Source organism: Procambarus clarkii, chromosome 65 (genome assembly GCF_040958095.1).
Source record: "Procambarus clarkii isolate CNS0578487 chromosome 65, FALCON_Pclarkii_2.0, whole genome shotgun sequence".
Classification (NCBI taxonomy): domain Eukaryota; kingdom Metazoa; phylum Arthropoda; class Malacostraca; order Decapoda; family Cambaridae; genus Procambarus; species Procambarus clarkii.
The window spans coordinates 19,870,070-20,158,427 of NC_091214.1; the positions used below are offsets into that span (position 1 = coordinate 19,870,070).

At 45.6% G+C, this 288,358-nt stretch overlaps 5 protein-coding genes and 1 non-coding gene across 7 annotated transcripts in view; 4 read left to right on the plus strand and 2 right to left on the minus strand.

Annotated features, from left to right (window-relative positions):
• The window catches only part of LOC138355009 (enolase-phosphatase E1-like), a 26,713-nt gene extending 5,328 nt beyond the window's left edge, over positions 1–21,385 (plus strand). The window contains exons 2-6 of the mRNA XM_069309718.1: positions 15,124–16,521; positions 16,552–17,643; positions 18,992–19,071; positions 19,435–20,289; positions 20,383–21,385. Of these exons, the coding sequence (XP_069165819.1) occupies positions 15,124–16,521; positions 16,552–17,643; positions 18,992–19,071; positions 19,435–20,289; positions 20,383–21,385 (4,428 nt within the window). The remainder of the gene's footprint in view (positions 1–15,123; positions 16,522–16,551; positions 17,644–18,991; positions 19,072–19,434; positions 20,290–20,382) is intronic.
• A 29,318-nt stretch (positions 21,386–50,703) lies between these two features.
• LOC123771089 (uncharacterized) lies at positions 50,704–71,551 on the plus strand. The gene is made up of 4 exons (XR_011223749.1): positions 50,704–50,860; positions 53,384–53,606; positions 62,472–62,700; positions 67,630–71,551. It is a non-coding gene; the product is annotated as an uncharacterized protein (transcript).
• Positions 71,552–77,183: 5,632 nt separating this feature from the next.
• On the plus strand, positions 77,184–185,745 carry LOC123771088 (uncharacterized). The gene is given in 22 exon segments (XM_069309566.1): positions 77,184–77,389; positions 80,839–80,891; positions 82,820–83,000; positions 84,965–85,039; positions 89,281–89,385; positions 90,081–90,321; positions 101,344–101,481; positions 104,011–104,222; positions 108,704–108,841; positions 112,519–112,782; positions 116,475–116,658; positions 128,202–128,293; positions 128,295–128,384; positions 129,374–129,500; positions 129,655–130,879; positions 133,952–134,087; positions 135,392–135,502; positions 140,428–140,540; positions 149,820–149,955; positions 161,528–161,712; positions 161,858–175,002; positions 175,087–185,745. Coding segments are annotated over 20 exon segments (3,891 nt in total). The 5' UTR covers positions 77,184–77,299; the 3' UTR covers positions 161,708–161,712; positions 161,858–175,002; positions 175,087–185,745.
• A 637-nt stretch (positions 185,746–186,382) lies between these two features.
• On the minus strand, positions 186,383–187,492 carry LOC138355010 (transcription factor SPT20 homolog). Its single transcript, XM_069309719.1, has one exon. It carries the CDS (start codon positions 187,490–187,492, stop codon positions 186,383–186,385), a length of 1,110 nt encoding a protein of 369 aa, XP_069165820.1.
• Positions 187,493–195,933: 8,441 nt separating this feature from the next.
• Ublcp1 (Ubiquitin-like domain-containing C-terminal domain phosphatase 1) lies at positions 195,934–229,859 on the minus strand. 2 transcript variants are annotated; one of them, XM_045763408.2, is made up of 7 exons: positions 229,509–229,850; positions 224,191–224,249; positions 223,178–223,315; positions 222,275–222,448; positions 221,739–221,897; positions 204,660–204,746; positions 195,934–199,652 (listed from the first exon to the last, which is right to left on the minus strand). In XM_045763408.2, exons 1-7 carry the CDS (start codon positions 229,657–229,659, stop codon positions 199,386–199,388), a joined length of 1,035 nt encoding a protein of 344 aa, XP_045619364.1. In that variant the 5' UTR covers positions 229,660–229,850; the 3' UTR covers positions 195,934–199,385. The 2 variants fall into 2 exon arrangements, with proteins under 2 accessions (XP_045619364.1, XP_045619365.1); XM_045763409.2 differs by lacking the exon at positions 204,660–204,746 and having other exon boundaries at positions 229,509–229,859.
• A 3,528-nt stretch (positions 229,860–233,387) lies between these two features.
• On the plus strand, positions 233,388–259,566 carry LOC123771085 (transitional endoplasmic reticulum ATPase-like). Its single transcript, XM_045763407.2, is given in 17 exon segments — positions 233,388–233,422; positions 240,386–240,620; positions 241,716–241,823; positions 241,825–241,851; positions 242,789–242,968; positions 246,458–246,599; positions 247,629–247,748; positions 251,251–251,357; positions 251,603–251,783; positions 252,669–252,862; positions 254,896–255,045; positions 255,210–255,306; positions 255,860–255,987; positions 257,188–257,301; positions 257,924–258,118; positions 258,213–258,368; positions 258,524–259,566. Coding segments are annotated over 17 exon segments (2,394 nt in total). The 5' UTR covers positions 233,388–233,402; the 3' UTR covers positions 258,764–259,566.
• Positions 259,567–288,358: the final 28,792 nt, after the last annotated feature.

The window sequence follows — 288,358 nt, forward strand, 5'->3', positions numbered from 1 at the left end:
GAGGTTGGTATATGGGGGGGGTTATGTTGAGGTTGGTGAGTGTGGTGTGAGGGGTTATGATGAGGTTTGTGAGTGTGGTGTGGGGGTTATGTTGAGGTTGGTGAGTGTTGTGTGTGGGGTTTATGTTGAGGTTGGTGAGTGTGGTGTGGGGGTTATGTAGAGGTTGGTGAGTGTTGTGTGGGGGTTATGTTGAGGTTGGTGAGTGTTGTGTGAGTTATGTTGAGGTTGGTGAGTGTTGTGTGGGGGTTATGTTGACGTTGGTGAGTGTTGTGTGGGGGTTATGTTGAGGTTGGTGAGTGTGGTGTGTTGGTTATGTTGAGGTTGGTGAGTTGTGTGTGGGTTATGTTGAGGGTGGTGAGTGTGGTGTGAGGGTTATGTTGAGGTTGGTAAGTGTTGTGTGTGGGTTATGCTGAGGTTGGTGAGTGGTGTGGGGGTTATGTTGAGGTTGGTGAGTGGTGTGTGTGGGTTATGTTGAGGTTGGTGAGTGTGGTGTGGGGGTTATGTTGAGGTTGGTGAGTGTGATGTGGGGGATATGTTGAGGTTGGTGAGTGTGGTGTGGGGATTATGTTGAGGTTGGTGAGTGTTGTGTGTGGGTTATGTTGAGGTTGATGAGTGTTGTGTGTGGGTTATGTTGAGGTTGATGAGTGTTGTGTGGGGGTTATGTTGAGGTTGGTAAGTGTTGGGTTGGGGGTTATGTTGAGGTTAGTGAGTGTTGTGTGTGGGTTATGTTGAGGCTGATGAGTGTTGTGTGTGTGGGTTATGTTGAGGTTGGTGAGTGTTGTGTGTGGGTTATGTTGAGGTTGGTAAGTGTTGTGTGTGGGTTATGTTGAGGTTGGTGAGTGTGGTGTGTGGGTTATGTTGAGGTTGGTTTCTGTGAGGGTTATGTTGAGGTTGGTGAGTGTGGGGGTTATGTTGAAGTTGGTGAGTGTTGTGTGTGGGTTATGATGAGGTTGGTTTGTGTGAGGGTTATGTTGAGGTTGGTGAGTGTGGGGGTTATAATAAGGTTGATGAGTATTGTGTGGGTGGGTATGATGAGGTGGGTGAGTGTGGGGGTTATAATAAGGTTGATGAGTATTGTGTGGGGGTTATGTTGAGGTTGGTGAGTGTTGTGTATGTGGGTTATGTTGAGGTTGGTGAGTGTGGTGTTGGGGTTATTTTGAGGTTGGTGAGTGTGTGGGTTATGTTGAGGTTGGTGAGTGTAATGTTGGGATTATGTTGAGGTTTGTGTGTGTGTGGGTGTTATGTTGAGGTTGGTATATGGGGGGGGTTATGTTGAGGTTGGTGAGTGTGGTGTGAGGGGTTATGATGAGGTTTGTGAGTGTGGTGTGGGGGTTATGTTGAGGTTGGTGAGTGTTGTGTGTGGGGTTTATGTTGAGGTTGGTGAGTGTGGTGTGGGGGTTATGTAGAGGTTGGTGAGTGTTGTGTGGGGGTTATGTTGAGGTTAGTGAGTGTTGTGTGGGTTATGTTGAGGTTGGTGAGTGTTGTGTGGGGGTTATGTTGAGGTTGGTGAGTGTTGTGTGGGGGTTATGTTGAGGTTGGTGAGTGTTGTGTGGGGGTTATGTTGAGGTTGGAGAGTGTTGTGTGGGGGTTATGTTGAAGTTGGTGAGTGTGGTGTGTTGGTTATGTTGAGGTTGGTGAGTTGTGTGTGGGTTATGTTGAGGGTGGTGAGTGTGGTGTGAGGGTTATGTTGAGGTTGGTAAGTGTTGTGTGTGGGTTATGCTGAGGTTGGTGAGTGGTGTGGGGGTTATGTTGAGGTTGGTGAGTGGTGTGTGTGGGTTATGTTGAGGTTGGTGAGTGTGGTGTGGGGGTTATGTTGAGGTTGGTGAGTGTGATGTGGGGGATATGTTGAGGTTGGTGAGTGTGGTGTGGGGGTTATGTTGAGGTTGGTGAGTGTTGTGTGCGGGGGTTATGTTGAGGTTGGTGATTGTTGTGTGTGGGGGTTATGTTGAGGTTGGTGATTGTTGTGTGTGGGGGTTATGTTGAAGTTGGTGAGTGTTGTGTGTGGGGGTTATGTTGAGGTTGGTGAGTGTGGTGTGGGGGTTATGTTGAGGTTGGTGAGTGTGATGTGGGGGATATGTTGAGGTTGGTGAGTGTGGTGTGGGGGTTATGTTGAGGTTGGTGAGTGTGGTGTGGGGGTTATGTTGAGGTTGGTGAGTGTGGTGTGGGGGTTATGTTGAGGTTGGTGAGTGTTGTGTGTGGGTTATGTTGAGGTTGGTGAGTGTGGTGTGGAGGTTATGTTGAGGTTGGTGAGTGTGGTGTGGAGGTTATGTTGAGGTTTGTGAGGGTTATGTTGAGGTTGGTGAGTATTGTGTGAGGGTTATGTTGAGGTTGGTGAGTGTTGTGTAAGGGTTATGTTGAGGTTGGTGAGTGTTGTGTGAGGGTTATGTTGAGGTTGGTGAGTGTTGTGTGAGGGTTATGTTGAGGTTGGTGAGTGTTGTGTGAGGGTTATGTTGAGGTTGGTGAGTGTTGTGTGAGGGTTATGTTGAGGTTGGTGATTGTGGTGTGGGGATTATGTTGAGGTTGGTGAGTGTTGTGTGTGGGTTATGTTGAGGTTGATGAGTGTTGTGTGTGGGTTATGTTGAGGTTGATGAGTGTTGTGTGGGGGTTATGTTGAGGTTGGTGAGTATGGTTGGGGAGGTTATGTTCAGGTTGGTGAGTGTTGTGTGGGGGTTATGTTGAGGTTGGTGAGTGTTGTGTGGGGGTTATGTTGAGGTTGGTGAGTGTTGTGTGAGTTATATTGAGGTTGGTGAGTGTTGTGTGTGGGTTATGTTGAGGTTGGTGAGTGTTGTGTGGGGGTTATGTTGAGGTTAGTGAGTGTTGTGTGGGGGTTATGTTGAGGTTGGTGAGTGTTGTGTGGGGGTTATGTTGAGGTTAGTGAGTGTTGTGTGGGTTATGTTGAGGTTGGTGAGTGTTGTGTGGGGGTTATGTTGAGGTTGGTGAGTGTTGTGTGGGGGTTATGTTGAGGTTGGTGAGTGTTGTGTGGGGGTTATGTTGAGGTTGGAGAGTGTTGTGTGGGGGTTATGTTGAAGTTGGTGAGTGTGGTGTGTTGGTTATGTTGAGGTTGGTGAGTTGTGTGTGGGTTATGTTGAGGGTGGTGAGTGTGGTGTGAGGGTTATGTTGAGGTTGGTAAGTGTTGTGTGTGGGTTATGCTGAGGTTGGTGAGTGGTGTGGGGGTTATGTTGAGGTTGGTGAGTGGTGTGTGTGGGTTATGTTGAGGTTGGTGAGTGTGGTGTGGGGGTTATGTTGAGGTTGGTGAGTGTGATGTGGGGGATATGTTGAGGTTGGTGAGTGTGGTGTGGGGGTTATGTTGAGGTTGGTGAGTGTTGTGTGCGGGGGTTATGTTGAGGTTGGTGATTGTTGTGTGTGGGGGTTATGTTGAGGTTGGTGATTGTTGTGTGTGGGGGTTATGTTGAAGTTGGTGAGTGTTGTGTGTGGGGGTTATGTTGAGGTTGGTGAGTGTGGTGTGGGGGTTATGTTGAGGTTGGTGAGTGTGATGTGGGGGATATGTTGAGGTTGGTGAGTGTGGTGTGGGGGTTATGTTGAGGTTGGTGAGTGTGGTGTGGGGGTTATGTTGAGGTTGGTGAGTGTGGTGTGGGGGTTATGTTGAGGTTGGTGAGTGTTGTGTGTGGGTTATGTTGAGGTTGGTGAGTGTGGTGTGGAGGTTATGTTGAGGTTGGTGAGTGTGGTGTGGAGGTTATGTTGAGGTTTGTGAGGGTTATGTTGAGGTTGGTGAGTATTGTGTGAGGGTTATGTTGAGGTTGGTGAGTGTTGTGTAAGGGTTATGTTGAGGTTGGTGAGTGTTGTGTGAGGGTTATGTTGAGGTTGGTGAGTGTTGTGTGAGGGTTATGTTGAGGTTGGTGAGTGTTGTGTGAGGGTTATGTTGAGGTTGGTGAGTGTTGTGTGAGGGTTATGTTGAGGTTGGTGATTGTGGTGTGGGGATTATGTTGAGGTTGGTGAGTGTTGTGTGTGGGTTATGTTGAGGTTGATGAGTGTTGTGTGTGGGTTATGTTGAGGTTGATGAGTGTTGTGTGTGGGTTATGTTGAGGTTGATGAGTGTTGTGTGGGGGTTATGTTGAGGTTGGTGAGTATGGTTGGGGAGGTTATGTTCAGGTTGGTGAGTGTTGTGTGGGGGTTATGTTGAGGTTGGTGAGTGTTGTGTAGGGGTTATGTTGAGGTTGGTGAGTGTTGTGTGAGTTATATTGAGGTTGGTGAGTGTTGTGTGTGGGTTATGTTGAGGTTGGTGAGTGTTGTGTGGGGGTTATGTTGAGGTTAGTGAGTGTTGTGTGGGGGTTATGTTGAGGTTGGTGAGTGTTGTGTGGGGGTTATGTTGAGGTTAGTGAGTGTTGTGTGGGTTATGTTGAGGTTGGTGAGTGTTGTGTGGGGGTTATGTTGAGGTTGGTGAGTGTTGTGTGGGGGTTATGTTGAGGTTGGTGAGTGTTGTGTGGGGGTTATGTTGAGGTTGGTGAGTGTTGTGTGGGGGTTATGTTGAGGTTGGAGAGTGTTGTGTGGGGGTTATGTTGAAGTTGGTGAGTGTGGTGTGTTGGTTATGTTGAGGTTGGTGAGTTGTGTGTGGGTTATGTTGAGGGTGGTGAGTGTGGTGTGAGGGTAATGTTGAGGTTGGTAAGTGTTGTGTGTGGGTTATGCTGAGGTTGGTGAGTGGTGTGGGGGTTATGTTGAGGTTGGTGAGTGGTGTGTGTGGGTTATGTTGAGGTTGGTGAGTGTGGTGTGGGGGTTATGTTGAGGTTGGTGAGTGTGATGTGGGGGTTATGTTGAGGTTGGTGAGTGTGGTGTGGGGGTTATGTTGAGGTTGGTGAGTGTTGTGTGCGGGGGTTATGTTGAGGTTGGTGATTGTTGTGTGTGGGGGTTATGTTGAGGTTGGTGATTGTTGTGTGTGGGGGTTATGTTGAAGTTGGTGAGTGTTGTGTGTGGGGGTTATGTTGAGGTTGGTGAGTGTGGTGTGGGGGTTATGTTGAGGTTGGTGAGTGTGATGTGGGGGATATGTTGAGGTTGGTGAGTGTGGTGTGGGGGTTATGTTGAGGTTGGTGAGTGTGGTGTGGGGGTTATGTTGAGGTTGGTGAGTGTGGTGTGGGGGTTATGTTGAGGTTGGTGAGTGTTGTGTGTGGGTTATGTTGAGGTTGGTGAGTGTGGTGTGGAGGTTATGTTGAGGTTGGTGAGTGTGGTGTGGAGGTTATGTTGAGGTTTGTGAGGGTTATGTTGAGGTTGGTGAGTATTGTGTGAGGGTTATGTTGAGGTTGGTGAGTGTTGTGTAAGGGTTATGTTGAGGTTGGTGAGTGTTGTGTGAGGGTTATGTTGAGGTTGGTGAGTGTTGTGTGAGGGTTATGTTGAGGTTGGTGAGTGTTGTGTGAGGGTTATGTTGAGGTTGGTGAGTGTTGTGTGGGGGTTATGTTGAGGTTGGTGATTGTGGTGTGGGGATTATGTTGAGGTTGGTGAGTGTTGTGTGTGGGTTATGTTGAGGTTGATGAGTGTTGTGTGTGGGTTATGTTGAGGTTGATGAGTGTTGTGTGGGGGTTATGTTGAGGTTGGTGAGTATGGTTGGGGAGGTTATGTTCAGGTTGGTGAGTGTTGTGTGGGGGTTATGTTGAGGTTGGTGAGTGTTGTGTGGGGGTTATGTTGAGGGTTGCGAGTGTGGGGGTTATGTTGAGGTTGGTTTGTGTGAGGGTTATGTTGAGGTTGGTGAGTGTTGTGTGGGGGTTATAATAAGGTTGATGAGTATTTTGTGTGGGGGGGGGTATGATGAGGTGGGTGAGTGTGGGGGTTATGTTGAGGTTAGTGAGTGTTGTGTGTTGGTTATGTTGAGGTTGGTGAGTGTGGTGTTGGGGTTATTTTGAGGTTGGTGAGTGTGTGGGTTATGTTGAGGTTGGCGAGTGTAATGTTGGGGTCATGTTGAGGTTGGTATGTGAGGTTGGTTATGTTGAGGTTGGTTAGTGTAATGTGAGGGGTTATGATGAGGTTTGTGAGTGTGGTGTGGGGGTTATGATGAGGTTGGTGAGTGTTGTGTGGGGGTTATGTTGAGGTTGGTGAGTGTTGTGTGAGTTATATTGAGGTTGGTGAGTGTTGTGTGTGGGTTATGTTGAGGTTGGTGAGTGTTGTGTGGGGGTTATGTTGAGGTTAGTGAGTGTTGTGTGGGGGTTATGTTGAGGTTGGTGAGTGTTGTGTGAGGGTTATGTTGAGGTTTGTGAGTGTTGTGTGGGGGTTATGTTGAGGTTGGTGAGTGTTGTGTGGGGGTTATGTTGAGGTTGGTGAGTGTTGTGTGGGGGTTATGTTGAGGTTGGAGAGTGTTGTGTGGGGGTTATGTTGAGGTTGGTGAGTGTTGTGTGGGGGTTATGTTGAGGTTGGTAAGTGTGGTGTGGGGGTTATGTTGAGGTTGATGAGTGTTGTGTGGGGGTTATGTTGAGGTTAGTGAGTGTTGTGTGGGTTATGTTGAGGTTGGTGAGTGTTGTGTGTGGGTTATGTTGAGGTTGGTGAGTGTTGTGTGTGGGTTATGTTGAGGTTGGTAAGTGTTGGGTTGGGGGTTATGTTGAGGTTAGTGAGTGTTGTGTGTGGGTTATGTTGAGGCTGATGAGTGTTGTGTGTGTGGGTTATATTGAGGTTGGTGAGTGTTGTGTGTGGGTTATGTTGAGGTTGGTAAGTGTTGTGTGTGGGTTATGTTGAGGTTGGTGAGTGTTGTGTGTGGGTTATGTTGAGGTTGGTGAGTGTGGGGGATATGTTGAGGTTGGTGAGTGAGGGGGTTATGTTGAGGTTGGTGAGTGTGGGGGTTATGTTGAGGTTGGCAAGTGTTGTGTGTGGGTTATGTTGAGGTTGGTGAGTGTTGTGTGTGGGTTATGTTGAGGTTGGTGAGTGTGGTGTGGGGGTTATGTTGAGGTTGGTCAGTGGTGTGTGTGGGTTATGTTGAGGTTGGTGAATGTTGTGTGTGGGTTATGTTGAGGTTGGTGAATGTTGTGTGTGGGTTATGTTGAGGTTGATGAGTGTTGTGTGTGGGTTATGTTGAGGTTGATGAGTGTTGTGTGGGGGTTATGTTGAGGTTGGTCAGTGGTGTGAGGGTTATGTTGAGGTTTGTGAGTGTGGCGTGTGGGTTATGTTGAGGTTAGTGAGTGTGGTGTGTGGGTTATGCTGATGTTGGTGAGTGTGGCGTGTTGGTTATGTTGAGGTTGGTGAGTGTGGGGATTATGTTGAGGTTGGTGAGTGTGAGGGTTATGTTGAGGTTGGTGAGTGTGAGGGTTATGTTGAGGTTGGTGAGTGTTAGGGTTATGTTGAGGTTGGTGAGTGTTAAGGTTATGTTGAGGTTGGTGAGTGTTAAGGTTATGTTGAGGTTGGTGAGTGTGAGGGTTATGTTGAGGTCGGTGAGTGTGGTGTGTGGGGGTTATGTTGAGGTTGGTGTGTGGGCGTTATGTTGAGGTTGGTGAATGTTGTGTGGGGGTTATGTTGAGGTTGGTGAGTGTGGTGTGTGGGTTATTTTGAGGTTGGTGAGTGGTGTGTGGGTTATGTTGAGGTTGGTGAGTGTGGTATGTGGGTTATGTTGGGGTTGGTGAGTGTGGTGTGGGTTATGTTGAGGTTGGTGAGTGTGGTGTGGGTTATGTTGAGGTTGGTGAGTGTGGTGTGGGTTATGTTTAGGTTGGTGAGTGTGGTATGTGGGTTATGTTGAGGTTGGTGAGTGTGGGTTATGTTGAGGTTGATGAGTGTGGGAGTTATGTTGAGGTTGGTGAGTGTTGTGTGGGGGCTATGTTGAGGTTGGTGAGTGTGGGTTATGTTGAGGTTGATGAGTGTGGGAGTTATGTTGAGGTTGGTGAGTGTTGTGTGGGGGCTATGTTGAGGTTGGTGAGTGTGGGTTATGTTGAGGTTGGTGAGTGTTGTGTGTGGGTTATGTTGAGGTTGGTGAGTGTTGTGTGTGGGTTATGTTGAGTTTGGTGAGTGCGGGTTATGTTGAGGTTGGTGAGTGTAGTGTGGGGGTTATGTTGAGGTTGGTGAGTGTGGTGTGGGGGTTATGTTGAGGTTGGTGAGTGTGGGGGTTATGTTGAGGTTGGTGAGTGTGGGGGTTATGTTGAGGTTGGTGAGTGTGGGGGTTATGTTGAGGTTGGTGAGTGTGGGGGTTATGTTGAGGTTGGTGAGTGTGGGGGTTATGTTGAGGTTGGTGAGTGTGGGGGTTATGTTGAGGTTGGTGAGTGTGGGGGTTATGTTGAGGTTGGTGAGTGTGGGGGTTATGTTGAGGTTGGTGAGTGTGGGGGTTATGTTGAGGTTGGTGAGTGTGGGGGTTATGTTGAGGTTGGTGAGTGTGGGGGTTATGTTGAGGTTGGTGAGTGTGGGGGTTATGTTGAGGTTGGTGAGTGTGGGGGTTATGTTGAGGTTGGTGAGTGTGGGGGTTATGTTGAGGTTGGTGAGTGTGGGGGTTATGCTGAGGTTGGTGAGTGTGGGGGTTATGTTGAGGTTGGTGAGTGTGGGGGTTATGTTGAGGTTGGTGAGTGTGGGGGTTATGTTGAGGTTGGTGAGTGTGGGGGTTATGTTGAGGTTGGTGAGTGTGGGGGTTATGTTGAGGTTGGTGAGTGTGGGGGTTATGTTGAGGTTGGTGAGTGTGGGGGTTATGTTGAGGTTGGTGAGGGAAGTGTGACACGCACTCTGCCTGTCTCATGATTGATTAAATATGGTAGACAGTGGCTGGCAAAGCTCCTTTTTGCATTTTTTAAGTTCCCTGGCAAACACTTCGTCTGCCCCTGTGACCAGATTCACGAAGCAGTTACGCAAGTACTTACGAACGTGTAAAACTTTCCTCAATCTTTGATGGCTTTGGTTACATTTATTAAGCAGTTTACAAGCATGAAAACTTCCCAGTCAACTGTTGTTGTTATAAACAGCCTCCTGGTGCTTTGGAGCGCATTAACTTTTTAATAATTGTAAACAAAGCCGCCAAAAACTGAGAAAAGATGTACAGGTTCGTAAGTGCTTGCGTAACTGCTTCGTGAGTCTGGCCGCTGGGGATTTGTTTGGTTTGAGTTTCACTATTTGTTTAATAAAATCCTCCCTGGTAACTGCAAAACTAGTTAACCTGTCCTCGTCCTAAATTTTTTTATTTAAAATTACCACACATCTCTTCGTCATTATCAAATTATCTGACCTGTCTCAGTTTTTAATGGACCTATCCCTTCCCTCATCTTCGTTCGACGTAACTGAAAAAACCCTTTAAGATTTGTCTTTGCTTGCCCTGCTATACGACCTTCATAGTTTCTTTTTGCTCTCCTTATCTCTTTTTTTAACATTTCTAACCAGTTGGACAAATTCTTGTTCAAAAGTGACTTCCCCCATTCTTAATCCTTTTGTATCAAGCTCTCTTTCAATTTATTAGGTTCTTCAGATCCTTTGTTATCCATTTCGGTCCGTTATCCATAGTGGATAACGGTCGTAGTCGTAATGGCTTGGCACTTTCCCCTGATACTGTAATTCCTTCCCTCTGCCACTGATTTCATTCCATACATTACTCATTACTAAATCTTCAATCAAAACGTTATAAGGAACTATAAAATTAACTGCGTTTTTGGTTAATTTTGCAAGACAAAAAACACACACTGACAATGTACCAAACCTTTCTAGAACTGTGAAGCAGCACCAACATTTACGAGCAACACACTGTGTGACATCACTCCTCAACCAACCAGCAACACCCAAGACATATTCAAATACGCATCAAAACATTCAACAACCCCCACCCCAGCCCCCCCCCCCCCCTCAGCGGCTCCTAGAGCGTCTGTAGCGACGCTTTTCCCGCCACAGCGCCCCGCGTGTCGTTTGTCTTTTGTTGGCGCGCGTCAGAACAAAAGCGCGGGAACTCGACGTCATTTCCGCCCCAAGATGAGTTCCCGCCAAAATCCCCGCGTCGAGCCCTGTAGCAAAGAGTGACGCGCATATTTATCAGTCTTACCGAAGGGAGGAGGGAGAGGGGGAAGCCCTGTTCTCGCCTGATGCTTTTTACTCAGTCTTAAACTTTACAAGTGGTGTGAACTGCCCCTTTTTTATTTTCCAGGGGCATGCCAGAGGGGAAGTGTTTAGAAGTAAATGCGCTTACAGAAAAATGAAAATATTGTTGACATGGAGGAGAGGGTATGGGAGAAGAAGGGAGGTCTGACGGGCTGTGACCGGATGTTCCCAACTTGTAAAAATGGCGAGGAAGTTGGCCGTGGTTGTGACTAGCATATTTATGGTACAGGAGGAAATAGAGCCGCTTCGGCACCAATGCTCTCTCTTAAACGCTTCCACACACCTCCGGCCTCGGGAAAATTAATCCCTATTGGCACGTCACCCAAGGGTTGCAATGGCCCGCCTCGTCAGACATATTGCATTTTCAACAACGTCTTGGATTTGGTGTTATGCGAGTGTGTCTGTCTGTCTCTGAGAAGGCGAGGAGGAAACACGTATCGGTTTAACAGTATTGGAGGCGGCGAGGGAAGGGGCCCCGGCCACCACCTGCTGTAGGGGACCCACCACCTGCTGTAGGGAAAGACCCCACCACCTGCTGTAAGGAAGGGGTCCACCACCTGCTGTAGGGAAGGGGCTCCGGCCACCACCTGCTGTAGGGGACCCACCACCTGCTGTAGGGAAAGACCCCACCACCTGCTGTAAGGAAGGGGCCCACCACCTGCTGTAAGGAAGGGGTCCACCACCTGCTGTAGGGAAAGACCCCACCACCTGCTGTAGGGAAGGGACCCACCACCTGCTGTAGGGAAGGGACCCACCACCTGCTGTAGGGAAAGACCCCACCACCTGCTGTAGGGAAGGGGCCCACCACCTGCTGTAGGGAAGGGGCCCACCACCTGCTGTAGGGAAGGGACCCCCGGCCACCACCTGCTGTAGGGAAGGGACCCACCACCTGCTGTAGGGAAGGGGCCCACCACCTGCTGTAGGGAAGGGACCCACCACCTGCTGTAGGGAAGGGACCCACCACCTGCTGTTAGGGAAGGGGTCCACCACCTGCTGTAGGGAAGGGGCTCCGGCCACCACCTGCTGTAGGGGACCCACCACCTGCTGTAGGGAAAGACCCCACCACCTGCTGTAAGGAAGGGGTCCACCACCTGCTGTAGGGAAGGGGTCCACCACCTGCTGTAGGGAAGGGGTCCACCACCTGCTGTAAGGAAGGGGTCCACCACCTGCTGTAAGGAAGGGGTCCACCACCTGCTGTAGGGAAAGACCCCACCACCTGCTGTAGGGAAGGGACCCACCACCTGCTGTAGGGAAGGGACCCACCACCTGCTGTAGGGAAGGGACCCACCACCTGCTGTAGGGAAGGGACCCACCACCTGCTGTAGGGAAGGGACCCACCACCTGCTGTAGGGAAAGACCCCACCACCTGCTGTAGGGAAGGGGCCCACCACCTGCTGTAGGGAAGGGGCCCACCACCTGCTGTAGGGAAGGGGTCCACCACCTGCTGTACGGAAGGGGCCCACCACCTGCTGTAGGGAAGGGACCCACCACCTGCTGTAGGGAAGGGGCCCACCACCTGCTGTAGGGAAAGACCCCACCACCTGCTGTAGGGAAGGGACCCACCACCTGCTGTAGGGAAAGACCCCACCACCTGCTGTAAGGAAGGGGTCCACCACCTGCTGTAAGGAAGGGGTCCACCACCTGCTGTAAGGAAGGGACCCACCACCTGCTGTAGGGAAGGGACCCACCACCTGCTGTAGGGAAGGGGTCCACCACCTGCTGTAGGGAAGGGACCCACCACCTGCTGTAGGGAAAGACCCCACCACCTGCTGTAGGGAAGGGGCCCACCACCTGCTGTAGGGAAGGGACCCACCACCTGCTGTAGGGAAGGGACCCACCACCTGCTGTAGGGAAGGGGTCCACCACCTGCTGTAGGGAAAGGACCCCCGGCCACCACCTGCTGTAGGGAAGGGACCCACCACCTGCTGTAGGGAAGGGACCCACCACCTGCTGTAGGGAAGGGGTCCACCACCTGCTGTAGGGAAGGGACCCCCGGCTACCACCTGCTGTAGGGAAGGGACCCACCACCTGCTGTAGGGAAGGGACCCACCACCTGCTGTAGGGAAGGGGCCCACCACCTGCTGTAGGGAAGGGACCCACCACCTGCTGTAGGGAAGGGGCCCACCACCAGATGTAGGGAAGGGACCCACCACCTGCTGTAGGGAAGGGACCCACCACCTGCTGTAGGGAAGGGACCCACCACCTGCTGTAGGGAAGGGGCCCACCACCTGCTGTAGGGAAGGGGCCCACCACCTGCTGTAGGGAAGGGGCCCACCACCTGCTGTAGGGAAGGGACCCACCACCTGCTGTAGGGAAGGGACCCACCACCTGCTGTAGGGAAGGGGCCCACCACCTGCCACAGCCCCACCACCTGCCACAGTCCCACCACCTGCCACAGCCCCACCACCTGCCACAGTCCCACCACCTGCCACAGTCCCACCACCTGCCACAGTCCCACCACCTGCCACAGCCCCACCACCTGCCACAGTCCCACCACCTGCCACAGCCCCACCACCTGCCACAGTCCCACCACCTGCCACAGCCCCACCACCTGCCACAGTCCCACCACCTGCCACAGCCCCACCACCTGCCACAGTCCCACCACCTGCCACAGTCCCACCACCTGCCACAGTCCCACCACCTGCCACAGTCCCACCATCTGCCACAGTCCCACCACCTGCCACAGTCCCACCATCTGCCACAGTCCCACCATCTACCACAGCCACACCACCTGCCACAGTCCCACCACCTGCCACAGTCCCACCACCTGCCACAGTCCCACCACCTGCCACAGTCCCACCACCTGCCACAGTCCCACCACCTGCCACAACCCCACCACCTGCCACAGTCCCACCACCTGCCACAGTACCACCACCTGCCACAGCCCCACCACCTGGCCCACCACCTGCCACAGTCCCGCCACCTGCCACAGTCCCGCCACCTGCCACAGTCCCGCCACCTGCCACAGCCCCACCACCTGGCCCACCACCTGCCACAGTCCCGCCACCTGCCACAGTTCCGCCACCTGCCACAGCCCCACCACCTGGCGCACCACCTGCAACAGTCCCACCACCTGCCACAGTCCCACCACCTGGCCCACCACCTGCCACAGTCCCACCACCTGGCCCACCACCTGCCACAGTCCCACCACCTGGCCCACCACCTGCCACAGTCCCACCACCTGGCCCACCACCTGCCACAGCCCCACCACCTGGCCCACCACCTGCCACAGCCCCACCACCTGCCACAGTCCCGCCACTTGCCACAGCCCCGCCACTTGCCACAGCCCCACCACCTGCCACAGCCCCAATACCTGGCCCACCACCTGCCACAGTCCCACCACCTGCCACAGTCCCACCACATGGCCCACCACCTGCCACAGTCCCACCACCTGCCACAGCCCCACCACCTGGCCCACCACCTGCCACAGCCCCACCACCTGGCCCACCACCTGCCACAGCCCCACCACCTGGCCCACCATCTGCCACAGCCCCACCACCTGGCCCACCACCTGCCACAGTCCCACCACCTGGCCCACCACCTGCCACAGCCCCACCACCTGGCCCACCACCTGCCACAGCCCCACCACCTGGCCCACCACCCCACCACCTGGCCCACCACCTGCCACAGCCCCACCACCTGGCCCACCACCTGCCACAGCCCCACCACCTGGCCCACCACCTGCCACAGCCCCACCACCTGGCCCACCACCTGCCACAGTCCCACCACATGGCCCACCACCTGCCACAGTCCCACCACATGGCCCACCACCTGCCACAGTCCCACCACATTGCCCCCCACCTGCCACAGTCCCACCACCTTGCCCACCACCTGCCACAGTCCCACCACATGGCCCACCACCTGCCACAGTCCCACCACCTGGCCCACCACCTGCCACAGTCCCACCACCTGGCCCACCACCTGCCACAGTCCCACCACATGGCCCACCACCTGTCACAGTCCCACCACCTGGCCCACCACCTGCCACAGTCCCACCACCTGGCCCACCACCTGCCACAGTCCCACCACCTGGCCCACCACCTGCCACAGTCCCACCACCTGGCCCACCACCTGCCACAGTCCCACCACATGGCCCACCACCTGCCACAGTCCCACCACATGGCCCACCACCTGCCACAGTCCCACCACATGGCCCACCACCTGCCACAGTCCCACCACCTGGCCAACCACCTGCCACAGTCCCACCACATGGCCCACCACCTGCCACAGTCCCACCACATGGCCCACCACCTGCCACAGTCCCACCACCTGGCCAACCACCTGCCACAGTCCCACCACATGGCCCACCACCTGCCACAGTCCCACCACATGGCCCACCACCTGCCACAGTCCCACCACCTGGCCAACCACCTGCCACAGTCCCACCACCTGGCCAACCACCTGCCACAGTCCCACCACCTGGCCCACCACCTGCCACAGTCCCACCACATGGCCCACCACCTGCCACAGTCCCACCACCTGGCCCACCACCTGCCACAGTCCCACCACCTGCCACAGCCCCACCACCTGCCACTGTCCCAACACATGGCCCACATCATTACTGACGCGCGTCGCTCCTCCATCATTAGTATTTCACTTCAGTCAACCGGTTTTAAGATCTATGCGAGGAGGTTGTTCATGAAGAACACGTGTTGGCGGTGTTCTGGGGCGCAGCTCACACTACCCTTGTTCATTGTTCTTGTTGGTGAACATCTCCACATCTATTTTGATGAACACAAATGTAAGCTATTAGTCTGCATTAACGAATGTTATCCTTCTCACTATAGAACACCGTCACTGTTCCTGAAGAACACCTTCACTGTCCCTGAAGAACACCTTCACTGTCCCTAAAGAACACCGTCACTGTCCCTGAAGAACACCGTCACTGTCCCTGAAGAACACCTTCACTCTCCCTGAAGAACACCGTCACTGTCCCTGAAGAACACCGTCACTGTCCCTGAAGAACACCGTCACTGTCCCTGAAGAACACCGTCACTGTCCCTGAAGAACACCGTCACTGTCCCTGAAGAACACCGTCACTGTCCCTGAAGAACACCGTCACTGTCCCTGAAGAACACCGTCACTGTCCCTGAAGAACACCTTCACTGTCCCTGAAGAACACCGTCACTGTCCCTGAAGAACACCGTCACTGTCCCTGAAGAACACCGTCACTGTCGTCGTCCTGCCACCACCGTGCAGGACCAGGCCACCGTGCAGTACCAGGCCACCGTGCAGGACGAGGCCACCGTGCAGGACGAGGCCACCGTGCAGGACCAGGCCACCGTGCAGGACGAGGCCACCGTGCAGGACGAGGCCACCGTGCAGTACCAGGCCACCGTGCAGGACCAGGCCACCGTGCAGGACCAGGCCACCGTGCAGGACCAGGCCACCGTGCAGTACCAGGCCACCGTGCAGGACGAGGCCACCGTGCAGTACCAGGCCACCGTGCAGGACCAGGCCACCGTGCAGGACGAGGCCACCGTGCAGGACGAGGCCACCGTGCAGGACCAGGCCACCGTGCAGGACCAGGCCACCGTGCAGGACCAGGCCACCGTGCAGGACCAGGCCACCGTGCAGGACCAGGCCACCGTGCAGGACGAGGCCACCGTGCAGGACCAGGCCACCGTGCAGGACCAGGCCACCGTGCAGGACGAGGCCACCGTGCAGGACGAGGCCACCGTGCAGGACGAGGCCACCGTGCAGGACCAGGCCACCGTGCAGGACCAGGCCACCGTGCAGGACCAGGCCACCGTGCAGGACCAGGCCACCGTGCAGGACCAGGCCACCGTGCAGGACGAGGCCACCGTGCAGGACCAGGCCACCGTGCAGGACGAGGCCACCGTGCAGGACGAGGCCACCGTGCAGTACCAGGCCACCGTGCTGGACCAGGCCACCGTGCAGGACGAGGCCACCGTGCAGGACGAGGCCACCGTGCAGGACGAGGCCACCGTGCAGGACGAGGCCACCGTGCAGGACCAGGCCACCGTGCAGGACCAGGCCCCCGTGCAGGACCAGGCCCCCGTGCAGGACCAGGCCACCGTGCAGGACCAGGCCACCGTGCAGGACCAGGCCACCGTGCAGGACCAGGCCACCGTGCAGGACCAGGCCACCGTGCAGGACCAGGCCATCGTGCAGGACGAGGCCATCGTGCAGGACGAGGCCACCGTGCAGGACGAGGCCACCGTGCAGGGGAAGGGCACCGTGCAGGACGAGGCCACCGTGCAGGACGAGGCCACCGTGCAGGGGAAGGGCACCGTGCAGGACCAGGCCACCGTGCAGGACGAGGCCATCGTGCAGAACGAAGCCACCGTGCAGGACGAGGCCACCGTGCAGGACGAGGCCACCGTGCAGAACGAGGCCACCGTGCAGGACCAGGCCATCGTGCAGGACCAGGCCACCGTGCTGTGGAAGGCCACCGTGCAGGACGAGGCCATCGTGAAGAACGAGGCCACCGTGCAGGACCAGGCCACCGTGCAGGACGAGGCCACCGTGCAGGACGAGGCCATCGTGCAGAACGAGGCCACCGTGCAGGACCAGGTCACCGTGCAGAACTAGGCCACCGTGCAGGACGAGGCCACCGTGCAGGACGAAGCCACCGTGCAGGACGAGGCCACCGTGCAGGACGAGGCCACCGTGCAGGACGAGGCCACCGTGCAGGGCGAGGCCACCGTGCAGGACGAGGCCACCGTGCAGGACGAGGCCACCGTGCAGGGGAAGGCCACGGTGCAGGGCGAGGCCACCGTGCAGGACCAGGCCACCGTGCAGGACGAGGCCACCGTGCAGGGCGAGGCCACCGTGCAGGACCAGGCCACCGTGCAGGGCGAGGCCACCGTGCAGGGGAAGGCCACCGTGCAGGACGAGGCCACCGTGCAGGACGAGGCCACCGTGCAGGACGAGGCCACCGTGCAGGACGAGGCCACCGTGCAGGGGAAGGCCACCGTGCAGGGCGAGGCCACCGTGCAGGACGAGGCCACCGTGCAGGACGAGGCCACCGTGCAGGACGAGGCCACCGTGCAGGACGAGGCCACCGTGCAGGACGAGGCCACCGTGCAGGGCGAGGCTACCGTGCAGGGCGAAGCCACCGTGCAGGGCGAGGCCACCGTGCAGGACCAGGCCACCGTGCAGGGCGAGGCCACCGTGCAGGACGAGGCCACCGTGCAGGACGAGGCCACCGTGCAGGACGAGGCCACCGTGCAGGACGAGGCCACCGTGCAGGGCGAGGCCACCGTGCAGGACGAGGCCACCGTGCAGGACGAGGCCACCGTGCAGGACGAGGCCACCGTGCAGGACGAGGCCACCGTGCAGGGCGAAGCCACCGTGCAGAGCGAGGCCACCGTGCAGGACGAGGCCACCGTGCAGGACGAGGCCACCGTACAGGACGAGGCCACCGTGCAGGGCGAAGCCACCGTGCAGAGCGAGGCCACCGTGCAGGACGAGGCCACCGTGCAGGACGAGGCCACCGTGCAGGACGAGGCCACCGTGCAGGGCGAGGCCACCGTGCAGGACGAGGCCACCGTGCAGGACGAGGCCACCGTGCAGGGCGAAGCCACCGTGCAGACGAGGCCACCGTGCAGGACGAGGCCACCGTGCAGGGGTGACAACTTGAGGGTGCAGAAGCGCCTAAGTGCTGCATTCTTCACAAATCACAATAACGGGGCAGTAATTGCAGCTGCTTATTTACCTCACAATTATCATAATTTTCTGTGGGTGTTCCATTTCAGCTGACGCAGCTCCTCAAGTGCTTCAAGTTACAGCGGCCGCCACACGTACACACTGTGTGTACACAATACTGTTTCTTCCAGTGTGTCTGACTACATGGTCCTCATATATTGCATTTTACTAGTTTTAAAGTTTCCCGATATATATTTAAAGTATATATTTCTAAGTTAACAACTACGTCATAAAATGCACCGTAAAGTGTCCCAATTGGACGTTGACACTGTGCCGTGGGATGTAACCATCTGCTTAAACCACTGCAGGCGCTGCACGGTGCTGCTCTAGGGTGGGAGCAACACTGTGCTAGGCTGCAGGAGGTGACTGCAGCAGTCAACCTGTGCTCGCTCGCTACAGGCTGTCCTACAGCGGCCGTCGTATGGAGTGGAGGTGTGGCTGTAGCCGTAGAACAACAGTCTGGACCCCAACCTCTCCGTTCTATGTCCATGCTCTCAAGTCCTATAAATCCTACCTTTTAAAAGCTTTTATTTCCACTAACTAGTAATCAGTTGGGCGGTTGTGACTCGAGGCACAGATACAGATGGCTGCAGTGTGAAGACACTGAAATATTCTCATTTTTAATGTCAGGTTTAATCAATTATTACATAGTACAGCGAAGCTGGAGCTTAGATGCAACTTACATTCAAGGCAAGACATTTGTGTTTTATATTATATTACCGACAACCAATAGGCTTCATTAGGTTATACTATCCGTGTATTCATTGAATTATTCTTGGCTAATAACGCTGTGTTAAATTACAAGATAAATTAAATTATATAGCAAAGTTTGAATAAATTAGGTTATTTTATTCCCCCCAAAAAATCACAGGACTCATAACAACTATTAATCGAACGTACGAAAATGGACTTTTGTACCCAACAAAGAAAGTAATTACCAAAAGAAAGTAGCAAGCCAGGTAGACAATGTAGCTGTACCCAACACAGTTCACATTTCTGTACTATTAGAATTCAGCAATTGTCAGGCTTAGAAGTGGAAGAGTAATTATATAAGCTAACCTGTCATAGGGCATACACACACAGACCTGAGACAGCCTAGGCTTGGTGGTGATGCCTTCCTCCTCACACCCTCTACACAATACAGCGAGGAAGGCACGAGCAAACTGCTGAAGTTCATACCACTCACAAGACCCGAAGACAAACAAAAAAGTATAAAACCAATCAATGGTTCGACAGTCAATGACTGGACGCAAATCACAAAAAAGTTGAAGTACTTCTGTTAATTTAAGACTAGCCTAGTCAAGTTTAATTTGAAATAACCTGATTAATTTCCAAGTGGGATTGTAAAGTAATTACAGATGTTGCTAAGGTAATATGTTATATGATATTGAGAAACTTGAGTATGCTAATGGAAAGGTGAGTAAATTTGGAATTCATTCTTTGTGCAATTATTTTAGTGCTTATTGCAATATGGTAGATAAGACTGAATGATAAATATGTAAAATCTTAATATAAAAAGATTAATAGGTCTTATGTCTATATAAATTGATTGATAGCGAACATACGATGGAATGACTACAGTCTTTAACTACCTGTGTTTTAATTAGCACAAAGGTCAATGGATATTAAAGCTGTTAGGACTCGCCAACAGTGATAGGCTGAGTGATCACCACGTTAGAGGAAAGATGAATCAGGGGGATGATATAACATGTAATATATTATGGGACATTCGCAGGCTGGACATTGATGCAATGTTCAAGTGAGAGACGTCACCACCAGAGGACGCGGGAGACACAGACCAGCCGGAGAGACGTCACCACCAGAGGACGCGGGAGACACAGACCAGCCGGAGAGACGTCAGCACCAGAGGACGCGGGTGACACACCAGCCGGAGAGACGTCACCACCAGAGGACGCGGGTGACACACCAGCCGGAGAGACGTCACCACCAGAGGACGCGGGTGACACACCAGCCGGAGAGACGTCACCACCAGAGGACGCGGGTGACACACCAGCCGGAGAGACGTCACCACCAGAGGACGCGGGTGACACACCAGCCGGAGAGACGTCAGCACCAGAGGACGCGGGTGACACACCAGCCGGAGAGACGTCACCACCAGAGGACGCGGGTGACACACCAGCCGGAGAGACGTCACCACCAGAGGACGCGGGTGACACACCAGCCGGAGAGACGTCACCACCAGAGGACGCGGGTGACACACCAGCCGGAGAGACGTCACCACCAGAGGACGCGGGTGACACACCAGCCGGAGAGACGTCACCACCAGAGGACGCGGGTGACACACCAGCCGGAGAGACGTCAGCACCAGAGGACGCGGGTGACACACCAGCCGGAGAGACGTCACCACCAGAGGACGCGGGTGACACACCAGCCGGAGAGACGTCACCACCAGAGGACGCGGGTGACACACCAGCCGGAGAGACGTCACCACCAGAGGACGCGGGTGACACACCAGCCGGAGAGACGTCACCACCAGAGGACGCGGGTGACACACCAGCCGGAGAGACGTCAGCACCAGAGGACGCGGGTGACACACCAGCCGGAGAGACGTCACCACCAGAGGACGCTGGTGACACAGACCAGCCGGAGAGACGTCAGCACCAGAGGACGCGGGTGACACACCAGCCGGAAAGACGTCAGCACCAGAGGACGCGGGTGACACACCAGCCGGAGAGACGTCAGCACCAGAGGACGCTGGTGACACAGACCAGCCGGAGAGACGTCAGCACCAGAGGACGCGGGTGACACAGACCAGCCGGAGAGACGTCAGCACCAGAGGACGCTGGAGAGACACACCAGCCGGAGAGACGTCAGCACCAGAGGACGCGGGTGGACGCTGGAGACAGACCAGCCGGAGAGACGTCAGCACCAGAGGACGCGGGAGAGACACAGACCAGCCGGAGAGACGTCAGCACCAGAGGACGCGGGTGACACAGACCAGCCGGAGACGTCAGCACCAGAGGACGCGGGTGACACAGACCAGCCGGAGACGTCAGCACCAGAGGACGCGGGTGACACAGACCAGCCGGAGACGTCAGCACCAGAGGACGCGGGTGACACAGACCAGCCGGAGACGTCAGCACCAGAGGACGCGGGTGACACAGACCAGCCGGAGACGTCAGCACCAGAGGACGCGGGTGACACAGACCTGCCGGAGACGTCAGCACCAGAGGACGCGGGTGACACAGACCAGCCGGAGACGTCAGCACCAGAGGACGCGGGTGACACAGACCAGCCGGAGACGTCAGCACCAGAGGATGCGGGTGACACAGACCAGCCGGAGACGTCAGCACCAGAGGACGCGGGTGACACAGACCAGCCGGAGACGTCAGCACCAGAGGATGCGGGTGACACAGACCAGCCGGAGACGTCAGCACCAGAGGACGCGGGTGACACAGACCAGCCGGAGAGACGTCAGCACCAGAGGACGCGGGTGGACACTGGAGACAGACCAGCCGAAGAGACGTCAGCACCAGAGGACGCGGGTGGACGCTGGAGACAGAGACCAGCCGGAGAGACGTCAGCACCAGAGGACGCGGGTGGACGCTGGAGACAGAGACCAGCCGGAGAGACGTCAGCACCAGAGGACGCGGGTGGACGCTGGAGACAGAGACCAGCCACACACACATCAGGGACACCCCACCGTGAGAGAGACAATAGTGTTCGCTACAAGAGAATATCGTCGAGGCAAATTGAATATGAAAATTAAACAAAATACGACGAGAAACACAATGATTGAAAGTTATTGCATTAACTGACCAAGATATAGAAAAAGTGGGGCTAAGGAGCTGTTGCTCGACCTTGTAATCACATCAAGGTGAACACACTCCCACAAGAGTTAGATTAATCACATCAAGGTGAACACACTCCCACAAGAGTTAGATTAATCACATCAAGGTGAACATACTCCCACAAGAGTTAGATTAATCACATCAAGGTGAACATACTCCCACAAGAGTTAGATTAATCACATCAAGGTGAACATACTCCCACAAGAGTTAGATTAATCACATCAAGGTGAACATACTCCCACAAGAGTTAGATTAATCACATCAAGGTGAACATACTCCCACAAGAGTTAGATTAATCACATCAAGGTGAACATACTCCCACAAGAGTTAGATTAATCACATCAAGGTGAACATACTCCCACAAGAGTTACATTAATCACATCAAGGTGAACATACTCCCACAAGAGTTAGATTAGAGACCCTCCGTGTCAATGACTGCGGATGACACAGTATTAATAAGATGAGTCTACACTATCAGAAGACTGTACAACACTGCCAGAACGAGATCACCTGCACCGCTGGTCTGAGAAATAAATGGCTACTAGACTTCAATACCACTAGGTGTAAAGTGAGGCATTTAGGACCATATAGGACCAAGACGACGGAACATAACGAAGGGAAGCAACCTCCATGGAACAACTAAAAGTAATTATCAAAAAGTAGATATTACACCAAGTCTTACCCAACAGAGGTATATATAAATATAATAACGTCAGTAGCATACTCTTAACTGGTGAATTCCAGAACAGCTTTCAAAAGCCTCAGAAAGTAGGTATTCAGAACATAGAGTACACCTACGTGAGACAAGTCCTAGAGGATGCAGCCTCAACTAGTGCCCTCAGCACAAATACAACACACACTTGCAAAGTGCATTGTTTTGTAACCAATCTCGTTCCAGTATTACAGATGACGGGCTACGAAGACCTGGGTCCAGATTGACGAAGGAGTTACGCAAGCCCTTACGAACCTGTCCACCTTTTCTCAATCTTTGGCGGCTTTGTTTACAATTATTAAACAGTTAATGAGCTCCGAAGCACCAGGAGGCTGTTTATAACAACAACAACAGTTGATTGGGAAGTTTTTATGCTTGTAAACTGTTTAATATATATAACCAAAGCCGCCAAAGATTGAGGAAAGATGTACACGTTCGTAAGTACTTGCGTAAGTGCTTCGTGGATCTGGCCCCCCGGGTCTTACGACAGTAGACGGGAGGAGAGAGAGCAGACGGGATAACACCTATACAATACTTTGGGGGACTTGACAAGGAGGAAAAGAGGAATAAAGAGTAAATATTCACAATGAATACTCAGACTCACGAGTGTGTGAGTACACACTTGTGAGACTCACAAGTGTGTTCACCTCACGAGTGTGAGGTGAACACGTACTCGTTTAACGCAACAACAACAACAACAACATCAGCGGAGACGTAATGCTGCAGAAAAGTATGCTGTATGAGCCAACTCCTTACACAACTTTTACACTGAATATGAGAAGATAAATTGTGACTGGTAGCCACTGGCCGCCACCGGCTGGATAGCCAGGCTTTCAGAGCCTGAGTACGGTCTTTAACACACACACACACAGACACACACACACACACACACACACACACACACACACACACACACACACACACACACACACACACACACACACACAGAGACACACACACACAGACACACACACACAGACACACACACACAGACACACACACACAGACACACACACACAGACACACACACACAGACACACACACACACACACACACACACACACACAGACACAGACACACACACAGACACACACACACACACACACACACACAGACACACAGACACACAGACACACACACACACAGACACACAGACACACAGACACACACACACACACACACACACAATTAAGACTGCACACTTCCGCGCGGGTGGCCGGCCTGGAGACCACAATCCCAGCAATAACACCAGCATATGAAAACTGACGCTATCTCCCGCACCCACTCTCCCTCACACTCCCCCTTCTGCCCCTCCCTATCCTTCTCCTCTCTCCTTATTTACGCTTACCGCTCCTCTCCCCCTCCCTCCCACACCCCGTCCCTCGCCCCCATCACCCACACTACCTACTGCCCCACCCACTACAGCGCCAAGGGTGGGCACTGATACCCATCCTCCTGCCCACCCTCTACACCAACACAACATCTTACATAATAGCAAAGAAAAGTATTATTTAACACTATCAAATCTCCACAATGCTAGAGATAACTAGATAAAAGTGGTTCAGGTGACGTGATCAAGCAATTAATGATATTAAACAGGAGTAATGTTAATAAGGGTTATATTGGCCATGGTGTGAGGAGCCAAGACTGGTCCAATATGCCGTCCATGTTTAACCATAAAATGCCCCAAGTGCGGCAGACCATTTATGTGAACACAACAATTATTATCAACTGCTTTGAAAACTTTTGTCGAAAATCATTTTCCTGTGCACCCAACTTTGTGTGTAGAAGGTGAAGTTTTAATGTTGGGTGCTACTGCTGCTCTCTCTCTCTCTCTCTCTCTCTCTCCCTCACTCCCTCCCTTCCCTCTCAAACCCTCTCTCTGTCTCCCTCCCTCCCTCCCCCTCTGTCTCTCCCTCTCTCTCCCTCCCTCCCTCTCCCTCTCTGTGTTAGTCTCACCCCTGTCATCTTCCATTCCACCTCCTGTCTTTCCTCTCTTCCTTCCACACATAATTCCCCCCCCCATCCGCCCCCCCCTCCCCCCCCCCTATAGAACGTGTGACAAAAAACTGGGATTAAGAGTCATTTGCAACACTGATGATGAATAGCAGCGACTCATATCTTATGGGCTGCCCCTGCCTGTTATTGATGGTGTGGGGGGGGCGGTGTGGGGGATGGAGGTGGGGAGGTGTGGGGGGTGGAGGTGGGGAGGTGTGGGGGATGGTGGTGAGGTGTGGGGGATGGAGGGGGAGAGGTGTGGGGGATGGAGGGGGAGGTGTGGGGGATGGAGGGAGAGGTGTGGAGGATGGGGGGAGAGGTGTGGGGGATGGGGGGGGCGGTGTGGGGGATGGAGGGGGAGAGGTGTGGGGGATGGAGGGGGAGAGGTGTGGGGGATGGAGGGGGAGGTGTGGGGGATGGAGGGAGAGGTGTGGAGGATGGGGGGAGAGGTGTGGGGGATGGGGGGGCGGTGTGGGGGATGGTGGGGGAGGTGTGGGGGGTGGTGGGGGAGGTGTGGGGGATGGCGGGGGAGAGGTGTGGGGGATGGAGGGGGAGAGGTGTGGGGGATGGAGGGGGAGAGGTGTGGGGGATGGAGGGGGAGAGGTGTGGGGGATGGAGGGGGAGAGGTGTGGGGGATGGGAGGTGTGGGGGATGGGGGCAGGTGTGGGGGATGGAGGATGACTGACCCCCAGACTGCGCAGATCTGATACTGACCCCCCAGACTGCGCAGATCTCCTAATACTGACCCCCAGACTGCGCAGATCTCCTGATACTGACCCCCAGACTGCGCAGATCTGATACTGACCCCCAGACTGCGCAGATCTCCTGATACTGACCCCCAGACTGCGCAGATCTCCTGATACTGACCCCCAGACTGCGCAGATCTCCTGATACTGACCCCCAGACTGCGCAGATCTCCTGATACTGACCCCCAGACTGCGCAGATCTGATACTGACCCCCAGACTGCGCAGATCTCCTGATACTGACCCCCAGACTGCGCAGATCTCCTGATACTGACCCCCAGACTGCGCAGATCTCCTGATACTGACCCCCAGACTGCGCAGATCTCCTGATACTGACCCCCCAGACTGCGCAGATCTCCTGATACTGACCCCCAGACTGCGCAGATCTCCTGATACTGACCCCCAGACTGCGCAGATCTCCTGATACTGACCCCCAGACTGCGCAGATCTCCTGATACTGACCCCCCAGACTGCGCAGATCTCCTGATACTGACCCCCAGACTGCGCAGATCTCCTGATACTGACCCCCAGACTGCGCAGATCTCCTGATACTGACCCCCAGACTGCGCAGATCTCCTGATACTGACCCCCAGACTGCGCAGATCTCCTGATATTGACCCCCAGACTGCGCAGATCTCCTGATACTGACCCCCAGACTGCGCAGATCTGATACTGACCCCCAGACTGCGCAGATCTCCTGATATTGACCCCCAGACTGCGCAGATCTCCTGATACTGACCCCCAGACTGCGCAGATCTGATACTGACCCCCAGACTGCGCAGATCTCCTGATACAGACCCCCAGACTGCGCAGTCCTGACACACCGGCCATCTTACCGTCTCTGCTGTTATACTTCAATACAACAATGTGTATATCTGTAACAAGGGTTAATACCATCAAGCTGTTGGTCATTATATGCCAATAATAATACAACCCATCATCCAAAAATTTTGGTGCCTATAACGAGAGTGAATATGTACACAATATACACTGTTGCACCCAGTGTGTATATATATACACATCTGGTACTACCGTGTCGTGGTAAACGACTCAAGTCTATTCTTTTACCATGTCGTGGCACAGATCGATTTAGGCGCGTCTGGGATACTCTCGGATGTAAGTTCGAACCCTCATCACGGCCCTTTTGGATTTCTTGATGTGATGCATCACGCTATTGTGATATCCGTGTGTAATTTTCAAGATACTTGTATAACAATTGCCACAGCCACACCAACCTAACCCATGCTTAAATAAGCAATGTTTGGTCTAATGTATTAAGTCTTAAGCCTAGTTTAGTGCATGTATGTACTAGACTACATCAAGGAAATATTAAGGTCAATTGCTTTGTTCAGTCTGTAAACCCTCTACACAATTACTACTTGAAAACATTACCATATATATTCACTGAGTGCTATCATTTGCAAGTTAGGTTTAATCAATACTTATATATTGTACAAGTATAATGTGACTTGTTAATGTTCTTGCATTCTTAACAATCATTTCCTAATATATTATTCTACACGATATCTACGTGTATTTGAACATAAGAAACGGTTTAAAGATTGTCAGTTTGTATTATTGGTACGGCTAGCGTGTGGTCTCCCGCTATACGAGGCTACGAGCACACGCTACAGCCATCATTGCCCTACACAAACTGGTCATATATCACTCTTACATCTCAAGTCTGATTTTGACGTTGCAAACCAACATGTCATTCTCAGTGAGCACGACGGAATGAATGTTGCAGGGTGGATTCCCCCCTTCCTGGGGGGGGGGGGACCTAACCGGAAGTCACTTGTCCAACAAGCACAACACACCAGTATAACGAGAGCCTTGGAACTAGGTAATCTCCACGGAGGTGTCCTTATCACTACCTTATTCAACGCATGAAAGCTTTGTATTTAGACAATCAAACCATCCTATATAATAATAATTCATTGTGTCGGGGACAGGAAGCCAGAGTGTATTCATATACGTTAGGCTTATATGGAGGTCCCCTGTTCCGCCCCCCCCCCCCCCCCCTCAAGGTCGCATTACTGACCCCGCCCAGACTGCAACCCCACAACAAGCTAACTCCTGAGTACCTACTTACTGCTAGGTGAACAGAACCATTAGGTGAAAGAAAATGTGCCCAAACATTTTTGTCCCGGCCGGGATTCGAATCCGGAATGCTCGATTGTGCGTCGAAAACGAACCCGACTGTACTACCGGGACTCTAATAATTGTTTACCTGTATACCTTACACCATGAAGACTTGCCCGTGTGTCTAGGCGCCTCGGACACGTCGGTGTAATGTTGACCAGACCACACACTACAAGGTCAAGGGACGACCTCGTCTCGGTCCATCCTGGACCAGTCTCAAGTCGAGTGTGACTTGAGAATGGTCCAGGACGGACCGAAACGTGGTCGTCCCTTCACCTTGTAGTGTGTGGTCTGGTCAACTATACTATGACCCAGGTTATTGTGACTCCTCGCCTGCACGTCACTATAATATTAGTGCAGACACTAAGATAATCAATGGGCAGTCACCCCTTCCCCCCCGCCCATCACACTAATATCAACTTTACTTTGTAGCCAAATTAAATATACTTTTGCCTTTAAGTGTTACCATATATAGGCATCTTGTAGCCAGACTCCGCCGTCAATAGTCTGATTTTCGCAGCAGGCCAAATGGCAATGTATAAAATGTGCATCGCATATTAGCTTCTTAATTAAGGTTGGCACGGGGTCCAAATATGCCCAAGCTATGCAATTAATGAAAACTAGTTCGATTTCAATCAAATTTTTTTAACTAGTTGTATATGAAAATGGTTTCATCTGGTCAAAGTCTCAGCATCGTAGCATAAATAGGAAGGGAGAAAAAATATTGAATTATCTGTCAAAAAATTTCCAAAATGGTCAAAAAAAGAAAAACATCAAACACAACTAAAATGGTGTCTATGACTCGGCTATCACAATAGCACATAATAAACAAATGTAATAATTAGTTTTATTCAAAAAAAAAAAGTTAAAAAAGAAAGTTTTTAATTTTTTTTATTTGATTATCGGACGATTTGCATGGAACATATACACCTGACTGCACGTAAGCCTATCTGTATGGGTGACAATTTTGGAGGACATGGTTGATGTCAACCTCAGCTACAGATGACAGAACCTTATACTTTATTTTTTACTTATTTATTTTCAAGTAACATAAAAGTTATAGCTACTCATTTTTTTATTCAACTTACATGAAACTTGCACATTATATGTACAGTTTATGCCTCTAAAAACTGGTGCCACACTGTTTCATTAAGTCCATTTATTGATTTTATAAACATGTATAAACATTTTGTTGCATAATTTTTTAGGGAAACTTCGAAAATTTGTATTATTGCAATAAATATATTTGGGATAGAAATCTGACAGCAAAACCTTTATTATATGCTAATGTGATAGCTGAGTGTCAGTGATTTCGGTTAACACTTGTGTTGGTTAAAAAAAAAATTAGTTACACATTGGAAAATGTTGTAAAATTGTTTAAAATAGTTTTTTTTCTCCCTTTCTATTTAGGCTGCGATGATGAAACTTGGACCAGTTGCAGCCCTTTTTACATATAAAACGTCAATAAATATTGATTGCACTAGAACAACTTAATATCCTACCCATGCCCCATTAATGTATTATGCTGACCCCCCCCCCCCTCCTTCCCCCTAGATGTTATGAGAACATTTGGAGGGTATAGCAGCCTATTAAGTGTCACATACTCTAAATATTGTATGCCAAAAACCCCACTCCACTCTACCGTCTGTTATAACTAAATATTGTGTGTCATGGTCACTGCAACTCGCCTTAAACACTGAAGTGTTGAGTTGTTGAGCAGTTGTGAGTGTGGAGCTCCACCATGACTTACTGCATGTGTACAGCTTAAAGACCACCAACACACATTACAACAACTTCATCACTACGGTATCTTACCTAGAATAACATAGCAGTTCCAGCTCTTAAACCTGTTATTCAACTCTAACCATTCTATATCCACCCACAGGATGAATATGGGCTGAATCCATAATAAACTCACTGCATTACCCGTGACGTGAGGCTACTCACCACAGAAGACAACTCTTGACATCAATGCCTATCGTCAACACTCCACAGTTCCTACACTTTCCCTGCGTGTAGTGTTGACAAATATTACCTCGGAGAAACCTCACGACTTCCACAGCAAGACTGAAGAAGACAAAAATGCTTCCAGAGCTCTTAGGGTTTCATAGAGCAATCATCATTAGTGCAGGCCATGTTCCCTGTGAGTAGTGTCCTCCCTTGGAGCACTGTAGCTTGTCTAGTGTGTTGTTGATGTCTAAGGAACAGTTCCAGGATTGGAAGAAACACCTAACATAATAGGAGCAAATGTTGACAATTAACATGTAATCCTAATTAGCTAGTAACCTATGAATCACATAACCAGGTTCTAATACACAGTGTATATGTCAAAGCCTAAACCTCGACCAACGTGTAAACATAGATCACTTCAATTAAAATCTCATTACTAATAGTACAAATTACATCACATCTTAGTATGATTATCCTAATAATGTTACTCTGGAGTCTCTTAGATGCAAAAAACAACAAATAAATAACATAGCTGGTCAATGTTACCGGACAACCCGTGGAGCAGCCGCCTCCCTCCGTGGTCAGGTGTACACTGACACCCCCCCCCCACACCACACACCACCTCCCGCACCACCACCCTCAACACCCCTCCACAACACCCCTCCACAACACCCCTCACAACACCCCCACAACACCCCCCCCCCACAACACCCCCCCCCACAACACCCCCTCACAACACCCCCCACAACACCCCTCACAACACCCCCCGACAACACCCCCCACAACACCCCCACAACACCCCCCAACAACACCCCCACAACACCCCCCACAACACCCTCTCTCCTGCAGTGGGAGAGGAGCCTCCAGGTGGTTACCGGCACAGTCATCCTTAACCCACCAGCACTCGCTGCACTTGTGCATGCGCCTCCTCACAAGTATATTAGTTTGTGTTCACATCATTTTGGCAAATATAACGAGATTATAACAAATAATAAAACTGCAAATATAATATATAAAATCATCTTAGCTGAAATAACAATCTTGGCCGCTATAAAAGTGAACTGGAAAGAGAGCGAACAACATTGTTCACAATTCCCAGACCGCAGTGTTTAGACAGGTGACAGGTCGGTATTTAAACAACCTGAAATCATGAGGTACCTTGAAGAGGGTGTGAGGGAGAAACCACTGAATAACATGAGGATGGGTGTACCATAGCACCACCTTGCTCATTAGTGTGGTGTGAGGCGAGACTGGCCGACCACCTCAAGCCCTTCACACTTATGCCCGCGCTCTACATACCTTCATGTGTGCTCTTGTTCTCGATTTCGGGTTATTCATGCCCGTGCCACCTCTTGGGTGGTTTAATCTTCATCAGTCAATCCTGTACTAGCCTAGCTGTGCTTGCGGGGGTTGAGCTTCGGTTCGTTGGTCCCGCCTCTCAACAATTAATCGACTGGGCTTATTGGGCTCTATCATATTTACATTTGAAACTATGTATGGAGTCTGCCTCCACCAATTACTCTGACAATGAACAAATCATTCTTACGTCTCTAACTCATTTAGGTACTCAGTTTCCACCTGTGTTCCCTTGTGGGAGTTCCACCCGTGCTAAATAGTCTGTCTTTTATGTAGCCTATCAATTCCTCTTGAGAATTTTGTGTTAGGCTTCATAACTCTGTGGCGGAGTATATAGCTTAGACAAGCGTATTGCTGCTCTAGGTTTGGTAAACCACCTTCTTGAAGCAAACATTCTTTACGACAAGTGTCAGCAGTCTGTCGTTTCCTTCTATTCAAGTAAAATTAAGTTGATAAAACCATAACTCTTGGCTTCCTTTTATTAAAACTATTTGCTTCTGTTCGGTTAATAATTTCCTTGATATATTTTGCTACATATTTTTAGCAAAGTATTTGTTACTATCATTTTCTACTTAATTAAATCATTTATTGTGTTGCTTTTTCTTCTCCGCGATACTTGCAGTTTGCATAACGGTTTTATTACAATTATAACTGGCTTAATGACCGCCAATGTGGAAGGGATATTCAAGGGGTCGTTTGTGTAACGGTTTTCCAGTATCTGGATCATTACAACAAGCGGGGGAAACCCCTGTCCATCTCCCCCAGTATATATATATATATACACATTACAACCCTCTGCCCCCTCCCCCATCAACCATCTCCCTGGACCCCATGAGACCATCGAGTTTCACTTAGGTGGTCGTCTGTGGAGCATCCATTACTCGCTTCTCCCAACGCCAAAAATATCATATATTTAATAATGTCACAACTTGTTGGACTCTTTCACTAACACTCTGGGTTAACTGTAGCACTACCTGCCATACACCTTTGTCTAACCAATATGTATTGTATTTTAAAGTATAACAATCTGTATATATATTTTTCCTTAAAGTTTATTTAACCAATGGTTACTAGTAATGCATCCCACTGAAACAAAATACACTCAGTGTTAATTGGCGTTTTGTTAGTTTTAAATTGCCAAATGCGTCTTTTTATTCATATTTCTTTTTTTCTGTCAGAAGTGAGCATTGTTTGAAGCCGTTAATCATTCGCTCGCTGGCCGTCACTACAGTTGTCAAGTTAGTTTTTAGAATGATATATAATTGATCGCTTGTCTTGCCTCTCTCGGTTCATAATTATTTTCAGTATTTTAATATTAGCAGAAACTGGAATTTTAGCAGTTAGACTCCACAGTGAAATGGGAAAATATGTAGTGTTCCCATTTCACTGGTTTTTCCGCATTCAAGTGTAAGCAGATATATATAAATATATATATGAGGTAAAGGAGAGGCATTGCCAGACATGTGGCTTTATTGAACAAATAATTACAGTACAGTTACATCCTGCAATAACACAAGCCATATAATATACAATACTTATAGACTAACAGTGCTTAAGATATATATAATAATAAGCAAACTGCACATGACTAACGCTAGAACAAATAGAAATTAAACTAGGAGTTAACATAAACTAACCTGTACACAGGCACGACACAGCTGATCTAACAACAAAAGAGTCAAGCGAGCATCCATCCGGGTACAATAACGTAATAACACTTTTACTACAATATATATATATATATATATATATATATATATATATATATATATATATATATATATATATATATATATATTCTCCAAAATTCATTTTTATTTCTAGTCTGACGCGACACTTGAGCGCGTTTCGTAAAACTTATTACATTTTCAAAGACTTTGGTTTACAAACACACAACTGAAACTGAATAGAGCTTACACATCTTCGAGGTTTATATCTTACATTTGGGTGTGGTGGATGAGGTGAAAAACGAACTTTCAACAATGGGTATTAAATTCCAACACAAGACAGAACACGAAACAATGGGTATTAAATTCAAACACAAGACAGAACACGAAACAATGGGTATTGAATGGAAGTAATTGTAGAAAGCCTATTGGTCCATATTTCTTGATGCTTCTATATTGGAGCGGAGTCTTGAAGTCGGTAGAATATAGTTGTGCATTAATTGGCTGTTGATTGCTGGTGTTGACTTCTTGATGTGTAGTGCCTCGCAGACGTCAAGCCGCCTGCTATCGCTGTATCTATCGATGATTTCTGTGTTGTTTACTAAGATTTCTCTGGCGATGGTTTGTTTGTGGGAAGAGATTATATGTTCCTTAATGGAGCCCTGTTGCTTATGCATCGTTAAACGCCTGGAAAGAGATGTTGTTGTCTTGCCTATATACTGTTTTTTTTTAGGCTTACAGTCCCCAAGAGGGCATTTGAAGACATAAACGACGTTGGTCTCTTTTAAAGCGTTCTGCTTTGTGTCGAGAGTTTCTCATGAGTAGGCTGGCCGTTTTTCTGGTTTTATAGTAAATCGTCAGTTGTATCTTCTGATTTTTGTCTGTAGGGATAACGTTCCTACTGACAATATCTTTCAGGACCCTTTCCTCCATTTTATGGGCTGTGGAAAAGAAGTTCCTGTAAAATAGTCTAATTGGGGGTATAGGTGTTGTGTTAGTTGTCTCTTCAGAGGTTGCATGGCGTTTCACTTTCCTTCTTATGATGTCTTCCACGAAACCATTGGAGAAGCCGTTGTTGACTAGCACCTGCCTTACCCTACAGAGTTCTTCGTCGACTTGCTTCCATTCTGAGCTGTGGCTGAGGGCATATTGGGGAATATAAACCTGGATATGCGTATGGAAATGTCAAGACACACAAGCCTGGAAGCCCACTTCGGCCAATCATCAGCCAGATACCCACACCCATGTACAGACTGGCGAAATGACTCAACGGCTTGCTGACTCCTTATGTCCCTTGCGCCTTCAGCATGAAGTCTCCAAAGGAATTTGTTGACTTGCTGCGGGGAACACGGGCCACAGGGATAAGAGCCTCGTTGGACGTAGAATCTCTGTTTACCAACGTACCTGTGGATGATACAATCGGGATGATAGCCGGCAGAGTGTACCGTGATCCGGCCTGTACTCCTCTTGACATACCAGAAAACAGTCTAAGGAAACTACTCCAAGCTTGCACTAAAGAGGCACCCTTCTTGAGCCCGGATGGACACATGTATAAGCAAGTAGGTGGGGTCGCCATGGGTTCTCCCCTAGGTGTCCTGTTTGCAAACTTCTACATGGGTACCATCGAGCAAAAAGTCTTAGTCGACATGAACTTGAAACCGGCCATATACTGCAGGTATGTTGACGACATTTTTACACAGGTACCTGATGTCAGACATCTGCAGGAGCTGAAGGAGGCATTTGAGCAGAATTCTGTGTTGCGTTTCACTTACGAGATGGAGAAGGATGGGAAGCTGCCTTTCTAGATGTAACAGTCATGGAAAGGAGCGTCATATATCGATCTCATGGTCATGATCGAGTCTGCTCTGATTAAACATTTAATTTTGAATTTTTTATATATAAAAGAAAAACCAATTTACAAACAGGCAACAGTGGAAGAAACAATAGAGTAATACATTCAGCTGTGCATACAGGAGAAACATTACAAAGCAAAAAAAACATGAAAACAGACGTTACATACACACAAAAACCCAAAAGTAAAGTACACATGACACAAGCAAAAAACATGTAGCCCCGAAACAGGGACGGGACATATAACACAGACATAACAGAACAGAGAGAACACATAAGCAACATAAACTATATATAACATAAAACATTACCTCCCCCCACAACAGGAAGAGCAATAACACACAAAGCCAACACACACACATAACCATCTCACCACCCCATACAGAGGTGCACAACTGGACACAAAATAATAGGTCATAGGCAAAAGTACAGAACGACACAAAATAAGTACAGTATTACAAATACAATGACAAACATAAAAAGACAACCACACTCCTCAACCACATATCCACACACAAATACGCCTGCCACCCCAACATACGGGGCGTGGGCCAAGACAAACCAGAAACCAAACATGCACAACAAAACACAGGAGCCAGGTAAAACGTCCACACCACACGCACCCATTCACACCCACACCCACCGGAAGTGGGTGTGGGTGCATAAATCCTTCTCTACTCTGTTAATTCCCCTGAGAATTTTGTATGTTGTGATCATGTCTCCCCGAGCTCTTCTGTCTTCTAGCGACGTGAGGTGCAGTACACGCAGAATTTCCTCATAACTTATGCCTCTTAGTTCTGGGACTAGTCTAGTGGCATACCTCTAAACTTTTCACATCTTCGTCTTGTGGTTGACAAGGTACGGGCTCCATGCTGGGAGTGTGCGTGTTTTGCATCACAGAACTACACACAGACCATCTTTAAAGACTATTATGTAATTTAACAGTGAACCAAAATACAAGATTTTATAGGAACATTTAGTTTGACCTGATGACATAGAGGTGGGAGGTACATATGTATTAAACATGAACCTGGCTGAGGCAGACTAAAGCATACACACTTCCCAAAACCTGTCCATCGCCTTATGAAATTTGGAATAAATGGGGAGACAGCCTATCAGGGACAGGTTGTGGAGGGAGGGATCAATATAGGGGGGTAATCTAAGCGGCTGTCCTCCCCTCCAAGACGGGAATATATGGCCACTCTCCCACCACCCTCCTGATAATACACCTCCCACCACCCCCATGGTAATACACTCTCCCACCACCACCCCCATGGTAATACACTCTCCCACCACCCCCATGGTAATACACTCTCCCACCACCCTCCTGATAATACACCTCCCACCACCCCCATGGTAATACTCTCTCCCACCACCCTCCTGATAATACACCTCCCACCACCCCCATGGTAATACACTCTCCCACCACCCCCATGGTAATACACTCTCCCACCACCACCACCACCATGGTAATACACTCTCCCACCACCACCACCACCACCATGGTAATACACTCTCCCACCACCACCATGGTAATACACTCTCCCACCACCACCACCACCATGGTAATACACTCTCCCACCACCCCCATGGTAATACACTCTCCCACCACCACCATGGTAATACACTCTCCCACCACCACCATGGTAATACACTCTCCCACCACCCCCATGGTAATACACTCTCCCACCACCACCATGGTAATACACTCTCCCACCACCACCATGGTAATACACTCTCCCACCACCCCCATGGTAATACACTCTCCCACCACCCCCATGGTAATACTCTCCCACCACCCCCATGGTAATACACTCCCACCACCACCATGGTAATACACTCTCCCACCACTCCCATGGTCATACACTCTCCCACCACCCCCATGGTAATACACTCTCCCACCACCACCACCAGGGTAATACACCTCCCACCACCACCACCATGGTAATACACTCTCCCACCACCACCACCACCACCATGGTAATACACTCTCCCACCACCACCACCACCACCACCATGGTAATACACTCTCCCACCACCACCACCACCATGGTAATACACTCTCCCACCACCACCACCACCACCATGGTAATACACTCTCCCACCACCACCACCCCCATGGTAATACACTCTCCCACCACCCCCATGGTAATACACTCTCCTACCACCACCATGGTAATACACTCTCCCACCACCCCCATGGTAATACACTCTCCCACCACCACCATGGTAATACACTCTCCCACCACCCCCATGGTAATACACTCTCCCACCACCCCCATGGTAATACACTCTCCCACCACCACCATGGTAATACACTCTCCCACCACCACCATGGTAATACACTCTCCCACCACCACCACCCCCATGGTAATACACTCTCCCACCACCACCATGGTAATACACTCTCCCACCACCCCCATGGTAATACACTCTCCCACCACCCCCATGGTAATACACTCCCACCACCACCATGGTAATACACTCTCCCACCACTCCCATGGTCATACACTCTCCCACCACCCCCATGGTAATACACTCTCCCACCACCACCACCAGGGTAATACACCTCCCACCTCCACCACCACCACCACCACCATGGTAATACACTCTCCCACCACCACCACCACCATGGTAATACACTCTCCCACCACCACCACCATAATAATACACTCTTCCACCACCACCATGGTAATACACTCTCCCACCACCACCACCACCACCATGGTAATACACTCTTCCACCACCACCACCACCACCATGATAATACACTCTCCCACCACCACCACCACCATGGTAATACACTCTCCCACCACCACCACCACCACCACCACCATGGTAATACACTCTCCCACCACCACCACCACCATGGTAATACACTCTCCCACCACCACCACCACCACCATGGTAATACACTCTCCCACCACCACCACCACCACCATGGTAATACACTCTCCCACCACCACCACCACCACCATGGTAATACACTCTCCCACCACCACCACCACCATGGTAATACACTCTCCCACTACCACCACCACCACCACCATGGTAATACACTCTTCCACCACCACCACCACCACCATGGTAATACACTCTTCCACCACCACCACCACCACCACCATGGTAATACACTCTTCCACCACCACCACCACCACCATGGTAATACATTCTTCCACCACCACCACCATGGTAATACACTCTTCCACCACCACCACCACCACCACCACCATGGTAATACACTCTTCCACCACCACCACCACCACCACCAAGGTAATACACTCTTCCACCACCACCACCACCACCATGGTAATACACTCTCCCACCACCACCACCACCACCACCATGGTAATACACTCTCCCACCACCACCACCACCACCACCACCATGGTAATACACTCTCCCACCACCACCACCACCACCACCAGGGTAATACACCTCCCACCACCACCACCACCACCACCACCATGGTAATACACTCTTCCACCACCACCACCACCACCACCATGGTAATACACTCTCCCACCACCACCACCACCACCACCAGGGTAATACACTCTCCCACCACCACCACCACCACCACCATGGTAATACACTCTCCCACCACCACCACCACCATGGTAATACACTCTCCCACCACCACCACCACCACCACCATGGTAATACACTCTCCCACCACCACCACCACCATGGTAATACACTCTCCCACCACCACCACCACCACCATGGTAATACACTCTCCCACCACCACCACCACCACCATGGTAATACAGTCTCCCACCACCACCACCCCACCACCATGGTAATACACTCTCCCACCACCACCACCACCATGGTAATACACTCTCCCACCACCACCACCACCACCACCATGGTAATACACTCTCCCACCACCACCACCACCACCACCATGGTAATACACCTCCCACCACCACCACCACCACCACCATGGTAATACACTCTCCCACCACCACCACCATGGTAATACACTCTCCCACCACCACCACCACCACCATGGTAATACACTCTCCCACCACCACCACCACCATGGTAATACACCTCCCACCATCACCACCACCACCACCACCACCATGGTAATACACTCTCCCACCACCACCACCACCACCACCATGGTAATACATTCTCCCACCACCACCACCACCATGGTAATACACTCTCCCACCACCACCACCACCACCATGGTAATACACTCACAGCGGGCAGGATAGCGGGGCGGCCACAGGGGTGTGGTGGTGGCCGCGGGCAGGATAGCGGGGCGGCCACAGGGGTGTGGTGGTGGCCGCGGGCAGGATAGCGGGGCGGCCACAGGGGTGTGGTGGTGGCCGCGGGCAGGATAGCGGGGCGGCCACAGGGGTGTGGTGGTGGCCGCGGGCAGGATAGCGGGGCGGCCAAAGGGGTGTGGTGGTGGCCGCGGGCAGGATAGCGGGGCGGCCACAGGGGTGTGGTGGTGGCCGCGGGCAGGATAGCGGGGCCAGGGTCAGCAACATCAGCCTCTCCCGTCATGCTCGGCTTCAACTTCACAGACAGATGCTGGAAGTCAGTTCTGTAACAACTCCAGTCATTTTTGTTAATGTTTTTAGACTTTAATCTGAATAAATAATATATTGTATTACAACCATTATCATTAATGTGTCGTTTATGTCAACATTTGAAATTGTATGTGCATTATAAGAGAGAATGTCTGTTCGTCTGTCTGTCCAAAGTTGAATGCTAGGTGCTTTGGGCTAGGCCTTACTCCGATTTGTAGAAAAAATGGTCTGAGGTATGGGACCGACATAGGGTAAGTTGGGATAGGCCTAAGTTATGTGATATAAGAAATATTATTACCTATTCACACACCCCCATCCGATCTCAGGAATTCAATTCTGATCAAGTGTGAAATATTGGTTGAGATCCCCAAAGAGTTTTTCGTCATTATAAACAATTATTTCCTTCAACAATGCAGTGGTTTCATTGTTCCCGAATATTAAATTTTATGAAATGGAAGAAAGGGCTAAGTGGGGGAGGAGCGGGTGAGGGATGGGGGGGGGGGGAGAGTGAGAGGGGCGACATAGGATGGAGGATGGAGGATGTTGGTCGGGAGGGGGAGGGAACAGGGGGAGGGGGGGTGATGATATTGAAAATAATTTTGTAACGAGATTTTGGAGTTTTCAGGTCGTTTACAGCTGTCAGTTAAGAAATGTGTCCCAAGAGCTCACAGATGAAATTGTTTAAACCATTACTAATGTTTATGTTATATGGCATTGTAATTTGTATTCAAGCAGTTTTGTAAGAAAGTTCTCGATAAATTGATTGGGAGACATCTTTTTCACAAATCGTGAAAGGATGTCCACAAGAATGAATAAGGTAAATGTAGAGCTCCAGTAATGTGTTAATAAAATAAAATACCTAATACAACAGGGTAGTTAACCTGTAGTTAACCAGAGTAGTTAACCTGACAAAGTTATCGTCAATTTTGGGATTTGTTCATTAATTAGTGTTTATAGAAAATTTGGAAGTAAATAATAAATATACTGGTGTCATCTATCTGCAGAAAAATGCACTATCAACAAGTTAGGTTAACAGCAGCCCATAAGATACAGCTGATGCCACCTATTGGCATACCGGGACCCCCCAAGGTGGAGTCTTAAGCCCTACACTATTCAGAGTACTTATGAACGCCATTGCAAATATTGATTTTCCGGAAGGAACACAACAAGTGGGATATGCAGATGATGTTCTAATACAAGCTCCCACCTTGGGAAAAATTGAACAGTCCATTGAACTCCTCGGAAGGAAATGTATTGAGCTCGGTTTCACTCTCCACAAACAAGACGAAGGCATACTCCCATCACAAGCGGAGAGCAAATGAAGAACTGCAAATTAATGGTGTAACACTTGAATGGGTTGACCACTATCGGTACCTTGGCGTCACTGTCGGCTCTAACAAGGGGAAGAAAGAGGAGCTCAATCAACTCATAGGAACATGCAAAAGTCGACTCAGGGCACTGAAAGCTATGACCTGGAATGGACATGGAGCCTCTATTGCCATGCTTAAAATGATGTACACAGCCTATGTGCGCTCCGTCATAGACTATGCCGCACCGGTTCTATGCACCTACTCCCAAAGCGATATGAAAAGGCTTGAAAGCATTCAAAATGAAGCCATGACAATCATTCTTAGAGTTCCAAGAACTGCCAAAACGTCTAATCTACGAGAGGAGTTGTCCCTCCCCAGTGTTAAAAGCAGAATTAAGGAGCTGAATGCTAAGCTTGCAATTAAGATAGCCAGAGATCCCCATTACAATGATATTGCTAAGAAAAAACTGAGCTATGCTACTTTCAGGGGGAAACAGGAGAAGCAAAAAATGTCATCACAGAGCAGTCTGCTACCTTGAAGAGCTTCACCTGCTTGAGCAAGCCCGTGAGCTCCTGCCTGTAGAGAGGTTACTTCCCTGGGAGGATGACTCATGCAAGATCATCATCAATGAAATGGCAATGAAAAAATCCAACATGATACCACAAGAAATGAGGCACAAGTATCTCGAGGAAATTTATAAAGAAGCCGGAGATGAACTAGATCAAATCTACACTGACGGGTCATCTAATCCTGTCAATGGCAGGGCTGGTGCAGCATACACGGTAATCAAGGATAATACTTTCCAACGCAGAAATGAAGAAAAAGCATGTATTGAGAAATATGCCTCTTCAACGCAAGCGAACTAAGTGCCATTGTTATGGCGTTAAGGTTTCTTGAACGGAACACTAATGGTGCAGTGATTTGCACCGATTCAAAAGCAGCACTGCAAAGCCTAAGTAAAAATCGGGCAGAAAATCTTGCAATAGTCACTGAAATTAAGAGAGCTGTGAGAGCACTTACCAATCAGGGAAGAGTCGTCAAGTTTCTGTGGATCCCCTCCCATGTTGGAATATGTGGGAATGAACGAGCAGATGTGCTGGCTGCTGAAGGCGCTGAAGGAGACCATATTGAATACTTCATACCCAAGACTCAACTACAAATTAGAGGTATTGTCAGGCAACATCACCGTGACAAGGTAACTGAGGAAAGGAGGATAGAAGCACAAACCAGTGAATCTATACGATGGTACAACATGGTTGCAGGTGGCAATCCCAATCATTATGGCCGAAAAGGAGGACGAGGGAGAGAATCAGTAATAGTGAGAATCCGTCTTGGATACAAATATCCATGGAGATATGGAATGGAAACAACAGTTGATCAGCGAAGTTGCAGAATCTGTGGTGAGAGTGATGGACACCGCCTTGACCACTATCTACGTGAATGTGAACACCTGAGAGACATCAGAAGTATGTGTAGAATAATAAACCCCACATTGTTTGAGTTAGGAAAACACTATTTGTCAAATATTGATACTGTTCTTAAAAGATTTCCCCATTTTGCACCCGCAAGATAACGTAAGCTTTTAAGGGTTGATAGATGTTAATCTTGTTTGAGGAGCTGTTCACTTGAGACAGTTAAGCAAGTCTCAGCTGTGTCTGGGTACAAGTGACAGGATGAACAACCCAGCGGGTTTTCTTCCTATTGGGGAGTGTTGTACATGCTGCTATGGTGGTGTGTCCACTCACAGGATGAGTGGCGCTGCACAATACTGTCACTATGGCGGTGTGTCCACTCACAGGATGAGTGGCGCTGCCCAATACTGTCACTATGGTGGTGTGTCCACTCACAGGATGAGTGGCGCTGCCCAATACTGTCACTATGGTGGTGTGTCCACTCACAGGATGAGTGGCGCTGCCCAATACTGTCACTATGGTGGTGTGTCCACTCACAGGATGAGTGGCGCTGCCCAATACTGTCACTATGGTGGTGTGTCCACTCACAGGATGAGTGGCGCTGCCCAATACTGTCACTATGGTGGTGTGTCCACTCACAGAATGAGTGGTGCTGCCCAATACTGTCACTATGGTGGTGTGTCCACTCACAGAATGAGTGGTGCTGCCCAATACTGTCACTATGGCGGTGTGTCCACTCACAGAATGAGTGGTGCTGCCCAATACTGTCACTATGGCGGTGTGTCCACTCACAGAATGAGTGGTGCTGCCCAATACTGTCACTATGGCGGTGTGTCCACTCACAGAATGAGTGGCGCTGCCCAATACTGTCACTATGGCGGTGTGTCCACTCACAGAATGAGTGGTGCTGCCCAATACTGTCACTATGGCGGTGTGTCCACTCACAGAATGAGTGGTGCTGCCCAATACTGTCACTATGGCGGTGTGTCCACTCACAGAATGAGTGGTGCTGCCCAATACTGTCACTATGGCGGTGTGTCCACTCACAGAATGAGTGGCGCTGCCCAATAAACTCGCCCCTCGGGGCAAAATTTAAAATTTAAATTTTAAGGACCGGAAATTTACGGAAAATTTCTTCATAAGGTCAGCTGTAACACAAACAAGGAAGGAGCAACAGTCTCAAGCTCAACAAGCCACTGTGTAGGACTGAGAACAGGACCTGTTTTTTCACCCATAACGTTATTAAACCCATGAAACCGCCGAAGCCGTAAATGCCAAAAAAACTCTTTTAACTTTTAAAGTACAACTGGAAAAAATTATTAAGGCAAATGGAGGGGGCCTTCGACAACCCGCCGGCTTCCTGTCCTCGTCGAGGCCACAAGTGTCAGTGGCTCTCAGGTAAATTCAGATAAAGTACAATATACATGCTTTCTTCATCCAAGACACTTAATCGTTTTCTTTCATATCCAGTCTGGCTCGTTTAAGGGGAAGCTATCATATCGCAGCGCTCTACCCTGAGCTGACTTGGTGTCCATCATATGGCCTGTCAACCTCTGGAGGGTTATTAAGGTCAACACAGTTGCTCACTGACCACCAGCAAGTATACTTTAGTCTTCAACACACTCACTGTGTGTGTGGGTGTACTACTAACCTAATTGTGCTTGCGGGGGTTGAGCTCTGGCTCTTTGGTCCCGCCTCTCAACTGTCAATCAACAGGTGTACAGGTTCCTGAGCCTACTGGGCTCTATCATATCTACATTTGAAACTGTGTATGAAGTCAGCCTCCACCACATCACTGCCTAATGCATTCCACCTGATAACTTCTGACACTGAAAAAGTTCTTTCTAACATCCCTGTGGCTCATTTGGGTACTCAGTTTCCATCTGTGTCCCCTTGTTCGCGTACCACCACAGTTTATCTTTATCTACCCTGTCAATTCCTCTTGAGAATTTTGTAGGTAGTGATCATGTCTTCCCTTACTCTTCTGTCTTCTAGTGTCGTGAGGTGCATTTCTCGCAACCTTTCTTCGTAACTCATGCCTCTTAGTTCTGGGACTAGCCTAGTGGCATATCTCTGAACTTTTTCCAGCTTCATCTTGTGCTTGACAAGGTACGGGCTCCATGCTGGGGCCGCATACTCCAGGATTGGTCTTACATATGTGGTGTACAAGATTCTGAATGATTCCTTACACAGGTTCCTGAACGCTGTTCTGATGTTAGCCAGCCTCGCATATGCCGCAGACGTTATTCTTTTTATGTGAGCTTCAGGAGACAGGTTTGGTGTGATATCAACTCCTAGATCTTTCTCTCTGTCCGTTTCATTAAGTACTCCTATTCTGTATTCTGTGTCTGGCCTCCTGTTTCCACCGCCTAGTTTCATTACTTTGCAGGCGATGAGTCACAATAACGTGGCTGAAGTATGTTGACCAGACCACACACTAGAAATTGAAGGGACGACGACGTTTCGGTCCGTCCTGGACCATTCTCATGATACTGTCTCAATCGACTTGAGAATGGTCCAGGACGGACCGAAACGTCGTCGTCCCTTCATTACTTTGCATTTTCTCGGGTTGAACTTCAACAGCCATTTGTTGGACCATTCACTCAGTCTGTCTAGGTCATCTTGGAGCCTCCTACTATCATCCTCTGTTTTAATCCTCCTCATAATTTTTGCATCATCGGCAAACATTGAGAGAAACGATTCTATACCCTCTGGGAGATCATTTACATATATCAGAAACAGTATAGGTCCAAGGACTGACCCCTGCGGTACTCCACTCGTAACGTCTCGCCAATCTGAGACCTCACCCCTCACACTGACTCGTTGTCTCCTGTTGCTTAGGTACTCCTGTATCCAATGGAGTACTGTGTGTGTGTGTGTGTGTGTGTGTGTGTGTGTGTGTGTGTGTGTGTGTGTGTGTGTGTGTGTGTGTGTGTGTGTGTGTGTGTGTGTGTGTGTGTGTTGTTGAATATGACCGAAAAGGAAAGATTAATCTATGAAAAACTTGGAGGTATTTGAACCTGTACAACAGGTAGAGCAGTGGCAGTTTTTGCTAGTGAGTCTGCCTTTTCATTACCATCTATGCCAATGTGACTTGGTATCCAGTTTAGGGTGATTGACAGCCCTAGATTATGTGCTTCGTTTCCTATATGTAGGATTTCTGTGATTAGTTCTATATTATCTCTGTGTTGGCTGGATAACAATGCCTGGAGCGAAGATTTAGAGTCGGTATGAATGATGACATGTAAATTATTCTCAATTGCATAATTTATGGCCTCTTTTAGGGTTTGCAATGTTGAGCAGCCACTATTCATGCTCCAGTAAGCTTCATGGTTGTTAGTGTAAACTGCTGACCCAGCAGAACCTCTTTCTTGATCAACTGATCCATCTGTGAAGATGGGAGTGGTTGTAGGTCTTGAGATGGTTTTCATTTGTTGTTTAATGACTGCTTTGGGCCTCTGCAAGTCACATGCTGATTTTCTAACCAGTAATCCTTCAATGATTATCTTTAGATTTGATTCTTTCCATGGAGGAGACTGCCGGCAGTGTTGATATGGGCTATCTGCTCCTTTGTTTTTAATGGTCAGTTTCACGTCCACTTTCTCTAGAATCTTGACCAGATTATCCGTCCATGTTCTTGTTCTGTATTGAAGGTTTCTGTGAAGCGATCTGTGTATTCTATCTTTGATTGACATTCTGGTGGTGGTTCCAACAAGTTTTGCTGTTATGGTGGCTATCCTTTGTTTGATCCTGTTTTCTAAGCCTGGCAAGTTGGTTTCCAATCATAGATTTTCTCGACGCGTCCACAGAGGTGCTCCCAGCATTGTTCTGAGGGAAACATTTTGAGACACTTCCAGTTTCTCCTATTGGTTATCACTGAGGGATGTAAGAGCAGGAGCAGCATAGTCAATGAGTGACCTAACTGATTGACCTCATTGACCATTAGGTCAATGAGTGACCTAAAAATTACAGATTGTAATTTTTTTTATCAGTTTTGTTTTTCTCCAAAAAAGACAAATCATGGCATATATTATATTTTCATAAACTCTTGAAATAATAAGCCATAACATTTAAATAATGTACACCGTCACCAGACATTTAACTACTGATATCAGACTGTCTCAGTGTTGTAGCAGATATCATATATCTTCCATTCACAAAATATAAATATAGAGACAAAATTCCCTCCGGTGGCGGCGTGTTGAGGGTGGTGACGTCAGCGGCTGGAGCCTGGCCGACGCTCCCAGCATCCTGTTGTCTTGAAGAGGCCGAGGACGGCCCCGTGCGGCCAATATGTTCCTGTATGTTGGCACTACAACACCGTTTAAGGTGTTCAGTACAGAAAGTATCTGTTTTTATTGCATTCAGCGATAGGACAATATATCATGGTGGTTAGATATATGGTGCATGATAATGAGAGACTTAGAGCGATGTCCCCATTACATAGGGTAAGACACTCGCCTGGCGTTTGGCGAGCACTTTGGCTTGGGTTCGTATCCTGCCCGGGGAGAATTTACCGGGCGCCAATCCTTAACTGTAGCCTCTGTTTATCTAACAGTAAAACGGGTACCTGGTTCTTAAACCATTTGGCGGGTCGTATTCCGGGGAACTTAAGGATGGACCTGCCCGAAACACTATGTGTGCTGGTGGCTGTATAACAACTCTTGTATAAATAAATAAATAAATTTATATATATATATATATATATATATATATATATATATATATATATATATATATATATATATATATATATATATATATATATACACACACACACATGTTTATTGTCTACATAAATGATCTACCAGTTGGTATACAGAATTATATGAACATGTTTGCTGATGATGCTAAGATAATAGGAAGGATAAGAAATTTAGATGATTGTCATGCCCTTCAAGATGACCTGGACAAAATAAGTATATGGAGCACCACTTGGCAAATGAAATTTAATGTTAATAAATGTCATGTTATGGAATGTGGAATAGGAGAACATAGACCCCACACAACCTATATATTATGTGAGAAATCTTTAAAGAATTCTGATAAAGGAAGATATCTAGGGGTGGTTCTAGATAGAAAACTATGACCTGAGGACCACATAAAGAATATTGTGCGAGGAGCCTATGCTATGCTTTCTAACTTCAGAAATGCTTTTAAATACATGGATGGCGATATAATAAACAAATTGTTCATGACTTTTCTTAGGCCAAAGCTAGAATATGCAGCGGTTGTGTGGTGCCCATATCTTAAGAAGCACATCAACAAACTGGAAAAGGTGCAAAGACATGCTACTAAATGGCTCCCAGAACTGAAGGGCAAGAGCTACGAGGAGAGGTTAGAGGCATTAAATATGCCAAAACTAGAAGACAGAAGAAAAAGAGGTGATATGATCACTACATACAAAATAGTAACAGGAATTGATAAAATCGACAGGGAAGATTTCCTGAGACCTGGAACTTTAAGAACAAGAGGTCATAGATTTAAACTAGCTAAACACAGATGCCGAAGAAATATAAGAAAATTCACTTTCGCAAACAGAGTGGTAGACGGTTGGAACAAGTTAGGTGAGAAGGTGGTGGAGGCCAAGACTGTCAGTAGTTTCAAAGCGTTATACGACAAAGAGTGCTGGGAAGACGGGACACCACGAGCGTAGCTCTCATCCTGTAACTACACTTAGGTAATTATACACACACACACACACACACACACACACACACATATATATATATATATATATATATATATATATATATATATATATATATATATATATATATATATATATATATATATATATATATATATATATATATATACAGTATATATAAGACAAAGACAAACAAATATACAACCATAGACAGATATAAAGGCATCAGCAGAAGAAAAGTAGAAGTGGAGATATGATCTTTAAAATATATAAAAGTAAACACCACTGAGAGATATTAAGAGAGTGACAGACAGACGAACATCTCCAGTTTTCGCTAGAGTGCGACGTGCTGAGATAACAGTATTAAATGTCACTACACTTCCCATACTCTTAACATTCTTGGTGAATCCGGTTGATAAAGGTCATCCTTTACGGTGCCTGAGGCTGCTCGACCACACTCTGCCAACTATCAAACACACACACACACACACACACACACACACACACACACACACACACACACACACCACCCCCCCCCCCCCTTGCAGCATGTCGTGGCTCAGGGGGTGTGGCGTGTGTCTGGTATTCACCAGGATGCTGGTTCAGTCCCCGCTCTGACCCAATCATTTTCTTGTTGATATGTCACACTATTGCTTAATGGGGGGGTATGATATGTCACGCTATTGTTTAATGGGGGGGTATGATATGTCACGCTATTGTTTAGTGTGGGGGGGGTATGATATGTCACGCTATTGTTTAGTGGGGGTATGATATGTCACGCTATTGTTTAGTGGGGGTATGATATGTCACGCTATTGTCTAGTGGGGGTATAATGTCACGCTATTGTTTAGTGGGAGTATGGAGTCATCAGATGCTTGTCTTTCCTGTGGCATTAGGCCTGTGGGGGAATATACCAGGATTGGATGCATGAGGAGAATAACACATGAACCAATATGTGGTTATTAGAACCATGAATTTAAAATTAAATAATATTCTGTAACTGTTGGTAAAGTACAAAACTAAAAGTTATTAGCTGCATGCAAGGTTCCTCTAAATCCACTCCTCTGTGACCTTGATAGTGGTAATGGGCTGTAGCAGGTAGTGTCCTGAAGGCTGATCTGGCTCATAAACTGCAGAACACACTTTTCTTGTGAGTACACCACCACATTTGACTTGTAAATGTAAACAAGGATATGATATAACAGCTCTACCCGCCAAACACACACCGAAACTACGACGTTGGTACAACGTTCGAACAAGTTTTAACAGCTCCTAACCAGTTATAACAACCAATATAGCAAGTTGTAACAAAGTTCTAATACGTCATAAACACGTTAAGTCAAGATGTAACAGCTTTATTACAAGTTGTAACAAGCAGAAAATAGAGACAGTTACGGTTTGTGTTTCCAGGGTATGATTGTAAACACTGGTAAGGTTCATGTTCTGGGACCTGAACTAAATGCATGCTCTAGCCTAGCCCTAGCAATATCTGTGCTGTTGCATAACAGGTATAATTTCCACAAAGGTAAAAGTCAATTTACATACACATATTATACACTAACTAGATAAATTAAGATAATGGATCAGGCAATGAAATGTTTGATAGGTTATAGTAAAATATTATATACACAAGATATATGATTATTCAGCTACATAAGCTCAGTTACTGCACGAGTAGGTCAGAACTTACTGATGGTGAGGCGTTGCTTCGCTGCCTAACGACTCTCAATTTATATATGGATGTATTAATGTTGTAAAGCATTGGAATTGGCCAATCTACACTCTAAAAACAATAACTTATCCTGAAATGAGAACCGGAGCCTATCTAGCAATTGCCAGATTATGTCTCTCTCTTGCTGAGACAAGGCTCGATACTTTAATGATGAAATAACAGCTTGATGTTGTTGATTTGCTGTCACAGTGTTGCTAAAATGATACTAGTTGCTTACTGAAATATGGAGTGTACGTTGTTGTGTCTCACTTGGTGGATGAGGTGGTGGTGGGGTCCCCCAAGCCGTTGGTCCTCCACACTCTTGATTTTGGATATATGTACCAGGAATTCCTCTTTTTTTTACAGTTCAGAGACACTCCCAGTATTTAGGGAGCTATCACTGAAGATTCTGATAAGTTTGTGGGTAATATCTTGCTGAAAAGGTGTCTCCAGCCAGAGACACGAGAGCACTCGTGGATGTAAACACGAGGCCGCCAGGTGCTGCGGCTCCTGCAGGGCGCTTCTGCTCCACCGGCGTCTGCCCGCCCCGTCAGTCAAAGTCTCGGCAATGATTATAAAATGATTATTTTCTTTATTTTGACTAATTGTTGTGATAAAGTTATATCACAAGATAGTTGCTTAATGGATTTAAAGATTATTGGCAGTACTTGATAGTACCTTTTGTTCTTTATTAAGGATTTTGAAATTACATCACTGGAAGCTATAATTTTGGTTCCAGCAATATTTTTGATTACCTGGAAGTTTCTAGATTCTGGACATCACATCTACTATGATTCTGGACATCACATCTACAATATTATATAGGCATTAAGATCAATAGTGTACTTGACCAATGGTCATATAGGATGCTCATGTAGATACAATAGATATGATCAATAGATAATATATGGAATAATACAGTCCTTAGATAATAATAATATTAACATGAGTGGAATTTTCCACAAGGCGCTACTTATTATTATTATTATTATTATTATTATTATTATTATTACTAAAATTATTATTATTATTATTATTATTATTATTATTATTATTACTAAAATTATTATTATTATTATTATTATTATTATTATTATTATTATTATTATTATTACTAAAATTATTATTATTATTATTATTATTATTATTATTATACAAATCCACAAGGGCCGTGATGAGGCTTCGAACCTATGCGCTGGATGTTCCCAGAGAAGGGAATGGAGATATCAGGAGAAAGCGCCAAGCCATTACGACTATATAATGGGGGGGTCAGGATAAGGATTTACGATGAGACGGGAATGGGTGGGTGTCTAACCATATGGACGGTTGGAGATTGTACGCCGACCTGCATGAAGGAAGACCGTCGCTCTACCGTCTAGTCCAAACGGTTGCAGACGCGCTCAAGTCAACTATACCACGACATGGTCAAATAATTGCAACCTGGAGTGCTACTGCACCTACGAGGATTCCTATCCGGGGTTTCACACAATTCATGTGGTACAGTTGACTACCGCGCGTCTGGGAACATACAGGGTATAGGTTCGAACCCTCATCACGGCCTTTGTGGATGTGGTCATGTGATATATCACGCTAATGTGATTCCTGTGTGTTTATATGTAGAGGCTCAGTATATAGTATGTATTATATATATAACACAAGACACAGTATAACATAATAGGTGAACACACGGCCCTAAGTGACATCCGCGCGTACTGAACTTCTGAAAAATGACCTTTGTTATTTTTTCCTTATCTCAAACCACATCCTTAAATTGGCGGGAGATGAGAAGACTTGTGAATGTTATCTACGGACGCCCCCGGGCAGAGGCGGCCTGACAGTCCCCAGGCAGAGAAGGTGGCCTGACAGTCCTCAAGCAGATGCAAATAATTGAAAGAAGATGTTAAATAGCTTCACCATAATATTAACAGTAGTCTGTTTTTAAGTAAAGTCATTCTTTACACACGTTCAAAAAAATACACCAATGAAAGCTACTATTATTACTATGGTTGGTTGATGCTTGTATCCCATAACAATTTTCAGAAACATATGTGACGACGAGAACCTATTGGTGACCCTAATGTATGAAGCATGTAATTGTGTCAAACAGTAACTAACTCACCGTCAAATCTAACCACTGACTACAACTTCTAAGAACATATATTTACTAGCAAGACGGAGTTCTGAGTGTCCCGGTGGAGGCCGTGACGCCACAGCTTGGCACATCCTGTGACTCAAGTTCCAACAGTCCATACGTGAAGAGCGGAGACGGCCGGACACTTGGAGCCTAGTGGCAGCGGGCGAGGCTACCAAGGGACCTCTCTTCCCGTACTGCTCTTGAAGGTAATACACCTACTGCTCATTCATTGTTCTCTAGCTCACAGTCAAGTGTTTCCTTCTTGATTACGTCAACTGCGTCCTGGTTAGACACATTGCTTTTGGAAACGCAAATTTTGCCTGGTGAATAATATTTCGCAACCACTCGTCGGGTTTCTGTTAATAAGGTGGTTTACGGCAATTACAGTGGCAACGAGAGGGACGAGATGTGAGGATTATGGGGAGAGTGATAACATTTGAGGATAATACACTGTGCAGATGAACCAAACATTATAATCCTCCCCATAAATCATGTCAAAGGTACCCTATACTACTTTATTAAGGTTGCCACTAACAATATATTTTGACTAACATTGCATTAAATTATAACTAATATACAGTTAATGTGCTAAGATATATTGAACATCAACATGTACTCGTACTGTAGTGGCTTGCAGAGCCACTAACACACCGTTTAGGGAAGTCGTAAATAATAATTTATATAGGTATAATAATGTTAATATTTCTTGAAATATTGAATTTGGGTCATTAAGTGATTGCTAGATAAACGACCGTAGGGTGCCAGCTGTGATTCACACAGTGCTGAAACACCCTCTCTTGAAATAATTGTTTCCGAGAAGGGAATAATTATGAGGCCCGGAATAAGGTCATTATGGATACGAGAGATAATTTGTTACAAGTTTCTCTCCATTAACAGCATATATGGCTTATAAACCAACCAATAAGGTCTGGGGCTCGTAGCCATATAGCAGGGTAGTGAAGTGTGTGGCACACTGAACCATGCTGCACTCTGAACCATGCTGCACTCTGAACCATGCTGCACTCTGAACCATGCTGCACTCTGAACCATGCTGCACTCTGAACCATGCTGCACTCTGAACCATGTTGCACTCTGAACCATGCTGCACTCTGAACCATGCTGCACTCTGAACCATGCTGCACTCTGAACCATGCTGCACTCTGAACCATGCTGCACTCTGAACCATGGTGCACTCTGAACCATGCTGCACTCTGAACCATGCTGCACTCTGAACCATGCTGCACTCTGAACCATGCTGCACTCTGAACCATGCTGCACTCTGAACCATGCTGCACTCTGAACCATGCTGCACTCTGAACCATGCTGCACTCTGAACCATGCTGCACTCTGAACCATGCTGCACTCTAATTACGTTCCTTCATTACATTAGTTTAACTTTCATTTGTCTGATTGTATAATAAAATTTTAGTTTCTCTTTAACGAAAGACTATGTATGACTTAAATGTCTTCTATGAGTACTGAACTGGTAGGGCCATGTAAGGACATTTCAGATCACTTAGTCTCTTGACTACTAGTCACGACAATGACAAGTTCAGCAGGCCTGCAGCAGTTAAAGTTCGATAGTTTGGCCCACATTCCTCTCACATATTATGTAAATTGATGATTGATGAAGATTAAGTCACCCAAGAGGTGGCACCCAAGAGCCATGAACTTATTACATATCATGTAATTATTGCATGGCTTATAGTGGGTGGAGGAGCAGAGGATCACCAGCATACCCTAGTACAGGGACAGGCCCTTTTCAACTAGGTGAATACACACCTTGTCCCCGTGGAGCCGCCACCGTAGGCAACCAGCGGGGCCAAGTGTACATACAACACTAAGGGACTCAAAACTCCTTTGTTTCATTCCATTTCCCAGCGAGAATCATTCTGCATTTTCATTATTTCATTTAACAGCTGCTTCACTAAACTGATATGAGATGAAGAAATCATTGGCAACTATTGCGTAAAAATTCAACATTCACATTCAAATTGTTATTCAAGAATATGTGTACAAAGAATATAAGAGGGGATTGTGGGGACAGGAGTTACACATATTAATGAAACCTCTATTACGCAGGAAAACTTAAAATATTTTAGAAAAAATATATAATTAAAGGTGTGAGGAGGTAAACACAAATGAGAAAGCTCAAGAAAAAGTAACAAATGAGTACAATAAGAGTGTAATACTTAATGATGCTAGGCATAGACTATTACATTATAGAGTCGGTGGTTCAAGCAACACTACAGGCAGTTGTTTATTTACATTCATGGCAATGGAAATACAAAGGTAAACTTAAAAGTTTGTTATTTAATTAAAACGGGTTTGAGCGCTGAACCTTATCTTAGGCTTTGAATGTTTTGCTACATACGGATACAACGTCACTGCCCTGTTATATATATAGAGCGTAGTTCTCATGGCCTTAAAACTATATAGAGAGTAGTGGAGAATTTGTCATTGTAATCAAACTAAAAAGTAAAGCATATAAGTTCCTTTTCAAGACTATTTTCAAAGGCTACATAATTATTATTAATAATGGGTTGGGAGACATTAGCCTAATATTATAGGGTCCGGGTGATTATACTACTGTTAGCCTAATATTATAGGGTCCGGGTGATTATACTACTGTTAGCCTAATATTATAGGGTCCGGGTGATTATACTACTGTACGGATGCTTTGATACTCATTAATAACATTTTAACTTGACTTTCTGATCTCATAACAGAGGCAGACGAATAAAACTTCAGCACAGAAGTACCACTTCTTCCATCATGATGGGTGGTTGCAAGATGTGGGGGCGTGTGGGCGGTGTGGTGGTGATGTGGGCGGTGATGGGTGCCGTGGTGGGGGCAGTAGAGGTGGTGTGTGGGCGAGAGTGTACCTGCTGGGAGGAGATCACCAACATTGTCACAGAGTACCGGGTCATCTGCAACAACACCTCCCACCAGGTGAGTTCCTAAACTAAACTAACTAACCTCTCACTCATCTACTTCTCCCGCCAGTACTCTTAACCATATTTATTTATTTATTTATTTATTTATTTATTTATATTTATTTATTTATTTGTGTACAAGAAGGTACATTGTTTGTAAGAATACATAGCATAGTATTTACAGTCTTGTAAAGGCACTAGTACACGCAGCGTTTTGGGCAGGTCCTTAATCTAACATATTCATAATTTATCATAATAATAATTGCCCCTAGTGGTAATACTACTACCACTAATAATAATAATAAACCTTAGTACTAATAATAATGGCCCCCGAGTACTAATACTACTAATAATAATGCCCCCCGAGTACTAATACTACAGTAGTAGTAGGCATCCATCAGTCTCAGGAGACTATGGAGATGCGCTCTGGTTATCGGTCCAATACTACTACTACTAACAATAGCCTCCTACGTAAACTCCACCATTATGGACTCCGAGGCCTTGTCCTGAACTATATTCGATATATATATATATATATATATATATATATATATATATATATATATATATATATATATATATATATATATATATATATATATATATATATATATATATATATTTATATATATATATAGCCCCTAGTACTAATATTACTATTACTATTAATAACAACACATATTAGAAACCGAATCCAACTGTCAGGTATGCATTTGTACTCTTTTTATATGTGGGAATTCAAGCAAATTGCATAGCATCCCATTTGACTAGAGGAAAGCCATTGAAAATATGGGGTTCCAGCTCCTGGGCTCTGCCTTCACCGTTTTGTTTTGTTTTACAACATTAGGGCTCCACCTCTAAGGTCCGAGAGGGTTGGCGACAGGGTGGGGGGGGGGATAATTATCAAGAGAAAGTGCCAAGCCGGGACGACTAATTTTTGTGAATATATAGTAAATTATATCTCTTTTGAAATTAAAATTGTGATCACCCATTTTCTTAGGATATCCACACCCCTGTCGTTATGAAGAATATGTTACACTCGTTATACGTTGGTGTAAAATTCAGATTTATTCTAGCTGGGAATTAGAATGAAGCAATAAGTAATACATAGCTGCCAAATATTAGTAATCAAATTTTTTACTATAATTAGGTACTATATCTGCAATTCTGCATTTATACAGGTAACCTAGACTATATGAAGAGTTACCTAAAGTGTGTCAAGATAAATGAAATGCTAAAAAATTGCACTGTATGTATTGCTACCTAATCTCCCAATCTTTATGTACCCAATCCGAACATCTTTATCATTGTGATCATTGCTGTCTTCTTATATGTGCTGTCAATCTGCTGTATGGTGTCTATTAATCTTGTTTAAATTACCAATCAAGCTGTCAATGTAATCAATCAGAGCTTTAATATACCAATGTGCTTTAATATACTTACTAATCTCTCTCATCTCATTTTTTTCTTGCAATGTATTTGTTATCATTTTATTAATTCTGCTAGAATTTACCTACTTAAAATTATCTGTTAGATTAAGGACCTGCCCGAAACGCTGCGCGTACTAGTGGCTTTACGAGATTGTAAATACTATGCTATGTATTCTCACAAACCCAATGTACCTTCATGTTTATAAATAAATAAATAAATAAATAAAATCCCCATGTGGCAAGATGTTCAGTCATACAGACGCGTGCGATCAGTAGCCTGCCCTGACCAGCTTTTGGAGGCATCAACAACACCAGAGTAAATAAAGTTATTACAAAGCTCCAGGTACCTCACTCCGGCAGATATGAAGGATGTAATGACTGGACACAATAATGTAGTGAGTCAAATCAACCAAGCCTAACTTAACTGACAATTTGAAAGCAAGTATATCTATGCTGTCGTATCTCGCCCCACCGTTCCCGATCTTAGAAGTTCGTTTATGTAATTACACTGACCTTAATGTTGTGGCATTGCTGTTAGGTAAAGATAGCTTTCATGATTGGTTGTACCAATGATATTCTCCTCGAATGGAGGAAATATGTTTTAGTGTACCAAGAATGATAATGTCCGTTTTCTCAGTTTAAAAGAGCTGTGAACAAGGATAACTTATATAAATTCCTTCCCTTCTGTTTATGAACTATTTGAGTTTTTCCTTTACATATACCGTATATAATGTTTCTTTCTTCCTTCTTCTCTTTTTTACCTTATCTCTTAATGTGTGTTCCTGCAAGTGTCTTTGTGGGCTTATCTAGCGTGACTACACTACCCTACTACACTACACTATCTACACTATCATGATCACCCTACACGGGTGATCATGCCCGAAACGCTTTGCGTAATAGTGGCTTTAGGCATTGTATGTATCTATAGATTTCCTAATACTAATAGCTTCATTCTCAGATAACCTAAGGAACCTTATCATAAACAACAATTCGGGCTCACCATGGCCCGTGTTGCCTGGAGCTTTTTGTTTCAGGCAGCGAATCTTTAACAACAACAACAACAACAATCATAAGCAACAATCTCAACAAAACCCACATCATTCTGGGAGGAGACTTCAGTATTGACCCGCGTCAACAAAATTGCTCTCAAGTTGATTATTTCCGTAACAGCATGAACTCCTGTATGCTAATCCCCACAATCACCAAGCCCACCCGAGTCACTCAAACATCTGCCACTACCCTGGATCACTTATGGACTAATATAACAGCTCCCCTTGTATCTGATATAATCTATGACAGAACAACTGACCACTATCCTGCCTTTCTCATCGCAAACATGGACTTAACACCACCAGAAAGCAAAAAATTTACATTCAGGCTACACAGTGAATCAGCTATAGGTAACCTTACAGATGCACTTCACAATATTAACTGGGAATCTGAATTCAATAATACTCAGGATACAAATTCATTAGTTAACCTCTTCCTCTCCAAAACTCTAAGCCTCTACAACCTTCACTGTCTCCTCCTTACCAAGCAAGTAACTGACAAAAGAATAAACAATCCGTGGCTCACAAGTGGCATACTCAAATCAATCAACAAGAAACATGAATATGAAAAGAAACTTTGGATTGGCCTAGTTACAAAGAAAATAGTTAAAAGGTACTCATCAATGCTTACTAGTATCATAAGAAAAGCAAAACTTTCATATTATGAGAATAGATTCAATGAAGCAAAAGCCAACAGGAAAAGCACATGGAAAGCCGTCTCTAATATCCTAGGAACTAAACAACACTCCCACAACCAGATAACACTCTCTAAGGATGGCTATACATCGTCAACTGATTTAGAAAAGGCAAATGAATTTAATAGCTTCTTTTCATCGGTTGGTGCTAACCTTGCCAGTAAAATCCCACAGACTCAGACATATATTAACACATATCTCTCAGGCAGCTATCCAAACTCTCTTCTCCTTTCACCAGTCAGCCCGGCAGATGTTGTGTCCATCATACACTCACTAAAAACTAAGGCAGGGAACACCAGTGAAATTCCGTCCATTGTATACAAGAGTGCCTCCCATGCCCTTGCGCCACCTATAGCTCTACTGTTCAACAAATCCATAGTGTGTCATACCTTCCCTGGTATCCTTAAAAAAGCAAGATTAACGCCAGTTCATAAAGGAGGCAATCCGGCGGACATAAACAATTATAGACCAATATCAAACCTACCCATACTATAAAAAATATTTGAATTTTTTTTATCTACAAACACCTCTATTCTTACCTCGTAAAATTCGACATACTCAGCCCCTGTCAGTTTGGGTTCCGGTCCCAAAAGAGCACCAATGATGCATATATTAGTCTCCTTGATGTAATCTACTCAGCCCTTGACAAAAATGAGTCTCCAATTGGACTCTTCATTGACCTGAGAAAGGCCTTTGATACTGCTAACCATAACTACCTCTTACTTAAACTCCAGTATTATGGAATCCGTGGCCTTACCCTGGACTATATCCAATCCTATCTTAGTGACAGACACTAATATGTAACCATCAATGATATAACCTCTCCTACTCTACCACTAACTGTAAGGGTGCCACAGGGCAGCATCTTGGGACCTCTCCTATTTCTTATATATATCAATGATCTGCCTAATGTCTCTAATATTCTTAAACCTATATTGTTTGCTGATGATACTACTCTCATCTATTCAGACCCCAACCCACATACACTAAATAATGTTGTAAACAATGAACAAAAATGAATTAAAAAAAGTCCACTTATGGATGTCAACTTACAAACTCACACTAAACATAGAAAAGACCTACTACATCCTATCTGGAAGCAAATCATCAAATGCACTTCAGCTACAGATAGACAATATTAACATCAGTAATCAAAATTATGGAAAGTTTCTTGGCCTATTCCTAGACAAGAGACTCAACTTCAGCACCCACATTCAACACATAACTAAGAAAGTCTCTAAAACAGTTGGTATACTCTCCAAAATCAGATATTATGTTACTAACTCTGCTCTCCTTTCACTATATTATGCACTAATCTATCCATATCTTAATTTTATTTATTTATTTATATATATACAAGAAGGTACATTGGGATTGTGAGGATACAAAGCATAGTAATTACATTCTTGTAAAGCCACTAGTACGCGCAGCGTTTCGGACAGGTGCTGGTTCTGCCCGAAACGCTGCGCGTACTAGTGGCTTTACAAGAATGTAATCACTATGCTCTATATCTCTATGATTGTATCCTCACAATCTCAATGTACCTTCTTGTATATATATATATATATATATATATATATATATATATATATATATATATATATATATATATATATATATATATATATATATATATAAATAAAATAAATACTATTGAGTTTCCCTTTGATTGGGCAATGTGAAATTGAAACTAATTTTCATTTTATACAAGAGTTCTTACAGTCTTGTAAAGTCACTAGCACGCATAGCGTTTTGGTCAGGCCCTTACTCTTAATTTTCCTTTGAATACGGCCCTCCAAGTCGTTTAACAATCAAGTACCCATTCACTGCTGCGTGAACAGAGGCTACAGTTAAGTACGGGCGCCCAGTCAATCCTCCCCAGCCAGGATACGAATCCAGGCCAAGTAGCTCGCGAAGCGCGGGGTGATTGTCTTACCACTGCGCCACGGTAGTTTCATCTATCATACGATCATGCAAGAGGAGTTGCACATCTATTGTTGACCAAACCACACACTAGAAGGTGAAGGGACGACGACGTTTCGGTCCGGCCTGGACCATTCTCAAGTCGAGTCTCACAATCGACTTGAGAATGGTCCAGGACGGACCGAAACGTCGTCGTCCCTTCACTTTCTAGTGTGTGTGGTTTGGTCAACATACTTCAGCCACGTCATTGTGACTCCTCGTCTGCACACATCTATTGACTATCCAATAAACTCCGCAGACTCCTAGATGTTACTGCTGCTCGGCTTAGACTCTGCTATAAGTATAAGTTCAGTCCCGACTCTTTCTAGATGGCTTTTAAGATCATTTAGTTCACCTGAGTCTTTTAAAGCCATCTAGAGAGAGAGCGAGTCGGGACTCCGTTTCCACCCATGAATATAGTGAAAATAACAGTCTGCCTTTCCTGGATGTACTAATAACAAAGACAGGAGCATCTCTAAGCACCAGCGTATATACTAATGATACAAACATAGGCTTAAATGGAAGGAGTGAGTGCCCCCAAAGATACAAAGCCAGTGTTCTCAATGCTTATATTCGTCGAGCTCCTACCCACTGCTCTGAATGGAGCAACGTTAGTAGGGAGTTTATAAGAATAACGAAGGTACTGGTGAACAATGGGTACAGTACCAAAGAGATAAATACTACTATAAGACCACACTGAGAACGGTGGTACCAAGAACAGAAACCACAACACCTACAGTAAAATTTTATTATAAATCAACCATGCACAGTGAACATAATAAAGGAGAAAGAATAATGAAAGAAATAATCCAAAAAGGAGAAAGCAGCATAACTCGTAACCAAAACACAGACCTAATTATATAATATATAACAAAGACGACTACCAACCTCCTTTTTAAAAACAGCCCGAAGCCGACGGAGAGCCCTTTATCGTAGTCAAATGTGGTATATATGTACACCTGCCCCTCCCCCCCCCACGAAGGATGTAGCCTTTAATCCAAGTAACACAAGTATGACGTCGACCAAGCTGACGAGGCGTGTGACCTGTCGTCATCAATCAGGTGCCCGCTAAAAATGACATGAGACAAGTCCATGACATCACCCACCACAAGAACCTGCACCACCACACTCCACCACCATCACGGATAATGTATAAGACACAAAATATGTAATGGAGAAGGATGTGGTGAGAATGTTGATGTTGTAGACACTCTGTAAGTGACTGTGAATGGTAAGAGAGGCAGACCAAGGCAGGAGTAGTTTAGTTCATTTATTATGCACCCCATGGGTGCATGGAGATGGAGACCACATGAAATGGACTCTGTTACCATCCTTAATAAGTTTGTTGTATTTGTGTCTAGCTTTGATACATTAATTGTAAGTGACTCCGTATCATCCTTAATTGTTCTCAAGTCTTTAAGACATAAGACCAAGGCAGGAGAGAGATATAACAATGACACATCCGGTGACACACGCGGGCATCAACAGGATGCTCACGCGAAACCTTCTTTCCACGTACTCCTATTTCGTGTCCTTCCCTCACAAGATTGTCTCTCACAGTGCGTCTCCGTGTACTAGTAGTCCTCATTCCGGTGGAGAGGTACTAGTACTTCTCCAAGATGTCGTGAAGTGTCCTCTCCGCTACCTCTGACTGTGGCTTGGTGTTGGCCTTAAGGTCTGTCAACCATCTGAAGGGTTATTAAGGCCACCTCAATTGGCTATTGGCCAAGCAGCAGGTACACTCTAGTCCTGGACATAGTCCAGGATGTAAACTGTCAGTGAATGTACACAGATGAGAGGAGTTCACCTCGCGGCATACAGGGAGACGAGGAATATACCTCCAGGCATACATATGTACCACTGGTCTTAACACCCGGGTACTATGTACCACTGGTCTTAACACTCGGGTACTATGTACCACTGGTCTTAACACCCGGGTACTATGTACCACTGGTCTTAACACTCGGGTACTATGTACCACTGGTCTTAACACCCGGGTACTATGTACCACTGGTCTTAACACCCGGGTGCTATGTGGTAATGCAGCTGTGAGTGTTGCCGCCGAAGGGGCCAGTTTATTCTACACGCTGCACTCGTCCTGTGAGCGGTAGCGCAAAAAGGATTACAGTGTGGGCAAACGGCGCCCCCCCCCCCTCCCCTGTCGTTGTCTGGTGGGATTACACTAATATTAATTAGGACACTGGTTCAAATCTCCGCACTGCTCCAACTGATTTTCTCGTTTATGTATATTATTATATTATATCAATACGACTTACAACTGTAATTTTGTTACGTGTTTTTATATACCTTCTATATAGATGTCACACCTGTGACAGGTAAAAACATACCTTTTTTTTAACTGTTTTTCCATGTGAGGGAATGGTAGGGAGGACGAGGGGACAAGGGACGGGGGAATGGAGGGGAGGACGAGTGGACAGGGGAGTGAGGGATGGTGGGGGAGGACGAGGGGACAAGGGAGTGAGGGATGGTGGGGAGGACGAGTGGACAGGGGAGTGAGGGATGGTGGGGGAGGACGAGGGGACAAGGGAGTGAGGGATGGTGGGGAGGACGAGTGGACAGGGGAGTGAGGGATGGTGGGGGAGGACGAGGGGATGGGGAGTGGGGGATGGTGAGGAGGATGAGAGGACAAGGGAGTGGTGGATGGTGGGGAGGACGAAGGGATGGGGGAATGCTGGGGAGGACGAGGGGGGACAGGGGAGTGGGGAATGGTGGGGGAGGACGAGGGGGGACAGGGGAGTGGGGGAATGGTTGGGAGTTCTAGAGTTGGCAAACCAGACAATCTATATGCCTCCACAGACAATGGAACAACAACAACAAATAAAGTATACCCACAAGCATTGTGAAATTAAACATATTAAAAACGTGTGCATCCTCTTTTCTTTCTTTTCCATTTAACCAGCCTAAGCCACAGCAACGCGTGACCGGATACAGCTAGTTTGTAGGAAGATTCCTGCCCGAAACGCTTTACGTAATAGTGGCTTTAGGCATTGTATGTATTAGCTCAAACTATAAATCCATCTATGTTTGTATCTCACCTTGTATGTATGTACTTTACCTGAATAAACATTTGATTTGAAGATGATTTTGTATTTTGTGCAAAGTTAATTTACATTTCCCTCTAAATAGCTCATTTTTTACAGTATAAAATGTAATGTGTGTTGGTGTCGAGGCACTTTAATCCCAGACCCCCCCTCCCCCCCCCCCCCTGCAAGCCCCACTGCCAGAGACACATGTAGCCAGGCCATACTCGCGCTCAGTGTCAGTCTCCTCGCTGTATTACAATAAAAAGTGTTGTATTTGACACATTTCATTGTGATAAACAATGGAGCTACTAGTTCCTGTTTGCACACTTCTACTTTCTTCCAATTCATTTAAAGCTCTCGTCTAATGACACTTCTTAGGGTTTTATATGATAGGTTAGGATTACGTTCTACATTTGCCTTTATTTACTACATCATTACCCATTATCATATTTTTGCAGCCTAATGTGAAAGGCGCTCCTCAACAAATTGACTTTGACCCCTTATTAAGTATGCAGGTATAACTATATCTGGCTTTTTAATACTATTTAAATAATAGTATTGCTATTTATACTAGTAATATTTAATACTAGTAATGAGGAAAGGGAGTCTCAAATAATAAAGCTATCTGATGCTCTGCTTTCAATAATTGTGAGTACTACAAGGATAGCCAACACTCTCACCAGTGTGTGTGTGGCCCCCAGCAGGTGACGCTGACGGAGGAGGTCTTCGCCCACAGAACAATGTTGGAGACAAGAAATTACGTGCGGGTGGAGGCGCCGTCCGAGTCGACGGCCATCATTGTGACGGAGGAGTTCGTGAGGACCTGGAGAGACCAAGTGTTCAGCTCTCTGGACGTGTGGGGAGGGCGACTTCTCCTGCCACAAGTGGAGTCTCTCAGCCAGGCTGACACCCTTTTTTCCTCTGTCTCAGGTTTGTTGTTGTCAACGTCTCCCTGCGGTAGTCAGATGTGCACCTCAACCCCTCGCATTATTAATAATAATCTATTCACAAGAAGATACAATGGGTCGGTTAGATTACACAAGATTCACAAGATTTAAACGATTCTTCGCGGCAGGGGATCGTATTCCAGGGACCATAGGATTAAGGACTTGCCCGAAACGCTACGCGTACTAGTGGCTGTACAAGAATGTAACAACTCTTGTATATATCTTAAAAAAAAAAAAAAAAAAAAAAAAAAAAAAGTGGTATTTTTACATTCATTCAAAGTCACTAACACGCTTAGCGTTTCGGGCAGGTCAGTGTATTCATTGACCATTGTCTTCACACTTGCTCGCATACATTAGAGCAGGAATAATAGTACCTATGGTGACTCTCGCGTATATTTATGTATTAAATATAGACTGTGGCCCCCAAAAAGGAACCATTAATTTTGTGAAGGATCCGAGAAAAAAGGCAATAATAGCCTAACCTAATCTCTCATGCCCTGTATAGCGCATATTTAAAACAAAATTTCAGTGAAAGTGTACACCGTAACTGTTTTAAAATATAGCTCGTGTAAAACTGCGTATTTCACTGCATGTGAGATATGTGGGGTCGGGAAGCTGGCGAGGGATAGATGCAATCCATCTTCCCCCAAAAAATAGAACTTACAGCGACTCGAAAAAAAATATACAGAAAATCTAGACTGTTGCACCCAAACTAGGTCCATTGTAACTACCTAACCTAATCTCTCCTAGGCCTAATATTTATAAATTTATTTATATACAAGAAGGTACATTGGGGGTTAACAGAGAACATAGAATTTAAGTTGAAATTATATTCTTGTAAAGTCACAAGCACTGCACAGCGTTTCGGACAAGTCCTTAAACTAACAGATAATTTTTAGATAATTAACAGTAAAATTGACAAAAAATGTTTACATGTACTTTACAGCTTTACTTTACAGATACAGATAATTTTAAGTAGAATAATAACAGTAAAATTGAAAAAAAAAATGTTTACAGGTACATTGCAAGAAATTTTGACACAAAAGCAGACTAGAATAATAGACAATAATAACAATACACAATAATGAACAAGGATTACTAGGTACAATTAGGAAAACATCTCAGGGTTATAAATTGGTTCACTAAAGCACAATATATGTGATCATATTGTTTATAAATTTTATAAATTTTGCAAGTATTTACCTACTTATAAGTGTCTTAGATTAAGGACTTGCCCGAAACGCTGCGCGTACTAGTGGCTTTACAAGAATGTAATTACTATGCTATGCATCCTCACAATCCCAATGTACCTTCTTGTATATATATAAATAAATAAATAAATAAATCATTACAAGGAATAATGCAGTAGAATATGCACTCAATACTACAACCATGATATCAGATGATATCTTAGATTACAATGGTAAAGAATATGGCTTAGGTACAAATAATGAGGGATTGGGTAGCACTAGAAACAGTGCGAAGATAAAGCTCTAGATAGAAGACTATGAAGATGAAATTAGGTACTTTTTGGCTTTATTTTTGAATAAGGCAAAAGTTGGACAGGTTTTCAATTCATTAGGGAGTGAGTTCCATAGACTAGGTCTCTTTATTTGCCTAGAGTGTTTACACAGATTAAGTTTGACTCTGGGGATATCAAAGAGATATTTATGTCTTGTGTGGTGAGTATGTGTTCTATTACATCTGTCCAGGAAGAGTTTCAAAACAGGGTTTGCACTTAAGAAAAGGGTTTAATAAATGAAATTGACACAAGAGAATGTATGGAGTGAATTTATGTTTAGCATGGTTAGGGATTTAAACAGGGGAGCTGTGTGTTGTCTGAAAGCAGAGTTTGTTATTGTCCTGATAGCAGATTTCTGCTGCTTGATGATGGGCTTGAGGTAGTTTGCAGAGGTTGAACCCCAAGCACAGATACCATAAGTAAGATAGGGACAGATAAGTGCATAATAGAGTGAGAGCAGAGCAGAGTAGGGTACATAATATCTGATCTTAGAGAGTATACCAACTGTTTTAGAAACCTTTTAAGTTATGTGCTGAATCTGGGTGCTGAAGATGAGTCTCTTGTCTAGGTATAGGCCAAGGAACTTTCCACCATTTTTATTGCTAATGTTTACATTATCTATCTAAAGCTGAATTGCATTTGTTGAGTTGCTTCAAAATAAGATGTAGTAGGTTTTTTTCTATGTTTAGTGTAAGTTTGTTAGTTGACATCCACAAGTGGACTTTTTTTTAATTCATTGTTTACAACATTATTTAATATGAGTGGGTTGGGGTCAGAGTAGATGAGGGTAGTATCATCAGCAAACAATATAGGTTTAAGCATGTTAGAGACATTAGGCAGATCATTGATGTATATAAGAAACAGGAGGGGTCCTAGGATGCTGCCCTGTGGCACCCCTATGTTAGTGGTAGAGTAAGAGAGGTTATATCATTGATGGCTACACATTGGTGTCTGTCACCAAGATAGGATCGGATATAGTTCAGGGTAAGGTCACGAATTCCATAATGATGGAGTTTAAGTAAAAGGTAGTTATCTTGAGGTTATCTTGAGATGATTTCGGGGCTTTTTAGTGTCCCCGCGGCCCGGTCCTCGACCAGGCCTCCACCCCCAGGAAGCAGCCCGTGACAGCTGACTAACACCCAGGTACCTATTTTACTGCTAGGTAACAGGGGCATAGGGTGAAAGAAACTCTGCCCATTGTTTCTCGCCGGCGCCTGGGATCGAACCCAGGACCACAGGATCACAAATACAGCGTGCTGTCCGCTCGGCCGACCGGCTCCCATGGTCCCAGTTATGGTTAACAGTATCAAAAGCCTTTCTCAGGTCAATGAAGAGTCCAATCGGAAACTCACTTTTGTCAAGGGCTGAGTTGATTAAGTCAAGCAGACTAACAATTGCATCATTTGTACTCTTTTGGGAGCGGAAGCCCAACTGACAGGGACTTAGTATATTGAATTTTACGAGATAGGAGTAGAGCTGTTTGTAAAAACAATTTCAAATATTTTTGATAATATAGGTAGATTTGATATAGTTCTGTAATTATTTATGTCTGCCGTGTTACCTCCTTTATGAACTGGCGTTACTCTTGCTTTTTTAAGGATGCCAGGGAAGGTATGACACACTAAAGATTTATTGAACAGCAAAGCTGTGGGTGGTGCAAGGGCATGGGAGGCGCTCTTGTATACCAACGATGGTATTTCACTAATGTTCCCAGCTTTGGTTTTTAGTGAGTGAATTCTAGTTACACAGCACATGTAGGGCTGATCGGTGAGAGGAGAAGAGAGTTTGGATAGCTGCCTGAAAGATATGTGGTAACATGTGTCCGGGTCTGTGGGATTTTTTGGGCAAGATTAGCACCAGTCGATGAAAAGAAGCTATTAAATTCAGTTGCTGCTTCAAGGTCTGTTGCAGATGTATAACCATCCTTGGAGATTTTTATCTTGTTATGTGAATGTTGTTTAGCTCCTAGGATGTTAAAGATGGCTCTTCATGTGCTTTTCATGTTGTCTTTTGCTTTTATGAATCTATTCTCATAATAGGAACGCTTTGCTCTTCTTATTATACTGGTAAGCACTGACGAGTACCTCTTAACTACTTCCTTTGCAATTAGGACCAATCCTAAGTTTTTTTCATATTCATGTTTCTTTATTGCTTTGAGTATGCCATTAGTGAGCCAGGGAATATTTAACCTTTTGCCAATATAAGCAGTCCTAGGCATAATATACTCAGCCTTTAGGCTGTTGTTGTTTCAGATTTAGCTACTCAGGACGAAGTGTCCGTGTAGCACGGCCTATGGTGAGCCCGTAATCCGCCAGCCAGTCTTTAGGCCTAATGTACTACATATATATATTCATTAGGTGTGACGTGTACAGGTGTGTTACAGGTGGCGTGGGGCTGATTAACGTGAGGTGTGTGATGTGTACAGGTGTGTTGCAGGTGGCGTGGGACTGATTAACGTGAGGTGTGTGACGTGTACAGGTGTGTTACAGGTGGCGTGGGACTGATTAACGTGAGGTGTGTGACGTGTACAGGTGTGTTACAGGTGGCGTGGGGCTGATTAACGTGAGGTGTGTGACGTGTACAGGTGTGTTACAGGTGGCGTGGGACTGATTAACGTGAGGTGTGTGACGTGTACAGGTGTGTTACAGGTGGCGTGGGACTGATTAACGTGAGGTGTGTGACGTGTACAGGTGTGTTACAGGTGGCGTGGGACTGATTAACGTGAGGTGTGTGACGTGTACAGGTGTGTTACAGGTGGCGTGGGACTGATTAACGTGAGGTGTGTGACGTGTACAGGTGTGTTACAGGTGGCGTGGGACTGATTAACGTGAGGTGTGTGACGTGTACAGGTGTGTTACAGGTGGCGTGGGGCTGATTAACGTGAGGTGTGTGACGTGTACAGGTGTGTTACAGGTGGCGTGGGGCTGATTAACGTGAGGTGTGTGACGTGTACAGGTGTGTTACAGGTGGCGTGGGACTGATTAACGTGAGGTGTGTGACGTGTACAGGTGTGTTACAGGTGGCGTGGGACTGATTAACGTGAGGTGTGTGACGTGTACAGGTGTGTTACAGGTGGCGTGGGACTGATTAACGTGAGGTGTGTGACGTGTACAGGTGTGTTACAGGTGGCGTGGGACTGATTAACGTGAGGTGTGTGACGTGTACAGGTGTGTTACAGGTGGCGTGGGGCTGATTAACGTGAGGTGTGTGACGTGTACAGGTGTGTTACAGGTGGCGTGGGGCTGATTAACGTGAGGTGTGTGACGTGTACAGGTGTGTTACAGGTGGCGTGGGACTGATTAACGTGAGGTGTGTGACGTGTACAGGTGTGTTACAGGTGGCGTGGGGCTGATTAACGTGAGGTGTGTGACGTGTACAGGTGTGTTGCAGGTGGCGTGGGACTCATTAACGTGACCATGGACGTGTTGCCGGGTGGACTCTTCGGTGGTAAGAAAGAGGCGAAGCTGCGGCTGTCGAGGTGTTGGGTGGGCCGCATCGCCGCGGGTCTCCTGCGGGAGGTGAAGAAGCTTCAGTACCTGCAGATCGAGGACTCTACTGTGGGGGTGTTTGAAGGACCCTTGGGCGACGACCAGCTCTCCATTAGCTCTAAAAAAGATCCCAATTACAGCACGAGCCCAATTTTCGTGCACAACTCTAAGTTTGGGGTCTTGGAGACGGGGGCGCTCAAGATTCGTATCAACAACGAAAACACGATGTTGACGGAGGTAAAAGTCGGGGAGATGAAGGAGGGCGCCGTGGAGGTGTCGGGACCCTGGTAAGGTTGTGCTGAGTCGGTGTAGTGTGGCGGACCTCCAGCTGGACGCCATCAAGCTTCATGGCGCCGCTTCCGTCTCTATCACCAACAGCTCGCTCATCGTGCAGCGCGGGGCGCTCTCACAGTTTCCCTGCAATTTCTACCAACACATCAACTACAACAACATCGTGGTGCTGCCGGCGCTGGCCGCAGGTGGCGCAGACAACCTTACCAACGTCTCCGTCACCCCTACTGACCCTGTCCTCCTCTCGCAGTCGCGACATTCTGTGGAAGAGTTGATGAAGGAGGAGCTGGGACAAGGCACTCCACCCCACATGTGTCGAGGGCAACCTGCCGGCGTGGCTGTCATCCCTCGCTGAGCTCCCCTTGCCACAGCCGCGGCGCGAGAAGCACGCGCTGCTTCACACGGGTCTCTACATCTTCGTGGGGGTGAGCCTGGCAGCCATGATCATCGTGGTGATTCTAACCTGCCTGCTGGTGAAGGTCCGCCGCCGGCGTGCACCCACCTGCAGCACCAACCAGGTGGTGGTGATGAGCCACCTGTCTGCTGAAGACCCCATCTACGATGAGCCGGGTCACCTGACTCTGCTGCCCCCGCCCGTCCCGCCGCCCTCCGCCCTGCTGGACGACGTCTGTAGTGGCAAGCAAGACGACTCCTGCGCCGCCGCCGCCACCATGAACGACAACTGCGCTTCTCGCCCTGGCCAACCACCTCATGTTAAGGCCGTCGAGAACCAGTATATGTCTATGTGTTAGATGGTCGCGAGCTGAGGGCCATGTGTTAAGTGCCTCTGTGTTGGGTGGCCATGTGTTAAGTGCCTCTGTGTTGGGTGGCCATGTGTTAAGTGCCTCTGTGTTGGGTGGCCATGTGTTAAGTGCCTCTGTGTTGGGTGGCCATGTGTTAAGTGCCTCTGTGTTGGGTGACCATGTGTTAAGTGCCTCTGTGTTGGGTGGAGTTACGGCTTCCTTGAGCCAGTAAACGGGTTCTTTCTGCGTAATGGGCCTTAGAGCCTCTTCTTCTATCATCCAACCCCAAGTCAATGGCAAGTTATCAAAAATTAGCAGTAGCAAGTAATTGTGAAATAAAAGGTGGGGGGTTAACAAGACTTAACACCTTCCCCGATGTAATCTGTCATATAACTACATATATGTACAGTGTCTCTTTCGCAGAGGACAGTTAATATATATGCAGTATTCTTCCAATCCCGGCGAAGTCCACTATCTTCAAGTATACGGCATTCATTTCCAGTGGTTAAAACACTGGAGAGTTCACCTTACGCATCATGGACCAGTCCACACCGTATCGTCACGATGTCCATATACCCCACGTCTGCTCCAGAAACACACTGGCAGAGGTCTTCAGCAACACACTGACAGGGACTACCAATAATACATCCAAGGGTCTCCACTAACACCCTGGTAGAAGTCTTACTACACACTACCAGCACTTCTCAGCAGATGGCCAGTACTGTCGTCTTATAACTCCTCTTGGCCAAATCCCTGGTACGTCGGTCCACACGATCACTGCACAAATGCAACAGCCAACAAATGTTTAAATGTTTATTCAGGTAACACATTGTCTACAGCCGACGGCGGCCACTTGTCCTAACAGGGACAAGTCAGGAGTTCAGGACTTCCAAGGTGAACTAACTTCCACAGCGCAATAGACTTTCCACGTCACCAGGACTTTCCAGTACACATGGAGAACATAAGATGGCAGCCTTTCACCGGGAAACTGAAAATATAATCGGATGCACAATCTAGATGGCGTTGATACCGTTACTTCACTCACCAGAGGTCTTCATCATCGACGTCACCTCCTGACTGAGGTACGAACTTTCTTTAAAAGAGGTACTGCGCCTTTCACAGATGGCGCTGAACTTGCCACACCTCCAGCAACAGATGGTGGTATCCTCGTTACACCTAATGACTTGGAGTTGAAGTGCAGGTCCATAGATGGCGTCCATGTCATCACACATCACTCCATAGAAAGCGTTGATATCGTCACACCCAACCACCAAAAGAATTTGATTTGGTTTCTAACAAGAAATAAAACAAATTAGTATTTTAGACGCGAGACAAGGCATCTGCTACCACGTTGGGTACCCCATACCCCTGCGATAAAACGCAGGACCTCCTTACGTGTGAAAAGGGTCGGGTACAGAACGACGGTTTCTACTTTGCTGTTCTTCGGGGCAGTCCATCCTCCTCCAACCACATGTCCTAAAATGATAACAGAGGTCATGCAGATTCAGACTCATGCAGGTTAAATACGAATGTCATGAAAAAATCCTGCTCTAGGAGCTGTATCAATAGGGATGCCTTAAAAAGAGCGAACACCAAGCCCTCGGGCAATGATGTGACTGACGTGCCTGACAGGAGCGGGGCCACCTTGCACGCCTTGGTTAATGTAAGCACCGAGGCTCTGAGGAAGATCGAAAAACTGCTGCGAATTGCCAACACCTCCCTGAGCAGCGGTACCGCTGGTGGCTCGTTGCAGAAGGCTTTTTCCGTACCATCTGGCTGCCCCCCCCCCCAGGGAGACAGGAATATGGAGTACAAAAAGTGGACGACTTGGGCTACTAGGTACAGCCTTGAGATAAGTACTAGTGTCTTGAATCCATGACTAGGTTCGCGCGAATTAAGTGCCTCTGTGTTGGATGGTCATGTGTTAAGTGTCTCTGTGTTGGGTGGCCATGTGTTAAGTGCCTCTGTGACCCAAGAGATGCCAACTTTCTTTTCCAGCGCCTCAGCGTGGCGATACAAAGGGGAAATGCACACTGCATTCAGGGTTCCTGCCCGCTATCTGAGGAGCTGGAGGAGGAACTCGACAACTTATGATAATCATCTTTGTACCTTATATGTAACTCCTTTTTAGTAACAAAGTTTAAATAAAACAAATATATCTATGTATATACAAAAAGAATAGGGGGTGGTAGAAGAAAATATTTAAGTGTTCAGTGAGAATCCACAAAGTCTTCTCTGAATACTCTTGATTTTTTTCTCCGACGCTATGGGTCCCTACAATTGCATCAGAGGTGGTAACCTCATAACTTTATATATATATATATATATATATATATATATATATATATATATATATATATATATATATATATATATATATATATATATATATATGAGAGAGAGTGTACTCACCTAATTACGCCTTGTGGGGGTGGGTGAGCTTCGGCTCTTTGGTCCCGGTATGTGAGTGAGTGAGTGTGAGTGTTTAAATATCACATTTAAAAATGAAACATATTGATGTGTTTCCAAAATATGATCAGTTCGTTTTGATGTTAAACAACGACTCATTGTAATATACCTTGATATACAATATATGCAAAATATCTCCAAAGGAATAGTATAATATTTGTGTTGGTAGAAATAGAGTTGTTGTGGTCATACAGGATTTACTACCAGATTTGTTTCATGAGGCTATGGCTATATACCTTTGTAAATATTCAAATATTATGTACATAAAGAATAAATAAGATATTTACATATAGTATATAAAATACTTAGTGTTGACTTAAATTATTTGTTAATTGCCTTCACACTAACCAATATTTCTTTATTCACATAGCTGTATAAATATATATAAATAGAAACACAAAAACATTTATGTGATACAGGTTGTTATATTGAAAGCATATTTTACTACATTATACCTAGAAATAATCCTCAAATTATGCTACAATGTACATGTTGATAATCCTCAAATTTTACGATAATGTACCAAGTAATCTTCGTCAAATTTTGTTACAATGTACTTGTTAACATTTCTCAATTTTGCTAGAAATTACCTACTTAAAATTATCTATTAGACTAAGGATCTGCCCTGAACCGCTATGCGTGTTAGTGGCTTTGCAAGAATGTAAAAACATTAGTGCTATGTGCTCTCATAAACCCAATGTACCCTCTTGTATATATAAACAAGTAAATAAATAAAACAAATAAACATAAAAATGTTCAAAAATAGAACACACGTAAAGTGATTTATTTGCAAAATGGAAATAAAAAAGATAGTGGCGTGTGTGTGTGTGTGTGTACTGGTGTGTGAGAGACAATGGGGTCCTGCTGGACGGACAGATCCCAATCACAGACACGTATTAGATGGAGAGGTAATTCCTAGCGCGGTCGTTCCTGGGGCCCCATGCATGATAAGAAACATATACCTATCTACTTCTAAGACAATCAGTAGGAGCTATGAGGATGGATTCGAACCCGCTCTCTTGGTACTCCTACTGATTTTGTCATTGATACATCACGTTAATGGGGTTTCATTGTGTATCCACATCTGCATATGAGCCCATATATATGTATGCCTCTGTAAGCTTTCCACTCCCGCTGGTAGATAATAATAAACTAAACTAACTGAAACAGCAAATATATTGGAGATCATTAAGTGATGTTGTAAAGCTGTAGGCATCAGTCCGATAAATGGCCACAGAAATTATATCGCAATTGTTAGATTTTCAGCAGACTCAAGAAACCAGCTCAGGCGTCAGAAAGATAAAAGTATCTGTGGTGGTTATATCAAACTGAACCTCTCGCCTGAGGGGCTCATTAACATGGAAGCTTCAGCACCATTTGCTTATTTGGTATTCATAACAACAGCTAGGCTCCGGCCGGGATTTGTATTACATAGTGGCTTTTTATTTGTTGAAAATATGCGAATGTCGCCCCCTATTTTCAAAACGGCTGAAAGAGCTTAGCAGAAAATCCACCCTGGGTTCAGGGAGTTCTTTCACTCTGATGCCCCTGTTACCTATGTAGTCTCCGTGGTGTAGTGGTAAGACACTCGCCTGGTGTTCCGCGAGCGCTTTGTCCTGGGTTCGTATCCTGGCCGGGGAGGATTTACTGGGCGCCAATCCTTAACTGTAGCCTCTGTTTAACTCAACAGTAAAATGTGTACTTGATTGTAACAAGGATTCTTCGCGGCGGGGATTGTATTCCAGGGACCTGCCCGAAACGCTACGCGTACTAGTGGCCCTACAAGAATGTAACAACTCTTGTATATATCTCAAAAAAAAAAAAATATATAGGTACCTGGGAGTTACACAGCTGTTACGGGCTGTTTCCTGGCGTGGGGGGGGGGGTAAAAAAAAATAGTAGTTAGTAACAGTTGATTGATAGACAGGTGAGAGGCGGGCCGAAAGAGCAGAGCTCAACTCCTTTAAGCACACCTAGGTGAATACAACTAGGTGAAAACACACATCCGATCGTCTTGACCTCACGCGATATTGTAACCGCGTAGAGAGTCCTATAAGGCAGGGACTCATTCACATCTCACTGTGAACAGTCTAGTGAAGTCAACGTACCTTGGTTTTGTTACAAATAAATCCTGTCTTACACACCTGCTCACATTTTTGGGAAATGGTAAACAGAGTTATTCAAGGGACTTCCAGTAGATGTAGCATGCGTGGACTTCGCTTAAGTGTTTCATAAGGTACCACATGATACTGGCAAGGAACATACAAGCACATGGAATAAATAGTAGAATACTAGAATTGATAAAACAACAATGGTTAGAACAAAGTGAGCAAAGGGTCCTCCTAAACGGAAATGAATCTGTATAGAGAAATATGGTGAGTGGGGTACTGCAAGGTTCCACTTTTGGTCCAACCCATTTAATCATATACATCAAAAACATAGATGACAATATTATAAACCACATCGTCAAATTTGCAGATGATATTTAATTATTAGATTTATGGTAAAGTATGAAGTGACACTGATACTGAGGCCTTGCAAAGAAATCTATGTGAACTTCACAATAAGGGGTCGGCAAATGCTTTTAATATCGAAAAACGCAAGTCCTTGCATGTGATACATAACAATTAATGCGCATCACAACTACCAAATCAACATTACCTTGCAGCAGAGTGATGAAGAAGAGGATCTTAGAGTCATAATACACCAAACACTAAAAGTTACACAAGTGGGAACTGCAGTAAAACACAGACAACCAAATCCTATGAATAGTTGATAATCCTTAAATGAAGCCTAGTAGCTCATTATAACGAATAAATAAATGATTAAAGTGGAATTAATTATGGTGACTAATAATGATTAGTGAATAACCATAAATTATTATACAGAAATGAAATTATTGGATAGCCGTTATAATGATTAAATCAAATACAATGAAGAGAGATCTCGTATTCTTGGCTTAATCACTTTGGGGGTTCCGTCGGAGCACCCCCAATCCCGTGAGGGCCATTAAACGAAACTTTGACTTCAATGAAAAGAAGGTAGTTATAGAACTATATAAATCTGTGGTGCGCCCTCAAGCATGGAGACGTCATCTTCAGGACGATACAGCTGCTTGGGAGAACGTTCAACACCGGACAACAATCATTCCAGAACTAAGTCGACTCTCATACCAGGAACGGGTGAGGGCCACAGGGGTAACAACACTATAACTCAGACATGATAGGGCGGATCTCTTCCGATCTTAAAATACTAAACAATTTAGGAGGATATTGATCCAGACAACGTCTCCATACGGGCAGATATAACACAAACAAGGAGCAACGGTTTCGAGCTCAACAAGCCACAATAATATAACAGTAATAATTTGTATTCAAAAGAATGTGTACAAAGAACATAAGAGTAATGGAGAATTGTGGGAGACAGGAGTTACACATACCAGTGAAGCCACCCAGTACACAAAGCGTTTCTTGCAAAATTTTGAATAATTTAGATAAAAAAATTATTTAAAGGTGTGAAGGAGTAAACACTTAATAATAAAAGAGAAGTAAGCTAACAAAATTGACTAAGTTCAAGAAAGATAACAAATAAATACAATACAAAAGGTGATACGTGATGATGACAGGCATAGACTATTACATTGTGGCAACCAATATAATTCATAATTATTAATTTATTGTGCCAGGGGACAGGGAGCCCGAGTGTGCTCATACACGTTAGGCTTATATCGAGGTCCCGCCAGTTTCCTCTTTCCTATTTATTTATATATATATTATATATATATATATATATATATATATATATATATATATATATATATATATATATATATATATATATATATATATGCGAGTAAAGCGAGCAAATAAAGAGCAACATTAAAAAAAACTTGGAGCACAATTTCACAAATATTGGGATCAAAGAAGATTTTAAATAACAAACCAACACTCCTTTCCAATAACGTTGGTCAGCTTTCAGCCTCTGATTCTGCTATTGAGTTCAATAGGTTCTTCTCTTCCATTGGGTCATCCCTTGCAAATGATATTCCATCTTCCTGTACTGATGTTAAGGACTATCTTACAGGTAACTATCCACAGTCTCTGTACCTAAAGCCTACTAGTTCCACTGATGTCAATGAAATAATCCTTTCCCTTAAAACCAAGTCTAGTGCCCTCGAGGAGATACCAACTTTAATTTACAAAAAAAACTCCAGATCTTTAGCCCCTGCTATTGCATTGCTCTTCAACAAGTCACTTGAACTCCAAACCTCTCCTGACATTCTAAAAAAAGCGAGAGTAACCCCTGTCCACAAATGTGGTGATCTCACAGATGTTAACAACTACAGACCTATATCAATCCTGCCTAACTTGTCAAAAATATTCGAAAAACTAATCTACAAGCAGCTTTACTCTTTTCTAGCCAAACACAATATACTTAGCTCTTGTCAATATGGCTTCAGACCCAAAAAAAAGCACTAACGATGCACTTATTAGTATGATTAACTTAATTCACGCAGCTCTTGATAAAAAGGAGTTTCCTGTTGGGTTATTTGTGGACCTGCGTAAGGCTTTTGACACTGTCAACCATCAAAACCTTCTTCTTAAATTACATCATTATGGAGTCAGAGGACACTCCCTGCAATACCTCAAATCTTATCTTACTGACAGGCTCCAGTATGTTTCTGTGAATAATACAATTTCTCGCACCCTACCCATCAACATTGGTGTTCCTCAGGGCAGCATACTTGGCCCTCTCCTCTTTCTCATCTACATTAATGACCTTCCAAATGCCTCCCAACACCTCAAACCAATTATATTTGCTGACGACACAACCTTCATTTACTCCAGTCCTGACCCCCTTGCTCTAAATGCCACAGTAAATACTGAGCTAGAGAAAGTCCATCTTTGGCTAACTGCCAACAAACTCACCCTTAACATTGACAAAACGTTTTATATCCTGTTTGGCAATAAATCCTCTAATCAGATAAATCTCAAAATAAACAATACCCAAATTTGTAACAAATTAGATGGCAAATTCCTTGGCGTTCTCATCGACCACAAGCTGAATTTCCAGGGACACATTCTAAATATATCAAAAAAAGTTTCAAAAACTGTTGGCATTCTTTCTAAGATCAGATATTATGTACCCCGCCCTGCCCTGGTTACCCTCTATTACTCCCTTATCTATCCATATCTCAACTATGGTATTTGTGCTTGGGGTTCTACTACCCAAAATCATTTACGTCCTCTAATTACTCAACACAAAGCTGCTATTAGGGCAATATCCAACTCTGGCCCCAGACATCACTCGGTACCCTTACTCAAATCTCTGAATATGTTAGATATTAAGTCACTGCACATTCTCTCTTGTGTATTATACATATATAAAACGCTGAACTGTAATGCCAATCCTGACCTCAAAAGCTTCATTGAAGGTTGTAACAGAACCCATGAGCACCACACCAGAAATAAATACAGTTTTGATATTCCTAGAGTACGCCTTAATCAAACTAGAAATGCTCTACAAATCAAGGGACCCAGAATGTGGAATGACCTTCCCAACCATGTTAAAGACTGTACCTCTCTCAACCAGTTTAAGTTAAAAACGAAAGGACAAATGTGGGGGGGGGGGCCTTTGACAATTTTTTCCATTTACTAATAAAAAATGTATCATACTTTCATACATCATTCATACATACGATACTTTCTGAAAATAAAAGATAAGAAATTCAATAGATGTCAGCGTTTAAGTGTTCCTCTGTGACTTGTTTGTATAACTATCAAGAGAAAGTTCAAATATTTAACAACAGATCATTAATTAAGGCAAGAAAAATTTACAAACTGTAAACTCACGTTGAAAACTGGCCGAGGGTCATCGTTCAGAAAGCTATTTGGGAATAAATATACAACTGCTGCACGTGTTTCAGCAGTTGATTAAAGGTCAATTCTATGGAGAGAGAGAGTGAGATAGAGTGAGAGAGAGAGAGATAGAGTGAGTGAGTGAGAGAGAGTGTAAGTGAGGTAGAGAGTGGCGGCGGGGGCGGCTGAAGGAGAGAGCGGCCAGGCCGTCATGGCGGGGAGTGGCGGCGGCGGCCGTGCAGACGACACTACTATGGCAGGATTCCGGGACAGGAACTCTCGCGTCGTCGGCACCTGGAAGGTAACTGTGGCCGCCCATACATGGCCACCTGGTGATGCTGGCCACCCACCACCCTCCCGCCGCCCTCCTGGCACGCCCACGCCACTAATATCCAGTATTCCCCACTCTGGAGGCTGTTGCCCTGTGCTGGCCAGGGGCGCCCTCGGCCCTCACATTGATCATGTTAACCCTACCTCATATTTCCCCACCTCGGGCTGACCCCTGTGTGGGGTCAGTGGTGAGGCGGGGGTCACTAGGGGTCACGGCCGTAATGGACAGCCGTGACCTACTTGACACTTAACAAAGACGACACTGACCTGTATTACTCCAGCACTTGACCTCTCCAGGACTGTCTACTCACCTAGTTGTGCTTGCGGGGGTTGAGCTCTGGCTTTGGTCCCGCCTCTCAACTGTCAATCAACAGATGTACAGGTTCCTGAGCCTACCGGGCTCTTAAGATATCTACATCTGAAACTGTTTATTTACTTATTTATATACAGGAAGGTACATTGGGGGTTAACAGAGAATATAGAAATTAAGTTAATTCTTGTAAAGCCACTAGGACACAGCATTTCTGGCAAGTCCTGAAACTAACAATTTTTATATAATTCACAGTAAAATTGACAAAAAATGTTTACAGGTACTTTACAGCTTTACTTTACAGGTACAGATTATTTTGAGCAGAATAATTACAGTAAAATTGACAGAAAATGTTTACAGGTCCATTGCAAGAAATTTTGACACAAAAGCAGATTAGAATAATACACAATAATAAACAAGGATTAAGAGGTACATTAGGATAACATTCATGGTTATACATTGGTTCACTGAAGCACAGTATGAGGATCATTTCAAGGAATTATGCAGTAGAATATGCTCTCAAAACAATGAAGATGAAATTAGGTACTTTTTGGTTTTATTTTTGAATAAGGCAAAAGTTGGACAGCTTTTCAATTCATTAGGGAGTGAGCTCCATAGACTAGGTCCCTTTATTCCCTGTGTATGGAGTCAGCCTCCACCACATCACTTCCTAATGCATTCCACCTGTTTAACTACTCTGACACTGAAAAAGTTCTTTGTAACGTCTCTGTGGCTCATTTGGGTACTCAGTCTCCACCTTGTGTTCCCTTGCTCGCGTACCACCTGTGTTAAACAGTTTGTCCTTATCTACCTTGTCAATTCCTCTAATAGTTGTGACGGTAGTGATCATGTCTCTCCTAACTCTTCTGTCTCCCAGTGTCGTGAGGTTCAGTTCCAGTAATCTTTCCTCATATCTCATTCCTCTCAGCTCAGGGACTAGCCTGATGGCATAACATCGTTTTGTGTTTGACTAGATGTGGACTCTAGGCTGGAGCTGCATATTCCAGTATTGGTCTGATATATGAGGTATACAGGTTCTGAATGATTCCTTACACAAGTTTCTGAAGGCTGTTCTTATTGTTTGCCAGCCTTGCATATGCCGCTGATGTTATCCTTTTGATGGATAAACATATAAAACAGGTCTTCGGGGAACAGGTCTGGTGTGATATCAACCACCACATATTTCTCTTGTCCTGACTGCTGAAGTTCTTCTTCTTCCAGCTGGTACCTTGTGTTTGACTGCCTCCTACTTCCTATGCCTATCTTCGTCACTGCACTTGCTCGAGTTAAAATCTCGTAGCCATTTGCTGGACAATTTTTTCAGCCAGTTCATGTTTTGTGTGTGTGTGTGTGTTTTTGTGTGTTAGTGCAGGATTGAGTACTGGGGTCACACCCACCACAAAGGGGGGGGGGGGAGGGTCACCTCACCACCTTTGCCTTTTTCACCTACTGGGATTTAACTAACCCAGTTAGTGTTGAAGGATTTAATTTACTGAGCACCCATCACCAGATTTATGCTTTGTTCAATATTGACTTTCATATTGCAATTCAAAAAATCACTAAAAATTCTGTGTTAGCTTTGAGACTTTCCCAAAATGCTGTCTGAGAGTTACTTTGTAACAATGTACCGCTTGGTTACCAACAAGTGTAATTTCACAACTGGGAGATTTAACTTTTTTTTTTACATTTAACTAGAATTTGTTAAGGTGAATATAATGACATGATTAACTACTGGCATGTTAATCCCTAAAATGTCAACCTACTGACTTGTTAGGTAATATTCATATACTGTACTTGATAGTCATGATTGTATATTATTTGCTTGCTTTCTGTGAGTGTTCTAGGAGTGGTTGTAAACATGAAATTAGTAGGATGAAGTCAAATTAAGCTTCTCCTAATCACCCAGTCACAGCATAAATGTTGAATCCTCATCTTGCTGTAGCAGAGAGAGCTGGTTTCCACTAAATGGTGTTAACTACCTTTATTGTAATGCATCTTGAATATTTCAAGCTTTCCACTGAGTATCCAAGAGAATAAAGCTACTCTGTCATGTTACAGGTCAATTAAATGTGTCTACATTCATTCAATACATATCCAACACTTATTTATTTATTTATATACAATGTACATTGGGGGTTAAGAGAGTACGGGGCCTCGTAGCCTGGTGGATAGCGCGCAGGACTCGTAATTCTGTGGCGCGGGTTCGATTCCCGCACGAGGCAGAAACAAATGGACAAAGTTTCTTTCACCCTGAATGCCCCTGTTACCTAGCAGTAAATAGGTACCTGGGAGTTAGTCAGCTGTCACGGGCTGCTTCCTGGGGGTGGAGGCCTGGTCGAGGACCGGGCCACGGGGACACTAAAGCCCTGAAATCATCTCAAGATAACCTCAAGAAGTAGTATGATGATGATTTTACATTCTTGTAAAGCCACTAGCACGCATAGCGTTTTGGGCAAACTTACGGGATTATTATTCCGAGCAAAAGAACAATGGCATTTGTAACTTTTAATTTGTTGCCAGTTCTACATTTACAATTATATATACGTATAGAGTTAATATTAAGTTAGACTAGATTTAGCAAAGTTTGGAAAGGGTTTTGGTGTGATTGTCAGTGTGTGTGAAGGGCCACTGAGGCAGGGGAAACTTGGAAGGGTTATATTAGCATTTTCATCAGGCCTTCATAATATCAACTATGCTTATACTGTGTATTCTTGACTCTCCAGGTTAATTGGGATTGTTAAATTAAGATTTCCAATAAATCATTGCCAATTAAAATTTCTTGCTGATAACTATCCATGATTATCAGATGATATCTAAGTTGGTCCTATTTCCTTCATGAAAACATTGTAGAAGAGTCTCAAGAATATTGTATACTTGTTAACAAGTAGGATATCTTTATTAATCCTTTTGCTTTGGTTTGGTTTATAATAGTAATCAATAGAATTAATATGAAAGCAAAATAATAAATACATGCCGTTCTGTACTTGAAATATCGTGACTGATTGACCTGACTTATCTTCTTGTAATTCAAATTATTCTCTATGAACTTCCAATACCATTCCAAAAGCACCATTCTTTTTTCACTGTTTACTGTGTGTTGTTCATTTCAGATCATCGAGTGTGTTTCACTGTCAGGATCATCAGAGGCAACAGGAATTGAGGGGTAAGTTATTATAATCTGCCTTGATACTCTTGCTGGAAATCCTCCCCAATGTGACACAAATTCATACTCATTCCTCCACCTAAAGCACTTTGCTAAGTATAATGTACAGGTGTTGTTAATTTACATAATGACTTTATAGTCTCAAATGGTATAATAATTTTTTGCATTCTCAAGTGAAAGTGAAGCCAGATGTTTATTTATGCAAAATTTGTTGTAAAACCAGACTGTTTCATAGGTACAGTATCAGTTGTGTTTGTTGGCGTCTATGTGTACATTTATAATTATATTTCATTGTGCTGGGGTACAGGCAGCCAGTGTGTATCTTAGGCTTGTATTCCCCCCCCCCCCCCCCCCAGGTCAAATTACTGACCCTCCACAGGATGTAACCCCACAACAAGCTGACTAATTTCTGGCTACCTATTTACTGCTAGGTAAATAGGCCCATTAGGTGATAGAAAATGCTGCCAACCATTTCTGTCCCGCCCAGGATTCAAACCCGGAATTCTCGATTGTGAGTTGAGAACCATCCCGACTGTACTGCATAGACTTTCCTCTCATTACCTTCATTATTACCCATTACCAAATGGGTCCCGATACTACAGTCGGGTTCGTTCTCAACACACAATTGAGAATTCCGGATTTGAATCCTAGGCGGGACCGTAATGGTTGGCCACATTTCCTATCACCTAATGTCCCTGTTCACCAAGCAATAAATAGGTACCCATAAAGTTAGTCAGCTTGTTGTGGGGTTACATCCTGAGGAGGGTCAATATCGGTAATTTGACTGGGAAGGGGGGGACCCCCAAAAATGTCAAAACATGAATGAATACACTCTGGCTTCCTGTCTCCTTACACAATGGATTAATTTAAATTCAAATTATTTTACTGCAAGGGCATTCACTCTCATACAAAAAATGATAAATTACCATATCTTTACTATGCTAAAACTTTACTGTGGATTGAGCAGCTGATTATACAGTACTGAAAATTATAATCAACTACTACATAATAACCATATTATGTGGTTATGTGGCAAGAATGTTAGAAACCTGAGATATTCTCAGTAACCACACGTGTAAAAATATAACTGAAGCCGCTGCACAGAAGCTTACTCGCCGGGGTCGATCTTGTGGCTGGAGCGCCCCCCTCCCTCCTCACAGGGACCAGTCTCCCAAGGCTGGCCACAGGGCAGGTGTGGGAGGTGGAACCCGTCCGCACAGCATTTGGCATGTGCTGTGGCTGATTGCGTAGAGGTCGCGCCCTGTGGCTGACCTCTTTACCCATGGAGTGTGCGCATGCAGCCAGGTGCAATCAGATTCACTCATTTTCCTTCATACAGAAACTTTCCCGCTTTTCCAAGCAGGATTATTTTTTTCTGTGACACGAAAATGTTTATAAGATCATTGATGAAATAACTATGATTCATCAAAATTATTATTGACAATTATCACTGTACAATGTGAAGGTAAAGGAAAGACCCAATACTGTATATTTATAAATGCATTAAAAGCTAATTTTTTAGATGTAACCAACATCCTTTCTCAAGGTGCTCTGTACAAAGAACATTGTTTACAGTTCCTTGAGAAAGGATGTAGGTTACATCCAAAATTTAGGTTTTTATACCTTTATACATATATTGTTTTTTCTTCACCTTCATTCAAGCACTATGGCATTGTAATAAGTTTCTCCACTGTACAATGTGTTATTAATAGGACTTAGGGTAATGTTTAAATAATAATCGAATGTGACATTGTTACAAAATCCTGAGTATATTACTGCTAATTTATAGTGGAACTTTTATTTATGCCAATGCTGCATATTACTGTATGTGGTTAATTAATGATGGAACACAATAATAATGCAAAATTCATGTTTCGTAGTGCTGTTTTCATTTGAATGAATGACTAAAGTTTCATATTTAATTTCAGGACCGAGTTTGTGCTGTCCGAAGCCGGAGATGTCACGTGGACCGTTACCGATGGCTGCGATGCACTCCCGCTCTTTTCCTGCCAAATGTATGAGGTGTATACTTACCAAAATCTTCAGTGTTATGGCAATAGAACATTGCTTCGCTTTGCTGCTTATAATGGACACATTATTGAATTTAGAGTAAGTTGATGTATTTATTTACTTTTCTTCCATGTAAGATATTAATTTTTCCATGTGAGCACACAGGGTAGAGGGGAGCTTGATCCCAGAAAAAAAAAACACACACACGTTAGAAGATAGAAGGAAAAGAAGTGATATGATCACTAAGTACAAAATAGTAACAGTCATCGACAAAATACAGGAATTTTGGGAACCTGCAACTTCAAGAACAAGAGGTCACAGATTCAAGCTAAGGAAGTAGAGATGCCCCAAAATAATTAGAAAGTCATCTTTTGCAAACAGTGTTCGCAATAATTTAAGTAAGAAGGCATTAGATGTCAAAACCATCAGTAGTTTCAGAGTGTCATATAATTCAAGTGTCATACAATTCATATGACCGAATACCGGAAAGACGGGACTCCTCTAGCATAGCTCTCATTCTGTAACTACACTTAACACTATCGCACGCGCCACGAGAGCGCCGCAGACTTTGATGTCATGGAGCCAATGGTGCGAGCGAGCGTGCGGCGACGTTTAAATGTGAATACTTGTTTCAGTTTTCTCACCTTAATTCTCGTGCTACATCGTTCGTTTTGGTATCATTGTGTTCGCAATTAAATTCCCTGCAGTTGTATATGCATATAATGTCCAAAAGCCTTGCGAGACTCCCCACAGCAAAGCCTGAAGTCGGAAAAGTTACCCGTGAGCGCACAAAATCAATAAAATGTGTATACTGTACTCGTTTCAGTTTTCTCACCTTAATTCTTGTGCTACATCGCTCGATTTGGTATCATTGTGTTCACAATTAAATTCCCTACAGGTGTATTGGAATATAATGTACAAAAGCCTGGAGTGCCTCCCTGCAGGAAAGCCTAAAGTTACCCGTAAACGAGCGCCAGTTTGTATACTGCAACACTGCAACCTAATGTGTATACTCGTTCAGTTTGATAACATCAATTTTCGTGTTACGTCTTTCATTTTGGTATCAAATTGTTTGCAATGAAAAGGTGCGTATTTTAAAACTAGTCCCATAATAATAGAGCAATAACTGGAATTTTAACAAATATTTTAATTCTGGAAGCTCATCATCACAAATTATTTATATCTTTCCAGTGTTCTGACATAAATTTTTGTGTTACATCTTTCATTTTGGTATCAAATTGTTCGTGACGTAAAGGCGCGCATTTTAAAACTAGTCCCATAATAATAGCACAATAAGTAGAATTTTAACAAATATTTTAAAATTTTGACCAAAAACCTGTTTATAATCATATAAGTGTTCGGACATCAAGTTTCATGTTACGTCTTTCATTTTGGTATCAAATTGTGTGCATTCTAAAGGCGTTTAATTTGAAACTATCCCGAGGTCGATCGGATAAAAAATGAATTTTATATAAATATTTTTGTAGTGGATGCGAGTCCTTTCCAAAGCTAGCACTCTGGAGAAAAAATGGACATGATACGTATCCAAAGAGAGCGATAGTGTTAAGTAACTACCAGTTGACTGAGAGTTCAATCAACTGAACTGACAGAACCAAAGAAGCTAAGCTCATTCCCCACATAAGCACAATCAGACTAGCACAGCAGTTAGGTAGATAAAGTTAGGTACTGTAATTGTTTTTGAGGTCCTGGGTTTGAGGCTGTGATGTTCCAAGTGAATGAAAACCCATTACAAGCTGAATAATAAGAATTTCAGAGTAATTGTGCATGGTCCTGTACATGGACACACGAGGAGCAGCTAGCCGAGTTTACCCGAGAGCCACTAACACTAGTGGCCTCGACGAAGACAGGAAGCCGGCGGCTTGTCCAATGTCCCCCCCCCCCCCATTTGCCTTGACGATCTTTTCCAGTTGTACTTTAAACGTGAGCAGAGTTTTGGTATTTACTGCTTCGGCGGGTAGGTGGTACTTTAGAGATTATTCAAATTATTCTACTTGGAAAGGAACTTTTCACTTTAACTCAAAACACTTTTTTTTTTCTTTTAGCTTGACCAACCAGTGATGTCTCGAGACCTGATGTTGTTGACGTATGATGGATGGTTCATGCTGCAGTGTGAGAAGGTGAGTCTGGTTTGTTTCAGGCTGTAAAGATTGGGTGTGTGGATGAGGGAGGTCGAGGGTGTGTGGATGAGGGAGGTCGAGGGTGTGTGGATGAGGGAGGTTGAGGGTGTGAGGATGAGGAAGGTCGAGGGTGTGAGGATGAGGGAGGTGGAGGGTGTATGGATGAGGGAGGTCGAGGGTGTGAGGATGAGGAAGGTCGAGGGTGTGTGGATGAGGGAGGTCGAGGGTGTGAGGATGAGGGAGGTCGAGGGTGTGTGGATGAGGGAGGTCAAGGGTGTGTGGATGAGGGAGGTCGAGGGTGTGAGGATGAGGGAGGTCGAGGGTGTGAGGATGAGGGAGGTCGAGGGTGTGAGGATTAGGGAGGTCAAGGGTGTGAGGATGAGGAAGGTCGAGGGTGTGTGGATGAGGAAGGTCGAGGGTGTGTGGATGAGGAAGGTCGAGTGTGTGAGGATGAGGGAGGTCGAGGGTGTGAGGATTAGGGAGGTCGAGGGTGTGAGGATGAGGAAGGTCGAGGGTGTGTGGATGAGGAAGGTCGAGGGTGTGAGGATGAGGGAGGTCGAGGGTGTGAGGATTAGGGAGGTCGAGGGTGTGTGGATGAGGAAGGTCGAGGGTGTGTGGATGAGGAAGGTCGAGGGTGTGTGGATGAGGAAGGTCGAGGGTGTGAGGATGAGGGAGGTCAAGGGTGTGAGGATGAGGAAGGTCGAGGGTGTGAGGAGGAGGAAGGTCGAGGGTGTGTGGATGAGGAAGGTCGAGGGTGTGAGGATGAGGGAGGTCAAGGGTGTGAGGATGAGGAAGGTCGAGGGTGTGAGGATGAGGAAGGTCGAGGGTGTGTGGATGAGGGAGGTCGAGGGTGTGTGGATGAGGGAGGTCGAGGGTGTGAGGATGAGGGAGGTCGAGGGTGTGAGGATGAGGAAGGTCGAGGGTGTGAGGATGAGGAAGGTCGAGGGTGTGAGGATGAGGAAGGTCGAGGGTGTGAGGATGAGGAAGGTCGAGGGTGTGAGGATGAGGAAGGTCGAGGGTGTGAGGATGAGGAAGGTCGAGGGTGTGAGGATGAGGAAGGTCGAGGGTGTGAGGATGAGGAAGGTCGAGGGTGTGAGGATGAGGAAGGTCGAGGGTGTGAGGATGAGGAAGGTCGAGGGTGTGAGGATGAGGAAGGTCGAGGGTGTGAGGATGAGGAAGGTCGAGGGTGTGAGGATGAGGGAGGTCGAGGGTGTGAGGATGAGGGAGGTCGAGGGTGTGAGGATGAGGGAGGTCGAGGGTGTGAGGATGAGGGAGGTCGAGGGTGTGAGGATGAGGGAGGTCGAGGGAGGTCGAGGGTGTGAGGATGAGGAAGGTCGAGGGTGTGAGGATGAGGAAGGTCGAGGGTGTGAGGATGAAGGAGGTCGAGGGTGTGAGGATGAGGGAGGTCGAGGGTGTGAGGATGAGGAAGGTCGAGGGTGTGAGGATGAGGAAGGTCGAGGGTGTGAGGATGAGGGAGGTCGAGGGTGTGAGGATGAGGGAGGTCGAGGGTGTGAGGATGAGGGAGGTCGAGGGTGTGAGGATGAGGAAGGTCGAGGGTGTGAGGATGAGGGAGGTCGAGGGTGTGAGGATGAGGGAGGTCAAGGGTGTGAGGATGAGGGACGTCGAGGGTGTGAGGATGAGGGACGTCGAGGGTGTGAGGATGAGGGACGTCGAGGGTGTGTGGATGAGGGAGTTCGAGGGTGTGAGGATGAGGGACGTCGAGGGTGTGAGGATGAGGGACGTCGAGGGTGTGTGGATGAGGGACGTCGAGGGTGTGTGGATGAGGGACGTCGAGGGTGTGTGGATGAGGAAGGTCGAGGGTGTGAGGATGAGGGAGGTCGAGGGTGTGAGGATGAGGGAGGTCGAGGGTGTGAGGATGAGGGAGGTCAAGGGTGTGAGGATGAGGGACGTCGAGGGTGTGAGGATGAGGGACGTCGAGGGTGTGAGGATGAGGGACGTCGAGGGTGTGTGGATGAGGGAGTTCGAGGGTGTGAGGATGAGGGACGTCGAGGGTGTGAGGATGAGGGACGTCGAGGGTGTGTGGATGAGGGACGTCGAGGGTGTGTGGATGAGGGACGTCGAGGGTGTGTGGATGAGGGAGTTCGAGGGTGTGAGGATGAGGGAGGTGGAGGATGTGAGGATGGCTTGCAGAATGACAGTCAATTAGTCATGTTATAAAATCAAATTGGTGAGGTGTTGTATAAATAATGTTTTTTTTACTACTATGCTTCATAGACCTATCCTGTTGGGTAAGAAAAATTTAGGATTTAGAAAAAACAATTATACACTATGTAATTGTGTGAGTGGTTTTTCTGTGAGTGTATAGATGTTCATTTGAAGTGTACGTGCATAAAATGCAGTGCATGAGTCAATATATGAAATGTGAGTTTTTCGTACCTCATGTTGAAGGTTGAGAGGAGATATGTGAGTTTGTTAGGTTATGAAACATCTAGTTTAGTGGGATTGGGTAGCAAAATTGTACTGTACTTGTGTTAGATGACAAGAGACGGCTAAAGCGGTGTAAAATTATGGCAAGTTTGGACAATAAAAACATAATAAGGTAACAAGATGTATATTTAATATGAATGGTTACAGCAGTGATTGTTGTGTGGTATGAGAGCAGCGTAATCAGGCAAGTCGTAAATTGAGACTGTCGAGTGCAGGTGGCGGCAGAGATGGCGAGTGGTGATTGTAACCAAATCCATCTGGTGGAATGGCTAGGTGTGTGGTAAATTAGAGGTGTTGCTTCTGGCTGAGCCATATTGAGACCCCCAGATGCTGTTATCAGATGGCTTTATCTTCCTGTCCACCTGACCCGGCTTAGATCAAGGCTGTTCGTTAACTGGTTAATGGAAAACTGCTTAATGTCCTTTGCAGTATGTTGAATTCCTGAAATGTTTAAATACCTTCCACATTGTCATTGTTGACTTTGGTAAAAAAAAAAATTCTGCCATTGTGAAATGCGAAAAGTGAATGTGTTACTGTAGCAGGAAAAAAACAAATTAGGTATAGGGTGCAGTTTGTGCTAAAAATAAGAAACAACTTGGAAAAGCGTTTAAAATGTTTGTTATTAAAAATTTAAGTGTTTTGAGCATAATAAAATGTTATTTTTAGAGTGAGTCTCTCGGTTGCTTCCCCAAGCTCAGAGCCTAATGCTTGATACAACCCAAGTTACAATAAACATGCTGGGCTCTAGTCAACCTATCGCACCACCTTGGCAAGAAAGAACTATTGTAGGTGCCCATTGAAATGCCAATGGGGGCTTGGAATTACTGTTACTAAAGAAAGGTAATGGATAAACCCAGCCAGAAAATCCTGCAGTGCATGAATAATACAATGATTCTATCAGTATTTTAATTATAAACAAACATGCACGGAAGCCTTCCACCAATTACAAACCAAAAACAGCCAAGGAAAGGAGACATTCCTTTCAAAGGAATGTCATTCAAGGCAGTGGGAATGCCCTGCCCAAAGACTACCAGGGCAAGCCAGAGATATTCACAACCCTGCCAAAAGCAGGCCCGGGTATGGACAAAAAAGTCTGGGGCCGACTGGCAGACCTTGGAATCACACCATTGAGCAGTGATCATTAATTAAAAGATTAAGATGTATTTTCCACTGTTCCCTTGTGTCAAATACCCGAGAAGATCATTTGCAGACTACTTTGCTATGTTGGGGGTGATAAATCGACTAAAGCTTAACTGAATTGTGTCTTGGACCATTTGCTCTGGCTGTGGGAACAACTGCATGGAACCTTTGCCAACAAAACAAAAAATTTATGATGTATCATAAATGTAATGTAAAGTTGATATTACCAAAGCTATATGAAGGTCATAATGTTATGTAGTGCCAAAATTAAGTATCGGTAAATACTGAAACGGTAGCATTATTTATCAGTGGTGCAAGCACAGTTAATTTTGTTAACTATCTTACTTGCTGTTGAATGTATAAACTATACTGCATTTTACTTATAATATTAAATTAATTGTATTGCCAAAGCTCTTAACTAGTAAATGTGAGCAATTTGACAAAACTGATCCTGCCACGTTTATTTCAAAGCCCCAAAAAAAATAAGTTATCGAGTTGTTGAGAAAATTTAGGAAATTGTGTTGATAGATGTAAGAACATAGGTAAGTCCAGTACATTTTATGCTTACGTTTTGCTGTGTCGCAGTACTGTACTGTACACACTTACATAGTATGTTATTAATTTTAATTTTGTTTATACTTGATTTTTTTCAGCTGAGCACTCCAGAGATTGCTCCAGACCTTCCATATTCCCTCCTTCCAGCACTTTCTGATGGCTACTTCTCAGATATCATCATCACTGCAAAGTCAGGAAGAAAGGTGAGGGTAGTCTTTTTCTCTGATTTGTCCATTTATTTCTTAAACTGGTTCTACTCAGTTTACTTTACAAATAGTTCTCACTGTTTCTCGATGCATACTCACTTTCTCGATTCTTTATGCACACTTCATCCCTATATCCTTATGTGCACTCACCACATCTGTCCCTCTTCTTGGCCTTTCCTCTTTCTACCCTCAAACTCACTGCCAGTTCATTTTTACAATTATCATCCATTCATTCAGCATAACTAATGTCTCAATAAAATCGGCTCAGTCTTACTATTTACAGACTTTTTGCAATTCACATTTTTCCATGACATTTTCACATCTTGATTGCTCTATTCTGACATAACAGATGTATCTTAGTGCATTTAGTTCTACTACTCTAACTGTTGATTTTTTGTGCTTTAGCAATGGCAGCATCTCACATTGGTACCACTTCTTTGTCTAACCTTCTAGCTGCCACAACTTCTAACAGCAAAAATAACTTTTCCTTCAATAATTTATTCTTCTCTCATTTGTTTTAATTCACAAATTCCTCCTCCTCTCAATTACAGATCCCTTGCATTTAAAAATCAACCACTTCTTGGATGTTTTGTTTTTCCTGCTATTTTTAGCCAATTGAGACAAATTCGTGAGATACTGTATGTATTTCTTTGCCAGGTAATAAATATTTTAATTTATTTTCCATTCCTCAGTTTGAGGTGCACAGCATAGTTTTGGAGTCAAGCATGCCGAGTATAGAGTGGTCATCCCTGTGTGGTGTAGATGATGCCGCCCTGGAGACCATCCTGCACTACCTGTACTCCTGCTGCCTCCCCTCCACACTCACTGTTGCAACTGCTCACAAGACCATTGCAGCCACCCAACATTTAGATGGCTTTGACGACTTTAGAAAGAAATGTGATATCTTCATTAAGAACACAAATCTCAGGAACAGTGAGTGAACATTTTTTGTTTTTTTTGTGCTGTTTTTTTCACATACAATGGAACTGGTTTTCTGGACTACAGTAATTTGGACTCGATTATCAAGGTTTTAATTTGTGTATTTATCTCAAAATTTTGTGAATGTTTTCATACTATAAATATTAGAACATTCACATAATATACTGTATACACTTTGAATGGGTGGCCTGGGCTGCCATCTGATGGCAGTCAGGGACATCATGGATTAAGTGTGTACCCCCCAAGGCAACGATTGTTTGCCTCCTTTTCTCATCAGAATGAGATGGCCCGGTTGACACTTGAGTGCTCACTTGTACTCCACCAGTTGTTGCTCTCTCTGGTGGGGCTCAAATAGATGTCTTCTGTGTCTCTCGTTACCATAGTCTTGGCCGTTTTGTCCACTGTGAGGAGCTGACTCTGGGAGCATCTGAGGACATTAGCTCAGAAAGAGGGTGTTGAGCAGAGTGAAATATTACTTTCTGAGCCAGTCTCTTGAATTATATTGTGCATTCCATTTTTGTCTCCCTCTTTTCCGAGCTTACTAGGGTGGTCTTTGTTTCAAGTGGGGATTGCCAGTTCTGCCGATACTGTACAATTTTAGTAACTGGTGTTACCACCAAGAAGCAATTTTGACTCATAAATAATAGTTAGCATAGCAGTAATTGATGTGTGTTTCCTGTTTTTAATTACTGCCTTCCAGGGGTATACAAATATCCCTGTATTGTATCCCTGAGATGGCTCCCTCTTGTCTCATAGCGAGCTGGTACTAAAGTGCTAGATTGAGTTACTTGTCACTGTCTCTTTCACGTAATTTTCTTGACAACCATTTGTCAAGGTATTTGTCACAGGTGAAGGGGATGAGGTTGACAAGAACCAAGCAAGTGATATAAATCTTAGGTGGACATTATGGGCTCTGGCTCAGGAGGGATCCAATTAACACTTTGCTTGGCCGATAACTCATAATGCGTCCTTATATAAATATACTGTACTCAGTCTGGATGAGGATGCACACAGAGTCCAAAAATAAAATATTCATTAAAGATCATTATGGGATTAGTGTTAAAATGTGCGCCTTTTGATTGCGAACAATTTATTACCAGAATGAACAACGTAACACAAAAATTGAGATAACAAAACTGGAAAGAGTAAAACTGGGAACGCTCCCACGTGCACCCACACTAAAATGTGTATACTTTATTCTTTCCAGTGTTCTGACCTTACTTTGTGCTACATTGTTCATTTTAGTATCAAATTGTTTGCAATCTAAAGGCGCGCATTTTAAACTAGTCCCATAATAATTGAACAATAAATGGAATTTTAACAAATATTTGAATTTTGGACGCAAAATGCGTCTCCACGGGACATCCATAGAGTTAATTATAAACTCAATATCCATCTCCGCAAGCTGAAAGTGTTAAGTCTAGCCAGCCTGCGGTCTACCCTAGTGCCCATAACGTTCATAAGTTTGCTGCTTTGGCTGCAGTGGTCGGCAACATGTCTTGGGCTGACATTTGCACACGTGGGTTTTGGAAGTCGAACAGGGGTCCTGGTCGCCCATTATCTGGTCAGTATTCCTGGTCCCAGTCATTCGTGTGTGGCTTTGAGTCACAGGTTGCAGCCAGTTGTCTCAACTTAACGTTGATGTGCACATGGTGACTGCCTTCCGGGTAAGTCCCTCTTTTTACTGTCTTTGGTTAGGTAATTCCAGGGAGCCGGAGAGACTCCCCCACAGAAAACCACCGTTGAATGTAATGAAACGCAATTTTCTGGGTGAGCCCCCGGAGGTTCTTTGGTACCCTCCCTCCCTCCCTCCAGTTGGCGGTTTTGTTTTTTGATGCTTAGCCTCTGAACTGAGGTGTGAGTAGCCGGCACGGGAGGTCTGGGGCTTACCCTCCCGGGAAGTGGAGGGTTGTGTGGATAAGCAGCGCAGCGGTGGTGTATGACGTTTGCTTGTTTGCGTGAGGGGGCCAGGTTCTGGCTCGTGGTCTTTAGTAGGCTGAACTCCATTGGCCGATGCCCAAGACTAATATAGCGTACTGTATATCAGTCCAGTAGCTCCGGGGAGCCTCCAGGTCTCACTCAGAAAATGGCGTTTCGTTACACTTAATGCTGGTTTTTTACATTAGTTTAGTCTATAATTTCTATCTATATGCAATATACGTTAACCCTTAAGCTGCTAAGGGGTCCTGAGGACATTTACACCCCTGTGCACAAGAAAAAAATTTCTAAAAAATGATTTCATCTTTTAAAAATGCTAATTTGTGTTCCCTGAGCACGGGGAAAAAAAATTATAGGTGACATATTTTGGACGCAACAGGCCGAGGAAGTCTGGCAAAATGTGGGCATTGACAGAGTGGTTGTCAGTGGCGGTCAGCGTCACCTGGGCTGACAGGTGGGAGTTGCCACAAAGATATTGTTACCTAATTATTTCAATGTCTCTGATTGATTTTTTCTTAGTTTTTTTTTTTTTTTTTAGCAATAATATTATTCAATAGTGTGATAGATTTATATAATAAAAGGGGGTGAATCATCGCTATACTCAAAAGTATGGTGTGCATATTAGTGATTCAATTATTATGTTCTTAAAACAATAAACAAATAGTTTTGCTGTTATTACACTCTATACACAGGTTATATATATATCTGCATGTTTTGTTCATCATAACGAACCACTAAGTTGGTATTATGAGTCGAAAAGTAACGAGGAGTGACCGCCACACACCAGCCAGCCACTCATTGCCACTCCCTCAACGCCTCACTCGCCCACTGTCTCCTCCCACCATCTTTTTTTTATATTTTATTCACTATATACAGACGTTATATATAAGTATCTACGTGTTTTGCTTGACACAACTGTACAACTAAGCTGATATAGTTAGTTCAGGCACTAAGAGACGTCGCTACACAGTCACCTGGTAGCTGCCTCCCTCACTCATTCAAGTTCACACGCACTAAAATTTCTCCTCCAACAATACCGTTTGTGGTGGTGTTGCACTATATACACACACATTATATATAAGTATCTATATGTTTTGTTCACCACAACTGTACAACTAAGCTTATATAGTTAGTTCAGGCACTAAGAGGCATCGCTATGCGCACAGTCGGCTGGCAGCTGCCTCCCTCACTCATTCAAGGTCAGGCGCACTAAAATTTCACCCCCAACAATACTGTTTGGGGTGTTATTGCACTATATACACACACATTATTTATAAGTATCTACATGTTGTATGCACCGTAACTGTACACCTAAGCTTGTAGGGTGCCTAAAGAGCATAGTGGTCACCCTCTACACATCCAGACAAGTCATGCAGACGACGCCACCTCCGTCACCCAAATGGCTCCTCCCAACATGATCCTTTCGCTGTTATTACACTAATACACACACTATATATAAGTATCTACATTTGTGTTCACCATAGAGAACCACTAAGCTGATATGGTAAATGCAGACAATAACAGGTGACCACACAGTCAGTAAACGATGCTATCTCCCTCCGTCCCTTAGCATCACTCCTCCCACAGCGCTAATTATCATAATCCTGATCATTTTTATCACAGTCAAAGGTCATCTGTAATATTGTCATCGCTAAATAATAGCAGTTACATATTTATTTTGACATTTTTAGGCAATGCTGTGGTCACAAGCTGAACAGCAATGCTGTTAGCTCATGCTGTGTGCACCAGCCTTGGTTGCTCCCACAGTACTGTGACTCTTATACCGGAGAATATTGCCCACAATTTTTTTTAAACATGGCGTCTGTTTACAAGAGCCCTGAGGAAGCTAATGTGAACCCCGTGTAGCCGCAGGCCATTTGAATTGTGCCTGGCACCCTATGGCGTATATATATGCCATGCGCACCATGGAACATGTTACTCATGGCGTATATATACGCCATGCGCAGCTTAAGGTTTAAGGAAGGAATTAACTTGGATCATTATCACCTTAAACATTAAGCACATTCCTGAGTAAATTAACTTTTACCAGATGAAGTTCCTCAGCATAATCTTTCTAATTATAATACAAATGAACAAATAATACAAATTCAATGCTAGATTTCTTGTCAATATGTCTACTTGAATTAAAATTTCTGGCATTATCAACAGATAATCAGCAAAAGTGCTGGGGGATTCTGCAGAGTTGAAAGACTTAAATATATAAACAAAAAATTCTGGAGGGACCCCCGTCGCCTCTCCTAAGCTATCCAGGCTGATGTATACTTATTTAGCTTTCTGGCATCAGAGTGCATGGAGGAGCTGCCTACCAGGGACCATGGCCAGAATTTGGCCCCCCTCAGAGAGACGCGAGAAGCAATGGCCTATGGAAACCCCTGTGTGGTTGGAAGCATTCTATGTCTGCCATCGACCGGGTCTGTCATCCAGAAAGGTAGGTGTCCCAAAACAAACCCCCACACTGGTGAAAATTGCTTCCGGAAGCTGAACGAGTGGACAGAACTCCCCAAACAAAAACTAGCAACTAGCATGACATCATGTTGCCGCTCCACCGTCTGCTGTATATATACCTACCAAACACCGTTATTTTTTGTTTGGGGGTTGTTTTTTGTGTTTTCTGTCTGTTTGGGTCTTGGCCCTGTGATTTGGGCTCAGTGTCCCTGTCTGTTTATGCTTGCTCCCACATCTTGTGTCCCTCGGTTTTCAGTCATTTTGGCTATTTCACTGGGGTTCTGTCTGGGTGCTGTGCTTTGCTCTTTCTGGGGTGTATTTCCGCCGGCAAATGTGGTGGTTTGGGCTCCCCCGGGTTCGATTCCGGGTTCCTTTGGGTTCTTTGGTTTTGTTCCAGAGGTTTCTTCCTCTTGGGCCCCCTTTGGGGGTTCAGGAGGCTTTTAGTTACCTCGTATGTGACTCGGTTCTGCCTTCTGGGGTTCCGGGGTCTTCCTGGCTTGCAGGCTGATCTTTGTGGGTGTTGGCACATGTTGTGGCCGTATCATGTCCTGCAGTTCGTGGGCATTTTTGGTTGTCGTCCGGCCTCTGGTGGCATTGGGCGGCTCCTCCCCCTTTTGGGGAGTTCGGGGCTGGCAGGGTGGGCTTCTTCCCCTGCGCTTTGTCATGTCATCTTGGTGTGGGTGAGTTTGGACATGGTCGATCTGCCCCATTCTTCCGGGGTTCCCGCCTATTCAGATGCTGACATGGGACTTTGTGGATCTGCGGTTCTTCTGGACTTGTTCAGTCTGCGCCCTGGATTCTATGCTCCTCTTCGGATGACTGTTGTTTCCGGTCCGGCTTCTGTTGGGGCTGGGTGCCTGGATGGTGTTGTGGACCTCTGGGTCACTTCTTGGCACGTTCCTGTCCAGGGTTCCGGGACTGGCATAGATGGTGGTGGGGCTTCAGACTTGCCGCTTTTGTTGCCTTCCCTAGTTTGTTATTGGCACTTTGTGTATTTACGCATCTTTACCGGATCTTGGTGACCTGTCTGTGTCTGCTTGGGATTTGGTTTCTGGCCTACCTCAACAACTGGCTGGTGTGGGCTCCCAGTAGGTCTGCTTGTCTGCTTGCCAGGGGTGTGCTTCTTTCCAGCTCAACGGGTTCGGGTTCCTGGTGAACTGGAGGACATTCCATCTGGTTCCGTCCCGGGTTCGGACCTGGCTGGGTCTTGTTTGGGACTCTTGGACCACTTCTTTGTCTCTCCATCCAGAGGCATTGCTGCGACTGCGGTCCTGCCTTCGGCTGTTTCTGAGGGAGTCCCGGGTCACTCGGCGGTTGCTCGAGCAGTTGTGCGGGAGTCTGAACTTCGCTGTACCGGTCTACTCGCCAAGTCAGGTTTGTCTTTGGCGTCTGTTTTGGTTCCTTCGGGGACGCCCCTTCCGCCTCTCTCGCGATCGTTGGTTTCATTCTCTGGGAGCCTTTTGTCGGTGCTGTGTCGCCGGCTTCCTCTTCAAGGGTTTTAGGGTTTAGTGCCTTGGCGCCTCCCTGAGCCTTTGCTCGATGTGTTCACGAACGGGTTGTCTCTCAGTTGGGGCTTTGTGACCAGCGCTCACCAGGTCAGCTGGGGATGGTGGGGTCCGTCCTTCCATCAGGCTCACAGCACGGTTTGGGAGTACGTGGTGGTCTGGTTTGCGCTTCGGAGGGTTCGGGTCACTTGGGCTCTATCATCCAGCTCCATTTGGACTGTTCCCCGGTGTTTCATTGCCGAAACCATGGTGGTTCTCTTCAGTCCTTGCCTCTTGGGGGTTGGTCCTTCAAGTGGCTTGTCTGCTGGTTTCTTGGGGTTTGGCTCTCTATGTGGTTCATGTCCGGGGAGTATCCAATGTCCTGGCAGACGGCCTGTTTCGGTTCATTCCTCTGTTCACAGAATGGCCGGTCATCACCGACTCGTTTCGTTGTCCCTGCCGGACGTATAGACTCCCGGACATGGACATCTTCACGTTGGCGAGGTCTCGGTGTCTCCCATTCTATGTGGCGCCTTTCCCCGCCTGCGAGGCGTTTGCGGTGGATGCCTTTTGGCAGGACTGGTCGAGGTGGAGTTACCTGTACTCTTCATTCTGGTCCAGCTGTTGCTCCGGGTTCGAGCTCAGTTGGAGTCCTTTCCCAGGGAGAGTAGTCCTTGTGGCCCCTTGGTGGCCGGCGCAGCCTTTTTTTTCAGGCACTTCTTGCTCGGTGTCTGAACCCGGGGCGTTCTCGTGTGTCTGTCTCTTTCAGCAGGTCGGACTGGTCCGGTACGTGGCTGGTTTGGCCTTCTCTGCTCTTTGCGTTTGGTCTTTTTGACACGGGTGTATCACCATATCTCTGGTGATCAGGTGGCTTTGTTGATGATGTCCCACCTGTGAGCTTCGTCTCGGCGACTGTATGAAGTTTCCTGGCGTTTCTTTTTGCCAATTTCTTGCTCTTCGTAGGTTGTCTTCTCTTTCGGATCGGGTTGTCTTGTCCTTTCTTGGTTTTCCAGGATCGTCAATTGATGCTTGTTACTCTTGCCTCATGTCGTACTGCGCTGGCGGAGCCGCTCTAGCTTGTGTTCGGAGTGGACGTCACATCCGCCCTGTTCAGTACGCTTTCTCGTGCCTTGTTTCACCTCCGGCCTGCTCATGCGCCGCCTGAGCCGTCCTGGTCCTTGGTGCCAGATTCAGGGCAGGCGCAGCCTTTAGTTCCATCTTTTTCTGGTCGGAGTGGGGATCTTACTGTGCGCTGTTTAGGTTCTCGTAAGGTGCGTCGGCTCTTTCACGGTTTGTCCCACTGATTCGCGAGGGGCGGGGGGGGGGGGGGGGGTGCCTTGCTCTGTTTGCTTTCCCCTGGTCCCATGATTCGTGGGCTTTTCGGGTTGTTTCATGCGGCCTGTGGTGGTGTTGGATGGCTCCTCCTCTTTCCGGAGGTTCAGGGTTGGCAGGTCAGGCCTCTTCTCCTGCGCTCTGTCAAGTCGTCTCGGAGTGGGTTCACTTGGGCGTGGTCGAAACGACCTCTTCTCTCAGGTGGGTCTCCCGTCTGTTTCCAGTCCCGAAACGGGACTGCGCGAACGTTGGGTTTATTCCGGACTTGTCCCGTCTGAACCCGTGGGTTTATTGCCCCTCTTTTCGGATGACTACTCTCTCCCAGATCCGTCGTCTGTTGGCGCTTGGTGTCCCCGGACCTCAAGGACACATATTGGCACATCCCAATTCATCCGAGGTTCAGGGGTTGGCTCGGTTTTGTGATGAGGCATCAAGGTTACCACTTCTGTTGCTTTCCTTTTGGTTTGAATTTGGTGCCTCGTGTTTTTACACGCCTTACCTGGGTCATGGTGGCCATCTGCATGTTAGGTGTTCGAGTTTTGGCCTACCGCGATGACTGGCTGGGTTGGGCCCCAGCCGGTCTGCTCGCCAGGGATTTGGTTTTTTCCCAGCTAGCCGGGTTCGGGTTCCTGGTGAACTGGCGGAAGTCCCATCTGGTTCCCTCTCAGGTTCGGCCTTGGCTGGGTCTTGTGTGGGACGCTCGGACCACTTCCTTGTCTCTGCCTTCGGCGACTCTGCTTTGCTTGCGTTCCTACTTTCAGGGGCTCCCGGGTCACACAGGTTGCTCGAGGGTTTGTGCGGGAGCCTGAACTTTGCCATGATGGTCTACCCGCCGGGTTGGTTGTGGCTATGTCGGCTGTTCTGGTTCCTTCGGGGACGTCCCTTCCCCATCTCTCGCAACTCCTGGGGTTCGGCCTCCGTGGGCTTTGCGTCAGCTGCTGCATCGCTGGCTTCCTCTTTGTTTTTTGGGGGGTTTAGTGCCTTGGCGCGTACCTGAGCCCTCGCTCAATGTGTTCACGGACGTGTCGTCTCTCGGCTGGGGCTTTGTGACCAGTGCTCACCAGGCTGGCCAGGGGCGGTGGAGTCCGTCCTTCTGTCGGGCTCACAGCACGGTACGGGAGTTCACGGCAGTATGGATGTCGCTCCAGAGGGTTCACGTCGCTCGTGGATCGACGACCCGGCTCCATTCGGACTGCTTCCCTGTGGTTCATTGCCTGAACCGAGGGGGTTCGATGCGGTTCTTGGCTCTTTGGGGCTGGTCGCTTCGGGTTACTTGTCTGCCGAGTTCTCGGGGTTTGGCTCTCCTGGTGTTTCATGTTCGGGGGGTATCCAATGTCTTGGCAGACGGCTTGTGCTGGTTCATTCCCCTGTCCGCAGAATGGACGGTCAATGCTGGCTCCTTCCGTTGGCTCTGCCAGACATTTGGATCTCTGGAAGTGAATCTCTTCGCATCGGCGTCGGCGTTTCCCGGTATACGTGGCGCCCTTCCCTGATTGCGAGGTCGTCAGGGTCGATGCCTTTTGGCAGGGCTGAGGGAAGTAGGGTTACCTGTACCTCTTTCCCCCGGTTCAGCTGTTGCTCCAGATCCTGGCTCACTTGGAGACTTACCAGGGGAGAGTAGACCTTCTGCCTCCTTGGTGGCTGGCCCAGCCTTGGTTTCAGGTGCTGCTTGCTCAGTGTTCGAACCCGAGGGTCTTCCCGCGGCTCCGCCTCCTTCAGGAGATCGGTCCAGCTCGGTACAAGGCTGATTCGTTCTTCTCCTCGAGTCTTCGTGTCTGGAATTTTTTACTCGAATCATCACTTGTATGGGACGCAGGTGGCTTCATTGTTGGTCTCCCACGTGTGTGCTTCGTCTCGGTGGTAGCATGAAGTTTCCTAGCAGTCCTTCCGGTTTTCCTATCACTGCGTAGGTGTTCTTCAGTCTGGGTTGTTTTGTCCTATCTCTCGTGGTTGTTCCAGGACTGTCATCTTATGCTGAATACTGTCGGCTCTTATCGTGCGGAGCTGGTGGAGCAGCTCCAGCTTGCATTCGGTATTGATGTTACTTCTGCCCTGTTCCGCAAGCTGTCTCATGTGTTGTTTCACCTCCGGCCTGCTCATGCTCCTCCTGAGCCGTCCTGGTCTCTGGACCAGGTGCTCTCTCTTCTCTCTCCTCATTTTGTTGTGGCCCCTTCAGTTCAGGATTGTTTTTCTAAGGCTCTTTTTCCTGTTGGCATTAGCCTCTGGGGGTCGGGTCAGGAAGCTTCATGCTCTCCTCCAGCGCAAGGGCTTCTGCTCTTTCGGTCGTGGTGGTATGTTTGTTCGGTTGCAGCCGTCTCCTTCTTTTCTGGTAAAGAATGAGACTGCTTGCTTTCTGGAGGGGTCCTTGGGTTGTTGATGCTTGGTCAGGCCGGGGGTTCATCATGTGCTGTGTTCGGTTGTGGGTCTACTCCGTTATTTGCACTCCACAGCTTTGGTGGCCGGGGATGTGCTTTGGGTTGACCCAGTTTCCCTCCTTCCCTGTTCCCGGGCTCAGGTCTCTCAGGTTGTCTGCAGGGTTATTAAGTCTAGCTCGCCTGACTTAATACTTAAACTCCTTGACATTCTGGCATGGGGTTTTTGTAGGTCAAACAGGGTCCTGGCCGATCGCTGCCTCGTCAATGTCCCTGGACCTGGTAGAGCCTGCGTTGCATTGGGTCGGCGGTTGCAGCCAGTTGTCTCTGCTGGGGAGCCTCTGAGACCCGGAGGCTCCCTGGCATCCTCCCCCCCTCCCTCCGGTTGGAGGTGTTTTTTGCATATTTTGACATCTAGCCTAAGAACTGTGGGCTACGTTGCTGGCATGAGGGGTCTGGGGCTCCCCCTTCCCCCCTCCAGGGGAAGTGGGGGGGGGGGTTGCGCAGACAGCAGCACAGTGACGTGATGTCATGCTAGTTGCTAGTTTTCATTTAAGGAGTTCTATCCACTTGTTCAAATTTCGGTAGCAATTTTCACCAGCATAGGGGTTTGTTTTGAGATGCCTACCTTCCTGGATGACAGGCCCTATCAATGGCAGACAGACTGCTTCCAACCACACGGGGGTTTCTATAAACCATTGCTTCTCGTGCCTCTCTGAGGGGGCCAGGCTATGGCCGTGCTCCTCGATAGGCAGAACTCCATGCACTTTGACTGATGTCAGAAAGCTAAATAAGTACATATCAGCCTGGATAGCTCTGGAGAGCCTCCAGGTCGCCGTTGAATGTAATGAAAATGGCCTCTGGGCCTCCGTTGAATGTAATGAAAATGGCATTTCATTACATTCCACGCTGGTTTTTAACATTATATAAAGACTGCTGCAGCCATACTTTGAGTTTACAAAGAGCACACAATAACAATGACAGTGATGGATACATTTGTATATGGAAGCACTACTTAAAGCAGGGAGTATTTACTCCTTATCCTCCTGTTAAGTCTTAATACTGCAGTGCCATTGGTTACTTGTTCTAATTTTCTCACTCTTCGTATTTTCCTTCCTGTGACAATTGTCTTCAGTTTCTGACTTTATATAATTATTATGCTTCTATGTTTCTATGTTTGATGGAATCTGAACCTTCTACACCAGAAGGTTCAGATTCCATTTTTTGCTCTCAGAACTTGAGAGTTTCACTAGTTAACAACTACATAATCTATTGGTACAAAATCATGAGCTGTAGAACATAATGTATATTAAAGTTACTAAAGCACTCAATATTTTAATATATATTACAGTACAAATTATGTATGTGGTGAAAAGTATAATAGAATATATACAAAATAAGAATGATGTATGGTCCTTGTGCAGGGTTGGTGTGTCTAATGCAAGAGGTGCAGGAATGTGTTGAAGTAATGGTTCAACTCTTCAACCCAAGTGATCCGGCTGTGACAAGCCCCACCCACCTCATCACAGTTCTTAAAGCTGCTCTCAGACAAATGGCTATTGGTAAGATATTCAAAATGTTTCTTGTTAACTATCATCATCAGATTGTGTAATAATTTTGTTATTCTCCATTACTGTGTACAAATAATTTTCTGGGCAGGTGTTATCAGTAGCTTCCCAGTGCATTGGCTCTGGACCCACAGAGACCCACCATGCTGCCAGGCCTCTGGACCTGCTCATACCTACCAAACACCAGGACCATTGACTCTGGTCCCACAGAGACACCCACCATGCTGCCAGACCTCTGGACCTGCTCATACCTACCAAACACCAGGACCATTGACTGGTCCCACAGAGACACCCACCATGCTGCCAGACCTCTGGACCTGCTCATACCTACCAAGCACCAGGACCATTGACTCTGGTCCCACAGAGACACCCACCATGCTGCCAGACCTCTGGACCTGCTCATACCTACCAAACACCAGGACCATTGACTCTGGTCCCACAGAGACACCCACCATGCTGCCAGACCTCTGGACCTGCTCATACCTACCAAACACCAGGACCATTGACTCTGGTCCCACAGAGACACCCACCATGCTGCCAGACCTCTGGACCTGCTCATACCTACCAAACACCAGGACCATTGACTCTGGTCCCACAGAGACACCCACCATGCTGCCAGACCTCTGGACCTGCTCATACCTACCAAACACCAGGATCATTGACTGGTCCCACAGAGACACCCACCATGCTGCCAGACCTCTGGACCTGCTCATACCTACCAAACACCAGGGAAAGAATCTGGTGTGTTCATAGAGGTGTGAGAAGCATGGGGGGATCAGGGCTTAAACTGAAATGGAGTAAAATTGACCAGAAGTATTGTGCAGGTGAAGTGAAACTTATTGAAATATCTCAGTTAGAGAGAATAGAGTAAAAATATAGCAAATGGTATTTTTCCAACCATGAACAATCAATGTCAATGTCTATGAATGTCAATGTCCAAGTGCACCACCAGGTGCCAGCTCAGCTTACCTAGGGGTCCTGCTGTGTGCATCCCTGCATGCCTGGTACCACCCTGACAAATCTTCACCCCTGCAAGAAAATTGGTCTACTATTCTAGATGAAATAAGCTGGGTTAAGATTCCTTGGGATATTGTTCCACGAAGTATACCTTGAGTTGGTTTCGGGGCTTAGCATTCCCACGGCTCAGTCATTCCCCAGGCCTCCTATGGAGGCCATGTTTGATTCCTACTTATGCTTCATGATTGTTAATGCTATCGAACTTGCATGTTCTTAGCTGCTTAATTGGCCTTGACATAGTTTCACCAGCTTCAGTTCACATTTTCCATTTCCTCTACAGAGTTGTCCTCTCAGAGGGGGTGTTTGGGTGTCCTCAGTTCCTGTGTTTTGCCTCTCAAGTTGTTTTGGTGTCCAAGTAGTGTTTGGACTTTATCCTCATGCCAGATCTGTGGATGCAAGTTGATTAAGTTAAGTGTGTTCTAATTTAAAAAATTTAAATAATCTTCAAGAAGTGCCAGACTAACCGGGTTGTGGTGGATATGTGGGCCTGTGGGCCGCTCTAAGCAACAGACTGTTGGACCAAGCTCTCACGCTTGAGGAGTAGAAGAACTCTCAGAACCCCATCCAGGTACAATCTAGGTACATTATTGCTTAGCCATGCCTTGTGTATGGGTGATGCCTTGAACATTTTTTGGATTATTCATTTACGATACGCCATCTTTGTCTGTAATTTACAAAATTCAATGAGCTGAATTAAAAAGATGCAGATGCATCTGCCTGTGCGAGATGCATCTGCCTGTGCGAGATGCAAGGGAAGTCAGCTTTATTTCCCTTGCATCTGGCTCTTTTGTATTCCTGTATTGGACAGTTCCTGTTCTTGCCGGAAGAATTGTTAACCCCCTTGTTCATACCTTCTTTTCCCATGGGTAAACCCTTCCATCTTTTATTTGTTAGTTTTACTATTATGTTTCAGCAAAGCCAGTTTCCTCTGACACAGTGTTGGGAGTATGCACCGAGGGCATGCCCTTTTCTGGATGGCTTCGGTAGCTCCACATACCCACCCTTGTTTGCCCTTCTTTATTCTGGAAATGGGGTGCCTCTTGCAGGCAGTGGCTTGCTGGGACTTTAGATGACCAGAGCTACCATCTGGTGGTGCACTTGGTTACTGGCACAATGATTCTTACACCATCAGCAACCTATCGCTTACTTTGTTTCATTCTTTTCTCTCTTTAATCAAGATAGTTTTGCTTTGCCAGTAAATTTTGTGTAATTTTAGTCAATATTAGGTAAATCCACGATCCCCATGTGTCCCTTACCTCTATGAACAATCAGATTGTTCCTGGTGTTTGGTAGGTTTGCAACATGTCCAGAGGTATGGCAGCATTGTGGGTATCTGGTACTAGTGCCAATACCATGGGGAGCTACTGAGGCCGTCTATGAAAGGGTGTTTCATTATATTTAGTGCTTAATTTTGAATTAATTTAAGTTTCTGCTTAATTAGTAATGATGGCTAGGGCATATCAATATTTGTGTTGTATTTACAAAGACTAAATAGTAGTGTTTCAGGTGTGGTGAAAGTGGTTGAATTAAGTCAGGAGTTTGAGCAGTGTGGATGGAGACTGACCCAAGCAGAGCAGCACGAAGTTATGCGGTACACTAGGTCACAGTTGCCACCCCTGCTGGCCACGGTGGTGCGACTCTTGGCCAATGTACGAGCATCCCTCGCTGTTCTCAATCACCACACTCGCCAGCAACTAGCACAGCAACTTGTTCCAGAGGTACTCTCATATTGGGTAGCCCCTCACATCATTAACACTCAAATATTTCATTGGTATCATTTGCAAGGAACTTCACAGGTGGTTCTGCAGCTTGTTCATTCATGTTAGAAATACTGCCACTTCAAAAATTAGTAACTTAATAGTCTTCATTTGTAAATGAAGCTTAATAAGTTAATTTTATTTATTTTAGCTGTGTAGAGCACATGAGTAATCCTTAAAATATTTTGAATTTACCTGACAAATCAAAATGATAGACAACAAAACTGGAGCATTTAAAGTATAATACAATGGCAGTGTGTGTGTGTGTGTGTGCAGCCCTTCAGTAGCTCCTGGGAACTTCAAGGTGGTGGCTCCACTGGGTCACCCCTTAAATGTCACACACTCAAGAATTTCTTGGCCATGCTAGATTTTGAACCAGAATCTGGCCACCTCAAAGAATCAAGGGAAACAAATAACTTGAGAATTAAAGATGGACCCAGATCCAAAGTGACCTACTTGTGCAAAATTGTCACAAAACCTAGACTATTCTATGAGAAGGGAATAAGATAGGTAAACAATCCAACTAATAGTTGGAACAAGCAAACACCTGCTCCCATTTTCCCGGCTTCCATCGGGTCACTGCCGAGATCACCTAGGAGTCTAACCTCAAGCATGCGTCCCAAACCCACAGAGCAAAAGGGGGTAATAAGGAATGGGGAGCTACTGAGGTGCTACACAGGAAGTGGAATTTGATCACACTTGGTGCTCTATTTTTGTGCTGGGCTTGTCAATGGCTTCCCCAGAGTATACTCTCTGTGGTGCCTCAGGTAAGGAGAATGGCTCTTCTGTGGGGAGCCCTGTCAGCTCCTTCAAGCTATGCCACTTGATATAGTGCTATATTAGTTTGGGGTCATCAGTCTCAGAGCAACTTGCCCTCTTATGAAGAACATCTCATTTCGATCGTGTGCTGTTACACAAGGCCAAAAATTGTCGTACTTGAAAAAGGAAGCGGCTCGCAAAAGTGACGTACTGTTCCGTTTTTCTGTTTTGAGTCATCTGATAGATTAGAAGAGGACACTTTAATTTGACCTTTTCTTGACATTGGGAAACCTTAGGAGGATGGGCTGCACAGAGTTCTTAGCCAACCTGGGACCAAGAGCCAAAACCTGGCCCTCTCAGAGAAACACAGAGCAATGGCCTATGAACACTTTACATTTAAAGTATGTCATACTTGCCATTGACTTGGGTAAGGACCCAGAAACGTAGGTAAATCAAAACAGAACACTGTCTGGTTAAAATATGCAAGCTACGTCCTCAAAAGAGCAAAAGAACACCCCAGTAAAGAAAACAAACAAGCAACACATCATCTAACTATCCCCCCACTCATTAGTGCTACCCTCCCCCCTTCTGCAGGGGAGGGGGAGCTTGCCCAGGTGAGCCAGCAACCAGCCACTTCAGTTCTTGAACTGATGTGCTGCCAGTTGGACGTCATCTCTGGCCTTGGTTTCCTGTTCTGGATTTTTGCCATGTGGGGCTGTTCCTACACATGTGTTGTGCGTTGGCCAGGTGTATTCAGTGTACTAGGAGCGAATAGGGCTTCCTTCTCTAGATGCTCCATAAGTACAGTACTGTCTTTGCATTTCAGGGTTCTCTTCCCTGGGGCATTCGGGACTCACTCCACGTTAGAGGGCTTCCTTGCTTGGGGTTGTCCTTGCCCTTGGGGGTAGGCCAGGGGGCTTAGGCTGTCTGTCTTGCCCCAGGTCGGGTAGTGTTTGTTTTGGTGGTGGGACACACTACGGCTGGCGCAAGCCTGCCTTACTATGAATGTGGCGGCCAATGTTTCTCTCTGGCTGCTAGTTTGCTAGTTGTGTGATTTCGTTTTTTATTTTTCTTATTTTGCCGATTTCACCTGTTGTGGCAGAGGAGGTCTGTTTAATGAACAAATCCACAAGGGCCGTGATGAGGGTTCGAACCTATGCATAGGATGTTCCCAGATGTGCCTTAGTCAACTGTACCACAAAATGGTCAAAAGAATTACAACCTGGAGTGCTGCTGCTCTCATGAGGATCCTGAAGCTTCTTTGAAGCTTCGATATATCATGTTACTGTGATTTCTGTGTGTAGAGGTCTGTTTAACTCCCTATTAGGCTTCGCCTAGGTTTTGGTGGTGGTCCTCCTCTGTTGTCCCCGAGGTTTCATGACTGCTACTGGCAGTCAGCTTGCCTGCTACAGATAAGGTTTATTGGCTTAGGAGGCCCAGTGCCTGGACTTCCCATAGGGCTTATTCCCTCTACAAGCCCTGGAAAAATTCTGTGGGCTCGGTCGTACCATGGATACTTCATCTGAGCCTACTCTCTCCTTGTGCGATTTTGAAGGTTGCTCATTGTCTGCCTCGGGTAGATGATCATCAGTACTGCCTCCGACATAGTGCCTGTTGGGTTGGAGGCACCTATGACACAGTCTTGCAGGACTTGTTCCCTGCTTGTGCTCCAATTTACTAATCTCTTATCTGAAGATCTCAGGGATCAGGCAGTGGCTGTGTTGCATGATCGTTTCTCTTTACTGCAATGGGCCAGGTTGGTTGCCTGGTAGGAAGCTCTGGAGCTGCTCTGTTTGGGTTTTAGAGACTAGATTTGGGGGCGTTGATCGTCTCAGCCTTGGTTCCATCTGCGCTTCCTCTTTCTTCCTAGGTAGGAGGTAGGAGTGGTTTGCCTTCTTTCCCCCCCTCCCCCCTGCTTCCAGCTCTCAAACGTTTCCAAGTCCAAGCAGGGTTTAGCCCAGGATGAGGTTTGGGTGGCTTTGGGGGCTTCCCCCTTCCAATGCAAGTGCAGAGGTGGTTGAGCCCTCTCTTTCATGCTGAGGCTTCTAAGTTGACTCAGTAGACTCCCTTCTTTGAAGCTCTCTCTCTGGACTCCGCCTTTTCTTCAGATGTGGTGGGCATGGATGAGGGCTCTGCCCCCGGGACCTTTGTCGACGGTTCCCAGGGCTCAGGGGAAGTCCACACGGAGCTCTTGAGATTCGTTTTGATCCTCCTTGGGCCATTGTGCCTTCTGGGCAGGGGCTGCTTTTGCAAGGGAGGGAGTTTTCTTACCCCCCTTCCATTTATGAATTTGAATTGGATGGCAAGGGGTCCATTTCTGGGGGCCCTTGGGTTTCGGATTCATCCTTCCAGGGGATTTCTTCCTCTCAGATTTTCCCTGCAGAGGTTCGGAAGGCCCTTGGTGCTTGCCTCCTGTGGGACCTGGTTTACGCCTCTGTAATGGATCCGACTTTCTTTCGATTTTGGCTTCCTCTTCCCCTTATTGGGTGCATTATGAGGTTCTGGAGTCTTCCTGTATGGCAGACTGCCCATTCTTCTCTCTTGAGGCATGGCCTGGTTTTTGTCGTACCCGCACCCTTGAGTGGCAGGAGGTTACCTCGATTGCAGGTAGTCTTGGGGGGCTCGCTCGAGTTTCTCAATGAGGGCCTCTTCACTCCCTGCAATTTCTTATGTTGGTCTGGTGCAGTTACATGCTCAGGTTCCCATTCTTTTGGCTGTTTTGGCAGCTAACGACCTTCAGACTTGTGGTCATTTGGCTTCGGTCTTGCATTTCATTAGCCTTCTGGAGCTGTCTTCCGATTGGCTTTTGGAAGATGTGAGCGCAGGGTGAGGGGGACCCTCGGCTGGGGTCTTAGTCTGCTGCTTCAGTGTCATCTGTCCTACCAGAGCTGTTTGTGCCGATCCTCCAGGAGGTGGTTTCCAGGGAACCAAAATTCTTGGATAGGACTCATGCAGACTCATGCCTCTTCTCATGCCAGAGAAGAGGAAAGCAAAGCCAGAGGGAACACTCTGGTGACTGTCATGTGTGATACCAAGAAAGGCTTGCAAGACCTTTGAATTTTGTATAAATTGCAGGAACTGTTTTGAAAAGTTCCCTGCGATGCCTGTGTTAGACTGTTGCCCTGCCTGCTTATTGCCAATTATGTCCAGTGCACACAGTGGAGTAATAGTAATGTCTTATCACAGACATAAACACACAGGATAAAACACCCAAACTTGTATATTATGCAATTTTATGTAAAGATTTGAACTACACTTAAGTCTTTTGCACTCTTGTGAGCCATTATCAAGATCTGAAGTACTATGGTTTGGACAGGACTTGCATCTCTACAATCTAATATGACTAATAGTCATTGAGATACAAGTCCTTTCCAAACCATATTATCAGACTTTGATAATGCACTCAGAGTGAAAAAGATTTGGTGTAGTTAAACTCTATTCATAAATACACAAGTGTGTGTGTGTGTTTCGTCGTATTTTAGTCAGTGTTGACATTTGTTAGGCACTGTGTGATCAAATGTTCATTGCATGTTCCTTCCATTTTCATATACCCATTTATTGCAAAATTTGTTCATACAGTATTGTAATTTTTATAGTGTTATAAGACAGGCCATTTTTAATATTAAAGCAAAAGATTACAAATCTTCCATTAACCTCTAGAAATATGCATTGTTATTTCCCAGATTAGCTCCGTTCTTCAGACTGTCTGTGTGGATGTTGGATCTCTAAGAACAAGTTTAGAACATATAATCCAGGCATCGTCCACATCTTTAGAGTCTTCTCATTCACCTACACATCTACTAGCAAAGTCCCTCAGAAATGTAAGTAAAGTATACAGTTGCTCTCTCATATCTTTGAAACATTCTTCAGCATTTCCTTTTAACCTTGTTTATCCATCTTATCAGTTCAGAAAAATATCCAGGGAAGTGGGAGGGTAGAAGGAAAGAAACTGTTGAATTGGGAGGGAAAAAAAGGAAGAGAAAAGTAAAAGAGGAAAACAAAAAGTGTTGAATGTAATGAAACTCCATTTTCTGGGTGAGACCCGGAGGCTCCCTGGAGCTATACCAAGCTGATGTGTATATATTAGACCGTGGCGTCAGTCAATCGATGGAGTTCTAGCCTACCGGAGACCATGAGCCAGAACCTGAACCATTGCAGGCACGAGGAACAATGGCCCACAGACCCCCATGTAGTTGGAAGCAGTTTTATGTCTGCCATCTACCAGGTCAGGCACCCAGAAAGGTAGGAATCCCAAAACAAACTACTGCTGTTTAAAAATTGCAAGCAGAATGCCAAACAAGGGAAGCAGAACTACCCAATCAGAAAACAAGCAAACAAGCATGACTTTATCACAGCCGCCGCACTGCTGTCTGCACAGAAGGGAGGGGGAAGGGGACACCCCAGACACACACACACCCCCCCCCCTCCGTGCCGGCTACCCAACCCCCCAACGCGAAAAAACACCAACCGGAGGGAAGAAGGAATGCCGGGGAGCCTCCGGGTCTCGTCTAGAAAATGGGGTCTCAGTTAAATTAAATGCTGATTTACTGTGGAGAGCCCCTTCGACTCTCCGGAGCTACCTAACCAAAGATAAAGGAAAAGCGGGACTTACCTGGGAAGGTGGCTGCCACTCGCTCCTCAACTCGAAGTCGAGACAACTGGCTGCAACCTACGACCCATGGCTACACACCCCCGAGAAGGACCAGGAACATTAACGAGGTACTGTGCAGCCAGGACCCTGTTCGACCTCCAAAAACCCCATGCCCGAATGTCGGCCCAGGACATATTACCAAAAACAGCAGCCAAATCCACAAAGTTACGAACATCATGGGCACTGGGGAATAGTTCGCAGGCTACCTAGGACCGAAAAATCCTGTGGTTGACCTGGAAGACCTGTGCCCTGGAATACAGAAGAAGGGGAAACCAGGTCAACCCAAAGTGCGTCCCCTGCAATGGAGGCTGGTGCGCAAGTAATGGTGAAGAGCTGCTACCAGACACAAAACATGATTTACTCCCGGCCGAACCAACCAAGCATCAACAACCCAAGGACCCCTCCGGAAAGCAGCAGTCTCATTCTTCGCCAGAAAAGGAGGAGACGGCTGCATACAAACAAACTGACCACCAGGACCGAAAAAGCAGAAACCCCTGCACTGGAGGAGAGCATGAAGCTCCCCTACCCAACTTCCAATGCCAACAAGAAAAGGACCTTAGAAAACAGTCCTGAACCAAACAGGCCACAACAAACCGAGGAAAAGAAAGAAAACACACTCTTTGGTCGTCATTCAAACCCGAGCAACAGGTTGGATGACGACCAGGATGACTCAGGTGGTGCATGAGAAGGCTGGAGGCGAAACAACGCCCGAGAAAGCTTGCGGAATGGAGCAGAAGTCACATCCACCCCAAACGCAAGCTGAAGCGGCTCCTCCAACACCACACAATACGAGGTGACGTTATTCGGCATAATATGACAGTCCTGAAACAACCAAAAGAGAAAAAGGACAAAACAACACGATCACAAATTGAAGACAGCGTATGAAGAGATAAAAAGTGCCAAAAGGACCACCAGGAAACTTCATACTGCCACCGAGACGAACCCCGCGGGTGGTGATAAACCCCCCGTCAAAATGACCAGTCGCGAAGATCGGAGGAGAAGATTGAACCAGCTACATATCGGACCGGACCGATCTAATGAAAGAGGCAGAGACCCTCGGGTTTGGACACCGAGCAAGCAGCATCTGAAACCAAGGCTGGGCCGGCCACCATGGGGCCAAGAGGACTACACTTCCCTAGTAGGTCTTCAAGTGAGCCAGGACCCGGAGCAACAATTGATCCGAGGGAAAGAAGTACAGGTAACCCCACCTCGACCAGTACAGCTGAAAGGCATCGACCCCAACTACCGATGGGGGGGGGGGGGGCTGCGAGGACAATCGACGCGATGGCATTAGTGACGTTTGCTTGTTTTAGTTTGGAAGTTCTGCCTCCCAGTTTGGCTTTTAGGTAGCAATTTTTACCATGTGGGGTTTGTTTTGTTACGCCTACCTTTCTGGGTGTCAACCACAGTCGATAGCAGACATGGAATGCTTTTAAACACATGGGGGTTTCCATAGGCCATTGCTTCCCTAGCCTCTCTGAGGAGGGCCAGGTTCTATCTTATGGTCCCCGGTAGTCAAAAGAACTCCAATCGATTGATGCCACGGTCTAATGCATACATATCAGCCCGGTAAGCTCGGGGGAAACCTCAGGGCCCACCTAGAAAATGCTGTTTCATTACATTTAACACTGATTTTATGGGAAGCAAGTGACTGCCCCTCACCCAACACCTTAGAGCTTCCATTTTTGATAGCATGAGGTGGACCTGGTGAGCTACCCAGTGGCCCTTGTTCTCATGCCAACTTCCTGTGTGTTTGTTCTTTTCTTATGGTTCTCCTCACTTGGTTGTCTTGGAGCTGCTTCGTCTGTTTTGGGTTGGCTTTCTTCCAGATAACCATTTTTTCTGTGAGTCAGGGTCTAGCTGCTTGAATCTAGGGCTGCTCTCAGCTTGTATCCCCATTTGCCACCATTCTGTAGCTTTTTTATTATTATTATTATTATTATTATTATGTAGCCTTAAATTAAGATGCTCATTTGCTCCTGCCCTTCTCTGCCTACTTTCCTTGTGCTTTATAGGATATTTTTGTCTGGAAGAATGTCAGTAGAATAGAATGGTCAGAGTCGAGGAACCCTGTTTATGTGTATGTGCTTCCACCTAGGTGGCATTCTGGTGTAGCAAATGATCAGGCCAACTAGGAGTTAGATAAAGTGCTTAATGGGCCTGGTGATCCATCCAGTTGCCCTTGTGCTCCTACTCTGAAGGTCCCTTACTACGTCAGGTAGGGTTTTGAAAGTCTAGATTTTATGTAAGATGACCCATGATGAGTATTCATACTGCAGGGACACTCGGTAAGAGCCTTTCTATACCCATGCAGAATGTTGACCTTCCCTGAATGTGCATCTTGACTCCTGGCCCCTGGACAGCATGAAGCATTTATGCAGCCTCTTGTGAAATCTGTGTATCTCAATCGTGGCTGCTTTCTTTTCATTTATTAAACAGTTGATGAGCTCTGAAGCACTATGTAGTTTATAACAATAACCTTGGGTTGTGTAATTTTGAAGCTCATAAACTGTTTACATGTAATTAAACCTGCTGGCATGATTAAGGAAAGATGTGCAGGTTTTATCAGTAGAGTAGTTGCACAAATGTTTCATAAATCCTGGATCCAGAGGACCAGCAAGCTCTTGCTTAAGGGGAGAGACCGGGGTTCCTAAGCTGTTCAGGAAGGAGCATTTTGTATACTGTACTGTACAGTATACTGTACAGTACAGTATACTGTACTGTACAGTATACTCGGAGCCAGATTGTTTCTTCAAGTAGGGGAGAGGAGAATGCATTTTTCTCCATTCTTCATGTTTCTCTGAATAATTTATGTAAGTTTTTAACTTGATCTGTTTTCTTTTACAGGACTTACACCTTCGTGAGCTACAAAAACTACGCATCTTGCAGGAAAATTTAACTTCGTTCTTAAATTCTCTTGTTCATAAAAGAGAACAGTTTGAAGAGATAGGTGGAGGAGCAAGGGCACGGGGGGTGGCAAGAATTATTGAACACTTTACTGAGGAACTACCTGTCCTAACACTGCGACTTGAAGAGGCTGCAGCAGACTTGGAGGATATTGTAGAATGGTCCGAGTTTAAGTTTGTGTTCAAAGGAGCCACCTCAAAAGTGGTAAGTTCATATACTTTCCTGTACACTTTCTTTAATGGCTGGTACAGGGGGTACCTCGGTTTAAGAATTTAATCCATTACTGGAGACGGTTTTGTAACCTGAAAATTCATAAACCGAAGTGAATTTCCCCATAAGAAATATTGGGAAATGAATTACAGTAATCCGTTCCTGACTCCCCAAAAACTTCACTTCAAAGTAAATTTTATACCTAATTCACCCAAATCTTCACTATGAAAGTATGTTCAAGTTATTACTTACCCTTGCTGATGACTCCTGTTGGTGTATGGAAGATGGTGAGGAGGGGGAGGAGAAGTGGTGTTACTGTTTGGAAGGGGAGTCCCCTTCCATTATAACAGCAGGCTGTGAAGATTTCTCTGGAGTGCACTCTGGCACATTTTGCCTGCATATCCTTGTTGTGATTCACTGCTTGATTTTCTCACTTTTCTCACAAGGAAACGTTCCATTGAAGACTGTTTTTTCCTTTCTGTAGTGAGGCATCACATTGTCATTAAAAAGATCAATGCTACGGCTTACTACAGCTTTATCTGGGTGATTCTTTTCAGCAAAACTTTGCAGTCTTTCCCATACTGCACATATTTTCTTAATTAATGAGGAAGGTACATTCTCTACTTGCCTCTTCTTCCTCCCCTGAAGATTTGTTGTACTGCCTAGCTAGTTCAACAACACGAGTACCATTTTCATGCTTACGAATGATCTCTTGTTTTTCCTCTATGGTCATTCTCACATGGGATTTGTTGCCTTGAACCTTACCACTGGCTTTCTTGGGACCCATGGCAAGATATATAATAACCACTTTTATGCTCAAATGGCCAAAGCTCCGATGAAAACTGTAAATTCTTGTGAAGAATTCAGGCGGGATAGTCACTGGTAAACTGAGGCGCAATCGCCGTGCCACCACACGCTAGGTCAGCCGTACGCGTATCAACACACTCGTATCCCGATTCAAATTTTCCAAACAAATCGGGCTCGTAACCCGAAAAGTTCGTAAACAGGGACATTCGTAACCCGAGGTACCACTGTACTATTTGGATAAGAACTAATTATATTATTCTACTTGCTATTCATTAGTTTGTTTCTTATGTGAACAGAGCTTAGAAGTGTTGCCACAGTCTGACCTGCAAGTACTAATTCAGTAATTCAGCATCGACGGGTGCAGCATCGCTTGTCGATGAAGATTTTTCACGAACCGTTGAAATCATGAATTTATCTATTTTTGTCTGAATCTGATTTTCTCTGGCTAACGTTCTGAGACATTGCTTTAAGGCTGTAAGGTGTACATAAAAATTTCCAATAACCTCATGTTTACTTTTTATTGAATATTCAATGAGTTCCTCAACTTGTTCCAATCTTTTCTGATATCCGACACCTCTAGGCAGAGCCTCACCAACATCATCAGTCATCATCAGAGTCATCAGAGTCATCAGAGTCATTTCCGAGAACACTTTGCGCAATCTGTTCTTCAGTTAACAATTCATAACCAGGATCGTAATCATTTTCTAACCATTCATTGATATCATTCACTTGTACACCCTGACCAGCTTGGAGCAACATTGTTCGGATCGTTTCTTCAAACCCTTCAAAATCATTGGCTTCATTTTCAAAACCTTCGAATTCACTATCAGATACTGCTGCTTCACATCTAGGCCTCTCTGTTAACAGTTTCTTCCATGAATTTGTTAGTGTGGTTTCTTTCACTTTATTCCAAAGCCTAGCCCAGTGGAATATTGCTTCCCTGATTGTGTACTTTTTTAGATTTTCTAGTGTTCTTTGAGCCCTTGTATCCTTTCCTGTCGATTCATCTTCCTCGCTAGGTAAAACAACTAAAACATCTTCAAGCATTGCTGTTTGGTACATACGTTTAGCAGCAAGGATAACACCTTGGTCCATGGGCTGGATCAAGGATGTTGTGTTTGGTGGAAGTGCCATGCATTTTATTCTGCCATCCCTTGAAATTAACTTGCTAATGGGATGAGCAGGGGCATTATCTAGCAGCAACAATGCCTTAACCTCACTGGCCTTTATTCCACATTTGTTGATCTGGAATTCTCCGACTTCTTTGCAAAAGTGGTTTTCAAACCAGTCCGTAAATATTATTTGATTAAACCATGATTTCTTAGAATTGTAATATATTACAGGTAATGCCTGCATTATATTTTTTAAGGCTCGAGGATTTTTAGACTTGCCTACCATGGCACATTTTGTCCTGTGAGAGGCATCAGCATTAGCACAGAGCAAGACTGAGAGCCGTTCCTTGCTTATCTTTCGTCCAGGAATATTTTCCTGCATCCTACTGGTTAAGGATGTACTTGGTACAGCTCGCCACATAAACCCAGTCTCGTCAGCATTATATACTTGATATTTGCTTAAATTATTACTGACAATGTACTCGTTTAATTTAGCCTTGAATGAATCAACATTAGTGGGATCAGCACTTGACGCCTCACCAGAAATTTTTTTGGTGTTTGAAATGTTATGCCGAGCCTTAAATCTTCCAACCCACCCATCACTTGCATTGAAATCTTTTATACCTAATTGAATGGCAAGTTTACTTGCTGCAACTTTAAGCTCTTCAAATCTTATTGCCATGCCAATTGTGCGGTGCTGAATAAACCACTTATACACTGCAGCATCCAATTGTGGATACTGACCAGACTTTACTGTTTTTCTCGAACATGCAGCACCAGAAGTAGCACACTGTTGTGCTCACATATTTTAATAGAGTATCCTTCTGTTTCTTGATGTCACTTACTGTACTTTTCCCGATGTTAAACTCTGCTGCTGCTCGTGCATGAGAATATCCTTTATCAAGTTTCTTAATTAACTCCAGCTTCTGTGCAACTGTCAGGCGCTTCCTTTGGGTAACTTTTGGCATTTTGTAAATTAAAAAGATCACAATTACAGTACAGTAATATCCTTCACAATTGAAGCTAGCCGCGCGAGTTCACGGTAAACAATGGGAACACATGGCCCGGCGGAGTACATACTAGGTCCGTGGGAAAAAAAATACCTAGTGCCTATACATACTATAAAAGGTATTTAATAAGAAAACAAAGACTTTTGCTTAATAAAATCTGTTTCAAAATATTTTATTAATAATAATTTACAATTTTCTTCATTAAAGTGAATCATTTTAAAAGAAAATTAAGATGTAATATATGACTGGACGATCCAGGTCGGTGGCGGCCTGGTCGCCATGTGAGGGGACGCTGATGCCACAACAAACCCAATATCGACCGTCGGTAATATCGACCGCAGACCGGTATAGCAGGCTCCAGATACCGGGCTCCCAAACCGGTCGTTAATACCGGCAGATCGTTATAAAAGAGGCCATTAAATTGAGTGGATACTGTACAATGGCACCTCTCAAACATTCTGTATTGCCCGCTGTACCCCAAGGTGTCCTATTAAAGACGAAATGTAATGTTTGCATAAGGTTGTTCTGAAGTGCAACCTTTTAGCAGATTGAGGAACTACTATCTGAAATTATTAACATTTTATTTGACTTTGTATTATGGTCTTGCCTGTCATGTCTGTTATTTAACCCTTCCTTTGCAGCATTTGTTTGGGTGCCACCTTCCATGTGCGGCCATTATTGACAGTTCAATTAATAATTAAAGCTTATTAAATTAAAAAATTTCCTACGGAATATTAAAGGTGGTTATATATTTCAGGGAAGTATTGTGGAACGTCTGGTGGAGCACCGGGGAGTGGTGGAGTCATTGGTGGCAGAGCTAGTGGAACGTGTGGGACACCCAGCTTTCACCACTTCCCTGCAACACCTTGGACTCCTCGCACCACTACAGGACTCCTCGTCGGGCGAGTCATCATCTTCTCCAGAGGACCCGAAAACCCAAGGTAAGGACTAGGATTTTGTATCTACAGGTACATTCCTTGTTTCCTACAGTATTTTGTGGGGAAAGCCCCATCAGTGCCCTGGTGCTGTCGAATTGATGTTAGCTATATTAGTCTGGGGCTTCAGTCACATGAAGTTCTATGCTTATCGGGAAACCACTAGCCAGAACCTGGTTCTCTCAGAGGTACGAAAGGAGCAATGGCCTATGAAAACGCCACTCTTTTTGAGTATATTCATGTCTGCCATCGACCGGGGTTAGGCACCCCAAAACAGACTCCAACTGGTAGAAAATTGCAACCCAAGACCGAACAGAGCCCAAGAACTCCCCCCAAGAAAAACAAGGTAAAGAGCAAATCGTCATCAACCCGACACGCAACTCCTTATCCCCCTCCCCCTTTCCCCACCGAGCTAACTGCTAGAGCATCAGTTTGGGACCGCCAGCCCCGTTTTGGTTTTAGGGACCCAGACTTGGGGGCAATGGTCACTTTGACCTTGGTTCAGTTCTTACCCCCTGAGTCCTTCCCTTCTTGGTGTAGTTCTCCCTGCTGCCGGCTCCCAAACGTCTGAGGGTTTCAGAGTCGAGGCAGGAGTTTAGTTGGGGATGAGTCTTGGTCAGCTCCAAGGGCTGCCCCATTCGATACGGGAATGAATGCCTCTGAGCCTGATCCACCTACCGGGGCTTCTGGGGATTACCAGCAAACTCTTTTGATGCCTTTTCCCATGGACTTTTTTTTTTTTTTCCTCTCTTTTGAGGATGGATCTCATTGATGTCAGCTCTGCCCCGAGCCTGGTTTGGTGGATTCCGGGGCTGGGGGGGGGGGATTCTTGGGCTCTTGGACACCTGGGCCTTGAGGCCTTCAGGGCAGGGTTTGCTGTTGCAGGGTTTTGGGTTTTCATATTCCCTTTCCCTGTACGAGTTTGATATGGGTTTGTTTCTGGGTTACTTTCGGTTCTGCGGCTTCATCTTTCCGGAGGTTTTCCACCTCTGATTCTCCTTGCAGAGGTTCAAGAGGTGGTCCTTGGTGCATACCTCCTGTGAGACCCGAACTTTCCCTTTGTGATGGACTCGGTCTCTTTTGAGTTCGGTTCTTCTTCCCCATATTGAGTGCATTAGGAGATTCCGGCATCTTCCTGGCTTGCCGCCTGCCCTTTCTTTCTGCTTAGGACATGGCACGGATTCTATGGTACCTGCATGCTAGATTGGCAAGAGCTTACTACGGTATTGCAAATTTATCTGGGAGGGGAGGGCACTTTTGAGCACCCCAATGCGTGCCTTTATGCCCCTGTACTTCCTCGTGAAGCTGGCCTGCTCCAATTGCATGCCCAGGCCCCTTCCCTTTCGGCGGCCTTGATTGCTGAGGATGACAACTTTGTCTTAGGTCCGGCTTCTCTTGGAGCCGTGATTCGTGGATGGTGTCTCTGGACCTCCTTTGTGGATGGTGTCTCTGGACTTCTGGGACGTGTATTGGCACTTCCCTATTAATCCGGGGTACAGGGACTGGTTAGGTTTAGTGGTGGAGTGGCAAGCTCACCGCTTTCGTTGCCTTCCCTTCGGGCTGAATCTGGCGCCTCACGTTTTCACGTATCTTACCCGGGTCGTGGTGTCCCGTCTGCTTCTCCTAGGTGATCAGGTCTTGGCCTACCTCGATGACTGCTTGGTAAGGGCTCCCAACCAGTCTGTTTGCCAGGGTTTGGTTCTTTTCCAGCTCACTGGGTTGGGGTTCCTGGTGAACTGGAGGAAGTCCCATTTGGTTCTGTCCCAGGTTCGGACATGGCTGGGCCTTGTCTGGGCTTCTTGGATGGCGTCCATTTCTCCCTCCTGCAGCATTGCTCTGGCTGCAGTCCCGCCTTCAGCTGTTCCTGAGGGGGTCCCGGGTCACTCAGCAGTTGCTCGAGCAGCTGTGTGGGAGTTTGAACTTCACCGTGCTGGTTCACCCGCCGGGTAGGGTTTGGCTTCGGCGTTTATTCTGGTTTCTTTGATTCCGTCCCTTCCGCTGTTCTTATAATCGCTGGGTTCATTCACCGGGGCCTTGTGTCCTGTTGCTGCGTCTCCGGCTTCCTCTTCAGATTTTTTGGGGTACTTGGCGCTTTCTGGAATCCTCGCTCAATTTGCTCATGGAAGTTTCGTATCTCGGCTGGGGCTTTGTGGCCAGCGCACACTAGGCTGGCCAGGAGCTGTAGGCCGTCGGGCTCACAGCACAGTGCGGGTGTTTGCAGCGGATTCTGCTTGCTCGAGGCTTTACAATTCGACTCCATTTGAACTGCGCCCCGGTCGTTCATTGCCTGAACTGTGGGTGGTCTCTTCGGTCTTTGGTTCTTTGGAGCTGGTTGCTTCGAGAGACTCTTCTGCTGAATTCTCGGGGTTTAGCTCTGCGTGTGGTTTCCATCAGGGGCGTATCTAACGTCCTGGCGGACGGCCTGTCTCAACTCGTTCCCCCTGTCCATGGATGGTCGACGCCGACTCCTTCAGTTCTTCAGTTGGCTTTGCCAGACGTTCGGGCCCCTGGAAGTGGACCTCTTTGCGTCGGCATTGTCGAGGCGTTTCCTGATATGTGGCGCCCTTCCTCGACTGCGAAGCCATCGCAGTATATGTTTTTCAGCAGGACTGGTCGAGGTGGGGATTACCTGTACCACTTTTTTCCTGGTTCAGCTGTTGCTTAGGGTTCTGGCTCGACTGGAGTCCTATCAGGGAAGGTTCTCCTTCTGGCCCCATGGTAGCCACCCCCATCCTTGGTTTCAGACGCTGCTTGCTTGGTGTCTGAACCCGGGGTGGTTTCCAGGGCTCCACCTCTTTCAACAGATCAGCCCAGTGAAGCACCTTGCTGGTTTGATCTGCTCTTCCGCTCTGCTCTGTTTGGTCTTGGGTTGCACTTTTCTACCAGTTGGGGTCTATTTTGGGGTGCCTACCTTTCTGGGTTCCTAACCCTGGTCAATGACAGACATGAGTATACTCTCAGAGTGGGGTTTTCATAGGCCATTGCTCCCTTTGCCTCTCTGAGGGCACCAGTTTCTGGCTCGTGGTTCCTGGTAGGCCTAAAGTTCCGTATGACTTGAAGCCCCAGACTAATATAGCTAATATCAATCCGATAGCTCCAAGGAGCCTCCGGGGCTCAACCAGAAAATGGCGTCTCATTATATTCAACATTTTTTTTTTTTTTTTGTATCTTGAAGAGTTTCTCCCCACACTTTGAATGGGGGGACTGGGACAATAATGATTACCCAGAACTTCTTTCCTCCTGAATTGTTTAGTTATGGCATCTTTTCTGGGAGGGCTTCTTAAATGACTTAAGTGTAATTATACGTGTAGTTACAGATGAGAGCTATGCTCATGTTGTCCTGCCTACTGAGTATGTTTTTTTCATATGATGCTTTGAAACTAGAGTACTGATGATTTGGCATCCACCACCTTCTCACTTGTTCCAATGTCTACCACTGTTTGCAAAAGTGAAATTTCTAATGTTTTTTCTGTGGGGAGCCCCTTCAGCTCCCTGGAGCTTACCGGGCTGATATGTATGCATTAGACCGTGGCATCAGTCGGTTAGAGTTCTTCTGCTTACCGGGGACCACGAGCCAGAACCTGGTCCCCTCAGAGAGGCTAGGGAAGCAATGGCCTATGGAAACCCCCATGTATTTGGAAGCATTCCATATCTGTCATTGACCCGGGTTGGCAACCGGAAAGGTAGGTATCACAAAACAAACCCCGGTCGGCCAAGAGGACAGCACGCTGGACACGTGATCCTGTGGTCCCGGGCTCGATCCCGGGCGCTGGCGAGAAACGATGGGCAGAGTTTCTTTCACCCCTATGCCCCTGTTACCTAGCAGTAAATAGGTACCTGGGAGTTAGTCAGCTGTCACAGGCTGCTTCCTAGGGTTGAGGCCTGGTCGAGGACCGGGCCGCTGGGACACTAAAAGCCCCGAAATCAACTCAAGATAACCTCAAGATAACAGGAAAAAAGAAAATATTGCTACCTTAAGACCGACCGAACAGAAAAAAAAAACTTCAGTTCTAAAACAAGCAAACATCACACCCCATCATTGTGTCACTCATCCGTGCAGCCCCCCAACCCCAACCCCCGAGAAGGGGGAAAGGGGGGGGGCCCTCGGACCTCCAGCGCTGGCTGCTCCACCATTTAATTCTCCGCTGATGTCCGACTGTGACAGTCGTTGACTCTGGCCTCTCAGTCTGTGCAGTCTTGTGCCTTGTGGTGGTTTTTTGTGGTGTGGTGCGCAGGCCAGGAGTAATTCATCAGTTCAGTACTGGGGTTGCATGCACCTAAGACCACCTTCCCTAGGTGCCCTGTTCATACTGCCCTTGCATTCTCAGTGAACGAAAATCATGGAAACAGTTGTTCACTTCTGCTGGACCACTCTGGCTGGTGTTTGGTTCATATGGTTCACTTGTTAATTTAGTTTAGTTTATTTATTATGCACCCCATACCCATCTTGTGGGCAGTATGGGAAAGGGTTACAGAAGAACATAATGGGCTCAGGGACTCAACCCCACAATTCATTTAATTAAGCAAGTTACAATCTTGATGAGCTAGTTAGAAAATTCAGTATAAGTCGTCACATCATAATTGGGTTCGAGATCGACCACAAGTACAGTTTCTAAATTAAACAACTAACGTGTGGAGAGCTAGTGTCACAATTGATATGTTTGTCCTGCACACCGCCCCCCATCCAGTGGGCAGCAGTGGATAGGTTACAGTCACTTAGTTACTACCTACAGTTTGCAAACTGGGGATATTTGGCTAAAACTTCTGGTAGCAGATCATTTTGAGTGAAATACTTACACATCGCTGGAACATTGGTTATAGAATTGTCTCAGAATTCATGTATCTTTTTGCACTCCATCACATAGTGACGGAGGGTGTGCGAATAATTTTGTTGACAGTTAACATTTGGTCAGGTCTACATCACCAAATAATGAGAATTCCCAGAGATACTTGTAACCGAGTCTAAGCTGAGCAGTAGTAACATCTAGAGGTCTGCTGATTTTATTGGATGAACCATAGATGTGTGGCTCCTCTTGCATGATAGTATGATGATAGTTGGAATTACTGGTGTCGATTTCTCACTTGTTGTGTGGTCTAACTTGTGTGATATGAAGGAATTATTAATTGTAACCTGTAATTACCTAAGTGTAGTTACAGGATAAGAGCTACACTCGTGGTGTCCCGTCTTCCCAGCGCTCTGTCATAAAACGCTTTGAAACTACTGACGGTATTGGCCTCCACCACCTTCTCACCTAACTTGTTCCAACCTTCTACCACTCTGAAAGTGAATTTTCTTATATTTCTTTGGCATCTTTATTTAGTTTAAATCTATGACCTCTTGTTCTTGAAGTTCCAGGTCTCAGGAAATCTTCCCTATCGATTTTATCAATTCCTGTTACTATTTTGTACGTAGTGATCATATCAGCCTCTTTTTCTTCTGTCTTCTAGTTCTGGCATATTTAATGCTTCTAACCTCTCCTCGTAGCTCTTACCCTTCAGTTCTGGGAGCCACTTAGTACCTTTGGTCTTTGCACCTTTTCCAGTTTGTTGATGTGCTTCTTAAGATATGAGTACCACACAACTGCTGCATATTCTAGCTTTGGCCTAACAAAAGTCGTGAACAATTTCTTTTGTATATCGCCATCCATGTATTTAAAAGCAATTCTGAAGTTAGAAAGCGTGGCATAGGCTCCTCGCACAATAGTTCTTTATGTGGTCCTCGGGTAATAGTTTTCTATCTACAACCACCCCTAGATCTCTTTCTTTATCAGAATTCTTTAAAGATTTCTCACATAATATATAGGTTGTGTGGGGTCTGTGTTCTCTTATTCCACATTCCATAACATGGCATTTATTAACATTAAATTCCATTTGCCAAGTGGTGCTCCATATACTTATTTTGTCCAGGTCATCTTGAAGGGCATGACAATCATCTAAGTTTCTTATCCTTCCTATTATCTTAGCATCATCAGCAAACATGTTCATATAATTCTGTATACCAACTGGTAGATCATTTATGTAGACAATAAACATCACTGATGCAAGAACTAAACCCTGTGGTACTCCACTTGTGACATTTCTCCAGTTCGATACATTGCCTCTGATTACTGCCCTCACTTTTCTATCAGTCAGAAAATTTTTCATCCATGTTAGAAGCTTACCTGTCACCCCTCCAATATTTTCTAGTTTCCAGAACAACCTCTTATGTGGAACTCTGTCAAAAGCCTTTTTTAGATCCAGATAGATACAGTCAACCCAACCATCTCTTTCCTGAAAAATCTCTGTGGCTCGATCATAGAAACTGAGTAGATTTGATACACAGGATCTTCCAGATTGAAAACCATACTGTCTGTCTGATATTATATCATTTCTTTCCAGGTGTTCTACCCATTTAGTTTTGATTAGTTTTTCCAATACTTTCACTATTACACTTGTCAATGATACAGGTCTATAATTGAGGGGGTCTTCCCTGCTGCCACTTTTGTAGATTGGAACTATGTTAGCCTGTTTCCACACGTCTGCTACGATTCCTGTACACAGGGATGCCTGAAAGATCAGGTGAAGTGGAATGCTGAGCTCAGATGCACATTCTCTCAGAACCCATGGTGAAAGTTTATCTGGACCAACTGCTTTGTTCTTACTTAGCTCCTTGAGCATTTTTTCCACTTCATCTCTAGACACCTCTATATGCTCTATGTTGTTCTCTGGAATTCTTATTGTGTCTGGTTCTCTGAAGATCTCATTTTGTACAAACACACTTTGGAACTTTTTGTTTATTTTTTTGTTTTAATTTCCTTTTCATTTTCCATGTATCTGTCCCCCATTTTCAACCTCTGAATATTATTCTTTACCTGCATCTTACTTTTAATGAATTTATAGAAAAGGCCTGGATCTGATTTACATTTGTGTGCTATACCGTTCTCAAAGTTCCTCCCTGCCTCTCTCCTTACTGACGTGTAGTTGTTTCTTGCATCTTTGTATTGCTGGTATGTTTGGAGGTTTGGCCTCTTTCTATAATGATTCAATGCTTGTGTCTTTTGATCTCTGGCCCTCTTGCAATTTCTGTTGAACCAACCCTGTTTCCTAGGTCTGCATGTCTGTTTGGGTATGAATGTTTGTGTGCCTTCATCATATATTGTGCAAAATTTGGCATACATCTCATTTACTTCCTTGCCTAGCAACAAGTCAGTCCAATTATACCCAAGAAAAAAATTTCTAAGTTCCCCATAGCGTCCTCTCTTGAAATCGAAGTTTAACAACTGTTTCACTGTACCCATTTTCTACTAGATTATATTGCAATGCGTATTTAATGTCCAAGAGGACATGATTACTCTTTCCCAAGGTAGGAAAGATACTGGATGTCAAATACCTACTCTACTTTCCTGGTGAATACTAGATCCAGTACTGACGGAACATCCCCTTCCCTCATTCTTGTGTCCTGCTTGACGTGTTGATACATGAATGTCTCCAAGATGAGGTTTACAAATCTGTCTGTCCAAATGTCCTCTGTTCTTGTCTTGTAGGACCTCCCAGTCTATTGCCCTAAAGTTGAAGTCCCCCAGTACCAGCAATCAGGATTTATCGTTGTCAGCTCTTACCATAGTCTCTCTCATGACCATTATGAGGCCCTCTCATTTGTCATTCAGTTCTTCCTTTGTCCATGTGTTGCTTGCTGGTGGGCTGTAGGCATTTAAAATTATCAACTTATCTTGATTCCAGAGCTGCATTGCCATTATGTCAATATCTCGAGGGTTTTCAAACATTAATTCTCTTACCTTCAGGTGTTCCTTCACCAGCACAACCACTCCTCCCCCCCCCCCCTTCCTAGTTTTCCTGTCACGTCTCCAAACTGAGTAGCCCCTTGGGAATACGACCTCATTTAAAATATTTTCTTAAAGTTTCGTCTCTGTTAATCGGACAATATCTGGGACTTTGATCTTGATTATATCCTTCAACTCCAATATTTTCGATCTCACTCCATCTATGTCGGTGTATACTATTTTCAGGAACATGTTCCCCTTCCCTTTGTTCTTTACACCCCTTTCCATTAATGATTTTGTTGCTTTGTCTTTATGTACCATTTCACAAGCTTTCCACTCCCTGACACTGTAGAAAAAAAGAATTTCTTCTTCATTTCTATCCCCATTTAGACGTTTTGCTATAATGAGGTTCATTTTCAGCTTTTCTCTGTCCTCCTTTGAGAGATCTTGTCTTATTGACCACAGTTTGCCATCTTCGTCACATTGCAATTTTCTGGCATTCCAAAGCACTTCTGTCATATACTTCACTGTGATAGAATGGGAAAGTTTTCCACCAATCTGTAAACTCTGTCCCAACATCATAAGCAAATCGGCACATTCCTTGCTTTGGCGAACCAGAGTATGCCGAACCAGGTGAGTAAATCCAACCTGAAAAGTATGCGACCTAGCCGGAGATGCGGCGAATTGGGATACGTTGAACCAAGGTTGTACTGTATTGTCAAGAATGTTACTAGGGAAATGCTGTCATCATCATATGATGATATACACAATTATTGTCTAGGTTTTACATGTGTGATGAAAATATTAATATAAAAACTCTGTGGATGTAAACTAAAGAAAAACAAGTGATAAAACAATTGTTGAAACATCATATAATAAAACGGGAAGTGTCGGCAAAATCGAGCACCATTAAGATATCCTCTCAAGATAATTTCCAAATACAGTACTATCATATCAGAATCAGTGTTCTTAGCCTATAAATAAGCTCTTGAACTTATAAATGGATACAGCATATATGTTTTATGTACAGTGGTACCTCGGATTACGAGCGCCCCTGGTTACGAATTTTTCGGGTTACGAGAAGGATTTGCACGGAAAATTTGTATCGGTTTACAAGGGTTGCCTCAGGATACGAGTTTGTTGATACGCGTACGGGCCGACCTAGTGCATGGTGGCACGGCGATCGCTGTTCAGTTTGCCAGTGCCTTGCGCCCAGTGACTATCTCGCCTGAATTCTTCACAAGGATTTACCGTTTATTTTCGGAGCTTTTGCTATTTGAGCATAAATTTTTTTATAATATACATCGTAGTGGGTCCCAAGAAAGCCAGTGGTAAGGTTCAAGGCAAGGAATGGCATGTAAGGATGACAATAGAGGAAAAGCAAGAGATCATTTGGAAGCATGAAAATGGTGCACGTGTTGTTGAACTTTGTAGGCAGTACAACAAATCCATGTCAACGATATGCACTATTACTTTCCAAGAAAAAGGACATTATGAGTTCCAAAGTGGCAAAAGGAGTACCAACAATCACGAAACGAAGACCACAAATACTTGAGGAAGTGGAAAAGTTGTTATTAATTTGGATATACAACAAGGAGTTAGCGGGTGATAGTGTTTCGGAGGCCATCATTTGTGAGAAAGCCAGGGTATTGCACGAAGGCTTTGTAAAGAAAACCCCCTGGGAACGAGTGCAGAGAAAGACTTTAAGGCAAGCAGGGAATGGTTTGAGAAATTTAGAAAAAGAAGTGGTATTCATAGTGTTGTGAGGCATGGGAAGGATGCCAGCTCAGACAAACCAGCCGCTGAGAAATTTATTGAAGAATTTAGAGAGTTTGAAAGGTAGGTTTACGTTTGTGCTGTGTTCAAATGCGAGTGACAATTTGAAAATTAAACCCTTGCTAGTGTATCATTCTGAAAATCCAAGGGTTTTCAAACAGTATAAAGTGCAGAAAAATCAAATGTGTGTGATGTGGAAAACTAATAATAAGGCATGGGTGATTAGGATTTTTTTTCGGAGTGGGTGAATGAAGTGGTGTGCCCTGCCATAGAAAAATATCTGCAGGAGAGACATTTGCCACTCAAGGCCCTGCTTCTCCTCGACAATGCTCCTGCTCATCCTCCAGGCTTGGAAGATGAATTGTTGCACAGATACAATAAATTTCTCACTGTAAAGTTCCTTCCTCCTAACACCACTCCTTTAATTCAGCCTATGGATCAGAAAATCACAGCGAATTTTAAGAAACTTTATGAAAGAGCACTTTTCCGGAAATGTTTTGAAGTGACGGAAGCCACAAACCTCACCCTCAAAGAGTTCTGGAAACACCATTTTAACATTTTTAGTTCTTTGAAAACTCGTTGACAAAGCCTGGCAAGAAGTGACTCAAAGAACCCTGATCTCTGGCTGGAGAAAATTGTGGCCTGAATGTGTGAGAGAACTAGACTTTGAGGGGTTTGAGCCTGTAAATGATGCGCCTATTGTTGAGGAAATTGTTACTCTGGGCTGGCAAATGGGCTTGGAATTGGATGGTGATGATGTGGAGGAGTTGGTGGAAGAAGACAACGAAGAACTGACCACCAAAGAACTCCAAGCCCTTCAAAAGGAACAGCAAGAAGACCCAGCTGAGGATGTTTCTCCAGTGGAGGAGGAGGAGGCAGTAGCGAATGTCCCTTCTGCAGACATTAAGAAGTGGTGTCAGATGTGGGAAGAAATGCAAACTTTTATTGAAAAGACTCACCCAGAGAAAGCTGTAGTAGGCCGTTGCATTAATCTTTTCAATGACAATGTGATGCCTTACTACAGAGACATCTTGCACAGAAGGGAAAAACAAGCTTCCATGAACAGATATGTTGTGAGAACGTCGAGCAGTGAGCCACAACCAGGACCTAGTGATATGCAGGCAAAACGTGCCAGAGAATGCACCCCTGAGAGGTCCTCACTGCCTGATGTTATAATGGAAGGGGACTTCCCTTCCAAACAGTAACTCCTCTCCTCCTTCCCCCTCCTCACCATCTTCCATATGCCTACAGCATTCATCAGCAAGGGTAAGTAATAACTTGAACATAGTTTTGTAGTGTAGATTTAGTTGAATTAGGTATCAAATTTAGTTTGAAGTGAGGTTTTTGGGTAGTCTGGAACGGATTAATTCATTTCCCATTACTGTATTTCTTATGGGGAAATTAGCTTTGGGTTACGAGCTGTCTCCAGGAACGGATTAAACTCTTAAACCGAGGTACCCCCTGTGTAAACATTTGATAAAACTCATGAGTATATAGGTAAGAATGTACGTGCAGAAGAAACACCAAGTAGGCAGAAGACTGTCTGGATACACAGTGCAAGTGTTTCTAAATAAAATCTTACACATGAATTTTTTTCTTCATTGTCAACACTTTGTGGTCTGCTTAACCATGCTCTCATATACCATTGATTACTCTTTAAATACATATTTTGACAGTATCTTTATGGGCCTCCTCTAGAAAAGGCCTTGCACACTTCTTGTTGCATACATTTCTTTGTGCAATCTCAATTTACAGTAGCTATCATCTCTTAAAACTGCTTACCAAATACTTTTATCAATTTTAGTGTGAACTGAATTTGCTGTATGAACAATGTCATGTTTGAAGTTTTATTGATTTATCAGAAGGATTGGTTCTTATAGCTGGTACTCTAAACATACAGTACAGTACTTGGATTTTACTGATGATTAAATTAAAGTACTGTATATTATAAGGAAAAATAATGGGAATTATGAAGATATTTTTAGGGTTTGCTTATAGTAGAATTATTTTCAGAGTTAAGGCCATCATCAGCAGCTGATACGAATTCACCCGGGGACATTGAGGGGCCAGTGGACTGCAGTTCACGGAGCTTCTCTAATTCTTCAGGACACCTCGAGTGGCAGTGGCCAACGCCGATGCCCTTCCATTCCAAATGTGGATGCCCTCCACGATGAGCATTCCCATTCACCCTGCAAGGTATGTTCTCAATGTCTATACCACCCATAAAGTGGACTGCCATGGTGATTAACCAGTAGGTTCTAGTGCAGTGCTTTGAGCCTAAATCTTACAATCAATATCAAACAAACGATACGTTCCAACACTTGCCTAAACAAGAAGATACATGTGCTGCTAGTGGTGAATAGGAAGGTCAGGATAGGTGTAAGCCTGCTTGTACAGTTCAGCTTACTGGAAGGCATCAGTTAGTCTGCCTTCAGGGGTTGAAGTGAAATATCAATCTTGAGAGAGTATAATGTGGGAAAATGTGCTTCTAATTAAGGAAAGTAAGAGGAAGGAAAGGGAACTGTCAGGAGAAAGTGCCAAGCCACCATGACTGTATAGCTCTTGGAAGGGATGAGGATTTGGGATGGGACAGGGGGTGGGGGGGGGGGTGGCCAACCACTTGGACGGTTGGGGATTGAATGCTGACCTACATGAAGCGAGACCATCGCTCTATAGTCCAGCCCAACCACTTGGTCTGGACAATAAAGTAAGAGGAGAAAAACTATAAATGTTGGGTATAGAATAGAGTTGCTGATAAGAGTGAAAGGTACAGCTTTTAGAGGCTGGTACTGTATGTATGTTAAAATAAATGAAGTGAACAAATCACAAGGGCCGTGATGAGGGTTCGAATCTACGTCCAGGATTATCCCAGATGCACCTTAGTCGACTGCACCACAACATGGTAAAAAGAATTGCAACCTGGAGTGCTACTTGCCCTCACGAGGCTCCCGCAGCTTCTCGGCACAAACCGGGGTTTTACACACTTCCCCTCATGCACCCGGGCTCTTTCAACCACATGTTCTACCTCTTTGCCCTTACTTCAATACACACAGAAATCAGACTAGCGTGATATGTCTAATGAACATTTATCGCACGAATGTCAGGTAGTCACTTTTTGTATTACTAGCTAAAAACTCATTAATGAAGAGTAAGCTCTAGTAATGCAACAATATTTTGCATTGCAGTTAAGCTTGGTAAGTAGGGTGTGTGAGCCACCTCCATCACGAAGCAACCCCCTGGCGGTCAACATTGCCCGCTTGTTAAGTGACCCAGTATTAAGTGACATGAAGTTTGTGGTGGTTCCTCCAGCAGGTGAGCTCAAGCCTCATTCTCTCATTTTTTGACATAAAACTATATTACACCTTTTCATACGGGTGGTACTGTACATCTTTCTAATTATTTATCTATTAAATATTTTGGGGGGCATTATTTCCTTAAATTGTCTTTTTTTTTTTTTTTTACCTAGATGATGAGGCTTCTCCAACATCAAGTCAAGAAGAACTAGATGTGATTGAAGGCCATGGAGGCAATCAGAGTGCCAGTAAGGAGTCCATGAAGGAGTCCAGCTTAGATTGGTGTGAGTTTCCACAACAGCCACAGTCTGGTATTATGAATGCAGCAGTGCCCAAGGTGTCCTCAACAGTGGTTCGTAAAGTGAAGAAATCTCTGAGTCTAGACCGTCCGTCCGTGCGAGCAGCAGTGCCCACTCAAGCTTATAGTCTTGACTGTGATGCTCTGACTTGTTCTGATAATGTTTTAGTGCCCAATAATTCATTTATGCTTAAAGACTTTAGTCAGCATCATTCTGCAGACTTAAAATTTGTACCTAGAAGCACCAAAGAGAGTTCTGATATAGAGGTTAATGATGTTAATGCTAAGTGTGATGGTAATGTTAAGTTTTGTGTTGATGACGCTAAAAGCTTTGACACAAGTGCAAAGTGTAAAACTAAAAACTTCAGTTTAGACGAGACAAAGAATAAAGCATTAAGTGTGGAAAGTGATAACATTTACGATAATACTGATCTTTCTTATAAATTAAGACATTCTTTGAGCCTGAGTAGAGAGCATACTCAGGATGGCTATGGTGGTGAGGACCTGTATGCATTTAAATGTGCTGACAATCACTTGGTAAGACCCATCAGTTTAGGCAGTGTTGATATCTTAGTAGGCAAAGGTGTTGCGCTGAAGAATGAAGTAGAAGATTTTAAAAATAAAAGAGAGCACCAAGTTTTGAAAAAAGACATTAACACAAGGACTGCCAGAGAGAGGAAACAGGAGTCTAGCTCAGATACAGAAATTGGCAATGAAAGTAATATGTCAAAATTATTTGAAGATACCCATTTCAAAATTCACTTAAGTGAAGAAAGTAAACAAAACAACTCTGTAAGAGAGACCGAAAGAAGAAAAGCGTGCGAATCTCAAAGTGTCGAGAGCGGGAAGCAAAATATACCTGAAAGCTCGGAGATGGACAGGAAAGCAGTGCTAACCAAGGCTCCCAATGTTGACGATGAGAAAATGATCAAGTCAAGCAGCTCAGAGAGCAAAGAGGAACTCGTAGGAACGACGCCCGAGCACAAAAATCGGTACAGCTGGGAAGGGGTGGAGCTGCGTGCTCACAGGGTGGTGGCAGCAGCCAGGTGCGAGTGGTTCAGGAGGGCGTTGCTCTCGGGAATGCGGGAAGCTATTGACAGGTAGGATTATTTTACCAGTGGAGTGATTATGAGTGTGCTAATACTGTAAATACTAACATAATTCAAGTACAGTATATACTTTAGGATTGCTTCACGATGATTCAAGTTTTCAGCTCAATTACAGAAGATATTACTTTAAAAGTCACAGGCTTTTTGTCTTCTTGCATTATGTTAGTTTTTATTTTTTCTTGTGCAAACTTGTTGCTCTGATCAACTAAAATTTTAAACATTTTTACATATTATTTCAAACATGAGAGCTCACCTTATGTAAAAACTTAGCACTGAAACAGAATTGATTGTGAAGTGTTTTAAATGGCTGTTATTTTCTTGACATTGTACTGAAACATTTATTTTAAAGTATTAGGTGAATATTTTGTATGATTATTGTGCATCTGCTACCAATATATGTCAGCTGCTTTGTACTTGGCTGTAAATAATAAGCTAAGAAATAATAAAGTTTTCAAGTACAGTAATTTTCAAAAAAATACAGTAGGCTGCTGTAGTCCAGTTGTCAACATTAGCAAACTGAAAAGTATACATTGTCCAACAATGTTGGGAACTATTAAGAGATAAAGTAACAGAATTATTTCAGACAAATATCTACAAAACCTAGTTACCTCATACCCCTAGTACTGACCTGCCACTCCCCTAGTACTGACCCATCACCCCCTAGTACTGACCTGCCACTCCCCTAGTACTGACCCATCACCCCCTAGTACTGACCCGCCACTCCCCTAGTACTGACCCATCACCCCCTAGTACTGACCTGCCACTCCCCTAGTACTGACCCATCACCCCCTAGTACTGACCTGCCACTCCCCTAGTACTGACCCATCACCCCCTAGTACTGACCTGCCACTCCCCTAGTACTGACCCATCACCCCCTAGTACTGACCCGCCACTCCCCTAGTACTGACCCATCACCCCCTAGTACTGACCTGCCACTCCCCTAGTACTGACCCGCCACTCCCCTAGTACTGACCTGCCACTCCCCTAGTACTGACCTGCCACTCCCCTAGTACTGACCCGCCACTCCCCTAGTACTGACCCGCCACTCCCCTAGTACTGACCCGCCACTCCCCTAGTTCTGACCCGCCACTCCCCTAGCACTGACCCGCCACTCCCCTAGCACTGACCCGCCACTCCCCTAGCACTGACCCGCCACTCCCCTAGCACTGACCCGCCACTCCCCTAGCACTGACCCGCCACTCCCCTAGCACTGACCCGCCACTCCCCAAGCACTGACCCGCCACTCCCCTAGCACTGACCCGCCACTCCCCTAGCACTGACCCGCCACTCCCCTAGCACTGACCCGCCACTCCCCTAGCACTGACCCGCCACTCCCCTAGCACTGACCCGCCACTCCCCTAGCACTGACCCGCCACTCCCCTAGCACTGACCCGCCACTCCCCTAGCACTGACCCGCCACTCCCCTAGCACTGACCCGCCACTCCCCTAGCACTGACCCGCCACTCCCCTAGCACTGACCCGCCACTCCCCTAGCACTGACCCGCCACTCCCCTAGCACTGACCCGCCACTCCCCTAGCACTGACCCGCCACTCCCCTAGCACTGACCCGCCACTCCCCTAGCACTGACCCGCCACTCCCCTAGCACTGACCCGCCACTTCCCCTAGCACTGACCCGCCACTCCCCTAGCACTGACCCGCCACTCCCCTAGCACTGACCCGCCACTCCCCTAGCACTGACCCGCCACTCCCCTAGCACTGACCCGCCACTCCCCTAGCACTGACCCGCCACTCCCCTAGCACTGACCCGCCACTCCCCTAGCACTGACCCGCCACTCCCCTAGCACTGACCCGCCACTCCCCTAGCACTGACCCGCCACTCCCCTAGCACTGACCCGCCACTCCCCTAGCACTGACCCGCCACTCCCCTAGCACTGACCCGCCACTCCCCTAGCACTGACCCGCCACTCCCCCAGCACTGACCCGCCACTCCCCCAGCACTGACCCGCCACTCCCCCAGCACTGACCCGCCACTCCCCCAGCACTGACCCGCCACTCCCCCAGCACTGACCCGCCACTCCCCCAGCACTGACCCGCCACTCCCCCAGCACTGACCCGCCACTCCCCCAGCACTGACCCGCCACTCCCCCAGCACTGACCCGCCACTCCCCCAGCACTGACCCGCCACTCCCCCAGTACTGACCCGCCACTCCCCCAGTACTGACCCGCCTCTCCCCCAGTACTGACCCGCCACTCCCCCAGTACTGACCCGCCACTCCCCCAGTACTGACCCGCCACTCCCCCAGTACTGACCCGCCACTCCCCCAGTACTGACCCGCCTCTCCCCCAGTACTGACCCGCCACTCCCCCAGTACTGACCCGCCACTCCCCCAGTACTGACCCGCCACTCCCCCAGTACTGACCCGCCACTCCCCCAGTACTGACCTGCCACTCCCCCAGTACTGACCTGCCACTCCCCTAGTACTGACCCATCACCCCAGACAACTGTTTGCTCCAGGAATGAAGTCATATAAATATTATACCATACTGCTACATAATTTTCATAAATTACTGTACATGCATAATTTGTTGTGTGAAAGAAGATATATTTGGAATTGTTGTTATGAGTGTATATGAGTTAAATGAGTGTCCTCCATAGTTTATACAATTAAAACCTGGTGTTGAGAAATGAGGTAGATAACGTAGAGCCTGCAGCTAACCTTGTAACACCTTACATGTTCTTATCACACTCGTCAAACATTTTGGTGCTTGGGTTAGCTTGCTTCACTAGTCCAGCCTTGACCATAGGCTGCTGTATTGCCAAGGCTCTTGTATCCCACTCTGCTATTACTCGAGACAATTTAAAGAATGTAGGCCTTTAAAAAAGATTCTCATATACTCTTCAATTAGTAAATCATCAGGTAACAAGATGTGTAACACAAAGAAAAATATGATTAAAGGCCAGTATAAATAAAAAGTCAATTCACATCCATTCTGTTAGGAGATAATCTGCACTAATAGCAGGAAATACTAACAATTCACCTAGAAATACTAGAGAATACACCAAGACTAATTGTTGATGAGTTGCTTCTGTCATCCCCTAGATGCATTGTTGTCCACGGGTGCAGTGTGCAGACATTCCAGTTGCTTCTGGGTTTCTTATATGCTGGTCATGTGGAGTGTGGCAACCTTCCTCCCGACCAGCTGGTCGACTTGCTCGTCTTGGCAGACCATTACGGGGTAGGTGCTGCCTCACAATTCCTACTCTAGCACACCATGCTGCATTTGACTCTGCAACTACATGTAATTTTTATAATATCATTTAACAAGGAGCCACTGAGTGTGAACAATCATGGTGTCACCAGGAGCCACTGAAGTGTCTTGGTGTCACCAGGAGCCACTGAGTGTCTCGGTGTCACCAGGAGCCACTGAGAGTCTTGGTGTCACCAGGAGCCACTGAATGTCTCGGTGTCACCAGGAGCCACTGAGAGTCTTGGTGTCACCAGGAGCCACTGAGAGTCTTGGTGTCACCAGGAGCCACTGAGAGTCTTGGTGTCACCAGGAGCCACTGAGAGTCTTGGTGTCACCAGGAGCCACTGAGAGTCTCAGTGTCACCAGGAGCCACTGAATGTCTCGGTGTCACCAGGAGCCACTGAGAGTCTCAGTGTCACCAGGAGCCACTGAGAGTCTTGGTGTCACCAGGAGCCACTGAGTGTCTCGGTGTCACCAGGAGCCACTGAGTGTCTCGGTGTCACCAGGAGCCACTGAGAGTCTTGGTGTCACCAGGAGCCACTGAATGTCTTGGTGTCACCAGGAGCCACTGAGTGTCTTGGTGTCACCAGGAGCCACTGAGTGTCTCGGTGTCACCAGGAGCCACTGAGAGTCTTGGTGTCACCAGGAGCCACTGAGAGTCTTGGTGTCACCAGGACCCACTGAATGTCTTGGTGTCACCAGGAGCCACTGAGAGTGAACAGTCTTGGTGTCACCAGGAGCCACTGAGAGTCTTGGTGTCACCAGGAGCCACTGAGTGTCTCGGTGTCACCAGGAGCCACTGAGTGTCTCGGTGTCACCAGGAGCCACTGAGAGTCTTGGTGTCACCAGGAGCCACTGAATGTCTTGGTGTCACCAGGAGCCACTGAGTGTCTTGGTGTCACCAGGAGCCACTGAGTGTCTCGGTGTCACCAGGAGCCACTGAGAGTCTTGGTGTCACCAGGAGCCACTGAGAGTCTTGGTGTCACCAGGACCCACTGAATGTCTTGGTGTCACCAGGAGCCACTGAGAGTGAACAGTCTTGGTGTCACCAGGAGCCACTGAATGTCTTGGTGTCACCAGGAGCCACTGAGAGTCTTGGTGTCACCAGGAGCCACTGAGTGTCTTGGTGTCACCAGGAGCCACTGAGAGTCTTGGTGTCACCAGGAGCCACTGAGTGTCTTGGTGTCACCAGGAGCCATACATATATACTCACCTATGTCTAGTATGTGTACTCTTCCAGCCTAATAAATATTTGGAAAATGTAGGGACATGACACTGGTTTTGCTTCTCAGGTGGATGCGTTGAAGCTGCTGGTTGAGTCTGGGCTCGAGCAACATGTTGATGATGAATCAGTGGTGCCTCTGCTCACAGTTGCTCACCATTGTAATGCATCTCATCTCAAGGTATGAATTTTGTCTTCAAAAATTCTTACATATAATTACCTAAGTGTAGTTACAGGATGAGAGCTACGCTTGTGGTGTCCCGTCTTCCCAGCACTGTCATATAACACTTTGAAACTACCAACGGTTTTGGCCTCCACCACATTCTCACCTAACTTGTTCCAAACGTCTTCCACTCTATTTACATAAGTGAATTTTTCTTATATATCTTCAGCAGCTTTGTTTCGTTAGTTTAAGTCTATGACCTCTTGTTCTTGAAGTTCCGGGTCTTGGGAATTCTTCCCTGTCAATTTTATTGATTCCTGTTACCATTTTGTACGTAGTGATCACATTGCCTCTTTTTCTTCTATCTTCTAGTTTTTGCATTTAATCCTTAAACTGCGCATGGTGTATATATACGCCATGAGTAACATGTCCCACCGAGCGCATGACACATATATATGCCATAGGGTGCCAGGCACGATTCAAATGGTCCGCGGCTACACGGGGTTCACATCAGCTTCCTCAGGGCTCTTGTAAACAGATGCCATGTTTAAAAAAAATTGTGGGCAATATTCTCTGGTGTGATAGCCACAGTACTGTGGGAGCAACCAATGCTGGTGCACGCAGCATGAGCTAACAGCATTGCTGTTCAGCTTGTGACCACAGCATCACCTAAAAATGTCAAAATAAATATGTAACTGCTATTATTTAGCAATGACAGTATTACAGATGACCCCTGACTGTGATAAAAATGATCAGGATTGTGATAATAGCAGGATTGTTGTGATAATTAGCACTGTGTGGGAGGAGTAATGCTGAGGGAGGGAAGGAGGTTATTGGCGGATGCTGCCACCAAGGAAGCCGTCCGCTCTTGTCCCATCTCTCGTAAAGGTATTCCATATTCCGACTTTTACCCGGTTATCCATTCCTCCATCCTTACCCTTTGGCAGGCTTGTTGGTCGTCTGTTACTGGTAACAAACTGCGTACTATTAAAGGTTTTGTGTCCTCACGGCCATCCTCCTACCACCGTAACCAGCGATGGGAAACAGGTCTGGCGAGGTTGCGTATTGGCCATACTCGCTTAACTCATGGTCACTTGATGGAGTGCCGCCCTGCTCCTTATTGTCCTAATTGCGTTGTCCTTCTTACAGTCGTGCATGTCCTTGTTGAATGTCCTGACTTCTGGGACGAGTGTGTGTCTTGTTTCCGACCCTCCCTCGCGGTCACTTGTCTCTCGATAGTATTCTTGGTGACTCGGATACTTTTGATATCGTTCGCCTTATGCATTTCTGTTCTCATATTGGCATCCTTGGTGATATTTAGCATTCTCTGATTATTCCGCACCTTTGATGGTGCTACACAGCCTTCCCGGTTTTGTGCCTTCTTTTGATAATTACTTACTTGGGAATATTCAGCAGACCTCTGAGATCCACCCTTGCCTTCTGGGAGGGATGAACGGTATCTGGCTGAGATGAACGGTGAGGCAAGGGGGAAGCTTGGGGGATTTGAGGTCAATCCAAAGCAAAGACAAACCAATATTTAAAGTAAAAGTGCCGCAAAACAAGTAACTGATTGAAGAAATTTTGGTTCCCATAGGTAATAAGGGAATAATTGTTGGCATGAGGTATGGGCCATAACTATGCATGATTGACCTTAACACTTCCAGGTGGCAGCACGGGTCACCTGAGGCTCCAGCCAGCCTGTCCCCTCACTCCAGTGCCTTGTCAACTGAAGCCTGAAGTTGCCTCACTCTCTCTCTACATTATTCTTTTGGTCATCTTCCTTCCCTATTTTAATAACTTGCCATTTATTTAAGATGAAATTTCGTGGCCAATAATCTCTCTCCTAGTGTAGCCTATTTAGGTACTCTGCAGTATTTTACAGTCCTCATCTGGTTTTATACTCCTCTACAGCTCGTTTCAAATAGTGATATCAGTGAATCTTTCTCAGGCAGGTTGTTTATGTAGATGAGGGACAGAAGGGGACTATTAGTACTGCTATATTTTGTTAAAAATTTTGTTGATACTGTCACAATGTAGGTGTATTACACACACAATTCTTTCTGGGAGAAGCCCCCATGGCTCCCCAGAGCTATCCAGGCTGATATGCTAATGTCAGACTTTGGCATCAGTCATGTGTATGGAGTTCTTTGGGCCTACCGGGGACCACGGCCAGAACCGGGCCCCCTCAGAGAGGCAAGGGGAGCAATGGCCTATAGAAGCCCCCGTGTGTTGGAAGCATTCTATGTCTGCCATCAACTAGGTCAGGCACCCAGAAAGGTAAGCATCCCAAAACAAACCCCTATTTCTGGTGAAAATATTGCTACCACAAGCCGAACAAGTGGATAGAACTCCCCAAACAAAAACGAGCAAACTAGTATGTCACCCATTGCCGCGCCACTGTCTGTGCAGCTCCCCCCCTCCCTGGAAGGGGGAAGGGGGAGCCCCAGACCTACCGTGCCGGCAATCCACACCCCAGTTCTTGAGGCTGATGCTATAGGCAGCGGTTGTGTGCTCTGGCCCAGACTTTTACGGCGCTGTGCCTTGTGTGTGTGGCGGCTGTTCTCCAGGGGTGCGAGAGCCAGGAGTTACTCTTCAGTACTCGGGCTGCATGCGCCTAGGGTTCCCTTCCTTAGGTGCCTTTTAAGTACTGCCCTTGGAGTTTGTGGTTACCTTCCACAGGTTCCTTGGAATCTGCCTCCGTGGGTCCGTTTAACTGCTCAGTTTTTCGGCCGCCCTTTGGGTGCTTGGGTGTTTTGTCTCCCTAGTTTACCTTAAGGTAGGAGACAGTTTTGCACTGGTAAGGGGCGCAGGGTGCTGTGCAGCAAGTTGTCGTCTATCACAGCGGCCGGCTCTGTTCCTTGGGGTAAGCTGTCCTCTTGTGGGGTTTTGTTTTCTTTTTCTTTTTGCCTTGGTAGGGGGTTCTGCCCTACTTGCCACTGGTGTTTGGCCTCATCCTGATACTTGGTGGTGTCCCCTGCTAGGTCCCCGCGAGCTTACACGTTCCTGGGGTTCAGCTGTAGACAGTTTGTTTGGTAGTTTTGAGCGCCGGTTAGCAGTACCCTGCCTAGGTTTACCTGTGCGCAAGTCCTCTTATAGTAAATGCTCAGGACCCTGGGAATCCCCTAGGGGACGCGTGGGTCTGATGGATGTGACCCCGGAGTCCCCCCCCCTCGCTTCATGCAAGTTTGAGGGTTGTTCAGTCCCCTTGTCTCAGGGCGACCCTCACGGTTTCTACCTCTGTCACGCTGCCTGTTGGGTCGGTGACTCTCTTTGACCCTGAGTCCTGTGAGTTTTGCTGCATGCTGGTGACTCAATTTACCCAATCTGCTGATAATCATCTTCGGCGTGCTTGGTTGGTTGCTCACCCGGATGCCCTGCGGCTGCCCGTTTTGCTTATAGGGACCCAGACTTGGGGGTGGGGGGGGGGGGTCGCCTTGTCCCTGGTTCTGTCCGCACCTCCTCATCCTTCCCCTCTTGTTGTTCGTTCTGGTCCCCCTCCCCTGCTTCCGGCCCCGAAATGTCTGAGCGTTTCGGAGTCGGGGCACGGGCTAGTTGGTCTTCAGACTTGGGCAGCCTCGGGGGATGCCCCTTCCGGTGTGGCAACGGAGGCATTCAAGTCTAGTCCCCCGGCCGAAGCCTCTGGGTCTGACCAGTGGGCCCCCTTCTGTCCGGCTTCTATGACTGCGCCGGCCTTGTCTGGTGGGGTCGGTGCTTGGGGGGAGGATTCGGCCCTGGGTCCTGCAAAGGATGACCTTGGGCTTGAGAAGGGGCTGACTTGGGGGCCTTGGGCCCCGCTGGACGCCGCTGGACCCCGCCTGGATTTTTCTGCCCTCTGAGCGGGGCTTATTGTTACAAGGAGTGGGGGTTTTCTTTTTCCCCCTCTGCGTACTAGTTGGACTTGGTGTCTGCCTCTCCCCTGGTTCGGTTCCGTGTTCCCCCGGGTGCTTTGGTTCTGTCTTTCTGGAGGTTTTCGGCTTATCGCATCCAACCTGTTGCAGTGCGGGCGGCCCTTGCGGCAAACCTCCTGCGTGACACGGATTATGCCTCGGCAATGGATTCCTCAGCTTTCAGGTTTGGGGCTTCATTCCTTTTCTGGCTCCATTACAAGGTTCCGGAGTCGTCCTGGCTGGCGGACAGTCCTGTCTTTACCTTGGAGGCCTAGCACTCCTTTTACCATTTCCTCACGCTTGAGTGGCGGGAGGCTTCGACGGTGCTGCAGGTTTTCCTGGGGGGTCGACTTAGAGCACCTCAATGAGTGCTTGTTTGGTCCTGCCCTTTCCAGGGATGTTGTTGTTGTTCAGCTCCATGTGCAGGTTCCCTCCCTTTTGACGGCGCAGGTGGCTGAGGCCTTGCGCGCACGGGGCCTTTTGTCTTCGGCCTTGCGTTTCTTTTCCCTCCTCGAGCTGTCTTCGGACTGGCTCACGAAGGATGTGGGGGCGCTTGGGGCTGTTCCTGGTTCTGGCACCTTGGCCCCGGCTGCTCGCTTGTTGGCTGCCTTGCTGAAGCTTTTTGCGCCGATCTTGCAGGGGTGTGGTTGCGCTGTTTTATGCTTTCCGGCTCGCATGTCAGCAGGCGATGCTTGCCTCCTCTGTGGAATTCCCTTGGGCCTTGGCTGTTAGGATGTCTTGCCTCTCTGAGGGGGGCTAGGTTCTGGCTGTGGTCCCTGGTAGGCCCAAAGAACTCCATACACATGACTTATGCCAAATTCTGACATTAGCATATCATCCTGGATAGCTCTGGGGAGTCTCCGGGTCTCACCCAGAAAATGGCGTTTCTTACATTCAACACTGATTTTTTACCATGTCATAACGCAGTCAATTAAGGCAGTGTCTGGGATGCTCTCGGATGTAGGTTCGAACCCTCGTCACGGCCCTTGTGGATTTGTTCAATACAGGTGTATGTTTTGAGTGTAGAGTATGTATTGATTATGTGATACTTTACAGGAAGTGTGTGTGCATCACTGTGTTGTGAGTGCTGTGGTGTTAGAAGGGGAGACGTTGGCTCAGTTGCCAGAAGATCTCCGACAGCACCTCACCATGGCTCTGGGAAAACATAGGTAGGCTCTTTGTGTCTTCATATTAATCTAGTGTTGTGGTTGGTATGCATGCTCATCTTGCCTATCTGTGTTGAGATACCTTATCATTTGTATTATTTATGGTGTATACATTTTTATAGTGAGCTAAAAATTGGTGTTAAAACACTTGTTTCCTTCATAATTAATTGTTGGCCTTGGGTGACTTTAACTATAGATTGAGTGTATATATAATATTTCTGTGGAGGAGCCTCGTCGACTTCCTGGAGCTATTGGACTGATATTAGCTAATACTAGTATGGGGCTTCAGTCATATGTTGTCATGCCTGCTACTGCGGACCATTAGCCAGAACCTGGTCTCAGAGAAGCAAAGGGAACAATGGCCTATGATACTCACATGTATGAAAGTATTCATGTCTGCCATCAACCAGGGTTGACCACCCAGAGACGTAGGCACTTCAAAACAGACCCCTACTGGTAGAAATATTGCAACCTGAGACCAAATAGAGGTGAGAAACTCCACCAAAGAAAAACCAGCCAACAAGCAACACGTCATCACACCGCGCCGACCTCCGACACCCCCCCCCCCCCCCTGAAGGGGGATTAGGGGCCCCAGCCCACTGAGCCAGCAGCCGGACCGTCCATTTGTCGGCTGAAGCTATATGGGGTGGACATCTGCTCTGAGCTTGATTATCCTGATTGGCTTCACCATGCTGGTGTTCCTTCTGTGTGTTGGTGGTGGCCAGGAGTTTGTACCAAGGGCTGCATGTGCTTAGGGCTCCCTTTCCTGGGCGCCCTGTGAGTATGCCCCTTGGGGTTTAGAGCCATCTTCTGTGGGTCCTTCAGGGTCCCCATTCCCGTAGGCGTAGTTTTCTGCTACAGAGCACCACTTGGTTTCCAAACTTTAGTTATCCGAAAACTTCCAGTTTCCCGATTAGGGTTGGGAAGTCATGCTACCCGAACAGGGTTCCGGTAGGAAGGGGTCCGCCAAGCGTCGCGCTGGCCTGCGGTGGTGGGTGGGAGATGGTCCAGTTTGCCCACTGTGACTTCACAGATTCACGGCCTATTATTCATATTATTTTAAATTGTCATGAGACTGGAATGTTCATTCTGTGCTTTTGTTTTACATATCTGCACAATCAAGAAACATCTGTGCACCATGTCGGCTCCAAATGTGAACGCATTACGTCAGTGATGGCTGACTGGTGGGTGGATGGATGGGAGAGCTTAGGTGGGAGGCAGTATGAGAGAGGAGGGGGGGAGAATCAGTGAGAGAGGGGGAGAATTAGTCAGAAAGAAAGGGAGAGAGAGATGCTAGAAGGGAGAGGGAGGTAGGGAGAGATGCTCAGAGGGAGGGGGAGGTAGGGAGAGATGCTAGGAGGTAGGCAGGAAGGGAGGGAAGTAGTGAGGGAGGATAGGAGAATTAGGGATTGAGGGAAATGCAGGCAGGCTGGTTGGCAGGCAGGCAGGCAGGCAGGCTGGTTGGCTGGCTGGCAGGCAGGCTGGTTGGCTGGCTGGCAGGCAGGCAGGAAGAGATGGATGAGTGTTGAGGTGAACCACGTGACCTTTGAGAGTGTGTGTGTGTATGGGTTAGGGGTTGGGGGGGGGGGCCGGTGGTGGGGGAGGGACCGGCTGACTCCGTAAGCTTAACCACACTCGACAGACCTGTGACCCAGATTTGTTTCTTAAATGTACATCGTGTATATTTTTGGCAGGCTGGCAGAGAGGGAGGGAGGCAGGCAGGCAGGCTGGCAGAGAGGGAGGCAGGCAGGCTGGCAGAGAGGGAGGGAGGCTGGCAGAGAGGGAGGGAGGCTGGCAGGCAGGATGGCAGAGAGGGAGGGAGGCTGGCAGGCAGGCTGGCAGAGAGGGAGGGAGGCTGGCAGGCAGGCTGGCAGAGAGGGAGGGAGGCTGGCAGGCAGGGCTGGCAGAGAGGGAGGGAGGCTGGGAGGCAGGCTGGCAGAGAGGGAGGGAGGCTGGGAGGCAGGCTAGCAGAGAGGGAGGGAGGCTGGGAGGCAGGCTGGCAGAGAGGGAGGGAGGCTGGGAGGCAGGCTGGCAGAGAGGGAGGGAGGCTGGCAGGCAGGCTGGCAGAGAGGGAGGGAGGCTGGCAGGCAGGCTGGCAGAGAGGGAGGGAGGCTGGCAGGCAGGCTGGCAGAGAGGGAGGGAGGCTGGCAGGCAGGCTGGCAGAGAGGGAGGGAGGCTGGGAGGCAGGCTGGCAGAGAGGGAGGGAGGCTGGCAGGCAGGATGGCAGAGAGGGAGGGAGGCTGGCAGGCAGGATGGCAGAGAGGGAGGGAGGCTGGCAGGCAGGCTGGCAGAGAGGGAGGGAGGCTGGCAGGCAGGCTGGCAGAGAGGGAGGGAGGCTGGCAGGCAGGCTGGCAGGCAGGCTAGCAGAGAGGGAGGGAGGCTGGCAGCCAGGCTGGCAGAGAGGGAGGCAGGCTGGCAGGCAGGCAGGCTGGCAGAGAGGGAGGGAGGCTGGCAGCCAGGCTGGCAGAGAGGGAGGCAGGCTGGCAGGCAGGGAGGGAGGCTAGCAAGCTAGCTGGCTGGCAGGCTAGCTGGCTGGTAGGCAGGCAGGCATTCTAGCTGGCTGGCAGGCAGGCTGGCTGGCTGAATGGCTGAAAGGCTGGCTGACTGGCTGAAAGGTTGGCTGACTGGCTGGCTGAAAGGCTGGCTGGCTGAATGGCTGGCTGAAAGGAAGGGATGGATGGGTGTTAAGGTGAACCACGTGACCTTTAGAGAGAGTGTATGGGGAAAGGGTGGAGGGGTGTATCTGGTGGGTGAGGGACCGGCTGACTCGGGTAAGCCGAAACACCCTCAACCCATTAGCCAGATTTGTTTTTTAAATGTACATCATATACAATTTTGGTTACAGGTTTTGTTTAGTAATATTCATTAGGACAATAAAAAGTTATAAAAATAGTTATTTCATTAATGTTTTATTTTATTAGATGGAGATTCTCTGGCAATCTACTAAGCTAGCCACTTTGGGGGGGTGGGAGGGAGGGCAGCAACAGTGAAGGTGTACTAGTTGTCCTTGCAGGGTTGAGCTCTGGCTCTTTGGTCCTGCCACTCCTGAGGCAGAAGTGGATCAGGACTTCTCTAATTGGCAAGTGCAAACAAAATACTGTTGCATTCATGCTATGAACCTGTCGATTTTTTAGCTTAGATTTTTTATTTTTTATCTCTCCATTTTCCTCCATTTCTCGTTTACGAACTTACACGATAACCGACGAGTCTCGTCCCCAAGGGGTTCGGAAACCAAGTGGTGCTCTGTACCTCGCCTTTGGGATCAGCTTAGGCCCCAGTACTTTTATTTGGCCCTGGGTAGGGAGTGGTTAGTCGCTGGTTTGGGCTCGCAGGGCTGCCCATTTTGCATAATCGCAGGGGCCATGACTCTTTCTGGTCCACTGGGTTGTGGTGCTTCCTCAGAGTTCTTTTTCATACTTTAGTTTGCTTTCTAACCCGTTGAGAGGCTGCCACAGTCCATATGAAGTGCTACCTAGATTCAGTAGGGCGGTGGTCCTCCGGGGTTGTTCACCTCACATGGGCCAGTTTGCTCGGATCACTTACGGGGATACAACTGGCTTTGGTGGTCCAACACCTCTCATCCCCCTGCGAGCCCTGGAAAACCCCATCGGGACTTTGTTGACCATGATGGGTGAGTCTTCTGAGCCCCATCTTGCCTTATGGGAATTCTGGGGTTGCTCATTGCCCCTGTCTCAGGGTGATGATCACCTGTACTCACCTAGTTGTGCTTGCGGGGGTTGACCTATGGCTCTTTGGTTTGACCGTCAATCTACTGGTGTACAGATTCCTGAGCTTCTCGAGCTCTATTATATCTACATTTGAAAACTGTGTATGGAGTCAACCTCTACCACATCACTGCCTAATTCATTCCATTTGCCTGTATTTCCTCCATCATGCTGCTTGTTGGGTCGACGACATCTTCGACTTGGAGGCTTGCGTGACTTGTTCTCTGCTCGTGCTCCAATTTACCCATATTGCTACAGGCTGAGGTTAGGGGTTAAGCGGACCCTCGTGTTCACCTCACAGGGGGCCATACATACAGAAGAGTGTATCACCATCTGTATGGTGACCAGGTGGCTTCTCTCATGGTGTCCCACCTGTGGTCTTCTTCTCGGCAACAGTATGAAGTCTCTTGGCAGTCTTTTCGCCACTTTCTTTCCTTGCGTAGGTTGACTTCGGTCTTGGATCATGTTGTATCGACTTTTATTTCTTGGCTCTTTCAGGACAGGCATCTTATGCCAAATACTGTTGCCTCGTTTCATGTGGCGCTGGCGGAGCCGCTCCAGCTTGCTTTCAGGGTGGATGTCACTTCGGCTCCATTCTGCAAGCTTTCTTGTGCCTTTTTCTACCTCCGGCCTGCTTATGCCCCGCCTGAGCCATCCTGGTCTTTAGACTGGGTGCTCTTTCTTTCTCTCTTCCCCTTGGTTTTTGGTGGCCCATTTGGTCCAAGACTTGTTTCCAGAAAGTTTTTTTCTTGTTGGCTTTGGGTTCTGGTGGTCGGGTCCGAGAGCTTCATGCTCTCCTTCCGTGCAGAGCTTTTAGCTCTTATGGTCTGGGTGGATGCTTTGTTCGTTTGCAGCTGTCTCTTTCTTTTCTGGCGAAGAACGAGACGACGGGCTTCCAGAGGTGCCCTTGGGTCATTGATGCTTGGTTGGTCAGGCTGAGGGTGCATCATATTTTGTGTCTGGTTGCAGCTTTATGCCGTTACCTGCGCACCTTGGCTACTGTGTCTGGGGACGCGCTTTGGGTTGACCTGGTTTCTCTTGTTCCCTGTTCCAGGGCTTGGGTCTCTCAGGTTGTCAACAGGGTTTTCAAGTGTAGCCAGCCTGCGGTCTACCATCGTTCCCTGATGTTAGTAAGTTTGCAGCTTTGGCTGCTGTGTTTGCCAGTATGTATTGGGCGGATATTCGGGCACGAGGGCTTTGGAGATCGAACAAGGTCCTGGCTGCCTGATATCTTGTCAATGTGCTGGGCCCTCAGCGGTCTTGTCTCCTTGGGTCGGTGGTTGCAGCCAGATGTCTCGTCTTCAGTATGAGTCGTGCGGCGCAGCCACCTCCCAGGTAAGCCCCTTTCATATTTCTCTTTGAGCTGTTAGCTCCAGGGACCTGACGAGGCTCCCCCACAGAAAACCAGCATTGAATGTAAAGAAATGCCATTTTCTGGGTAGATCCCTGGAGGCTCCCTGGCACCCTCTGTCCCACTGGTTGGCGGGTTTCGTTTTCGTTTTCAGCCACGAAACTGACAGTCCGGCTGCCAGCTTGGTGGGCTATGACACCTCTTTCCCTCCTGGAGGGGACGGTGCGAACAAGTGGCACGCGGTGTAGTGACGTGCTGCTTGTCTGTCTTTGGGGGAAGTTTCTCACCTCTGTTCAGTCTCGGGTTGCAATATTTCTACCAGTTTTTTTTTATTATTATTTTCTACCACAGACGTGGCCAGACATTTACAATGCTAACCAGCATATATACATTTTCTTCTGTCCTCCATGGACAGGGTTAGAGATGTGTTAAACATATAGTTCAAGGGTTTATTGAGCACTTAACCTACATACGTAAATACATAGATACACAGATTTACGTATGCCCTACATAAAGTGTTAGATGTGTCTTTTACATAGTGTCATTAATGTACATTCACAAAGGTGAAATGTAATTCTGATCAGCTTCCATATATACTTTATACCCATACATATACATACACACACACACACACACACACACACACACACACACACACACACACACACACACACACACACACACACACACACACACACACACATATACATACATATATACACACACACACACACATGCATTCACATACATTTGTCTCATTTACTCTGACAGGGTGAGGTAGCTGATAAAGAAACTAGTGTGCAATTAAGCACTTAATCACTGAAGGTGATGAAGGTGCTTTTACAAGCTCAGGTTATATAGTTACATCATATATATACATTGTATGATTGATATATTACATGGTCAATCTTGGATACAGGTCTAATATATCATCAAGTGTTCCAGTACTCATATAGTAACTACAGAGTTCAGCATACCTTAGCCCAGGAGGGCGAAAGTCGGTCAGTATGGGACATTCTACAATATAATGTTCAAGAGAGTGCATGTTTTCTCTTTCACAAAGTTGACACATTGTGTACTCGACATTTGGGTTTTGAGAAAGCTGCCAGATACGTCTATATCCCAGGCGTATTCTGGCCACTATAACATCACATTGCCGGGTTCTTGTTCTATTAGTCCCATATGTGAATGTCTCCTCACGATATCTATCATAATATTTAATGCTACAACTTTCAGGTCTTTGTGAATTTGTTAGGTTGGTGAGATTTTCATTAGATATTTGTTTAAGTATTCTCTTTGTCACTGCTAATGAAACACCCATATCAATTTCTACCACTGGTTTTCTGCAGGCTGACTTAGCAAGCATATCAACAGTGTCATGCCTTGAGATGCCAACATGTGATGGTATCCATAGGAATTTAATCTCAAATCTGTTTTCTTTGGCAGCTAAAACATTCATTCGAATATCACTGACTATTTTCTGGGTGTCACTACTATGTGCGTTCAATGCCAGGAGTGCACTCTGCGAGTCACAGTATATAAGTCCACTGCCTTTGTCTTTTAAAAATTCAGTGGCAAGGTATATGCCTGCAAGTTCGGTTTGAGTTGTACTTGCCCAGTCATTGACGCGCTTCATTGCTGTATGTACGAGAGAAGATTGTTCAAATATGTTACATGCACATCCGGTACATCGTCCACCTTCTTCTACAGAGCCGTCGGTATAGCACTGATAAACATCGTTACCCATACTCTGAGTACTTTCAGTGATGCTTTTCAGTGTTAACTGTTTTAATAATGTAGTGTGCACACTATCTTTCTTGGGTGCATTTACAAAATCAACTGATAGATCCCAGTTATCCCATGGAGTAATTGGCTGATTAATCATTAGTTGAGTTGGGTACATATTTAATATTTTGATGGAATTGGCTACCTTGTAGAACCAATATACATAATCAGATTTTGTTCTTCTAAAGTTTAGCTTGAAACTTCATGTGTTGTCTAGATCTACTCAATGCCTTCATGCCGAAAACTGTGCTAATAGACAAAATTCTCTCACTTATGGTAGGTAATTTTAACTCTGCTCTCATGTTAACTATTCTCGTGGACTTTGGAGCCCCAAGGATGAGACGCATAGCTTCATTTTGCAAGGTTTCAAGAGATTTCAGCTCTTTGTCAGTATACAGTGTGAGATGTAGAGCATTGTAGTCAATCACAGAGCGTATAAATGATACATAAAACATTCTAGCAAGTCTCACGTTAAGTCCATGATTGACACCAACAAGGACCTGCAAGGGCTTTAATCTCTCTCAAAATCTCCTCTTGAGAGAAGAAAGGTACCCAGGGTCGTTAATGGGGACACCAAGGTATCTGTAAGACTCGCAGTTCTCAAGTGCTCGCCCATCTATATGATAATTGGCTGGTGGAATACCACATGGAATGAGGGCACGAGTTTTCTGTACAGAGATAAGGAGGCCACATTCCTCAGCTCTAGGAGCAAAAGCGTCGAGCAGAACTTGCATTCTAGGCTCGGTGGCAGCCTGTAAACATATATCATCGGCATAACAAATGACAGTGTCTTCATTATTAGTTGGAAGATCTTTAATAAGTTTATGCATCTGAACGTTGAACAACAAGGGACTGAGGACCCCTCCTTGTGGAGTTCCCAGTTCAAAGTGTTTGCTCTCTGTGCTTTTAACACCATTAAACAAAACATATGCTGTTCGATTAGACAAATAGCCCTTTATCCATTTCAGTAATTTTCCTTGTATTCCCAGCTCGGCAAGCTGTTCCAGTATGATTTCTCTGTTTGCTGTATCAAAAGCTGCTGCTAGGTCGATGAAGACTGTTTGAGGGGAAGCTTCAATATGTGCGAAGTACTCAGCAAAACAGTGTTGTGTACTGAGCCCAGGCATAAATCCAAACAGTTGAGGTAACAGGTGCCCCTATATACGATACATGAGTCGGTTAAGAACAATACGTTCAAGCACTTTACAAACACACGATGTTAGAGATATGGGTCTATAATTATCTGAGTGTGGTTTGGGGATGGGAACAATGACACTCTTTGTCCAAGCATCGGGTAATACTCCTTCACGTAAACTCATTCTGTACAACACTAATAGTGGATTACCTGGTACGTGTGAGACTAATCTCAGTAGACTGTAAGTAATACCATCCTCTCCAGGAGCAGTTGATTTTCCCATCTTTAGTGCATGATTAAATTCCTATTCAGTTACATCATTAAGGTCCGACACGTCGATAGCTGTACAGGCAAGATTGATGGTTCATTGTCTGTTGGGGCGTGTGTCATCAAGTTTTTGCTGTATGTTAATTGGGAGTGAGTCATATCTCGATGTTAGTGCCCATTGATCAAGGAGGATGTTTGCTTGTTCTAGTGGGCTGTGGTGCAGCGGTTTGGTTGGGCTGCTTCTAGAGATTTTTCGTATCTTTTCCCAAACTTCAACAAGTGTTGTGTGCTCATTTATACTTTGTAGGAACTCTTCCCAATGTTTATTACGTATAACGGTGCTCATGTCTCTCACCTCTCTATTTGCAACTAGAAATGCATGCAAGTCACCTTGTGCTTTGGTTCGTTTGTACGTATCTCCAAGTTGCTTTATTCGTTCATGTTCTTTAACAAATACGGGGTCAAGGACCCACTTGGGTGGTGGTAGGTGTTGCCCACTTCTGCTAGGCTTACGACCTGTTCCCCAACACACCCATGTGTCATAGTAGGTAGTAATCATATCAACGAGATCTCTGGAGAAGGCTTGTACATTCGTTATTGTGTAATCTTGATACCATTTTGATATACAATTAATAAAGTGGTCATGCAAGCCATATGGAATATTCATTTTCCGTCTCTGATGTCTATTAGGTACATCACACTGTACCTCATAGGAAGCAGGGGTCTGTTTTGAAGTGCCTACCTCTCTGGGTGCTCAACCCTGGTCGATGGCAGACATGAATACTTTCATACATGTGAGTTTCATAGGCCATTGTTCCCTTCTCTCTCTGAGGGGACCATGTTTTGGCTAGTGGTCCCCAGTAGGCATGACAACTCCATCTGACTGCAACCCTGCACTAATATTAGCTAATATCAGTCTAATAGCTCTAGGGAGCCTCCTGGGCTCTACCCAGGAAATGGCATTTCATTACATTCAACACTGGTTTTTTGGTAATGCAATGTAACCATTTTGACTACAGAAAGTGGTGTTGTGGTGCCATAGGAGAGGAGATGCTAGTGGGAGGGGGTGGCACTGGTGGGGAGGATAGCCCCCTCTCTGTGTCCTCAACAGACCCCCTTAATGATGATCAAGTTAGCCTTATCCCTGGGCTTCAGGTAATTTACAGAACCTTTGAACAAGTTTATTGTAATTAATAGAAATATGATCCTTTTTCTGTAAAAGATAACTATTGAAAACTGTGTTTTTCTATGTTTGCATATGTAATGAAGTATTGTTGACCAAACCACACACTAGAAATTGAAGAGACGATGACGTTTCAGTCTGTCCTAGACCATTATCAAGTCGATTGTGATGAGACGAGGGAGGCAATGGCATTAATCCTTAAACTGCGCATGGCGTATATACACACCATGAGTAACATGTCCCACAGTGCGCATGGCGTATATATACGCCATAGGATGCCAGGCACGATTCAAGTAGCCCTCGGCTACACAGGGTTCACATTAGCTTCCTCAGGGCTCTTGTAAACAGATGCCATTTTTTTTTTTTTTTTTAATTGTGGGCAATATTCTCAGGTGTGAGAGGCACAGTACTGTTGGAGCAACCAAGGTTGGCGCACGCAGCCTGAGCGAACAGCATTGCTGTTCAGCTTGTGACCACAGCATCACCGAAAAATTTCAAAATAAATATATAATTGCTATTATTTAGCGATGTCAATATTACAGATGACCCTTGACTGTGATATAAATAAACAGGGTGTGATAATAGCAGGATTGTTGTAATAATTAGCGCTGTGGGAAGAGTGATACTGAGGGACGGAGGGAGATTGCATCGTTTACTGACTGTGTGGTCACCTGTTATTGTCTGCATTCACCATACCAGCTCAGTGGTTCTCTATGATGAACACAACTATGGAGCACAACTATAGGAACACAACTGACTACCTTGAGGTTACCTTGAGGAGCTTCCGGGGCTTAGCGTCCCCGCGGCCCGGTCGTCGACCAGGCCTCCTGGTTGCTGGATTGATCAACCAGGCTGTTAGATGCGACTGCTCGCAGCCTGACGTATGAGTCACAGCCTGGTTGATCAGGACTAGGGGACACAGGTGGAAACTGAGTGCCCAAATGAACCACAGAGATATTAGAAAGAACTTTTTTAGTGTCAGAGTGGTTGACAAATGGAATGCATAAGGAAGTAATGTGGTGGAGGCTGACTCCATACACAGTTTCAAGTGTAGATATGATAGAGCCCAATAGGCTCAGGAACCTGTACACCTGTTGATTGACGGTTGAGAGGCGGGACCAAAGAGCCAGAGCTCAACCCCCACAAGCACAATTAGGTGAGTACAAATGTAGATACTTACATATAATGTGTGTATTAGTGTAATAACAGCAAAAGGATTATGCTGGGTGGAGCCATTTGGGTGACAGAGGTGATGTCGTCTGCATGATTTATCTGGATGTGTAGAGGGTCGCCACTATGCTCTTTGGGCACCCTACAAGCTTAGGTGTACAGTTACGGTGCATACAACATGTAGATACTTATATATAATATGTGTATATAGTGTAATAACACTGCAAACAGTATTGTTGGGGGAGAAAGTTGAGTGCGTGTGACCTTGAATGAGTGAGGGAGCCGCCAGCTGACTGTGTGTGTAGCGGCGACTCTTAGTGCCTGAACTAACTATATCAGCTTAGTTGTACAGTTGTGTCGAACAAAACATGTAGATTCTTATAATAACATCTGTACATTGTGAATAAAATATAAAACAGGATGGTGGGAGGAAAAAGTGGGCGAGTGAGGCGTTGTTAGGAGAGTGGCAACGAGTGGCTGGCTGGTGTGTGGCAGTCGCTCCTCGTTGCTTTTCGACTCTCATAACCAACTTAGTGGTTTGTTATGGTGAACAAAACATGCAGATACTTATATATAACCTGTGTATAGAGTGTAATAACAGCAAAACTATTTGTTTATTGTTTTATGCACATAATAATTGAATAACTAATATGCACACCATACTTTTGAGTATAGTGATTATTCACCACCTTTATTATATAAATATATTACAATACACACTATTGAATAATATTACTGCAAAAAAACTAAGAAAAAATCAATCAGAGACATTGAAATAATTAAGTGATAATATCTTTGTGGCAACTCCCACCTGTCAGTGCGGGGTGACGCTGACCGACTCTGACGATGCTCTGTCAACGCCCACTTTTTGCCAGACTTCCTCGTAAATTGCGCCCAAAATATGTCGCCTACCATTTTATTTTTATTTTCCCGTACTCAGGGAACACAAATTAACATGTTTAGAAGACGAAATAATTTTTTAGAATTTTTTTTTTCTTGCGCACAGGGGTGTTAATGTCCTCAGGACCCCTGAGCAGTGGAAGGGTTAAGTAAGGCAAGAGAGAGAGGGGTGAGGAGATGGAAATCTTAGAGTAAGATAAGAGCAAAGCAAAAAGGTACAGAAGGTAAGGTGTAATATAGGATGTAATAATAGGAGTAAGAATGGGAATGTAAGAGAAGCAAGAAAAAGGAAGGGAAGGCTTTCGTTAGATTATGTTTGTTAGAAAGTTTAGAACATTTGAATCTGTACTGTGAAAAGGAAGAGTCAACAGCAATAAAGCCAGGACTAAGGCTCATGTTGGGTTGGTTGTGTATCAGAGCCGATTCGACAAGATGGCGTCTGTGTAGAGTAGAGGCAGGAAAGATTATTTTAGGGGAAGATCAATCAATAGGATGACCAGAATCCCTAACATGACACAAGAGTGCATTGTTTGTGTCTGCAGACTTAACACTTCTTTTGTGTTCCTTGAGTCTGTCATTAAGTGTACAGCCAGAATTAAATTTTTGAGCCCTCGGGTGTGGGGGAGGGGCCGGGGGAGCATGATGGATGCAGTTAAGTAGTGAGAGGAGCTGCCTTACATGGGCCACATTCCTTGCTGGCCTTTTCTTTATTCTTATGTTATACAGTGAGTGGTGATTGTACTGGAGTATTGATTCCATTGTGAGTGGAGGAATGGGTGGTGTTTGTAGTGAGTGAGTGGGTTCTTTTCCATGGGTCATCCTCAACCCTTTCTCCTTTTGCTTGGGGGTCCCTGTCAGGTGCTCTGTCCTGTGTAGGTTAGGTTAGGGGGCTGCTCTTACCAGGTGGTCCTTCAAGGATTTGTCCCTCTTCCAGGTGATCATTTGGGGGAATTCTGCAAAAAAGGGCCACAAGGGGTACTTTCCGTAGGTTGTTTTCAGCCAATCCTAGATTTTCGTCAAGTTCTGTTGTAGGGGGCTGCTAGGCCTTCCATGAACAGTGCTAGTAGGATCCATCTGCCTGGTTTCGTTGCTGTAGTCGCCTCTTGTAACATCTGTTCTTGTCTGTAGGGCTAGTTTATGCTCTGCTTGTTGTAGAACAGGTTCTGGGTAACCCCCTATCTCTGAACTTCTGCCATAGGTATTGGAGTTATAGGTTCAGGGTGTCACCCTCACTGTTGATGCATTTTAATCTCAGGCCTAGGGAGAAGGGAAGAGATATTTTAAGGGCTGTTGGGTGGCTCGAGTTATACCTTAGGTAGGAGTGGAGATTTGTGGGTTTGTAGTATGCCCTGGTGTGTAACCTTCTGTCTTCTTTTATGAACATGGTTGTCTCCAGAAAGTTTCTCTGTCCCATTTTTCTCTAGGGTGAATTTAATATTCCCAATATTCCCATGGGCTGTGTTTGTCCAGTCATAGAAGGACTGGAGTCTCTGGTCTCCTTCTAGCATCACTTTGAACATATCGTCAATGTATCTGAAATATATATCTGGACTATCTACCCTCTGTTTTCTGTATCTTAAAGGTTTTGTGGACAAAAATCTCTGCAATTGCGACACTGCTGGAAGCCCCTATTGCTGTATCCTTTGTCTGGCTATAGATGTCTGGCCTGTTGAATTGCAGGATCGTGTCACGCATTACGTGGTGTGTTGCCTCCTCGAAGAGATACCTTGCTGGGGTCCTCCCTACTCCTGCCTCCCGTAGTTCAGTTCGTATTCTGTTTATTTCTTTAAAAAAAAGTGGAGACCACTCTTGCCGCTTCTCTGTGGGCAGTACTTGGGTCGAGTGATACTATGTTCATCGAGAAGAGGAGGGCGTTTTCAGGGAGTGGGTCTGTCCTTTCGTTGAGCTCCTGAAGTTTTATCGGGAAATCGGTCGTATCTTTAAAGTCTCTCCGGGAGGAGGCTTTAAAGGGGGTTTAAGAGGGCCATACAAATCCAGTTGATAAACCTGGTTGGGACTCTGTATCCACTTGGTACCAGTCTCCCCTGCCATGTTCCCATGTTTCTATTTATTTCTTTATGTATTTTAGGTAGTAGGTCTATGCTTGGGATCTCCGTGGTGAAGGCTGTGAAGGCGTCCCTTGCCATTGCTTGTAACAATCCTCCTGTTAACCCATTGTTTAGGTTATAGAAAAGTTTAAGGGTCAGTCTCCTACTTCTTGTCTGTGCGTTTCTCAACGCTGTGCCCCGTTTGTGACCTCACTGTAAGTTGTCTTGTCCCTCAGGTCTCTCTCCATCTCTGCTTTGTAAGTTTGTCTTCCATAGGACGATTGAACCTCCTTCATCTGCAGGTTTGATGACGATATCCATTCTTGAATTGAGGGTTCTCAGGGCGTCTTTCTGTTGGTGGTAGGTTGCACTTCCTCCTGTGTCTAATTGTCTGCATCAGGTTCGTTCTCATATTTTCTACCTCAACAAGGCGTCATTTGCTTTGTTGAAGTTGTTTGTGCCAATTCTGAAGGAAGCGGTGTCTGTTCTTTACTTCTTGCCTTGCGTGCAGACAGGTGGTACTCGCTCACTCTTTGGAATCTGCTTGGGCCCCTAGCTCATAGATTTTCATCCCCTTTCTGGGGGGGGAGGGAGCCCCTTCGGCTCCCTGGATCTATCCAGGCTGATATGAATATACCTAAACTTTGGCACCAGTCAGTGTGAGGTGGAGTTCTAGGCCTACCGGGGACCACGAGCCAGAACCTGACCCCCTCAGAGAGGCATGAGGAGCAATGGCCCATAGAAATGTTCATGTGATTTGGAGCATTCAGTATCTGCCATCGACCGGGCCAGGCACCCTAGAAAGGTAAGTGCCTCAAAACAAACCTCTATTCTGGTTTAAAACAACGAAAATAGACAAACAAGTGGACAGAACTCCCCAAATGAAAACGAGCAAACAAGCATGACATCACACGAGCCGCGCTACATGTCTGCACAGCTCCCCCCTCACCGGGAGAGAAAAGTGGGAGCCCCAGACCCCCGCGCTGGCGATCCACCCCTGCAGTTCTTCGGCTGGTGTGAGGCGTCACGATCGTGTGGCTCCAGCTCCGGTCTCGTGTGTTGTGCTGTACAGTACTCTGGTTCAGTACTGCTCTTACGGTGGCGTGTGAGCCGGAAGTAATATTCCCAGGTACTCAGGCTACATGTGCTTAGGATTCCCTTCCCTGAATGCCCTGTAAGTACCGCCCTTGGGGCTTGGGGTTATCTTCCACAAGTCACCTTGGGTCTACCTCTGTTGGTCTTTTGCTGCTCGGCAATTGACCACACAGTGTGTTTTGGGGGATTTCCACCCTTATTTACCTTGGGGTAAGTGATAGTTTTTGCACTGGCAGGAGTGTGAGGTACTGCACAGCTAGTTTTCACCTTTAACAGCAGCTGACTCTGTTCCTCCTGGGTACACTGTCCTCTTTTTTATTTTATTTTTGCCTGGTGGGGGGTCTGCCTTTGGGTTCCTTGCCCCCAGTTATAATAGGGTCTTGTCCTCTATGGTTTAGTGTTTGTCCCCTGCTTTGCCCTCGTGAGTGGACACATCCCAGGGGTTCAGCTTTAGCAGTACCCTGCCTGGGCTTACCCTTAGCGATACCAGACTATTGGCCCTGGGAATCCTCGCGGGGGCGCATGGGTCCAAAGGATGTGACCCCTGGGTCCCTTCTCGCCTTGTGCGAGTTTGAGGGTTGCTCTGTCCCCTTGTCTCAGTGCGACACTCCTTTTTACCTCAGGTTTTTTTTACCTCAGTTTTTACCTCAGTCATGCTGCCTGTTGGGTCGGTGACACCTTCGACCCGGAGTCCTGCAAGCATTGTTGCTTGTTTGTGATTCAATTCACCCCATCTCCTGATGACATTATTCGGGTACAGGCAGCTCGTGTGTTGCAGGATAGGTTTAGGCTGCTGCAACATGCTAGGTTGGTTGCTTACCCGGAGGCTGCCCTGCTTTGCTTATAGGGACCCGGACTTGGGGGCGATGGTCATGTCGGCCTTGGTTCAGTCTGCACCCTCTCGTTCTTCCCCTGCTGTGGTTCAATCTGCACCCTCTCGTTCTTCCCCTGCTGTGGTTCAGTCTGCACCCCCTCGTTCTTCCCCTGCTGTGGTTCAGTCTGCACCCCCTCGTTCTTCCCCTGCTGTGGTTCAGTCTGCACCCCCTCGTTCTTCCCCTGCTGTGGTTCAGTCTGCACCCCCTCGTTCTTCCCCTGCTGTGGTTCAGTCTGCACCCCCTCGTTCTTCCCCTGCTGTGGTTCAGTCTGCACCCCCTCGTTCTTCCCCTGCTGTGGTTCAGTCTGCACCCCCTCGTTCTTCCCCTGCTGTGGTTCAGTCTGCACCCCCTCGTTCTTCCCCTGCTGTGGTTCAGTCTGCACCCCCTCGTTCTTCCCCTGCTGTGGTTCAGTCTCCACCCCCTCGTTCTTCCCCTGCTGTGGTTCAGTCTGCACCCCCTCGTTCTTCCCCTGCTGTGGTTCAGTCTGCACCCCCTCGTTCTTCCCCTGCTGTGGTTCAGTCTGCACCCCCTCGTTCTTCCCCTGCTGTGGTCACTCTGCGTGCATCTTAACGCGACCTTACTATGTCCATATATATTGTTATTCATTGCCTTATGGGGCACAGCCCTGTATTTTGGTAACTTTTGTTTTGTTTTTCAGTGACTGATTTTTTCTTGCCTCTGGGCCCTCCTCCTTTGACTTATTCCATGCTATCTGAACTCATTCATTGACCATCGTTCAGTGCCTGGCTGTATATATACATTGAAGTCTCTCTGTATATATACATATATGGTTGATCATGAACATTACGTTGCCATTTGCTGCCCAGGTCGTCTTCATTACTCATATTGATTACACAATTTTTGTCCCTAGCTACCTGTGCTTGGACTATATTTAAGGTCTTTTCCTTGCATATTTATGCCTTTCCTACCTCTACACTACACTTTGTTGTGTTTCTTAGTATGAGCTTATTGTATACTATTGCTAGGTTGGACTGTGTACATGTTCAGCTCCCTGTTATTAAACAGCCCCAGTGTTCAGTTATGGAATTGGATTCTTTCATCATCTCCTTGTATGTCACTACCAGCTTCTGTGTTGCAATGTCTGCAGGTGGATGTAGATTTCCAATCATCCACTCCTGCCCCTACAGTTCCTTTTTGTTGGGATGGTAGGGGGCTAGGATAGGCTAGATAGGCCATGCTCTGGCTATGGCTTTTCTTTGTGTTCCTTTTCCAGACGGTACATTTTGTTTTCGTGCAGCACACACGTCCTGAGTAGCTCGCCTCAGTCATTACTCAGCGACACGGGTGTCATTCTGCCCTGCAAGAGCTGGTTGTGCCGCTCCTGCGGGTTGCGGTGTTGTTGTTTTTTTGTTTCGCGTTTTGACTTGTGGTGCTAGTTTCCTCGTTGGCCTCGGCCTGGGCCCTGGCTCCTAGGTTTTCGTCGCCATTTTGTCCTTGCTGTTTGCAAAATCTGTGGTTCTGCAGTTTCTGCTAGCGACGGCTTCTTGTTGTCATCCATTATCGGACTTCTTGGTCCTTCAGGGGTCCTGGGGCAGTAGTTCCTCCCGGATGGGACATATCTGCTCGACCGGGTTGGTTTTTTCCCGGCTCGCCGGGTTTGGGTTCCTGGTTCCATGGCAGACGTTCCTTCTGGTTCCTTGACAGCCTTGGTTTCCGGTGCTGCTTGCTCGGTATACCCATGGGTTTCCCACAGCTCCGCCTCTTTCAAATAGTCGGTCCAGTTCGTGACGGGGCTGGTTAGATCTTCTCGAGTCTTCAAGTCTGGTATTCTTGACTCGTGTCTCTCGCCATCGGTTTGGTGATCAGGTGGCTTTGTTGATGATGTCCCAGCTGTGTGCTTCGTCTCGGCGGCAGTATGGGGTTTTCTGGCAGTCCTTCCTTTTCTTTTTGTCTCCTCATAGGTATGCTGCATTTTTTGTTGCTGTGGTCTTGTCCCTCTCTCATAGAGTTCCAAATCGTTGGCTTGTCACATACTGTCATCTTGCCACATACTGTCGCCTTGTCTCGTGCAGTGCCGGCAGAGCCGCTACGGGTTGCTTTCAGTTTTGCTGTTCATTCTGTGCTGTTTCGCAAGCTGTCTTGGGCGTCGTTCACCTCCGACTTGCTCATGCTCTGCCTGAGCAGTCCTGGTCTTAGACAGGGTGCTCTTTTCTCTCTTCCCCTCTGTTTGTTGTGGCCCCTTCGGTTCAGGTTTGTTCCTCGGGGGTTTCTGCTTTTTGGGTTCTGGGGGTTGGTTTGTTCGTTTGCGGCCATCTCATTTTTTCTGGCGTGGTTATCTTATCTTGAGGTTATCTTGAGATGATTTTTGGGCTTAGCGTCCCCGCAGCCCAGTCCTCGACCAAGCCTCCCTATTGTTATACACCCCCAGGAAACAGCCCATAACAGCTGTCTAACTCCCAGGTACCTATTTACTGTTAGGTAACAGGGGCATCAGGGTGAAAAAACTTTTTGCCCATTTGTATCCGCCTCCACCGGGGGATCGAACCCGGAACCTCAGGACTACGAATCCGAAGCACTGTCCACCCAGGCGGTTGGGACAACTGTTTTCCAGGGTGTTCCCTGAAGTTGTTGATGCTTGGTTGGTTGGCCGGGTGTGCATCTTCTTGTGTCCAGTTATGACTCTTAACCGTTCCCTGTGTGTCATGGCCTCAGTAGCCTTGGACGCGCTTTGGGTTGCCCATGTTCCCTTCGTTCCTGTTCCAGGGTTCGGGTCTTTTGGGTCATCCGCGGGGTCTTTTGATGTTGCCAGTTGTTTTGCTTTCGGGTTCGGGTGTGTGGTTTTTACCTCCCGAGTTTGTCCCTTTTTTGTCCTTGGCTTTGGGTAGTTAGCTCTGGGAAGCCAAAGGGGCTCCCCCCCCCCCCCACCCAAAAAAAAAACCAGCTTTGAATGTAATGAAACACCGTTTTCTGGATCTCGGAGGCTCCCCGGCAACCCTCCCTCCCTCCGATTGGCATTTTTTTTGCGTGTTTTTGACATCCAGCCTCAGAACTACACGGTAGATTGCCGGCAAGGGGGGTCTGGACCTTCCCCTTTCCCCTCCTGAGGAGAGGGGAGCTGCGCTGATATGCAGCGTGGCTTGTGTGACATCATGCTTGTTTTCATTTGGGAAGTTCTGTCCACTCATTTGTCTATTTTCAATGTTTTTTAACCGGAATAGGGGTTTGTTTTGGGGCACTTACTTTTCTGGATGCCTGTCCCAGTTGATGGCAGATATAGAGTGCTCCAAATCACATGTGCATTTCTATAGGCCATTGCTCCTTGTGCCTCTCTGAGGGGGAGTCAGACTTGTGGTCCCCAGTAGGTCTAGAAGTCCACCCACACTGACTGACGCCAAAGTTTAGGTATATTCATATCAGCCTGGATAGCTCCGGGAAGTCTTCGGGATTCACCCAGAAAATCCTGTATTTCCCAGAAAAGTATTTCCCAACATCTTCATCTCCCAATGGCTAGCGTCGTTGGAAGATCAAGATGTTTGGGAAATACAGTACTCCAGACTTTCGATCTCTCTTTAACACTTTCCCTATCTCATGACACTTAATGCGTCACCAATTTTTCCTATCTCGTGACACTATTTGAGTCCAACAATAAAATACTTGTATGAAAGTCATTTTTTCTCCTATCGACTTTGGAATAGTTTCAAAATGAGTGCCTTTAAATTGCGCACAATTGACGCACAAAATGAGAGGTGTAACATGAAACTTGATGTCAGAACACTTTTTTTTTTTTTTTCTACCACAGACATGGCCACACATTTACAATGCTAACCAGCATATATACATTTTCTTCTGTCCTCCATGGACAAGGTTAGAAATCGGTTAAACATATAGTTCAGGGATTTATTGAACAATCAACCACAGAAGGTGATTCGGTACTTTTAAAATGCTAAGCTAACCTACATACGTAAATACATAGATACACAGATTTACGTATGCCCTACATAAAGTGTTCAAAGTGTCATTAACACTATCGCGCACCCCACGAGCGCGCCGCAGACTTTGACGTCATGGCCCCAATGGTGCGGGCGAGCATGCAACGACGCCTAAATGTGTATACTGGTTTCAGTTTTCTCACCTTAATTCTGGTGCTACATCATTCGTTTTGGTATCATTGTGTTCGCAATTAAATTCCCTACAGGTGTGTATAAATATAATGTCCAAAAGCCTGGCGTGACTCCCAACAGCAAAGCCTAAAGTCAGCAACAGTTACCCGTGAGCGCACAAAATCAGTAAAATGTGCATACTCGTTCCATTTTTCTCACCTTAATTTTCGTGCTACGTCGCTCGATTTGGCATCATTGTGTTCGCAGTTAAATTCCCTACAGATGTGTATGAATATAATGTACAAAAGTTTGGAGTGCCTCCCCGCAGAAAAGCCTAAAGATACCCGTGAACGAGCACCAATTTGTACACTGCAACACTGCAACCTAATGTGTATACTCGTTCAGTTTGATAACATCAATTTTCGTGTTACGTCTTTCATTTTGGTATCAAATTGTTCACAATAAAAAGGCGCATATTTTAAAACTAGTCCCATAATAATAGAGCAATAACTGGAATTTTAACAATATTTTAATTCTGGAAGCTCATCATCACAAAATTATTTATATCTTTCCAGTGTTCTGACATAAATGTTTGTGTTGCATCTTTCATTTTAGTATCAAATTGTTCGCGACGTAAAGGCGCACATTTTAAAACTAGTCCCAACATCTTGAGATGATTTCGGGGCTTTTAGTGTCCCCACGGCCCGGTCCTCGACCAGGCCTCCACCCCCAGGAAGCAGCCCGTGACAGCTGACTAACACCCAGGTACCTATTTTACTGCAGGGTAACAGGGGCATAGGGTGAAAGAAACTCTGCCCATTGTTTCTCGTCGGCGCCTGGGATCGAACCCAGGACCACAGGATCACAAGTCTAGCGTGCTGTCCACTCGGCCGACCGGCTCACGGCTAATAGCATAATAAATAGAATTTTAACAAATATTTTAAAATTTTGACCAAAAACCTATTTATAATCATATAAGTGTTCGTACATCAAGTTTCATGTTACATCTTTCATTTTGGTATCAAATTGTGTGCATTCTAAAGGCGCTTATTTTGATACTATCCCGAGGTCGATTGGATAAAAAATGAATTTTATACAAATATTTTTGTAGTGGACGCAAGTCTGGTCCAAAGTTAGGACTCGGGAGAAAAATAATGGACGCGAGTCCGGTCCAAAGTTACCGATAGTGTTAAATTAAAGATCTGCTGTGGCAGAATGGTTAGAGTACTGGTTGCGTCAAGGTGCGCAAACACCTGGCCTTCTAAGTTTCGAGTCCTCTCACTGGGGTGGGGTCCTGTGTGTTTACCTATGACTTGAATTTATACAAGTGTACCGTGTGTGTGTATAATTAATTAAATTATTTGGCATATAATAATAGAATTTTGTGCATTACAGTACGGGTTTGGAGGAGAGGCCAGTTTAGAGGGGAGCAACGGTCGCGTGGAAGCAGTGGTTGAGCAGCTGCGGGAGGTTGTGGGGCAACAAGTGCCTCACTCCACACTCGTACGCATCACCTTGGCTGCAGATTATGATCTCAACCGAGCTCTTAATTTTTTCTTTGCTTCGTCTCCATAGATGATGTATTTCTACTCTTTCATATTGGTGTATAAATTATTTTTAATATCGTTGTACTTACTACAATAGAAATGATTATTTTACATGTGGACCATATGCAGATAATGCTGGATATCAAAATATATCCACAAGTATCTCTTATATTTACAGATCATGTGGAGTTGTACCTAGCTTCTGTCCAGTGATGGTAATGAGGATAGACATTTTATTAGGCAAGCACGACCAATGCAAATAATTTGTTATAAATGTACGACAGGCCAGGCTGAGAGTTAAGCAAGCCTTCATTGTGCTCACTTCATCTCGTGTCTGTCATTTCCCTTCATATCAGTGAAGTAACGGGCTAACTAATCCACCATTTCTGGTCTTATGAGCTTTATTCCCCTTGTCATTATATATAAAGTTTGAAACTTAACAACCTATTTATTAGTGTAGTATTTTTGACTAATTAATATGCCGAAATATTTGACGTACTCTTGTCCAGGGACGTTTTATTTTAATGACAATTGAAGCTGGTCTTCAGAATCACTAAAAGCTGTTAGATAATTTTGAATTATATTTTAAAATTAAAATATATGAGGAAGTTTGTATGTGCATGTTTAAATGTTTTTACAATAACAGTGGAAATGCTGAAAATATATGTAAAATACAATGAGTCTCTGTATTGAATATTGACTTTATTAAAGTATTGTTGATAATAGCTCAGATGGTTAAGATATATGATGCTTGAAAGCAAGATGCTACCGAGATAAGTGTTGCCGAGTAACTGTTGACAACCGAGTCACTGCATCAGAAGTTGCGTACCTAAACTGTACGCAGTTACGGAACAAAACATCGCTTGCACTTAAACATCAAGCTGTTTTCTTGAGAGCGTTATCTAGTGTTGACTTGGTGTTGGAGGATAACGTATCGGAAGACTTTATTAAATACTCGGTGACTGAAATAAGAGGACTAAGCTACAACATATTACAAGAACACAACCTAACATCTCTGGTGGGAGTAGACAAGGTGGAAGAAGGCATCCTCTTTAAGCTGAGAGAAAATAGGACAAAAGAACATCACTGGAAATTGAAAATTCAAGCGAGTTGTAGAAATGTAAGAGAATCCACGTACTCGGTACAGATGATTAACAAGTCTAATTCTTTGAAGAGAGATGTCATATATACCATGCAATTCCATTTTTTTAAAGGTAAATATGAAACCTAACTTGAACATCAAGTGATTTGACCCTTGACACCACGCAACTGTCATGAAAGGTGCCGCTCTGCTTATGTGGATATAATAACAGGACAGTAATAATTTATTATTATGAAATGATGCATTTATATGTAAAATAATAACCCCAAATAAATAAGTAAATAAATAAATTATATTATTGTCTGGTGTGTCTGTGGTGCACTATTTGGTGACTCGTCATATAGGGGGGAGGGTTGTGATCATTCTGGCAGGTTTATATGTTCCCTGTTTTACTGTAGTTTGAATAGTATATGGAAAAGCTACAGATATATAGTTGACAAAAATGGTGATTCACAATGTAATATGTACATTTGTATTTTTCATAAATGTGTTGGTGGCATAGCTCCAAAGTGTGTTGTAATCAACTCTTGGGAAGCCAGTGTCCTGGCACTCCATCGAGAAGTACATACAAACACTGGCAGGAGAGACTAATTGTGATATGACAATTGCAGGCTGCTGGTTCACAATAACCTTGTCACACGATAACAAATTAAAAACTAGAGCAGAATTTATTTGTGGGTCTTAAGTGAACTCCATTATATGGATGTGTTATAACATGTACATCACTTGTGTAAAAATAGGCAGTAATAACTGAACTTGACATATGAGGATAGTTTCATTACCTCGGGGATCGACGTATGACATCTGCACTTTTAGTTAAAAATTCATCGGGTACATAAAGCTCCTAGGCAGGGCATAAGTGTCAACATGAGATTGGTATAGGGGAATATTAAATTATTAAAGTTGAATAATACTGAGGAGAAGCTGTCCATGTTTGTGTCCCCACACGTACAGTACACATCCCAGGTCTTGCACTATGACCCTCACGCTCACCTGGGGTCACCACCCACTCTTCTCTCACCTAATATTTTTATCTTTTTTATGTGTGTGTGTTTATATATATATATATATATATATATGTATATATATATATATATATATATATATACATAAAATATATACATAAAATATGCACATTTGCCAATATAAAGCTAATTTATATGTTTGTTTTTCTTGTCACACTTTAGACAATAGTGTTGTGTTTTGCCAGGAGTTAATGTTTTTGTTAACCACTTCCCACTTTGGTGCCAATGTTAAGTTCTGTTTTTATATTAGACTTCATGCACATTGCTGAACATATAATCAAAATTATGGTCTTATGTTAATTTTAAGTTCAAAATAATTAAGTTTGGTCATGAGATAAGGTTTCAGAGTTAAAATAAGACTCAATAAGGTAAACTCAATTAATTTCCAGAGAAGAGAATTCTAAAATAGCACTTAGAGTTTTTAATCAAGATTAGAATTCAATATGAGTAGCATTAATATTCTTCATGAATTGTGCAAGGTAAGAGCGACTACCCTACATGCAGCCATTTTGAGGCCTTACCCAGGACATTGGCTTGAGTGGGGTGTGTTTAGTAGGTATTCACCTAGTTGTCCTAGGTGAATACCCCACAAACACACCTAATTGTGTTTGCAGGGGTCGAGCTTTGCTCTTTCGGCCCGTGTCTCAACTGTTTACTATTTTTTTTCCCCCACACCACACACACACACACATTCCCCAGGAAGCAGCGTGTGACAGCTGACTAACTCCCAGGTACCTATATATAGTACCAATGGGCTCATTGAATTGGTCCCAGGTACCAATAGGTGTATACCCAGTTGTGTTATGCTTCATTTATGTAACATATTGAGTGAATTGCAAGAAATCTATGGGCCAGATTATATTTTATTTTGCACTTTAAGTAGAATATAACCAAATTACTAAGATAATTGGTTACAAATTCATTTTGTTAGTAAAATGTTAGAGAGGTAGTGAATGTTTTTGAACTTGTTGGAGACCGAGCAGGATGAAGGTATGCATAGGGCTTTTCTGCCTAGAAAATGTTAACATAGAGAATGCTATATAGTCATACTGGCTTGCTGCTTCCTTTTTCATGATGACTACCTCAACCCAGTCCTCCTCCTCCCCCCCCCCCCCTCCTCTTCCTCAGTTACTGTCATCCCTCGGGCCACACTTGACGCCTGAGGGGTACCACATACCACACCTGAGCAGGATGTTGCTTGCACGACACACCTGAGCAGGATGTTGCTTGCACGACACACCTGAGCAGGATGTTGCTTGCACGACACACCTGAGCAGGATGTTGCTTGCACGACACACCTCAGCAGGATGTTGCTTGCACGACACACCTCAGCAGGATGTTGCTTGCACGACACACCTGAGCCAGGATGTTGCTTGCACGACACACCTGAGCAGGATGTTGCTTGCACGACACACCTCAGCAGGATGTTGCTTGCACGACACACCTGAGCCAGGATGTTGCTTGCACGACACACCTGAGCAGGATGTTGCTTGCACGACACACCTCAGCAGGATGTTGCTTGCACGACACACCTGAGCAGGATGTTGCTTGCACGACACACCTGAGCAGGATGTTGCTTGCACGACACACCTCAGCAGGATGTTGCTTGCACGACACACCTCAGCAGGATGTTGCTTGCACGACACACCTCAGCAGGATGTTGCTTGCACGACACACCCAAGCACGATGCTGATTTTATGAGACTCGAGCACACATAGGCAAATTATTTTCAAAATATCATGTGACAGAGTGCTGGGATGATGGGACACCACGGGCATAGCGTTCATCCTGTAACTACTCTTAGGTGATTACAGTTAAGTAATTACACACACACAAGGGAAGGGAACTATCAGGGGAAAGCATCAAGCGATTACGACTATAAAGCGCTGGAAAAGGATCAGGATCAGGATTTGGGCCGGGGGGGGGGGGGGAATGGTGTCTAACCACTTGGACGGTCGGGGATTTAACACCGACCTCCATGAAGCGAGACGGTCGGTCTGCCGTCCAGCCCAAGTGGTTGGGCACACACACAAGATGAATGCACAACTGCAATTAGCTGCAGGTCCTACTCTACCTTCAGCAAAGAAGCCTGTCTGTGTCATATTGGGTATTGTTTGTGCCCGACTTACTGCAGCAGCTTGTTAAGATTGGAGCTGTAGAACTCTTACTGAGACATTAACATGAGTTTCACATTACTGCTCATTATTCCCCAAGTTTTCAAGGCAACCAGATATTTGTGGTGCAGTAATTAAGCATAGAACATGCTGTGTTTTACCTGAACATGGGAGTAGCATTGCTTAGCCACCGTTGCAAAGATATGGGACAGAGTGCTAGATAATTAGCTTCAGACATTGCACTTTAAACTTAAAGGCCAAAGAAAGGAATTTAACCTTTATAGTGCAGTATTGTCTTCATTTGCTGATAAAGAAAGGGCTTGTCTCGCTATTTGCTAATATTATCACTATTGTAGCTATTGTGTAAACGTATTGTGATTATACAGTGTGTGCACGCACGTACACATTGACATTGTGTGTGTGTGTAACAGCATAAACACAGTATATATCTTGTCTGTGTGGCATAAAAATGTATTTATATTCTGTAAGCATTTCCTTGTGCATTTAAGAAGACACTGTACTGTGTTCGACACAAAACAACTATTATCTATTATTCTCAATGTCCAGACAAATAGATATCAATCATATCATGATAGGTTTATGAAGGGGCCACTAAGTCTTAATATGTTTTGTGTGGCTGTGGTGTATTAACCATGACCAGTGTGACTGTAGTGTAGTAACTGGGGTGTGACTGTGGTGTATTAACCATGACCAGTGTGACTGTAGTGTAGTAACTGGGGTGTGACTGTGGTGTATTAACCATGACAGGTGTGACTGTGGTGTATTAACCATGACAGGTGTGGCTGTGGTGTATTAACCATGACATGTGTGGCTGTGGTGTATTAACCATGACTGGTGTGGCTGTGGTGTATTAACCATGACTGGTGTGACTGTGGTGTATTAACCATGACCAGTGTGACTGTGGTGTATTAACCATGACCAGTGTGGCTGTGGTGTATTAACCATGACCAGTGTGGCTGTGGTGTATTAACCATGACAGGTGTGGCTGTGGTGTATTAACCATGACCAGTGTGGCTGTGGTGTATTAACCATGACAGGTGTGGCTGTGGTGTATTAACCATGACCAGTGTGGCTGTGGTGTATTAACCATGACCAGTGTGGCTGTGGTGTATTAACCATGACAGGTGTGGCTGTGGTGTATTAACCATGACCAGTGTGGCTGTGGTGTATTAACCATGACCAGTGTGGCTGTGGTGTATTAACCATGACCAGTGTGGCTGTGGTGTATTAACCATGACCAGTGTGGCTGTGGTGTATTAACCATGACAGGTGTGGCTGTGGTGTATTAACCATGACCAGTGTGGCTGTGGTGTATTAACCATGACAGGTGTGGCTGTGGTGTATTAACCATGACAGGTGTGGCTGTGGTGTATTAACCATGACCAGTGTGGCTGTGGTGTATTAACCATGACCAGTGTGGCTGTGGTGTATTAACCATGACCAGTGTGGCTGTGGTGTATTAACCATGACAGGTGTGGCTGTGGTGTATTAACCATGACAGGTGTGGCTGTGGTGTATTAACCATGACCAGTGTGGCTGTGGTGTATTAACCATGACCAGTGTGGCTGTGGTGTATTAACCATGACCAGTGTGACTGTGGTGTATTAACTATGACCAGTGTGGCTGTGGTGTATTAACCATGACCAGTGTGGCTGTGGTGTATTAACCATGACCAGTGTGGCTGTGGTGTATTAACCATGACCAGTGTGGCTGTGGTGTATTAACCATGACCAGTGTGGCTGTGGTGTATTAACCATGACATGTGTGGCTGTGGTGTATTAACCATGACAGGTGTGGCTGTGGTGTATTAACCATGACCAGTGTGGCTGTGGTGTATTAACCATGACCAGTGTGGCTGTGGTGTATTAACCATGACCAGTGTGGCTGTGGTGTATTAACCATGACCAGTGTGGCTGTGGTGTATTAACCATGACCAGTGTGGCTGTGGTGTATTAACCATGACCAGTGTGGCTGTGGTGTATTAACCATGACAGGTGTGGCTGTGGTGTATTAACCATGACAGGTGTGGCTGTGGTGTATTAACCATGACCAGTGTGACTGTGGTGTATTAACCATGACAGGTGTGGCTGTAGTGTATTAACCATGACTGGTGTGACTGTGGTGTATTAACCATGACCAGTGTGACTGTGGTGTATTAACCATGACAGGTGTGGCTGTGGTGTATTAACCATGACAGGTGTGGCTGTGGTGTATTAACCATGACAGGTGTGGCTGTGGTGTATTAACCATGACAGGTGTGGCTGTAGTGTATTAACCATGACCAGTGTGGCTGTGGTGTATTAACCATGACCAGTGTGGCTGTGGTGTATTAACCATGACCAGTGTGGCTGTGGTGTATTAACCATGACCAGTGTGGCTGTGGTGTATTAACCATGACTGGTGTGACTGTGGTGTATTAACCATGACCGGTGTGGCTGTGGTGTATTAACCATGACCAGTGTGGCTGTGGTGTATTAACCATGACCAGTGTGGCTGTGGTGTATTAACCATGACCAGTGTGGCTGTGGTGTATTAACCATGACTGGTGTGACTGTGGTGTATTAACCATGACCGGTGTGGCTGTGGTGTATTAACAATGACCGGTGTGGCTGTGGTGTATTAACCATGACCAGTGTGGCTGTGGTGTATTAACCATGACCAGTGTGACTGTGGTGTATTAACCATGACCAGTGTGACTGTGGTGTATTAACCATGATAGGTGTGACTGTGGTGTATTAACCATGAGATCTGGTTGGAGTGTATTAAACATGACTGTGGTGTATTAACTGTGACAGCTGTGGCTGTAGTGTATTAATCATGATGGGTGTGGCTGTGGTTTATTAATCATGAAGTGTGACTGGTGTATTAATCATGACAGCTGTCGCTGTGGTGAATTAATCATGATGGGTGTGGCTGTGGTGTATTAATTAGAACAGACATAGCTAATACAGTATTCATAAAGTATCATTCTCCTTCATAATTACCATTTCATCATTGTTACTTCATTACAAATTATTTATGGTCATCATAAATTGTAAGAAAAGGTTCAGCAATTCCTTGAACCTATATTAAAACCATTTTCCAAGCGAGTTGTTTTGCACTCTATCGTAAGTTAAGTGTACACTTCGTATAATATACGTGTAGCAACACAGACTCTGGACAAACACGCACCACTAAGGACACAACTCACAGACAGTTTTTTTTATCACATTATTGTGTGTTCCTAAAATTGCTTGCAGCATTTTGTAATGTTCATTTTCTCAGATGGATCACAATGAAATTCATCTATTATTATTTTTGTTAGAGATGTTAAATTACTAATCTCTCTCACAACACAAATTCACATCACTGAAACACTTTTTCAATAATGTATTGAAGGACTTTAATGAATTATTTAACATATTCTGAGAAAATTAGTTAAGCCAAAACCAATGTGGGTAGTTATCCTTACTAGCTTGGTCTTGCTTAGCTGATCTTTATCTTCTCACGAGATACAACTTTTTAATTAAACTCGTCTGCAGTTAGATCTTTTTCTATGGAGAGCCCCTCTGGCTCCCCAGAGGTTATCAGACTGATATGTATGTATTAGACCATGGTATCAGTCAATTCGATTGGATTCTTGCCTACTGGAACCACGAGCCAGAACCTGGCCCCCTCAGAGAGGCATGAGGAGCAATGGCCTATAGGAACCTCCATGTGGTTGGAAGCATTCCATGTCTGCCATTGACCGGGTTAGGCACCCAGAAAGGTTGGCATCCCAAAATAAACTCCACCTGGTTCAAAATTGCTACCAAAAGCCGAACTATCCAAGCAGAACTTCCCAATCCGAAAACAAGCAAACAAGCATGAAGTCACAACTGCCGCTGTCTATGCAACTGCCTCCTCCCCGGGAGAGGAAAGCGGGAGCCCCAGACCCCCACACCGGCCATCCAACCCCAGTTCTGAGGCTGACGTGTTGAGTGGCGGTCGTTCGACTCTGGCTTCTGTCTCTGTGCAGTGCTGTACCTTGGCGGTGTTGTTCTGTTGTGTGGGTACTCAGACCGCTTCCTTTTCTCTCCCACTGGCGTCATTGTTGCGGCTGCAGTCCCCCCTTTGGCTGTTTCTGGGGGCTCCCAGTTGCTCGAGCAGCTGTGCAGGAGTCTGAACTTCGCTGTGCTGGAGGCGATGAGTCACAATAATGTGGCTGAAGAATGTTGACCAAACCACACACCAGAAGGTGAAGGGACGATGACGTTTCGGTCCGTCCTGGACCGAACGGATGGAGCGAAACGTCATCGTCCCTTCACCTTCTGGTGTGTGGTCTGGTCAACTTAGCCATGCTGGTTACCTGCCAGGTCAGGTCTGGCTTCAGTGGCTGTTCTGGTTCCTTCACTGAGGATGCCCCTTCTGCCGCTCTCGCAATTGTTGGGTTCGGCCTCCGGGAGGCCTTGCGTCGGCTGCTGCATTGCCGGCTTTCTCTTTGAGTTTTTCGTGATTCAGTGCCGTGGCACCTACCCAAGCCCCTGCTCGATGTGTACACGGTTGTGTCATCTCTTGGCTGGGGTTTTGTGATCAGTGGGGGGTCCGTTCTTCCATCAGGCTCACAGCACAGCGTGGGAGTTCGCAGCAGTGTGGCTGTCACTTTGGAGGGTTCATGTCACTCGTGGACCAATGATCTGGCTCCATTCGGACTGCACCCCTGGTGGTTCATTGTCTGAACCAAGGAGGTTCGTTGCGGTCATTGGCTCTTTGGGGTTGGTCACTTGGGTGACTCATCTGCCAAGTTCTTGGGGTTTAGCTCTCCTGGCAGTTCACATCCAGGGGGTGTCTAACATCCTGGCAGATGGCCTGTTCCGGTTCATTACCCTTTCCACGGAATGGGATGGTCAATGCCAACTCGTTCAGTTGGCTCTGCCAGACGTACGGGCACCAGAAGGTAGACCTCTTCGTATCAGCGCGGTCAAGGCATATCACTATATATGTGGCACCCTTCCCCGTCTGCGAGGCCGTCGGGATCGATACCTTTCAGCAGGACTGGTTGAGGTGGTTTTACCTTTACCTCTTTTCCCCCGGTTCCGCTGTTGCTTCGGGTTCTGGCTCGATTGGAGACTTACCAGGGGAGAGTTATGCTGTTGGGCCCCCTTTATTGCCAGCCCAGCTTTGGTTTCTGGCACTGCTTGCTTGGTGTTCGAACCCAGGTACTTTTCCGCGGCTCCGCCTCTTCCAGCAGATCGGTCTGGTCCGGTACGTGGCTGGTTCGATCTTCTCCTCCAATCTTCGCATCTGAAAGACCAAACAGTCTATCACTGTTTTTATGGTGATCAGGTGGCTTCATTGATGGTGTCCCACCTGTGTGTTTCGTCTCAGCGGAAGTATGAAGTTTCCTGGCAGTCCTTTCATCATTATTTGTTTCTTCGTAAGTTGTCTTTGGTTTCGGATTGGATTGTTTAGTCCTTTCTCTCTTGGCTGTTTCAGAACAGTCTTCTTGTGCCAATAATGTCACCTCATATAGAGTGGCGCTGGTGGATCTACTCCAGCTTGCGTTCAGGGTGAATGTTACTTCCGCTCCATTTTGCAAGCTGTCTCATACGTTGTTTCACCTCCAGCCTGCTCATGCATATCCTGAGCCGTCCTGGTTGGGGGATCAGGTGCTCTTTATTTTTCTCTTCTTGATTTGTGGTGGTCCCTTCAGTTCGGAATTGTTTTGATAAGGCTCTTATTCTTGTTGGCATTAGTCTCTGGGGGTCGGGGAGCTTCATGCTTTCCTCCGGCGCAAGGATTTCTTCTATTTCGGTCCTGGTGGTAGGTTTGTTAGTTTGCAGCATTCTCCGTCTTTTCTAGCAAAGAACAAGACAGCGGCTTTTCGGAGGGGTCCTTGAGTGGTTGATGCTTGGTTGGTTTGGCTGGGGATGCATCATGTGTTGTGTTCGGTTGCAGCTCTTCCCCCTTATTTGTGCGCCATGGCCTTGGTGGCCGGGGACTTGCTTTGAGTTGACCCGGTTTTTATTGTTCCCTGTTCCAGAGCTCAGGTCTGCCAGGTTGTCCGCATTGTTATTTGGTCCAGCCAGGCTGCGGTTTATCCTCGTGCCCATGACGTTCGCAAATTTGCTGCCTTTTTGGTAACATGCCTTGGACTGACATTCAGGCGTGATGGTTTTGGAGGTCAGAGTCCTGGCCTCCTGATACCTCATTAATGTTCCTGGCCCCTAGTCGAAAGTGTGTCGCTTTGGGTCGCAGGTTGCAGTCAGTTGTCTCGACTTAGTGTTGAGGTGCGAGTGGCAGCCGCCTCCCGGGTAATTCCCTCTTTTACTTTTTCTGTTGTTAACACTTTCGCCCGGGCATGACGCAGCATTGCATTATCCGTTTACTGGCGGTAATACCGGGGATGACGCAGCATTGCGTCATCCACTTTAAATATGTAATCGCCCAAAATCAGGTTTTTATCCGATTTTTTGGGGACTGGTTTTAAAATGCGCGCCGATGTCTTCCCATTTTCTTTGTTGAGCCTCGTGGCCCTCAGGCGGCTTGGCACACGCCGTGGGCCCATTGTTTTCGCTCCACTGTTGTGACCAATGTTGCCTCCCCTTGCATCTCAAACGTGTGAACATTTCGGCTATTTTCCGTGGCTATATTTCTTACTGCGGCTTTAGAAACTATCTACGCTTACTCCACGATGGATAGTGATCATGAACAAGGCCCTTCCAGGAAGAAAATTGTGAAAGAAAGGCTTGAAAAGGGCGGGAATTGGGAGTGTAGCTGGAAGGCATCTGAGCGCTCACTTGCGGCTAAGGCGTGGCCCGTCTTCAACTCGTCGGCGGTTGGAGCGGGACCAGGTTTTTTATTTTATATGCTAATGTTCCTCTAGAGAATTCTATTGCGAACCCATTGAGACCAAAATGAAAGACCTAGGACGAAAATTGAGGTGACCAGAGTGAAAATAGTGAAAACATTTTATTGCGTTTGCGCGCTCCTGGGTAACTCGTTCGCACTTTCTCTGTTTGCTGCGGGTAATTAGCCGGGCTTTTGGAGTTTATATGCATTTAGTGCTGTAGAGAATTCTATTGCGAACACAATGATACAAAATTTAATCTCGTAGGACGAGAATTAAGGTGACAAAGTTGAAGAGAGTATACACTTTTCAGAATTTACGCGCGCTCCCGTGACACCCTGGGTTCCATATCGCACAGTTGAGGGGTGGCGGGCGGGGTGCGCGAAAGTGTTAAGTAGCTCCAGGGAGCCGGAGGGGCTCTCCACAAAAAAAAAAAAAAAAAAAAAAAAAGAATTAAATGTAATGAAACGCCATTTTCTGGGCGAGTCCGCTGCGCAGATAACGGCAGCGGTTGTGATATCATGGTTGTTTGCTTGTTTTTATATTGGGGGAGTTCTGCTTGATAGTTTGGCTTTCGGTAGCAATTTTGAATCAGGTGCAGTTTGTTTTGGGACACCTACATTTCTGGGTGTCTAACCCAGTCGATGGCAGACATGAAATGCTTCCAACTACATGGAAGTTTCTATAGGCCATTGCTCCTCGTGCCTCTCTGAGGGGGCCAGGTTCTGGCTCGTGGTCCCCAGTAGTTAAGAACTCCAAGTTGACTGATGCCACAGTCTAATACATACATATCAGCCCAGCAAGTTCCGGGGAGCCTCCAGGTCTCGCCCAAAAAATGGCATTTCATTACATTCAACGCTGGTTGTTTTTAATGATGTACTATACTGTACATGCTATTACTGAATTAATTAAATTTCTATTTGTTTCTTGAATGTCTTACTGTATTCCCAGTTAATATAACTCCACCTGATCTGTGGTAGTCTCAATTTAATATTAACCATTCTTTGGTTCTTTCAAATGTTACACTTTCCCCTTCCTCCTCTCCCTCTCCCTCACCTTTTCATATTTTGAAATTTTCTTGTTCTTGTTCCATTTCGTCTTAGATATTTTCATTGCATTTGGTCTTTATAAGCAGTTTAGCATAATTAAAAGTTTATAAAAGGTTTACCTGGATTCCAGGTCCATGTGAAAGAAAGCCAGTTAATATCACATTAATACCAGTATTGTCACCAGTGTACATGTAATGTCCGTGTGGTGAAGGATTAATCATAGTGAAATGTGTTCATCTCTGCTAGCATCACCAGCAGGTTCATCTCGTGTGCTAGCATCACCAGCAGGTTCATCTCTGCTAGCATCACCAGCAGGTTCATCTCTGCTAGCATCACCAGCAGGTTCATCTCTGCTAGCATCACCAGCAGGTTCATCTCGTGTGCTAGCATCACCAGCAGGTTCATCTCTGCTGGCATCACCAGCAGGTTCATCTCTGCTGGCATCACCAGCAGGTTCATCTCTGCTGGCATCACCAGCAGGTTCATCTCTGCTGGCATCACCAGCAGGTTCATCTCTGCTGGCATCACCAGCAGGTTCATCTCTGCTGGCATCACCAGCAGGTTCATCTCGTGTGCTAGCATCACCAGCAGGTTCATCTCTGCTAGCATCACCAGCAGGTTCATCTTGTGCTAGCATCACCAGCAGGTTCATCTTGTGCTAGCATCACCAGCAGGTTCATCTCTGCTAGCATCACCAGCAGGTTCATCTCATGTGCTAGCATCACCAGCAGGTTCATCTTGTGCTAGCATCACCAGCAGGTTCATCTCTGCTAGCATCACCAGCAGGTTCATCTCTGCTAGCATCACCAGCAGGTTCATCTTGTGCTAGCATCACCAGCAGGTTCATCTTGTGCTAGCATCACCAGCAGGTTCATCTCTGCTAGCATCACCAGCAGGTTCATCTTGTGCTAGCATCACCAGCAGGTTCATCTTGTGCTAGCATCACCAGCAGGTTCATCTCTGCTAGCATCACCAGCAGGTTCATCTTGTGCTAGCATCACCAGCAGGTTCATCTCTGCTAGCATCACCAGCAGGTTCATCTCATGTGCTAGCATCACCAGCAGGTTCATCTTGTGCTAGCATCACCAGCAGGTTCATCTTGTGCTAGCATCACCAGCAGGTTCATCTCTGCTAGCATCACCAGCAGGTTCATCTCTGCTGGCATCACCAGCAGGTTCATCTGGTGTGCTAGCATCACCAGCAGGTTCATCTTGTGCTAGCATCACCAGCAGGTTCATCTGGTGTGCTAGCATCAACCAACCAGGTATCAACCAGGCATCACCAGCAGGTTCATCTTGTGCTAGCATCACCAGCAGGTTCATCTGGTGTGCTAGCATCACCAGCAGGTTCATCTTGTGCTAGCATCACCAGCAGGTTCATCTGGTGTGCTAGCATCACCAGCAGTTCATCTTGTGCTAGCATCACCAGCAGGTTCATCTCGTGTGTTAACAACATAATAATTCTTGACAACTCCAGAAATATAAGTGTGTACCATTCTCAAGGAAAGGTAAGTAAGGTACATTATTTTCACTCGGTTTCAATATTTGTTCAATTTTCATCTTGGAAATCTCTCTATAAACCATTTCCATCTTAAGAGTATTTTAACTTCATCAACTTAGAATAGTCTCTCACATTTTCAGCTTGAGAATAATAATGTGCATAATTTTCAGCTTGAAAAGGGGCATATGTTTATCTATAACATACTGACAAATTATTGTAATTAGCGATACATCTGTTGTTTTTAGAATGTTAACATTGTTTACAAATATATGCAAATCCTCAACCTTTAATTTGTGAAAATCAAAAAAATATTTGATAACTTGTTACATGTTTTCTTTGAAAGTAAAGTTAAAACTGTTCACTAAAATATTTGAATGTCATGTATATAGGTTTATATGTATTTTAGGTATTATTTATTATATATATATATATATATATATATATAAAATGTATGTATGTTAATTTAGGAGTGAGAACAATACAGTACTTGGTAGTTTGTAAAAGTACATTACATGGTAATTTTTTTTACCTAGAATTGTGTCATTCCATATTTAAGCTTTAACATATAGGTCGTGTATTATACTATTATATAATTTATTTTGGTACTAATGAATGATAACAGCAAACCAATGATTCCTTGTTAAATGCTGACTTGTTAACTTTATACAGCACTTTATAAGATGTAGAAGATGGTTTAAATGTTCAGGTCAGTGGGAATTTGTACCATTAACAGTAGAGATTCTAAATGTTCCATGTATACAAGATTTGGTTATCATAGTGACCATTAATATGTTGCGAGAATTACTTAGTCACCAGCCTTGTTAGCACTGTAATGTTTTTATTGTAATATGAAGAACTGCATAGCAAATTCTGTAGATTATTTCAATTGCCATCTAGATTTAATTATAATAAAATGTTATAATATACTGTACTGTACAAAAAAATATAACAATTACAATTTGGCTATAGCTTATCTTTATGAGTGATGTGTTTATTGTCCCCTGACCTGCCAGCTGTTCTGGCAGGTCTCCCTCCGAGACCCACCCTGTGCTACAAGCAACTACGCAACACAACCTGAGTCCCTACAACACCACGGCAGGTTGGAGATCACAAATGAACCCAAAGCTACCAAAAATCATAAGCATAACAAGAGCAAGTGCTTAAAAGAAAATTAGCTAATGAGTAACGTAGCAAATGATTGTTGCTGCAGGGTCAACATCTTTATTGTGATGTGCCCGACCCCCACCAGGTGGCAGCACAGGTCAGCTGATGCTCCAGGCTGCCTGACTTTTCACTCACCTCATCTTTTTTTCTGTGGGGAGCCCCTTCGGCTCCCTAGAGCTATCAGACTGATATGCAATATATTAGTCTAGGGCATTAGTCACTGGAGTTCAGCCTACCGAGGACCACGAGCCAGAACCTGGCCCCCCTCAGAGAGGCAAGGGAGCAGTGGCCTCTGGAACCCCCCCCCCCCCCACCCCTGTGGTTGGGGGTATTCCTTGTTTACCATTGACCGGGGTTAGGCACCCAGAAAGGTGCAGAAAGGTAGGCATAACAACAAACCCCACTTGGTAAGAAAATTACAACCGAAGACCGAACAGGGTGGCAGAACTCCCTCAACTCTCAAGGAAACAAGCAAACGTCATACACCATCGCCATGCCACTTGTCCACACAGCCCTCCCCTCCCGTCTCCGGGAAAGGAAGGGGGGAACCATGGACCCCCCGCACCGGCTACTCAAACCACCAGTTCGTTGGGCGATTCGATCTGGGGCAGTCGTCAACTCTGACCTTGATTTCTTGGCAGTGTTTTGTGGTGGTGATGGCCAGGTGTAACATCAGTCTACTGGGCTGCATGTGCCTAGGGCTATCTTCCCTAAGTACTACCCCTGGGTGCTAGGGTTCCCTTCCATAGTGCCTTCGGGACTCCACTTCCGTAGGGATTCTCGCTGCTCGGCATTTACCCTGCCCTTAGGGCCAGCTGAGGTTTCATGGCCTTTGGCGTTGGGTAGGAAGTGGTGGTGTTACGCAGCTTGCCTACCTATGCAGCGGCCGTGTTCCTGTTTCCTCTGGAGACATTGTACTTTTGCAGGGTTTTTATTTTATTTTCTTTGCCTGGAGGGTCTGCCTTGTTTGGGTATAGGTCCACTTCTGATATTTTGGTGACCCTCCTCTAGGCCCCCGTGATTGTACACATTGCAGGGATTTCAGTGATTTAGCTCATCCTCCTTTGTTAGCTCTTGGGTTGAACTGGTTTTGTAACACTTTGCCTAGGCTTACCCTGGAAAACCCTGTCAGGGCTCGGTGGACCGATGGATGCGTCTTCCGAGTTCCACCTCGCCTCATACGAGTTTGAAAGCTGTTCTGTGCCCTCGTCTAAGGGTGACAGTCGCCAGTTTTGGCTCCATCATGCTGCCTGCTTGGTCATTGACACCTTTGACCTGGAGACATGTTCCCTGCTCGTGCTCCAATTTACACATTCTATTGTCACTGAGGTTTGGGTATAAGTGGCATCCGTGTTGCTTGCTCCATTTAGGGTGCTGCAAGGCGCTAGGTTGGGTGCCCATTCAGATGCCTCATTTTGTTAGGTGTTAGTCATCCTGTCCCAGTCGCCGCTTCTCCTTTTGTTTTGGTGGTCATTTTCTTATGAATCTTTCCCGCCAGGGTGGTGCTGTGGTTTGTTTGTTTACATGTGCCTGGTAGCGTGTGCTCGTGTTTTGGGGGCGTTTTTCGCCTCCGTCTGGAATTTATCTTCTCGTTGCCGTTTCTGCGTTTTGGTATTTATGGGGATGCTCTGGAAACGTTCGGGTGTTTTTTTTTTTTTTTGCCCGGTTTTTTGTTTTTTCTGTGTTTGGGTTCTGGGTCCTGGTTTTTGTGCCTAGTGTCCATGCCTGTTTGCTCCCTCACCTTTTGGCCCTCGGTTATAGGTTATAGTTCTGTCCGTTTCTGGTTGTTTTAGCCAGGGGTTCTGTCTGGGTCATGTGTTTTGCCCTCACTTTCTGTGGTGTGTTTTCTGCCAGCAAATGTGGTGGTTAGGGCTTCCCCTAGGTTTGTTTCTGGGTTCCTTTTGACTCCTCGGTTTTGTTCCGGAGGTTTTCTTCCTCTTTGGTTCTTCTTTGGAGGTTTGGGAGGCCCTTGGTGGTTACCTCCTGTGTGCCCCGGACTTGCCTCCTCTGGGGTTCCGGGCTCTTCCTGGCTTGCAGACTGCACTTCTTTTATCTTGGCACGTGTATTGTGGTCATGCCAGGGCTCTGGCTTCTGCTTGTTGAGGTGGTGCTACTTTTGTGTTGGTGCCTCCTCCAGAGCCTTCTTCGTTTGATCAGCACAGTGCACGCTCTGCAAGTTGGCTTATTTTTTTTCTTTTCTCTTTATTTTTATTTACTTTTTTCTCGGTATCAGCCAGATAAATTTTTTACATTTTTTTTTGCACGCTTGGTCCCACAATTCGTGGGCGGTTCGGGTCGTGTCCTCCGGACTGTGATGACATTGGGCAGTTCCTCTTCCTCTGGGGGGTTCTGAGCTGGCGGGGTGGCATTCTTCCCCCTTCGCCCCGTCAGGTCATCATGTCCAGTCCCACAACGGGGCTGTGCAGATCTTCGGTTCATACTGGTTTTGTTGTGTGTATACCGTTGGCTTATGGATGTCCCAGATCGAGCTTCTTTTGGGGCCGGGTTGTTGTTGGTGTGTGTGACCCTTCAGGACGCATGTTGGAGTGTCCTGCTTGTCCCACTTCATCCGGGGTTCAGGGACTGGTTCGGGTTCGTGGTGGGGCGGTTTGCTTCTCGTCTTCATTTCCTTTCCTTTGGCCGGCTTCTGGCACCTCGCATTTCTACGTATTACCAGGTTCGTGGTGGCCCATCTACATCTGCTAGGTATACGGGTGTGGCCCACCTCGATGGCTGGTTAGTTTGGGCTCCCAGCCAGTCTTGCTTGTCTGCTCACCGGAGGGGTGGTTGTATCCCGGTTCGCCAGGTTCAGGTTCCTGGTGAACTGGATGAAGTCCCATCTTCATCCAGTTCACAGGGTCCATCACATTTTCAGACCTGGCTGAGCCTCATGTGGGACTCTCAAACCGCTTCCATGTCTCTAACTCCGGTGGCATTGCTGAGGCTGCGGTCCTACCTTTAGCTGTTTCTGAGGGGTTTCCCGGGTCATTCAGCAGTTACTAGAGTGGTTGTGCAGGGGTCTGGACTTTGCCGTGCTGGTTTTCCCGCTGGGTTGGGTCTGGCTGAGGCATCTATTCTGGTTCCCTTTGGGAACATCCTTTCCACCTCTCTCGCTATAGCTGGGTTCAGCCTCTGGGGGCCTTGCATCGCCGGCTTCCTCTTCAGGTTTTTCTGGGTTCAGTGCCGTGGCACCTACCTGAGCCCTCGCTCGATGTGTTCACGGATGCCTCGTCTCGGCTGGGGTTTAGTGACCGGTGCTCACCTAGCCAGCCGGGGGCAGTGGACTCCGTCCTTCCGTCGGACTCATAGTATGGTGCAGGAGTTCCCAGTGGTTGGCTATGGGTTCGGGTTGCTCGGGGTTCCACGATTCTGGCTCCATTTGGCCTGCTCTCCAGTGGTTCATTGTCTGAACTGTGTGGGTTCTCTTCAGTCCTTGGCACTTTGGGGCTGGTCGCTTTGAGTGACTCGTCTACTGGACTCTCGAGGATTGGCTATCCGTGCGGTTCATATCTGGGGGGGGGGTGTCCAGCATCCTGGCGGACAGTCTGTCTCTGTTCATTCCCCGTCCACAGAATGGTCGGTTGCCGCCGACTCCTTCAGTTGGCTCTGCTGGAAGTACGGGCTCCCGGAGGTGGACGTCTTCGCATTGGCGACATACCTGACCAGCTGTTGCTTCGGGTCCTGGCTCGTTGGAGACTTACCAGAGAAGAGTCATCCTGGTGGCCCCTTAGTAGCCGGCCCAGCCTTGGTTTCAGGTGCTGCTTGCTCGGTGTTTGAACTCGGTGTGGTTTCCGTGACTCCTCCTCTTTCAGCGGATCGGATCGGTCCGTTACATGGCTGGTTCAGTCTACTACTCCGCTCTTCGCATTTGGTCTTTTTGATGCCGGTGTATCATCACTTGTATGGTGATTAGATGGCTTTGGTGATAATGTCCCACCTGCATGCTTCGTCTCGGTGACGGTATGAAGTTGCCTGGCGATCTTTTCGCCATTTCTGCCTTTTCGTAGGTTGTCTTCTATTTCTGTACAAGTTGTCAGCTTGCGCTCGGGATGGATGTCACGTCTGCCCTATTCTGTAAGCTTTCTCGTATGTTGTTTCACCTCCGGCCTGCTTATGCACCGCCTGAGCCGTTTTGGTCTTTGGACTGGGTGCTCTCTGTCTCTCTCTCTTATTTTCCCTCGGTTTGTGGTGACCCCTTCGGTTCAAGATTGTTTTTCTAAGACTTTGTTTCTGTTGGCATTGGCCTGTGGGGGTCGGGTTGGTGAGCTTCATGCTCTCTGGCGTAGGGGTTTCTGCTCCTTCGGTTGTGGTGGTCAGTTTGTTCGGTAGCAGATGTCTCCTTCTCTTCTGCCGACAAACAAGACGGCGGTTATCCGGAGGGACCCTTGGGGTCATTGAGGCTTGGTGGGTCAGGCCAGGGGGTGCATACTGTATCCGGTTGTGACTCTTCGCCGTTATTGTGCGCCTTGACTTGAGTGGCCGGGAATGCGCTTTGTGTTGATCAGGTTTTCCTGGTTCCCTGTTCCGGGGCTCAGGTCTCCCAGGTCATCCTCAGGGTTTCTAAGTCTTGCCAGCCTGTGGTTGATCCTCATGCTCATGATGTTCGTAAGTTTGCTGCTTTGGCTGTCATCTTCGGCAACATGTCTTGGGCTGACATTCGGGCGCGGGGATTTTGAAGGTCAAACAGGGTCCTGGTCGCCCCATATTTGGTCAACATTCCTGGTCCTGGGCATTCGTGTGTGCCATTGGGTTGCAGGTTGCAGCCAGTTGTCTCAACTTTGAGTTGAGGAACACATGGTGACTGCCTCCTGGGTAAGTCTCTTTTTTTTTACTTCTCTTGGGTTATGTAGCTCCAGGGAGCTGAAGGAGCCCCTCCTCAGAAAACCAGCGTTGAATGTAATGAAATGCCATTTTCTGAATGAGCTCCGGAGGCTCCCTGGTACCCTCCCTCCTTCCCTCCAGTCGGTATTTTCGTTTTGCGTTTGATGCTCTGAACTGGAGGTGTGAGTACCCAGAGTGGGGAGTCCAGGGCTTCCCCCTCTTCTCAGTCCCGGGGAAGGGAGGGGTGTGTGCGGACAAGCGGCGCGGCGGCAGTGTACTATGTTCTGCCTCCCTGTTTGGTCTTCGGTTGTAATTTCTTCTCCTCGGTTTGTTGTGGCCCCTTCGGTTCAGGATTGTTTTGCTAAGGCTCTTTTTCTGTTGGCATTAGCCACTGGGGGTCGTGTGGCGAAGCTTCATGCTCTTCTCTGGCGCAGAGGTTTTTACCCTTTTGGTCGTGGTCATAGGTATGTTCGTCTACAACCATCTCCCTCTTTTCAGGCGAAGAATGAGACTGCTGCCTTCTGGAGGGGGTCCTTGGGTTGTTGATGCTTGGTTTGTCAGGCCGAGGGTTCATCTTGTGTTGTGTCCGGTTGCGGCCCTCCGCCGTTATCTGCGCACCATGGCTTCTGTGTCCTGGGACGCACTTTGGGTTGATCCGGTTTCCCTTCTTTCCTGTTCGCGGGTTCGGGTCTCTCAGGTCGTCCGCAGGGTAATTAAATCCAGCCAGCCTGCGGTCTATCCCCGTGCCCATGACTTTCGTGAGTTTCCTGCTCTTGCTGCCGTCTTTGGCAATATGTTTTGGGCTGACATTCAGGCACGGGGTTTTTGCAGGTTGAACAGGGTCCTGGCTGCACGCTACCTCGTGAACGTTCTTGGACCCAGTCGGCCTGTGTTGCTTTGAGTTGGCGGTTGCAGCCTGTTGTCTCGACTTTGAGTTGAGGAGTGGAACACCGACCACCTCCCTGGTAAGTCCCCTTTTATTCTGTTGTCTTTGGTGAAGTAGCTCCGGGGAGCCGAAGGGGCTCCCCCCAGAATCCCAGCGTTAAATGTAATGACACGCCATTTTCTGGGCGAGTCCCGGAGGCTCCCCCGGCAACCCTCCCTCTCTCCGGTTGGCGGTTTTTCGTGTTTTTTTATATCCAGCCTCAGAACTGGGGCGGGGATCGCCGGCATGGGGGTCTGGAGCTCCCCCTCCTGGGGAGGAGGGAGCTGCGCAGACATGCGGCGCGGCTCGTGTGACGTCATGCTTGTTTGCTCGTTTTCCTTTTGGCGAGTTCTGTCCACTCGTTTGACGATTTTCGTTGCTAACCAGAATAGGGGTTTGTTTTGTGGTGCTTACCTTTCTGGGGTGCCTGTCCCGGTCGATGGCAGATATAGAATGCTCCAAATCACATGTGCATTTCTATGGGGCATTGCTCCTCGTGCCTCTGTGAGGGGACCAGGTTCTGGCTCGTGGTCCCCGGTAGGCCTAGAACTCCACCCACATCGACTGACGCAAATTAGTTAGGGTATCCATATCAGTCATGGATAGCTCCAGCAAGCCTCAGGGACTCTCCCAGAAAATGGAGTTTCATTACATTTAACGCTGATTTTTTAACTTGGGAAAGTCGATATTTCCCAAGATACAGAAGTTTTAAATGTATACTCAACAGGTCAATCAGGAAAAAAAAAAAAGCTTTAACTACAGTAATTTATGCAACAGAGCACTATGTTATATTAAGTCTGGGAGAGAGATAACATGTTTTTATCAGTATGCCCAGAGTGCCATTGTGGGGACTTGTTCAAGTTAAGCTAATCTTATTATCAGTATAATGCTGTTCAAGAATCATGCCAGCAAATTTATTAAATATTGTAGCAATTTTGATATGATTGTTCAGCATTCAACCTCAAGTACAGACTAGAAGAAATTAACTTTAATTTAGGAGAGCTGTCATTATATAAAGAACACCAAATACCTTTTATTCTTTCTAGTCTCATAAAATAAACATTAGCTTCCCTATTTAGAGGATTGTATTTCCTGTTTGTAAGTTTTGTTCACTTCTTCAGTTGTACAAAACATTGACGAATATGCTTGCATGTTCTCAAACCCTTACAGTGTAAACCACACCATAATTGTGTATGTGTCATGCAAGGTTTACAACTTGCATGTCATAAAGGCTGGAAATTTAATTTTGCTTTATAGCTTAATTTCACCTGTTTGTGGTACATTATTTTCATTAACAAAGCAGTACAGTATACAAGATTAGTGGGAAATTTCAGCACTTTGTTATTCATAGTGAAAAGGCTAGATAGTCATTTTAACCAGCTCTCCATTATGTTATAAGCACTTTTTTATGCTAGTAATTTAAATTATTGTATTTTATGTTCGTCTTTTAAAATATTGGCAAGTTCACCTTGAATTGTTTAGGCCTTCCAGAATACAGTACAGTACTCCTACTCATCCCTTGCTTATTAGACCTAACCAGGTAGGGGCTTCCTTGATGTGTGGGCATCCAAGGCCTTGCTGGTGGGGCTTTTATTGGTGTAGTTTTATTTAACTTTTTAAAGTTTGATATCTTCACATTTCTGCTGTGTATAATGGTAGTTGTAATTTTGATTTTAATGTGGAAGGTAAATGATGATATGTGCTTTTATAAGATGCTGTGTACTAGGATGGTAGAAACTGGCCAGACAGCAAACACTTCTCAGATGACACATGGAAGATATCTTTGGTTCTTTGCCCGAGAGTCGTGAATGAAAGCGTCACAATTGTCACGAGTTGACTCTGCATGGTAGGAAGACTTGTACTAGACAAGTTCATCAATGGTGCCCTCCTCTTGAGGTCAGACAGCTGTTGCAAGGCTATCTTGAAATTATCTTGAGATGATTTTGGGGCTTAGCGTCTCCGCGGCCCGGTCCTCGACCAGGCCTCCTCTTTGTTACACACACCCAGGAAGCAGCTTGTAGCAGCTGTCTAACTCCCAGGTACCTATTTACTGCTAGGTGAACAGGTACATCAGGGTGAAAGAAACTACCCATTTGTTTCCGCCTCCACCGGGGATTGACTCGGAACCTCAGAACTATGAATCTGAAGCGCTGTGCACTCAGCTGTCAGGCCCCTACCTTACATAGTGAAAAGGATTACACAAGATACTTCTTGTAATCAATACTAAATATGATTCCTTTATTATTAACATCATTATACTATACATGATTATCTTGAGGTTATCTTGAGTTGATTTGGGGGCTTTTTTAGTGTCCCCGCGGCCCGGTCCTTGACCAGGCCTCCACCCCCAGGAAGCAGCCTGTGACAGCTGACTAACTTCCAGGTACCTATTTACTGCTAGGTAGCAGGGGCATAGGGTGAAAGAAACTCTGCCCATTGTTTCTCGCCGGCGCCCGGGATCGAACCCGGGACCACAGGATCACAAGTCCTGTGTGCTGTCCACTCGGCCGACCAGCTCCCCCACTCAACCAGCTATGATAGATACTTATAATCAGTAATATCTTTATTTTTAATTTATAGTATTCTGCTAATATATTTTTTTGTGTTTATACTTTTGTTTTGAACAAATTGTTGCAACTGAAGGTGCCACATTTTGCCCCATCTAATTATTGTTTGTACTTTGACCTTCAGTGTCAGAATACAAACAATAGTGTCATTATAAAATAACAATAGTTGCCAAAATGCTAATCTTAATATATATTAACTGTTAAAGAATGCTTTATTGTTCAGCACTGGTAATTTGTATACCTACTAATACATTAATTAAGTAGCACCACTTGAGACGAAGTATTGTCTTCTATCACAGTTTTTTCTCGTGCATTATTCCCCTATGAAGTACTTTGCGTGTTGCTGTGTTCTTGTACAGTATTCAGACTATATTGGGGAAGAAATTGCTAGGAAACTTGTATTTTACAAGACCTGCCAACACTGCTATAACTGCACTATTCTGCCAGCCTTATATCTATGTTCCACTACTTACCATACTTCTCAACCCCCCTTCCCCCCCCAAACATTTTTCTGAGACTATAATCTACATTTGCAAGTCTTCTACTTGTATATGTAAGGGAGTTGACGTGTGGATTGAGTTGCCACAGCGGTGATGCTGCTGTTCCTGGTACAGGGTGGTACACTGATCCTTTCCCTTGACAATGTTATTGACAACTTTTACACCAAGACATGATTTTTAATCTACTATGTACATGCCAAAGTATAAACATAATATGCATTGTGTCAGTCACATAATTGTTAAGTACCATATTAGGACACTTGTGTATGCCACTTTATTAAAATTGAAGTTGAGTAATTTCTTGTTCTTCGACCAAGAAGTAAATAGAACTTTAGCAGGTATTTTATCTTGTTACATGCCATTTTTTACTGCTTTACATGTAATGAAAGTTAACTAAATATTGAGAACTGCTGTGTATGTTTTTCATCTTATATTTCAGTCTGTTTAGATCAATAAAGAGTTGAGTTGTTTTTTGTTTTATAACTTATTAGCATGGCTTCCCTCTTGCCCGACTTCTTAAAATCAACTCAAGGACGAGACATCATCCAATTATTTTAATAATGTCAGATTTTGCTCAACTGTTTCTTTAAAAACATTAGGTGGTAGCTCCTGCCGTTCATCCATAACACTGGTTGGTAGCTCCTGCCGTTCATCCATAACATTAGGTGGTAGCTCCTGCCGTTCATCCATAACATTAGGTGGTAGCTCCTGCCGTTCATCCATAACATTAGGTGGTAGCTCCTGCCGTTCATCCATAACATTAGGTGGTAGCTCCTGCCGTTCATCCATAACACTGGTTGGTAGCTCCTGCCGTTCATCCATAACACTGGTTGGTAGCTCCTGCCGTTCATCCATAACATTAGGTGGTAGCTCCTGCCGTTCATCCATAACATTAGGTGGTAGCTCCTGCCGTTCATCCATAACATTAGGTGGTAGCTCCTGCCGTTCATCCATAACATTAGGTGGTAGCTCCTGCCGTTCATCCATAACATTAGGTGGTAGCTCCTGCCGTTCATCCATAACATTAGTTGGTAGCTCCTGCTGTTCATCCATAACATTGGTAGCTCCTGCTGTTCATCCATAACATTGGTAGCTCCTGCTGTTCATTCATAACATTAGTGGTAGCTCCTGCTGTTCATCCATAACATTAGGTGGTAGCTCCTGCTGTTCATCCATAAGAAGTAGCTCCTGCTGTTCATCCATAACATTAGGTGGTAGCTCCTGCTGTTCATCCATAACATTGGTTGGTAGCTCCTGCTGTTCATCCATAACATTAGGTGGTAGCTCCTGCTGTTCATCCATAACATTAGGTGGTAGCTCCTGCTGTTCATCCATAACAAGTAGCTCCTGCTGTTCATCCATAACAAGTAGCTCCTGCTGTTCATCCATAACAGGTAGCTCCTGCTGTTCATCCATAACATTAGGTGGTAGCTCCTGCTGTTCATCCATAACATTAGGTGGTAGCTCCTGCTGTTCATCCATAACATTAGGTGGTAGCTCCTGCTGTTCATCCATAACATTAGGTGGTAGCTCCTGCTGTTCATCCATAACAAGTAGCTCCTGCTGTTCATCCATAACAAGTAGCTCCTGCTGTTCATCCATAACATTAGGTGGTAGCTCCTGCCGTTCATCCATAACATTAGGTGGTAGCTCCTGCTGTTCATCCATAACATTAGGTGGTAGCTCCTGCTGTTCATCCATAACATTAGGTGGTAGCTCCTGCTGTTCATCCATAACAAGTAGCTCCTGCTGTTCATCCATAACATTAGGTGGTAGCTCCTGCTGTTCATCCATAACAAGTAGCTCTTGCTGTTCATCCATAACATTAGGTGGTAGCTCCTGCTGTTCATCCATAACATTAGGTGGTAGCTCCTGCTGTTCATCCATAACATTGCTTGGTAGCTCCTGCTGTTCATCCATAACATTGCTTGGTAGCTCCTGCTGTTCATCCATAACATTGGTTGGTAGCTCCTGCTGTTCATCCATAACATTGCTTGGTAGCTCCTGCTGTTCATCCATAACATTGGTTGGTAGCTCCTGCTGTTCATCCATAACATTGCTTGGTAGCTCCTGCTGTTCATCCATAACATTGCTTGGTAGCTCCTGCTGTTCATCCATAACATTGCTTGGTAGCTCCTGCTGTTCATCCATAACATTGCTTGGTAGCTCCTGCTGTTCATCCATAACATTAGGTGGTAGCTCCTGCCGTTCATCCATAACATTGGTAGCTCCTGCTGTTCATCCATAACATTGGTAGCTCCTGCTGTTCATCCATAACATTGGTAGCTCCTGCTGTTCATCCATAACATTGGTAGCTCCTGCTGTTCATCCATAACATTGGTTGGTAGCTCCTGCTGTTCATCCATAACATTAGTTGGTAGCTCCTGCTGTTCATCCATAACATTAGTTGGTAGCTCCTGCTGTTCATCCATAACATTAGTTGGTAGCTCCTGCTGTTCATCCATAACATTAGGTGGTAGCTCCTGCCGTTCATCCATAACATTGGTTGGTAGCTCCTGCTGTTCATCCATAACATTAGGTGGTAGCTCCTGCCGTTCATCCATAACATTGGTTGGTAGCTCCTGCTGTTCATCCATAACATTGGTTGGTAACTCCCGCTATCAATGAAATTTTTATAATGCTTTATCCATCCAAATTTGTACAATTATAAATGTAGCATCACCATTAAGCTGAGAAAATGTCCCAAAGCCAGAGTGAAGTAACCAAGTTGCACCACAGAACAATGCTTTGTTTTTATTTTTTTACGTGGCTTTTTGGATTAGTTACAGCAGTATTGTTCGCTTTTTGTAATCTCAACATTCCTTTTATTTCATGTGCAGAATTCACCAGTCTTCATCATGATCAGTGAGAAAAATGTTGTATTTCAAAGTCCATTGGGATAATAAAGACCACAGCAAATACATTAATTTTGTACATTAAAATTCATAAAAAAATAATGAAACATTTTATGGCATTCCACTGGAATGATATAATTAAAATGTGCAATTTTGTTTGGGAATGTTAGAGGCTCCAGATCCAGGATACAATATGAAAACAGCCGCCTCAAAGTACATTGAAATATAGCGAGCCCCTCTAACATTTTCTAATCTACTTATTACCTTGAAGGTAATTGTAGCTCAAACCACAAATTCAATCAAGGAACTACAATGTTAAATACACAGAAATCACAATCAAATTAACAAATCCACAAGGGCCTTGATGAGGGTTCGAACCTACGCACAGGATGTTCCCAGACATGCCATAGTCGACTGTACCACCACATGGTCAAAAGAATTACAACCTGGAGTGCTATTGCCCTAACTAGAATCCCAAAGCTTCTCCAAAACACAACCAGGGTTTCACACAATCCCCTCCATGCATTCGGGCTCTTGTCAACCAAATGTTCTACCTCTACTTCAATACACAGAGAAATCACAATAGCGTGATATTTCAAGTGAACAAATCCACAAGGGCATTGATGAGTGTTAAAACCTGTGCACGGGATGTTCCCAGACGCGCCATACTGAGGGTAGTAGCACTCCAGGTTGCAATTCTTTTGACCATGTGGTGATACAGTTGCCCAAGGCCCATCTGGGAACATCCCGTGCATAGGTTCGAACTCTCATCACGGCCCCTGTGGAGTTATTCATTACAATGTTAAATTTTATAATGCTTTACCAATAATGTTGAAAAATCTAAATTATAAACTCCTGTATAATAATACAGTACTCAAAAGCTACAACTTTTTATTAGTGACCACTGTCAGTTATAATGCCCATCTTTCCATTGCTGGACTCTAGGCCTAAATTTCCTAATGCCTTTGAAATATACTTTATCACCAGAAATTGGTACAGGTAAAAGCAAGAACAGGAAATATTAAGCTAATATGAGTAGGAGTGAAACAAGTGACCTTGGATACCCTCTGAAGCATTTACTATACAGGTTCTTTATTCCACTGAAAGTTCATTTTTCTTTTTTTTTTTTTGGTCACACTTAACATGGCTGTGTTTCTTGCAGCATGTTTGCCGATCTACAAATACTTATTCTATTGTTGTCTTTCCAGAGACATTGAAATGTCTCTGATATAACCACTGTCTGGACCACTGTCCAGAGACACCCCACCACCACCATGCATCCTTTCGTCAAATCCATTCAAGACAAGGAACTAAGGTGACAAGAATTCATGGAAAAAAATTATAGTACAGTATTTCAATAAAATTTGACATTTTTATTACTCACCAACTTTCTTGGTGTAATTACAGTGCTTGGATAAAAATTACCACCTTTTAGTAAACAATTTGCTGTATCACCCACTCAACCCTTAAACCGCTCAGTACATATACGATGGGAGTGACCGTCACAAAGTCGCACAATACATGCATATACGATTGAGGGTCTAGCACATGATTTTAAGGAAGATGGGATAGTGACAGACTTTCAGTGTGCATTCCTATTTTTCACATATTGTACTGTACAGCTTATTGGCAAGCATTTCATCATGAGATTCACTAGTTCATTACAGTACAGGTATATTAATAAAAACTTTCCCCCAAATACAGCACAAAGTTTAATATTTAGCTCTACAGTACTGTTACCACTTATCATTAGTTCATTCTTATTCAACAGTTTCATATTGTTCGAGAGTCACACACTACCTACTTTCCCAGCTAAGTATTTTGTTGTCAAGCACTCTTTAGTATAGACTAAAGAATCTTAGACAGTTGGGACCAAACCATATACAATTTTGTGATGGAATGTTGAGCACCTATTACTTAATATTTATTGTTTGAGCAAGGAGTGTAAGGAGGGATGTCACAAGTGTGGAGGTGGAAGCACTAGGTGAAGGTGCAACATGATAAGAGATGATTAATATAGTATGCACCACTGCTATGGAATGTGTAGCTTGTGAAGCACTTGGGTAACTAATTTAAAGACTTGAAAGTGTACAAAATTTTACAACAAAACTAATACTGTACCATAATTGAGAGGACTTAAGCTATGAGGATGGGTTGAGGAATCTCTAAGAAAACAAAGGATATTATCAATAGGTATTAAGGATTGATTGATTATTGAAGGCACCAAGACTATTTAAGCACCATGTCAAGGAATATTAAAAAATTCCTAGGCATCATCCAGAATGTCAATATGAGAATAAAAATACACACAAGACAAGCGATGTCAAAGGTATCTAATTCACCTGGGAATTTATTGGGGGGGACAAATGACCCCCAAAAAATCAGGAATGCACAATTTTTTTATCCTGAAAAAATTAGGATGTTCTGAGAGGTGAGAAGCTGTTAGCAACACACTGTAGTTCTGACAATAAGGTGCAGTTCTTCGTTTCATTAAGTTCCTTGAGTTAACTGTGGGCCAATACATTTCCCACTTGCTGATCAGTGGTAGAAGGAAGGCCACATTTAATATTTATCATGAATGACAAATTAAGTTATCTCTCCAATGATGATAGTGTTATGAATGATAAGGTGGAGATCTAAGCAAGGAATTTGCTTCTGGAAGATGGGACAGATGTGAATGGCCTCTTTAGCAGCAGCGGTGTTTGAGAGGTCATTAGATGGAAACATCAGTGTGGTTGGGAGCCCATAAGAACTTTACTGTCTTTCAACTGGTAAATATGAAAAGACAGAGTGAAGGGAACTATCAAAAAGAAAGTGCCAAGCCATAACGACTACTGTATATAGCACGTGGAAGGGGTCAGGATAAAGATCTGGAATGGGATGGTGCCCAACCACTTGGACGGTCGGGGATTGAACGCCGACCTGCATGACGCAAGACCGTCCACCCCAAGTGGTTGGGCGAGAAGTGAACAAAGACTTTCAGTTTAGAGACAATGGGCAGAGGTCATCAGTGGATGCAATAGGAAATTTAGTGCGGTATATGAAATTGTGCCCAAATCCAATTACTATTGGTAGTTATAATATAAGATACTGGCCCATTAGTAACTGACAAAAATATTCGGCAATTATCACATCACAGCCCTGCTTAAATTGCTATGAATGTTATTTTGGATAGTTTGCATAAATTTCTAAATCTGCTTCTCATATATTAATTTTCTTGCTATTCATTTGTATCCTCTATTTACTCTCATATAATACATTCACACACAAATTGTGTATGTTGCAGTATTATATAAGATTCAACCCAAAGGTAATCACGTAATGTTGACCAGACCACACACACTAGAAGGTGAAGGGACAAGACGCTTTGGTCCATCCTGGACCATTCTCAAGTCAATTATAAATTATTCCGATCGTCTTGAGAATGGTGCAGGACGGACCGAAACGTCTCGTCCCTTCACCTAGTGTGTGGTCTGGTCAATATACTTTAGCCACGTTATTGTGACTCATCGCCTGCGTAATCACATATCTTCCTCTACATCAATAATTAGATGCACTTCAGTTTCTTCCCCTGGCACTGTAGAGGTCCAGGTAGTACAGTTGGGCTTGTTCTCAATCAAGAATTCCGGGTTCAAATTCTGGGCAGCACAGAAATGGTTTGGCATGGTTCCTTTCACCTAATGGTTCTGTTCACCTAGCAGTAAATAGGTACCCGGGAGATAAGTCGGCTTGTTGTGGGGTTACATTCTGGGCGGGGTTTGTAATTCGATCCTGGATGGGCCTCGATATAAGTAACATGTACTGATGTATAACCTGACTTCCTGTCCCCCGACAATGAATTATTATTATATTTCTCTCTTGTGGCTTTGTTTCTCAAGGTCACTCAAAAAATGTCATCAGCAGTATTCACTCTTGAAACAATGGTTTTGGTTCTTTGCCATTTTGCAGCAATAGTTCATAATTATTTTTGTAAAAAACTTATTTTGGCCAAATTATGAGATGGCAACTGATAAATAATATCAACAAGCCCTTAACAACTCTATTATAAAATGTAAGTGATAAAGCATTTAGGCAATATTTCCCAAAAATTTCATATCCAAGACATTTAATTGGCTCCTTCAAACTCTAGCTTATTACTGTTGTGAACAACCAGGTTTCACCATGCCGACCTATCTTCAAACATTTTATCTTTAAATTTATGATTAGAAAATGGTTCAATGCTGTAATGCCTCATTTAAGCTTTTATAACACCAAAATCCTTCAATTAATGCAATTCACCACAGAAATACCTCGCTCAAAATTGTCAATTCTATGAATATATCAGTTATCATGTTTACATTAATGTATAACTAATACCCTGTAAATCATTTACAAATCCTCTGGTTCCATGTCAATTATGCTTAGCCATGACATCAGTGCTAGGACAGTATTTATTATCAAGTTAATCATTCTTGCCACTTATGTACTTATTCATAATATGTATTTTTCATGACAAAATGTAGAGCCCAAATAACTAAATACTGTACTCATGAAACAAAATAATTTACTCAATATTTGCTTTGTTTTAAACAGCTCGTGAAAAATACCATACACACCTTCCAACTTCATAGTTTATCTCCGAGTAATTTAAGATTTAAATAATAATATATTTCATGACACCACATCAGCAACAACTCCCTAAGATTCCTACACAACAATTAAGAATAAATAACAGCACTACATTTAATGTAATTTGGATATCTAACAGTTTAGAATATCCACAAAATTTCTGCTTAATTCAAGACTTTCACAAACTTCAGCATAACATGAATATGAAATTGAAAGCCAGCAGACAAAAATCCATTATGGTTAAGACTTTAGAATGATGAGCCACTCTGACTCCAGATCATTTTTCCAACAATACGAAGCATTCACAAATGCTACTAGCACTACACCTGGTATAAAATTTAAATACTGTACAAGTTTATGAATTACAATATACAGAAGGAAAGACAATATAATATAACTTATCAAACAAAGGGTACAAAGAATGTTGAGATCTTTGACAATTATGATAGGACTGTAACAATATTAAATTACATCCTCTAAAAACTACTTTTGGGTCCTTGCTTGCTTATGATTTAGATCTTTACAACAATGTAATACACTGCATTTTGCATCTGGGGCTAAATTACAAGTAAATGCCTATGAATACTAAACTATGATGGAAACAGTTAACGTATCAACCATATTAATCAATGAAGTTTAGTGTTTTGTCAAACGGTAAAATAATTCTTCAGAGTTTATGTACTATCCAATTTTGAGAAATAACCCAAGTATCAAAGGAAATGTGATGCGCATCAGAGGTGAGCATAACAAACAAATTCTGAGCAATACTATCAACACTCACATTCATTGATGGAGGAATTTAGTTTTGTTACAATAAAGTTCCTTCCTCCCAACACCACTCCTCTTCTTCAGCCTATGGACCATAAAATCATTGGCAATTTTAAGAAACTTTATGAAAGGGCACTTTTCCGGAGATATGTCGAAGTGACGGATGCCACAAACCTCATCCTCAAAGAGTTCTGGAAAAAATATCTAACATTTATAGTGGTTTAAAACTTGACAAAGCCTGGCAAGAAGTGACTGTAAGAACCATGATCTCTGGCTGGAGAAAACTGTGGCCTGAATGTGTTGCAGAACGAGACTTTGAAGGGGTTGAGCCTGAACCTGAAGTGCCTCTCGTTGAGGAAATTGTTTCTCTGGGTCAGCAATTGGGTTTGGAGTTGGATGGTGCTGATGTGGAGGAGTTGGTGGAAGAACACAATGAAGAACTGACCACCGAAGGACTCCAAGCCCTTCAAAAGGAGCAGCAAGAAGAGGCAGCTGAAGAAATTTCTTCAGGGGAGGATGTGCCAGTACAGAATGTCTCTTCCTCAACAATGAAGAAAATGTGTGCAGCATGGGAAAAATTGCAGACCTTTGCTGAAACGACTCGCCCAAATCAAGCTGCAGTAGGTCGTTGCCTTAACCTATTCAATGACACTTTGATGCATCATTACAGACAAATGTTAAAATGAAGGGCAAAACAAATGTCTCTTGACAAATTTGTAGTGAGACAAGCAAGCACTGAACCACAACCAGGTCCTAGTGGTATTCAGGCAAAACGTCGGAGAGAGAGTACCCCAGAGAAAACATCACTGCCTGATATGATAATGGAAGGGGACTCCCCTTCCAAACAGTAACAACTCTCCTCCCCCCCCCCCCCCTCATCACCATCTTCCATACCCCATCAAGAGCCCTCCATAAAGGTAAGATCAACTTAGGTACTGTATTATAGTTATAAAAAACATTGTATTCAGTATAAAATGTATGTGTATGTTAATATTTTGGAGGGTGGGGAACGGATTAATTCAATTCCCTTTATTTCTTATGGGAAAAATCGCTTCGACTTACGATATTTCGACTTACAATCCATCTCTGGGAACGGATTAGCATCGTAAGTCGAGGCCCCACTGTATGTATGTATGTGTGTTTGTTATATATATATATTATATATTATATTATATATATATATATATATATATATATATATATATATATATATATATATATATATATATATATATATATATATATATATATATATATATATATATATATATATATATATATATATAATCACACACACACACACAGTATATATATATATATATATACAGTATATATATATTTTAAATGCAGTATAATGGTAATTGGTAAATAGATAAAGAGCTTTTTCACAACTTCAAATGAGAAAAAGCACATATCAGTGTAGAGCAAACATGAGCTGAATAAACTTTCGCTGTAATATGAATAAAATAAAAAACAATAATATGAATAAAATAAGACAATATAATATAACTTATCAAACAAAGGGTACAAAGAATGTTGAGATCTTTGACAATTATGATAGGACTGTAACAATATTAAATTACATCCTCTAAAAACTACTTTTGGGTCCTTGCTTGCTTATGATTTAGATCTTTACAACAATGTAATACACTGCATTTTGCATCTGGGGCTAAATTACAAGTAAATGCCTATGAATACTAAACTATGATGGAAACAGTTAACGTATCAACCATATTAATCAATGAAGTTTAGTGTTTTGTCAAACGGTAAAATAATATATATATATAATATATATATATATTATATATTATATTATATATATATATATATATATATATATATATATATATATATATATATATATATATATATATATATATATATATATATATAATCACACACACACACACAGTATATATATATATATATATACAGTATATATATATTTTAAATGCAGTATAATGGTAATTGGTAAATAGATAAAGAGCTTTTTCACAACTTCAAATGAGAAAAAGCACATATCAGTGTAGAGCAAACATGAGCTGAATAAACTTTCGCTGTAATATGAATAAAATAAAAAAAATTCCTTAGTAGGATTATTTGTTGTATGTATAATAATAATCTATAAATTTGAAACACTAAAGGACATATATTGAGTTACTTGGGCCAGTTTATATATTATATAATAAATTCAAAAAATGAATTTTATCAAAATATTTTTTGATATTGTGTCATGTATCTATGAAAAGAGCACACCTTGCCCTAATATAGAGGAAAAGGAAAAAAGAAAATACCCTTCATAAAATAAACAAAATAATTATTATAGGTTGCGTGTATATAATGGTAATACAACTTGGGAACACGTGCCTTATAATTGTTGCTTACTTGCAACAATATTATTTTGAGGAAAAAGGACACTAATTGCTATTGAAATTTTAATTTTAATTTGGGTTAATGGAAAATTTTTGCTTTTAGGCTGCTTTTTAAGCCACTGTGGATATACTGCTGCAAAACAGGTGTCCCAGTGTTAATAAAAATGGTCTTCATACCACAAGCTATAGAAGGCAGCAAATTTAAATACAAATTATAGTACGTGTATAATATTTAATAATTCCTTATAAAAAGATTTTTAACGTTGCTTCACTTACACAAATGATATAACTGCCCAACTATGCCCTGAAAACATGTAGCGGAATGACTACACTCCGTAGTACGATGATCTCCATGTGGGAGTAGAGGCATTGTTTTCTGATCTGGAAGTGTTGTACCAACCCACATTCCCACATTTATAAACACTATGACAAAATGCTTCTTTCAGTTACATTAGCAAGAAACTAAATAAATACTAGGACTAATTGGTCATAGAACAGATCTGAAAACCACTAATTTGTTTAACATGCTTTGAGAGTACAATATATTAACATGCATGGTCCGGTATCTGGCCCCATATCTGCAAGCAATGTATGCTGGCCTCCATACATGCTTAAATGTATGAGTTGCTTCTTAGTCATGTACAGCACATACATCTACTGTACAATACAACAGTGTTCACAGTACGGATTTGTTAAAAAAAAGTACAGAAATTCCTAATTATACTGGAGTGAATCCACACTGAGACAAACCAACATTTTAATTTCAATAAGGCAAAATCAAAATACATTATGTAATACATACTACAGTATTTTATCAAAATAAATGAAATCATTTTATAGTATGTGTGATTACTGAACTGTAATCACAGAGATAAAGCTTTGTTTGTGGAACCCCATTTTGTGTGTGTGTGTGAATGTGTACAATGTGCTTGTGTATGTAATTACCCAAGTGTAGTTACAGGATGAGAGCTTGTGTGTGTGTGTGTGTGTGTGTGTGTGTGTGTGTGTGTGTGTGTGTGTGTGTGTGTGTGTGTGTATTTGTGTTTGCTTGTGTTGCTCGATAATACTGAAATATAGTACATTTCAAAATACTTCAATTATGCTTTCAAAGGTGTATTTATGTTGAAATGTTATATTAAGATTTGTTAATTTCAGTGCTGAATATAATAGGGTGGTAAATAATATAAAGAAGTATATTATATATAAAATGTCATGTATAAAAATTAACCATATCATACAACAAATTCTACTCTGTATCATGTAAAAAATTATATAATAATTACAAGATTTCAGTGTAACATAATGCACACTTTAATAAAACAGAATAAATAACAATGAGAGGAAATCTACAAGTTAGAGAAGGAAAATAAGGAAGTGAAGAAGTGGAAGGCCTCACATGCCGAGGTGGAAGGCCTCACATGCCGAGGTGAAAGGCCTCACATGCCGAGGTAGAAGGCCTCACATGCCGAGGTGGAAGGCCTCACATGCCGAGGTGGAAGGCCTCACATGCCGAGGTGGAAGACCTCACATGCCGAGGTGGAAGGCCTCACATGCCGAGGTGGAAGGCCTCACATGCCGAGGTGGAAGGCCTCACATGCCGAGGCATGAAAGGGGACCACACTATCAAGACACATCCAACCAAACTAGTTCCAGTACCTGGCCTTGAACCTAAACAAATTACAACATACAACTGCTGTGAATAGACAACTTGTTAGACAATAAACATGCGACTATCCTGCTGGAGACTTGTGATGAATATTTGGGATCGAGATCACTGCTGCTGGAGATTAGGAATGGTATTCAGCAGATGGTCAAGTGGTAACTTGGATCTTATGCTTTACTGTGAGGGCAACAGAGGACAGAACCTAAGATCTATGTGCTTTTGTGTAATGTGTATCGCAAGAGAGCATGGGTTGGTGTATAAAGTGTATGACAGAGAGCATGGGTTGGTATATAATGTGTATGACAGAGAGCATGGGTTGGTATATAATGTGTATGAGAATAGAGCATGGGCTGGTGTATAATGTGTATGACAGAGAGCATGGGTTGGTATATAATGTGTATGACAGAGAGCATGGGTTGGTGTATAATGTGTATGAGAATAGAGCATGGGTTGGTGTATAATGTGTATGACAGAGAGCATGGGTTGGTATATAATGTGTATGAGAATAGAGCATGGGTTGGTGTATAATGTGTATGACAGCATGGGTTGGTATATAATGTGTATGACAGAGAGTATGGGTTGGTATATAATGTGTATGACAAAGAGCATGGGTTGGTGTATAATGTGTATGACAGAGAGCATGGGCTGGTGTATGTGTATGACAGAGAGCATGGGTTGGTATATAATGTGTATGACAGAGAGCATGGGTTGGTATATAATGTGTATGACAGAGAGCATGGGCTGGTGTATAATGTGTATGACAGAGAGCATGGGTTGGTATATAATGTGTATGACAGAGAGCATGGGTTGGTGTATAATGTGTATGACAGAGAGCATGGGCTGGTGTATAATGTGTATGACAGAGCTATGGGTTGGTGTATAATGTGTATGACAGAGAGCATGGGTTGGTGTATAATGTGTATGACAGAGAGCCATGGGTTGGTGTATAATGTGTATGAGAAGAAAGATGGGCTGGGGTATGTTTGACAAGAAAGCATAGATAGGTTGGTGTGTATTGTGCACGATTTGTAAACAAATAGTTGACTTTCCACACGATTAATATCAATAGCAGGTAATCCCAATATTACACAGCAGAAATGCGAGTGGGAGGTTGCCCGAGTCACCCAACTCTTTTAGTCTACTTGTCACACCCGGACAATCCAATCTTTCCACCGAATTAAATTTTCTCTTTTTGTAAAGCCAGAAAAACTTCTACAGGATTCCAAACTTTAAAAGCTTCCATCTATTATTTTTTTACAGTACAGGTACTTGTGGAGTTGACTTATATCAAAACATTTTACATAACACAATACAGTATTACAAAACCAAAATCCAAACATACTGTTAATAAAGTTTTATTACATGTGACCAAATTAAACAATTTTCTCATGAATCTATTCCAATCATGTACATATTTTTCAGGTATGTATTCTTATACATATTGTATTGCACAGTTCCACAGTCTTGTTGTCCAGTTTTAAGTAAAATGCAGAAATATGTGAATCAGTCAAAATTAACCATTTATTAATTCAAATTAAAATATGTAAATTGTCCACAAGTTTGTAATTTGACATGCTATTAAAATACTATGGAAACAATGCAGTAATCTAAGCCAAAGTGTTGACATGGTTGTGAGCAGTAACAATTTCAGCCGCCTCTTAAAACTGTAGTGAGAACTGGTAAAGCTTTTTCAGTTTATTTATCCTTTGTCTATACATACCAATGAAAGAATTACATAAAAATTCAACTGTGTTGCCATAGCAGAGATTTGGCAAAGCAGCACCTATAGTCATCCTTGCAAGCAAATGCTAGCCAGACCGCTCCTTAGCACTTACTGTCGAGGGTCAGTTATAACCATCCTTACGATAATGTTCCCATTTACTATGGTTGAGGGTAGAAATATCGGACATCTGAGCAATGTCCTCCAAGTAGGATGCTAGGCGCAGCAATTCACGATCGGTAGCTCGATTTTGGTGAGCCTGTCGGAAGGCTCGGATCTTAAGGCCATTTTGTGGGTTCATCAAGAAATTGCGGCGTAGATCATCAAACATTATAGTGTTTTGTTGAGTGTAATGTTTGTATTTTCCCCATATAACACCCAAGGGTTTTACCTGTAGAAGAAAATTTAAGTCATAATCAAGACATCATCAATTAATTAAAAAGACAAGTGTTGAATGTAATGAAATGCACTTTTCTGCAGCCCTCAGTAGCTTCTCTGTACTAAGTGCTGGTTAAACCATGCCTTAAGGCAAAACATCAGGCCTCTCAAACTCATCCTGACCTACAAGAAGCCAAGACCAGACTCTGGCTCACTCCATGATGTGAAGTGAGCTTGGGGAGATCAGAGATCTATCCAAAAATTGAGTAAAATCCCACCTTGAAAGCATGAGCACAACAAAACAAGCAACTGCCTGAACGAAATTAGGGATTTAACGGTAAGAGTACAAATAATGATTACTATAATACAGTATAAACACACGAGCCTGAAGGAGCAGGTCACCCGAGGCTCCGGCTGGCCAACTACCTCCCTCACAAACAACCCAAAACAAACCTTATGGTAAAGGAAACAAGGTGGGGAAGGCAAGCTATGGAGGGTCTCACCAGAAAAGTGCCCTACATTATTTTTCAATGCACAATTTTAAACAGGACCTTGTCAGTAGCTCCTGACTCCCCTCTCTATTTCACAACAGTGGTTCAGTACAGGGGGCTCTACATTTCTGAAACAGAAAAGCAGTAACAAAAGGCCCCTGGCAGGTGACCAAGCAAAGGAAGAAACATCATAAGCACAGCAGAATACAAGGAATACAGAACTACAAGAACATGGCAGCTGTTGACACTAAGCTACTAGGGGTAGATAAGAGACTTAGACGATTGTCATAACCTTCAAGATCACCTGGACAAAAATAAGTATGGAGCAACACTGGCAAATGAAATTCAACGTGGATAAATGCCATGATAATTTTTATTTTTATTTTTTTTTATGTATACTGTACAAGAGTTCTTACATTCTTGTATAACCACTAGCACTCATAGCATTTTGGGCAAGTCCTTAATCCATGTTCCCCGGAATATGACACGCAAAATCGTTTAACAAGCAGGTACCCATTTTACTGCTGGGTTAAACATAGGCTACAGTTAAGGATTTGCAGCAAGTAAATCCCGCTGGTCAGGATACGAACCCGGGACAAAGCGCTCGCGAAACGCCAGGCAAGCATCTTACCACTACGCCACGGGGAACTGCAATACTGTAGAATGTGGAATAGGAGAAAATAGGCCACACACAATATGTGGGAAGGTACTAAAGAACTCTGACAAAGAAAGATCATGGGGTGGTTGTTGATAGTAGACTGTCACCAGAGGACCACATAAACAACATTATGCAAGGAAGCATGTGCTATGCTCTCCAACTTCAGAATTGATTTTAAACACAGTACATGGATTGTGAACTATTAAAGAAATTGTTTACAAATTTCTTGAGACCAAAACTGGAATATACAGTAGTTGCATGGTGCCTGTATCTCAACAAGCACAAAATCTGTACACCAATTGATTGACAGTTGAGAGGCAGGACTAAAAAGCCAGAGTTCAACCCCCACAAGCACAACTAGGTTAGTAAACCATGATCATAGCTCTCATCCTGCAACTACACTTAAGTACTTAAATTTAGGTAATTATGTAACAACGATCACAAAAATACTGATCCAAGTATGCAGAAACACCACATATGAAAAAAATAGAGAATGCTGAATGCATTTTCAGCTCAATTCGTCTTCATCGAAGCAAGATAAAGAGTGGCAACTCTAGATAGTAACACTCTATCTTGCTCTGATGAAGGCGAATTGAGCCGAAATTGTGTTCACCATTTTCTTATTTTTCACGATGTGTTTCTGCACACTTAGGTGAAGGTGTGCACACAAGCACAGCAAGGCCAAAGGACACCCCAAGCAGAGCCTAAGGCCAACACCATGTGCATCATCAAGAACAAGCCCTCAAGACCGAAAAAACAAATCAAACCTACCAGGACAGACCACAAAGGCCAAAAACATAGGAAATCAACAGCTAGGAAAAACTCAGCACTGGGGATTTGAAAACCAGGGTCACAGCCTCAGGACCTGTAGGAGACTGAGGATATGAATTAAAAAAAAAAAAAGAGACTGGCATGCGGACTGTGAGCTGCTAGGTAAACAGCCCAGGAACAGCCAAGCTCGCAGTCAAGAAATACCTGCAAGGTACACAGCTTGGTAAAAATCGAGGCACAATGCTCGAGAATCACCAGGCACAACGCCCAGGAACCATCGGGAACCACGTCTAGGAAGCCAGGCACACAACAATCCAGGGCATATCTCAGGAATGATTGGACATAAGAGACCAAGAACATTTGGGCACATAGATCCCCTCACACACCCACTAGTCTGCCAACACACCCACTAGTCTGCCAACACACCCACTAGTCTGCCCACCCACACACCCACTAGTCTGAACTAGTCTGCCCGCCCACACACCCACTAGTCTGAACTAGTCTGCCCACCCACACACCCACTAGTCTGAACTAGTCTGCCCGCCCACACACCCACTAGTCTGAACTAGTCTGCCCACTCACACACCCACACCTCACGGTTAGAGTGCGCTCATCCTGTAACTACACCTAAGCAATTACACACAACTACACTGCCCCCCCCTCCTGCTTGCACCCCCCACCCACTCGTTCCCTTAACTGACGAGTCTAAATATAAATTTTAAAGATTGCCATTATTTTATAACTTTTTTCATATTAACATTTAACCACTGCACTGCACAACGCGCCTTGAGGCTCTCAACAGGAGGTGCGCAACGCACCTCGGGGATCTCAAAGGTATAGCGTATGATTCAAAACTCCCGCTGCTACACGGGGTTCACATCAGCTTCCTCAGGGCTCTCCTAAACAGACGCCATTTAAAAAACAAATTGTGGGCAGCGTTCCCCGTGTGTGAAGGCCTCAGTCCTGAGTGAGCAACCAAGGCTGGCGCACGCAGCATGAACTAACAGCATTGCTGTTCAGCTTGTGACCACAGCATCGCCTAAAAATTTCAAAATATATATGTATCTGGTATTATTTAGTCATGATAGTATTACAGAAGACCCTGACAGTGATAAAGACTGTGTACAATGTTCAGATATCATTGAATAAATGCTGTTCAAGATGTTCACAGCAGCTAGCCACAGCACACTGCCATTAATTCATCCATCTAAAATTCTTCAAATGACTTCTCATGTGCCTTTACAAAATAAACATGTGGAAAATTATTAATTTACATGATATAGTGACCAGTATTCTGATAATAGCAGGATTGTGGTGAGAATCAGCGATGTGGGAGGAGGAGTATTGTTGGCGAGGGAGGGAGGGAGGGAGGGAGGGAGGGAGATAGCGTTGTCTGCTGGCTGGCGTGTGCCAACATGTTATTGACGGCACTCACCATACCAGCTTAGTGGTTCACTATGGTGAACACAAATGTAGATACTTATATATAACGTGTGTATAGAGGGTAATAACAGCAAAAGGAGTTTGTTGGGAGGAGCCATTTTGGTGAGGGAGTGAGTGAGGCTGTTGTCTGCTGGGTGCTGTGTGACTTGTCGTGTAGTGGCCACTATCATGTTTGGACACCATACCAGCTTACTTATACAGTTAAGGTGAATAAAACATGTAGACACTTATATATAATGTGTGCATATGGTGTAGTAGTAGGCATCCATCAGTCTCAGGAGACTATGGAGTTGCTCTCTGGTTGTTGGTCTGGAGTGGCCTCTCCAGGGCGCAAAGCCAGGGTAGGTTGATAAGGAGAAGCTGTTACCCAAGCAGCAGGTTCCCCCCTCACCACGGTGCCGAAAGTCTCCAATGGAAAGGCAAACGCCAATACGATTGATTCCAGTGCCGTCGCAGGAACTGTGAGCTCTGGAGTTGACCTCAAAGTTGGTGAAAGAAGGCACAGGGACTCCAAACCCAGAGACTGTCGGGGTAGGGGCCGAAGAAGAACCACCCCAGCAAGAGCAAGAACGACCCCAGCCTCCTGAAGCAGAGCCTGGGCCGCACGAGCCCCAGGAGGTGAACGTCCCAGTTCCGCACCTACAGGTCGGCTTCCTTCAAGACCAAGCAGAAGGAAGAATGATAATTATTAAATACAACAATTATTATTATAATAATTATTATAATAATTATTATAATAATAATATAATTAATAATTATCACTCTTCCTTCTGCTTGGTCACCCTACGGGGTGGCGGGGCCAACTGACCCGAGCGCTCCATCACACAGCGCCCATAATTTGCTCAACTTCCCAGCTCCATCAAGGCTAAAGTAAGTCACATGCATTATTTTTTTTAGTTTCCCATGATCAGAGACTGGATTTTAACAATATACGAAGAGAAAATAATTTTTTGGAAAGAATTTATTTTCAGCGCATGATGGGTTTGTCATATTTTAATGCAGAGCAGTACAGTGGTTAAACCAAGTAAATTTCAGCCAGATCAAAAGAAAACATTATTCAGAAAAATTAAAAATAATTTTAGTTTATGTAATTGAAGATCTGTAGGTAAATTTAAGGAAACTTTAGAAAAGATCTAGCTTTAAATATGCACAAAGGGCACTTTACTAAACAGTGAACTCCATTGCTTTGTAAGGCAAGATCTTATTGACCACTGGTTAGGATCTCCCACAATCCAGGTGGGTTTGTGTTACACAAGAATGTGGTGGAAAACATCTCTAACCATCCCTTCAGGGGTCATACTGGTGCTTTACATAATTTTCCAGGTGCAACTTGTCAGTAGAGAGATCAAGACACTGCGCTCTTGCTAACTACCTAACCATCTTCTAGTCACTACCACAAGGTGACAACACAAACACCACAGCAAAACTCTCCAGCCCAATCCTGTCACGTTCCTCTTGAACCCTATTTAAAGATAAAATTACCTACAAGCATAGGAAAGGAAAGGCAGGAATAGGAACCATGTGTACTGCTCAGAAGATGGCTTTCAAATACTGTATTATATAATCAAAGCTAGATTTCCGAGCTATCCCACTCAGTTGCTCCCTAAGGCAAGTATCGGTGAGAAGCCATCCTAACTACAACAAAAGTAAGGCTCACCTGGGCTGCGGAGTGGTGTGAACAGAAGCTGCGAGGGGAGAAGCGGCAGGAGGAGCAGCAGCCGCGCACCTTGGTAACCGACCCCGCCTGAGGAGAAGAGGGTCATCATGATGAAAGCCTGCCCAAGGTGACACACAGGTGGCACAGGCAAAGCACCCTTGGGAAGGTACCAAGAGGCAATCATCCAGGTGGACTTCCAAAACCCTCAAGTTCTGATGTCAACACAGGTTCTTGCCAAAAAAGAAAGCCTTTAGTGTGGCAAATTTAGAGATAGACTGGGCCCCATGGATACACCTAGGTGCTGACTCTGCTTACTCACCCCATGAAGCAACTGTGAGACATTAGTACATAGCACCATGGTGTGAGACTTTGGTGAGAATCCTAGGTGGAGTGCAGAGATGCCAAGAGATACTGGTTCCTACACCATAGAACATCAATTATGGTTCTCCACAAGATGAAGTAACCGAGCCAAGTCTGGGCTCCTCCTAAACAACCAACTTTCATTCACTGATAAGAATGATGGGTTGGACTGAAGATGCACAAAGGATTCTCCACAACCAAATGAAATAAAGTCAAGATAACAAAACAGCATAAAACTCACTAACTCAATTAGAAGAAGTAGTCTTAAGGTAGAGATTTTCAACGAGGAAACTTGAAACTCAGGAAAGGAAAGAATATCTACCATCTTATTAAGGAAATGCCTATTCCAGCTCAAGGAATGGAGAAATAAGAGGTTGTCACACAATTCCCCTGCATAGCTGGAAAAACTGCCTGTTCCCTCTCACCTTCGTCGTAGACAGCCTATTCACAATGGACAGCCTATTCAGTAGACAGCCTATTCACTCCACAACAACATGAACTATAAATCTACAAATATGTATGTTCTGGAGTTCAAGCCAGGGTCAGACCCCCCCCCCCTTGTCACCCGCATCAGCCCACCTCACTGGAACTTGTTACCCTGCTGGTTCCTCGTTCCAAGTGAAGTTGACACAGGATGTGACGTCACTAACAGGGGTATAAGTACCCCTGACCAGCACCAAATGTTCAGTCTCTATCAGGTGCTCCAGGAAAAACAATGCAAGCTGCCACGATCTGCCTCTCAGTCGTTTCGTGCCCAGGTTGTGATATTTCAAGTGTAACCGTTCATAAGCCCAAGTTGTTTTCACTGTATAAATTGATCAACATGACTTTCATGCGTTTATTTAATGATTCTCTTTGCTATTGTGTAACAGCCAAGAGTTGTCAGATAATTGTTCTTGTAATTCAGTTATTTTATTTTTTATTCCGAGGTAATTTTTTATATTTTTTGCTTGAGTTTACTTTAACGCTTACCCACTTCTCACACTGCAAAGGCCAATACGGCTTTTTTATATTAATAACCCTTAACGTGCTCGGGGTTTAATATCCTGTCATCCCCACAGGCGCATGTCATTTTGAAAAAAAAAAAAAAAATTTTTTCTTCCTAACCTGTTAATTTGTGTTCACTGATCACGGGAAAAGTAATAAAAAAATCGTAAGTGGCATATATTGCCCGCTATAGGGCAGGAAAGTCTGGCAAATTATAGGCGCTGACTCAGCATGCGTCCCAGGCGGTCTGTTGCTCGCCAGCTGTCAGGCCGGAGTTGCCACAAAGAGATAATTACCTAATTATTTCAATGTCTCTGATTGATTTTTCATAGTTTTTTTGCTGTAATATTATTCAATAGTGTGTAATTTGATATATTTATATAATAAAATGAGTGAATCATCGCTGTACTCAAAAATATGGTGTGCATATTGTTGATTCAATTATGTTCATCAATCAGTGAACAAATACTTTGTTGGTTATTACATTATAAGCACAGGTTATATATAAGTATCTGCATGTTTTGTTCACTATAACGAACCACTAAGTAGCTATTATGAGTAAAAAAGTAATGAGGAGTGACCGCCGTGTACCAGCCAGCCACTCTCGCCCTCCCTCCAGTCATCTGACTCGCCCACATTCTCCTCCCACAATACTGTTTTTTCTATAATTCACTATATACAGACGTTATATATAAGTATCTACATGTTTTGTTCACCATAACTGTACATCTAAGCTTGTATGGTGAGTAAAGGCACAAAGACGTGGGACCTCACACAGTCAGCTGATGGTTGCCGCCCTCAAGGCCAGACGCACTAATATTTCTCCTCCAACAATACTGTGTGGTGTTATTACGCTATATACACACATTATATATAAATATCTACCTGTTTTATATACCATACTTGTACAAATAAACTGGTATGGTGCCCAAAGACCATCGTGGTAACCAGTAAACAACACCGTCGTCTGCACGGTGGCGTCGTGCAGACGACGCCACCGCCCTCACCAAAATGGCGGCTCCAAACCTTCTCTTGCTGTTTATACCCTCTATACACACGTTATATATAAGTATCTACATTTGTGTTCACCATAGCGAACCACTAAGCTGGTATGCTGAGTGCAGTCAATAAAAGGTGGCCACACAGTATTACTCCTCCCTCCATGGCCCACAGCACTAAATATCACCACAATCCTGCTATTATCAGAACCCTGGTCAGTTTTATCAGTCAGGGGTCTTCTGTAATAATATCATCGCTACATAATAGCATGAACAAGTATATTTTGTCATTTTTAGGCGATGCTGTGGTCACAAGCTGAACAGCAGCGCTGTTAGCTCATGCTGCGTGCATCAGGCTTGGTTGCTCACTCAATACTGAGGCCTAATAACACCCGGGAGTTTGGCCCACGATTTTTTTTTTAAATGGCATCTGTTTACAAGAGCCCTGATGAAGAAGTGGTGAACCCCGTGTATCCGCGGGCCGTTTAAATCTTGTGTAGTACTCCAACACATCATATGACGTGATGCGCAGTTGACTGGAACAACGTCCAACACGTCATATGACGTGATGCGCACTTTAAGGGTTAATGCTCGTGAAGCCTACCGTCTGCTCGGGAAGACTGCAGTACAGTACCATCTCACAAAACAAGACAAAGCAAGAGTGAGTGTCTCAGTCATGGAAGCCCAATATGAACCTATAGCAGGTATTTAGCATGAGCTGCCTATCCAAAAAGAGTAAAGTGAAACAGGACAAAAAGAGGAGGAACTGAAAGAATGGAAGGCTGAACAAGAGCAAGATTATGTTAAAAGCCTGCCACTCCACCTCAAACGGGCTACAAAGCCTAAGGTGCTAAATAAGGAACGCCACCATCTGCAGCCAGTAAAGGAGGCGATAAATTTTCCTCCTTTATCCTGTGAAGGATAACCCAAGAAGGCGAGAGTGCCTGAAGGCGTTTGTAAATCGCTGATGGCTGAGTCTTCTGTACGAGGGGAAAGGCAAGAATAGAACCATGTCTTGGTACACTACAAAAACACAGCTTAGAGCCAGAGTTGAACCAGTCACATAACAGGCACAGTCGTGGAGAGATAACCCGTGCCCTAACAGCAATGAGAAAATTCAAGAGGATTAAACTATTATAGACAGAAACCTGAAATCCACGAGAACACAACTCTGGCGAGGCAAGGGAGATGCAAGCCGACTTTCAGTAAAGGGAACCCTGAGACATAGCTGGAGTTGAATGTAATGAGAGGACACGCAAAGTGGTGGTACAAAATACACGTGAAGCATGTAATGAAACCAAACCAAAACAAAAGCCTAGCACGGAAAGAAACATTCCAAGGATAGCCAACAACACTATCTGAAAGCACAAAGCTAAATGTGGATCAATCATAGGTACAAACCTGACTGCACCAGGCAGTGAATAAGTTGACTGACAGAAACTCCAGGTGACCTGAGCTGCCAATTGGTGGCATCAGGCATATTATGGACTGGGATGTTTACCCTACAAGGCAAAATGATTGTTTGCCTTGTTTACCTCAGTGTTACTAATTTGTTTTCAAACCACTGACTGTTTTGATGTTCTTATACCTTCTAGTGTTTCCTCTTGGTTAAGAGTTGATCCCTAAGCTTCCCTTGCCTCATAAAGTGCCAGATTATGAACCTGGTGGATCCCAGTCGGCTTGAATTGGGTCTAAAAAGCCTCGTGTGATTCCCCAGTGCAGTACCATTAGTGCTACTGAGGGAGCCTCTGACCATGCAGCTCAGGTACCTCTGGACATTCAACTTGAGAACAGATTAGCACACAAGCCAGCAACTAGCAGGTACACAGCCCAGGAACCACTCAACACTTAGCCCAAGAACCACCAGTGTACACCTGCAACAGTCAGTTCGTACACAGAGAAGTGTAACACGGGGTAAGCAGCATCCCAACCTGAGAAATGAGGAAAGGATATGGCCCTGGGACAACATGGCCAGAGAGAGACAAAATATGGTATTATAACACTGGAAACTCCCCACGCACAACTTGGCATATGACAGAAATGTCCCACTTCTGGATTGGAAATAGAAGGGGAAAGTGAGGGCAGTCAGTCATCAAAAGCAGGCTGAAACCAGGAAAGACACAATTGAATGTATGTGAAAAGGGAGCAATGGCCATATGAGCACTCTACATTTAGAGTATGTCATGTCTGCCATCGACAAGGGATACCATCAGAAAGATAGTTATGGTGCCCCATCCTATATCTTCCCTAATCTGGCAGTAAGTCATATCACTGCAACCTGTACATTCTCTGATGCTCAGGGAGCATTTTGATATACAGTATATATATAAAGGATAGTCAAAGTTACCATGCAGAGTTAAATATGCAATTTCACATTTGGGCTTGAAAGTGGCTGAAAGTGGCTTACGCCTTTTATGATTGCAATATGGCGACGAGGAGACAGAATTCCCGCCGAGGAGGCGAGGGCACCAGCTGCCTAGTGATTGGTCAGGACAGACCACGTGACGGAGTTGACCAATGGGGACAGCAGGCGCTCATGGCTGCAAGCGCCAATGGAGTTCAAAGCTTCACCAGCCGTATTAGAGCGTGGACGTGCATCAGTGAGCTCTCCAAATTGAGGTCAGGGAGCCTCAGGAAGTGGATTATGCAGCTACAGTCGTTACTACATTCACATGGCTGGGGAAGGGATACACAGTGAACGAGACTACGAGGGTGTGTCTACGAGTTCGGGTGTGTGAGGGAATGAGTAAGGCAACGACACAAGCTACGAGTCACATAGGGATACTGTAGGTGCCGGACCTGATCAACGAGGGACCGACCCACGAGCAGATCCCAGCTACCATTGCGAGGAATCTACAACTTTGTAGCAGAGAAAGTTAAGGTAGATCAATTTTCCCTCAAACCACCCTGAGCTTCATTGCGAGTAAAAAAAACCTGCCCCGACTCCCAAACCCTCAGTCATTTGGGAGCCGGAAGCAGGGAGGGGGGGGGGGGGAGGTAAGGAGCAGGGCGAACCACACCCACCAGGGAAGAAAGCAAGGGTGCAGACAGAACTGTGGAACAAGTAACCAATGCCCCAAAATCCTGGTCTCCCCAAAGCCCAAGTGGCGCAGCTCCAGGGCTTCAAACCGGGCAACCAACCTGGCTCCTTGTAACAAAGAGTACCTAGCATGCAATGCAGCTGCTGCCTGACTCCTAACATCTTCAGACAAGGAATGGGTGAACTTAATGATAAGCGGAGAACAAATCCCGCAAGACTCAGGGTCGTAGGTGTCACCTACCCAACAGGCAGCATGACAGAGGCAGGATGGGTGAATGTCACTGTGAGGAAGGGGGCAATGAACAACCTTTAGCATCGCACAAGGCAAAACAGGACTCGAAAGACTCGTCCATGGTAATCCGACAGGGGGGAGGGAGGGATGCTGGGGAGCCTCCGAGTCTCACCCAGAAAATGGCGTTTCTTTACATTCAATGCTGGTGTTCTGGGAGAGCCCCGTTGGCTCCCCGGAGCTAACAACCCACAGAGGAAAATTAGAGGGACTTACCCTGGAGCGGTCGCTGCTCACTCCTCAACCCAAAGTCGAGACAACCGGCTGCAACCGCCGACCCAAAGTAACACAGGCCCGACAGGGCCCAGGAACATGCACGAGGTACCGCGCAGCCAAGACCCTGGTCGACCGCCAAAAACCCTGCGCCCAAATGTCAGCCCAGGACATGTTGCCAAAGACAGCAGCAAGAGCAGCGAACTTACGAATGTCATGGGCCAAGATGGCTCAGGCGACGCATGAGCAGGCCGGAAGTAAAACAACACACGAGACAGCTTGCGAAACGGCGCAGAAGTAACATCAATATTTAAAGCAAGCTGAAGCGGCTCCGCCAGCGCCGCACGATACGAGGTGACAGTATTCGGCATAAGATGACTGTCTTGGAACAACCAACAGAGAAAGGACAAAACCACCCAAACTGAAAGCGAAGCACAACGACGAAGAGTCAAATCGAACCAGAAGGACCAAAATACCATACGCGAAGACTTGAGAAGATCAAACCAGCCACGTGACACTACGGTCCGATCTGCTGGAAGAGGCAGAGCCGCGGGAAAACCTCCAGGTTCGGACACTGAGCAAGCAACGCCTGAAACCACGGCTGGGCCGGCCACCACGGGGCCAAGAGGACAACTCTTCTCTGGTACATCTCCAAGTGAGTCAGGACCCGGAGCAACAGCTGCACCGGCGGAAAGAGGTACAGGAACCCCCTCCTCGACCAGTCCTGCCGAAAGGCATCAACCCCGACGGCCCCGCAGTCGGGGAATGGCGCCATGACCACGCCAACGCGAAGAGGTCCACTTCGGGAGGCTGAACGTCTAGCAGAGCCAACGGAAGGAGTCGGCATCAACTGTCCACTCCGTGGACAGGAGAATGAAATGAGACAGGCCATCCGTCAAGACGTTGGACACTCTCTGCACATGAACTGCCAGGCGAGCCAAACCCCAAAAACTCAGCAGACGAGTCATCCGAAGCGACCAGCGCCAAAGAATCAAGGACTGCATCGAACCACCTCGGTTCAGGCAATGAACCACCGGGGAGTAGTCCGAATAGAGCCGGATCGTCGATTCGCGGACAACCCGAACCCTCTGAAGAGCAAACCACACTGCCGCGAACTCCCGCACCGTGCTGTGGGCCCGATGGAAGGACGGACCCCATCGTCCCTGGCTGGCCTGGTGAGCACTGGTCACAAAGCCACAGCCGAGAGACGACGCGTTCGTGAACACATCGAGCGAGGACTCGGGCAGGCGCCAAGGCACTGAACCCCGAAAAACCAGAAGAGGAAGCCGGCAGCGCAGCAGCTGACACAAGGCTCCCAGGGGGCCGAACCCAGCGATCAAGAGAGAAGCGGAAGAGATGTCCCCGAAGGAACCAGAACAGATGACGGAGCCAAACCTGACCTGGCAGGTAGACTGTCATCACAAAGTTCAGGCTCTCGCACTGACCCTCGAGCAACTGCCGGGTTACCCGGGAGCCCCCAGAAACAGGCGCATGCGGGACCACAGCCATAGGAGAGATTCTGGTGGAAGAGACAAGGAAGCGATCCAAGAATCCTACACAAGACCCAGCCAGGTCCAAACCTGAGAGGGAACCAGATGGGACTTCCTCCATTTCACCAAGAACCCAAACCCGGCAAGCTGGGAAAGAACCAAATCCCTGGCGAGAAGACAAGAAAACTGGCTGGGAGCCCAAACCAGCCAGTCGTCGAGGTAGGCCAACACCCGAACACTTAAAAGATGCAGACAGGCCACGACGACCTGGGTAAGGCGTGTCAACACACGAGGTGTTCAACCCAAATGGGAGACAATGAAAGCGGTAAGCTTGATGCCCCACAACAAAACAAAACCAGTCCCTGAACCCCGGATGAATCGGGACATGCCAATAAGCGTCCCGGAGGTCCAGGGACATCATCCAAGCGCCCAGCTTCATCAGGAGCCAAACCTGGGACAGCGTAGTCATCCGAAAGGAGGGGGTAATGGACCCAGGGGTTCAAACGGGACAAGTCCAGAATGAACCTCAGGTCCGCACAGTCCCATTTCGGTACTGGAAACAGACGGGTAACCCATCTGAGGGACGTCATTGTTTTGACCACGCCCAAGCACATCCACTCCATAACGACTCAACCGAGCGCTTGGGAAGAGGCCTGCCCCTCCAGCCCCGAACCCCCCAAAGGAGGAGGAGCCACCCAACGCCACCGCAGGACAAGGGAAACGACCAGAAACGCCCACAAATCGTGGGACCAGGCGTGAGCTAACAGTGCAAGCCTCCCTCCCATCACCCCATCAATGGGGCGAACTGCGAAAGGGCCGGCGCCCCTTACAAGACCCCGAAACTCGCACAGAGCGAACACCACGCCGACCAGACGAAGGCGGGTCTGAAGGTGGGGCCGGACCTGAAACTGGCACGAGTGGCCTACCTCAATGAGAGGAACCCCGAACCCTGTCACGACCCCACCGGGAAGATCCCCCCCCCCCTCGGACCCTTGGATAACCAACAAGTCAGACATAGGACGACAACTAGCCGAAGCAGCCTGCAAATACTGAACTACGGCAGAATCCGCAAAAACCAAAGGGCAAAAAGGAAATGACATCCTAAGAGCTAGGGCCCAGGCTGATTCCAGAGAGGAGGCAAGCACTGCCTGCCGACAAGTGAGCTGGGAAGCATAAAACAGGGAACCACATCCCGCAGGATCGGCGCAATAAGCTTCAACAAGGCAGCTGATAAGCGAGCCACCGAGCCCAAGGCACCGGACCCAGGAACGGCCCCAAGCGTCCCCACATCCTCCTCAAGCCAGTCCAAAGACAGCTCCAGGAGGGAAAAGCAACGCAAGGCCGAAGCCAAGAGGCCATGGGCACGCAAGTCCTCAGCAACCTGCGCAGCCGAAAGGGAGGGAACCTGCACATGGAGCTGCACGACGCCAACATCCCGGGGAAAGGCACAGGGCAAACAAGCACTCATTGAGGTGCTCAAGGTGGCCCCCCAGGAAAACCTGAACCACCGTCGAAGCCTCGCGCCATTCAAGCGTGCAGGAATGACAGAAGGAATGCCAAGCCTCCAAAGCAAACACAGAACAGTCCGCCAGCCAGGACGACTCCGGAACCTCGTAACGAACCCAGAAAGGGAACGACGTCCCAAACCTGAAAGAAGACGGATCCATAACAGAGGCAACCTGAAAGAAGACGGATCCATAACAGAGGCATAATTCGGGTCGCGCAGGAGGTAAGCCGCAAGGGCCGCCCGCATTGCAGACGGTTGGATGCGGGAAGCCGAAAACCTCCGGAAAGAGGGAACTGACGCACCTGGAAGAACATGGAACCGATCCCGGGGAGGAGCAGACACCAAATCCAATTTGTATGCAGAGGAGGGAGGGGGGAGGGAAGAGAACCCCACTCCTTGTAACAGTAAGCCCCGCTCAAAAGGCAGAAAAATCCAGGCGGAGTCCAATGGGGCCCAAGGCACCCCAAGTCTGCCCCTCCCCCGCCCCAGGATCCTCCACCACAGGACCCGGGGCCGAGTCATCCCCCAAAGCACCGGCCTCAAAAGAAAAGAGAGCGGGAGTCTGGGGAACATCCTTCCCCCTCCCGGGGAGGGGGGAGCTGCGCAGACAGCAGCGCAGCGACATCATGCTCATTTGCTCGTTTTCTTTTTGGGGAGTTTTATCCTCTTGTTCAGCTCTTTGTAGCAATTTTTACCAGAATAGGGGTTTGTTTTGGGACCCTTACCTTTCTGGGTGCCTGACCCGGTCGATGGCAGACATAGAATGCTTCCAGCCACACGGGGGTTTCTATAAGCCATTGCTCCCCATGCCTCTCTGAGGGGGGCAAGGTTCTGGCTCGTGGTCCCCGGTAGGCCATAGAACTCCATACACAAGACTGATGCCAAAGTCTGACAGTAGCATATCAGCCTAGATAGCTCCGGATGAGCCGACGTGGCTCCCCCCAGAAAATGCCCAAGACAGCTTGTGGAACGGAGCAAAAGTGACATCCACCCTGAATGCAAGCAGCAGCGGCTAGGCCAATGTCACACAATAAGAAACGACAGGACAGTATTAGGCATAAGATGCCGATCCAGAAAACACAAAAAGACAAGACAAGACAACCTGGTCCGAAACCACGAAAACATACTAAGAGAAAGAAAATGCTGGAAAGACCGCCAAGAAACTTCTTACTGTCGCTGAGACAGAGACCATAGGTAGGACACCATCAAAGGAGCCACGTGATCACCATACACATGGCAATACACACACATCAGAAATGCCAGACACGTATTGTGGAGCGGTAAGGGAAACCGTCCCGGCCTGACCAGCTGAAAGAGGCAGAGCTGCAGAAATTGAGCATGCAGTGCCTGAAACCAAGGCTGGGCTGGCTACCAAGGAGCCAGGAGAACCACCCTCCCCAGATAGGATTCCAGCAGAGCCAAAACCCTGAACAATACCTGGACCATTGGAAAGAGGTACAGGAATCCCCACCTCGACCAGTCTGCCGAAAACCATCTACAGTGAGTGCCATGCAGTCAAGAAACAGCAGTGCCAAGTACAATGGGAGACCCCAAGACCACGCCTATGCGAAAGTCCACCTTCCGGGCACCTGTACATCCAGCAAAGCCAAAGAAAGGAATCGGCATCGACCGTCCATTCCGTGGAATTAGGAAGGAAGCAAAACATGCTGTCTGCCTGGACATTGGACTCACCCCAAACGTGAATGGTGCAGAGCTAAACCCCGAGAACTTAGCAGAAGATCTACCTGAAGCTAACAGCTCCAAAGAGCCACGGTTGAGACAATGAACCACGAGGAAGCAGTCCAATTGGAGCCGGATTTTTTAACCCCGAGGGAGCCGAATCTGCCACAGCGCCTACCACACCTCTGCAAATTCTCACACCATGCTGTGAGCCCAATGCAAGGACTGCCCCTAACATCACTAAAGGCCAGGTGAGCACTATTCACAAAGCCCCAACCGAGAGATGAGGCGGCCGTGAGCACATCGAGCGAGGGAAGAGGAAGGCGCCATGGCACCGAACTTCGAAAACTCGAAGAGGAAGTTGGTGATGCAGCAACCGGCGCAAGGACACCGGGTGTCAACCCAAGAGCGGTGAAAGAGCCTGCTCCGAAGATACCAGAACAGCCTCCGAAGCCAAATCATGCCCAGCGGAAAACCAGCAGAGCTAAGTTCAGGCTCCCATACAGCTACTCGAGTGGACTCCTCCCCGAGCCCCGGAGCAGAGCCCTCATCCACACCCCATCCCCCCTGAAGAAATGGCAGAGTCAAGGCTTTCAAGAAGGGAGTCTGCTGGGTCAACCCAGAAGCCCTGGCAGGAAAATCAGGCTCAACCACCTCCTCACCCGAATCGGAAGGGGCAGCCCCAAAGCCATCCGAGTCTCATCCCGAGCTAAACCCCGCCCCGACTCCGAAACCCCCAGACGTTAGGGAGCCAAAAGCAAGGGGGGGGGGGGTTTAGGACGAACCACGGACACCTGGGAAGGAAGCGGGGGCGTGGACGGAACCAAGGTCAAAGCGAACAATGCCCCCAAATCCAAGACCCTATACCCAAGCGGAGCAGCTTCGGGGCCTCCAACCGGGCAACCAATCAGACATGTTGCAAAAATGAGAATCGAGCAAGCAATGTGATCCCTGAGAACATCAGATAAGAGATGAGTAAATTGAAGCACAAGTGGGGAACAAGTCCCGCAAGATTCTGGGTCGTTGGTGTCCCCAACCCAACAGGCAGCATAGTGGAGGCATTTTGAATGATTGTTTCCCTGAAGCAGGGGCAACGAACAACCTTTAACTTCGTACAAGGCGAGAGTGGGCTCGGAAGAAGTATCCATTGTACGACTGAGCCCAGAGGGTTTTTCCAGGGGGTTCACCCTATGGGGTTAATTCACCCCATAGGGTAAATTAGCCCTACAGGAAGCCCTGGCACTGGGGCTTGCTAAGCCAGTAGGACCCTGTCAGGTAGCAGGCAAACTGAAAACCAATAGCAGCTATGAAACCTCAGGGGCAACAAAGGAGGACCATCAACACAACCTAGGCTTGCCTAATAAGAAGCTAAGCAGACCTCTGTCTAAACAAGGTCAGAATGCCAGAGAATGAAAAGAAAATGAAAACGAAAACCCCCAAAGACACACAACAAACAAACTGGCAGTTAGAGAGAAATGTCGGCTACCGCATGTGTCAGCTGCGCCAGCCTGCAGCTGGCGCAGCTTGTATTTTGTCATCCCAGTCAAAACACCCCCATATCCGGGGCAAATAGGAAAGTCCCCAGACCCTCGACGCACCTCAAGGGCGAAGACAACCTCATACCTGGTTGATACCTGGTTGATGGGGTTCTGGGAGTTCTTCTACTCCCCAAGCCCGGCCTGAGGCCAGGCTTGACTTGTGAGAGTTTGGTCCACCAGGCTGTTGCTTGGAGCGGCCCGCAGGCCCACATACCCACCACAGCCCGGTTGGTCCGGCACTCCTTGGAGGAATAAATCTAGTTTCCTCTTGAAGATGTCCACGATTGTTCCGGCAATATTTCTTATGCTTGCTGGGAGGACGTTGAACAACCGCGGACCTCTGATGTTTATACAGTGTTCTCTGATTGTGCCTATGGCACCTCTGCTCTTCACTGGTTCTATTCTGCATTTTCTTCCATATCATTCACTCCAGTACGTTGTTATTTTACTGTGTAGATTTGGTACTTGGCCCTCCAGTATCTTCCAGGTGTATATTATTTGATATCTCTCTCGTCTTCTTTCTAGTGAGTACATTTGGAGGGCTTTGAGACGATCCCAATAATTTAGGTGCTTTATTGCGTCTATGCGTGCCATATATGTTCTCTGTATTCCCTCTATTTCAGCAATCTCTCCTGCTCTGAAGGGGGAAGTGAGTACTGAGCAGTACTCAAGACGGGACAACACAAGTGACTTGAAGAGTACAACCATTGTGATGGGATCCCTGGATTTGAAAGTTCTCGTAATCCATCCTATTATTTTTCTGGCTGTCGCAATATTTGCTTGGTTATGCTCCTTAAACGTTAGGTCGTCGGACATTATTATTCCCAAATCCTTTACATGCTGTTTTCCTACTATGGGTACATTTGATTGTGTTTTGTACTCTGTATTATGTTTAAGGTCCTCATTTTTACCGTACCTGAGTACCTGGAATTTATCACTGTTAAACATCATGTTATTTTCTGATGCCCAGTCGAAAACTTTATTAATATCAGCTTGAAGTTTTTCAATGTCTTCAGCTGAGATAATTTTCATACTGATTTTGTGTCATCTGCAAAGAATGATACAGTACAAAGCTGTGACTTGTATTTTTGTCTATATCTGATATGAGAATAAAGAAAAGCAGCGGTGCAAGGACTGTACCCTGAGGTACAGAGCTTTTAACTGCACTTGGACTAGATTTTATATGGTTGACCGTTACTCACCGAGTCCTGTTTGACAGAAAACTGGGTATCCAGCATCCTACTTTACCGATTATTCCCATTGATTTCATTTTGTGTGCTATCACGCCATGGTCACATTTATCGAAAGCCTTTGCGAAGTCCGTGTATATCACATCAGCATTCTGTTTTTCTTCTAATGCCTCAGTGACTTTGTCGTAGTGTTCAAGTAGCTGTGAGAGGCACGATCTTCCCGCTCGAAATCATGCGAAGAAGTCTTCAATATGGAGTGATTCCCAAACACCCCAGGAAAGATAACCCTGACACACAAGGGTAGTACTTACGGAACACCTAGGGAAGGTAACCTTAGGCGCATGCAGCTCCTGTACACTAAGACACCTGGAAACCACACACAGCTGGAACAGCAACACAGGGCAAAAATCCAGAACAGGACGTTGAGGCCAGAGTTGATAATCTGACTGCCAGCACATCAGTTCAAGAACTGAAGTGGTGGACTGCTGGGTCCCCCTTCCTCCTATGGGGAGAGGGGGGGGGGGTAGCAATAATGAGCGGGAGTGCTAATTGCATTTAGTGTTGCTCGTTTGTCTTCTTTCTACGCGAGATATTTTTATCTTTTAGGACGTAGATTGTACAGGGTAACAGACAGTGGTCTGTTTTGATTCATCTACCTTTCTGGGTCCTTCCCCAGTCGATTGCAAGTATGACACTACATATAAGGGGCATAACTGGCCGACCCCTCACAGTGTTCAAGAGAGAACTGGATAAGCACCTCCAAAGGATACCTGATCAACCAGGCTGTGACTCATACGTCAGGCTGCGAGCAGCCACGTCCAACAGCCTGGTTGATCAGTCCAGCAACCAGGAGGCCTGGTCGACGACCGGGCCGCGGGGACGCTAAGCCCCGGAAGCACCTCAAGGTAACCTCAAGGTAACATACAGTACTTTTAAATGTAAAGTACTCATAAGCCATTGCTCCCTGTGCCTCTCTGAGGGGGCCAGTTTCTGACTTGTGGTCTTCAGTAGGCAAAGGACTCCTGTGACTCCCCAAACTAATAAAGCACTATATCAGTTCGGATAGCTTCAGGGAGCCGACGGGGCTCCCCACAGAAAAAAAAAATCCACGAAAAAAGGCAGAAGCACTCCTTCTGACCTAGCTGTTACAAGGTCACAAAGAGGGAGACAAGGCAAATTTGGAACTCCTCAAATGAACCCCAAAACTCTTAACCCTCTCCCACCACACAAGAGGAAGGGATAAGGTCAGCCATTATAACCCCCTTAGAGCACAAAACTGGGAGGGAGATGGGATAGGTATGACCAGACACAAAGAGCTTTAACCACTTCAAAGCCAAACCCCCAGAAACATTGTATGAAACCAGGAAGTTGCAATCTATCCCAGGAAGAACAGTTCCAATAGGTGCCTCTACCAACACATTCACTTCCACCAAATCGGTATGAAACACCAGCCAACAAGCTTGAAGAGAAAACTGAACCAAAGCCACAATAGACATTGCAGAGGATGGGGTCTGAACAGATAATACCCTCAGTATAAAGCAATTCCCTCAAAAAATTGCTCAAGTGGCCGACGAGCAGCGACTTCACCCTATACCAGTCTCTGATGAAACTGTTCTGCAGTATCACGAGACATTGTTCATCATTAATTAATTTAGCAGCCTAGGACTGCAATGCTTGGATAGCAAGGCAATGATACATAAAGAAGGTCACAACCTTCTGACCAGCCCATCAAGAAAAAAGGGCATAAGGCCACAGCTGCCAGAAGAGGATAAGGCACCAGCTGCTGCCATAAGGGCACAGGCCTATGGTTAACATCACAAAAGGCCATGGTGCAACCTGTGAAGCTACAAGCAGCAAAATCTGGCCCCAAGTTGGTTGGAAACACCAACTCCTTCCCAGCCAACAAAGATCATGAGGTAAATAGACCTTATATGGACACAACCAGTACTGGTTACCTCGACTGCTATGCAAACAGAAAGGCATGCCAGACAAGGAAAACATGTAGGCACATTGCATCCCAATTTGATTAGCCCAGGAAGGAAAAACATAGAAAAACCCAGATAAGGAAGAATCTGTTATGCGACTTAAGAACACATTCGGCCAAGCATAAAGCAAGTGCATGGGTATCATGACCAGGAGCTAATTATATGCAAACACACAGCAAATTACATTAACTCACCAACAACAGGCCTAACTGTGGAGAGCTATTCTTACACACCACCTGGAGGCAAAATATCATACGAGGAGTCAACTAGCAAGGAATGAAACCTCACCTTTTGCAGCAGGAATCTCTGGTCGAGTAGAACAAATGCAAGGAGGCTATCAGAGAAAATAATCCTGGCACATAGGGTACACACAATGTGGGTGGAACATTGATCACGAGACTCGCTAGACAAAAACAAAAAACAATTAGGCAATGGCTCCTTGTGGAATTACTGTTCCAGGGATAGCCAAAACCATTCAGCTGAAAGGAGCAGCAGCTCTCAGATCCAGGCAGAGACGTGCACACCAGATGAGTAAGTGTAGTGGGTGGCAACAATCATTAGTTTTGTTCACCTCATATTTCATGTTTTTCTTCAAGCAGTAGCTTGTTTTGTTTTGCCTAACTTGTTTGGTGTAAATTCCTTGGTTTTAGGTAAGTTTTCTGATCCCCCAAGATTCCCCTCACCTCAAAGAAACAACTTCTGGTCCTAGCTTCCAATAACTGGTCCTAGCTTCCAATAAGTTAGCGTGAGTCTCAGAGGCCTTGTATACTTTTAGGCTCAGTTATACCAAGTGACTGAGTGGGGCCTCCTCATAAAATTGCTCAAGTGGCCGACGAGCAGTGACTTCACCTTACACCAGTCTATGATGAAACTGTTCTACAGCATCATGCAACCCATCCTCCGAATTGACAGTACAATTTAATATTAAGTGTAATAAGTACATTTTCTTACTGTCATAACTGTGCATAATTACACTTATGGGGCTGTTACATTTACCCAACTCCCTCCCCCCATTTAATTCTCCTCGTTTTCTGTTAAGATGCTCAGAATTTTAGGATGAAGTTTTCAATTTCAATTTGCTATACACAAGTTTTAAATATCAGGAATTTCTTTTTCAGGTTTATTAAACAATAGAGATTTTATACAAAATTTTAAAATATCCTGAGTTACTTTACAATTTATTGACATATTTTAGTTTTGTTTTATTAGTTTTATAAAACTGTAATATCAATATAGCTATAGGTTAAGTACTAATTGTAATTAAGAAGCAATAAAATTATTATCTTCAAAATCTAAGACGGTTAGGTGAGGTTGTGGTTTTCTATTCAGTTTTTCAGGTAAACTCAAATATTCACAATATATTTGACAGTACGATTTAATACTAAGTGAAAATAAGTACAATTCCTAACTGCTATGAATAGTACACAATTGCACTTATTTGTCTCCTTACATTAACCACCCCATTTTTGGAGGACGGGCTGCATCATGAGACATTCATTACCATTAATTACTTCACAGCATGAACAAGATATATGTTTGGTTAAATGTTATAGTTTTGTACACAAATAATTAGAATGTTAGGGAACTGAATGAACAATTTATTCAAACATGCTAACCTGAGCTAAGACTTTCCTCACAATGGACAGTAAAAAATCTACATTCTTGAAAGAACATTTTGTCTGCAGTACAGTGTAGAAAATATTTGGCATTTTTTGTGAAATACAGTTAATATTTTATTTCAGTGTGCTAGATGGCCAGAAAGAGAGACGTTGCATCTAGTATGGCAAACTTGTTGTACACACCTCAATAACACCATACTTCTGGGTCTCTATGGTGATCATGGCCAGTGAGTCAAGGTAAAAGGTAATCTTATAGTCTGGATGAGTCGACACTCCCAGCAGTTTCATCTTCTCTTCAATCCATTTCATACTCGTGGCAGACCAAATTACGATGTCATAATTCTGGAAACAATGCTCAGCAGTCAGCAAATTCAGTCCTTGATAATATGACAACTGAAGTATATTTAAATACAAAATTTATATGGTATGATAATTTAACATATAAGAATTTATCAAATTAAATGAACTAACCTTAAGATACTCACTGGATACCAATGAATTTCAAAGTAATTTTCCACTTAACTAACTTAACTCTCAGCTTATAAAGAGAGGTTATTGATGCCACACCAGCTGACGTCTCCACAACAAACTTTGGTCATTTATCCTTCCTGTCTAAGTACTGTGTTAAACTAATAAAATAACAAAAAGGAAGTGAGGAAAGAAAGCAATGAACCATTTTAAAACTTTAGTAATGAAGAAGAAATCTCACTCATATTTACTTTGTAGGCAGAGGTAAGAAACTCATGAAGAAACGGCCTCATGAGCTCTGCTCCCGTCTCTGCCGTCGATCGGTGATCAAATAAAGTATAGTCTATATCCAGCACCAATAACTTCTTCCCGGGTCGCATATCATTCAAAATTTTAACTTCATATTCCTTGACTCGCTTCTCAACCTGTGGTACATAATGAGATCAATTTCTAGACTGACAACATGCAAATAATTCACAACACAACAATATGCAGGACAGAAGAGGGAAAATATTGAATGTAATAGCTTTAAATAACGTCTTATGCCATCAATATGACCATCAGAGAACATTTGATAGTGTTGGTACCACTAAACCCTAGGATCATGCCAGACTCTGGAGGCCCACGGTAACCTACTTACAGCTGGGTCCAGAACCTGCTTGTCTCAAATAGGCGAGAAAACCTTGCGACTCAGAAATCTACCCAAAACGGAGGAAAGCCAACCAAAAAGTCAGACAAAACAAACAACTGTCTGAAAGAAGGAAATGAAAAGAGGAAATCAAAGCAAATGATGTTTTGTATGGGTGAACAACTCGTGCCCTAATCTGCCCGGCCATGGCCGTGATTTCCTTTTTTAATTTCCCTTATTTCAATCAGTGATTTGTTTTGTCTGATTTTCTGGTCAGTTTTCCTCACTTTTTAGGTGCTCTATGATTCCCAAGTTCCCCTCAACCTCTGGGACCAGTGCTTATGCGCAGGAAGGTTATACAGTACTGTACTGTAATATAAGCTATGCGATAACAGTAATATTGAAATTTACATCACTGGTTAGTAATTATACAATAATTACATAATTTTATATTTTTTAATTATAAGATACAAGTTTAAAAAATGCTGCTTAACACACATTTATTTTAAAGATAATTAAAACTCACTTTCTGTAAATATTCTGAACGATTTTCAATAGCCACTTCTTCTTCCTCAATATCCAGATCATTTATGACTGGGGGTAAGTCATCTGGAATACGCTGAGCTTCCTCTACACTAGCCTCTAGAGAACCCATCATCATTATCTGAAAAATGTAAAGGTACTTCATCATCCACAGTAAGGTCTTCGTAACTACCTGTGATAGGCATAATGTGTCCCGTTAGGTACTGGCTCAGACCACAATACCCCTGTATACTGTACCTGTATACTGTGCCTGTATACTGAAACCTCAACCTGACCAATGTATTACTGTACACTGAGTAAGTAAATATTTCAGCCCATTCTCGTAATGTGATGACACATCAAACTTGCTGGCCTCACCATACAACCAGCAGTATATTCAAACCAACCAGTGCCTTCATACATCAACTCTACACACATTTAGTGCCTTCATACATCAACTCTACACACATTTAGTGCCTTCATACATCAACTCTACACACATTCAGTACCTTTATACATCAACTCTACACACATTCAGTACCTTTATACATCAACTCTACACACATTCAGTACCTTTATACATCAACTCTACACACATTCAGTACCTTTATACATCAACCCTACACACATTTAGTGCCTTTATACATCAACCCTACACACATTCAGTTCATACAGCAACTCTACACACACATTAGGATAAGGCTGCATCCTCTTCTAGGATTGACTGCCCAACCACTTAGGCCGGATGGTTCAATCCCCGACTGTCCAAGTGGTTGGGCACCATTCCCTTTCCCCCCCCCCCGTCTCATCCAAAATCCCTATCCTGATCCCTTCCCAGTGCTATATAGTCATAATGGTTTGGCGCTTTCTCCTGATAGTTCCATTCCCTTACAGTTATCGACATAAAATATTCACATAATTTTTTAAAGCGCATGACGTATCATAACATTTATGGCAAACAGTAAATTGTGAGCTTTTTAAACAAAAACGTGAGCCAAGGTAAAATAGTCAACTTACCTTTGTTCCAGGTCTTAGGCTGATGGCTCCCATCTTGGTGTCATCATCAGGAGTCTTCCCTGAAGAAAAAATTTAATTTTTCTTAATTTAACTTTCCATGAAAGTTTCCCAAACACAAAAGTAAAATCAATCTATATTGTTTGGAGTATAGTTCTTCAGTCTGTTTACTGCTTATAGAAACCAAGATTGAGATGCTGCCACAGATGAAAGGCATCACACAAATGCACTTAACAAAATTTAGGACATTTAAAAACAGATACAGATATTAGTAAACAGAAAACTGACAAAGAGGACAGATGCCCAAGAGAAAAGAGGAGGCAGAAAGTCCACCAAAGCACCTCACACTGCTGCCTCAAGGAAAGTGGCAAATGTGACACCAAGAGGACTTCTGCCCAATCTTCACACAGGCAAGTGCACACAATGTGGATGCAAAGACTAGCAGAGAGCCTCGAAGCATCAGGTTAGGGAACCCCCATGGAGCCTCAGATAGGACTAGAGGTTAGGACAATGGTGAAAAAGGCCAACAACCCGACCTGGCTACATGAAGTCAGAAGACAAAGACAGCATGCAAAGATCTTAAAGAGATAGGAAGGAGCTAGACCAGACAAAAAAAAAAAAGGTAAAGCCGAGGCAAAATGGATCTGCTGCAAATGACTCACAATCCATAAACGGCACCACTGAGTGAAAACTTGCAATAGAAGCAAGCAAGGCAACCTACAGACAACCAAATATTTTGCTGACATGCTCTGAATTTGAACAGCACTGAGAACTAAATCCAAGAAAGTCACAAGTAAGGCTGGTAACCTGTTGAACATAACATGTATATACAAACTGGATAAGGTTAGATTAAAAAGGAAAAATGGGTAAGTAATAGTTTTGGTTAGAGTATAAAAACAATAATTACTGGGATTTATGGATATGTAATCTTTCTTTAAACAGTACCAATTCAAACATATTTATAATTACAGTATTAAATTAAAAGGCAACTAATCAGACAGTAATTAATATACTCCTCAAAAACATTGGCTGTACTTTCTTTTTTATTTATTTATTTATACTGTATATACAAAAGGTCTTACATTCTCGTACAGCCACTAATACGCATAGCGTTTTGGGCAAGTCCTTAATCCTATGTTCCACGGAATACGACCCCCACCAAATCGTTTAACAACCTGTTACCCATTTAACTGTTGGGTTAAACAGAGGCTACAGTTAAGGATTTGTGCCCAGTATATGCCTCCCCAGCCAGGATACGAACCCAGGACATAGCGCTTGCGAAACGCCAGCGTCTTACCACTACGCCACGGGGACTGCAAACATGTATACTGTATTTCATACTGTATAAACAATATGTACTGTATAAATATGTATGTACTGTATATTCATGTTTCTATGGTATTTCTATGATATACCTTATTTACCGAGAGCCACCAACCCTAGTGGCCTCGACGAGGACTGGAAGCTGACGGCTTGTTGAAAGTCTTCCCATTTGCCCTGATCTTTTCTAGGTACAGTATATTTTAAAACTCAACACAATTTTGGCAGTTATAGCTTTGGCGGGTAGGCTGTTCCATGGGTTAAAACCCCTGTGGTTGAAAAGGCATCTCCTGTTCTCAGTCCTACATTGTGGCTTGTTGAGCTTGCAACTGTTGCTCCTTGTTTGTATTATATCTGACCTTTTGAAGAAAATATCCAGGTCAACATCCTCCAACTTGTTCAGTATTTTAAAAGTTTCAATGAGATCTGCCCAGTCATGCCTGGTTTACAGTGTTGTTAGCCCTGTGGCCTTAAAGTGTTCCTGATATGGGAAATGACTTGGCTCTGGAATGACATTTGTTGCCCGGTGTTGCACCTTCTCCAGAGCCCTATATTCTGGAAATGACGTCTCCATGCTTGGATACAGTAATCCAAATGGGGGGCGCATCAGAGATTTATACAGTTGAACCATTACCTTCTTTTACTTATAGTCAAATGTATGCTTGATTATCACAAGAATTTGGCTAGCTTTTCTGATTGCTGTACCCACCTTTTGTCCAACCTTTCATGAGTGGTGGATTTTAACTCCAAGATCCTTTTCTTCATCAATCTTCTGTAATGTAATGCTATTAATGTGGTAGTCATGGCATGGGTTGTTATGCCCCACATGCAGGGTCTTGCATTTGTCAATAATAAAAAGCATTTACCAGTATTCTGACCATTTGTAGAGTTTATGTAGATCTCTTTTGTAAGGCTTCAATATCATTATCATTTCCCACTTTACCATAAATCTTTGTTGTCTGCAAATTTGATGATGTGGTTTATAATATTCTCATCTATGTCATTGAAGTATATGATAAAATGGGTAGGTTCCAAAACAGACCCCTTGTGGCACCCCACTTGTTACATTTCTCCATTAAGATTCATTTCCATTTAGCACGACCCTTTGTTTTCTTTCCTTCAACCATTGTTTTATCCATTCTAATATTTTACCATTTATTCCATGGGCCTGTAATTTCCTTGCCGGTCGTTCATGTGGTACCTTATCGAAAACTTCAGCAAAATCCATGTATACATTCCCCAGAAGGCCCTTGTCTGAGTAGCTGGTTACCGTTTCCAAAAATGTGAGCAAGTTTGTAAGGCAAGATCTGTTTTTAACAAATCCATGTTGTGTCGATTGTACAAGGTTGTTCACTAAAAGATGGTGAATGAGTCCCTTCCTGAGAATTCTCTCCATGAGCTTGCAGATGTGTGATGTCAAGCTGATCAGGCAGTAGTTTTCTGCCTTTTTGGAATATAGGGGTAACATTTGCATATTTCCAATCTAGGCTGAACTACCCCTTGTTCCAGAGATTTTGTGAAAAATTGTTTCAGGGTTAGGCATAGTTCTTCTGCAAGTTCCTTTAAGACTTTGGATTGGATTCCATCCACACCTGGGGCTTTGATTCTTTGAGTTGGTCAATGTTCTTTCTAATTATTTTGTCATGTTATGGCTATATCCCTAAACTCATTCTTCTCCCCTCCTTCCCACATCCCACTTCTCCCTCCCACATTTGTGTGGGTGATGGGATGTCATCCAATCTTTCGAGTGTGAACACTGATGTTTCCTGCCCTTTTATCATCCATTATAGCTTAATCTTTCTTTATGTTTTGGGCAAGTTTTCTTTCCTAGTTTCTTTTGGCTGCTCTGATTTTCTAAGTGGCCGAGTTTAGTGGCCTTTTGTATATCTCACAATCAATGATGTCCATCGTCGATTTATACGATCTCCAGAGAATCCTCTTGGTTACCAATGCTCGTTTTACAACCTGTGTCATCCATCTTGTTATCTTTTGTGTCTTTCTTCTTTTTGGCACATTTTTTAACAAGTTCCATGATGACCCTGTTGAAATTTTGCCATGCTACTTCCATGCCGTGTTCACCCATCAGCTCAGGAGATGCCCAGGAGATGGTTTGCAGTTACTCTCTCATTCCTTGATAGCCACTTCGCTGGTAATCTAGAAATTCGTCATCTTTGACCTTCATGTGGGTTTTTATATTTGTAGTCCATCTTATAATATGATGGTCGCATGAAGGGAGTTAGCTTTTCCCACACAAGAATTTGATTAATCATATCCCCTTCTGTTGTTAGCACAAGCTCTAGTATGATGTTACCAAGTGTGGGCTCTACCACATGCTGTATGAGGAAGCTGTATTCACCGAGTTTCTACACAAGGTCGAGGAATTGCTCACCTTCTGCTCAAGATGTTAGTTGATCCAATCTATGGTCTCGTGGTTGAAGTCCCTCATTATTAGGGTTTGGGTTTCAGATGCCGCATTGATCACATTATGCAGAACCTCAATTTCCTCTGCCGCTGCTGCTGCTGTCAGCCCTGTAGCATACTCCCAGTCATTTTGCTACCATCTTGAGTTAGTATGTTGCACCATACAGACTCTGAGGAGCCTATGGTGTTCAGTTCCTCATTGTTGGTTGTATCCAGGTCCTCTTTCATATATAGTATCACACTACCTGTTCTTGTTATGCTGTCCTTTCTGAATGGTGGGTGGTGTTCTGGGAGATAGAATTTCCCTTCTATTATGTCCTCTCGGCTCCATGTTTCACTGATGCCAATGATGTCGGGATTTTCAGCCTCAGCATATGCACATAATGTCAAATTTATTTACTAGGCTTCTGGCATTTGTGTAGAAACAATTTAAACTCCTAACATTATTCCTGGGGCTGAGAGATTGCTCCTGTATTTAGCACATAACCATTCTGTACATTTCTGGTTCTGAACCTGTTTGTTTTTAGTTCTGCCTGACTGGGTAATGGGTTTTAACTCTTCCCCCCCACCATCTGCAATCTGGATAACGTGTCCTCTCTTGACCCTTTGCTTTGCACTTTTGTATTGTTCTGGGTTTTAAACTTCCTTCAGTTTGACTCTTAGCACCCTCTCATCTTTTGCTGTTCAATAGTGAGGTCTGGAGATATATATACTGAGTACTTAGTTATATCTCTCGAGATCTTTGAGTTTGTGGGCATGGTTTAGTATCTTTCTTCTGTGCTCAAAATTTACAATGGTTATTCTTACCATATTTGCTTCAATCCTACCCAACCTCCAGACATCTGATATTCTTAAGTATTCCACCTTGCCTGTCAGTTTCTCTAACATTGTCTCCATGAGGTCTTTGTCATTATTGTCTTCTTTCCCGAGGTTTGTTATAATGAGGTAATTTTTTTAGTCTATGCCTATCCATAGTTTCTGTGTCTCTTTCTTGACCACCTGCACCCCTATCGGAACTCTGCCAGCATTCACCGACTTCACCCCGAGTGTCTGAGTCCCCCCTCCATCCCCAGGGAGGCCTGGTTGGCCCGGGGCCTGTCCATAGGTGTATTATCTATTTTTTTTTTAATTACTGTACTCAACTGTACTCAATCTTGAGGTTATCTTGAGATGATTTCGGGGCTTTTAATGTCCACGCGGCCCGGTCCTCGACCAGGCCTCCACCCCCAGGAAGCAGCCCGCGACAGCTGACTAACACCCAGGTACCTATTTTACAGTTAGGTAACAGGGGCATAGGGTGAAAGAAACTCTGCCCATTGTTTCTCGCTGGCGCCCGGGATCGAACCCGGGACCACAGGATCACAAGTCCAGCATGCCGTCCGCTCGGCTCCCCAAGAACAAATCTACAAAACCATGCTGTTCCAGTTTGTGAGGCACATAACCTTAAGTGATAATCCCTTACAATAAGGCGTATTACATATCCCTCTTCAATTATGAAACTTTACACCCAGATTGTATTTGAACACTTGGACCTGCAGCCACAAACTGCTGTGTACAAATGGATGTCATTCATCACTCACCTTTCAACTTGAGATTGAGTAACTTCTGCCTGTGAGGTCTGACACATGTCTGCTTCTCAATGGCATCCTTAAAGTCCCTGACGGTCATGACGGAGTCGTCCACCTCGATGTCGTACTCCTTGCCGTTCCACTTGACAGTGATGGACTTCATTGTGGGAGGCGGGTGCCTCTCCTCTCTTGCTCCTTACACGACACTAGCGACTATGGTGGCTATATATACACACACCTCTGCCGTCTCACTTGGTTAGTATTGGTGACTCGCCACTCATCAGTGTGTGGTAGGAGTTTAAGGGGAAATGGTCGCCAGAATGGCCATCCAAGCCGACTTTGTGGGTGTTTACTGATGACGTCACGCCAGCTGCCCGACTCCTCCTTCACAACTTTGACTTCAATTGTCCTCAATGGCTCTCCTCTAAGCTCATTAACACTTTGCTATATACACCTTGCACCCTCGCTGCCTTATATTAACTCCGTCTCCGTCTATAACTCTACTTATCTTTATATGAAACTAAATAATGCACAATGCGTTTCGGAGTTATAAATCCGGATTTCAATTTACGAATCCAGAACATCTGTCATCGCCAGTCTTAAATAATATATTTGTATTATTTTGATCCATTTAAAACCTACTGCATTGTATAACCCCAACGGTGTGCAGGAAGAGCATAAGAATATGATGCTACAAGTGGCCAGACACTAGCCATCAGTGAAGATGACTGTGAACATGTCTCCTGGTGACTCACGCAGATGACAAGAAACATATAGTCGGCCGGCACCTGGTCGAGGGGTCATTGTCACACTTGTTCTTTATAGTCATGCTAATGGCTCTCTCTTCTTCTCAAATGATGCACCACACTTTTATAAACAAGTTAATTACAATATATATATATATATATATATATATATATATATATATATATATATATATATATATATATATATATATATATATATAATATTTATGTTGTACACTTTAGTATACAGGGTTACATAGTAAATGTTACATATCTGATTTGTTACAAATCATGGACATTAAGAGGAAATTAAGGGAAGCTTGTTTCCTAGAAGCTGTAGATTTCTTTGAACTCCTCCGACGGCGCGGGCAGGAACTGAGGACGCAGCAGGCATTCCCCCTCTGGATTGCCACACTGAGGCGCTGGAAGAGAAAACTTGCCGCTCTAGGGTTCAATGAGCTTGTAGCTTGTAGCCTTGTAGCTTCAATGAGCCTGTAACCAAGATCCTTAAGAAACCTTGCAATCTCTCCCCATCAGAGGTCACGACCTCTCCGTACGATGCAGTCGCAGCTCCACAGATCTCCAGTATCAGCTATTGATACTGGTAATGGCTCCAAAGGGCCACCACTTACAGGCTATTCATGCCCGTTTTACCTTTTGGGTGGCTTAATATTCATCAATCAATCAATCTCTCCCCATGGACCGAGGGTCTCGGATCCTATTGGAGCGAAGTTATACCTGTGATCTATTTCTTTTTTTTTTTTTTTTTTTGAGATATATACAAGAGTTGTTACATTCTTGTACAGCCACTAGTACGCGTAGCGTTTCGGGCAAGTCCTTAATCCTATGGTCCCTGGAATACGATCCCCGCCGCGAAGAATAGTTTTTTCATCCAAGTACACATTTTACTGTTGCGTTAAACAGAGGCTACAGTTAAGGAATTGCGCCCAGTAAATCCTCCCCGGCCAGGATACGAACCCATGACATAGCGCTCGCGGAACGCCAGGCGAGTGTCTTACCACTACGCCACGGAGACTTTATTTCCCTGTACTTGGATGACTAGTCTCTTTCTGTGTGTGTCGCCGCAGCTCCTGCTTGGCCGACAGAGTGGTTGATGCATGTGGTTGCCAGGGTGGATATGCATGTATAGTCCCACACCAATTGTCTGCCATTTTTCCAAGGGCGCCATGTGATTCCATCTGATCGGCCAGAAAAGTTAACAGAGTTAACGTTCAGTAGATTGCGAGGCTCAATGGTGAAGTGGGGAGAGTGAGCAGTGTGGTGAAGTGGGGAGAGTGAGCAGTGTGGTGAAGTAGTGAGAGTGAGCAGTGTGGTGAAGTGGGGAGAGTGAGCAGTGTGGTGAAGTAGGGAGAGTGAGCAGTGTGGTGAAGTGGGGAGAGTGAGCAGTGTGGTGAAGTAGTGAGAGTGAGCAGTGTGGTGAAGTAGGGAGAGTGAGCAGTGTGGTGAAGTAGTGGGAGTGAGCAGTGTGGTGAAGTAGTGGGAGTGAGCAGTGTGGTGAAGTAGTGAGAGTGAGCAGTGTGGTGAAGTAGGGAGAGTGAGCAGTGTGGTGAAGTAGGCAGAGTGAACAGTGTGGTGAAGTAGTGAGAGTGAGCAGTGTGGTGAAGTGGGGAGAGTGAGCAGTGTGGTGAAGTGGGGAGAGTGAGCAGTGAGGTGAAGTAGGGAGAGTGAGCAGTGTGGTGAAGTGGGGAGAGTGAGCAGTGTGGTGAAGTAGGCAGAGTGAGCAGTGTGGTGAAGTAGTGGGAGTGAGCAGTGTGGTGAAGTGGGGAGAGTGAGCAGTGTGGTGAAGTGGGGAGAGTGAGCAGTGTGGTGAAGTAGTGGGAGTGAGCAGTGTGGTGAAGTAGGCAGAGTGAGCAGTGTGGTGAAGTAGGCAGAGTGAGCAGTGTGGTGAAGTAGTGAGAGTGAGCAGTGTGGTGAAGTAGTGAGAGTGAGCAGTGTGGTGAAGTACTGAGAGTGAGCAGTGTGGTGAAGTACTGAGAGTGAGCAGTGTGATGCAATAGGGAGAGTGAGCAGTGTGGTGAAGTAGTGAGAGTGAGCAGTGTGGTGAAGTAGTGGGAGTGAGCAGTGTGGTGAAGTGGGGAGAGTGAGCAGTGTGGTGAAGTAGGCAGAGTGAGCAGTGTGGTGAAGTAGTGGGAGTGAGCAGTGTGGTGAAGTGGGGAGAGTGAGCAGTGTGGTGAAGTAGTGAGAGTGAGCAGTGTGGTGAAGTAGTGGGAGTGAGCAGTGTGGTGAAGTAGGGAGAGTGAGCAGTGTGGTGAAGTAGTGAGAGTGAGCAGTGTGGTGAAGTAGTGGGAGTGAGCAGTGTGGTGAAGTAGTGGGAGTGAGCAGTGTGGTGAAGTAGTGAGAGTGAGCAGTGTGGTGAAGTAGTGAGAGTGAGCAGTGTGGTGAAGTAGTGAGAGTGAGCAGTGTGGTGAAGTAGTGGGAGTGAGCAGTGTGGTGAAGTAGGCAGAGTGAGCAGTGTGGTGAAGTAGTGGGAGTGAGCAGTGTGGTGAAGTGGGGAGAGTGAGCAGTGTGGTGAAGTAGTGAGAGGAGAGAGAGAGTTTGAGCATGGCGGGGTGGGACGGACCAATAGGGCGGGGGCAGGCGCCGGGGGACCAATCACAGGGACCAACAACTCCACGTCAAGCTGCAGTAAGCTGACGGCAGGCGTCACGAGGAGAGGCACCCACACTCGTCCCGCTCATACCTCAGCCTCCTTCCCAAACACACACATACGCCATGGCCGAACAGTAGGTTGTGGTGGGCTTTGGTGCCATTTTTGTCGCCGGAGAAGTGAGAGTGAAGTGAGGGGTTGAGGCTGGTGTGGGAGAGCCGGGTGGCTGAGGGTTCGCAGGGGTTGGAGGGGGGGTGTCGCACATTTGACCAACATTACAGGCGGGAATGACAGTTTTTCAGTGGTTATTTGGATGTGTAGTGAGATGTGGGGAGTGCGGAGGTGGCCGGGTGCTGCCTCGTGCGTGCTGGGACAGGTGGAAGGGGAGGCGGTGTGGGTGCCGTGGGAGAGGCGAAGCAGCGTCAATCTACCTTCAATTTTGCTCCGTCACCTCGGGAGCCTGGGCGAGCAGGCCGTGCTTCCCTCCACCACTTTACGCCACTATTGGCCTCCTGCTGCGGGTGCGGGAGCCGCAGCCCGCCTCCCGCAAGCATGGCGGGCCTCAGGGTGCGGCAAGTGTGCGGCGCTGGCCGATATTAGTCCCGGAATTGAAGGTGTTTACAGGAGACAAAGGCAGGAGAGAGGACGGGGTCCCGCTCAGCTGATCCCGGCGGGCCCCGCTCTGGGCCCCCTGGACGTGTCCACGACGGGCCCGCCACACGTCCACGCCAGCCACCTCTAACACCACCTACTACCTGGGCCATGATGGGCCCCAGTACTGGGCCCTGGCCTCCAGCAGGCACCACCTGCTGCAGGAGGGTCACTATATCCAACACGGGTCATGACTTGCACCTTGTTAGCTGTCTTAGCATGGTCCTGTTGTTAAGATGCGGTGTTATTGTTATAACTTTCTTGTGTTGGAAGTTATAACAATAACTTTCTTGTGTTTGAAGTTGTTATAACTTCCTTGTGTAGGTGAGTGTGGTCCATGACTCAGGCGGGTGAGTCATGGGGAACCTGCTCAAGACTGGTCCTCATGACTCAAACTAATATTTTTGGTCACGGGTGCATTATACCACTGTTACATTATACCAAAGTTGCATCATACCACGGTTGCATTATACCATGGTTGCATCATACCACAGTTGCATTATACCAAAGTTGCATCATACCACAGTTGCATTATACCAAAGTTGCATCATACCACGGTTGCATTATACCAAAGTTGCATCATACCACGGTTGCATTATACCAAAGTTGCATCATACCACGGTTGCATTATACCAAAGTTGCATCATACCACGGTTGCATTATACCAAAGTTGCATCATACCACGGTTGCATTATACCAAAGTTGCATCATACCACGGTTGCATTATACCAAAGTTGCATCATACCACGGTTGCATTATACCAAAGCTGCATCATACCACGGTTGCATTATACCAAAGTTGCATCATACCACGGTTGCATTATACCAAAGTTGCATCATACCACGGTTGCATTATACCAAAGTTGCATCATACCACGGTTGCATTATACCAAAGCTGCATCATACCACGGGTGCATTATACCAAAGCTGCATCATACCACGGGTGCATTATACCAAAGCTGCATCATACCATATAGGTCTTATAACCCATGTTCAGCCATGGGTTATAAGACCTATCCAAGCTGACCTAATGCTATGCATTTTGTTCTGATATACAACTGTAGATTATAATTTGAATAATTGTACCCCACTGTTTCCATGAGCTTAGTTGTTGCAATCCTACACATGCACATGGCCAGTATGGCCTCTTTCAATGGTTTTGTTGTAGTCCAACCTTGAAAGTTCAAAATTTGCTTCCTAATAAAGGTATAATTTTACCTTAACCAGGCCAGCAATGCTTGTGTGTACCTAGTGAATCTCTAAGTTTTATTTTACGCACTGTTAGTAAACATGTCGAGGACGGGCTCATGGTGTAATAAGTTCTTAATTAAAGATGGCATATTTTAGCCATATTTAAGGTACCAAATAAAACAAGGTTAAACAACCCTTGGCTCACAAGTGGCATACTTAAAGCAATTAACAAGAAACACGAATATGAAAACGAAACATTGACTTTGGCCTAGTTACAATAGTAGTAGTTAAGATACTCATCAGTGCTTACCAATATAATACAAAGAGCCAAAGCTTCTTTTTATGAGAATAGATTTAAAGAAGCAAAAGGAAATATGAAAAGTACATGGAACGCCATCTCTAACATCTAAGGGTCTAAACAAGTCGCATAATAAACAGATAAAACTACAAATATGGTTACACATTTGTGACACTTTAATATTGCAACTGAATTCAATAGCTTCTTTTATCAGTTGGTACTAACCTTGCCAGAAAAATCAGACTCGAACACGTTACTACATATCTCGCCGGCAGCTATCCTAACACTATGCCTTTTACCAGTAAGCCCGACACATTATATCCATAATTCAATCTCTTAAAACCAAAGCTGGGAACATGAATTAAATACCATCTATGATATACAAGATGATTGATTGATGAAGATTAAGCCACCCAAAAGGTAGCACGGGCATGAATAGCCCGTAAGTGGTGGCCCTTTGGAGCCATTACCAGTATCAATAGCCGATACTGGAGATCTGTGGAGGTGCAACTGCACCGTACAGAGAGGTCGTGACTTCTGGATATATGAGTGTGCTGCCCCTGCTCTTGTTCCACCCATAGGTCTGCTATTGAACAAATCTCTCGAGTGTCGTACTTCTCCTGATGTCCTTATAAAAGCAAGAGTGACGCCAGTTCATAAATAAGGCGAGACTGCTGACATAAACAATTAGACCATTATCGAATCTACCTATATTTTCAAATATATGAAAAAATTGTTTACAAACCGTTCTATTCCTACTTTGTAAGACTCAACATGTTAAGTCCAAGCCAGTTTGGCTTTCGTTCCCAAAAGCATACCAATGATGCCATTATTTGTCTGCTTAATATAATCTACACAGTTTAGAGGCAGGACCAAAGAACCAAAGCCCAACCCCCACAAACACAACTAAGCGAGTACAGCCCTTGACAAAAATGAGTTCCCAATTGGCCTCTGATTAACCTGGGAAAGGTCTTTGATACTGTAAACCATAACAACCTCTTGGCCTATATCCCAAAAATATTCGTCCAAAAATAAAATGTAATACTGTACTGTGTGGTAAAACATCTCGCATTGTATGGCATCAGCCTCTATGAAAATTTCATCCCAATAATGTTAAGAATTGGGGTTTTATGAGAATTTTATTAAGCCATGCACAACCAGTACAGATAATAACACCACCAATTTACTGGAACTCTGGGATAAAGAGATGCAAGCACCTGTCTGACGCATGGAAGAATAATAGTAGTAAGGAGAGTCCACAAAGTGGATATGCAGCTGGTGCCTTCTAGGAATGCTGATTGCCACCTGGAGAGCAAAATTTCACACAAATAATAATGAGCGTGTATGTCATTTTGCTGTATTTTTTTATATTGTATAAATACATTGCCCAGTGCTAATATTTGTCCTCCAAATTTGTTGTATAGAGGGGGATTTTTTCTTCTCTCCTATGTTTATCTGATTTTGTTGTGGCGTCTACATATTGGAGAATACATACCCATCACTAAGTACTGTGTGTGAAGTTGGAATGAAATTGGTCAACTTGTAAATCAGCCACAGGTGGCAGAACTTAATTATTTTCAGATTTCAAACTTTTTTTTTCTTTAGTCTCTTAGGTTGTTTTGCTGAATGGGGACCAGATGAGGGCTTTATCACTTATATAAGTATACTTGTATATCCTCTTAACACATTATCCTTATTATATTTTGTTTGGGGGGACTATTTTTTTCTTGACTTCATTTCGACACAAATTGACCTACATCTTTCACATATTGAGTATAAATGCCAAGCAATGTTTATTGAAACTTACAAGGAAATCCATGCAGTAGAAATATCATGTATAATGCTGAGAACTTGAACTAAAAATTTTGCTATAACTTTGAGACAGCTTTAAATATTCACATTTTTTTTTTTTTTTGTTCATGTTACGATGTTGATACATTATCAAAAGTTGGTACATTTGCCATGTCGAATATGCAGAAAAAAATATCAGCTTGAGCAAGTTTGTGGAAATTGGATCAGGGCCTCTTAAACTTCTCCACAATGGTATAAGAGGCCTTGCTCTGGGTTATGTTCGTTTCTATCTCGTGACATACCAGTATGAAGCCATCAATAGCATAACCTTCCCCACTCCTCCATTGGCAGTAGGAGTGCCGTAGGGCAGCATCTTGGAAACTTCTATTTCTTACATACAGCAATGATGCCACATGTTTTTTAACATTGTTAAACCTATACTACATTATTTGCTGATGATACTACCTTCATCTATTCTGACCCCAACCCCCACACACTAAATATTGTCAACAATGAATTAAAAATAAGAAGGTCCACTCATGGATGTCAACCAACAAACTTACAGTAAACATAGAAAAGACCTACTACATTTTTTATTGTAGGTCATTACCTTAATTCGGTAGTAAATTTGGTAGTAAATCAAATCAAATTCAACTTCAGATTGACAATGTTAACATTACCAAAAAAAAAAAAAAAAAAAAAAAAAGTAGCCTTGACCTATACATAGACAAGACATAGACTGAACTTCAGCACCCACATACAACACAGCCAAAAGTCTCAAACGGTCGGTATACCTGCTAAAATCAGATACAGTATATTATATTCCCAATTCTGCTCTCCTCTGTTATACTATGCACTAATTTATCCCTATCTTGCATACAATATCTGTGCATGGGGTTCAACCACTGCAAATTACCTCAAGCCTATCATTACTCGGCAAAAATCTGCTGTCTTCAGACACAACAGCCATGTTTAAGTCTCTTAACATGCTAAACACACGCACTCCACATATTCTCATGTGCTATCTACATATACAAAACCTTGTTTCTAAATACTAATCTTGAACTGAAACTTTTCCATGGCAGGTGTAATAGAACCCATGAGCACCACAACATAATAAATCTTTGATATCTCCGGAGTCAGACTAAATCTGTGCAAACACTCCATGTAAATCAAAGGGCCCAGTCTTTGGAACACACTCCCTGATGAATTAAAAAATTGTCCAACCCATCATCCCCTGTTCAAAAGTAAAACCAAAGTGTACCTAATTTCATCCTCATAGTTTCCTACCTTGTGCTTCAAACTGTGTATCTTGTACTACCCACTTCCCAATATTAGTACTTAAGGGGCCTTCAGTTCCAAATATGCCAAAAATATGCAATCAATGAAAACTATTTCGATTTCAATCAAACTTTTTTGACTAGTTGTATATGAAAAGGGCTTCATCTGGTCCAAGTCTCAGCATTGTAGCATAAATAGGAAGGGAGGAAAAAAAATTATTTTCCAAAATGGTAAAAAATTATCAAACACAAGTGAATTAAGGGGGGGCTCCCCCTTCCCCCTTCTGGGAAGGGGGGAGCTGCGCAGACAGCAACGCGGCGGTGTGTGACGTCACACTAGTTTGCTTGTTTTCGGTTGGGGAGTTCTATCTACTAGTTCGGTTTTTGGTAGCAATTTTAACCAGAATAGTGGTTTGTTTTGAGGCGCTTACCTTTCTGGGTGCCTGTTCCGGTCGATGGCAGACATAGAATGCTTCCAACCACACGGGGGCTTCTATAGGCCATTGCTCCCCTTGCCTCTCTGAGGGGGCCCGGTTCTGGCCGTGGTCCCCGGTAGGCCTAAGAACTCCATACACATGACTGATGCCAAAGTCTGACATTAGCATATCAGCCTGGGATAGCTCCGGGAAGCCTGCGGGACTCGCCCAGAAAATGGCGTTTCATTACATTCAACGCTGGTTTTTTTTGCTTACTAAACATAAAAGTAATTATATACCACCCAAGACTTCTGGTCTTTAAGTGCAAGAATTAAAGTATAATTAAGTTTTTTGTCAGTTACCACCTTTTGCTACCTAATAAATGGTGGCAGTTGTTTCCATTCCAAGCATAATGGCCAGCATAATGCCCTATATGACTGGGATCCCTCACTTGGACCGAATTCTATATCTATTGCTACTCTGACGTTGCTAAGTAGTTCCTCACTTCTACCTTTACATACCTCACTACCTGTACATACCTCACTACTTCCTCAGCATTGAGGCAGAAAGCAGGTCGATTCCCATGACTACTCTAGGTGTTGTCCATGACAGGCAGCAGTATGTTTCAGTGAATGTACACCACTTCTCCCACTGCCATTAAATATTGGCATTCTGCAGGTTGCATTGGTCCACTCATCTTTCTCATATAAAACGATGATCTTCCACATACCACCCAACATTTGAAGCCAATTCTGTTTGCCGAAAGACAACCTTCATTTTCTCACACGCTAGCCCACTTACTCTAAACGAAATTGCTTTGGTTTACAGTATTCACAATTTGTGGTAACTGCTAACATCAACAAGATGTTTTACATATTGTTTCGTAACGTCCAACAATCAAATTAATCTAAGAATTAACAATATCCAAATTATGGTCCATTTTTATTTTAAGTGTTGGCCCCATTAACCTTAAATTATACTTTGCTATTTTCCTGTTACTTTCTATATTACTCCATATTATTTCCGTTCTGTTATTAATGTAAATTAACTACTGTACTGCTTGCTATAAGTACAGACTCCATAATGTAATGGTCACTGCCTGTCATCTTAAGTATCACGTTTTTATTGTATTCATATTATTTTCCTTTGACTACTTCAGTTTTGTTAGCTTCCCTTTTTAGTATTAATGATCACTTACAAAATAGCAACAGGAATCTGCAAAATTGACAACTTGAAAGCAAACTTCTAGAAGAGTACATTGGATCAAACTAAGGAAATAAAAGCTGCAGAAAAACATTAGAAAGTTTACCTTTGCTAACAGTGGTAGACTGGTTGAACAAGTTGAGAGACAGAGGCGTAGATGCCACAATCGTTAGTACTGTATTGTAGTTTCAAAGCGTCATATGACAGTACTGAAACACCATAAGCATAGCTCTCATCCTGTAACTACAGGTACAGTAGGTAATTACACATAGGTAATTACCTGGATGGTGTGCTGTTGTATACATTCTGTGGCACTCCATGATATTTTAGGCCTACTCCAACAGTTTCTTAATATTGATAAACAATATATTAAATTAGATTTTAGAATATACATTATGTAGTTTTGACTGATAGCTTTCTTTGGCTGGAAAATTATCATCTTTTCTCCACCCTTGTGGCTAGTAAGCTTTTAATGTATACATTATGGGTGATATTTAGTGTTCACCTGTTGCTCTCGGTTCATGTGCAAGCATTAATTACTCTGGTCAGTATGTTTTGGTATGATGCACTATAAGATAACTGTGCATACACACGTATGTACATATGATATCTCACAATTTACATATGTTGTATACGTGGATTCAAGGTGTCCATTCTGTTATTTTACCTGTTTAAAAATTTATCCTTATTTACATACTTTTTATAGGGAAGACTTAGCAACAGCTATACTGAAGGAGAAGAAAAAGCCAAACCGCCTCATTGTGGAAGATGCCGTCAACGATGACAACTCTGTTGTGGCACTCAGCCAGGCCAAAATGGACGAGCTCCAACTCTTCCGAGGTGATACAGTGCTCATCAAAGGCAAGAAGCGCAAGCAGACGGTCTGCATTGTGCTCTCCGATGATACCATGTCCGACGACAAAGTTCGCATGAACCGTGTAGTAAGTAGTGGTCTTTGTGTTATGATTTGACAGTTGCACTGATAAGGTAGCAAAGTCAATCAATTCATCATCGCAAGGGCTGTTTAGATCTTCGCTGAACACAGTTCTGTACTTGTATCATGGACTTTGTTAAAAAAAAAAAATATCCATGATTTAACAGAGGCTGTGTATTGCATGCACACTTAATACTTGAACGTATTTCCACCTTATTTTAATGTTTGTCTTATTCAGGAGAGTTCATTAAAGAAAATTATACCATGTATCCTCAGTCTCTTTAGTATTGTGCATGTTAGATTTTGTGATAGTTTGTGTACACGAGGTAACTGTATTATGGAGTCTCAACAGCTAGGTAGGTTTGGTTATTCAGTTGTATTAGTTTTCTAGTTATAATACAGTAAACTCTTACTTAAAATCTCTGGGTCTTAAAGGTAGAAAATCCCCTTTGGATTAAATAATTCTTAAAATATAATTGTATATGATAGATGCTATTACAGGGTGTTGATTGTACTGCAATTCTGGTTTAACTCGCATTTGTATATTTTTTCTACTCATAAAATTGACTAAATTTGTTAATTTCATTTATTAGAGTAATATACACATTCGTTCTTGTGATAGCTCCAACAGTTCTTATTGGTATGTCCTTGACACTCTTTGCTGGTGGTTAATAGGTACTGTCACTCACAACCTGGGTAGAGAGATCACACATCCTGGCTCTAGTTGGGGTGAACAGTGCATGTGATGTGGTAGGGCATGAATGCTAAGTGACAGTACAGTAGCTTGGGAGGAGTAGTGCTGTTAGTGTTTTCTTTGTAACTAGGAGAGCTTTGAAGAATGTGTGTACCAAGTGCATACATTACCCTGCTGTCAAGGATGTGTTAGTGGTGCTTCTCAGTAATGCGTTGTAATTTTTAAGATTTGGCAAATGAATTGGTGTAAATGTTGTGCGTCTGTCTGGCCTTTCTTGTTTCCTCCAGATAGTTTCTTTTCTATCACATGCTGTAAGAAATTGGGTTATGATGTAAGGACCAGTTAATATTTTTAATTTGGATATTTGAAAATATTCTACTACGGTAACTTATGTAAATAATCTTGCAGGTGAGAAACAATCTCCGCATTCGTTTGGGGGATATTGTTGCCATTCAGCCATGCCCAGATGTGAAGTATGGCAAGCGTATTCATGTTCTGCCCATTGATGACACGGTAGGAAGGTCTCACTGGTAATATTTTTGAGGTGAGTAGTGTCCTGAAATTTCAGAATACATGATTGCAAGTTTACTTATTTCTCTCACTGTTCTGTTCATGAATTCTTCCAATAGCTTTAGCATAATTTATATTGAGCAAAAATAGAGTAGAAATATTATTGGTAAACAAAGTTTAGAGTACTGTACGTGCAGTTTTGAAGTGAAACCAGTTATACTGTATCTTTGAATGCTTTAATCATGAGTCATTTAAGTATCAGGTAACTCACTTTAGTATATTATGGGTCACACAGCCAAAGCTAAGTTTAGACATGGGTACAGCCAAAATGGTGGAAAATTTAATTATCCTCTAGGAGCACTATATAGATGCAAATCTAACAGCTCACCATAGCCTTAAAAGTACAAATACATTTTTTAGTGCTGTAAAGTAGGGCTTGATTTTAAGCAGCCATGTTTTAATTAGATGGCACCTATACAAGGTAAATATTTAGCTCATTCTCAAGAGTGTAATCACGTAAATACTCCTGGCTGTTAGTTTTGATAATGGGCAATTGTTATTTTTCTCATACCTGTGCTCATAACACCCAGTTAAACTTGCTTTATACCATAATTGTAATATATAGGTCTGATGATTCTTAAAACTGTACAACAAATTATGCTATACATTTGTTAATTAATTTAACAATTTTAGTATATAAATGGCGGTTTTAGAACATGTCCAACATTTTTCTGCAAGATCCTTCACAAGACTATATTGGGTTCAGATTTATGGGAAATTACATTTATAATTTTTATACAGTGCCATGAGTGAACTCCAACTGGAATTACATAATTATTTTCTGTAGGTTTATAAGCTTAACCACAAATCATTTATGCTGTTTGCCTTCTGTCAGAAATTTGTGAACAAGGTTTTTAGTTTAGTTTTTATGTAATTGTTAAACTAATATGACAACCATCTGCCTTGTCTAGGTGTTCCTGAAACCCTACTTCCTGGAAGCTTATCGGCCCATCCACAAAGGTGACCTCTTTCTTGTGCGTGGTGGCATGAGAGCGGTAGAGTTTAAAGTGGTAGAAACCGACCCAGCACCATATTGCATTGTATCTCAAGACACTGTTATTTACTGTGAGGGTGAACCAGTGAAGCGTGAGGTTAGTATTGTGGTATTATTGTTAGTATAATTGCTTGTGTGTGGGTGTGCAGGCAGCTGTTAACGGCAGCATTTTAGATAGGTTATCAGCAGACAAACCTATTCACCAACAGGGATTAGAGTAAAATTGGTTACATACAAACTACAGTGGAATCTCGGTACTTGAACAGTTTGGCGCTTGAACATTGTATTCATGTTTGGTAGTAGACCGTTTGTTCAGCACTCAAACATAAACACGCATCCCAGGTGAGTCAGTTTCCCAGTAGCTGTCGTGCAGTCCACACTACCACTAGATTTCTCTAAACTTTCTCGTGTTTTCTTGCATATTTTAATATTCTTAGTGTTAGTCACCATGGCACCTAAGAAAGTTAGCTATAAGAGCCAAGCAAAAAGAAAATGAGTTAGAATGATGATTGCGATGAAAAAAAAAGGACTGTTGCAAAATACAAAAGTGGTGCCCACATGTCTGCTCTTGCTACTGAGTTTCATGCCTAAATCTAGTTCTCTAGTAAAAGAAACGTGTGCAAAATGGGGGGGGGGGGGGGAGGGAGTGCAAAGTTTTCTTGAAAAATATCCCTGACAAAGGTATAATGGTAAGAGTAAACCCTGTCAAGGAGTAACATCTCTTCCTCTGCCTCGCTGCCTTTCAAATATGCAGTCAACTTGCCTTAGTGCAAGTAAAGTGTTTACAGTATTTGCATTTATTTCATTTATGTATTGTATTAATATACAGTATGTGTTTTTGTGGTCTGGAATGGATTAATCCAATTTACCTTTGTCCTTTCGGGAATTTTTTTTTATTACTCGTATAGATCAGTTTTCAGGAACCAATTAAGTTTGTGTACCGAGGTTCCACTGTACAGGTAAACAAATTCTTTAGAGGTATAATTTGGCTGATTACATTTTATTCAGGTTAATGTGCTTTCATAGTTTGGTGTGAAAATAACCAGAGCTGTAACAAGGGTTTGAAATGCTTATTATGCAACGTGATGCTCTAGAAGGTTATACATATTGAATCTGGTAGAACGATGTAAGGAAGTGTATTTGTGGGATGAGCCAGTGGCAAGTGCACTTGATAAACAAAAGTGGACAAGCCAATGAGACGGAGGAAAAAGATAATGGAAATATGATTTAAAAGTATTTGAATTTATTAGTTACAGAAAATTAAATATTTAAGTAAATAGAACAAATTATAAAGTAGGTGGAGGACATTTTGAAAGTTCATGGGAGGAAGTATTATGAAAAGTCAGTCTTTGGTAAATAAGCGTTCTTCAATTTTAATGAATCTTTATTAAAGTAAGACTGCAAGGACAGTAATAACATTTAAGGGTTCATTATGAAAGTTTCACTGACAGAACTATACACACGCATTGTTTTGTTAATTAAAGAGATTGCTCCAAATTGGAAAGGGGCAAATATTTTTGGAAGTTGTAATAAATTTTCCCATAAAAAGAGGTTTAAAGATTGCACTAATTGTAGATGCAGTATTTTAGCAATTTCCTCCTAACTTTACATGCCTTTTAATGGGGATGCTCATTCTAAGATGTTAGTCTCGGTCAGATCACCTTTGAAACTATGAAGAAACAATTATGAATCGGAAAGTATATGGTCTTTTATAGTTTTTTTTTTTTTTTTTTTTTTTAAATATTTGTACTTGCACATGTTAACATATGTTGCTGCATTTATTGATATTAAATAGTATTATTACCCTAGCTGTATCATGTGTTAGTATGTAGGGGTTATCTTACCTTGTGGTGAATCCAAAGGTCAAGTTCCCTGTGGCCTGATCTCTGACCAGACCTCCTGATTGATGGCTTGGTCAACCAGGCTGTTGGTTGAGGGTGCTTGCAGCGTGACTGTATGAATCACAGCTTTGTTGATCAGATATCCTTTGGAGGTGTTTCAAGAGTTCTTTCTTCAACACTGTGAGGGGTCGGCCAGTTATGTATGAGCCGTATGTGTAGTGGAAAGCGTGTTGAACAGTCTCGGGCCTCTGATGTTGATAAGTTCTCTCTGAGTACCTGTTGCACATCTCCTTTTCAACAAGGTTATTCTGCACATCCTGCCATGCCTTCTGGTCTCATGTGATGTTATTTCTGTGTGCAGATTTGGGACCAGCCTTTCTAATATTTTCCATGTGTAAATTATGTATCTCTCCTGCCTGCACTTTAGGAAATATAGATTTTGGGTTTTGAGTCAGTTCCAGCAATTTAAATGGTTTATTGAGTGGATTCCCAATAATCCATAATGGGTGCTCACAACAGTGTCGAGCGTTACGAAGTGTCTGGGATTGCTCGCTTTGCAAAGACAAATTTTGTACCCCTGCAAGGCATTATGTTGAGCTTACAATCCATGGTACCTCTGTAAAGTAGTAAGAGCCATCATACATGTAGAAGGGGGGGGGGAGGAAGGGGAAGAGAGAATTACTTATACTAGATAGTTAGATATATACAGTAGTACCACTGGCTTGCCATGCATGGAAAGCCATTGGTACTAATCATGGTAATAATCCATGTGTTGGGTGGCTTGGTTTACCATAAAGATAGTAGTTTCCCTGCAAGGTGGGATATTGAGCTTACAATTCACTGCTTGGGAAGTAGATGAACTCCCAGAACCCACTCCAGGTATGATCCAGGTACTGTCATAATACCTGGCCACCCCATACTCCACCATGGTGGAGGGATGCCAACAAACACCAGAATAGTATCTGTGAACATGTCTGGTTTTACATAAAAAATATAGTTTAGAAAAAATGTGTATTACTGTCGAACGTAGGGTTGGCCTGGTGGATATTAGGGGGGGGAGGATTGCTCATAATTGCATTAATATGCATCATTTCAGCATCTTTTTTTTCTGCCAGTGTTGCTATATTCCAGAGGCATTTTAAGACATTTTACTTACTTTACCAGTGAAGATGGTTGGATTTGATGGCTTGAGAAACATGTAAAATCATATGATGGGTGATATTATATGGAAGTGATTCCAGTAAATTGGTAAAGAAACCGAAATGTGAGAAATTTGTAGGTGATGAGGTACATGCAGAAATGATTGAATATTGGAGTAAAAATAGTGGGTGTAGAAAATTTGGCTGAAGTCATGGAGAAGTGGTAATGTGCCAGGATTTGAATTATCAGATGCCACGTATTATACATTTGTCAAAATAAGAGAACTTTGGGAGCAAGATTTGAAAGTTGACTGGCTAGTGGATAAGAAGTATTAAGTACAGTAAGTTGCTGAGAAATATATCTGTGATGAACAAGTCTGGTTATGGTTGTCCTGTATTTTTACCCAAAATACTTTGGAAATGCTAATTTCTGCTTAATTGGTTTAAATTAGAAAAAATTGTACTTACACTAATAAAGGAAGTTTGTAGTGACAATGTTTTTGAAATGGTAAAAATGTTGATGAATACTATATAGTTAGCATTGTCAAAAAATTTGCATGTATTGCAAGCTTAATTTACACTTGTTATTGGCTTCATTGTGCACAGGAGGAAGAGGAACAGTTAAATGAAGTTGGTTATGATGACATCGGTGGGTGCAGAAAACAACTGGCTCAAATCAAAGAGATGGTGGAGTTGCCGTTGCGCCATCCCTCTCTCTTCAAGGCCATTGGTGTTAAACCACCAAGAGGTGAGTTTTTATCAGGCTGCTTGAGTTTGTTCATGACAAAGTACATGAAATTTTTATCTTGGTACCATCCCAGGGAACATGCTTTGATTTATGATCCCTTATCTTGAGATTATTTCGGGGCTTGGCGTCCCTGTGGCCTGGTCCTCAACCAGGCCTCCTCTTTGTTACACACCCCCAGGAAGCAGCCCGTAGCAGCTGTCTAACTCCCAGGTACCTATTTACTGCTAGGTAATGGGCATCAGGGTGAAAGAAACTGCTCATTTTGTTTCCGCCTCCACTGGGGATCGAACCCGGAACCTCAGGACTATGAATCTGAAGCGCTGTCCATTCAGCTGTCGGGGCCCCACTCCCTAGAGAGAAAAAAGTGCATAAAGCTTGCTGCCTGATATTAGTTATTCATTAATGGTACCTCATTTGTCAGTCGAGTTGGGTAGGGAAGCAACAACCCATTGTAAAATAGAGGAATAATGTAGTGAATTTTTTTTTAGTATTGAATGTACCTATCCTTTATATTAATGAAAGGAAGAGTTTCCAGGCCAATTTTCATTTGGGATCCCTGTAAGGCATGTGATGAGAGGCTGGTTGCACATTGAGGTGGTGTGTAGAGGGGTTAGCACACCCATACACCACACTGGTTATTCCTAGGTATTAAAATGAAGAGGTGAGCTGGTCATACATTTGCATGTACTAGTTGAACAAACTGCATTAAACTTCATGTGCAGGTGAAGGTTTCTGAAGCCTCCTCACTTCTGGCAAGGTCTGCATCAATAACCAGTCTTCAGAGTTGGCCACCAGTCCTTGACTGTCCTTGTATCCCTTCAAAGTGATAGTCACATTGCCTTAGTGTTTTCTCTTGATAATTACCTTACCTGTATTAGGCATCATTAATTTTATAAGTTTGGTTTTCTTCAGCTGTGGGGATTATTTTTGCCATTTTGCTTAAAGTTGAGTGTTGTATAAAGATTTAATAGTTCAGCGAATAGCATATTTGACTATTTAAATGAAAAGTAATGATTTTTTTTCTTGCAGGTATTTTATTATATGGACCCCCGGGAACAGGAAAAACGCTCATTGCACGAGCTGTTGCTAATGAAACGGGAGCTTTCTTCTTCCTGATAAATGGCCCAGAAATTATGTCTAAATTAGCAGGTAGGCAAAAATAATACATAACTTTTCTCTCTCCGTCCCCTACTTGAATATTGTGAATGAATTGCTACTAACAATTTCAGCTCCTGACTGCCCTCTTTCATACTTCAGTTTATATTAAATAGTGAAGCTACAAGCTTACTATGGGTTTTGTATTTCAATGTTCTAAAATGATCAAATGAAACATGTTTGGCCCAAGGGTATTCAACACTGTCTAAATGTAAGGGGCATATCTAATGTCCTTTTTAGTCATTCAAAGGGTAATTTGATGTACCTTGAAAGTGTATCTGTTCAGCTAGGCTGTGATTTCTACATCAATGGCCAGCAGCCTGTTCAGAGACCTGGTACTGTGGACATTAAGCTGTGCAGCCATCACAAGGTGTACAGTTAAAAATATATATTTACAGATTTATGAACATTTTCACACTTCACATTTTTTATGGTTAAAAATGTTTTTGTAACCATGATAAATGATTGACATCTATCTTTTACCTGTAGAAAGGTTAAAAAAAAAAGGCATTATCACCATTCCTCTTCGGTAGTGGTATGGTTTCGTACATTACTATATTACATGTAAAGGTGTGAAAAGGTATCCTGTTTCTGATAGAAATCATTCACAGTTGAGTAGTGTGCATGCTTGAAACTATTTTATTGGCCAAGCATACTGCACCACTTTATTAGAAATATATGTTATACTTACATTTTACAGTTAGTATATTTTTGATATACTGTTCATAATGTACATCCTGGCATCGTGTTGTGATGTCAAAATATGTAAGTATTCCCTTGAGAAAAGGGCATATTTCTTGATGAAATGGTTTTATACAACATTGCCTGATGAAACTGTAGCAAATGTTAATTAATAATTAAATAATTAACTTGTACAATAGGTTAACTATCAATTGGAGTTGTATAACATCTTTATTCATCCCTCTACCAACTTCAGTGAATTTGTAGATATGTTTTCTTAGTAATATAAATTATGACATTATCATTCCTGTCATTGCGGAATAACTTGGGTTGAAGCCTGGTCCCTGGCCTGCTTTCATGCACACCTGCACCTCGGCCTTTTCTTTAACTGTCAGTTCATGCTCTAACGGTATTATAAATAAAGGTAATCAGTGCCAAGGCCACTTCCCTGCCATCTATATTCTATATAAATAAAATATTCTGCCTCGTCTTGCAAATTGAAGTTTTTGTAGATATTGCAAATTGTGACTGCATTTTAAGGATATTAACACTTTTGTGATCCAGCGAATGAAGAAAAAAAACTTTCCCCAAGTGGGATTGGCGTTTCGGGCGATCGAGCGGCAACATTTAAAAGTGTATACTCTTGTCACTGTCCTGACGTTAATTTTCGATGTACGTATTTCATTTTTGTTCCAATGTGTTCGCAATAGAATGTTCTAGAAGAACATAAGTATAAAATGTCACCAAAACATAAGTTAGATCAGCACCAAATAAGAAACTACGTCGATCACTAGCCGTGAGCGCCAGACAGCAACGAAATGTTTCTACTATCTTCAGGGTTATCAACTCCATACTTGTCCTACAGGGTTAATTTTGGTATCACTGAAATCACAATAAAATTCTCTACACGGACATATGCATATACATATATAGAATCAATGTCGCAGCCACCCACAAGAGTGTGGGAAGTGGCCGAAGTGTTACCCGCGGCGGCATATCGGCGAAACCCGCATTGAAAAGTGTATATTCAATTCACTGTCCTGACATTATTTTTCGATGTACATATTTCATTTTTGTACCAATGTGTTTGCAATAGAATGTTCTAGAAGAACATAAGTATAAAATGTTACATAAGGATGCGTTCGACCGCAACAAATATAAAAACTACGTCGATTATACTCTTCGTGTCAATAATACAATTGTTTTACCACGATGATTCACTGCCATGCCGTTCTCCCAAATAAGCTCTTCGGCTATTAGAGAAAACGTAAATTTCATGGCGAACATTTGTAAACTATCCCCAAGTAGATCGGATAGAAATTGGAGTTTATACAAATATTTTATCTCGAGACTCCAGCTGGAGTCACCCATGCGGAAACAAGACAAAACTTGGTGACGATGTCCGGCGCCACCGCTGGGCGAAAGTGTTAAGACTTCAGTATTGAAAATTTGACCTTTTCACTTTGATAACATGTTTGTGGTCCACTGTGTATTATGGTTACACCATTAATTGGAAAGGTGATTATAAAGCTTGCTTTTACCTAATAATTAACCATTAGACAGTGGACATTGTCAACTTTTGATTCACAGGGTAATGCTGTTATCATATGATGATTTTTAAACCATTATTTTCTGGGTTATACATTTATGATGCAACTATAGATATAGTAGGTCTGTGTGGCTGTAATGGAATTTGCCTTGACCTATGAACAAAACCCTACTGTGATTCATTGTACAAATGCAATTATCATGAATGTTGCCAAGGGAATGCAGTCATCGTCATATGACGATTTAAACAATTATTGTTTTGTGTTCTACATGTATGATGCAAATATGGATATAATATGGCTCTGTGGATGTTAATAAAGAAAATAAAATAAAATAAACTGTGAATCATCTGAGGATAAGACGAGAACCGTCAGCAGAGTCGAGCGCTAATCATTGACAAGTGCCAGACACAGCCTTGCAGAGTGTGAAACTATTGTGGCATTATGCAGTAGCGCAGCTATACTAGGCAGATGTAATGTGGCTCGCACCTTGTATTAATTAAAAAAAAAAAAAAAGTGCTGCTTTGCCCCTTGCAGTGTGAAAATTGAACAGGATATAAAGAATGATCAGATGAAAACACAATCTTCTCTAATATTAAATATGAACAAACGCTTAACATACACTTTGCTAGCACATGAGAAAATATAAAATAGTAACATAAATAGACTTGCGTAATGCCAAAAATAATGGTGACACGAAATATTTCCATAACACTGACACCTGAACACAAGGCAGTGAGGAGGCACACGTCGCGTGGAGGAACAGTGCGTAGACCCCGAACACCTGGAGAGAACTACAGTACTGTGATGAGCAAGGTCAAGAGTACTTGTACCCCTGCTGGTGTCGTCACATCCTTTGTCACCGAGGCTTGGAATTGGAGGCCGGTAGCGTAACTGGTAGTTCCCCCCCACAGATAACCAGAGTCTGCAGAAAACACCTGCCTGGGGCTCTGGGGCCGGGTGATGGTGGGTGTTTCCCAGACGTATGGCTGGGTTGGCTGGCGTATTGGGGATATGCAGTGATGTTACATGAAGGCGAGTAGGAAGAGGTGCTCTCTTTCTCTTTCTCTTTTTCTCTTTCTCTCTCTCCCTTTTTCTCTTTGTTCACCCCCCCCTCCCCCATGGGCTCACAATGGCACGTGCTACTTGGAACTTTTGTTCCGAGTAGCTGAATCTAAAACAAAAACAGTTAAACCTTTTAAATGTTATAAATTAAATGCCGGTACTGAATGGGTAAATTTTTTATTATATAAACAACTTATTTTCAGGCGAATCTGAAAGCAATCTACGGAAAGCGTTTGAAGAGGCAGAAAAGAATTCGCCTGCCATTATTTTCATAGATGAAATTGATGCCATCGCACCAAAACGTGAAAAGGTATTAATGTAATTTGTAGCTCTTGTTTTATTTGTAAACTTTGTATGTCAGACCATGAGTTAATGGCTAACATGAAACTTAAAATAGCTTACTGGTGTATGTCTGATGTGCATTAAAGTTCAAATTTATGTATTAATGTAGCTGAAGATTCTTCTCATTCGTCATGTTATTTGAGCACATTAAACAACAGTGTTGTTTCAGTAGTAATTAAGCATTTTAAGGCCTTGACATAATGTATTTTTCAGACACACGGAGAAGTTGAGCGACGCATTGTATCACAGTTGTTGACATTGATGGATGGCCTAAAGCAGCGCTCACATGTTATTGTTATGGCTGCCACAAACAGACCAAACTCTATTGATCCTGCTCTTAGGCGATTTGGTCGTTTTGACAGAGAAGTTGACATCAGTATCCCAGATACTACAGGTATAGTGGGGTTGTAACTTGATCATTTTAATCTCTAAATGTTTGATGTGTAGATAATGGTCCACATTCAATACTTGAAGTTACTATACAATGTAAAATGGAAGCCATTAGGAGCAGCAGAGTACTTGTATAGGAACTATACTTGTTAAGTGAAGGAGTTCATATGTTTAATTGAAATAGCATTTAGATGTGTAAAGCCTTAAAATTTATTGACATTAATAAGAATAAACACATTATACCTCATCTAATGGTGGTGTGTTCCAAGAAGTGTTAGCTAATTAGCAATATGAGTAGACAAAAGGCTACTTGAAAGGACTCGCCTATGAGGACAAGCTGAGAGAACTCACAACCTAGAGGAGACAAGATACTGGGAGGATATGATAACTATATAAAATGTCTTAAGGGAATAGATAAGGTAGATAAAGGAAGTCTACTTAAATTAAAAGAAGGTAGGGCAAGGACATTGGTGGAAGCTGGATATGCAATAGTGTCGAAGATATACGAGGAAGTTCTCATTCCCTGTTCAGGTGGTAGGCAAGTGGAATGCAGTGAAGGAAGAGGTTGTTGAATCCAATTCCATCCACAATTTTACAATGAAATATGTTGAAAATGTTTAATGTTTAGAGGGGTAATTAGTGCTAGGTATGCATGGCTAGGAGGTGGCAGACATCGAGCTAAATCACATTCCCTTGTAGTCACTGATAGGTAAACACACACACACACCTGCCCTTATTTATCTGTACACACTCAACATTACTATAGCTGTATATTGTATATCATTAACAAATTTGTGCTGTGCAGGGTGGCATTAAATAAAGTAGTGTACAGCAGTATCATTGTTTTATATTTCAATTGCCATAATTTTCTCACCATTGTTGTCTTCAGGTCGTCTTGAAGTCCTGCGTATTCACACCAAAAATATGAAGCTCTCCGATGATGTGGACCTGGAACAGATTGCTGCCGAGACTCACGGCCATGTTGGTGCTGATCTGGCTGCTCTCTGCTCAGAAGCTGCCCTTCAGCAAATCCGTGAAAAGATGGATCTTATTGATCTTGATGATGACCAGATTGATGCTGAGGTAAGGAATGAATTCATGTTATTGTGCATGTACTCTCTTGTGAGGGAAGGGAGTAGCAAGGTAGAGGCTCGAATATATAACCTTTACACCTACTGTATCTAGAGAATCTGGGTGGAATACTTTGGTAAAAAATCAAAGGGTTATTGTATGAAGGAATAGTAAAAACAAGGGTGGTGACATGAGGGATGAATGTGAGCAGAGATGGACTACCATTTACCATCAATGATGGTACTATCATCAATGGTAGGGAATGTTGCTTGATGGGTAAACACAGCTATTTGGACTATATAAATAAAACAGTAAAGAAATGTTTATGGAAGAGTGAGCAACAATGTGACATTGTCATAGAAAGTGACCAAACCAAGGCAAAGGGAATTCTCAGAAGTAAAGAAAACTATGGTGTCAAAATCAAGGGAAAGACTTAGGAATGGTTAGAGAAGTTTTAGAAACAAAATGAGAAATGGATGGGAACAGGGAGAGATCCAAAGAGGTTCTCAGAACAGCTTAAATGTTCACCTTTTTCAGAATTGATGTCTCCTCACCCCATGAAAGTTGGAAATAAAGTAATGACTAATTGTGTAAAAGTAGTTCACATCTCGCTGTGTAGTACTACTGTACTTGCTGTGTAGTACTACTGTACTTCAGTATTAACCTTTACTGCAGCAATCTTTGAGTGTACTTGATATAATAGTAGACGAGATAATACAACCATTATTTCTGTTAGTATAGTTTGAGAAATTAAATAGTCAACAACAGTCTATACACAAACATACCATTCCTCTAACACACTTGAGTTGCATATTTTTTTCATGGAAGGTCCATAATAATAATAAACAGTCTCAACTTGAGGTAAATACATGCTCACCCATCTACCTTCTCACATAGACTGACTTGCTCTGGATTAAGAGGCATCAGCTACACCTTCCCAAGGTCACACTGCCCTCTGCGAGCTTAATTAGCTTTCCCACAAACCTCTACCATGGATCGTGGTGAGTCAGGATAAATGAAAATGTGATAATTAAAGCAATGTGGTTTGTTTATACTGATTGCTTCTTGGTAAGCAGTTGGTTTATCATACATTTGCAACACATTTACACACACAGGCAATTGTGGACTTTCCTAACCATTAATTACCGTATTTGCCGGTGTACAAGACATGTTTTTTAATTTTTAAATGTATAAACAAAATTGCCCTGCATCTAATGCTGCCATATTATGGATGAGACCAAGTGCCATAGGCTAGGGAGCCAGACGAGCATACTAGGTAAGTTTGCGGGGCACAAAAATTCTTGCTAATAATAAAATATTGAAAACGAGCAGTTACCATAGTCTGTTATCACAAACTTGCAAAAAATTGCTTACGATACATCAGCAGTTGTGAAGGAAACTCATGTCATCTTGCCACCTTAACTAGCATACATAACCCACAACTGATGTCATACATTATTTAACTATTGTCTTATCTTTAAGATGCATTTATTCATTAAATGATAAATGCTCCTAGAAATTTTAAAGGAATGTTAAACTTTCATCTGCCCGTCAGCCATTTGCAATGAATAAATGACAAAACCAGTGTGTTGTGATAGTGTGCCACCACTGGGTGCGCCGCCCTCGTGCCAACACAAAATATCCCAGCCAGAAATAGAATTTTCACAGCCTGTATAGCAATTCTTGCCCAAAATATAAAGAACTATAAAGCTGATCTTAAAGGAGGTAAGAGTTGGGGTACAAAATTCACTTTAAAATATAATTCAATAAATGTATGATGACATAGTTTTTCCCACAAAATATCCTTGTAAAATAGAAGTGCATTGAATGCGAGGGCGAGTCTTTTACGCCGGCAAATATGGTGCTCCTTGTTCAAAACAAGACTTCAATCTTATGGATTTGGCTTTTAGATAATCCATTTAGATAAGCATGAGTAAATTTATGAATTTTTGTAACTAAGGATTATATACCTGTATATATCAGTTTTGATATGTACAATAGATGGTCATAAATTTTCTAAATTGTAAAAATGTTTTATCCATCAGGTACTTAATTCTCTAGCAGTGACTATGGAGAACTTCAGGTTTGCCATGGGCAAGAGCACACCATCAGCCCTCCGTGAGACTGTAGTGGAGGTGCCCAACATTACCTGGCATGACATTGGTGGCTTGGAGAATGTTAAGAGAGAGTTGCAGGTAAGATTTCTTCAAAGATCACTATTAATCTGGAGGCAGAGTTTAAACAAAATGTTATGACCGAGTAGTTTGGCCATCTTGTGGAATATTGTGTAATAACTATTTTAAATTTATTTTAAATGGTATATCCATTACCTTGACAATGTGTTGTTTCCCTAATGTAGGAGCTGGTCCAGTATCCTGTGGAGCACCCAGACAAGTTCCTCAAGTTTGGTATGACCCCCAGCAAGGGTGTCTTGTTCTATGGCCCTCCTGGTTGTGGTGAGTGACACTTTATTATCCTCCTTGCATTTATTTCACACCTAACACTGTCTAGAAATTCATTAAGACTTTGAACCTTATCTTTGTGCTTAATGTAAGACCTGTAGCTAAGCTTTTGAGAAATTTTTAAATTAAATTCATCCAGATCTTGCTTAAATAGGGGTCTGTCTCTAGTTTTTTAAATCTTTAAATGCATATAGGATGAATTGGGCATTTTTGTGCTTACAAAAATTAAAAAAAAAAAAGTTTTAAAATCCATATCTTGAACATGTGAAAAAAAGTATACCCCCCAACTTCCCTCCCTCAAAAATTCATGAAGCCCTTTTCAAGATGGCAGATATTTACTGGAGGTCCAAGTTATTAAAACATTGATGTGCCATCACAATTGCTTGCCCCTCATTGTAATATTACACCGGTAGTTAAATACTTTCCTTACTTCCATATCTATAATTAACTCTTGTAGTGAAGGAAGTCGGAAATGTTGAAATGTATTTCTGCTAATGTTGATTTAGTAATCAATTAATATATCGTATAATATTTTTGCTTCCCTTAGGTAAGACGCTGTTAGCAAAGGCTATTGCTAATGAATGTCAAGCTAACTTCATCTCAATCAAGGGTCCAGAATTACTTACCATGTGGTTTGGTGAATCAGAAGCTAATGTGAGAGATGTGTTTGATAAGGTGAGTCAATCAGCTACAGTATTTTAAGGAATGGTAAAGGTGAAATGTATTTAGTGTTCACAATAGTGGGAATGCCTTAGTGCACTAGATCTGTTGATGCACAAGAAGTATTTACAAGTGTGGATGTGTAGGTGGATTTTTATTTCGCATTTGTCCAGAGCGTGTTCATTCCTGTCAGTTCCAGTCCTAGCTAACCTAGATTAACCTAGCTCACAAGAGTGGTTGTACATGTCCTTTTGTGGATATTTAATATTTATAATGAAATGCAAAAATCAAGTAGCGCTAGAAATAGTTTTTGCGAGATGTACATATGTACTGTATATGTGGGTGTCTCGCACAAATCTTTGATTAACATAGCCAAAATATAACATAAGAATGGCAAACTCAACCAGTCTGCTGGTTGAACCAGTTAGTTCTTTCCAAAAATGCTTCTGGTCTTTGGAAAATGTTCTCAGATCTTCAGTATTTTCTGCATAATATATTTGAATAAAGCATTTCTACATCCTTAAATATTTTAGCTTTGAGCATGGTAACAATGGTTTCAATGATGCTTGCTTCTTGTCAGCAGATAAAAACAATATATGTTCCTCTTTTGCTAACCATTATTTCTGTCACATTGACGAGGAATAATTCAAATAGTATTGTAATGCTCGTGAGTGGACATATCTTGTAAGAGATCCTACTACCCTTTTATCATTTACTCATGCCACTAAGCAACTCCTCCCCTCCCAGGTGTGCAACTCCACACATTCTTGGCAATCTTAAACAAAAATATTGTATACATCTCGCTTGTTAAAGATTTTATTCAATCTCTTAAAGTTTAATATCTAGTATTTTTCTCATTGAGTAATTCTTGCTACTTCTTGAAGTTATGCACTCTTGGATCTTCAAAATACAATTACCCCATAATGACTGTTATTACGTGCATTTTTTATAAAAACCCTCCATATATTACTCGCTTGGTGTCATATCATACAGTGTAGACAGTGTAGTTCTTTAAATGAAGTCGATTAGTTTTATACCATTTAATTATTGCATAAATTTTTCAATCTTCAGTCATTATTATTTCTTGGGATACTGTTTCATCTGTTGCTATTCTTGTGGCCTATTCATTCATCTAAATTGTCCATTAAAAAGTTTTAACTTCATGATACCATATTACTTTTATAAAATAAACTACCTCGCATACCTTATTTTTAGGCTCGTGCTGCTGCACCTTGTGTGTTGTTCTTCGATGAGTTGGACAGCATTGCCAAGGCCCGAGGAGGTTCTGCGGGTGATGCAGGCGGAGCTGCTGACCGAGTCATTAATCAGGTAACATTAAAATGTTTGTGTAATATTGTACTTGCTTAATTGGCTAGGATTCCAAACATTTATTTCGCACCTTGCAGAACTTCTTATGAATTGTGTGTGTAGGTAGCATTTTATTTTATTAGGCCAGTCATATCTTCCAATCAACATAGTGGTACTGTGTTTGACTTTTATTACAGATGGGACTCGATGAGTTTTCTTTATTCAATCTTAAATTTCCAGTAGGGTTTAGTTTACATATTATTGTAGTAACGTTCTTAGACCTTGGTAATTGTAATCACATGAGGGGTACGATTCAGTAGGAATTGACTTGTTTTAGCAAATCTCCTAAAAATGTAAATGCTTATATAGATGAATACAAATGGGCAATTTTATTTTGGTTTGTTTAACTATCAAATTGCTTGCCCAAGGGTATTATGTGTGAATAATGTGTACTGTAATTAGTGTAATAAAATTAAAGCAGAATGTTAATTAACTATTAAGTGACTGCATTTGTTTTTTGGCAAGTGTTGTTTATATAAGAGATAATTGAGATGATTATAACAATCTTAGAGCATAAAATAAATTGGTGTAATATAAATTTGGTAGTTTGAACCTTGACATGAAGTTTGTTTCTCTGATGTAGGTACTTACGGAAATGGATGGAATGGGTGCCAAGAAAAATGTCTTCATCATCGGTGCAACAAACAGACCTGATATTATTGATCCAGCTATTTTACGACCAGGGCGTTTGGACCAGTTGATCTACATACCCCTTCCTGATGAAAAGTCTAGAGTACAGATCCTTAAGGCATGCTTGAGGAAATCCCCAGTGTCTAAGGTAGGATACTTGGTTTTGTCTTAACTTTGCACAAATTTGTTCCATTTCTTTGAAATATTTACATTACTAAAATTATATTTCTTAACTATTTCAGCGGGTGGATCTGGATTACCTTGCGAAAGTGTCCCATGGATTCTCTGGTGCGGATCTGACAGAAATCTGCCAGAGGGCTTGCAAGCTGGCTATCAGGCAGGCTATTGAAGCAGACATCAAGCGGGAGAGAGAGCGAGCTGCTGGAGACAACATGGATGTTAGTATCAAAATCTAGAGCCATCATTTTAATCTATAATTTAATATAAAACAAAAAATATACTGCAATGCAATGCTTAGGCTACATGTTTAAATAAAAAAACTGTATTAAGTTAAAATTTTTAAGGTCGGCTTGTTTTCTTTATGTATTGACAGATGGAGGAAGAAGACCCTGTGCCAGAGATAACTCGGGATCACTTTGAAGAAGCTATGAAGTATGCTCGCCGTTCTGTTTCAGACAATGATATTCGCAAATATGAAATGTTCTCCCAGACGCTTCAGCAGAGTCGAGGGTTTGGGTCCAATTTTCGGTTCCCAGATCAACAAGGTCAGGGAGGCAGCAGCCACGGTGGAAACTTTGGTGCAGATGGAGAGGATGATGATCTATACTCTTAAAAGCTTCTTTTCTTCCCAGTGGGTGATAAATGCTTCAGGGAGAATCAATCTACTTTCAAAATGAATTAGAACATCATTCATGAGTGATGTGTGAAATACAAAATGTTTATTGAAGATGTGCCCGTGCAAGTGTGCACATGTTCAGCAATATTGACTTTTAGTTTTTGGTCAAAAGGACCTAGGATATTATTATGCATCCAGCAATCACGCCTTGACAAGTTGACCTACATCCCAATTGTTTACCAAGTAGTTTTTTTTTAGGGTATGGTGTTTTTTTTGTGGTCCAGGAAAAACACCCCTATTCATGAATGATAGAAATCCAGGACAAATGGTAACTAGTAAGTAGAGGGAATGATAATATATGCAGGGGCTAAGAAAGCTTGTACAGTACTAGAAGTGCAGGGAATGGGTAAGTTATATTGGGCATTGATGCAACTTTGTGAGAACATTTTGTTGCAAGCTTTGGAATTTCACTGTAACAATCTGTGTTATTTGTTGCATTTTAGATATTTTGTCCTTTAAGGCAAGTTAAACAAATTTATTGTATTTTTTATATGAATTCAGTAGTAATAGTTAAAATGTTTCATGCACTCTGAGGCAGTTCATTATGAAGATCCTATTATTTATGAGAGGTATGCTGCTTGCACCTTTGATACAAACTAGTGCTCCACTGATAAGTATTTTTTTTGTGTACTGGATTATTGGTAAGGAGCAGTACATGTGGTGATTGTATTATATTCCCATGTGTAAATGTTAATACATAAACTTACCTTTTCTTACACAGTAAAAAAGAGAAGTCTTAAGTGATTATTTAAATTAACCTGGTAAAAATAAATTCACAAGTTAATATTTATTAGTAAGTAAAAATGAATTGGAAGAATGCACAAGCAATGGTTGAACCAATTGGCTCGTCTAGATAGCCCACCTTGTTAGATGTTGAGTCAAGTGGACATTGCAGGATTGGTATCCCTATCATTCCATGTTGAGTCAAGTGGACATTGCAGGATTGGTATCCCTATCATTCCATGTTGAGTCAAGTGGACATTGCAGGATTGGTATCCCTATCATTCCATGTTGAGTCAAGTGAACATTGCAGGATTGGTATCCCTATCATTACATGGAATACCATTCTGTTCCATCAATTGTGACCCATGTACAAGTATACTGTTCATTACTTCCCTTACTGGGCTCTGTGATGGGTGGGGGTGCAGGTCAGCCAAGTCTTTATTCCATTTGGATTGCATTTCTCCTCAGTCTCTTCTCTTCTCCTGCTCGTGTATACACTACAAACTAGAAGCTGTCCTCAACTTCAAACACCGGGATGGTCTGCCTTTTCCTGAAGCGAGATGCCAAGTTCGCCGTCTCACCCCTTTTGCTGGCGTATCCTATGCTCGTGTGTTCCGTTCTACCTCTCCTCGTCCTTCCCACCTTCCTCAGTCTCGCAACCGTTTCCAGGCCTTAGACACGAACATACCCACCACCACCTCCCCTGTAACTTTACTGTACGTTCTGTCCCGAAGGGGGCCCTCTCCTGGTTCTCCATCTGAAGTTGTCTCCCTACCCAGTCTGCCATGTCTCCTGTGTCTTCTTTCCCTTTCCCCTAGTCTCTTGGCCCTCCACGTTGCCTGTCTGTCCAGGCTGATGTCCATCACCCTCCCAGTAATCTTCATGTTGTACACTCCCGTTCTTATCCTGTTGAGACAATTGAGTCTGTCACCCAGTACGTTGTTGCTGGAACACCTGTCTCTTGAGTCAGAAACGTAAGCCTGGCTCCTCTCCTTCGTCCTCCCTGGCAGGTAAGAAGGCATCGCTTTCTTCCTCACCCCGACATCTGACTTTCTCGTTCCATCCGCTTCCATTTTAACTGTCGACATACCTTTAGGTTATGTTCTGACTAACACCCGAGGCCGCCTTCTCGAACCGTTCGTCCTCTCTCCTTCCCTTTCTCTTCTGAATTCTGGTGAGCCCACCCATGAGCCCATGTAGACTCGAACTCTCACCCTTTCCTTTTTTGATCTTTCTCTCTGCTCGTCGTCCCTTTACTTAGATCTCACGTGGCTGGTTCTTGACCTCCATAACAGTGACCATTTCCCCAGCCTTATTTCCTTTTTCTCTTTTCACTCTCACCTCTTCTTCTCTAGGTGGCAGTTTGCCAATGCTGACTGGAACCTATTCACCCTCCGCGCTACTCTCACTGACCTCTCTGCCTCTTCCTCGCACCCTCCTTTTTCAGGACACCATCTTCGATGCCATCTGTTTTATTCCTCGATGCCATCTGCTTTATTCCTCGCTCTACCTCCCGGGGCCCACGGAAGTGCGTTCCCTGGTGGAATGCGGACTGCTCGGGCTGTGCGCTGTAAGCGTGGTACTCTTGTGGTGGACCCAATGCAAGTCGCAACTGAACTGAGTCCCCACTTTTATTCTGTTAGCTCTGGTTTTCATCTTCCTCAATCCATCCTTCCTTCGTAAGCCCGTTCTTGAATCTCATCCCTTAGATTTCCGCACTCATCTCCGCATTCCCTATAACGATCCCATCTCTCTGAACTTCAGTCTGCCCTGGCCCTCTGCGGTTCTACGGCAGCGGGCTCGGATGACATTCATTATGCGATGCTTCGCCATCTCCCTCCTTGCACGTCTCGGTATTTACCGAGTTTATAACCAGGTCTGGGAGTCGTCGTCAGTCCTTGTGGACTGGCTCGATGCCGTTGTACTTCCTATTCGGAAACCGGCTTCTCTCGGGACATCCCCTAAGGACTTCCGCCCTGTTGGCCTCAAGAGTTGTCTGCAAACTCTTTGAGCGTATGGTAAATGTTCGTCTGGTGTGGTTCTTGGAACACCATCACCACCTCTATTCTCCTCAATTTGATTTTCGCAAGTGCCGCAGCACAACAGATGTCCTGGTGAACTTGGAGGTCTATATTCGTACTGCTTTGCTGCGACCTCCGTTGTTGGTGTCCTTTTTGACCTGGAAAAGGCTTATGACACAACCTGGAGATAGCATATTCTGGCCCAACTGCGTTCTTTTGGCCTTCGTGATCATCTCCCTCTCATCCTCCAAAGCTTCGTATTCCTTTGAGTCAGGCTTGGTACCACTATCTCCGCCTCCTTTCAGCAATACAAAGGTGTGCCCCAGGGTAGTGTTCTGAGCACTACAATTTTTCTAGTTGCCCTCAATGATCTTCTTTTCTCCCTTCCTTCTGGCATCTTCTCCGCTCTTTTATGTCGATGATCTTACTCTTTGCTGTCGAGGTGATGATTTGCCTCTCCTTCATCGGCGGCTTCAACTTGCGATTGATGCCGTGTCGTCTTGGGCCACCGATCATGGCTTAAAGTTATCTGCAACTAAGACTTGTGCTATGACTTTTACTCGAAAGCATGTCGTCCTCCTTTGTCACTTTATGGCCATCCCCTTGTGTACAAAGATTCCACGAAGCTTTTGGGGTTAATCTTTGACACAAGTTTGTCTTGGTCGCCCCATATCTCTTACCTCAAGAGTTGAATGCGCCAAGGCCCTTAAGTAGCCTTAAGGCTAAGGCTACTTGAGGTTTTGTCCCATACTTATTGGGGAGCGGATAGGCGCACGCTCCTCTATTTGCACTCCTCTCTCGTCCTGTCTAAACTCTATTATAGTTGCCCTGCATATTCTTCGCCATTTTGATCCTTTGCACTATACTGGGTTGCGCCTCGGCTCCGGTGCCTTTCGTTCAACTCCTACCCTCAGCTTGTACGCTGACACTGGCTTCCTATCGCTCCAGGACCGCCGTGATATCTTCTCTATCTTGCACAATCCTTACAGTATCCTCACTCTTGCCTCTGTCGTACTTTGACTTTTACCCCTCCTGTAGTTCCTGTTCCTCTTCACCATCACCTTCTTTCTGTCCGTTTATCTCACTTAAAAGATTCTCTTTCGGTTCGTATTACCAATGTTTTTCCTCGTATTGTTCTGTCCTTGTCCCCGTGGAGGGTCCCCCTTCCCAAATTTTGTACTTGCCTGACTCGCATCACTAAAGCTTTTACCCCTCCTACAGTTCTGAAACGCCTTTTCCTTGAGCACTTTTCTTCACGCTCCCACTCCGTTTCCGTTTTCACAGATGGGTCTAAGTCTGCTGACGGTGTAGGCTACTCTGTTTTTTTCCTACTCTGTTCTTTTGTGGTGGTAGTTGACTCTCGTAGTGCCCTCATGGCTTTGGGTTAGTTAATCTAATCCACTCTGTGGTCATCGAGATACAACATTGGCTGTTTCTTATCCAGTAAATTTTAAGTTGGTAGAGTTTTGCTGGGTTCCCAGCCATGTTGGTGTCTTTAAATGAGCGTGCTGATGCTGCCGCTAAGGAAGCTATCCACACGTCCCATCTCCTGTAAATGTATTCCTTATTCCGACTTTTACCAAGTAATTCATTCCTCCATACTTGCCCGTTGGCAGGGTTGTTGGTCCTCTGTTACTGGTAACAAACTGCGTACTATTAAGAGTCGTGTGTCCCTGTTGCCTTCCTCCTACCAATGTAACCGGCGGTGGGAAACGGCTCTGGCTAGATAACGTATTGGCCATACGAGTTTAACTCATGGTCACTTAATGGAGCGCCACCCTGCTCCTTATTGTCCTAATTGCATTGTTTCTCTTATGGTCGTGCACATTCTTGTTGAATGTCCTGACTTCAGGGACGAGCGTGTGTCTTGCTTTCCGACCGTCCCTCGTGGTCAGTTGTTCCTTGATTGTGAATCGGATTCTTTTGATATCGTTTGCCTTATGGGTTTCTGTTCTCGTAATGGCATCCTTGGTGATATTTAGCGCCCTCTGATTACTCTGCACATTTGGTGGTGGTACATACATAGCCTTCCCAGTTTGGTGCCTTCCTCTGATAATTACTTGTGTGTGTTCCTCTGGTGTTACTACTACCCTTGCCTGTCGTTCTTGCGTCACCTTCCCGTTTCGTTATTAGCTGTCCCTCCAACTCTTGGTCCTCTCCTCTCTCTCTCTCTGGCCCTCCCAAGCATATGGCAGTGTGGGCCAATATCCACCCTCCAACACCTTGATGCTAGAGCACCTCTCAGAAACGTTACCGATCCCTGATCCTCCCCAGCGGGTAAGAAGATAATTTTCTCCCTGCCTCAACCCTCCATTATTACTCCTGCACCACCTCTCAGTTTGGTAGTGGAGCCGTCTGTCCTCACTATGGGAGTTCGCATGTTCCTTCCTCTGAAGCCCGCTCCCTGCTCCGGGGCACGCCGTTGTTCGTTCCCGAGCCCCCTTGACTGTGCTCCTCCCTGGCTGATCAAATCTCGCCGGACCTTGATGACTTCAGCACAGCCCCCACTCGCCACAACCTTCTCTGTTGAATTACGCCTTCCAACTCTAGTTTCTCCTATTTTAATCTTGCCAAGTTCTATGCATTTATTTTGTCTCGTATCTTTATTTCTTGTTTTCTTTTAGTACTGCTGTTCCACTTCGAGTCTACCTTGAAGACTGTCCCATAATTTTGGACAATTGTATTTTTCATATTATCACTAGGGATGATTTATCCTGTTTATAATTCTTGGCGAGTCCGGCAGTGTTATAGCTCTATATCTCGTTTGTCTTTGCTCTCGTGCTGGTACTTTGTGATGTTTAGTGGCTCTTGCATGTCCATCAACATAGACGGTGCTACATAGTTTACCCGGCGTGGCCCCGCTTTATAATTACTTACACGACTAAAACTTTGATGTAAGGGTATATTGGACTGTACTGACATCTGTTAATAAAGTGCAGTATGTCTGATTTGATTGACAATGCTGTTTTACCGTTCAAGGACAGTGTGTAGGCAGTTAAATATAAAATATAATGCTACCAGTGGACATTTACATTTACACCATGAAGTTAGAGCAAGTATAAGAGATTCACCAGTAAAGGACAAGAATAAGATGCATTTCATGTCTGGTGCAGAGAAATATATTATTTCTCCCAGTTGAGGTAAATGGTTTAATGTTATGAACATTGGTAAGTAAACGTGAACATATCAGTGTTAGGTGCAACAAATGTTGACACCAGCTGTTGGAATAAGGTGTTATTATGGCACGAGACTTGCCATGAGAGCTAAATAGTAAATTGATCATGGTAGAAGCAGTAATGAAATTCAACCAGTAAATCGAGCTTAAATGTAATACATATAAGCCTACAAAATACATAAAAGCGTTTCTTTTCAATATTCAGATGTGCTGGCAAAAAATTGTCTTAATGGCTCTCGAGAGGAGCCAAGACCCTAAACACTGGCTGGGAAGCATAATAAACTGCCACTCATAGGATGGGTACACTGTGCACATTAATCTACCCCACTCAGGATGAAGATTAAGCCACCCCAAGAGAGGGCACGGGCATGAATAGCCCGTAATCAGGATGAATATGGAGCTCACAATAAATGGCGGTTGTAGTGCAGTACACTCAGGGGTGACAGGTGCAGTGTAGTACCCTCAGGGGCACCAGGTGTAGTGTAGTACCCTCAGGGGCACCAGGTGTAGTGTACCCTCAGGGGTACCAGGGGTCGCAGGTGTAGTGTAGTAACCTCAGGGGCACCAGGGGTGGCAGGTGTAGTGTAGTACCCTCAGGGGCACCAGGGGTGGCAGGTGTAGTGTAGTACCCTCAGGGGCACCAGGGGTGGCAGGTGTAGTGTAGTACCCTCAGGGGCACCAGGGGTGGCAGGTGTAGTGTAGTACCCTCAGGGGCACCAGGGGTGGCAGGTGTAGTGTAGTACCCTCAGGGGTGGCAGGTGTAGTGTAGTACCCTCAGGGGCACCAGGGGTGACAGGTGCAGTGTAGTACCCTCAGGGGCACCAGGGGTGACAGGTGTAGTGTAGTACCCTCAGGGGCACCAGGGGTGACAGTTGTAGTGTAGTACCCTCAGGGGTGGCAGGTGTAGTGTAGCCCCCTCAGGGGATGGGGTGGCAGGTGTAGTGTAGCCCCCTCAGGGGATGGGGTGGCAGGTGTAGTGTAGCCCCCTCAGGGGATGGGGTGGCAGGTGTAGTGTAGCCCCCGAGGGGTGGCAGGTGAAGTGTAGCCCTCTCAGGAGCTGGTGTCTCTGGGGGAGGCAGGTGTAGTGTAGCCCCCTCAGGGGCTGCGGTCCCTGGGGGGAGGCAGGTGTAGTGTAGCCCCCTCAGGGGCTGGGGCCCCCGGGGGGTGGCAGGTGTAGTGTTGCCCCCTTAGGGGCTGGGGTCCCTGGGGGAGGCAGGTGTAGTGTAGCCCCCTCAGGGGCTGGGGTCCCGGGGGGGTGGCAGGTGTAGTGTAGCCCCCTCAGGGGCTGGGGTCCCTGGGGGAGGCAGGTGTAGTGTAGCCCCCTCAGGGGCTGGGGTCCCCGAGGGGTGGCAGGTGTAGTGTAGCCCCCTCAGGGGCTGGGGTATCTGGGGGGAGGCAGGTGTAGTGTAGCCCCCCTCACGGGCTGGGCCCCCGGGGGTGGCAGGTGTAGTGTAGCCCCCTCAGGGGCTGGGGTCCCTGGGGGTGGCAGGTGTAGTGTAGCCCCCCTCAGGGGCTGGTGTGTCTGGGGGTGGCAGGTGTAGTGTAGCCCCCCTCAGGGGCAGGTGTCCCTGGGGGTGGCAGGTGTAGTGTAGCCCCCCCTCAGGGGCTGGTGTCCCTGGGGGTGGCAGGTGTAGTGTAGCCCCCTCAGGGGCTGGTGTCCCTGGGGGTGGCAGGTGTAGTGTAGCCCCCTCATGGGCTAGGGTCCCCAGAGGAGGCAGGTGTAGTGTAGCCCCCTCAGGGGCTAGGGTCCCCAGAGGCAGGTGTAGTGTAGCCCCCTCAGGGGCTGGTGTCCCTGGGGGTGGCAGGTGTAGTGTAGCCCCCTCAGGGGCTGGGGTCCCCAGGGGAGGCAGGTGTAGTGTAGCCCCTTCAGGGGCTGGTGTCCCTGGGGGTGGCAGGTGTAGTGTAGCCCCCTCAGGGGCTGGGATCCCCAGGGAAGGCAGGTGTAGTGTAGCCCCCTCAGGGGCTGGTGTCCCTAGGGGTGGCAGGTGTAGTGTAGTCCCCTCAGGGGCTGGTGTCCCTGGGGGTGGCAGGTGTAGTGTAGCCCCCCTCAGGGGCTGGGGTCCCGGGGGTGGCAGGTGTAGTGTAGCCCCCTCAAGGGCTGGGGCCCCCGGGGGTGGCAGGTGTAGTGTAGCCCCCTCACGGGCTGGGGTCCCTGGGGGAGGCAGGTGTAGTGTAGCCCCCTCAGGGGCTGGGGTCCCCGAGGGGTGGCAGGTGTAGTGTAGCCCCCTCAGGGGCTGGGGTATCTGGGGGGAGGCAGGTGTAGTGTAGCCCCCCTCACGGGCTGGGCCCCCGGGGGTGGCAGGTGTAGTGTAGCCCCCTCAGGGGCTGGGGTCCCTGGGGGTGGCAGGTGTAGTGTAGCCCCCCTCAGGGGCTGGTGTGTCTGGGGGTGGCAGGTGTAGTGTAGCCCCCCTCAGGGGCAGGTGTCCCTGGGGGTGGCAGGTGTAGTGTAGCCCCCCCTCAGGGGCTGGTGTCCCTGGGGGTGGCAGGTGTAGTGTAGCCCCCTCAGGGGCTGGTGTCCCTGGGGGTGGCAGGTGTAGTGTAGCCCCCTCATGGGCTAGGGTCCCCAGAGGAGGCAGGTGTAGTGTAGCCCCCTCAGGGGCTAGGGTCCCCAGAGGCAGGTGTAGTGTAGCCCCCTCAGGGGCTGGTGTCCCTGGGGGTGGCAGGTGTAGTGTAGCCCCCTCAGGGGCTGGGGTCCCCAGGGGAGGCAGGTGTAGTGTAGCCCCCTCAGGGGCTGGTGTCCCTGGGGGTGGCAGGTGTAGTGTAGCCCCCTCAGGGGCTGGGATCCCCAGGGAAGGCAGGTGTAGTGTAGCCCCCTCAGGGGCTGGTGTCCCTAGGGGTGGCAGGTGTAGTGTAGCCCCCTCAGGGGCTGGTGTCCCTGGGGGTGGCAGGTGTAGTGTAGCCCCCCTCAGGGGCTGGGGTCCCGGGGGTGGCAGGTGTAGTGTAGCCCCCTCAAGGGCTGGGGCCCCCGGGGGTGGCAGGTGTAGTGTAGCCCCCTCACGGGCTGGGGTCCCTGGGGGAGGCAGGTGTAGTGTAGCACCCTCAGGGGCTGGGGTACCTCGGGGAGGCAGGTGTAGTGTAGCACCCTCAGGGGCTGGGGTCCCTGGGGGAGGCAGGTGTAGTGTAGCACCCTCAGGGGCTGGGGCCCCCGGGGGGTGGCAGGTGTAGTGTAGCACCCTCAGGGGCTGGGTCCCCGGGGGGTGGCAGGTGTAGTGTAGCCTCCTCAGGGGCTGGGGTCTCTGGGGGTGGCAGGTGTAGTGTAGCCCCCTCAGGGGCTGAGGTCCCCGGGGGGTGGCAGGTGTGGTGTAGCCCCCTCAGGGGTTGGGGTCTCTGGGGGTGGCAGGTGTGGTGTAGCCCCCTCAGGGGCTGAGGTCCCCGGGGGGTGGCAGGTGTGGTGTAGCCCCCTCAGGGGCTGAGGTCCCCGGGGGGTGGCAGGTGTGGTGTAGCCCCCTCAGGGGTTGGGGTCTCTGGGGGTGGCAGGTGTGGTGTAGCCCCCCGCAGGGTCTTGACCCCCCTGGGGGATGGAGGAGGGAGGCCGCTGCCGCCATCTGTCAACACGGGGCGGCAGTGGACAACATGGCGGGCAGTGAGTGCCGGCGCAGACGACGCTCTCCGTGATTTTCGGTGTAAACCTCACTTGTCAGGAGCGGTGACACCATGTTTCACGTGACGTAGGCACTCGTGAGTGTCGAGTAGTGTCACTCGGGCAGGTGCAGCGCTCCCCCGGCACTCTTGAGTGGATATAACCGCTCAAAATGCGCTAGTTGACGGGGCCAGACCTCGTCACCACCACCTACAGGGAGTCCTTGCCTCTCCGAGCTGCGGTGAGTACTGTCTCTCTTGTGTCCTTAATGATCCCCCAGGGTCACCCTGGGAGGAGCTCACCCTGGGAGGGGGTCACCCTGGGAGGCAGAGTTGCTGTGGGCGCCTCCAGTCACTTGTGCAGTCACTTGTGTGGGCCTGGGACACGTATACATGCATGCTGGCGCTCCTCCCGTGTTGTATAACACCTGGCCTCCCCTGGCTACTCGACGCCCTGGGCAGCCAGGTGTGTGTCAAGCTGTCTCTTGTGTGAGAACATGTGTCGTGTTGGGGGGGGGGTCTTTGACAAGCCGTCGGCTTTCTGTCCTCGTCCAGGCTACAAGTCCAATGGGTAAATTCGTGTTTGTGGGAAGGTATATTAGGGTCAGGTGTGTTGGGACGTGAAAAGTGTCAGGTGTATGGAGACAGGTATATAGTGACATGTGTGTGGGGGCAGGTATATGAGGTCACGTTGGTGGGGGACAGGTGTACAGTGTCATGTGTGTGAGGGCAGGTATATAAGGTCACGGTGGTGGGGACATGTGTGTGAGGGCAGGTATATGAGGTCACGTTGGTGGGGACAGGTGTATAGTGTCATGTGTGTAAGGGCAGGTATATAAGATTACGTTGGTGGGGAACAGGTGTATAGTGTCATGTGTGTGAGGGCAGGTATATAAGATTACGTTGGTGGGGAACAGGTGTATAGTGTCATGTATGTGAGGGTAGGTATATAAGATCACGTTGGTGGGGGACAGGTGTATGGGGGGACAGATGTATAGTGTCATGTGTGTGGGGACAGGTATAAAGTGTCGAATAGTTGTGGACAGGTGTATGTGGTCAAGATTATTTTTGTTAACGAGGCGTGTGCTGGGTCAGATGTGTCGCGTCAGGTATATATATATGATCAAGTGTTTGTGATATAGACCAGAGATTTGAGGTAATGAATATTAGAACAAGTTCACAGGTTGGTAGGGGGGGGAGGTGGAAGTGTATGGGAGCAGGTGTGTAATGAGGAGGTTGGTGCCAGGTGTAAGCCAGGTAGGTGTACAATGTCAGTTGTGTGAGGCTTCAGTATGTAGAGTTATACCCCGTGTCACGGCCGTTTTTTTTTCCTACCACAGACGTGGCCAGACATTTACAATGCTAACCAACATATATACATTTTCTTCTGTCCTCCATGGACAGGGTTAGAGAAGTGTTAAACATATAGTTCAAGGGTTTATTGAACACTCAACCACAGAAGGTGATTCGGTGCTTTTAAAATGCTAAGCTAACGTATATACGTAAATACATAGATACACAGATTTACGTATGCCCTACATAAAGTGTTTGATGTGTCTTTTACATAGTGTCATTAATGTGCATTTACAAAGGTGAAATGTAATTCTGATCAGCTTCCATATATACTTTATACCCCATACATATACACACACACACACACACACATATGCATACATATATACACACACATGCATTCACATACATTTGTCTCATTTACTCTGACAGGGTGAGATAGCTGATAAAGAAACTAGTGTGCAATTAAGCACTTAATCACTGAAGGTGATGAAGGTGCTTTTACAAGCTCAGGTTATATAGTTACATCATATATATACATTGTATAATTGATATATTACATGGTCAATCTTGGATACAGGTCTAATATATCATCAAGTGTTCCAGTACTCATATAGTAACCACAGAGTTCAGCATACCTTAGCCCAGGAGGGCGAAAGTCAGTCAATATGGGACATTCTACAATATAATGTTCAAGAGAGTGCATGTTTTCTCTTTCACAAAGTTGACACATTGTGTACTCGACACTTTCACACAGTTGACACATTGTGTACTCGACACTTTCACACAGTTGACACATTGTGTACTCGACACTTTCACACAGTTGACACATTGTGTACTCGACACTTTCACACAGTTGACACATTGTGTACTGGACACTTTCACAAAGTTGACACATTGTGTACTGGACACTTTCACAAAGTTGACACATTGTGTACTCGACATTTGGGTTTTGAGAAAGCTGCCAGATACGTCTATATCCCAGGCGTATTCTGGCCACTATAACATCACATTGCCGGGTTCTTGTTCTATTAGTCCCATATGTGAATGTCTCCTCACGATATCTATCATAATATTTAATGCTACAACTTATTTGTGAATTTGTTAGGTCGGTGAGATCTTCATTAGATTGTTGTTAAAGATTCGCTACCTGAAACAAAAAGTTCCAAGTAACACGGGCTATGGTGAGCCCGTAGATAGTTATATATTTGTTTAAGTATTGTCTTTGTCACTGGTCACGGCCGTGATGCAGAGTAGGCCTATAGTAGGCTCAGTTGTGTGGAGCCCGGATAATAGAGTCGGTTGTGTAGAGCCCGGATAATAGGGTGGGTTGTGTGGAGCCCGGATAATAGAGTCGGTTGTGTGGAGCCCGGATAATAGGGTCGGTTGTGTGGAGCCCGGATAATAGGGTCGGTTGTGTGGAGGCCGGATAATAGGGTCGGTTGTGTGGAGCCCGGATAATAGGGTCGGTTGTGTGGAGCCCGGATAATAGGGTCGGTTGTGTGGAGCCCGGATAATAGGGTCGGTTGTGTGGAGCCCGGATAATAGGGTCGGTTGTGTGGAGCCCGGATAATAGGGTCGGTTGTGTGGAGCCCGGATAATAGGGTCGGTTGTGTGGAGCCCGGATAATAGGGTCGGTTGTGTGGAGCCCGGATAATAGGGTCGGTTGTGTGGAGCCCAGATAATAGGGTCGGTTGTGTGGAGCCCGGATAATAGGGTCGGTTGTGTGGAGCCCGGATAATAGGGTCGGTTGTGTGGAGCCCGGATAATAGGGTCGGTTGTGTGGAGCCCGGATAATAGGGTCGGTTGTGTGGAGCCCGGATAATAGGGTCGGTTGTGCGGAGCCCGGATAATAGAGTCGGTTGTGTGGAGCCCGGATAATAGGGTCGGTTGTGTGGAGCCCGGATAATAGGGTCGGTTGTGTGGAGCCCGGATAATAGGGTCGGTTGTGTGGAGCCCGGGTAATAGGGTGGGTTGTGGAGCCCGGATAATAGGGGTGGGTTGTGGAGCCCGGGTAATAGGGGTGGGTTGTGTGGAGCCCGGGTAATAGGGTGGGTTGTGGAGGACGGATAATAGGGTGGGTTGTGGAGCCTGGATAATAGGGGTGGGTTGTGTGGAGCCCGGATAATAGGGGTGGGTTGTGTGGAGCCCGGATAATAGGGTGGGTTGTGTGGAACCCGGATAATAGGGTGGGTTGTGGAGGACAGATAATAGGGGTGGGTTGTGGAGGACGGATAATAGGGGTGGGTTGTGGAGCCCGGATAATAGGGTGGGTTGTGTGGAGCCCGGATAATAGGGGTGGGTTGTGGAGCCCGGATAATAGGTGTGGGTTGTGGAGCCCGGATAATAGGGTGGGTTGTGTGGAGCCCGGATAATAGGGGTGGGTTGTGGAGCCTGGATAATAGGGGTGGGTTGTGGAGCCCGGATAATAGGGGTGGGTTGTGGAGCCCGGATAATAGGGGTGGGTTGTGGAGCCCGGATAATAGGGGTGGGTTGTGGAGCCCGGATAATAGGGTGGGTTGTGGAGACCGCATAATGATGGCAAATTACCATATCTTAAGGAAGGTGACACGTGTCGAGTGAGAGAGAGACGAGAGATGAGAGAGATGAGAGAGTGAGAGAGATGAGAGAGTGAGAGAGTGAGAGATGAGAGAGAGAGATGAGTGAGAGAGTGAGAGAGATGAGATAGTGATGAAAGGGAGAGTGAGAGAGATGAGTGAGAGAGATGAGTGAGAGAGATGAGTGAGAGAGATGAGTGAGAGAGATGAGAGAGGTGAGAAAGTGAGAGAGGTGAGAGTAAGAGAGATGAGTGAGAGTAAGAGAGATGAGTGAGAGTAAGGGAGATCAGTGAGAGTGAGAGAGGTGAGAGAGAGGCGAGAGTAAGAGTGAGAGAGGTGAGAGTGAGAGAGAGGTGAGAGTAAGAGAGATGCGTGAGAAAGAGAGATGCGTGAGAGTGAGAGAGGTGAGAGTAACAGAGGTGAGTGAGAGAGGCCAGAGAGGATAATAATTTGTCTTGGTTTGATGTCCATAGGGAATGGAAAGGATGGGGGAGGTAGAGGGATGGGGAGATGAAATTCAGGAAGAGGATGCGGGTGTAGAGAGAGAGGAGGTTTGAAAGTTCGGTGGCCTGTCCACCATGGGTTGACATTTTTGTATGTGTTGTTTGTTTGCGTATGTGTTATGTTGGGTTGTCAGTACATTGGCTGGGGGGGCTAGTGTTTGTGACCTTGTTGGTGTCCTAAAGCACTAGAGCCGATGGAGTTGGCTGAAGGAGGCTAATCTTAGAAACATCAGGGTAGTTACACTTCTGCCGCCACGACAAATGGTTTTTTGGTTTTATATTTTTTTGTAGGTGTTTTATTTATTTATATATTTTTTTTTTTTTTTTTTTTTTTTTTTTTTTTTATTATTATTTTTTTTTTATTTATTTATTTATTTATTTATTTTTTTTTTTTTTTTTTTTTTTTATTTTTTTATTTTGTTATTTTTTTTTCTTTCTTTCTTTATTCTTCATTTGGTGTAGATTGGGTCCGGGATGGGCCACTCATCTGGATCGTCTGGCAGACCGCTTAGTATCTGAGGGCTTGGGAAGGCCTCATCATGGATATGTCTGATCACTTTTTGTTGGAGAGTGATTCTTCTGGTTCTGTGTGGTGGTTCGTGGATCTCGTAGTCGCTGGTGGTGTTTTCTGCTACGAAGGGATCTTCTGGGTCTGGGACATACATGTTCTTCATACGGTACAGCTGTCTTCTGGCCAGGTAGCTGATCCTAATGTTCATTGGCTTCATGTTGAGCGTCTCATGGATCAGGTCAGTTCTTACCCTGTCCCTCAGAGTCAGGCCCTCTGCAAAGCGAAGTGCTTTGTTTTGTACTCGTTGAATCTTCAACATGTTGGATTTGTTGGTGAGGTTCAGGGGAACGTAGGGGTATTCCAAGCTAGGCCTTATGATCATTCTGTACAGGTGGAGCTTGATGTGGGATGGGGCTTGGTTGAAACGGAAGAGCCTCTCCAGTGAGCCCCGGGCCATCGCTGTCTTCTGGGATACGTACTGGGAGGAGTTGAGTAGCCTGTTGAAGTTGTAACCGAGCACTGTGTTGGAGTTTGAGATGGCTATGGGATCACCCCTGATTCTTATTCCCCCCTCATTTTCAATAGAGAAGGCCATACAGCCGACAGTGCTTAATTGGATCTTTTCTGGGTTAGTGGTGATCCTCCATTTCCTTTCCCAGTTAGCAGTCCTTGCTAGTTCTACGTTTGCCTTACGGGTTACAGTTGCATGCTTGGCCGCTTGGATGCTAGGGTTAGATGTTATTACGTGTGTTACGTCGTCCGCAAATTGTACGATAATGGTGTCCCTATACTCTGGTTGGGGTAGGTCATTTACAAAGATGTTGAAGAGAACCGGGCTCAAGCATGATCCTTGGGGGACTCCAGCTGTTGGGGTGAAGGCTGCGGCCTCTTTTGCCTTGAAGCTGGGGGTAACTTGCCTATTCTTAAGGAAATTTCTGATCAGCCTGAGGAGGGTCCAGTTTTGCGCTGGTAAGTCTGCTAATTTGTACACAAGACCATCGTGCCACAGGCTGTCGAAGGCCTTGTGTACGTCCCTCGTTGCAATCAAAGCTACCTGTTTTTGCTTTCGAATTGAGCTTACGGCGTCGTAGATGATGTTAATTGCGTGCTGGGTTGATCTATGTGCTCGAAAGCACATAGATAATTTGTCTGATACACAAAATGATGCTCTGGTAATTTACCCGTGTGACAGTGTTGGGTAGTTAACTGCAACTCCACACCCTGTAACACCACACCCTGTAACACCACACACTGTAACACCACACACTGTAACACCACACACTGTAACACTACACACTGTAACACCACACACTGTAACACCACACCCTGTAACACCACACCCTGTAACACCACACCCTGTAACACCACACCCTGTAACACCACACCCTGTAACACCACACACTGTAACACCACACACTGTAACACTACACACTGTAACACCACACACTGTAACACCACACCCTGTAACACCACACCCTGTAACACCACACACTGTAACACCACACACTGTAACACTACACACTGTAACACCACACCCTGCAACACCACACCCTGTAACACCACACACTGTAACACCACACACTGCAACACTACACACTGTAACACCACACCCTGTAACACCACACACTGTAACACCACACACTGTAACACCACACACTGCAACACCACACCCTGTAACACCACACCCTGTAACACCACACCCTGTAACACCACACACTGTAACACCACACACTGTAACACCACACACTAACACCACACACTGCAACACCACACACTGCAACACCACACCCTGCAACACCACACCCTGTAACACCACACCCTGTAACACCACACACTGTAACACCACACACTGTAACACCACACACTGTAACACCACACACTGTAACACCACACCCTGTAACACCACACACTGTAACACCACACACTGTAACACCACACACTGTAACACCACACACTGCAACACTACACCCTGTAACACCACACACTGTAACACCACACACTGTAACACCACACACTGTAACACCACACCCTGTCACACCACACACTGCAACACTACACCTTGTAACACCACACACTGCAACACTACACCTTGTAACACCACACACTGCAACACCACACACTGCAACACCACACCCTGCAACACCACACCCTGCAACACCACACCCTGTAACACCACACCCTGTAACACTACACCCTGTAACACTACACCCTGTAACACCACACACTGCAACACTACACCTTGTAACACCACTCTTCTTCCCGGGGCCAGATTCACCAAGCAGTTACGCAAGTACTTACGAACTTGTACATCTTGGATGATTATCTAGAGATGATTTCGGGGCTTAGTGTCCCCGCGGCCCGGTCCTCGACCAGGCCTCAACCCCCAGTAAGCAGCCCGTAGCAGCTGTCTAACTCCCAGGTACCTATTTACTGCTAGGTAACAGGGGCATCAGGGTGCAAGAAACATTTAGCCCATTTGTCTCCGCCTCCACCGGGGATCGAACCCGGAACCTCAGGACTACGAATCCGAAGCGCTGTCCGCCCAGCCGTCAGGCGCCTGACAGGCAGCTTATACATGTGTTGAGGTTAACCTGAGCGCTCGCTACTGTCTGATTAACATTGCTTTTTTTTTTTGGAAGACATGCCTTGCAATCTAGGGGAAGGGAACTATCAGGAGGAAGTACCAAGCCATTACGACTATACAGCACTGGGAAGGGGTCAGGATAAGGATTTGATATGGGACATGGGGAAGGAATGGTGCCCAACCATAAAAAGGAGGCCTGGTCGAGGACCGGGCCGCGGGGACGCTAAGCCCCGAAACCATCTCAAGATAACACCCACTTGGACCGTCGAGGATTGAACGCCGACCTGCATGAAGCGAGACTGTCGCTCTACCATCCAGCCCAAGTGGTTAGACTAAAGGAGCTATCCTTTGGTCTAGAGATTTTCTGAACAGGCGATACATAGAATATCAGACGCAGTTCATCTCTGCCTTCACAACTTGGAATTGAATTCCATTCACACCAGGCGGGGGGGGGGGGGGAGGTCAATGTTTTGCCTGACAGTTTAGAACATTATGGTAGTGTGCGTCAGGTGTCAAAAGAAATATTGCCGGAACAACCGTGGACATCTTCAAGAGAAAATTGGACTGTTTTCTAAGAGAAGTTCCGGATCAGCCGGGCTGTGGTGGGTATGTGGGCCTGCGGGCCGCTCCAAGCAACAGCCTGGTGGACCAAACTCTCACAAGTCGAGCCTGGCCTCGGGCCGGGCTTGGGGAGTAGAAGAACTCCCAGAACCCCATCAACCAGGTATCAAGCAGGTGTGGCCCAGCCCTGCCTCCAGCACCGGTGGGGTTCTGGCGGTGTTGTCACCTGTTCCTTCGCTGTTGACTGACGTGTTATCATCAAGTATTACTGATGATAATAAGTTATATCATCAAGCATAACTCGTCATGTCTCATCTCAGCGATACCAATATTTAAGTGATACCCATTTATTAGATTTTTTTTGGCAAAGATTTTTTCCCCAAGTGGGGCCTAAACCTGTGACTGGCCCACTAAGTAATCCTTGTTTCTTGTTTCTGTTTTACTTAGCGGAGTATGAGCATTTATGACTTATATGTTCGCGTCAGTAAGATGTTATGCCCACTGTGTCTAACAACCTCTTCTGAGTGTGGGTTTTACCTCTTATTAAAGACCTTGGATAGTTTTTGGTTTTGAGCAAATTTCATTTCATAACTTGGGCTAATTTTCACAGCTTAGGCTAATTTGTACTGGATGGATAGGTTCCATATGGGCTAATCCAAGGTGCTACAACCATCCAAGGTACTGTCATCCCATCCAAGGTGCTACAACCATCCAAGGTACTACAACCATCCAAGGTGCTACAACCATCCAAGGTACTACACCCATCCAAGGTGCTACAACCATCCAAGGTACTACACCCATCCAAGGTACTACAACCATCCAAGGTACTACAACCATCCAAGGTACTGTCATCCCATCCAAGGTGCTACAACCATCCAAGGTGCTACAACCATCCAAGGTGCTACAACCATCCAAGGTACTACAACCATCCAAGGTACTACAACCATCCAAGGTACTACAACCATCCAAGGTGCTACAACCATCCAAGGTGCTACAACCATCCAAGGTGCTACAACCATCCAAGGTGCTACACCCATCCAAGGTGCTACAACCATCCAAGGTGCTACAACCATCCAAGGTGCTACAACCATCCAAGGTGCTACAACCATCCAAGGTACTACAACCATCCAAGGTGCTACACCCATCCAAGGTGCTACACCCATCCAAGGTGCTACAACCATCCAAGGTACTACAACCATCCAAGGTGCTACAACCATCCAAGGTGCTACAACCATCCAAGGTACTACAACCATCCAAGGTGCTACAACCATCCAAGGTACTACAACCATCCAAGGTGCTACAACCATCCAAGGTACTGTCATCCCATCCAAGGTGCTACAACCATCCAAGGTGCTACAACCATCCAAGGTGCTACAACCATCCAAGGTGCTACAACCATCCAAGGTGCTACAACCATCCAAGGTGCTACAACCATCCAAGGTGCTACAACCATCCAAGGTACTACAACCATCCAAGGTGCTACACCCATCCAAGGTGCTACACCCATCCAAGGTGCTACAACCATCCAAGGTACTACAACCATCCAAGGTGCTACAACCATCCAAGGTGCTACAACCATCCAAGGTACTACAACCATCCAAGGTGCTACAACCATCCAAGGTACTACAACCATCCAAGGTGCTACAACCATCCAAGGTGCTACAACCATCCAAGGTGCTACAAACATCCAAGGTGCTACAACCATCCAAGGTACTACAACCATCCAAGGTACTACAACCATCTAAGGTGCTACAACCATCCAAGGTACTACAACCATCCAAGGTACTACAACCATCCAAAGTACTACAACCATCCAAGGTGCTACAACCATCCAAGGTGCTACAACCATCCAAGGTGCTACAACCATCCAAGGTGCTACAACCATCCAAGGTGCTACAACCATCCAAGGTACTACAACCATCCAAGGTGCTACAACCATCCAAGGTACTACACCCATCCAAGGTGCTACACCCATCCAAGGTGCTACACCCATCCAAGGTGCTACACCCATCCAAGGTGCTACACCCATCCAAGGTGCTACAACCATCCAAGGTACTACAACCATCCAAGGTGCTACAACCATCCAAGGTGCTACAACCATCCAAGGTACTACAACCATCCAAGGTACTACAACCATCCAAGGTACTACAACCATCCAAGGTGCTACAACCATCCAAGGTACTACAACCATCCAAGGTGCTACAACCATCCAAGGTGCTACAACCATCCAAGGTGCTACAACCATCCAAGGTACTACAACCATCCAAGGTACTACAACCATCCAAGGTGCTACAACCATCCAAGGTGCTACAACCATCCAAGGTGCTACAACCATCCAAGGTACTACAACCATCCAAGGTACTACAACCATCCAAGGTGCTACAACCATCCAAGGTGCTACAACCATCCAAGGTACTGTCACCCCATTCAAGGTACTACAACCATCCAAGGTGCTACAACCATCCAAGGTGCTACAACCATCCAAGGTACTACAACCATCCAAGGTACTACAACCATCCAAGGTGCTACAACCATCCAAGGTGCTACAACCATCCAAGGTGCTACAACCATCCAAGGTACTGTCACCCCATCCAAGATGCTACAACCATCCAAGGTACTACAACCATCCAAGGTACTACAATCATCCAAGGTACTACAACCATCCAAGGTGCTACAATCATCCAAGGTGCTACAATCATCCAAGGTGCTACAACCATCCAAGGTACTACAACCATCCAAGGTGCTGCAACCATCCAAGGTGCTACAACCATCCAAGGTACTACAACCATCCAAGGTACTACAACCATCCAAGGTGCTACAACCATCCAAGGTGCTACAACCATCCAAGGTACTGTCACCCCATTCAAGGTACTACAACCATCCAAGGTGCTACAACCATCCAAGGTACTACAACCATCCAAGGTACTACAACCATCCAAGGTACTACAACCATCCAAGGTACTACAACCATCCAAGGTGCTACAACCATCCAAGGTGCTACAACCATCCAAGGTACTACAACCATCCAAGGTACTACAATCATCCAAGGTACTACAACCATCCAAGGTGCTACAATCATCCAAGGTGCTACAATCATCCAAGGTACTACAACCATCCAAGGTGCTACAACCATCCAAGGTACTACAACCATCCAAGGTGCTACAACCATCCAAGGTACTGTCACCCCATCCAAGGTACTACAACCATCCAAGGTACTACAACCATCCAAGGTACTACAACCATCCAAGGTACTACAACCATCCAAGGTGCTACACCCCATCCAAGGTGCTACAACCATCCAAGGTACTACAACCATCCAAGGTACTACAACCATCCAAGGTGCTACACCCCATCCAAGGTGCTACAACCATCCAAGGTACTACAACCATCCAAGGTGCTACAATCCAAGGTGCTACAACCATCCAAGGTACTACAACCATCCAAGGTACTACAATCATCCAAGGTGCTACAACCATCCAAGGTACTACAACCATCCAAGGTACTGTCACCCCATCCAAGGTACTACAACCATCCAAGGTACTGTCACCCCATCCAAGGTGCTACAACCATCCAAGGTACTACAACCATCCAAGGTACTACAACCATCCAAGGTACTACAATCATCCAAGGTACTACAATCATCCAAGGTGCTACAACCATCCAAGGTACTACAACCATCCAAGGTGCTACAACCATCCAAGGTGCTACAACCATCCAAGGTGCTACAACCATCCAAGGTACTACAACCATCCAAGGTGCTACAATCATCCAAGGTGCTACAACCATCCAAGGTGCTACAACCATCCAAGGTGCTACAACCATCCAAGGTGCTACAACCATCCAAGGTGCTACAACCATCCAAGGTGCTACAACCATCCAAGGTACTACAACCATCCAAGGTGCTACAATCATCCAAGGTGCTACAACCATCCAAGGTACTACAACCATCCAAGGTGCTACAACCATCCAAGGTGCTACAACCATCCAAGGTGCTACAACCATCCAAGGTACTACAACCATCCAAGGTACTACACCCATCCAAGGTACTACACCCCATCCAAGGTACTGTCATCCCGGGCCGCGGGGACACTAAAAAGCCCCGAAATCATCTCAAGATAACTTCAAGATGGTCCAGTGTGAGTGAACAGTTGCAGGATGACAGCGTGCTGTTGCTGCTGCTGGTGCTGGTGCTGCTTGAGGTGTCACCAGGGTTTCTGGGTCAATGTCATTAGGGCTGGATTTCCTGGTGGAGGCTTCAGTGTTATCCCTCCCGCAGTCTCCCGCTTCCCCCACTTCCTTCCCTCTCACTCTCTCACACTACTCGCGCCAGCATCTTGGCTTTCCTGCTCCAAGATGCTGGTCATTAACACTGGTCATCTTGGTGGCCATTAACACTCTAGAGGTGTGACTTTCAGGCCGACAGAATGGCGCCTCTCAAATCCTGTCTGACTGACTCCTGTACTATATATATGTATTAAATAAAACAAAACAAAACACCTTTAGGGTGTTACAGCAATTCTGCACTTTCACACGCTCAATTACAAACGTTACAACAATACACTTGTGTACGTTCGAACAATACTTGCTATAGTACTATCATTATTGGAGTTTGGGCTGGAACTTGGATAAGAACATATTAAAGGAACGAAGCCCAAGCACTTAGACAAGCGGGGATCGAACTTGGGTGATGCAAGAGCACTGAACGGTCGAGGGTCTGCACTACAAGAGTGTCTCCGTGTTGGCTCCACGACCAACACGGCGCCAACAAAGATGAGTCAGACTACTACTAATAACCTGGTGACAGTCAAAAGGTTCATCCACACACACATTATGACTAAACCTTTTGGTTGTTAGCAGGTTAATGTTGGCTCAACTGTGTATTGTTCCTTGTTCTTCTTTACTCAGCCTCTCCTTGTCTCTCTCCTTGACACTCTCCTTGTCTCTCCTTGTCTCTCTCCTTGACACTCTCCTTGTCTCTCCTTGTCTCTCTCCTTGTCTCTCTTTGTCTCTCTCCTTGTCTCTCTCCTTGTCTCTCCTTGACACTCTCCTTGTCTCTCCTTGTCTCTCTCCTTGTCTCTCTCCTTGTCTCTCTCCTTGTCTCTCTCCTTGTCTCTCCTTGTCTCTCTCCTTGTCTCTCTCCTTGTCTCTCTCCTTGTCTCTCTCCTTGTCTCTCTCCTTGTCTCTCGTTGTCTCTCGTTGTCTCTCGTTGTCTCTCCTTGTCTCTCTGTCTCTCTCCTTGTCTCTCGTTGTCTCTCGTAGTCTCTCGTAGTCTCTCGTAGTCTCTCGTAGTCTCTCGTTTTCTCTCTCCTTGTCTCTCTCCTTGTCTCTCTCCTTGTCTCTCTCCTTGTCTCTCTCCTTGTCTCTCTCCCTGTCTCTCGTTGTCTCTCCCTGTCTCTCCCTGTCTCTCGTAGTCTCTCGTAGTCTCTCGTTGTCTCTCGTTGTCTCTCCTTGTCTGTCTCCTTGTCTGTCTCCTTGTCTGCCTCCTTGTCTGTCTCCTTGTCTGTCTCCTTGTCTGTCTCCTTGTCTCTCTCCTTGTCTCTCTCCTTGTCTCTCTCCTTGTCTCTCTCCTTGTCTCTCTCCTTGTCTCTCGTAGTCTCTCGTAGTCTCTCGTTGTCTCTCGTTGTCTCTCCTTGTCTCTCCTTGTGTGTCGTTGCCAACGAGTGTATGCAGCGTTGAGTGCCTCAGTTGGGTGACAACGCGCGGTAGTCACCCTCAAGTGTGACTCCAGCAGGAATGGTCTTAGACATAAAGTATGCAGGTGTATGGGAACACCAGGATCACTATATACTGAAGCTCTTGTGTGTAGTGCATCATACCAGCGTCACAATATGGTCACGCATCATCATCTAGGCTCAATGTTCTCATCATAGTGGAAAATGCTGAGTTCTTCAACTGCATGAGTGCTGGAATGGTCAGCTGCTGCCTGGGGGTGTGGTGGTGGTGGTCAGCTGCTGCCTGGGGGTGTGTGGTGGGGGTCAGCTGCTGCCTGGGGGTGTGTGGTGGTGGTCAGCTGCTGCCTGGGGGTGTGTGGTGGTGGTCAGCTGCTGCCTGGGGGTGTGTGGTGGTGGTCAGCTGCTGCCTGGGGGTGTGGTGGTGTGGTCAGCTGCTGCCTGGGGTGTGTGGTGGTGGTCAGCTGCTGCCTGGGGGTGTGGTGGTGGTCAGCTGCTGCCTGGGTGTGTGGTGGTGGTCAGCTGCTGCCTGGGGTGTGTGGTGGTGGTCAGCTGCTGCCTGGGGGTGTGTGGTGGTGGTCAGCTGCTGCCTGGGGGTGTGTGGTGGTGGTCAGCTGCTGCCTGGGGGTGTGTGGTGGTGGTCAGCTGCTGCCTGGGGTGTGGTGGTGGTCAGCTGCTGCCTGGGGGTGTGTGGTGGTGGTCAGCTGCTGCCTGGGATGTGTGGTGGTGGTCAGCTGCTGCCTGGGGGTGTGGTGGTGGTCAGCTGCTGCCTGGGTGTGTGGTGGTGGTCAGCTGCTGCCTGGGGTGTGGTGGTGGTCAGCTGCTGCCTGGGGGTGTGTGGTGGTGGTCAGCTGCTGCCTGGGATGTGTGGTGGTGGTCAGCTGCTGCCTGGGGGTGTGGTGGTGGTCAGCTGCTGCCTGGGGGTGTGTGGTGGTGGTCAGCTGCTGCCTGGGGGTGTGTGGTGGTGGTCAGCTGCTGCCTGGGGTGTGGTGGTGGTCAGCTGCTGCCTGGGGGTGTGTGGTGGTGGTCAGCTGCTGCCTGGGGTGTGTGGTGGTGGTCAGCTGCTGCCTGGGGTGTGTGGTGGTGGTCAGCTGCTGCCTGGGGGTGTGGTGGTGGTCAGCTGCTGCCTGGGTGTGTGTGGTGGTGGTCAGCTGCTGCCTGGGGGTGTGGAGGTGGTCAGCTGCTGCCTGGGGTGTGTGGTGGTGGTCAGCTGCTGCCTGGGGGTGTGGTGGTGGTCAGCTGCTGCCTGGGTGTGTGGTGGTGGTCAGCTGCTGCCTTGGGGTGTGGTGGTGGTCAGCTGCTGCCTGGGGGTGTGTGGTGGTGGTCAGCTGCTGCCTGGGGTGTGTGGTGGTGGTCAGCTGCTGCCTGGGGTGTGTGGTGGTGGTCAGCTGCTGCCTGGGGTGTGTGGTGGTGGTCAGCTGCTGCCTGGGGGTGTGGTGGTGGTCAGCTGCTGCCTGGGGGTGTGTGGTGGTGGTCAGCTGCTGCCTGGGGTGTGTGGTGGTGGTCAGCTGCTGCCTGGGGTGTGTGGTGGTGGTCAGCTGCTGCCTGGGGTGTGTGGTGGTGGTCAGCTGCTGCCTGGGGGTGTGGTGGTGGTCAGCTGCTGCCTGGGTGTGTGTGGTGGTGGTCAGCTGCTGCCTGGGGGTGTGGAGGTGGTCAGCTGCTGCCTGGGGTGTGTGGTGGTGGTCAGCTGCTGCCTGGGGGTGTGGTGGTGGTCAGCTGCTGCCTGGGGGTGTGTGGTGGTGGTCAGCTGCTGCCTTGGGGTTGTGGTGGTGGTCAGCTGCTGCCTGGGGGTGTGTGGTGGTGGTCAGCTGCTGCCTGGGGTGTGTGGTGGTGGTCAGCTGCTGCCTGGGGTGTGTGGTGGTGTCAGCTGCTGCCTGGGGTGTGTGGTGGTGGTCAGCTGCTGCCTGGGGTGTGGTGGTGGTCAGCTGCTGCCTGGGGGTGTGTGGTTGTCAGCTGCTGCCTGGGGTGTGTGGTGGTGGTCAGCTGCTGCCTGGGGTGTGTGGTGGTGGTCAGCTGCTGCCTGGGGTGTGTGGTGGTGGTCAGCTGCTGCCTGGGGGTGTGTGGTGGTGGTCAGCTGCTGCCTGGGGGTGTGGTGGTGGTCAGCTGCTGCCTGGGGTGTGGTGGTGGTCAGCTGCTGCCTGGGGTGTGGTGGTGGTCAGCTGCTGCCTGGGGTGTGTGGTGGTGGTCAGCTGCTGCCTGGGTGTGTGGTGGTGGTCAGCTGCTGCCTGGGGGTGTGGTGGTGGTCAGCTGCTGCCTGGGTGTGTGGTGGTGGTCAGCTGCTGCCTGGGTGTGTGGTGGTGGTCAGCTGCTGCCTGGGGTGTGTGGTGGTGGTCAGCTGCTGCCTGGGGTGTGTGGTGGTGGTCAGCTGCTGCCTGGGGGTGTGTGGTGGTCAGCTGCTGCCTGGGGTGTGTGGTGGTGGTCAGCTGCTGCCTGGGGGTGTGGTGGTGGTCAGCTGCTGCCTGGGGTGTGTGGTGGTGGTCAGCTGCTGCCTGGGGTGTGGTGGTGGTCAGCTGCTGCCTGGGGTGTGTGGTGGTGGTCAGCTGCTGCCTGGGGTGTGTGGTGGTGGTCAGCTGCTGCCTGGGGTGTGTGGTGGTGGTCAGCTGCTGCCTGGGGGGTGTGGTGGTGGTCAGCTGCTGCCTGGGGGTGTGGTGGTGGTCAGCTGCTGCCTGGGGGTGTGGTGGTGGTCAGCTGCTGCCTGGGGTGTGTGGTGGTGGTCAGCTGCTGCCTGGGGGTGTGGTGGTGGTCAGCTGCTGCCTGGGTGTGTGGTGGTGGTCAGCTGCTGCCTGGGGGTGTTGGTGGTGGTCAGCTGCTGCCTGGGGTGTGTGGTGGTGGTCAGCTGCTGCCTGGGGTGTGTGGTGGTGGTCAGCTGCTGCCTGGGGGTGTGTGGTGGTGGTCAGCTGCTGCCTGGGGGTGTGGTGGTGGTCAGCTGCTGCCTGGGGTGTGTGGTGGTGGTCAGCTGCTGCCTGGGGTGTGGTGGTGGTCAGCTGCTGCCTGGGGTGTGTGGTGGTGGTCAGCTGCTGCCTGGGGGTGTGTGGTGGTGGTCAGCTGCTGCCTGGGTGTGTGGTGGTGGTCAGCTGCTGCCTGGGGTGTGTGGTGGTGGTCAGCTGCTGCCTGGGGGTGTGTGGTGGTGGTCAGCTGCTGCCTGGGGTGTGTGGTGGTGGTCAGCTGCTGCCTGGGGGTGTGTGGTGGTGGTCAGCTGCTGCCTGGGGGTGTGTGGTGGTCGTCAGCTGCTGCCTGGGGGTGTGGTGGTCAGCTGCTGCCTGGGGGTGTGTGGTGGTAGTCAGCTGCTGCCTGGGGTGTGTGGTGGTGGTCAGCTGCTGCCTGGGGGTGTGTGGTGGTGGTCAGCTGCTGTCTGGGGTGTGTGGTGGTTGTCAGCTGCTGCCTGGGGTGTGTGGTGGTGGTCAGCTGCTGCCTGGGGTGTGGTGGTGGTGGTCAGCTGCTGCCTGGGGGTGTAGTGGTCAGCTGCTGCCTGGGGGTGTGTGGTCAGGTGCTGCCTGGGGGTGTGTGGTCAGGTGCTGCCTGGGGTGTGTGGTGGTGGTCAGCTGCTGCCTGGGGGTGTGGTGGTGGTCAGCTGCTGCCTGGGGTGTGGTGGTGGTCAGCTGCTGCCTGGGGTGTGTGGTGGTGGTCAGCTGCTGCCTGGGGTGTGTGGTGGTGGTCAGCTGCTGCCTGGGGGTGTGGTGGTGGTCAGCTGCTGCCTGGGGGTGTGTGGTGGTGGTCAGCTGCTGCCTGGGGGTGTGTGGTGGTGGTCAGCTGCTGCCTGGGTGTGTGGTGGTCAGCTGCTGCCTGGGGTGTGTGGTGGTGGTCAGCTGCTGCCTGGGGTGTGTGGTGGTGGTCAGCTGCTGCCTGGGGGTGTGGTGGTCAGCTGCTGCCTGGGGGTGTGTGGTGGTGGTCAGCTGCTGCCTGGGGGGGTGTGGTGGTGGTCAGCTGCTGCCTTGGTGTGTGGTGGTCAGCTGCTGCCTGGGGTGTGTGGTGGTGGTCAGCTGCTGCCTGGGGGTGTGGTGGTGGTCAGCTGCTGCCTGGGGGTGTGGTGGTCAGCTGCTGCCTGGGATGTGTGGTGGTAGTCAGCTGCTGCCTGGGGGTGTGGTGGTGGTCAGCTGCTGCCTGGGGGTGTGGTGGTGGTCACCTGCTGCCTGGGGTGTGTGGTGGTGGTCAGCTGCTGCCTGGGGGTGTGGTGGTGGTCAGCTGCTGCCTGGGGGTGTGGTGGTGGTCAGCTGCTGCCTGGGGTGTGTGGTGGTGGTCAGCTGCTGCCTGGGGGTGTGGTGGTGGTCAGCTGCTGCCTGGGGTGTGTGGTGGTGGTCAGCTGCTGCCTGGGGGTGTGGGGTGGTGGTCAGCTGCTGCCTGGGGTGTGTGGTGGTGGTCAGCTGCTGCCTGGGGTGTGTGGTGGTGGTCAGCTGCTGCCTGGGGGGGTGTGGTGGTGGTCAGCTGCTGCCTGGGGGTGTGGTGGTGGTCAGCTGCTGCCTGGGGGTGTGGTGGTGGTCAGCTGCTGCCTGGGGGTGTGGTGGTGGTCAGCTGCTGCCTGGGGGTGTGGTGGTGGTCAGCTGCTGCCTGGGGTGTGTGGTGGTGGTCAGCTGCTGCCTGGGGGTGTGGTGGTGGTCAGCTGCTGCCTGGGGTGTGTGGTGGTGGTCAGCTGCTGCCTGGGGTGTGTGGTGGTGGTCAGCTGCTGCCTGGGGTGTGTGGTGGTGGTCAGCTGCTGCCTGGGGGTGTGGTGGTGGTCAGCTGCTGCCTGGGGTGTGTGGTGGTGGTCAGCTGCTGCCTGGGTGTGTGGTGGTGGTCAGCTGCTGCCTGGGGTGTGTGGTGGTGGTCAGCTGCTGCCTGGGGTGTGTGGTGGTGGTCAGCTGCTGCCTGGGGTGTGTGGTGGTGGTCAGCTGCTGCCTGGGGTGTGTGGGGGTGGTCAGCTGCTGCCTGGGGGTGTGGTGGTGGTCAGCTGCTGCCTGGGGGTGTGTGGTGGTGGTCAGCTGCTGCCTGGGGGTGTGTGGTGGTGGTCAGCTGCTGCCTGGGGGTGTGGTGGTCAGCTGCTGCCTGGGGGGGTGTGGTCAGGTGCTGCCTGGGGGTGTGGTGGTCAGCTGCTGCCTGGGTGTGTGGTGCTGGTCAGCTGCTGCCTGGGGGTGTGTGGTGGTGGTCAGCTGCTGCCTGGGGGTGTGTGGTGGTGGTCACCTGCTGCCTGGGGGTGTGTGGTGGTCAGCTGCTGCCTGGGGGTGTGTGGTGGTGGTCAGCTGCTGCCTGGGGTGTGTGGTGGTGGTCAGCTGCTGCCTGGGGGTGTGTGGTGGTGGTCAGCTGCTGCCTGGGGGTGTGTGGTGGTGGTCAGCTGCTGCCTGGGGGTGTGTGGTGGTGGTCAGCTGCTGCCTGGGGGTGTGTGGTGGTCAGCTGCTGCCTGGGGGTGTGTGGTGGTCAGCTGCTGCCTGGGGGTGTGTGGTGGTGGTCAGCTGCTGCCTGGGGGTGTGGTGGTGGTCAGCTGCTGCCTGGGGGTGTATGGTGGTGGTCAGCTGCTGCCTGGGGGTGTGGTGGTCAGCTGCTGCCTGGGGGTGTGGTGGTGGTGGTCAGCTGCTGCCTGGGGGTGTGGTGGTGGTCAGCTGCTGTAACGTATCGGAAAATGAAAATGAAACGAATGAAGAATGTATGAAGGAACTGATGATGTGAGGGAGGTAGAGAGGTGTGAGGGAAAGTTTAGAATGAGTGGGAGAGGAGTAGATCAAGGAGTAAAGTAGAAAGTAGGAGTAGAAGTATAGTAGAGATATAGAAATAGAAGTTTACTGCCAACGATTCATTCAAGTTAATTATATATAAGACAGGAATGGAACTTGTCTACACAAGAATATTATCTGATGTTATCACGTATAAACTGTAAGCATGTACTCGTATACCCAAGACTCTTTAATTCATAATCTTAAGTCAGTAACCTTCAGAGTGCTCTCCACTTTAACTTTCAATATGCAAGATCTGAGGATCAGAAGTAAATACAATTTACAAAAGTAAGTTAATCAATTATATATATATTTACTATTATACGTATCATAATTCACTCATTTCACTCGATGTTAAATTCAACATTAATACACAATTTGAATTACCACACAAGAAATTGAGATCACTACGGCTGAATGCTCCTGATAATGATACAACACCTAAGTTGAAATCACAATATACGTCAACCTTACAAGTTCACTCACTTAAGTCTGAGGCTAAGTTTGACGGAGAGTATGAGGTGGGGGGGAGGGGAGGGGTACGGGTGACAGTCCCCACCGTCCCGGGACAGGCCTTGGTCTGGCTGCGGACCTCTGGACAAACGATCTATCTGTCGTCCTGATCAGTGTTTCAAATGTACAGTTACATGGGTATTATTGGGGGAACCGGGAGC

Excerpts from the sequence above, each read along its gene's own strand:
- Ublcp1 (XM_045763408.2), bottom strand. The coding sequence starts at position 229,659 with ATGAAGTCCATCACTGTCAAGTGGAACGGCAAGGAGTACGACATCGAG. Across the intron at positions 223,316-224,190 it reads GCCTAAGACCTGGAACAAAG|ATAATGATGATGGGTTCTCT; the intron begins GTAAGTTGACTA and ends TACATTTTTCAG. Across the intron at positions 199,653-204,659 it reads CACACCACTCCGCAGCCCAG|GTAAAACCCTTGGGTGTTAT; the intron begins GTGAGCCTTACT and ends TTTCTTCTACAG.
- LOC138355010 (XM_069309719.1), bottom strand. The coding sequence starts at position 187,492 with ATGGATGAACGGCAGGAGCTACCACCTAATGTTATGGATGAACAGCAG.